General features: G+C 36.3%; 1 protein-coding gene and 1 long non-coding RNA gene across 12 annotated transcripts; one reads left to right on the forward strand and one right to left on the reverse strand.

Annotated features, from left to right (window-relative positions):
* Positions 1 to 1,263: 1,263 nt before the first annotated feature.
* Slitrk5 (SLIT and NTRK like family member 5) lies at positions 1,264 to 9,444 on the reverse strand. Of its 4 annotated transcripts, none has more exons than XM_037208329.1 (2): positions 8,768 to 9,444; positions 1,264 to 5,479 (listed from the first exon to the last, which is right to left on the reverse strand). In XM_037208329.1, the coding sequence occupies exons 1-2, from the start codon at positions 8,832 to 8,834 to the stop codon at positions 2,598 to 2,600; spliced, it is 2,949 nt and encodes a 982-aa protein (XP_037064224.1). In that variant the 5' UTR covers positions 8,835 to 9,444; the 3' UTR covers positions 1,264 to 2,597. The 4 variants fall into 4 exon arrangements, with proteins under 4 accessions (XP_037064224.1, XP_028726710.1, XP_028726708.1 ...); XM_028870877.2 differs by having other exon boundaries at positions 8,577 to 9,444; XM_028870875.2 differs by lacking the exon at positions 8,768 to 9,444 and adding an exon at positions 8,027 to 8,274.
* Positions 9,445 to 9,670: 226 nt separating this feature from the next.
* Positions 9,671 to 225,862, forward strand: LOC114694123. 8 transcript variants are annotated; one of them, XR_005092118.1, is made up of 10 exons: positions 9,671 to 9,921; positions 41,659 to 41,824; positions 87,030 to 87,173; positions 172,938 to 173,073; positions 190,184 to 190,370; positions 195,487 to 195,605; positions 217,606 to 217,810; positions 219,754 to 219,832; positions 222,048 to 222,101; positions 224,796 to 225,862. It is a non-coding gene; the product is annotated as an uncharacterized LOC114694123 (long non-coding RNA). The 8 variants fall into 8 exon arrangements; XR_003734654.2 differs by having other exon boundaries at positions 225,210 to 225,862; XR_005092122.1 differs by lacking the exons at positions 217,606 to 217,810; positions 219,754 to 219,832 and adding an exon at positions 197,033 to 197,091.
* The last annotated feature ends 62,496 nt before the right edge of the window (positions 225,863 to 288,358 follow it).

Below are 288,358 nucleotides of genomic sequence, written 5' to 3' on the forward strand. Positions count from 1 at the left end.
AAACTTCAGGTTGTATTATAGAAAGAGGACAACAAAGGGAATTATCAGATGAGATCACGCAAATTAGTGCTGAATTGAAAATATGCCAGTGAATTCTCTTTGGAAATTGTTGATATTGTTCAGCAATGTGCCTTGAAGTTGAGTAATTATTACTTTAAGATATAAAGCTTCATTACACAGAATTCTCTTCATGGCATCAGTACTTTACAATTTACAAAATACTATTATATGTAAATGCATTAGTACTGTGAAAGTGAGAGCAGCACTTTCAAATAAAAAAGAACACAGTCTGAAGACATATTAGCAACAACACCAATGTGAAATAATGCTGCTTTTTGCTCATTTCTAATCCTTGGATCTAAGATAGAGGAGGTAGACAGGAGTCTAAGATAGGTTTTATTTTCATGTTGTTCTTTTTCTCCTTTGGAAAGAAATATTTGGGAGAGCACATATGAAGAAGGGAATAGCTTTCTGCTCTTGGCCAAAGCAGACTTATAACTATTTTGGTTTTATAACTCTTTAGGGAAACCATGTCTACCATTTCAATCTGAGTTCAAGTAGTCACTGTCAATTTACTCATGGGTGAATGCTGCCTCTGTGTGGCAGAATGCCATGGCAATTGTTCCTTAGACAGGAAGTTCCTAAACAGCCCTTGATATTGCCTACATTCTAGGTGAGACTGGACAGAGGAACAGCAGTAGCAATGAAGTGCTTGTTTTTTAAGTTTCATATGGAGTCAAATATTTCCTCCCATTAAATGCTCATCTAAGTTCACTGGTAGCCTTATTCAGAGGGGGTGGCTTATACTCACAAACATCCCAGACATTTATGACAGCCATTAACTTTAGATGATGTATTCATCAAAACTGATGAACAATTTCATACAAATTAAAATATGAAAGAACCTAGGCTATATAAATAGCATGGATAGGACAAAATATAAAACTCTACAAGAGGAATGGAAGTGTAACATATTACTTACCATGATCCTTGTGTTAGAATTACACTCCAGTGAGGAAACATACATTTAAAATTCCATTAACAAGCATATTAAGTAACTCATTCAGAAAAAAAAAAAAAAACATACTTCTCTGAACCAACAAACGAATAAATTTTATGTAAGTGTATGCATGAATGGACATACATTGAAATTTTTATAATTAGGGAAACTTAGTCTTACTAGGAAGAAAGAGCTACTGGTTCCTAAATTCTTAATAAGGAGGTTCCACCATCTCCCAGAATCATTACTTCAATCCCTCGAAGTTGACATAGTTATCAAGTGTTTATTCAGAAACTATTTAGAAAATTACATGTGCTGGGATACATATGAGACTGTAACAATAGTAGTTCCGTCTTACAGAGATCCTGTTTGTCATCAGCATCTGCCCAGAGGGATAAAGACATCGCACAGACTTGTACAGCCCCTCATTTGGTCTTCTGAGGTGCAAGGGCACGTGGAACTGTACAAATGCAACTGGGTTTGGTTACACAATCAAAAATCGGCTACAATAGTAGTCAAATCAATACATCATTTTGGTTCACTAATAAAAATAATTTTCAGCCTTCTCTGATATAACCAAAAACTTTCACATATCTGTCAATCGAACAATAAACCAATTAATTGCTCCAACTTCTCCCTTTTATGTAATGGGTGACAATCAGCATCATTTTTTAGCTTATTATTTTTTTTTAATCACAAGTCCCATTGGGTGGGTTTCATGGACTTCTAAAGACTTTTGCCATTAAGTGCTCCATGTCTCTAAATATTTAATAGGCCTTTCTGATATCACTCTAGTTTTGGAAATGCAGCTCCTAATACAGTGCAACAACGCCTTTGCGAAAATCATAGGCTAAATAGTGAAGGAAAGAGGAACGCTAAATGTGCATATAAAAATAGGTGCTACAATAAAATATTTGTATATTTCATCAATAAGTTATTTTGACTAATCAATTATGGATCATATAGCTCTGTAATTTTAATGATTTGTCCACATCTATAGTGAGCCTTTCTGGATCACAAGATTTTTTTTTTTAATTCAAATGTCCAGAATGCATACAAACACATCCTTTAAAAAGAAAAGAAAGGATTAAGAAGGAAGGTGAGAGGGGAAAAGGGGAGGGTGTGGGGGGGGAGTGAGAGAGAACAAACTTCCTATTCAAGTTGGGGTGTGCTAATCTCTCAACCAATGCCATGGCTCTAAGGACAAGAAGGATGTAAGAAGAGGAGCAAAAAGGATGAGTAGGCTCTAAGCTGCTTCCACCCCCCCACCCTTCTTAGCACTTCAGAGCACTGCAAAAGGGACCACAACCTGTTTAAGGTCACCCTTGATGCAAATCGCCCTCCAAAAAGCCCTTCTCTCTTCCCCCACAGACAAGAAGAGAAAGTGATGTGCCTAGTTTACATAAATGTTTCCCGCGTGTAAAATTAAAAGGAAATTGCACACCCTTTCAGTTAGCTTCCACCGAAGCTGAGAATCCCGTGCCAAGGCACTTCACCCTAAATGTTGAAACGACACAATTCATCAAATGTGTTCACCGAGTGTGTCTGCTTGCTTGCTTGCTTCAAACGCAAAAGCTCCAGCGGAGTTTCTTTGTTTTTAGAACTGACTGAATGTGGTCTGTTTTTCCAGCACTTCGAGGTAGTCCGGCTCAACATTTAGTTTTGCTTTTAACTCCAGATACTCATTCCGGTTTGGTTCTACAAAGACAGCACCCGGAGGGCTGTAGAGCACCGGTTCCCGCAGCCTGCTGTCCCCTGCCCCCGGGTGCAAATACTGATGGGGGCGTCGCAGGTCATAGTTTGGGGAGAAAGTGTAAGCAGCCGAGCTGCATGGGAATTTGGGGTATTCCGGGAGGCTGCTGCCCGCAGGGCTAGTGGAGCAGTGTTTGTCTGGCTCTAAAATGCCCCTGTAAAAGCGATCAGCGTCCTGTACCGGCGACAGTAGGTCCTCTCGGGGCTCGATGGTGCTGACGCTGTAGGCGGGGCTCCGCAAGTGGTGGCTTTCCCGCCTCTCCTCCTCCCCAGCCTGCAGCTGCAGCTGCGGAGGGGGCTGCTGCTGGGGCTGCTGCGGCGGCGGTGGCTGCTGCTGCTGCAGGTGGTGGTTGCTGCTGTAGGTGACCTTGAGCTCGTGCAGGTCTTTGTAATCCTCCACGGAGTTGCCTTCTCGAGACCTGTAGATGGGGTTTTTGCACATGTGGCCCAGTGGGTGAGGGATGTATTCGTACACGTGGCCCGCGGGAGTCTTCACCTTGGGCAATGCCGGTCCGCGGTGGTGCACGTGCGCGTGCGGGTGGCCACCCCCGCCGCCGCCTCCACCCCCATACACGCTGTACTGCATGTTAAAGGAGCTCACGTCGGAGTTGTTGGTGCTGGTGTGGTCGCTCTGGTTCTTCTTCCTACGTTTCATGACCAACACGAAGAGGCCTGCTGCCACGAAAACCGACATGATGAAAACCAGCAGCAGGCTGAGGATCAGCACCGATAAGGGCACTGACGACGCCCCTGCACCAGCACCTAAGCCCGCGGGGGCCCCAGTGCTGTTCAACCGCACAACTGGCGTTGCTGCATTGGTCCGGGATGGTACCTGGATTGAAGAGGGAGTGGGCGTGGAAACCACCACATCAGAATAGTCTGGACACAGCAGTTCAGACTTGATGGAGCGCATGTAGGTCTCTGCGAATTTCTTGGGCGCCTTACAGATGACTTCATCCACTAACACTCCCACTTTGAGCTGCTCAATCCACAGCTTCATGCCCACCACATCGCAGGTACAATCCCAAGGGTTGTCATGTAGATCGATTTGGATGAGGGAAGTCAGCTGATCCAAAACGCCACTCACTGGCAAAGAGGCAAAGCTGTTGCTCCTCAGGTTTAGCCTGAGCAGAGTCAGGCCAGAGAAGACACCTGCAGGCATGGCCTGCAGTTGGTTGTTATTCAAGAAGAGCAGCTGGAGGTTTGGGACTGGTTCGAAAGTCCCAGACTGGATCTCACGGATGAGATTGTACTGGAGGAAGAGATACTGCAGGCTCTGCAGGCCATAGAATAACTCTGGGCTCAGCCTCTCGATCCTGTTGCCATTCAGATAGAGACGTCTCAGGTTGCTGAGATCCCCAAAGGCCCGGTCCTGGATCATGGAGATGCGGTTGTTACCCAGGTGCAGGAGGTCCAGTCCCGTGGCTTCCAGGAAGTCTGTCCTGCGCACAACAGTGATGTAGTTCTCTGTTAGGTACATTTTCTTGGGATTGTAGGGCTTGGGCTGCAGCTCCGCGATGCTCTCGATTTTGCGCTCTTGGCAGTTGACATTGAGGCCCAGATCAGAGATCTGAAGGTTACAAGTGCATGCGGTGGGACACTCCAAAGGCACCGGGGATTTGGTCTGGTAGGCTATGCTGGGGCCATAGTTACTGTAACCCAAGTCTTTAGAGGGCTGCCTAGAGGTGGGGCGCACTCTGGGTTTGTTCGGCTGGCGCGTCCCCTTAGGAGGCTTCAAGGGGGGTTTGTAAACAGCAGAGGAAGAAGTGGCCACAGAATTGACAGAGGCTGGGGTGGTATGCAAATACCCCGTGGTGCTTAAAGGAGTCTGTGGCCTCATCTCGTAGTCAGAAATGAGTTTCCTTGGGCAAAGTTCCTGCTTGGATACCTCATCCAAGTCCCTGCCGTGTAAACGGAAGGGGGTCTCACAGACCACATCACCCACAAGGGCTGAGTAGGAGATGCTGTCTAGCCAATCCTTGAGAGAAATTAGTTCACAGGAGCAATTCCAGGGATTTTCCTCCAGCTGTAATTCCACAACTTTATCCATATGTTGCAACAGCCCCACATAGGGCAGAAGTTTCAGTCTATTCCCCCGCAGGTCCAAGTGCGTTAAGGGCACAAAACGGAAAAGATTGTTGGGTAAACCTGACAAGAGATTGTCATTGAGGATAAGCACCTGCAGCATATGCAGTTTCCCAAAAGCATTGGGTTCAATGACACTGATGTAATTGTAATCGACCTGCAGGTATTCTAAGTTCTCCAAGCCAAGGAAGGTGTCATCTCGAAGAAGTTCCAGTTTATTATTGTTTAGGTGCAGCCGCCTCAAACCCCTCAGCCCATGGAAAGCCCCAGTCTCGATGTCTTGGATAACATTGCTTCCCAGATGTAAAATTGAAGCCCCAGTGTAATTGACAAACTCATTGGGATAGAGACGGTTCAGAAGGTTCCCAGACAACAAGAGGTGATAGACTGGGAAACGGGGAGGGCTAATTTCAGAGAGACTGATGATCCCCCGGTTTTCACAGCTCACAGTTAAAATGCCGTCCTTTTCCTCACAAGGACATGCATTGTCACAGATTTCCCCATAATAATCGATGGTTTCTGCACAGGAAAGGACGAGAGATGTTACAGCAAATGCTAGAGTCTGCAGCATCCAGCTATGCATTTTTCTGTGAAGGTCCTGTTCCAAAGTTACTGGGGGGCAGCAAACGTGCATTTTACCTCCTGCAAGGGAGAGAGGAAACAAGGAAATAACAGAATATCACAGGCAAAAATAAAATAAAAAAATAAATAAAAAATTAAGGGGTTAATCAGGAAGACCATTTTTTCCCTAACACTTTTTCTCTGAAATCCAAGAGGGGATATATACATATACATATATATAGCACCTCCTCCCTTGCCCAAGTGGAACACTGATATCCTTCAGACTTTACCAAAATTGGCTATTATTCATTTTGATTTGAAGTCTCGTGGTATTTCCCAATGAGCATGCCACCAATTTTCTGCTCTTTAGAAGATGAAGGCAGATAAATTCCTGTGTTAGTCTTCTCTGCCCTCCCTCATCAAAACTAATCCATAAATATATATAAAATGGCTGTCAGTACACCTTCATAGCTCCAATTTAAGAGGAAGGAATATATTTTTTTTCAACAGGGTTCTCCACTCCACCTATACCCAGCCCCCTCCCCCCTTGCTTTCTTTCAGAGTCTCCTCTGACAACACTTTACAGTTAAGGTCTCCCATTTTTACAGACAAGCGTGGGGTCACAATACTTTGAGCCATTTAAAATCGCCACAAGAAATGTCAGGGTGGGAATGTAGAGAATACTTTTCAGAGGCAGAAAGGATGCAAGATCATGCATCAAGAGAAGCCAAGAGAAGCTTTTAAATCACCAATTGTCCTCTGGAGCGCTGAGAATGTAGAGGTGTGTGTGGGGGGGGGGGTGGCGGGGGCGGGGAGTCAGTTGGCTTTGATGGTGGACTTCACCACAGCTATTAAGCATATCAGAGCCCTGATTGTAGGCACCATGGCGCTTAGCAGCGCTTCTTCTAGAGAACCCCGAGACCTCTTCTCATTGATCATGCCAGCGACGCTACAAAACCGCATCTTTAACCAATGTAATAGTTCCGCACGATGGATTATAAAGAACTCAGCAAAGGCATCCGCAATCTCAGAGCACCTCTGAATACTGTGAGTCTAAAGAGGACATTTCTACAGCTTATCCCGAAGCAGCTAAAAGTAAATCACCGATCAGAGGCAAATGCTCTATTGCCCTGGACTCCAAGTCAGTTTGCCACGGCATGCAAAAGTAGCCCTTCTTGAATTAAAGAAGATTTGGAACGAAATACCGCCTTGCCAACATCTCCATCTTTGAAGTTGCTTATTACATTTAAATGTCAATGATCTCCTCCTTTATTTCCCTTTCTGGTAGAAAGGGAGGCTGAGATGATTAAAAGACAAACTAGAGGCAAGTGTCACAGGCCAGTGTTTTAACATCTGAATTTCCTCTCCCTGAGAAGCCACTTTGATCCCCTCCCCCTTCTGTTCTTCCTTTTTATCACTGGAAGGCTTCTTTTGACTTCCTACTTTGGGTTGACAGCCACACTCTTAGAGGATGGACACAAGTGGACTTAATGTGGAGTATTGGGTTGTTTAGGGGAGTGTTGATAGAACTGGGGGTGAGGGGGAAGGAGAAGTCTGGGAACCTAGCCTTTTCTCCGAGCAACCTTGTTTCTGCCTCCCACCAAAACCTGATGAGAATCTCAGACCAGAACTGAAGCCAGGACGTTTCTAAAGCACAGGTTCAAGCTTGCAAACCTTGCACATGATCACCAACTCGCACCAAGCCTCCGGGTTCAGAGCGTCTGCATTCGCACGCACATGTGCAAGTGTGCCTAGGAATCATTGACATTTGGCCACCCAGACGTTATCGAGACAGATCGGAACCACAGTACAGAAACCTCACTAGTATTTCAGACCTCCCCGCACCACAGTACACGGCTCGGGTGCTAAACATCCTGGTACGAAAGCAAAACGTTTACCTTGAAATTTGGGTTCTCCGTTGGATCAAATGTGCACATCCATTTATCTGGGTTGGATCGCCTCCCCCTCCCTCTCCGTGCTTCCCCGCCCCCATTCACCTCCTTCCCCATCTTAGAGTCCATTGCAAATTGTGTCCAGGCAGTATTAAATTCGAACGTTTACAACTTTAATTCAGTTCTGGCTAGCCGGGGTCGAACAGCCTTTTCCAAAGCTCCTCTCCATTCACCCCCTCCCCCGCCGTCCCCAGCCATCAAAGGAGACTGAAGATTTGAGAAAATAAAGTTGAATGAGCTGGAAATGCTAACATTCAGACAGGGAAAAGCACCACTGATGTAAACTCGCGGGTGCACCACATGTTTTTCGTTTATTAAAACAAAAAGAAAAAAAAAAAGGATAGAGGGCGGGGACGGGGGACTGTATTCGCTCCCAAAGAATTTAGAGCCTGGATCGCCGCCTGCCATATCCCTGCATTAAGCAGCATGGAGCCACTCGGGTTGGAGCCTAAACCCAGGCCGGACCCTCGGCTCCCGGCACAGTTGCTGGAACCGCCGCTCAGGCTGAGGCAACCGGAGTTCCAGGACCCGAGGCTCCCCCTCCCCCACCCCGCCCCAAAGCAAAGGAAGGGTAAAGGGAGGAAGGAGGGGAGGGAGAGAAGCAAAGAAAGCCACTTCGCCATAACACACAGACACACACAGGAACCTCTTTTTGCAAAGTAAACCACAGACTTACCCCGTCTCACATCTCAGGGGCCCACTCATCATAGCTACCCTTTAGAAAAAAAAAACACCTCTTCGGGGTGTGCACTGATTTTTGAAGCCTAGGCAGACACAGAAGGCTGCGAGTAGTGCAGGCTGAGCTGCTGGGGGAAAAGCGGCACCAGGACGCCGCTAGCCCCGGGCCGCCACCGCGGTGGCGACCGCGGGTTCCCGGGCTCCCCAAAGGGCTCTCCCTGGCGCTCTCCGCGGTAGCCGGAGCGGGCAGTGGGGTGGGGGAGTGGGGGAGGGGACGGCCAGGGACTCGCTGGAAAGGCAGCTCGCGGCAGGGGCTGGGAGCCTGAGCCGGCAGGGCGGGGAGGGCGCAGTGGGGAGGGGAAGTGGGGAGACCGAGGAGGGGGACGCGGAGCTGGCAGCCTGGCTCCGCCGCCCAGCTACCATGCTGGCCAGCCTGGGCGAGCGCTCGCACCCGATCTCACTCACGCTCCCTCGCACCATCGCTCCCACGCGCGATCCCCGGGTCTCCGGGCCCCGTCTCCCTACCCCCGGACCCGGCGGGTACTTACTGTTCCCATCTGCACGGGGGGCAACTTTCTCCGACCCAGCGATGGCAGCCGCCCCCTCCAGCCGCCTCGGGCTCCTGGCACCCTCCGGCCTGGGATCGTGCGGGCCGGCCCTCCCCTCCCCCCTAGTCTCTCCCGGTCGGCGTCTTCACCACATTCCCCCCCTGGTCAGTGGCGCACGCCCCGGGACGAGCCAGAGGGAGCGGGGCTCGAGGGTGTGCGTGCATCGCCCGCCTTCTTCTTGCAGCGCACACTGTACATGGTAGTGAGGGGGCGAGAGAAGGTGGTACTGGCCCCTCGGCTGCTCCGCCGGCGGTTCCTCCGCTGTGCTCCTCTCCCCCACGCGCCTCGACCACTGCAGCCGGGATGCCGCTGTCCCCAAGGCTAACCTGCAGTCGCGGCCGGCCCCTAATTAGTATTTGAAAGGCTCCCGCATCCTCTTGGCGGCTTCACCGTTCCTAGTGTTTGCAGCGGATTTTCGCTAGCCCTCCCCAGATGCGGCGCACGATCCTCATTATTTGCAACTCTTTATCTCCGACATCCTTGGAGGGGTCCGAGGAGGCAGGAGCAGCCTTGTTCTACGCCTGTGGCATGTCCTGACAGGCTGGGCGCTCTAAAAAACAAAAAATAAAAAATAAAACAAAAAAAAACTCAGAAAAAGTCGTGTCTTCTCTCCCGGGAGCTGAGGAGGCGGCCACATCTGCCGGGTGGCGGGTGCAGCAGGGCCCCGTCCGCTGCACTTGTTTATTGTCGCGCCGCTGGTGCGAGCCAAGCTGCAGCAGACATGATGGGCCCGGGGCGAAGCGGGCGCTCAGTGGCCGGTAGATGGCAGCCGAGGGCGAAGGAGTCCCTGGGCTCTGGAGGCGCAGCCAGAGCCCCCTTCGATGTCACATTCGTGGAGACAGAGGAGTGTTGGACCATGTGCGCAGTTCGAGCGTAGGCGTGTGCAAGCGTCTTCTTGGAAAAGGAGGACTGGAAATACCCCTGACTGTGCTAGGCTCGGTGATGACCAGGGATCAGATGATTCCTACCGGTTGCCGTTTGCCCACATGCCTCTGCCCTTTAGTAGTGTCCATACTACTGCTTCTAGTGTCTCCAGTAAAGGACCCTGGAGGGAGTGGCCTGTCCTAGCTATAGAGAAGTGCGTTATTTTTATCTTTTTATCTTTTTTTTTTTTTTTAAGAATCACGTTTTATAAGTATGTCGGAATGGTTCTCCAGAGAGAGAGAGAGAGAGTGAACACACTAAGGGAACTAGAAACCTGGAAACAACTGAAATAGAGGCAGTGTCTGTTGAAAGCGAGTTTGTGGAAGCGTCACCTGATGAACTCCTCCTGATCACCTCTATGGTAAGTATGACCGGCTTCTTCCAGCGAACCAGACAACTTCCTCCCCTAAAAGGAGGTCTGTGTATTCGTTAAGGTGTGTTTTACCTTTTAAGAATGTTAGGTCCGCAGTCCTCGCAAGAGGCCATGAGAAAGTTGTTTAGAGTTAGTGGCCCAGGGCAGGCTGCTCTTGTGCTTCAAGCTGCTGTCATAGGTGGGTAGTTTTGTCATGCAAATGCATTTCACCCTTTCTATTCTGAAATTACATCTTAAACATAAATGGAATTCTCTGAGCTTTAATTTGGGGGATATTACTGTGGTTATACTCTGATTAAACATGTGGTTGAAATGAATAGATTCCAGAGGCCCTGTGTGTGTGTGTGTGTGTGTGTGTGTGTGTGTGTGTGTGTATAAACAGCCCTTGACAACATCCTTATGTGTTGAATTTGAAGGCTTTATAGAGAGGTAGTGAGTGATCTCAGCCTCTTGAAATGTGTAATGCTTTTAAAATTTCCTCTAGATAAATATGCTGAGCATATATTTTGTAGCTAAGCCATAAACACTTTGAAACAGTGTTGTGTGTTTCGTGTGTTAGAGTACTCTACAAGGCAGAAAGGACTTACAGTCTGTGATGTCAGATGATGAAAATCTTAGAACCCTATTAAATTAGCATGTTTTTCATAGGAATGGCAGCTACTGGCTTCCAGGTATACATCAAAATTTACTTAAAAGCAGTAAATTTAACGCTATACCGTCAATGAGTTATTTATCTTGTAATCTGACATAACAAAGTATAAATTTTCTTATAAAATTTGTGAAAAAAATCACTTTTATATTTTAAAATTGTGAATATTTAATTTTTCAGGTGCATTCACCTCCAGGATGAAAATACTGAGTCCTGTCAGCAACCTAATATTTAATGATTACTGACTCAATAGAAGTTCTGATAAGTTATAGAATGTCTTAGTTATTAGAATTCTCAAGATATCTGTTTCATGGTATTAGTGTGTAACACCTTCACAGTTCCACTCAATGTATAACAGGGGTTTATACTCTATTTCATATTATTTTATTTTAAACAGTGACCCATTTAGATCAGGTTTTATTAAACCTAGGAGTATCAAATACACTTTGAACTAGCTCAGCTCACAATGTTGCATGAAACACTTAATCCCACATTCCAAATTTCCTTGTAGGGTTCAAATAAAAAACGAAAGCTCTCTAGCCCTGATTCATGTCACATCATTGCCACGGCAACCCCAGTCACTTTCACCACTAGGTGTCCCTATAAACTGCTCTGCTGGGAAGTGAGTTTTAAGAAATTCTCTGACATAGAAACCAGAATATACTGCAGTAGGAAAACCACCACGGAAATAAAGAAGGGCTCCACTTTTCATGCATAGACTTCCATTTGCTTTGACTGTTGACGATTTCCTAGGAAATACAGAAGTGGATCATATACAGAGGAGATTAGAACCAAGGCTTCATTCACATGATCAAATACATTTGTTTGATCTGTACTAATCAACAGACAGTTGCATGATATGTGTGCATGCTTCCACACAATACTTAAATAAGCACAAATGACCATTTTAAAACATCTGGGTACTGGAAAATGAAACTAATGATCAAAAAGCTATTCCAAGAGTTAAGGTTTAAAATTCCAGGTTCAATGTTATTAAACTAAGTTGGGTGTAAAATGCTGAGGACACTTGACCAAATGCTTGTGAACAAAGGAATACCATGATAGGCCATAAAACAGCACCTGTCAGAAGTACGTCACATGTAGATATATGGTTTGGTAACAGCACATTAAAATTTAAATTCACATTAAAATATCAACTTGTGTCTTGAGGTGGAACACCTATTTTCCATGACTTTAACTTTACTATTACATATTATTTCATTAATTATTTTTAGTGATCTATGAATGCTTTGGAATAATTCTTATACTAAATGTATTTATTAAAATACTCATTTATATTACTACTGTGTTGTTTCTTCAGCATATCAAAATGCTACCTCAAGAATTACAGCTCATGTCGGAGCAACCTAACAGGAATTATAAATGAGCAAATTCCTCAGTAATAACCGTGAGATGTTATGAGCATTGATCAACGTCACTGAACTCTAAAGCTATTAGGACTTTCATTTATTTTTGTTAGATTAGATGGTGAATTGTGAGTAGGAAGACTAATGCTCGATTTCAGACATCCTCAAAACTAGATCTAATGTTACTTTTGTGACAGTAATGAATAAGAATTTCCTACAATCCACTTATTTAATTTATTCTAAATTAAAATTTATATTTTTCATAATGCTTTGATGTCAAAGCTAAAAAATTATAGAGTTGTAAAAGGAGAAATTAAACACTTTCTTGTATTGAGAAAACTGAGTCATTATCTGTGGTTGCTTCTGATGCAATTGGTAGACTAAATAACAACAAAATATTTGTTTTTATCTAGTCTGCTTACAGTTGGAATCACAACAAACATAATATACTGTCATATGTTTGAAAACCGTAATGGTGATCACAGTTGATTAATATTACTGAGGTTATTTGTTCACCTATGGACAGGAATTTGCAATCTACAAATATGCTTTCAGCAGCATAGAAGAAATATATGTGTAAAATATCAGATTCTCATTACTTCCTGTCTATTATTGTAAATATAATCTGCAATTTTAGTTATGTTAGATAAGTTTTTGTGTGTATCATATGCATCTTTTTTGAAAGACCCATTCATTGTCTACCAAAGTTTAAGATGCATTTAATCTTTAAATAATAATCTTTTCAGAAAGTAGTGTATCAAAATAAAAATGTACAAATGTAGTAGTAAAATAAAAATTTACAAATTTGATATTAGAGTGTAATCCATGTAGCAGGTTTTTTCCTTTGAACACTGCTAAGAACAAGCCAAATACAAAGATAGTAAGCATTCATCTATGCTTTGAAATACTGTTCCACATTAAAGTCCAATGTGTACAGGAATACTGCTCTGTCAATACTTGTGCTGTATGCCAGTATAGCATCACATATTTTCCTGTACAGAAAAGGGAGCAGGGGAAGGAAGAGAGGGAGGGGGAGGGAGAGTGAGAGGAAAAAGATGGATTTTTTTTCTTGAAAGATATACATGCACAAATCCTATAATGATTATGACCTCTCAGAAGAAGACTAGAACTCTTGAAAATAAGAAAGACTGTTGATTTTGTATTTAGCCTATACTCTTAAGTTTTACTATAGAAAATTTCAATTTATATGCACATTTATAAAAAGAAATTTCAAAGATCAATATGGACTTGAAAAATAACAAAATTTGGAATAAGTATGAGACTTCTGATGAACAGTTATGAATCAATTTTCAAAATTAATCTCTCGCCAAGAGTTCTGAGATATATTTTATGTTGCCTATAAATGGTAATATTAATACAGACTATGGATAGTCTTCAAAATGAATGTAGATTAATTAGTTAAAATATTTCTCCTAGCAACTCTTATTTGTGGATTTCATTTCTGGCTACCAATATCAACTACCAGAACCTGGTTTTCCTCATGTTGAGTGTTCAGAACCATCCTGTTCACCAGGACACTGATTTCTTTTTATTGTCTTGCCTATGAAGGAAAAGATCAAAATGAGTCTGTAGAGCAGAAAGTGAATAAACCTTTATTTGTGATCTTTCAGTCTTTCCTGTTATCTGCATGAAGATGAGAAATAAGCGTTTGTGACATATTTAAATATACAAGCTCTCATCAGACACAGTTAGAACAAAGGCCACTGCCATCTGGCTTGTTCTGGCTTTGAAACATGTGCATAGAACTGGAGAGAGGCTGCTTTGGTACATCACTAGCTTGGGTTTTTATGTCTATCTCTGCTAGAACAGTGAGTATTCCTGTGGAAAATACTGCTTCTTTGTCCTCACTTACTGTAGCTATGATTAGAATATAAGCACAAACAGGTATCATGTTTTGTCTGATTTTTCCATGCTCTTTTTTTTTTCAGTGAAAATAATTTTTCTAAAACCCAGCTTTATCATGAAAATTTTAGAATTACTTTCTGTATGAGAATATATAATTTGAAATACAGTAATCAACTTTGTTAATTAGGACCCTCCATTTGCTAAGATATTATCAACATCTCTCTATTCCTTCAAAATGATCAGGTTTTCCCAATCAACAATACATTGGTTTGTACTGCCTTTTCATATAACAACCTATCCACTAGGCCTTTACATAAAATTAGAGAAAATTGACAAGTTTTTGGTTCTTTAGAGGAATCTTCCCTGTTTTTCAAGCCAACACTGAAGACTTATGCATCCAGATATTCATTTGTATTATCTGTTCATTCGTTTATCACTTTTCTACTTCCTGACTTATCATTTTTATTTTCTTTGAAAATAGAATATTATTCCTTTCTGACATAAGGACAGTGTTATTTACTTTCCATGGCAAGAAAACAAGAAACAAATTCCAGAAAACACTATCTATGCAAAAATTTTACTTCTCTGTGAATTTCTTTATTCCACAAATGTTGAGCTGATCCACAGAATGTGGTGAAGACTTTCTCTTATATTTAAGATGAAAACTACTTGATTCATATAATGAAAATCCAGTGATCATAGAGATGCTTCCCCTTCTGATAATCTACATTTATCATCAAAACACACAGTGTAGGGCATATAATTGTAACATTATATAAAATTATATTTTAATAATATTTGACAAGATCACCATGGGCACATTATGGCTATGGAGCAAATGAAATGGGGGAATGCACTGTTACTTGGATTTAGCCTATTTAAATTTAAACAGCCATATGCAGCTAATAGCTCCATATTAGAAACTGCGAGGTTAGAATATAAATTCCTACAAGACACAAGCTCTGTTTCATGTTCAGATTCTCTGATACCTTGAAAATCCAATCAAATATGAACAGCTGTACTCATAAGTAATGACAATGATTATGATACCTACAATAAATAAGGACAATTATGACCCCCATTTGTCAAGAGGCCTGATCTGTATTCTATCAAGGGTCTCTTCAGTTCTTCCAAACCACAATTATTCAAAGCTCTTACTGTTCATTAAAGAGCTTAAGGAATTTTTCTGGCACCTCAAAATTCCTCATTATAGCCCCCATTTTGCTCCTATAAACAAGACAAGGGAGACTGGTTTAAATCAATAAAATATTGTTAAAAGATAAGTGTCTTTTCATGCATGCTAAAGTTCTTTACAAAGTCCTTATATTCTTCTGGTAGGCTGGGGTATTAGCAGGTCTAAACAATGAAAGTTTCTCAGGGGTGTTATAGTTTAGTTATTATCTAGAATAATTCCTGTGTATAAAGATGTCTGGCCGGGCGGTGGTGGCGCATGTCTTCAATCCCAGCACTCGGGAGGCAGAGCCAGGCGGATCTTTGTGAGTTCGAGGCCAGCCTGGGCTACCAAGTGAGTTCCAGGAAAGGTGCAAAGCTACACAGAGAAACCCTGTCTCGAAAAACAAACAAACAAACAAACAAACAAACAAACAAACAAGATGTCTGTTAGACAGTAACAACAGTTCTCGAACATTTGCATTCTACCCATTCTATTCCCTTCGGAAGGACTTCAGTTTTCCACTTTAATCATGTTTATATCTGTGTGTGGCTGTGTGTGTAAGGACCATGGCTGTGGAGGATGAAGATGGTTCAGGCCTCTGAGAGCTGAAGTCACAGAGGGCAACGAGGCCTGTTCTAGGTGTCGGACTACTGCTAACGGCTGAGCCATCTCTGCAGATCCTTGCTTCATTTTTGTTTGCGTCTGTGTAGGTCTATGTGTATGTGTGTGTGCCTGTATGTAAGTATGGGCACAAGTATTATGTTTTGGATGTTGTCTCCAACTGCCCTCTAACTTATTTTTTGAGATGCGATGGTTCATTGGACCTGGAAGTCACCAATTTGTATCTGACTCCCCCATGCCTCTCCTGAACGTCATCGCTATTAGTAGCATGGCTTTGACACACCTGGACCAATGTCCTCACAGTCACTTTACCAGAGGAGCTGTCTCTCCAGCCCTGCATTTCACCCATTAGAGAAAATGGACTTCAACTTGTGATGTTTTCAACTATTAGAGTGGGCAGAGCTGGAACAGTAAATTATAATTAATTCATTAATGGAATGAATTAGAATGATTTTAGATGTCTCTGGAAAGCTGGGTAAATCTTCTTTAAATAAAATCATTTTCAAATATTTCAAAGTCATAATAAGTCATGGAATCAGCCCCTGCCACAACAAATTATTGTAACTTATTAAAATCAAATTAGATTTGTTTGTCATAAGCTTATCTATAATAATTTTCACCCAATTGATCCACAGTATTTAATAAAATGTAATAAAATCAGAAAGATGATTTATTTTTGAGGGCTTAAGTTAAAAATAAAAAGGAAGCTGCCTGGCCTGTAACAGTATAGTCATTCTCAAAAATCACAAATAATAGCAATTAGTGAAAAATAGAGGCCACATATTTTAAAGAGAGCAAGGAAAAGTATATGGAACTATTTGAAGGGAGGAAAGAAATGGGGAAATAATACAATTATATTTTAACCACAGGAAAAACATACAATTTAAAAATACACGAATAAATAACATAAAGAAATTGAAAATAAAGGACAAAAAAATAAAGAAAGAATAAAGAAAAAAATCTTTCACTCAAAAAAAATCTCAATTCTGAATGCATGGATTTCTATTTGTATTCATGAAAACATTTCTATAGGCAGTTGATAAGGTTAACTTCGATATCTCTCAAAATGCTATTTGATGATCACATTATTTTGTCAAATGATTACAATGCAATGTTCTTTGTAGCTGGGGTTATCTCCTGGTCTTGCCTGGCCCACAATCAGGACAAATCTCTCTCACCTCCTAATCCCACAACTGCTCGGATGCAAATAAACACACAGATGCTTATATTATTTACAAACTCTATGGCCCTGTGGCTCAGGCTTCTTGTTATATAGTTCTTATATCTTAAATTAACCCGTCTCTGTAGATCAATACCTTGCCTCATGGCTTGTGGCTTACTGGTACTTTACATCCTGCTCCTAATGGTGGGTAGCTGGCAGCATGACCTGACTCAGTCTTCCACTTTCCAGACTTCTCTTTTCTCCTTATCCCACCTACACTCTACTTCCTGCCTGGCTACTGGCCAATCAGCATTTTATTTATCAATCAATCAGAGCAACACATTCACAGCATCCCCAGCAGTTCTTGGGATATATAATTGTTAAATTTATCATTAAAATTCTTAAATTTTGTATTATACACTAAAAACATTTGGGAAATTTTAACTTTTAGAAAAATAGATTTCCCAGCTCAAATTTTTATTCTGTGGCTAAAAAAATTACATCACCAGGATGGGCAGTGGTGTCACATGTCTGTAATCCCAGCAACTGGCAGGCAGAGGCAGGGGGATCTCTGAGTTTGAGGACAGCCTGGTCTACAGAGTGAGTTCCCAGACAGTCAGGCTACAAAGAGAAACCCTGTCTAGATAAACAAACAAACAACAACACACACACAAACACACAGAGACACAAATCACATCACCAATCTACCCAAACTTCTATAATGTTCAAAGTTATAGTTCAAAGTTAATGTCATATGATTTATTAACAATATGCTATAATTTTCACTTACTATCACATATCTCAATGGAAAAAGTAGTCAATTTTGATTTTAAGCCACAACATGAGATTAAAGATTCATTCTATATCCAATCTGTGTCTAAATACTATACTATATATGAAATTATTGCTGTGTACACAGAACTTGTTCAATGTTTACACTATCATTTATTTAAAAAACCACCCCTCCATCTCCACTTCCAACTCCCCCTAGTTATTTCTATTCCCTCTGAAATTCATGACATCTTTTTCTATAATTGGTCAATTATATATGTGGGTTATGAAAATATTATATGCATATATTTTGAAGAATATCATGGTGAAATATTAGTCATTATTGTAGCCTATAGGCATTACAGCTGGGTCAGGCTGTTTATTGCTTTTCTCCCCTGACAGGTAGCACAGAACTTTCAGATACCATGAGAGCTATTATAATGAGAAAGGTTTCATTATATCATTGATATAAAAACATTTTGAAGTAATCTGGATAATCTAGCTTTTAACAAAAGGGTGGTGAATGTTAACAACAGAAATCTCTTTGTTGAGCCACCCACAATTAAGCATGAACAAACAGCTTGAAATGTTTAAAAATTCAAAATTAAAGGTGACAAATATGCATATATACACATGCAATCATTTCTATGTTGGTCATTTTATTTAGATTGTATTTTTTTACATTTAACTCTTCTCATGATTTAATGAAGTAATTTGGCTTACAGATGATGTCTTAGTTCCATTTGTGTTGCTGTGATAAAACAACATGAACAAGGCAGTATATAAACGAGTAACTTTAATTGAGCTCATGGCCCCAGTGGGTTCACGTTCATGATGATCGTGAGAGCATGGTGGCAGGGACAGCTGAGAGCTCATATCTTCATGCACAGACAAGGGACAGAGAAAGCTCACTGGAAATGTTATGTGTCTTTTGAAACCTCAAAACCTACCCTCACTGACACACCTTCTCTAACAAGGCCACACCTAACGCTTTCCAGGTTCACCTCCTGAGAATTAAGCATTCAAGCATATGAGTCTGTGGGAGGCACTGTCATTCAAATTAACAAATGATTAAAAACCTAGGTTTCAACATGTTAATAGTTTTCTATATTTCATACAGACAGCACATGCTGCATCTAGAGTCTGGATTCTAGACTGTGGTCTGATTTACAAGAACTCACAGTACCTCTCTGTTTGACTTAACTATTATTTTTTTCAAATGGATATTTGAGACTTTCACCAAAGTTTAAAGGAAAAATGAAATCAATGTATATACATGTTCAGTAATTAGCTTTGAAGTAAATCATTTTTAAATTTTTTAATATTTCTTTGATAAGTCATTTTAAGAAATAAATGAGTAGTATATTCCAAACTGTTAATGTATAAACTGCTATTGGAAGTGTTAAAATAATAAGTATCTATTAAAAACTGATGATGAATATAAAAAGTATCATACATGCTGATATATTTCAGTAATATAAGGAGTATTATTTTTTTGCTACCAAAATTATTATCATGGTAACCCAAGTGAATAGAGTGAATTAAAAAAAATTTTGTTTGAGTTCCCACAGTATGATTCATCATGAAATAAAGATGTCTTTGGGAAGCCTAGTGAGATGGCTCCATGGCAAAGACACTTTCTTTTTCAATGGAAATCTTTTTTTTTTTCATACAATGCATTCTGACTATGGCTTCTCCTCCCCCAACTCCTTCTAGACCTTCCCACTTACCCCCAGATAAAAACTGGCACCCTTTCTCTCTCCTTCACACTAGACTACAAAGAGGCATACAAAAATGTTAATAATAAAGTAAGATAAAATAAAAAAACAGAAGAGGACAAAACAAGCAGAAGAAAAAGAGACAAAGGAATAGCACAAGAAAACAAAATCAAATAAATGCAGAGACACATGCATTTGCATGCACAGAAATAAAAAAGAAAAAAACCCCACAAATCTGGAAACCAAAATATGTATACAAAGAATCTGTAAGGTAAAATAGTATAATAATAATAATGCCCTGACTAAGCAATATGAGACAAAGAATGTATTAAATGTCATTGTATTCATGGGGTGTTGGCCATCTACTTCCAGGCATGGGGCCTACCCTTAAAAGTGGTTTGTATACTTATTGAGATTTCATTCAAGAAAATTATTTTTTGTTTGTTTGTTTAAGAGTGGTTATAGATTTGGTCTTGCATTATGGTGCACAACTTTAATCCCAGCATTCTGGAGGCAGAGGCAGGCAGGTCACTGTGAGTTTGAGGCCAGCCCGGTCTACAAAGTGAGTTCCAGACAGTCAGGATTATTACACAGAGAAACCCTGTCTCCAAAAACCACATACACTAAAAAGTGGTTATAGATTAGAGATAGCTGCTTCTGGGGTAGGGATGGGGACTGCTGTCTACATCTCCACTCAGTGGTGGAACACCATGTGCTTTAGACCCATGCAGGCCCTATGCCTGCTGCCATAGTCTCTGTGAGTTGGCTTCTGTCTTGCTGTGTATAGAAGGGCTTCAATCCTCTGTGTTCTCCATTCTCTCTGGCTCTAGGAATCTTTCTGTCTCCTTTAAGCACAATTCCTTGAGCCCTGACAAGATGGATTTGATGGAGACATCTCCTACATTGCTGAGTGTTCCAAGGTCTCTCACTCTCAATCTTATACATTAGCCAATGGATCTTTGCATTTGTCCCCATCTGTGGCAGGAGGAAGTTACTCTGATGGTGTCTGAGCAGGACACTGATCTATGAGTACAGCAAAATGTCATTAAGAGTCACTTTATGTAATTTTTAGCAGAATAGTAATATTTTGTTTACCCTGGGGTACCTGGCCAATCTAGTCTCAGGTCACACTAGCATTGAAGTAGGACTTAAATCCAATGAGATATAGGTTGGTTACTCACACAGACTTTGTGCCTCTACAGCAGCAGTGCACCTTGCAGACAGATCATGTTGTAGATAGAGTTTGCAGCTTCATCATGGTTTACCTTTCTCCTTTGGTAGCATGCAGAGGATCTTTCACTACTATGAACACTAGTCAGTAGGGGTGAAGGCTGTAGGTAGGCACCAGCTCGACTTCTTCATGTTCTGCGAGTTGTGTTCAACAACAGGGCTTTAGCATTTGTTCGTGGAGAGGAATCAATAGCCTGTGGCAATAGCCTGGGTGATCGGGAGTTCCTATCCAACTCTGTTGGCCAGCAACTTGAATAGATGTAACCCATTCTTATAAAACAGAGACTTCATTTGGTGCTGAGAAGTGCCTAGCTGGAGCTCTGTCTCACATGTTATTTGGCAATTCCATGTAGATCCCATCCACATATGTATATAATTTGGGAAGCTTCTACTGTATTAGGTTTCCATATGACCCATCAAATGGCCCTTTGTTTCATGTATCATGGCATATTCCCTCTTTTCTTCCTTCCCTCTCTCCGTTTGATCCCCCAGTGGCAGCCCCTGCCCCATCCATAACTAATTATTCTATTTCCTGTTCCTAGGGAAAGCCAACCCTCCAGTCTCTAACTCAGTATTTAATCTCTGTGGTTATATGGACTATAGCCAGTTAACATCCACATATAAGCAAATACATGCCATATTTGTCTTTTTTGGACAGAGATTTTTTTTTTCTACATCCATTCATTTACTGCAGATTTCATTAAAAAAATTTAAACGTATGGATATTGGTTGTTTTTTATTTTTTAGTTTTTTGAGACAGGGTTTCTCTGTGTAGCTTTGTGCCTTTCCTGGGACTCACTTGGTAGTCCAGGCTGGCCTCGAACTCACAGAGATCTGCCTGCCTCTGCCTCCCGAGTGCTGGGATTAAAGGCGTGTGCCACCACCACCCGGCAAATATTGGTTGTTATGAACAGCCCAGCAGTGAAAATGGTTGAGTGAGCAGGTGCCTTTGTAGTAGGATGTAGAGTCTTTGGGCCTATGCCCAAGTGCAGCAAACTTGGATCCTGAGGTAGCTCTAGTCCCTGTTTCCTGATGAATCACCACACTGATTTCCTTAGCAGCTTGACAAATGTGTAGCCCCACCAGTGGTGGATGAGTATTTACCTTATACCACATCTTTGTCAACATAAGCTATCATTTGTTTTATTGATGTTGTCCATTCTGGCAGGTGCAAAATGAAATCTCAAAGAACTTTTGATCTGCATTTCTATTATGACAAAAGAGGTTGAACATTTCTTTAAGTTATTCTCAGCCATTTGTGTTTCATCTTTTGAAAACAATCTGTTTAGATCTGTTCCACATGTTTAAATTGGATCATTTACTTAATGTAAAGTTTTGATTATTTTAGGAATATATTTTAGATGTGTATAGTTGGTGATTTTTCTTTCACTCTGCAGTCTATCACTTTGTCTGAATGATGATACCCTCTGTCACACAGGAGCTTTTCAGTTTCATGAGATCCGATTTGTTAATTATTGTTCTCAACTCCTGTTCTATCATTGCTCTGATTAGATAGTCTCCTGTGCCACTGAGCTCAAGACTATTCCCAACTTTCTCTTTTATCAGATTCAGAGATTCAGGGAATCTGGTTTTATGTTGAGGTCTTTGATCCATTTGGAGTTTTTTATTACAGCTTTGTATTACAACTTGAGATTGGGGATGGTGATATCTTTAACAGTTCTTTTATAATTTTATAAGTAAAATAATATATAATATATAAATAATATAAGTAAAATAAAATAAAACACACTTTATTATGTTTTATTCATCCTATTTTTTAATCTCTCCGTGTTTTAATATAAAGCTGAAAATTGTTTTTCAAGGTCTGTAAAGAATTGTTGGAATTTTCATGAGGGTTGTATTGATTCTGTAGATTGCTTTTGGAAGGATGGGAGTTCTTTATTAATACTACCAATCTATGAGCACAGGAAAATTTTCCATCTTCTGATATTTTCTTCAGTTTCTTAATTCAGTTTCTTAAAATTTTCATCATATTAGCTTTTCACTTTGCTAGGTTAGAGTCACCCCAAGATATTTTACTTTTGAGGCCATTGTGAAAGGTATTGTTTTCATGAATTCTTTCTCAGTTTGCCATTTGCATATAGGAGGGCTACTGATTTTTGTGTATTAATTTTTATATCCTGATACTTTGCTGCAAGTATTGATCGGCTGTTGGAGCTTCCAGATAGAATGGTTAGGGTCACTTATGTATACACTCATATAATTTTTCCATTAAGGAACATTGAATTCTTTTCTTCCTATTTATATCCCCTTGACCACCTTCAAGTGTATTATTCCTCTATCTAAGAATTCAAGTACTGTATTAAATTTGTATGAAAAGAGCTGATAACCTTGCCATGTTAAGTTTCTTTCCATTTAAGCTGGTTTTGACTTTGGGCTTGAGGCACACTGCCTTTTCTATAGTCTTATTGCTCCTTGTATCCCTAATTATCATGAAGAAGTGTTGAATTTCATCAAAGGCCTTTTTTATGCATATAATGAGATGACATTGTAAATTTTTTCATTCTGTTTGCATGGTAGATTGCCTTTATTGACTTAGGTATATTGAATCATACCTGCATCTCTGGAAAGATGCCTAGTTGATTCTGTTTACAATTATTTCATTGAAAAAATTTGCATCAGATTTACAAGGGAAGTTGTTCTGTAATTCTCTTTCTTTGTTGGGTCTTTATGTGGTTTCAGTATCAATGCAACCATGTCATAGAAAAAACTGGGTAATGTTCTTTCTGTTTCATTAAAAAAAAAATAATTTTTGGAGTATTAGTGTAAATTCTTGTTTGAAAGTTTGTAGAATCCTGAGCTAACCCATCTGGTTGTGGGCTTCTTTTAGTTTGAACACTTAGTTATTGCTCTCTCTCTTTCTAGGCCTCATATTCTGTTTGAATTGTTTGACTGTTCTTTATTTAAATTTGGTGAGTGAAATACATCAAGAAAATTATCCATTTCTTTTACATTTTCCAATTTGGTCAAGTATAGGTTTTTAACATATATCTTTACGATTACCTGGATTTCTTTGGGATCTCTTGTGATACCCCCCTTTTCATCTCAAATTCCATTAATTTGAGTCTTCTCACTCTGCCTTTTAGCTAAAATGGCTTAGGGTTTGTCAAACTTACTGATTTTCTCAAAGAACCAACTCTTTGTTTCATTCTTTGTATTCTTGTTGTTTCTACTTTATTGACATCTGTGGTTGATATCTGTGCACCCTGATAAACTTATCTGGGGGTCAGAGAACAGAACAGCCATTATATTAAACATAGTTTTGGGCAGTGGTAGCACACGCCTTTAATGTGAGTTTAAAGCCACACTGGAAACAGCCAGGCATGGTGACACAGGAAGTGATGGCTGGAAGCTGAAAGGAATAGAAGGTGTGAGGTCCAGGAACTAATCTTGTTAAGCTTTTGGGCTTTTAGCAGCAGTTCAGCTGAGATCCATTCGGATGAGGACTCAGAGGCTTTCAATCCAAGGATTTGTGGAAACAGGGTCAGCTGAAGAATTGGTGAAGTGAGGTTGTGGCTTGTTCTGTTTCTTTGATCTTTTAGCCTTCACCCCAATACCTGACTCCATGTTTGTTTTTTATTAATAAGACCTTTTTAAGATTCGCATTACAGATATCAGCTCTGTATTTGATTATTTCTTACCGTCTACTCCTTTAGAGTGTGAGTTCCTCTTTTGGTTCTAAAGCTTTCAGTTATGCCATTAAGTTACTACTATAGCTCTTTTTTTATTTTTATTTTTTAATTTTGGCATTTAGTACTATGAACTTGTGTCTTAGAATTACCTTCCTTGTGTTTCCTAAGTTGAGGCATGCTGTAATTTCATTTTCATTCAATTCTAGAAAGTTTTTAATTTCATTCTTAATTTCTGTCAAGACCCGTTTTTCTTGTGTCAAGTAGTAAGTTGCTCAGTTTCAGTGAATTTGTTTGCTTTCTGTTGTGTTTGTTGTTGAAATACAGCTCTAATGGTGGTGGTCAGATAGGTGCAAGATGTTATTTCAATATTTTTGTATCTGTTGAGATTTACTTTATGTCAAAATATGTGGTCAATTTTGGAGAAATATATATGAGGTACTGAGAAGAAAGTATATTCTTTTGTGTCTGGGTGAAATATTCAGTTAATATATGTTAGGTTCATTTGGGTTATGACAGCATTTAGCTACAGGCTTTCTCTGTTTTGTGTCTCGATGGCCTGTACATTGCTAGTTAGGGCACTGAAGTCACCCACCATTACCATGTGAGGGTCAATATGGGATTTAAGCTATAGAAATGTTTTTATAGTGATATCCTTGCTGTTATATTTCTTAGATGCAGCAGAAGTATGGATTCTGTTTTTGTATATAGTCTATTAGTTTGTTTCTTTTTATTGAGGAATTGAGACCATTTACCTTTGGGTTATCAATTAACAGTACTTATTGATTTTTATTATTTTGCTATTGAAGTGTGTGTTTTTTCCTCTTATTTTGATATGCTCATGTGATTTTTTTTTATTCATTGTGTTTTCTTTGGGTGTGGTAAACCTCTTCTGATTAAAGGTTTCTTTCTTTGCCTTCGATAGGCTTGTAATGTCTTTCTTTCTCCATATATTGTGACAGAAAGTTATTCTGGGTATAAAAGTCTGGATTGGCATCTCTGGTCTCTTAAGGGTCTGCAGACCTTCTCCCTATGCACTTCTGGGTTTTAGAGTTTCCATTGAAAAATCACGTATTATTCTAATAGGTCTGCCTTTATACGTTACTCAGTCTTTTCCTTTGCAGCTTTTAATAGTCTTTCTTTATTTTGAACATTTAGTGTTGTTATTATTATGTGTAATGGGAAATTTCTTTTCTTGTCCTGTCTGTTTAGTTTTGTGTTCTTGTACCTTGATATGACATCTCCTTCTGTACGTTAGGAAAATTTTCTTTATTTTGCTGAAAATATTTTCTGTACTTTTGACCTGGATTCTTTCCTCTACTCTTATTATTTTTAAATTTGGTCTTTACATATTTTCCCAGATTTCGTAAATGTTTTGTGCCAGGAATCTTTTGTTTTTATATTTAAAATTGTTCAAGGTGGATGTATTTATTCTATCATGTCATCATTCTGTGAAGTTCTCACCTATCTCTTATATTCTGTGGGAGAGGCTTGCCTCTTTGGTTCCTGTGCAAATTCCTAAGTTATTCATTTTCACTTTACCTCAGTTTGGGTTTTTTTTATTGAGTCCATTTCCAAATTCATGTTTTGAAATTGTTTTCTTCATGCCATTCCATTGTGTGTGTTTTCACAGATTTCGTTAGTGGATTTAGTCACATGACTCTTTTAGGTCTTTGAATATATTCATTATAGCTATTTTGAAGTTCTTGTTATGTGTTTGAGCTATATTGCATTTCTTAGATTCTACTGTAAGAGGGTTGCTGGACTCCAATGGACACATGTTGTTCTATATGCTACTGGCTGTATTTTTAGGCTCATGTGTGGTCTCACCTGGGTTTCAGGTGTCTATGCTTTTAGGTGTTGACATCTGGTCCTGCCTTTTGTGTGTGTGTTTTTTATTCTTTGGTTTCTGTTGTCATCTCTGGATCTTAGGAATCTGCAGTGGCTGTGGGTGACTTGGAAGTGCGTGCCTCTGAGTCTCTACAGCTGCGGTCATTGGAATCACAACTAAAACTTATTTCTAGGTATTAGGAGCTGACAGGAAGAAATGGGGATGAGATAGAAGGGTGGGTGAGTGAGAATGTTCATGGGAAGGAGGATATCTTAGTCTGCCATGAGGATCTTTGGAGTCCCCAGGAAATAGAGGAAGAGAAGGAAGACAGGCCCCTTCATGAAGTCTATACATGAAGGGTAAGACTATACTCCCTGACACATGAGGATAAGACTATGGATCTGGAATTGGAGGATAGGATGAAGAGGGAAGATCACCTACCTGGTTTCCAGGCCAGATGACCAACTGGTTTCCAGAGTGTGTTCCAAAGATGATGTTTTTCAAAATTGGTTACCTGATTCTGTTCCCTAAGACTCACATGGTAACATGATAGAAATAGAGAATCAGCTTCTGCTGCTGTTCTGAACTCGGCCTACGTGCTGAAACCTGCGCACATGCACCACAAACATAGACAAAATAAAACTACATTAAGGTAGTTTTTGCTTGTTTGAGTTTGAATAATTATTAATAGTTTTGCATTCTATAAGTAAGATTCATAGAAGCATTATACACACCCCCACAAAATCAATGACAGTGCCAGAAGAATCATACCTACTCTTTCATATATAATATATGAAAATATGAAGCATATTAAAAATCTATTGTATGAACATTTTAGAACATTAAGACATGAAAACAATAATTTTCTTATGGTCCTAAAAGTCTCAGAACTTATTCCTCTGCATTTATGTCAGTATTTCCTCTCTGTAAATATATTTTGAATTGAGAAATTGGACATATTGTCAATTTCCCAGTAATGAAAATTATAGATATTAAATTTGTCATTGACTATCCTTTCGACCATTTATATCTGTTTGCACTTGTGTGCAGGCTAAACCATTTGGTGTAGGAAAGAGAAGGTGTACACCTCCATCTTGGGAGTCTGTGATGTTTCTGACCACCTTCTAATGCGTATGGGTATTGCTACAGTAGGACTTGAGGCTGTGTCTTGCAGATCTCCCAGAAACTCTGAGTCAAAGGGCAATGCGTGCATTCACAGCTGTCAGAAACTAAGTGCCCACAAAGCACATGGTTCTGTTTTAGTGCTTCCAACACACTCTTAAGTCTGTAGAAACTAAAGTCCACTAACTATTTCTACTATAGGAAATATATCACAGAGTACTTAGTCTTGACCTAACCAGCAATAAATAATTAAGCATTCACAGCTTATGAACATCATTGCCTTACAACATTAATTTTCCTGAAGTGGTTTTGTAGCAAATTTCCATAGTCAAAGAAAGTACTTTTTGTTGTAATAAACTGTCAGTAACTTTCACTGAGCAAACATCTGTAGATATACCTGCTGGCAGTGGTTGGATAAACTTTAGAATCATAGAAATTGCAACCTAAACCAGAATCTGAAAAGAAATGCTAGGTGTGACAGTCAAAATCTGAGGGCTAGCCCCATGTCATGAATTTTGTCTGTTCCACTTGACATAAAGAGCAGAATAAACTTTCTTCTGAAAGTTACAATATAGCTTAGGAAAGCCATATAAAATGAAGTTACATTTGCAAGTAAGATTTCCAGTTTGTAATAATGCAATTTATTTTCAGATTTTTCAGGTAAAATGATTAATTTCCTGAATATGTTTACTCATATATTCTATGTTCCCAGAGAGATTAAGAGATAAAAGTCATACCAGACTTTTAATTATGTTTTGTAAAATATCTTTGCATGCTGTTTTAATATCTGAATATTTTAAATAAGATTTTAAAATCCCTCTTTCTGCAACAGTTTTTCCCTGCTTATTCCAAAATGGAGGTAGTAGAGTATCCTACAATTCAATATATAAACAATTTTCTTGTTTTAAATAGAGAAATGCATTCTAAATGTATGTATTGTTAATTGGGGATTCACTGAAGAGATCAATATGGTCTGAATGTCAAAATATGATTTGTAATATTTGGTGAAATACTAAGATTTATTTTACAGATAATTTATTTTTAGTGACAGTTTAATGTAAAAATATTTAGAGCATTCTCTATGTTAATTTTAGAGTTTGGTTTAAGAAGTGATAACAAAAATATATAGAGTACTTTAAATGAATTTCAGAAGCGCTAGGTATAAAGAAGAAGATAGAGTATTACACATTTATTTGTTTTAAAGATTAATTCATTTAATGGTATGTGTATGCGTGTTTTGTCTGCATGTGTATCTGTATATCATGTGTGTGTAGTGCTCAAGAAGACCAGATAAGGTATTTTGTTCTCTGGGGCAGATGGTCATTAGCTGGTAGCTGGGTGCTGGAAACTAACTCTGCATCTTCTGGAAGGGTAGACAGTGGTCCTCATGACTGAGCCATCTCTTCAGCTCATATACATTAAATAATTTAAAGAAGCAGACAGTATGATTGGGACCCAGTTTAGTGACTGAATACTGGAAAACTGGACCAGGCTCCCAATTTTGTGACCCCCAGATCAGTGTATGTGAATCTGAATCAAAAGCGTAACTGAAGCTGGTAATTTACTCTGAACAAATCTCTGAATAGAAATAGCACACTACTCTCCACAGGTCCTATGGTTTTATTGGTCTTCATCCCACATAATTTGCATGTGATGATCAGATACTGAATGTATTATCTTTACAAGTTAAGCTTGAATAACTGAAGAATTCCTTTACATAAAGTGAGCGATAAGTTCATAAAGAAAGCTGTAAAACTGTGACCGTAAGAACATGTTCTCACTTGTACAAAAAATGTCAAGTTAAGATTAGTTCATCATGGACAGTGTTTCTCGGTGATGAATGTGTCCTATTGTTTTGTTAATGTAGACAATAATTATTGCATGTTCTTTATGCTATCGGGCTAATCTGTAATTGTCTAATGTCTATTAATGCAATATAATAGGTCTATATTTTGCATTATATTGGTAAACATACTTTATGCTTATTGTTTTGATGAATTATTTTACTAAGCAATTTCATACATGTATACGCAATACTACAGTTCCTCTCTATTCCTACCTCTTCTTAACTTGCCATCTCTATTAACTACGCCTACATCTCAACCAGTCACTTTTCTGATTCCTGATTTGTGAACCATTTAGTTTCACTAGGGCCATCTGTTTGACCATAGAAATAGAACTAGCCACTGGAGGCTAATGTAGTTATTAGTTGATATAGAATTGAAGGACATGATTCCCCTCTGTCCCTGAGTCTATTGGTAAGGGAGAAGTAGAATGATGATTGCTACCCCTTCCTTCCTTCTTGACTACTGACAGATCTGATGTTGTGTGGACCCATTGCAACATGCTCAGCTGCATTGAGTTCCCGACTGCAGTGACTGTATATTGCTTCCAAGCTTCTTAGCTTCCTGCTTCTACATTCATTGTCTTGTCTTCTAGAATAAATATAAGACACTTGGCCAAACGTCATTCAAGAGAAGCTGTAAGAAGATCAAACAAAAACCCTAGTTAATATATAATGCTTTCTTTTCAATCATTGTTAATGGATACCTGGCTTACACTAAGCAAAAAGTCTTTAATTTTCCACACCAATAATTGTTTATCAAAATACTCAAAGCTCTAAAACAGAGGTATGACCCCCTTTTATTGTTCTGCTGCTTTTACAATGCAGGAAAACTTTTCACAATGTAGTGATTAAGTGGAGAAAATTTTGATGAATATTCCTTGGTTTTCCAATGCTAAATTTAAATAATTTAAATGCTGCTTGTTTTAGTTAAATAAATGCTTCTGTTTCCTAATAAAATTTACAATTTTGTTGAGAAAATTGGAAATAATTCACATAAAGCGTTTAAAACCATCTCTAGCATGGTGCCAGTACTAAATAAATGTTAATGGTTACTATGGACAGGTTTATTATGATATTGGTAATTGTTACAGACACCAGCATAGTTTGAGTATGTGTGATAAAGAGAACATTGGAGAAATCAATATAAGATCTGAATGATTTTTTTCTGGAGTAGACATTGTTTAAAGAGAGGTTTTTTTTTTTTTTTAATTTTTGACTATTTGTTGATCTTAATTAGTTATGGATTTGTAACACCCAATAATCCACCAGAAGCTTAAATGAGTGTTGGCTTTCAGATTTCATGAACTATTTTTAGTTATTGGTATTAAAAATGGGCAGTGTTTGAAAGAAAGACATTATTACTAGTGATATCCACTACAGATCCTTGTATAAGGAAACTTCTTCAAACCACCTATAGGACAGAATACACGAGAAACTCTGCTTTGCTACATTCTGTTGATAATGTCAGATATCATGAGTAATGGTGAAATGACATGAGCTATTAAAGTGAAGCTTGAGTATAAAACATATTTTGATATGCTAAAGAGAAATTGTAAAGAAGCTATTAAAACTGTCTGTGGGATAAGTATGTGGTTTGACTATATTAATGTGTCTGCAACATCAAAGTCAATATTTAGATAGGAAAATGATGGATAATTTTATAAAAAATGAATGAGTCACTTTAAGCTTTCAAGGATTCAAAGTTAAAACTTATTAATTTACTACAGATATAAAGAAGTATATGTGGATGTCTCAATTCTCAATATTGCCATGATATCTTTTTTATTAATTTTGATAGTATGTATGCATTGACATGTGATTGACATTGAGATTATGTGAATTGGTATGATGCATTCTCAAAGGAAATAAATATATTTATGATAATTCATTATTTATTATTGTTTATGCTTTATGATTTTTGTAGTGTTGAAATTTATACTCTAAGCTACAAACTTTGCACATTTTTAAAGAACTATTGATTTATTCATTGATGATTTCACACATGTAGAAAATTTATTTTGATTATTATGGTCTTCAATTTTCTTCTTCCCCATAACTTCCCTCCTCCCTGTTTTCTGAATTTCCTCTTTCTGATATTCCATCCTGAGAATTCCATTTTGAATTCTATCACACATTTTGGAGTTATCACAATAACTACAAACTTATTTCCAATTGCATGTATAAAATACAATTTTTTTATAGATTTATTTATTTATTTTGTACACAGTGTTCTGCCTGTATGTATGTCTGCACACCAGAAGAGGGCACCAGATCTCGTTATAGATGGTTGTGAGCCATTATATGGTTGCTGGGAATTAAAATCAGGACCTCTGGAACAGCAGCCAGTGCTCTTAACCCCTGAGCCATCTATCCAGCCCAAGATATATCTTTCTTAAAGTGAAATTCTGATGGCAAGAATATAACCTCTATATATGAAAAGATAATATTTCTTTTAAAGAAAATATTTTTAATAATTTATTTAATTTTGTTTTATGTGCATTGGTGTGAAGATGTCAGAACTTCTGGAATGGGAGTGAAAGACAGTTGTGAGCTGCCATATGGGTATCAGGAATTGAACCTGGGTCCTCTGGAAGAATATTCAGTATTCCTAACCCCTGATCCAACTCTTCATCCCCTAAAGAAAATATTTTAATCCTTGATATTTTACTTAAACAGTTTTATTTTAGAGGAATTTGCTGTTGTATACTCAGAGGCTTCCAGTTGCCAAGGTGACTTGTTCTGCTTCTCTGATCTTTCAACATTCACTCCAATATCTGGCTCCTATGTTTTTTTCTTTAATAAGACCTTTCAAGATTCGTGCTACATATAGGTAAGAATGACTTGAGCTTCTGATTCTCCTGACTCTGTCTTTTGAGTGTTGGGATTACAGCCTCAGACACACACCTGTATTTTAACCTTGGATTTATTAGTCTCTAGAACTAAGACAGGGTTTCCTGTCATTTTGAAAATTCATTGTTACAGTTGGAGTAGTCTAACACAGGACATACAAGCACCACTTTGTGTCTTTTCTGTGTATCATTTTATTTTGCTATTTAAATATGAATTAAACACAGTAGTTATGCATGAGAGAATGCCAAATCTTTGTTTTAAAAGGCTTAGAATCATCTAGCTTGTGACTCATATTAGACATCACAGTGCTCATTAATGGTGTTCATCTAGTCACAATTTTAAAAGAAAAGAGAATTTCAGTTTGCATTTTAGAAGCAATTTGTGCTTTATTTTTCAGAGAAACATAATATGTTATTGAAGTTGTACTAAATTTGCCATAAATAATTTGTATGGCTATAGTACAGACATTTATCAGGAAGTCTTATCAGTTTATTGGTAGTTAATCACCGGAGTACATAAGTATATGTGAGTCTGTGAGTCCCTGAAGAGAAAGCTATAAACATTCAGAGTTACACAGCAAAGATCTCAATTCTGATTTATTTTTCTCGGAATCACACTATTGTTCTTTTCTCATGTTTTTCGTAAACCACCACAAAGAGGCAATGGTGTTTGCTTCATTTTGTATAAGTGAGTATGTGATCTCCATTTAATCCCTTAATAGACAAGTTTTCTTCCCAGAAATCCATGGATTTCTCGCATTAATAACTACCTTCATCTCTGTCTCCTGTCTGATCATCTCTGTGTCCATCACGCCCACCTATATCTTCATTATTTAATTAACGCTTTCAGCTCTATTTCCATTACCTCCATCTCTATCTGCCAGTGCCACTTCCATCTCTGTCTCTCCTGGCACTTTTCAAATGTATCATTTATCAATCTTGGTTCCTGCAAGAGTAGCAACCCGACAGACAGTGATTAGACAAAATGGCTTACAGTGTAAACAAATGTGTATTTTTAAATGGGTAAAAATATAAATGTCTGTAAGTTAAAATTGGTATAAAATTTAACACTGAAAACTCTGAAAGAATTCCACATCTTTCCACATACTTTCCTCCATTTCTGAAATACCTTCATTAAATTCTATTTGAAAATTTCCCAATCTCAAATTGAGATAAACTTTTCTGGAAAGACTTTCTCTCACACTTTCATGGAATTTTATTGGCTTTTCATTTGCTTAGGAGAAACTTTGCATACTTCTGTGATTGTAAATACACAAATACTTGACCCTCGTTCTGCTTTTTGTGTCTTATTGTGATATAAGGTTCATGCAATTAAAGCTTAAATCAGAATCATATCACCAGAATAAAAATCCAGTTTAAATCTAGTTATAACAGGCTATGAAAAAGTGTCGTTAAATTTCCATGGTAATTTATGATATTTATGGCCAAATAATATATATTTTATTATTTATTTAAAAGAAAACTTCAAAGTGAGAAATGTTGAATAGTTTTTCTTTTGATAGTGCCAAGATGCAAACTTACTTTCTATGCATTCCAGTCTTCAAACCATTTCCATTGTTCAGTGTTTATCATTTATTGTTCATGTTTTGGTTTTTTCTTTCTAATTAGAGTGTAGCAAATGTAGCTGTAACCAACCATCTTATTAAATAAGAAACACAGAACCAATGCAAAGAAGAAAGCCAAGAAATCAGAGCTAAGATCCTTACCCGCCTGCTGCAGCTAGCCTCTTGAGCCAAGAGACCTCTCCGAAAAAGAGACCTACTTCCTGTCTGTTTGTCTTTATATAGACTTTCTGTTCTGCCTTCTCATTGGTTGTAAAACCAACCACATGACTGCCTCATCACTGTCTGTTGTATAGCCCTCCAGGTCTTTTATGGTATTGAGATTAAAGGCATGTGTCTCCAATGCTGGCTGTATCCTTGAACACAGAGATCTACCTACCAAGTGCTCTGCCTACCAAGTGCTGGGATTAAAGGCGTGTGCCATGAATGCCCAGCTCTGCTATGGCTTGCTATTAGCTCTGACCCCCAGGCAACTTTATTTATTAACATACAAATAAAATCGCATTCCAGTACAAATAAAATATCACCATAAGCAAATGATCATACACCAGAAATTATCATAAGAAAAGTCATGACAGGCACGACATCACGTTCAGAACAAATATTTTGGCAAATACTGGAATATTTTGTTCTTGATCATTATGGTAACTGCCCTCATGTGCTGTGGATATTGTTCTATATAAATAAAACACTGATGGCCAGTGACCAGGCAGGAAGTATAGGCAGGACAAAGAGAGAGGAGAATTGGGGAAACAGGAAGAAGGAGGGGAGAGACTGCAGCCACCGCCAGGACAAGCAGCATGTAGAGAACTCTGGTAAGCCACCAGCCACGTGGCAAGGTATAGATTTATAGAAAAGGGTTAATTTAAGATATAAGAACAGTTAGCAAAAAGCCTGCCACGGCCATACAGTTTATAAGTGATATAAGCGTCTGAGTGATTATTTTATAAGTGGATTGTGGGGCTGCGGGGCTTGGGGAACCTGGAGAGAAGCCCTCCAACAACAAATGGCGCCCAACGGCTCGAGTTTTCACCTTAAACCTGAGAATATTTAATAACCAATTCTAAACAGAGCCAAAACCAGGTTCCTGCTTCTTGTCTCATACGGGCAGCTAGATGCGGCAAAACGCAAGTTTGGACACTGGCGGGTTCCTGGCGGGTGCGTTTGACCGGCACTATGGTGGATGAGGCATCTGCCAGCGGCAAATTAAGCTGTGTGGTAGATTTAGTCTTTACTAGTATTTAAAAAAAAAAGAGGTTTCTGGCTACACGCTGCTTTGATAAAAGCTTAGACCCACTATTTCTGAGACTTGATGACTCCCAGAGCTGGCAGAAAACGTACCACTGCCATGTTGGGAAGCTAAAGTGGGCGGTGCCAGCAGCCACAGTGCCGTTTCAGGCTTACAATGGTACAGTTTAAAGCAATAGACTCAAGGCTCAAGGTAATATAAAACATAAGCCACATAAAGATGGCTACCACACAGAGAATCTGGATTATGTTCTCTTTGATATTCATAACTAAAGAAAAACATTTGATTACAAAACCTGTTGAGTTATGCCAAAATGTATATTTTAAAGGTACCTTGACTTCAAAATTTGGATATAAGGATATGTTACTTTGGAAAAGAGGTTCTGCTTTTGTTTCCACAGAAAGCCAGAGGCTGTGGACTTGTTCCAGATTAAGATACATCAGGTTTCACCAGCCAAGACCCCCTGAAAGGACTCCGATGACACCATGGCCCAGATGATCCAACATCCAGATCGGTTTCAAGGCAACTGGTTCACACAATACAGCCTCACGAACTACCCCATAGGTCTAAAATTTTCTTTGCGTCCCCATAAGATACAGCGCCCCCCTCCAGCAGGAAGTAGTAAGAGATGCTACGCCCAAATTCCCAAATATACCAAGCTGGCTTTAGAGGTGGAATTGGCTCACTCCCCCTCTAAACCCAGACATATTGCTTTAAAAAAAAAAAATGGTTAAGGGATTCTTGTGTCCCAAATCAGAAGAGCCCTCTGGTGTGGGACAGAGAAAAACCAATATTTTTATTTAAAACAGGTTGATTATAAATGTGATCTCTTTCTAAAAAAAAAAAAAAGGGATATGATATATAGGAGGATATGGAGATGATAAGATAAAAGGGTAGATTAATAAACCTACTTTTAAAGAACAACTTGTTTAAAATGTTTTACATTGGTATAGATTTTAGTTTATGTTTAAAATGTTTTACATTGGTATAGATTTTAGTTTATGTTTAAAATGTTTTACATTGGTATAAATTTTAGTTTATTGATACAAACTTGAAGTTAATTTTGTTATACTGTATATATATATATATATATATATATATATATATTTCTATTCTTGTTTGAGGTATTATGTTTATGTAACTCATTTAAAATTGTAATGGATAATTAAAAAATAGATTAATAATTAGTCATCTATGATAATCATATCTGTAGTCATGTTAGTTAACTCTTCTAGGTATACATAGATATATTTCAGATAGATAGGTAATCTTCAAACACTTCATAGACGTAGAGAATATGGCATTTAAATAACTTAAAATTCTGTTGACGTGAGACACAATTGCTCCTGGCTGCACCAATTGATCCCGAGAGAATGTTGGGCTTCTAAGACATTTCCATTTGGAAGTTTGTCTTTTGGCACAAAATGGCCTACTGGGCAAAAAACTGCCCTTGCCTTGATGGCTGACAGTACAAATGCAATGCTCTCCTTTCTGGACAAGCGGGACACAAGGAAAGCGACCACTGTACTCTGCCAAGACAGGGTAAGATGGTCTTTCAGAAATCCTGCTTCTGAAAATGGTCTGTCAGATACTCTAGGCCTGTAGCCAATTTGAATGCACCAACAATGCTAAAAAACATTAGGTGACCGTCCAGGCTGCCAGCTGTCTTGGTCTACTCTTGCAAGATTCCCGAAAGTTGCTTGCATCCATCTACCATTTCTCAGGTACCATTATGTTCCTTCTCAGGTCTTTGATGTGGTTGAAAACTAGATAGTTGTAATTTCCTCAGTTATGATAAAAGATAAGTTAGATATAAAACCTTAAACTCACAAATAGATAGGACATCTTAAATAAAACATCACAAATAGATAAGACATCTTCTTTAATATTGTAACTATAATTCTTGCTCGGTAATTGTTTTGTTATATATAATTTTACCATGTTAAAGTTAAAACCTTTCTTTTTTAAAAAGAAAAAGAAAAAAGGGGAAGTGCTGTGGATATTGTTCTATATAAATAAAACACTGATGGCCAGTGACCAGGCAGGAAGTAGGTGGGACAAGGAGAGAGGAGAATTCTGGGAAGCTGAGGGCTGAGGGGGAGACACTGCAGCCACCGCCAGGACAAGCAACATGTGAAGACACCGGTAAGCCACCAGCCACGTGGCAAGGTATAGATTTATAGAAATGGGTTAATTTAAGATATAAGAACAGTTAGCAAAAAGCCTGCCACGGCCATACAGTTTATAAGTGATATAAGCGTCTGAGTGATTATTTTATAAGTGGATTGTGGGGCTGCGGGGCTTGGGGAACCTGGAGAGAAGCCCTCCAGCAACACTCATGATTGCATATTCTTGAATAAATAAATTCCTAGCAGCAGCTTATTCATCATATAAGGCTTCTTTTAAAATCCCTGGAAGTAACCTGAGTAGTATTATATAGACTGAGCAGGTTGTATGCAGGAATAAATATGTTTATACATATATACATATAATAAAAATTAACAAGAGTTCTTGATTGTGAAAGAGAGTCAGTAGGGGAAATGTTAAGATTTGGAGGGAGGAACAATGGGGGAGGAGAAATGATGTAATTATATTATAATCTCAAATTAAAAATGTAAAAAACAATAGTCTTGAATCTCAAAGTCAAGTGTTAGAGGACAATGAGATTTTGTTCTCTTAAAATTAATATTAAAATGCATTAGTTACTTTAAAATGATTCAAAATAACAACATTAGTTGAAGTTTTTCCTATACCTTACTTGGGTTGAATTCATGTTTCCATTGGATTTAAATGTGTGAAATTGAGTAATTAAAAGGATATGTCATCTCAGTTTATCTCTATGGTACTTAGTCAAAAATTTTAACTTAAAGTGTATATCAACAACACAAAATTCATAGGATTAATAATGGATTCCTTAACAAACACCAATACTTCTTTGCAAACTTTTGAGATTTTCAACTGGATAAGAACACAAGCCAACAACTAGTAAAAAGTGAAGAATTTTGTTTTCATGATGTTTATACGAATTATTAACAACCTCCATCATAATTATTCCTTAAGACAAGCAGAAAATCCATGAGATTTTTGCTATATTAGTCTGTCTTGTTTTTTATTAACTAGCATTTATCACTTAAGAATATATTTTGCAACATAGATGTTGTTAAGACTTGAATTAAATTGTCATATATTATAAATATAACAGTTACTTAATGATAGAGAATAAATATTCTGAAAACTGATATTATAACTTTTCATGTTTTTTCCTATGAAGTTTTAATATTCCAAGCACTTTTGTACAATATGAAATACTGTGTTTATTGTTTCTAAAGTCATGAGAATAAATAATAATAAATAATAGATGTCAGTGGCGAATTTTGTTAATTACATTATGTATTGGTTCAAACCAGTTTGCTTTGGTGCATCTAAAAATAATATAAAAGTGAAATCAGAAAAGAAGGCCATCAAATAATTAAATTCAAGAAAATAACATTTTAGGCGTAATTTTAACAAGAGTTGTGTTTTAGCATTATTGGTACACAAAATGTTTTCGCATTCCCATAATAAACATCAAAGGAGCTCTGTTAGAACTCAAGTAATAAAAAGGAAAACAAATTTGCATTTTTAGTACATCTACATGGCTAGACCACTAGCTAGCATCCTTGGATTGCAATTTAATAAATATGAGTTAAAATAATACAGAAGTTTCTCATAATTATTTATCCTGATCTTAAACTTTATATTATGGAGTAGTTTATAGTAGAAGTTCTACAGTTACATTCTGAAGTCATAAAACACTCTGTTCTTGTCAGTAGAATGGGAAATTAAAAGTAAACATCCTAAGAATGGAAAAAGGAAGAAGGGCATGTAAAGGTGGATGATTGACATTTGATCAGTAAAATATGGAAACTTCAAAAAATGTGATTGATTACTGAGAGAGGTAGAATAAGCCTCTCTCAGAGAGGACTCCTCTAATTGGTATTCTGAATCAAAATGGTTAGCCTTGAAATCATAACCACACAAGCAACAAAATAGGACTCAGAAAGTAAATGAATATATTAATGTGTGCATATGTAACAATAATAATCAAAGAAAAGCATGTCATCAATTTGAGAGATAGTGGGCTCATAGGCATGGGAGGAGCAAAGAGGATATGAATAGGTGGGAAGAGAAGAGTGTAACATGAATTGCTAAACGGTCTTATTAATAAAAAACCTGGAGCCTGGTATTAGGGTGAAAGCTGAAAGATCAGAAGGATAGGACAGGCCACAGCCACCAGCTATTACCTTACCAGCTCCACAAATCCTCTGACTGAAATCCTCAGCTTCCAGAGAGAGTTACTTCATGTATACTCATGCCTATATATCTTTCTGTGCCCTGACATCTTACTTCCTCTCTCCACCCAGCTACATCACTTCCTCTTTCCACCCAGCTCTATCACTTCCTGTCTGTCTATACAGACTTCCACAGCCCTATGGTTAACTAGTGCTGGGATTAAAGGAGTGTGCCACCAGGCCTGGCTCTGTCCCCAGTGTGGCCTTGAACTCACAGAGATCCAGAAGAATATCTGCCTCCCAAATGCTAAAATTAAAGGCATGCACTACCATTGCCTGACTTTTATGTTTAATACAGTGGCTGGCTCTGTCCTCTGATCCCCAGATAAGTTTTATTGGGGTGCACAAATAAAATATCACCACAGAACAGGGAAGTAATATAATTACATTTTTATTAAAATATTAAAATGAATGTTGTGGGAACCAGTCCCAATGAATTTATCTTGCACCCAAAACTCCAGGAACAAAGCAAGGAACCAGAGGATCAGGGATTTTGCATGAGATTGTGTTTCCTAGTATTACCAGAAGCTGTAGCCATGAATCCTCACCAGTGTGACTGTTCAAAGTGATCTGCACAGGGATCACACTGAGGAACATGCCACGGTAGTGGGAACAGCCCACAAGGCCTCAGCCCTGAATGACTTATATGTAGCTGAGTCAACCTGGAGTGGGAGCCTGGAAAACACCAACTGTCCAGAGCCAGCTGTTCACCCTGAAGACAAACATACAAGTGATTTTGTATGGAATCAACAGGTTATATTTAGGAATATATATTTATATATAAATACATATATGCATGCAATAATAATTAATGAAAGATGAGGCCTTGAATTTGAAGGCAAGCAAGGAGAATATATGGGAGGGTTTAGAAATAGAAAAGAGAAGGAGGAAATGCTGTGATTAAATTAAGATATCAATAATAAACCTGAAACAACAACAAAAATAAATTTTGACTTCTATGTAAATCATTATCTGCCCCCAAATAATCTGATATTCTAAATAATTTGGTTTAATGTACATTCTCCTCACTTATCATTTATTGGAATAGAATAATTTTAACTACATTCTAAAACATATTCTTTTACAAATCAAGCATAATTGAGAGCTGGTAGTTTCTCACACATAATATGAAATTTTTCCAGTCTAAATTTTCTCTTAGCTTAATTATAACAAACTTTGAACAACTTGTTATCTGGCCAGTTTAACATGTGTGATAATGGACTTGTCCCAGCACAGACACACCAGGATCCCTGGCAATGCACCCTGACATCAGAGGCTAAAACTATAAATTTTAGTTTTTTTTATATATCTCTAAATATGTTTCCTTTTCTTGAAAATATATTCTTTTCTCACATAATAATGCTGATTACAGTTTCCCTTCTCTCTACTCCTCCCAGTTCCTCCCTACCTCCCTTCCCATCCAGATCCATTCTGTTTCAGTCTCTCATTAGTAAACAAGCTTCTGAAGTATAATAATAAAATAAAATACAGTAAGATAAAATTAAAACTAACACATCAGAATTGGACAAAACAAACAGGAGGAAAAGGCAAAGGCAAGGTCGAAGAATCACACCCACTCATTTGCCCTCTCAAGCATCCCATTAAAATGCTGTACTGGAAGCCATCATAGATACATAGATGACCTGGTGCAGAGCAGTGCATGCCCTGAGCGTTTTGAAAAGTCTTTTCTTACTGTACATTCACCAGATGACAAATCGACAAATTCTTGGTTCTCCTACCTTCTATAAGATATTAGAATAATTATAGCTTTTCCCCCACATTAGAAGCATGGTTATAAAATATGTAGTCAGTAATGTCTTGTGACAATAAGTTTCTCTGGACTGTTTTGTCCAGATGGAATTTAACTGGCATTATTCAAAAGTGCCACAGTAATCAGTAATCAGTAAAACCATGACCTAAGCTCTGTGTTCAGGTTTCCTATTGTCATTTTTTTTTTAAGTAAATGTACCTGTAATGAAGTAATGGTTTGGGATGTATTATCTCACTCATTTAATATTATCAAATTTCCTTTTTTAGATTTCCTGTGATGAAAGTATTCATTAGTTAAATAGTCATCCTAAAAGCTGACTCTGAAATTCTATTATTTGCATGACATTCTCATGTAGACTTGGTCACCTGGTTTATCACAAACATAGGATAAAAATACTTATGACCTTTGCTTTCCCACAAAATGAAGGCCATTAGTTAAATTCTGCTATATCCTCTTTGCCATCGTCTCTCATACTAATTGTCTAAACTGTGTGAGATATGATATACAACATAGATTTGGCCTCTGAGACCTACACAGTTAGAAGTAACTGAAGTTGAAGATACTTTACAGCATGGTTCTCTTAAGCTGAGAGAGAGAGAGAGAGAGAGAGAGAGAGAGAGGGAGAGAGAGAGAGAGAGAGAGGGAGGGAGGGAGGGAGGGAGGAGGGAGGGAGGGAGGGAGGAGGGAGGGAGGGAGGGAGGAGGGAGGGGAGAAAGAGAGAGAGAGAGAGAGAGAGAGAGAGAGAGAGAGAGAGAGAGAGAGAGAGAGAGAGAGAGAGAGAGAGAGAATCTGAAGGCAATGGGCTTGGGGATGTTAGATTCTACAGAGTGGTCAGCTGGTCAAAAGTTCATGCAAGTGATGGAAAGAAGTAATCTTAATGAGCATTTCCTAATTTCCACAACATCTTTGTCTGAATCCCATTTTTGTCTTTATAGGATCCCTCCAGCTAATCAGAACTGACTTCATCGACAGCTTATATGGTTAATTACAGTAGTGCTTTACCTGAATGCCCCAAGTTATTGATGTAGTCAACAACCGCGTCAAGCCTCTGAACACTAGAAATCTTGGATAAACCTGGGAGACAGCTTGTCAATATCTAAGGTATTTATTATTTCTAAGGAATATACAAAGTCTATAGACATAATGTCACAACAGTATTTAAATAATATAATTAACTGAAGATTTCTTCCAAAATAAAAGTCATTTCCTTATGTCGAATACTTTAGACATCAATATGCAGTATTTATAAGCTAATTAGTAAGTGATTTTGATCTAGAAATTTTTAGAATTTTAACAAAAAATACATTCTAATTTCAACAGCTGTTTGGATATCTAAATTGCTAATTAAACAAAGTATCTTCACTATAGTTTTTATATCCTTGACCCTGGCATCAGGAAACACAAAGTTTTAGTTCCCTGGTGGCTACCTATAAACTGTTATATTGTCTTTATTGTATTTGATGCTAAGCAAGTCTTTTATTATTAAGATGCATTCTCACATCTCATTGTTGTACATTTTTAGTTCTGTTATTTTTGTTTTTGATAAGGTCTTTCTAAATATCCCAGGCAAGACTTGAACTTCTGTTCTTCCTGCCTCAACCTCTCAAGGGACTGAATTTACAGGTTTATTTCAGTTTTTAGGTGTAAAAGTAGGTTGTTCCCATTTATACATTCAAGCTCATAACTAGTCATGATACCAAAGCCTAAACTAAAGAGTAGTAAACCCACTGTACAGCTTGTAGCTTCTTGATTTGTTGGGGCCCTTTCTATTGTGAGGCCACTGTATACACTTATTGATGGATAACTTGGAGATAAGATCCTAGCTATTCATTCCTGCCTTAAATTATTTTGTTCATGTTTTGTATCAGTGTACTTTTGTAGAGCAGTATAGGTATCACTTCTTTGTTTCAGAGTCCTGAGCCTTCTGTGGTTTACAAAAGGTGTCTGGTTGCTTTATATACTATTAACATTAACAAATTCTGGGCTTTGAGTGTAGACTTACTTTACATTTTTTTTCCTCTAAATCATTTATAACCTATTTTACTCTCACGCTTTCCAATTTGTATAACCAGTTAAAGAGCTGCCACATTACAGAGTATTCCCTGTTTCCTTTGCCTTTGCATCAAAATTCGGTATTGATTATTAATTCGTCCTTTGAAGAACCTTTTACTTGAAAATATATAGGACTCAGTAACAATTAAATTGTACCTTTCAAGACTTGCTATAACTTGAATTTTTAGTGTGTGTCTAACTGTTGTATCTAAGCACCTAGATACAGATAATGTAATATTCAACATTTCTGTTGTCAGAAACACAGTTTTTAAACACTTCTTGTGTTGAGCATTAGGATTCAATGTTATTGATTATAAAACAGAAAAAATGTATGCACACAAATATACATTTAATTATTTATGTGCTATTACTTTTAGACTATTAATATAACAATATAAAATATACTCATAAAATTAATTAAAAGTAAATAAAAGAAGTGTTCATGATCAGCCTAATATTTTGCTTCTATTGCCTTGAAACATTTTGAAAAAAATTCCAGAAAATGATGTCTCTAATTTTACAAAAGGCCAAAGGGAATTTAGGAAAAAATGTTCATTTTTTTATAGAAAATCTTTGCTACATAAATGATATTTTTAACAAAGGGCATTTTTTCTAATTTTTAAAAGGGTATTTGCCCTTAGCAATAATGCAAATAAATAAATTCAATCCTTTCAGAATAGTATATCTAAAGATAGTTTTATTAATGTTATACATCTTTCTCTTACATCTCCCAAGCACATTTTCATTCAGCTTGTGAAATGGTTACTCTTCAATATGCATGTTTTTATTACATTTATTTATTTATTTATTTATTTGTTTGTTTGTTTTTTGGTTTTTCGAGACAGGGTTTATCTGTGTAGTTTTGGTGCCTGTCCTGGATCTTGCTCTGTAGACTAGGCTGCCCTCAATCTCACAGAGATCCACCTGCCTCTGCCTCCTGAGTGCTGGGATTAATGGCATGCGCCACCACTGCCTGGTTTACGTTTATTTTTATATTATAATTGTCTAGGCTTCCATCTGCAAAAAAGAGATATGAAATTTCCTATAAGTTTATTTTAAATCATAGACTTTATTATTATTCCTTTATCTTTACAATATTTTTTATGTTGTTACTTTGTGGTAAATGTACCTGTTTGTGTGTGTGTGTGTGTGTGTGTGTGTGTGTGTGTGTGTGTGTGTGTGTGAGTGTGTGGATTGTGTGAGTATACACCTGTTTGCTTATGCATGTGGATGACTAAGGTCTATGACAATGTCTTTCCTTAATGGCTCTCCACATTTATTTTTTTTTAAAACAAGAACTCTTGCTGAGTTTGAAGCTTATCAATTTGTCTAAGTTGACTGGTCAACAGGCTTCAAAAAGCTGTCTAGTCTTTATTAATAATAATATCAAATTTTATTTTTATTATCTCAGAGAAAGCAGTTACCTTAATTTGAATTTATTGAGTATGTAGTGCTTATAGAGATTTCAAAGATCTATTTTTCATGGACAGGCATAGTTGTAAAACAGAAGACTCAAGAGCATGCAGTTAAAAGTATCTATCCATTGAGGGTGACTTAGAGACAAGAATGATATTTTCCTAACAGTTCTAGGAGTCAGAGAAATCCAAGGTGAGAGAACTCACAGATAGAGTATATGCTGAGAACTTACTCCCTGGTTCAAAGGTGACACCTTCCTGTACTGAGTTCACATGTTAAAAGAAACAAAGTATTTCTTGAGTATTGGCTCTGGTAGCTAAAAATGCACATACAGCAAAAGAAGACACAGTCTATACTTTTTAGCTACTTTGGTACCTTTCAACAAAAAGTTGTATAATTCTGTTTTTTGTTCCTTTCTTATTCCACAGTTCTGCTCCCTTCTTGTATTTATTTTTTTTTAGTTTCTGTACTGGCCAAAAGGACTTGAAGGATGTTATGGAAATACATGTCCCAATATAACAAAACAGGAATAAATGTAAGCTGTGAAATAAGGGGAAGTAGAAAACTGAAGCTACAAAACGGAGAAGTTAAAAATGAAAGTAATGTAACAATATTTGTATAAAATATCCATGAATTTGCATAGGCTATGCCTGAATTTTTGCACTTTATCTTCTGACTACTGGTATGAAGGGGAACTAACTACTTGATTATATTATGCTCTGTATTTGAAAGATGGGTAAATCCTCAAGAAAAACACAAATATTTGAGGTATTTTGAATACACTAAATAGTTCTCCTAAAGTAAGTTCTGAATGAGAGAATTAAGAAATAATTTTTACAAATACTATTACAGTTAACACATTGGTGAATTTTAAAGAATTGGGTTGTTCTTCAATAAAGATAGTGAGTGATCACATCACACCCAAATGGTTGTCTATTTCACTGACTGCATAGCTTAATTCAAACTATTTGAGACTATCATGGGGAAAATTGAATGAATATCTTTTAAGTTGGCCTTAAAATATCAGGGTATAAGATGGTAATTTGTTAAATATAATCTATCTCAGAGGATGTTTATTGGACATAAAGTGATTATAAGTTTAAAATTGTACTGCCTGCTTTTCACCTCTGTCACATTTACAATACCTTTAGTGCTGAAACATGAATCACATTTAGTTGGGATGACCAATTGAAACCTCACTCTGAAAATTTAGAAAGTATTTAGAGCTGATGAAGATGAGATATTGTATCAGACAACCATATCTTGGCTGAGGATCCTCTGTAGCAAATTGTTATTAATCAACAGTTAGAAAAAAGTGAACGTATAAAAGTTCTATCAAAATGCAACGATTATAATCATATTGACCTTGAAAACATTAAGGCAAATGTAAATATCCACTCTTTCAAGCATTAGTAAAGAATTTCAGTGAATTAAATACTTTTTAACATGAATGCTTCATTGCCAACTATTATAAACTATATTTGTAAACTTGAGTTGCCATAAAAAAGCTCTCCTTTGAGTTGTTGATCAAGGTGGTCCAAGTAACTTACACATTACAGACTATCACCATTGTCCTTGGTTGTCACCAGAGTGGAAAGTAATAACCTACTACTAAAGACACAGGGCCATGAAGCTCCTGAGATGGAGCTGACAGGCATGCTTTGTCTCCAGGAACTAGCTTTTATGCCATCAGTTGGCACAATAGGAGCTTCTTAAGGAGGGAAGCAGCTGATAATTCTACCCAGCTTGATGCCTAAGAAACTCAACAAAGACACACAACATGGTACCCCTAACGGTAGAGCAGTGATATGCAAACATTGCCAGTAACTACAGCTCTCTAATTAACTTAAGATTGGCTCCTCAAGAGGGAAACTATGCCTGGTCCTTGAAACATATTGAACTACCTGGTCCTGGTGACACCATGGATCTTAGAGAAGAATCAACAGCCATCACTTTACCAAACCTTCATAATCCCATCTTCATTCTAAATGTTTGTCTTTACACCTACATATAAGAGTAGTTCTCACTGTTCATCAAAGAAACTTCTCCTTGCAACAGACATAGACCCTTTTAGGAAACAGCAATCATAATGCAGAGTTGAGGTGTCCAGTCCCAGTGAATATATCTACAAAACAATTCTGTACCCAAGGCTCCAGAAACATTGGTGCTAGAGCAGGGGGTAAGTTTGTCAAGACTAGAGGATCAAAATACTTACCATATTTTGAAAAATTAGGGATCAGGGAGTTTACTCTGAGAGTATGTTAACATTGAATTACTTGACTTGTATTTTATTTATAATTTACAAACTGTTCAAAGTTTTTAAGATTGTTATAACAAAGATTGTCTTAAATAGATATCACTAGATATCAGGGCTAAGTATTTTGCCAGACCATTGAGGTATGGTGTTTTAAAAAGGCAATCTCTTATGGCACCAGAGGAAACTTACAGAGCATTCTCTAAAATATGGAATAGGAATGGATCATTTCTGGTCATACGAAAGCTAATAAAAAGGAAGATATATTGCTTAGGATGTTTCCATTCCCAGAGCTCTTATGAACACAACTGGGAATTTATCTAGAAATAGTTTTCATAACTGACTTGGAAAAAAATTATCTGCCAGTCACAGCCAGCCACCAGCCAACCAATTGATTATATAATATGGACCATCCCTTAAACAAACAAGGCAAATCCCCGGGGGTGAAATAATTCCTTTACTTCACTTCTTTGTCTACCCCATGATGTCTCCCTTCTCCCACTAGGTACAGGGAAATTCTCTGAATCTTTACACTGTTGCCTGATTTATGTTATTATTGTTTTTTTGTCAAAAGATTTTGCTAAATTTATTTTGTCTAAAGATTTTATTTTATCCATCTAGTTAAAAATGCATGGGCAATTGGAAAACCTTGCTATGATTTAGTCTATATAAAGTTATTAGTTTATACATGCATATCATTTATATGTATAGGCATTTGACATCCAATAGCCTCTCATTAATCATCAGAGCCATTTGTCTTCCATAGCTTCAATAATTCAGCGAATAACAGAAGAAATCGAGATATTCAATGGATTATTCTAAAAATAAAATTTCCATGCTTTAGATGACTTGTAATTCTGAGGAGAATGGCACAATCTCACACTATACTGGTTTTGAGCCACTGAGGAAACACACAGCCTCTTCATCTGATCCAGCTGAACTGCACATCACCCACTTGCTGATGATTTGGTGCTTATCCTGGGTGTCAGACTGAATGTTTCAGATTTCAGTGCTTGTGCTCAATGAACCTTGCATGATAATCTAACAATGTGTCACAATGCCTCTTATTTTCCTCATATTTCTCCATTAAAAACTTGCCCTTTTATGTCATCATAGGAAAAGGACAAGGGTGGTATTAAAAACTTGCCCTTTTATGTCATCATAGGAAAAGGACAAGGGTGGTACAAAAATATAGTTTTTGAAAAAGAAAAATAATAGTTATATTATCCTCATTATAATGCATTGATATATTGTTCTACCTTATTTTCATTACTCGTGATCTACTACTTTGCTTAACTTATAAACATTATCATGCATGTGTTAATGAAAGATAATAGGGAGGAAATACAAATGTTCCAGTACTTCCTTAAATATTAGGACCCCCCCCAAAAAAAATCTTAGAATGTAACCCCTGTAGACAAGAGTTACTCCCTTTGTGTCAGATTATTGTGTCTATATGAATCTTTATAACAAAGATTCCTGTAGCACTTATGAAGTATATCCCCTACTTCTACAGTACCAAGGCCTAAGAGAAAGGTTAATGGGTATGCAAACCACCTTATTTGTTCTTTACAAATATTCAAAAAGGTCTATCAAGGTGTGTAGCATGAATCTCAACAGGTCTTATTAATAAAATCCAACCTAAGGCCAGTTATTGGGGTGAATACTGGAAGATCAGAGAAGCAGAACAAGCCACAGCCACCTCACCTTACCAGTTCCTCAGCTGATCCTGTTTCCTCAGACTGGAAGCCTTTGAGTCCTCATCCAAATGGATCTCAGCTGAACTGCTTGTCAAAAGCCTAATAGCTTAATCAGCCAAAAGCTTATAGTTTCTGGTCCTCACGCCTTATATACCTTTCTGCTTTCTGCCATCACTTCCTGGGATTAAAGGTGTGAGTCGCTATGCCTGGCTGTTTCCAGGGTGGCTTTGAACTCACAGAGATCCTGGTGGATCTCTGTGTCCCAAGTGATAGGATTAAAGGTGTGAGTGCCTCCATTGTTTGGCCTTTATATCTAGTGGCTCTTCTGTTCTCTGACCCCAGGTAAGTTTAATAAGGTGCACAATATTTTGGGGAACACAATATCACCACAAAGGTGCTTCAGAGTACAACAACATATCCCCCAAACTGGCATAATCTTAAATAATAATCTAGACTAAACTAAAATCAAGGTTTATGACATATAATCTGGGCAACACATTTGGATAGAATGTATTTTGAAAGGGGCAAAGTTTTAGTTTTTAAAAGTGATGAGAAAGAAGAGAAACTATTTTTAAGGTGAAGTAATCAGCTTGTGTCTTGTGTCTTGTATATGATCAAAGATAGGAAGTCACAAGTGGAATTGCTTGAATAAAAGTTCGAACAGGCTTATGAACATTGAAATGCTTTACTGTGTTAGTTCTCATTATGTTATGGCCTTTTTAGAGATTCATAATTTTCATTATAATGTGACTGAATTAAGAACAGGACACAAAGTAACATATTAAAATTACATCACTATTTAATGATGCTCGCATAAATAATATTTAAAAATCAACTGAAGATAACTGCAGAATTTGTACTCATGAACCCTAAGCATCCCATCTCTTGATAAGGAAGCCAGCATTGTATTAACGGTGATGATGAATGCTGTAGATGTTAAATATAGTGGACATGAGCCCTTGAAATATTGTCTGGTGGAACTGATTATTTTGCTGTAGGTATGGCATACTTAATGTATTTTAAAGAATTAGTGTGGAAAATATTATGAAGCAGATAAACTTTTTTTTGCAGATAAACTTTTATGATGGTAATGTGGATAATGTGTTGGGATATATTGTTAAATAACCTGTTATTAATATTATTAAATTAATTTCACCCTTATTTTTAACCCTTAATAGTTTCTTAACATTTTTGACATGAGTTGATGAATCATATAGTAGCTTTCAAAAGAATATTAAACTATGACTAAATTAATTAACTTAATGTAGCATAGATAATTTTCTTGTCAAAATAATGTAGCACAATGTAGTACAGTTAATTTTGGGGTTTTACAAAAGTATGTATCTGAAAGATAATAATAGGAATATTGACATTTTAATACTTAAAATATTTGAGAATCAGTTTATTGAAAAATAAAATATGACCACATAAGCCTTTATGCATATTGTTTGTATACATGCACATTGCATCTATATAGGGTATATGTATGTGTATATGTATACATGTTATATGTATGCATGTATATCATGTGAATGTATGTATATTATATGTATGAATGTATATTTTATGTATGTATGTGAATATATTATCTAAGTATGTTTACTGACCAGTTTGGGCATCCCAAACATATGCATGTTACCACTACAGTATGTTCCATAAGTACAGCCTCCAAAATCTAGAAGGAATATTATTGTTAAAATAATATCATAACATTTATTGAGTGTTTGCTGCATATGAATTACTATTCTATTTTTGAAATCATCCTATTCACCACCTCATATTCTGTATTACATTATAATGGTGTTATTGATATCACTACTTCAAGAAGTAAGTGAAGTGGATACAGATACGATAGTTAATACCTGTCAATCCAGTGTTCGGAATGCTGAGGCAGTAGCATCATAGTAAGTTGGAGGTTACACTCTTTTACATAGTGACTTCAAATCCAGCTTGAATTATAGAATGAAACTTTTTCCTCTGAACCAACTGCAGCAATGTGAGTGAATGGGGTCAACAGAAGTTCAGCAAATTTCTCAGCCTCAAAGAATGATAAATGATACTGTTACAATAAACACAAGGGGAGATTTAATTCGTGGGGACAGGAACTTAAGGGATTCCATATTTGGTTAATTATTACTCATTTATAAGCTAATTCTTGTGAAATACCATGGTTCTTTCCTTTGCATATTCTGTGAATTTTGTAGTGGATATCAATGCCCCAACATTTCTCATTTTAATTGCTCTCTTCACCTATTAATAATTTAATGTTTGTCACTGTATTCTTGGATAAATAGATGAAGAACTGGTAGACAGATGGCAGAAAATTTCATAGCATATATAAGGGGCAGTCAAAATACTGAGAATTGGTTATGTCTTCACACAGTAAGCCTCATATAATGGATTTTCATTTAGTATCTAATAAACCTCCTCAATAGTCATTAATGAAATATAAATTATTGTTTGTGACTTTTTGATAAGCAATATTACTGAAGGCTTTATTAGGTTCCCTACATTAAGATGAGAAATTTTGGGTAATAAAATGCTTGTTAGTTAAAAATACTTAACTTCAAAGTATGCCACTCAGAAATACACATTTCTTCAGATGGATAGGATCACATTAGAAAATATAACAGTTATCTAAAACTGTAGTTTTTATTGTCATGTTTCCTGTTTCTGTTTTATTGATAGAATTGATAGAGACCTATGATGTTCATTAAAGTGTTAATTTTACAAATTTACATACATAGTTTTGTATATATTTATGTATGTGTTCCTTTATATATTGTATTTGCAGATTATTACCTTATTCTTTTACTGATGAAAAGGATTCACCTCTTATAAAAACCCATTATCATGTATCTCAGGTCTTTTATATAGTAGTTTTAAAAGATATCAGAATTGACAGCAGCCATAAAAAGGAAATCTCTGTATAATTGGCATTTATAAAATTAAATCTGATTGTAAGATAATTTGTGAGAAAGTTTTCTCTTTTCTTAACTCAATTTCATCACTATATACCTCTTCATATAAAAGCACATCTCTGAATGACAAATCTCTTTTTACTTTTCTATTTTAAGTCTTTATTGAATAAGAGAAAAGTATTGCCATTTTTTATCTGACAGAAAGTTGTTCCATATGATTTTTCATTGAAACAAAACTTTTGCACAGAATTATACCAGAAATTATGTTTTATCTATAATGTAAACTTTCTCTAACTATAACATGGAAATATTATTCTGTATTATACATAGAATGTGTTCAGTCTTAAACAATATTTAAAAATACTTGAAGTAACCATTGGCATTGTATTGTCAAAGACATAATTACTGATAGATTTACATGAATTAATAGTCTTATATATTGATTATACACAAATTTTAATGTCATGAATTATTTTAAGTAAAAGCCAAATTGCTCTGGAATTTGTTTATGGTTAGAATTAATTCAATAATATAAACACATGAATTCTTCCAACATTTTTTTGTCAGAGCTGAGGACCGAACCCAGGGCCCTGCGTTTGCTAGGCAAGCGCTCTACCACTGAGCTAAATCCCCAACCCCTCATCCAACATTTTAACGCATGAATATACTTAAATATTTTAGAATGAGTTAGTCGGCTTTGAGATAAAGATAGTCATCAGTTTTAAATCAATTTATGTAGTAGATAGGTTAGTATATTCTAGATTCAAAAGTCACATTTGTTCATGTCTTTTCCATTTTCATGGCACATTTAACTTGATTTGATTGCATGAAAGTTGCACAACAAAGAACATGTGTATCATACTATGCTTTTTCCTCATTACAATTTCTCACATTTTCCTGCATGTTTAGCTGTACTTTGCTTAGATCAGTGCTTTCTTCTATGGCTGAGCTCATACTTTACTGCTTTCCTTCGATTCTTCATTCATATAGAAATCCAAAACTCTTTTATTGACTATAGAATTTCATACGCATGACAACATTTCAGAGTCCTAAGATGGAAGTGCAGGTATAACACCATGTTTCCCCTCTTGCCTTCCATGTGGCTCTGTAGAAATTCTTACAAACATGCTCCTGTTCCTTTAGATAACTGTGTTTTCTGTACTCCAATTTTCTTTGTCCATATTACATACTTGAAAACCATTACATCAAAATGTTCCATATATCACAGAAAAAGATAAAGCTTTAAAACTTTTAAAGCTAAACTCTGATGTCAATGTTCATATTATTTCAAACCATGATGTTTCCTTGAAGACTTTTTTCTATGAAATCTCTGAAATGAATTTATAATCTCATTATAACTAAATCATATAACGTGATCAAGCATTTGTTAAGATACTAGTATTTTATATAGTTATTATTTACAAGGTTGTATTTTCATATAAGCCAAAAGTAATATTCCATTGTTCCATTTTTGCTGTCAAATTTTTATTCCTTCTTAATTTCAAAGCAAATCCAGATACTACAGTAGACACTCCCGCAGAATCCGAAACAACATATTGAGCTAAAAATCTCATTCTTTTCTTCCATTTTGTGTAAAATCCCAACACCTGAACTTGATTTGTAAGTTTTGCTGAAGGCTTTTTCTCTGAAGGTATTTTGAGAGTTCGACCATTGCATGTATATACAAGCAGTATCTGTTGAACAATGATATTGTGAGTATTCCCATCATTCTCCTCAATGGTACAACATTTGACTTTAATTGATGTCTTTCCATTTTTGAAAGTCTCCTCCAGGGACCTGTCTGAGCTGATATCTCATATCATTTTCTTTTCCTTTATAGTTGTCTAATTGATATCCCACCAAGTTGTTTTAATTTATGCTTTTATCATTTGTGACAGATTTTTATGCCTTCGACTTTTGTCCTTGTACTCAAGCCTTTCATTAAACTCTCAGTACCCCTCCATCTTGTTGTCGCAATCTTTTCTGTATGGTGATATTTCTAAATATTGCATTCTCACACCATACATCTATCTTTAAAACAAGTCTACATTTCCCTCTACCACAAAGCTTCCTGAACTATAATTTCCCTATTATTATTAAATCAATTTCCCAGTTATTCAGCATAGTGTTAACATATGGGAAGTGTTGCAGTGAGGGCTGAATGTCATCAGAGGGAAGAGCACAAAGAGAAACATTTTCCTGTTTTCCATAGCAACCACTAACACATTATTTAGAAATCAAAAATGATAACACAAAATCACAAGCATTTTTCTCATACTTTTTATATAATCTGAGAATTGAGAATTAGCAGTACCTTAACCCTGGCAGAAACACACATCTCTGTTAGTATCTAGGATGGCTCGTCGTTAACTGATGGCTAACATGAGGAGCTCACATTTGCTGCCAGCCTCACCTCAGTACACCCCAGAGTATTGTCATGGATACATCTAGCTATTCTTTCTATTTCTATTTCCAATTGTTCAGGAAGCTCACTCAATTTATTTCACACAATGGCTCAAATCTGTCCTTTCCTTTCCATTACCACTGCCACAAAACAGTCTCAAGGGTCCCATGACCTTTCATCCAGAGGATTATAGGCAGCTTTCATGTGATTTATTTGCCTCTAAACCTTTTCTTACATTATATATCTAATACAATGCTTTCTGGTGATTTTTTTTTTTATAAACCAGAATTTTGATCATGCAAATTTGAAGGAAAAATTCCCATTCCCTTGAATTTCCCAATGGATAAAATGTAAATTATTTTCTAGAGTTGAGTACTGTACATAAAAATGTGGTATTATTTGCAATGATTTTCAAATACGTATGTGCCCTAGAGCAATGTAATGTGATCTGTGGGAATGAATTTCTTACTTCTGCTGGTGACTGTTGACTATTCCCTCTTCCTATCGACTTCCTAGCTTTATTTTTCCTGACTAGTGATTTGGAAATTCTTCCCTGCCTCTGTATTAGCAAGAAAGGAGCTTGTACAATTTAGACTTTGCATATTTGCTCTAACTGCTTATAGAATCTACTTATATAAGGACATGTCAAATGAACATATCATCAGACCTTCTAGGGGGAGGTACAGGCTTGAAAAATGGTGTCAACATTACTTCTGCTGTCCAGATTCTGTAGTCACTGAAGCACATCTCAGATGAGGATTTTCACATTTCTAAATAATAATAATAGTTTACCTTTGTTCTAAGTATTTCAAAAGAAGAGAATCATAATAGAATAAAATTGTGTTAATCTTTATGAAAGAAAATGAGGAAAATTAACATATAGTAAGGAGTTTCAAATGTCATTTTTCTATCTTAAAAATAGATATGTCTAACTATCACAGAAATTAAATATTAAGTGAAATAAAAAGATCATAACCATATTTAAAAGTCTTAAATATTAACATTGTGTATCCATTGACTCATGAAGCAAAATATTGTAATTAATATGTATTAATTATTAATGAGCTAATAACTTCATTTTTGCATACTTATACTTATTATTATGCTTAAAATTTCATAAATTTTACCTAACTAATGAATTATTTGATATAGTCTTGCTGATTTTCTTGTCATGTTATATTTATTTTTAGTGAGCTTTCAAATATATGTTATAAATTATAAATAAAATATTCACTAATATTTCTAATATCAGTTCAATTTCTAACATATTTGTTATTTTGAATATACAGTATAACCAGCATTAAATTATTCTTTTTCTTATATTTCCCAAATTTGTGTAATTAATATTTATATTATACTATGTATAATTGTTAAAAATATGAAACACTTCAATGTTAAAGTATATTATTTTATTTTTTAGTTACAATTATCAAAACATAATAACCCTTCCTTTTCATAATGAAATAATCCTTTATTATATAGAAGTTTCCAGTTACATTGTGATGAAATGCGTGGATAGAATGGTTTTTATTTCCTGAAAGGAAGTGTGAGCAAAGAAAGAAGTAAAAACCAACAAAATGGCAAGTGATGATGTTAGAATACACTATCTTTACTCACTGTTATTGATAAATGAAAGTTGGTCGTGTCAATGTGCATTTTAGACCTGAGGTAACTAATTGTTCTCACAAGTGAATAATTCTGATATATTTTAATTAGAAAATATGCATTCGTTTTAAAATTGTAATAGCTTCGATGGATGGGACAGCACTGTAAACCCAGTGCTTCAGAGGTGGAGTCATAGTGCTTACAAGTTCAAGACCCTCCTCCAGCCCAAACATACATATATATGATGTAGATACCTTTGTGGACATTTTTTTTCATATTTTTGCATTTATATTATTTTATATATTTTAAAAATCTTCATAAACCAAACTATTTTAAGTAAAGATTGTTATAATACTATTTAATAAATGTTGATGATAATTGATATCAAAATTTGACTAACTTCATGAGTTCCTATTTTCGGAAAGTCAGCATCTTATATGCTCTGTTATGTTCTCAGATTATTTTAAAAAATCAGTAATTAGCCGGGCGGTGGTGGTGCACGCCTTTAATCCCAGCACTCCGGAGGCAGAGCCAGGCGGATCTCTGTGAGTTCGAGGCCAGCCTGGGCTACCAAGTGAGCTCCAGGAAAGGCGCAAAGCTACGCAGAGAAACCCTGTCTCGAAAAACCAAAAAAAAAAAAAAATCAGTAATAATTGGTGATTAATAAAAGTTCAGTAAGTAAAGATACCAGCTGCCAAACTTGATGTCCTGAGTTGGATCCTTGGGACAACATGACATAAGAAGAGCGTTGATTCACACAGGAAGTCCTCTGGTTTCCATAAGTGTGCCATCGTATGTGCACATCTACATATATTCCCTAAGACAAATAAATAAGGATGCAATCTAAAAATAACAAATAGTTATCAAAGAGATTAGCTTTGTGGAGGCAGGTAGGCTTTCATCAAATTATCAATTCAAGGGTGATCATGAGCTTCTGATTTCCTGCCTTCATCTTCTGAGCACTGTGATCATAGACATGCACTACCATGTTGTTTATGTAGGACTAGCAATAGAACACAGGGCCTTGTACACGTGAGGCAAGTACTCTGACACCAAGGTCACATCTCCATTATATCTTTTGCAAGTTAGTATGTACTCTTCATCATAGTTTGTAGCTTCCCTTGGATATTTCTTAGAAAATCTGTAAAAAACACAACCTAGACTTGTGATTTCAGTTTCTCCACCATTACATGAAAAGTTTGTATTCATATATACTGTGAATTTAAAAAATAATATTTACTAGTATAAAAGTTTGAATTCAAGGGGCAAGCGTGGGCCCTTCATGGGTCTGTACCAGGTCCTCTGCATGTATGTTATGGCTGTTTGGTTGAGGTTGTTGTGGGACTCCTAACAGTAGGAGCTTGTGTGTCCCTGACTCTTTCGCCTACTCTTGGGAATCTTTCCCACCAATTGGGTTGCCTTGTCCAGTGTTGATATGACAGCTTTTGCCATGTCTTTTTGTATCTTGGTTTTCCTGTTTGTCTGTTGGTTCTTGGAGCCTGCTCTTTTCTGAGGAGGAAGTGGAGGGGAGTGGATCTGGGGGAAGAGGGGAGGTGGTGGGGGTACTGGGAAGAGTAGAGGGAGGGGAAACTGTGAGAGGGATGTGTTGTATGAGAGAAGAATCTATTTTTCAGTAAAAAACCTAATATCTGCCTTCCAAAAGCTCATATGTGCAGTAAAAATTAAGTTACATTCTATATATTTTGAAGGAGCAGTGAAAAATTACAAGTAGTTGATTATATCAGAGGTTATTACAGAGAATACTGTGGGAGTGTTAGAAATAGATCAGACACCAAAGAAATATAGAATAAAACTATTTCATGATATGTTAAAATAATTCCTACAAACAATAGGAGCCTCACCAAGTGAGATCTGGAAATTCTTTCAATTGAATTAGAGTATTATCATTAAGGTTTAAAAATGTCCCCAGTCTTGAATATAAGTCTCATAAAGAGAAACTACCAGATTATTGCTAATGAAAAGTTAACTTATTTCTTATGAGATATAAGGAAATGGTCAGATTTACATGTGTTGAGTAAAATAAACTCATTTTTGTACATTTTAATTTATGTTGGTTACAGTGCATGCAAATGGAGACATCCTGAAAAAACACTTAAGCAAAAATGATGTGTAGGATTGAAACATATTTTAGATATATAAAGATAAAACTTAGTCACTCTGAATCAGTCACATTTAAATTTTTATCTTGTTAGTGTTATGTTAGTTAATGCTAGGCTATTTTTTTTTTTTTTAGAAAAAGGTAATTGTATTGATACAATTTAAAATATTTGTAGTATTGGACTGTAAGTTGTCAAAGGATGTTAACTAAAGTAAACAGTAAAAGTGATATCTCCACTTACATATCATCTGGGGTGAAATTTCATTCTAAATAAATTGCTCTGGAAGCATATGGCCTTAAGAATAGTGCAACAGCTTGTAAGGAGGAGATAAAAAATTATCATAAATTGAGCTGCTTGACGGGAAGACAAGTTCCAAGACTGTGTGGTGGAATCAACAGACTGAGACAGCAATAAAGAAGAGGGGGATGAATATCCACAGTGTGTCCAAAGTCATGCAGCATGGAGTTTGCCCACACTGTTAATAGAAATAATGAGCTGTCAATAAACCTAGCTCTTCAACACTCATGAATCTGTGAATCAGCAGGTTTGTTGAAAGCTAAATAATTCTACACTCAATTTTGTTTCCTTCGCTTATACATCCATCTGTTAATGCCCAGGTATATTGATGACATATCCCTTAGAGATGCTCCTTTCAATTTATTTTTCAAATATTTAATAACATTGAATTATTATATTCATATTGCATTGAGCCATGTATTTAGTTACAAGTTAAAATTCTGCAATTTTCCTATTGTCCTGTTAAGTTTGAGTAAGAAATTAATTTCACATGTGATCAGAAAAGATGTCAAGTAAAATTTATGTCTAACATTCAATCAGGATTCATTTCACATATATTTTTTAATACATAATGAGTATTACACCTGTCCTTGGAGGTACATGCAATCAATATCTCTGACTTTGTAATCTAATAGTGTAGTTCTATGATAGCCATAGATATATGTAGTTAACAGCAGTGAACATATCACTGTAAATGAATGTATGTCTGCAAGGCAAATGGTTATGATGACTACTGAATTCTAGACATCAAGGTCAGAAATATCTTGCTGGGGAGAAACATCTGCTGGGGAGAAAATTGGATTGATTTGAAAGATGATAAAGGAACTTCAACAACCTGCAGAACAGGTTGAAATAATAATTGAGAATGCCAAGGAAATATGATCAGAGGTCAAGTAAAGAGTGTTTGATTCATTTCTGTTAATAAATGTCAGTCTGTGTTTGTTTTCTAACTCACTGAGAAATCTGTGAATGACTTTAAGAAAGGAAAGAATGTACAATTAGAGTTCTAGTTATCTTGTAGACCACTCCAAGATTTCTGTCGTAAAATAATAACAGCTGCTTTAGAGTTCCCACATGTAATCTGGGCCTCAGAAGCCTTGTCTTTGCTATGTAACTTTTTAGACTCAGACCTGGGTATAGGAAGACCTATTGTAGAAATAAATTCCTTATGTAGAAAAGAGAAATACTGGAAGCAGGTGGATATTAATCAGGAATTTAGGAGCATCTCTATTCCTGTACATGTTAATTTACTGAAAGACCACCTCACCGGCCTACATATGTGTTTCACTGTATGAGAGCTGGGTGTAAAGTAAGTATCCCAATAATAAAATGTGGAAATGATAAATTGCATTTATATATATCCAGGACACTGGTATATCACCTCTATCACTTTCTATTGACTTTAGAACTTACCTGAATTCTCAAATTGAAGAGTATCAAATATTGAATAATTTGATTACACATTTTATTCTTCTGTTTTCTGATTACTCACTTGCTATCTACAGTTTCCTACACTATGAATTCTCATAATTTTTAACCCATCATGCTATCAGGAACAAGATAAATCTTGATTACATAAATTTATGGATAATGTCTCTTAGGTGTTGTTTCTTAATTATTTCTGCTTAAGCGTAGTTCATGAAATAATGCCCAAGAAATAGAGGAGGCAAGTTATTGCCCCCAATCCACTCAGCATTTATTGGTTGAACATGAAGGGTATAATTACAATAACTGCTGGAGGGATAAATGGTTCCGAGTCACAGTGCAGTTACTACTCCAGATTATTTTTAAATCCTGCTGGAAAATTGTTGCTAGCTTATTAACTTACTACCCGAAACCCAGAATGAAACTTTGCTTTCCCTTTATGCCATTTGGCTTCTGAAACATCCATTACTTTCCATGATATATAGATCATGTTTGCTTGGAGTTCTTTTCTCAGTCCCATTTCTTAATATTCCAGGGCCTTTTAAATTTTCTTTTACCATCTCTGTTCCCATTGATCTATTTTGATTTGGGTACTATAAACATAATTTATGGTCATTTTGTGAAATTAATTTATTTTTTACTCTATGAAATAGAAGGGTCATGACAAATACCATAGAGAGCTTTTTCTACAGCTTAAAATCCTTTGGAGACTTCTAAGTAGAAGTTACAGCTGGTTCAGTTTGATTTTGTTGTACGTGAGAACACAGATGTGCCTAAAGCTTGTTAATCCTGTAGGGTGCTGACAACTCTATCTCTGTCATTACATTCTCAAGGGCTCAAAAAAGTGATCTTTCCACTTGGGTTAATTTAGTCTTTGTTACATGAATCATGGTAGTTAGATTCTGAGGCTGAGTAGCATAATGCAACTCCATGAAGTTTGATAGCCCAGGGCTAGGAATCCACAATATTATTTGTTTTAGAGGTAATATTTTTCCTGTGTCCCACCTGGTCTGCAGCTTCTCAGACCCAAGTAAACATATGGAGGCTTATATTAATTAAAACTGCTCAGCCATTAGCCATTAGGCTAACTACTGACTAGCTCTTATACTTAAATTGAGCCTATTTCTATTAATCTATATGTTGCCACATTTTTTGTGGCTTTTCTGGCTCCCTGGACAGCAGGCTGACGTATACTGACTCAGCCTTCCTCTTCCCAGAATTCTCAAGATTTATCTTGTTATTTATCAAGATTTATCTTGTTCCTGATAGCATGATGGGTTAAAAATTATGAGAATTCATAGTGTAGGGAACTGTAGCTAGAGTTGTCAGCACCCTACAGGATTAACAAGCTTTAGGCACATCTGTGTTCCCACGTACAACAAAATCAAGCTGAACCAGCTGTAACTTCTACTTAGAAGTCGCCAAAGGATTTTAAGCTGTAGAAAAAACTCTCTATGGTATTTGTCATGATCCTTCTATTTCATAGAGTAAAAAATAAATTAATTTCACAAAATGACCAGAATTCTCCTTGTCTGCTTATTCTTATACTTCCTGCCTGGCTACTGGCCAACCAGTGTTTTATTAAACCAGTGTACAAAAGCATTATCCATAGCATTTCCCCTTTTCTGTTTAATTAAAAACAAGGTTTTAACTTTAACACAGTAAAATTATATATATAACACAACAGTGCCCTTTCTTTGAAGGTAGCTGGATCTTTTCCATATCTCAAAGCCACTTCAGCTGTGGTGCCATATTGTTCTGGCCTCAGAGGACACCTGCTGCCAAAGCTGCAAACAAACTTGTCTTGACAATGATCAGTAGTCCTTTGTTTTGTGACTCCTTTGTCCATTTTAGATAGCATACTGTCAACAGTCAATTCAAGGGCACTTTGTTGCCCAGTGGCTAAATTTGTCACAATGAAAGTTAACTCCATATGCAGTTTTCTTCAATGCCTATATCTTCTCTGAAGTAGATTGATGCTGCCAGGAGCAAACATGTCTCATAGTCATAAAAAAAGAAAAAATTCTAAGTTATTGAAACGCTTTAAATGCCATATTCTATAGATCTTTGAAGGGTTTGAAGAAGACCTGTCTATCTAAAAATATATCTCTGCTTGACCTTAAAAACATACCTAATATGAATATAAGTTTGATTGTAATATCTAACTACTAACTTTCATTTCTTTATAGCCTAATAGTTGGTAATAATAACATTCAAGGATTAACAAATTGCATTACATTGTTAAATGAACTGTATAGGTACAATATCCTGAACAAGATTAGAACAAGATATACATACAGCATTTTCTAACAATATCAATCTCAATATATGTAATTTGTATGCAACATATAAAAATCCAATCCAATGTAAAGTATTTAAAACTAGTAGTTGTCCTTTAAAAGTAGATTTAATAATTTACCTTTTTATCTATATAAGGTCTATAATAGGCTTAAGAATCAAAGAAAGGGTGGCAAAGTACCACATCTTTTTTTTTTTTTAACTCCCACATTGTAGAAGAGTGTGTGGAATAGGATATAGTATTGGAGGGGGAGTCTATATAATTTAAGTTAAATCACTAAGAATTCAAATGCACAATGGCTTGCATTGCTCAAATTATTGTGGATAATAATTATAACAGTCCAGGATGGATGTGTCTACTCCTATCTAACTAAAGATGAATTCTCAACTGGTAGCCTTTAACTCTGGGCTATTCCAAAACGCATCATATCTCTGTGTGGGGTAAAGACCAAGGAACTCTATGCATGTCATATTCTTTATAAGTGATATATATATATATATATATATATATATACACATATATATACACACACATATATATAGTATATGTACACACACATATGTATGCATGTATCTTCAGTTACTCTTTGACTGGGTATCATTTATATGTCATATTAATATACAAGGATAGATGGGCAAGCATGTTTTTTTTTTCTAAATCTCTTGATTCTGTTATCAGTGAAAGTAGAAATCTCTCAGCAGCAAGTGATACAATCTGGTTATTATTACTTTTCAAATTTCAAGGTTTTGTACTGTATGAAGAATAGTAAGTGAAAATAGTGAGTACCTTAAAGTAGACGTTAGGATCGATTCATATGAACTTAGAGAGCATGTTGTGCTGACTTAGCCAAGCTGGTAACTAGAGGGCATGGACATGGATTGAGTAGCGAGGATTATAATGGTATTATTACTAAGAATACAGTTTCTTATATGATTGAAATGAAATCTAGGATTTTTCCCTGTAGCAAGTGTTAGTATTCTATTAAACCTTTGAGTAGAAGCAGCACATTTAAAGTTGGCAAAATGGATAGAAAACTACCAGAATTTTTAATTTGAAGTCAGAAGCATGAAAATATTTTCAGATGAAATATAAGCTTGCATTTGTAAAGTTAGAAAATCAGAAAATCTCTGAGGAAGGAAATGAAGGAAGGGATGAATCTGGAGGCATGAAGGCTGCAGGAACCATTTCAGCGAGGGAGCAGGCTGCAGAAAAAAAACAAAAAACACAGAAACTTAAGACACCAGGGAAGTCTGATATACTTGAATCCTTTTCCTTCTTTGCCTAGGGATTTAGTTGTTCTCATTAGCATTAGTAAACAAGGATAGTGTTTAAGGTAGTGATTGTTCTGGACTAAATTGTTCCTATTTGGCTTCCAAACTTCTTGCTTTGTGCTGTTTAAATACTCTACCTTAGGGAATAGTAAATCTCTCATCACTCTCTGAAAAAAAAATCACCTTCTCATCCTACAAAATCTATTTTATAACATTACTGCAATATTTGTAATTTGAATATTTAATGGAAAATTCCTCTTATCAAAAAATATTATTCCAGAGTAGAAACATTTTTAATCAGTTTAAAATTGAAGGGGATGAAAATCTGATTAGTTGTCACCAGATGTATTTTTTAGACTTTTCTCTTGCGCACTTCTGTGCACACCCTTGGCTATGTATGGAGGGCAAGAAAGGCACCCTGCCACAAGAAGTTGAGGACATGTGAATCAATCTGAGATTCTTCTGTGCCAGTTAAATATTGATTTTTCCTGTAGTCATTTTGAGTTTTGTGGAGCCAGCTATCTTTGTAATGCCTTCAACATGAGATTTGTAGACTGGAAGAATGGTGGATACTGCAAAGGACAGTGGGAAGGGTTCCAAGAGTCCAATTAGTGCAGCTCTTAGAGATGTCAAGCTTGCCAATGTTTCAGACAGAGGAAGTTCTTAAAGCTTTATATAGACTAACCATGCTCACGAATCCATTGGGACTTGGATGACAACACAGATATTTATAAAATGTGTTCATTACTTGTTAGTATCATCTGACTATCTCAGCTTTCACTGCATGACTCTCGAAAATGAAGGATTGATGATTCCAATACTTTATGTAGAAACCAAACAGAGATAACATCGAGGTATAAATGTTGTAATGAACATAAAATCAAGGATTCCCGTCCACAACTTCTACATTCCTTGACAGATTTTAACATAATTGAAGTTGAAGTTGAGACAAGAAACTATTAAGTACAATTGAGAGAATCTGGATTTCAGATGTAAAAGACATTAATTTTTTTTCCTGTGGCAAATGATGGTACCATTTTAAAGAATATCTTGCTTTCTTTAACTTCAAGGTTTTAGTTCTACTCAGTTCAAAAACAAGTAGGACACTCTCATAAACTGGAGCCCAGGAAAACATATAGTTGCAATAGATGGAATTTAGATATGAGTAGGAAAGATGGATGATCAGAGTGCTGGAAGACTCAGAGGGTGAATTCATGCTTATAGGATCAAGTGAGTTACAAGGCGACTGTGTCACCACAACCAAACAATAGATTCAGACAGTAAACAATGCCTTTAATTTTTCTATCGTTCTCTGTCTTCATGTTGATTATATTGGTGCAAAGCCTTTGCACTTTAATCTATTGTTAAATGAAATGAAATACAGTAGTTTCACGCTCTTAAGTTAGTTAAAAAACTATTTTCGGTTTTGGAAGCAATCAACACCTCTGGTCAATGTTCTGCTAAAGCTTTATTTGGGAAAATTCATAAATCTTTTTATCACAAACAAAAGAACACACACATAGATTTTTATGAAAATACAGTGATCAGATCTGTTAGTCACAATTTTTTGTTTCTGGTATTTTTGTTGTTGTTGTTTACCCCACCCCCACTGTGGGCGCCATGGGCCCTGGCTCCCGACTGGGAGTGGCTGCGGCCTTGCTTGCTGACCTCGATCAGATGTCCTCCCTATTCAGATTCCCTGCCGGTATCCACCCTTCTGAATGCTTAAGGGAAGTTCCTTGTTTGTGTATCCTGCATTTGGGCGTTAACTACTTAGATGCAAGAATGTAGAACATTGGGTCTGGAATGTAGACCATTGACAGCGAACTTCTGCCCTCCGGGGGTTCCTCCATTTGTGCTGTAAGCCTGTATGTATTTAAGGTTTCTTCCCTCTTTCAATAAACGGCATTCGACATCTAATTGTACGAATGACCCGCTGTCTCTTGTCTCTATTTTTAATCCGAAGCCCTTCGCTCAGACATGGTAAACGGGTATCGGTAATGCGGGCATTACCGCTACACCCCACCCCCCATTTTCTGACTTCTCAGGATTTATGAGTTCCTCTCCCGAAGTGAATTCTGTCTTTCTTCACAAATCAAGTGTATGAAGAAGAGAACTCACTGCAAGTTACCTAAAGTGCATTAAAACCAACCAGAAGAAAACCAAAGGTTCACTTTTGCAAATATGAAGAATGCTGCAGGAGAGAACAGCATCCATCTTAGTTCTCCTCCCACAAATGCCCCTTTCTGAATTTATGTTCAAGCGAATGACTAGTCCAGGGGGATGCAGTTTGCTAGGCTATGGTGTAAATATCCTGAGGAATGTTTGTAACCGCTTGACTGAACCTCTAATATTTTTAAATTATGGGACTACAAATCAGAGACATCATGTTACAAAAAAATTAGGATGGAAATGATATTAAACTGTGAGAATGGTGATAGTTTTGTCATAGATATTTCATGTCACTTGAGAATATGTAAGTGTATGTTAGCTAAGTACATATTCATTCTACCAGGGACATTAACGTGGGAAGGATATTTCCTTTTGCTAGCCTGCATTAAGCTAAGTTTGCAGAAAAAGATTTCAGTGCTGGACACAAGAGACTTAACCATTTTTGTCACAGAGATAAACCTGAAAAAAAGAGTGAGATATGACAACTTGGATATATTTCCAAAAGTATTCCAAAAGAAACATTTAAAATGTATACAAATAAGTGCATTAATCACTTATGAAATACATGATGACAAAAAGTTCAAGAAATTTAACTTGAATTGTCTTTGTACTCACCAAGTAATCTTTTTCCACATTTCATTTTGACATGAACCACACAGATCTAATTTCCTTATTATTCCTATTTAAATATATATTATGTGCCCACCAAATGGTGTTAAACTGGACCCTTGATTAAATAACCTATTTTCTTTCATATATATATTAGAGATATTATCAAAGCAATCTTGTTTGTTTTTTAGCATAAAGCCCTATTAAAAATTTTTAGTATGATTTTAATATAAAAGAGATTGTATTGTTAATTTTCAATCAACAATACAAATAGGCAATTTTAGCCCAATAGTCAAACAGGTGATTAGTAACATTAACTATATAAATACTATGAATTCAAAACAACCAGGCAGGTGCCCAAATAGGGAGATGTTTAAGACAGGAAATATTTCTGAAAGAAAAATTATCAAGTAGCCAATAACATCGTCAGCTTTGCAACAATGGAGAATCAGGTTACACACATCATAGTAACATTTAAAGAATCACTGTTAGAAATATATATTTTTGTAAGAAACCATACTTACTTTGATGAAAGAATGGCCCAATGAATTTCAACAATCTCCTTTACTCTACAATAAGACAGAATACTAGAAACATTAAACCGTCATTTTCATAAGCAAATTAAGGTAATAACTATTTAATGAAGCTATTGTATTGGATGAGAAAGTCAGGCATGTAATTTGTTTAATGTCCACATATTGAAAGTTACATAAAAAGTTACATTGTGCTTATAATAGCTAATGATATTTATAATTGTGTTTATATTTTCTAGAAAGAATTTTGGTAATCTCAATAATTGACCTTTAGAATATACATTCTTTAGTACAATAATGATACGAGTATCAATTTGCTTAATTTTTTTAGTACAAATCAAATTTAAACTTTATAATTATTGGAATATATATCTTGTACATAACATTGGATTTTATTGTGATGTAACACATCAGTCATTTCCATCCTTCTTGGGAACTCTTGATATCTTTCTTCTTATTTACACATTTCTCTAGTGTCTCATGCTGTCTTTGTTTAGATTAGTTCCCTTAGGTTCCACACATATAACATGTACTATGTTTTCCTGAGTCCCGGTAACTTTACTTAATATTATGATTTCTGATTCCATTCCTTCTCATAGGACTTTATTCTAGGAAAGGAAATGTCTGTAACATTAAGTTACATTACAATAATAAAATGAATTCATTAAAATATCTTAATACATGGATAAGTGAGTAAATATACAAAATAATAACTAAAGGGCCACTGGGTAGTCAGTAAAACTAATTTTGCTCTATTTTTTCATGAAGTACTTTAGTATAAACTTCCGGAAAAATTAGAGTGATAGCCTGGAGTGGTGGGCTTGGTTCCTGGGTACCTGAGCCTCCCAAGGCACCTTTAGTTCAGGAAGATTTGTGCATTTCACCCCAGAACTGGTATTTATGTGTCTATCTAAGCTGCTTTAAATCCATAAGAGAAATTTAAGAATATCTTTATCTTTCATAACAGGCTTAGAATAGATGTAGTCATGTTTTAATTTTTTTCTTATTTTCTTTGTTTACTATTTCTTTTATTTTTTAAACAACAATATAATACTGTCAGAGAAGTATAAAAATAACACAATAATCATTTACATATATAAAATCTGCATTGGAAAGGTACCATTTTTCTATAGTTGCTTCTTTTTTTTAAAGAATTTATTTATTTATTATTTGTACAATGTTCTGCCTGCGTGTATGCCTGTAGGCAAGAAGAGGGCAACAGATGTCATTATTGATGGTTGTGAGTCACCATGTGGTTGCTGGGAATTGAACTCAGGTCCTCTGGAAGAGCAGCCAGTGCTCTTAACCTCTGGGCCATCTCTCCAGCCCTTGTAGAGTTACTTCTTGACCAACACTTTTTCTTACTTTTTGCCATAAATAGATCTACCCATGCTTCTTTTCGAAACATACAAGACATGCATTAAAAAAGACTAAAATTCCCCAGCATTACCATATTGTCTTTACCATAACTAGAAAAGTTTATGAAATCACAAAATAGTTTAAATACCAGTTTCCTTTCAGCTATTCTAACAGCAATATTTATGACCACTATTCCCTTAATATCTAAATTCCATGAAGTGTCACACATTATATTTCACAAGTTTTAGCACATGTTTTATACATATATTATATATTACATATTACATATTATATATTATATGTATATAGTTATATAGTGACAGAGAAAATCTATCACCCATAGCTTTGCCTTTCAGAATCATACCTGAGAAATATATTTTTACTTCCCTGAAGCATGTTATATCATTGCATTACTAGAAGCTTCCACAATTTACTCACTATGTTAATATGCATCAACATTCAGTTTTAGTAATCTCTAAATATTTTCTTTAATTTAAAAATACTATTTACTCATGTACGCTGTCATAATGATTGTGAGTTCATATGAGTAACTGTCCTGCAGTTTGTGGAAAACAGTGTTTCTTTGTAATCATCCACAACTTCTGGTTTATATAATCTTCCAATGCTTATTCCATGATAATCCCTGAGTCATGAAGGAAAGGGAAAGATATAGCTGTTCTATTGAAGGCTGTGCACTCCAAATCCTCTCATTCTCTTCAAGTTGACTAGTTGTGAACTCCTGTATTAATCACTATCTACTGTAAGGAGAAACATTTATAATAAAGGTTGGAAAATGCATTAGTATGGCAGTAAGTCATTAGGAGACCTGTGTCAGCTCAAGACAGAAAAATACTAGAATGGAGAGGGGAGGTAGATACAAATCCCACTCCTAGCAGAGAAACTGTTGGCATGTAATAGCCGTTAGATGAGAAAGAGTCAGTTTTCTGTAAGACATGACTCCTGGTAGACAGATCACAGTCCACAGCAGTACCCAAACCCAGGATTATCTGGGCAAAACAAACTGGATACAACGGGCTATAAAAAAGAGAGAGAAAGAGAAGGAGAACTTGGGTGGGTGGAGAGGTGGGAGAGTTTCTTGAAGAAGTCCGGGTGTTGAATATTAGAAAATATACTATGGAATGCCCAAATGCAATGAAAACATGATAAAACACAACTCACTCAAAGGTGATCTTTGATATAGAATTTTCTAAAGCAATTGTATTTGAGTGTTTTTCTTATATTAAAAACAACTAATCAATAAATGTATTTAGCATTCTATAAATACTAAGGCATTCTACATAATTGTTTTTATTTCTAAATGCATTTTTTATTTTTATAAATGTTAATTTGCAAATGGGAATAAAATGCAGAATTCTAAACCAATACACACTGTTTCTTAATTCAGTATGAGACGCTGAATGTGACTTTGAGATTCTGTGTCTCTACCTTATCGTAAAACAAACAAGGTGTCTGCTGTTCATGCCTATCTATAGGAAGAAAAGTGGTTTCTTATTTTTCCCCCTTTTCCCTAGTGAATCGTTTTTGAGTCACAAAATCTGAGAGAAATTCTTTTTTTTGTTTGTTTTGTTTTGTTTTATTTTATTTTATTTTATTTTATTTTATTTTATTTTATTTTACAATACCATTCAGTTCTACATAACAGCCACAGATTCCCTTGTTATCCCTCTTCCAGTGCCCCTCCCCTTCCCCCCAGGCTACCCCCCATTCCCACCTCCTCCGGGGCAATTCTTAACCTTTACTGTTTTTAACAGAGGTCAGTAAAATGCAACTCTGTCAGTAATAGCCCTTACATACAAGAATAATTTTACATGCTGGGGATATAGCTCAATTAGAGCAACATTGTCCGGTACTCTCAAGGCCAGGCATTGGAATAGATTCACTGAACTAGAAAATAATTACATACACACACACACACACACACACACACACATGCAATTATTACATATAATTATATATTATCTATAATACACATAAACACACATGTAATTATTTTAAATATAATTATTCCTTTCAGGAAGATATATATGATCACTTTTCCCAAAAGTAATATTTGCATTTAGAAGCATCAGTGACATTTCCATAGTGTTATAATTTTGCCTATAAAGAACAATATTTTACAGTGGAAATGAAAACAGGGATCAGGAGCTACAATACTGATAAGAAAGGAGGTGGGTGATGATATTTTCTTGAACATATTTATTTGCACATAAAAAGTGTTATGAGTTAAGGACAAAAACAATAATAAACAAAGGAAGTTTGTGAATGTACAGATTTCTTACAGAGCTCCTAAATAAAGAGCCAGGAAAAATTGATCATGGGGCCTGTAAAAGAGCACAGTCGGTAACGGCACCTGCTGCCCGTCCTGAGGATGTGAATTCGAACCTACATGGGAGAAGAGGACCGAATCCTGTGACTGGTCCTCTGACCACCACAGCCATCTGTACTCCTGTTCCTCAGAGTCCATTGTCTTATACTGGCCTCTGAGGGCACAATATGCACATGGTGCAGGGATACACATACGGGAAAAACACATATACACATAAAAGGAAGAACACTTGGTTCTTGGCAACGTCACATACTTGTGTCATATGTACTGACTACTCTCACACACTCGCCTTCTCCGGTCTTTTCCTACCTCTTTTTACCCCTCTTTTCTTGACGACCGTTCCCTACTGATGTCTAACCTTGTTTTGTTTTGTGACCCACTCACCGAGCGCCATTTATGTAACCATGGATTTACATCTCTCTTTTGGAACCTACTGGTCTCAGCAGTGAATACAAAGTTGAAGACAATGGTTCTCCTCACAGAATCTATCAATAGCCAATTTATTTCAGCAGTAAGGGACTGGGCTCCATGAGCCCCTCCCACCTCTATGACTGATTGTTAATCTGGCCAATCTTGTGTTCACAGTGAAGGTAAACACAGTTCTTGAGTCCATGACTACAATAGTTATAGCAGGGCTACAGAGTGACATTTTTAAGTTCTTCATCATACCACCTGATTCTTATAAACATCCTTTCCTCTTTCTTAAAATATATTGTATGCATTAGACGGGGTGGTGTAATGGTCATGTATAGGGATGAGTCCTCGTACAACACTCAATCCCAGCAGCTTAGGTAGCCATGGATCTTAGAATTTGGCAGCTTTCACTGTAAAATAAAGTTCAAATGACATCCACCTGACACAATAAAATATAACATAACTTGCTTTTTTTAAAAAAAAAAGATTCTTTTTTAATGACCTATATGTGCACATGTCTATGTGTGGGATGTTCACATGTATGCAGATAACCTCAGAGAGTGTGAGTATCAGATCTTCATGGATATGTGATTACTGATGGTTTTAAAATCAATTCTGTCCCTCCATGGATGGGCTGGAAATCTTCCCATGGCCATCTTTAAGAGCATACAGTAGAAGCTTCTAAATTATATACATGTATGAAGACAATTTAAATATAATTTCCAAATAATGGTGGAGACAGAACCCAAGCTGGACATCTCTTGTCATCAAATGAAGCTTCCAGTACTGAGATTGGGCTACATTTAATTGAGTTGTTGTTCAAAGGGGTCCCATGGGAATTCTTTTTTTAAAATTTTTATTATTAAGAAATTTTTTATTAATTTCACACTCCAACCACAGATTTCCCCCTCCTCCCTCCCTCCATACCCCCAACCTTCCCCCCCCCCAACTTACTACCCTTCCCACTTCCTCCAAGTCAAGGTCTCCCATGGGGAGTCAGCAGAGCCTGGTACATTCAGTTGAGGCAGGTCCAAGCCCTCCTCCCTGCACCAAGGCTGTACAAGGTGTCAAACCTTAGGCACTGGGCTCCAAAAAGCCAGATGGTGCACCAGCAACAGATCCCAATCCTTCTGCCTGGGGGGCCACCAAACAGTTCAAACTAAACAACTGTCTTGCCTATCCAGAGGGCCTAGTCCAGTCCCATGGGAGCTCTACAGCTATTGGTCCACAGTTCATGGGTTTCCACTAATTTAGCTGGCTGTCTGTGCATGTTTTCCCATCATGATCTCGATATCCCTTACTTATAGAATCCCTCTTCTCTCTCATCAACTGGACTCCTGGAGCTTGGCTTGCAGCCGGCTATGTATCTCTGCATCTGCTTCCATCAGTCACTAGATGAAGGATTTATGATGACAGTTAGGGTATTCACTAATCTGGTTACCAGAGTAGACCAGTTTAGGCACCCTCCTGACTATTGCTAGTAGTCTAAGATGGGTCATCCTTGTGGATTCCTGGGAACTTCCCTAACACCCCTGTGGCAGGAATCTTAAAAAGTTCTTATTAATAAAATCAAACCTTACCCAGGTATTGGGGTGAACACCAGAAGATCAGAGAACCAGAACAAGCCACAGCTACCTCACCTCGCTGGATCCTCAGCTGGTCTTGTTTCCTCAGACTGGAAGCTTATGTGTCCTCATCCTAATGGCTCTCAGCTGAACTGCTGCTTGAAGCCTAAAAGCTTAACCAGCCAAATTCTTATCCAGCCAAATGCTTAACCAGACCAAATGCTTCTAGTTTCTAGTCCTCCCGCCTTATATACCTTTCTGCTTTCTACCATCACCCCCTGGATTAAAGACATGAGTCACCATGCTTGGTTGTATCCTTGAACACATGGATTTCTACCTCTGGAATGCTAGGATTAAAGGTGTGTGCTACCACTGCCTATCCTCATTTTTATTGTTGTGGCTGTTCTGTCTCTGACCCCAGATAAGTTTATTAGCATGCACAATATTTTGGGAAGCACAATACCACCACATACCCCGTTTTTCCCTATTCCCATGATGTCTTCATTTATCATGGTATCTCTTTCCTTGCTCTCTCACTCTGTCTCTGTCCAAGTTCAAACCTCCTGTTCCCTGATGTTCTCATTCCCCATCCCTTGCTCTCCATTACCTCCCCTCACCCCCAATTTGATTATGTAGATCTCATCTATTTCTCCTTCACTGGGCTATGTGTCCCTCTTGGGGTCCTTATTAACCAGCTTCTCTGGAGCTTTGGGTTGTAGTCTGGTTATCCTTTGCTTTACATCTAGTATTCACTTATGGGTCTGGGATGATATTTTCTAGTTCCATCCATTTGCCTGCAAATTTCATGATATCGTTGTTTTTTACTGCTGAGTAGTATTCCTTTGTATATACGTGCCACATTTTTAGATAAAGTAAACTGTAACCAAGACAATAAGTTGCTCCGTACAAACTGCTGGAAAAGCCCATTGCTAAAGACAGCACCTTCATAACTCACTGAACTCATGGAGAATTCCAGTTAATGTCTACCTAGAGCCTTCATCACTATGAGCTAGTGTCTTTGATACAGGAAGATAACCCGCATGCTACTAAAATAAAAACATAAACACCAACCTAGGTACAAACACTTTGATCTACAATTGTGTCCTGTCTGCAAGATGTGCTAGTGCAATGGTGGCACAAAGCTTGTGAGAGGAACCAACCACTATCTGACTTGACTTACGGCCCCTTCCATACCTGACACTGCTTGCGTGACCAAGGACCTAGTTTGAACATGGACTAATGGTAAAACCAAATACTACTCTTCCAAAGCAAAACAAAACGATTAAAAAAAAGTACCAATAAAATGACTATATTCAATATGCTTTACTCAGCCATCATCAGAGAAGTTTCTTCCTTTAACAGATGGTACCAAGCACAGAGACCCTGTTGTGCCCAGATCGTGACCCCCAGAGAGACCACCAAAGACGAGCATGCCGGAATGCAAAAGCAAGGTTTAATTCTGGATATCCAAAAGCAATACAAGCCTAGGCAGGGACTTTGTCCAATACATCCAACGCAGTGGAGGCTGGAGGAAGCGCCCACCTGTCTGCAAGCTCAGCTTTTAAAGGGAAAAGTTACAAGGTTACATCATTTAGGGGTGCTAGTACAGGTACAATTCTGATTGGCTCGCTTCTAGGGACTTCTAGGAATTACTTCTAAGGGAGTTGGCTGCCCTCAGGTGGGGGCATTTCTGTGGTCAGTTACCCTGGAAACCAGGGAGAGGACATTCCATAGTCTGGCAGGCATTACCTCGTGACTATCTTGTGACTCTGTACTTTTACACTTCCTGGTTTCTGGAATCTGAACTGACTGGTTTCAGTAACTAAAGGCCTATTCCCAAAAGGAGAAATCTTAGGCCTTAATTTTAGGGTGAAAGCATTTTGGTCTTATTTCTAAGATGGCTGATTTTGGTCTTACAACCCAATGCCAGTCGTTATGCAGAGAGTGAGAGAGCTTGGAACACTTAGTCCTAAAAGGAATATCTCCTTCAAATCCTTCCTCTCAGAATTCAGAGAACCCTGTGGAAGAGGAGCAGAAAGAATGTTAGAGCCGGGATGATGTAGGACATCAAGAAAACAAATCCCTCTAAATCAGCTGAGCAAAGATCCTAGGAACTGACAGAGGCTGCAAGAGTATGCACAGGGTCTACATGGTTCTGCACCAGAAAGGGTCCTAGAGCTGAAAGGAGAAGTCCACACACTTTCCTATCCTTAAAGACTTTAATTTTAAGAACATAGTTAATATGGTGAGGACTTTTAAGTCGATACTGGAATCAAATAAAAAATGTAAGTGAGAAGTATTTCTCCTACATCTTTTTTTTTTTTTTTTTTTTGATTGTTAGCCATGATATGGTTGCTGAGAATTGAACTCAGGACCTCTGGAAGAGCACTCAGTGCCTTTTTTTATTTTTATTTTTATTTTTTTTATGCTGAATGCCCTTTATTGAAGGAGGGAGGAGGTCTTAAATACAGGCCTACAGCACAATGGGAGAACCCTGGAGGGCAGAAGTTCACTGCTGATGTTTTACAATCTTGCATCTAAGCTGTTAACACCCATTATGCAGGATACACAGACAAGGAACTTCCTTTAAGCATTCAAGAGGGTGGAACCTGTAGGGTATTAGCATAGGGAAGATATCAAGGTCAAGGTCAGCAAGCAAGGCAACAGTTACCCAAAGTGGGAAACCACTCCCTGCTTTGTGTATTGTCTCCATTTTTCTATTTAGAAGGTGAAGGAGGAATGAAAATTCTTTAACTTAGAAAATGTTGTGCAGGTATGTGATTGAAACTTCTTAACTGATGTTGTTGTGCCCAGATCGTGACCCCCAGAGAGACCACCAAAGACGAGCATGCTGGAATGCAAAAGCAAGGTTTAATTCTGGATATCCAAAAGCAATACAAGCCTAGGCAGGGACTTCGTCCAATACATCCAACACAGTGGAGGCTGGAGGAAGTGCCCACCTGTCTGCAAGCTCAGTTTTTAAAGGAAAAAGTCACAAGGTTACATCATTTAGGGGTGCTAGTATGGATACAATTCTGATTGACTTGCTTCTAGGGACTTCTAGAAATTACTTCTAAGGGAGTGGTTGCCCGCCACCATTTCTCATTGGCTGCCCTCAGGTGGGGGCATTTCTGTGCTCAGTTGCCCTGGAAACCAGGGAGAGGACATTCCATAGTCTGACAGGCATTACCTCGTGACTATCTTGTGACTCTGTACTTTTACACTTCCTGGTTTCTGGAATCTGAACTGACTGGTTTCAGTAACTAATGGCCTATTCCCAAAAGGAGAAATCTTAGGCCTTAATTTTAGGGTGAAAGCATTTTGGTCTTATTTCTAAGATGGCTCTTTTTGGTCTCACAATGTCATTCTTACTTCAGAAGCATTCTTATTATGTCCTAGCTTATCAATATTTTGGAGTTAAGAAATTCATTAGGTCTCCTCTATTTCCCCTTCCCAGGGAAACCCATTCATATCCCCATGGGCCCTCATGTTACCCGTCCTCTCTGGGTCTGTGGATTGTGGCATAGTTATCCTTTATTTTATAGTTAATATCCACTTATGAGTAAGTAGATACCATGTTTGTTTTTCTGGGTCTGGGTTACTTCACTCAGGGTGATGTTTTTCTAGTTCTGTCCATTTGCCTTCAAATTTTCTGATGTCATTGTTTTTGACAACTGAATAATACTTCATTAGGTAAATGTACCACATTTTCTTTATCCATCCCTTGGTTGAAGGACATCTAGGTTGTTTCCAGATTCTGGCTATTACAAATAGTAAACTTATCTCAACAAGCGTCCTTGTGGTATGACTGAGCATCCTTTAGATATATGCTTAGGAGTGGCGTAGCGGTGCCTTGAGGTAGATTGATTCCCAGTTTCCCGAGAAACCACAACACTGACTTCCAAAGCGGCTGTACACATTTGCACTGGGGCAAGTGTGCACGGGAACTTCAGGAATTGGGTTGGGGCTGGGATGAGGGAGAAAGTGCTGAGATAGATGATTGGAGGGGGCTTTACTGAGTCAGGTAGAAGCCTGATGCAAGGGAAACCTCCATGAGTCTACAAGGATGGTCCCAGCTAAGAATCCTTGGCAGCAGTGGCTACATATCCTGAACTGGCCATCCCCTGTAATCAGATTGTCAACTATCCCAGTTGTCATCAGAGAGCTCTCAGCCAGTGACTGAGGGAGGCAGAGTCAGAGACTCATGGTCAAACACTGGACTGCTCTTGGGGAGTCCTGCTGAGGAGAGGAAGGACAGACTGTAGCAAACAGGTCAGGTAAGGAACATCTCAGGAAATCCAACAGAAAGGGATTAGCCGAGCTCATGGGAACTCACAGAGTCTGAACCAACAACTGGGGAGCCTGTATGGGACCAACCTAGGCCTTCTGTGTATATGTGTCATTGTGTAGCTTGGTCTGTTTGTGGGACTTCTGGCACTGGGAACACAGGCTGTCCCTAGTGCTTTGGCTGGCTCTTGGGAACCTATTCCTCAGGCTGAGTTGTCTTACCTAGTCTGAAAACAGGGGGAGGTGCTTGGCCTTAAAGGCAGCTTGATATGCCATGCTTTGCTGAAACCCATGGGAGGCCTGCCCCTTCTGATTATGGAAGAGGTGGATTGTGGAAGGGAGGGGGAGAAAAAGGGGAAGAAGGAGTGGGAGGAGAGGCTGTGGTCAGGATGTAAAATAAATTAATAAATGATAAAAAATAAAAGAGATAATTAGAACTTGAAAAATCAAAGCAAAATAATACAGAAACATGAACAAAATATGATTAAAACTTACATATATACAGAGGAAGAAAGAAATATTTTTAAAATGCACAACATGATAGTTCCCCAAATGGTAAATAATTTTCTTTACATTATATACAGCTGGTAATTTCATGTCAATAATGAAATCAAAAGAAAATAAGTTTAATCCTCTGAATTATGTTTTTTGTTGCCTATACAAAAAGATAGATATCTTTTCTTTCCTAAGTTTAGTTCTTTTTATATTTTTTGCTTCCACAATTTCATGCATTTACATGACAAACTTTAGAAATTTTCATTCCTTATTTCCCTTTCTCATCACCATACTTTCTCCCATTGCCTGAAACCCATCATTCTGTCCTCATAAGTAACTCTCCTACCTTTATGTCTCTTTCTTCTCTCTCCTCCCTACCCCCTCTTACACACACACACACACACACATACACACACACACACACACACACACACACACACACACACACACACTTCTTCATCCTAAGATGAATGTAAAGGAAACTGTTCTCAGTATGGTATAATCAAATACTTTCTGAAATGAGGCTATAGTAAACACAGTAAATGAGGCTATGTATACTTCTAAGACTTCACAGGCACTTAACCCTAAATATTTCTATGATACTCTAGTAAAAAACTGTTTATAATATGTCAGATTTGGGATTCTATGTGAACACTAAAAGAAACTTAACAACAAAAACAGTAAGATAACAGGTGTCCACTTCAACTCCCTCCTTTTCTTATTTTACATGTAAGTTGCCAGCTTTATTGTTCCAAACCTTCCTTTTGGTAAGACTTATGTGTTTCTATAAGACAAGCTATTCTTCCTGAGTGAAAGCCGTTATCTTGAAATATTATTACAGTACAAGTTTTATTCCTACAATGTACTATTTGGAAGTATGCCATTTATGGAAGTATTTAATGCAATTTTCAACCCTCACATATAAATTACTAAATAATTTTCCATGTTGAAATTTACAGCTGAACTGTAGGTGGATAACATGAAGGATTAAGCTGCCATAACTGTATCCATAACCTCATATTCTAACAAAGGACGTGTTCTTCACATCCCAGTTTTCTCTATTGACCAAGTAATGGATACTCCATAGGCTCAGCATCCTACTCATTGTGTTAGAATTGGGTCTTCAATAATATTTTAAATTAATAATTTTGTAGATATGCAGCCTATGAATGTTTCTGTACACATTTGCATTTACACACATATGCTGCATATTTATGGTAACATGAGTTGCCAATTGGTCTTAATAGAAAACCTGGAGCCAGGTATTGGGGTGAAAGCTGAAAGATCAGAGAAGGAGAACAAGCCAGTCACTAGCTTACCTCTATGAAATCCTCAGCCTCAGGAGAGTGAGTTCCTGTTTCCTCACGTCTTATATATCTTTCTGAGTCCTGCCATATTGCTTCCTGGGATTAAAGGCGTGTGTCACCACTGCCTGGTTATGTTTCTCTCATGTAGCCCAGTGTGGCCTTGAACTCACAGAGATCCAGACAGACCTCTGCCTCCTGAGTGATTGGATTAAAGATGTGTGCCACCACTGCCTGACCTCTATGTCTAATTTAGTGGCTGGCTCTGTCCTCTGATCTCCAGGTTAGCTTTATTGCTATATTTGCTCATCCTAGCTAGAAACTCAGAACTGAGTTTCAGATGCAGGTTTATTGCTTTATTGCACACATTTATTTAAAATATTTTTTCTAGCTGGGCAGTGGTGGTACATTCTTTTATACCAGCACTTCTAAGTCAGAGACAGGAGGATCTCTGTGAGCTCAAGCCTGGCCTACAGAGTTCCAGGACATCCAAGGTTTTGGGATTTTCTTGAAAAACAACCAAAAAAAAATTTTTTTTTCTGTTTTTATCTTGGTTTCTGACTCAAACCCTTCCCATGTAAACTTTGGTTTTAATTTATTCATGCATACCTGTCACATGTATACATGATAAAATTTCTAGGACATGATATTACACAACTCACTGAACAGATTTAATTATTTTCTTTCTTTTTCATTTTTTATATGGGGTCTTGCTATGTAGCCTAGGCTGACCTCAGATCAGTCCTTTTCCCTCTGCCTCTCAAGATATGGGATGAAAGGTATTTACTACCACAGGCACATTTTTTCCCTGTGACATTTAAGAAAAGTTGTCTTTAATTAAGACACATTATGTAGTTGAAACCATTTCCTAACACTGCATCGTTTGCAGACTTAGCACTATGTGAAACGTTAAAGCACTTTTCTCCTTACTGTGAGATTTAAATTTCTAAAACAAAAAAGGAAACTAAGATTATTTTTAAATTTGACAGAACATGTTATTCATATCAATAAGAAGACAAGTTTCATTTCGACATGCAAATCCAGCGCCTGCTTTGGAGTTGCAATCAGTCTGTGGGGGTCAATATACAAGTGGAAACATGAGTGGAGACAAAGAATCATTTGTAGGTGTCTAATTCTTCAATATATCAAAAAAATCAAATTAATAAAAGGAAGGGTGGTATTAAAATCTTTTAAGTCTAAAACATTTTTGGTAAAGAATTACTTTTATATTATTATTATTATTATTATTATTATTATTATTATTATTTATCAAGACAGGGTTTCTCTGTATAACAACCCTGGCTGTCCTGGAACTTGCTTTGTGGTCCAGGCTGGCTTCAAACTCACAGAAATATGCATGCCTATGCTTCCCAAGTGCTGTGATTAAAGGTGTGTGTCTTAACCTAAGTCTCCGGAATTTCATTAAGACCCTGACTAAATGTAAGACATTTTGGAATTTATGCGGCTTTCCTCAAGTTACACTGAGCTGCAATGGTCTCTGTCAGCTGAAAGTTTCCATGTGACATGGAAAGCATTATAACCATTTTAAAACCCCAGATAACTTTCTAGGCTTTTATAAACTTGAACAGTGAATATTATCTTAAACTTACATAGGTTACTATTTCCTCCTGAGCCATAAAACTTAAGGAGTCATTCATTTTCATTTCCTCCACTCTCAAATGGCATAGATTTAATAAGCTCTATGAAAATTTCCATCCTGTAAGAAAACGACACTTAGAAGATAACTAAAATGATTAAGGTCAAGTAATTAGTAGTTGACTTGGATGCAAACACCCAGAGTTGAAAAGTTCTGTCTGTTTTCCTGACCTGAAATTCTTTGGAAATGATCTAAACATCAAACAATAGGAACAACTTCTTATTTTAGTGTCCTTTGGATTTTAGTTTGGTATTGGAGATTTCTAATTCTTTTATGTCATAAAACCAGAAATAATATATATCTAATCTTCTTCCCATGCTATTTTATAGCCTTTTCAATTTAACATCATCTTAAAAGGTTTTATATTGATTATTAATAGTTTATGTTGAAATTATACCTAATCACACCAATGGGTTTCACATAATGTGTTAACGTACCTTGGAAGATCACAGGATTTTCTATTATTTTAGGTACTCTTCATGTGATCTCAAATACTCATCTACAGATTGCTGGATCAACTTCATCCAATTTAATCAGGAAAAACTTCAAGACAGGACAAAACTCAACAGTTCCTCATTAAGCTTCACATTAATGATATTCCTAAAAGATGTATAGCAATACTACTCACAAATTAATTTTGCTCTGTGGATGTATTTACCATAATATGCTATGTCTGTTGACACTTACATAATTGTATTAATCAGTACGATTAAAAAATCAGTAAAATTAGTAAATATTTTGATTACTGTTTTAATTTCTAATGTAATATCTATAGATAAAGCTAACACAATGGAAAAACTTTTTAAATAACTCAGTAATTTTAAGGTTATACGAGGTCCTGATAGAACAGCTTAAGGTTCCTAGGTGTAATTAGTTTTTCAGCCCCTTTTAGTTTGATAATTCCATATGTGCATTTTATGTGTCTTCTTTAACCTCATTGTCCATTCCACCAAACATCATTTCCTCCTGGTTTCCCCAGCATTATTTCCTCTCAACTCCCTGTCTGTTTCTTAGAATCCATTGAGTCCACTTAGTGCTGTGAAAATGTGAATGGCCTTAGATCATCTCCTGGAAAGTGAGCAGCATCTCACATTTTGCATTTCTGAAGGAAACCAACTTTCCTTCCTTTGCACTAATCAGTTGTCACCAGAACCTCACCCATGGTATGACTTCGTGACCACCTCCATTCTTCATGCTAGCATTTGTTTTTGATGTTTATCTTATTTGTTGTATTGGTATTTGTTCTTCATTTATATATACGTTGCATCAAGTATAAACTGCTTGGGATGTGAAAAATATTGTTTATTTTATTCATCATTATATGCAATGTTATGAATTGTGAATTATTAATTTGGTGATTATTTATTGACTCTGACAGCTAACTTTAATTCATTTTTACAAAGATAAAATCCTATTAGAAATTGGAACTACTTATAATATTATTTTTTAAATTTTCATTTCTTTTTTGTTCATACATTCATAACTGGATACCACATACATTATATATATGCATATATATGTGTGTGTGTGTGTGTGTGTGTACAATGTACTTTGTTCATATTGTTCATTTTTTTTGGTTTTTCGAGACAGGGTTTCTCTGTGTAGTTTTGGTGCCTGTTCTGGATCTCACTCTGTAGGCCAGGCTGGTCTAGAACTCACAAAAATCTGCCTGGCTCTGCCTCCCAAGTGCTGGGTTTAAAGGTGGCATGTGCCACCACTGCCCGGCCCTATCATTATTCTTTTTTATCTACTTCCCTCATTCACCAGACCCCTCTTCACAAAAAATTCTTTTCCTAGTTTCAAGACTTTTTTCCATTTGTTTATGGCATAGTTCATTTAATTACTCTTGCTTGTGTGGGTATGGGGGGTTATTTACTTAATAGGGGCAACTACCTAGTGTTCTCACTAAGGAAGTGGAATCTTCCTGCCGCAACAAGTATTAACTCAAGCCTTTCTACCGCAGCATGGAATATGGCTGGGTTCAGTCTTACAAATGTAAGCACAGCTGTTTTTTGTTCATGTGTACAATAATCTTTTCTTCTTCAGAAAGTGGTTTTTCAGAGCACTCTTTCCCATCCTGAATCTTTATAGTATTATATTGGGTCATAGTTACAAAGTCAATGTTTATTGAAGATGCAAACATATTGTATTCATGCAGGAGATTATTTCTCATTGTTATGATATTTCAGTTCCCTTCTGATTTGGAGGTGTATATAACTCAGTCTTTGCTTGAATCTCTTACTTTCTTGGTATTAATACGCTCATCTCTTTTCTCTACGTGGCTGCCTAATAACAACTTTCAGGACTATGAATGCCTTTTCCCTATGAGTTCCAGAAATTATGTAAATGTCTATTTTCACAGCTTAATCCTGCATATCAAACTCTTTTACCAATTCACAGTCTGCATTCCAAACTCCTTAGGGAGAAATCCAGTTGACACTGAAAATGCATGATCCACTCTTCATTGAAGTCTCTGAAGGTAGGGTGTTGGTGTATTTTGATTGAGAGAATGTGTGTCGTTTCACATACAATCCAAACTGTATACTCTTTATATAGAGAGTAGAAAGATATGGAAAATATTTGTATATTTAGCCCTATATACATTGAAATCATTCAAGAGATGTTAGACTCAAATAAAACACACAACATCCAATTATTTATTTAATACCTATCTTAACATTACATATTGTTCTCTGAATGCTTTAATATGTGTTCTCTTGATAGTTCTGGGACTTTGGATCAAGAATAGTAAATGCTGTCATAGACCTGGCAGTCTTATATAACCCTTGACAACTGTAGCTTCTTTCCTTTCAAAAACAGTGTTCCTGCAATTCCACATAAACAGCTCACTGGTTTCAGAATGAGATAAATGAGCCAATATTTTGAACCCAATATTTATGTACAGAATGTCAGTATTTGTTTTCTTAAAATGTAATCTATTTGAAAGGTAAATTAATATAACTTTCAGAATTTATATAATATATAATAGGTAATGCAAGTATAGAATTCCTAAATAAGTTCTTTTTTTTTTTTTTTTTTTTTTTTTTTTTGAGACAGGGTTTCTCTGTGTAGCTTTGCGCCTTTTCCTGGAACTCACTTGGTAGCCCAGGCTGGCCTCGAACTCACAGAGATCTGCCTGCCTCTGCCTCCCGAGTGCTGGGATTAAAGGCGTGCGCCACCACTGCCCGGCTCCTAAATAAGTTCTTAGTAGCCTCCTGTGATTGTTTAATAGAAAAGAAGTTGTGCAGAAATAGGAGGAACTGGAGTGCACATGTCAATGTGCACAGTGTGCATTTTGTTTTCCCGTAAATCATTAGTCTAGCAGTAGCACAACAGCTAAGAGGAGTCTAAAGGAATGCCTTAAAATAAATGATCCTAAGGAAAGTTGTAACCAAAATATTATCTAGGGATTCATAAGTGTATCTCCCTGTAATGCAGAATCTGCTGACATATTTTCTTCAACAAACAAATGTTGTAATATGTCCCGGCCTGCAGGGCTACAACGGGAACTCGAATACCCTAAGGAGGGAATGTAGGGACAGGAGATACAAAGGAAATACACCAAGTCTAGATTCTGATCAAAGTGCAACTTTATTTTTCTCCAGAAGGGTTTATATAGTTCTTGCAGGGTGGGGGGAGCAAGAAGCTGTCATCTGTATAAGGTGGGGCAAGCTAACAGGATGCTTGTATAGGATGTTTACAGGGTGAAAGGGTCAAGGGCTCTGACTCAATGTCCTGTTGCTAGGCAACCTGACTGTAAGATGATCTAGTTCCCTGTCTTATCAGGCGTCTGTATTTTTCCACTAACTAGAGATTCTGTCCTTGTCCCTGACAGTAATAAGAAGAAATCAGTATGATAAATGATATATTTTATATTATTTTCAATATGCAATTATGAGGCAAAATATACATTTCTTTAAGATGACTAAATTCTTACTATGGAATTGGGATTAAAATATTGAACATTGATTCTGTTTACTATTAAAGCTAAGTAGTGGTGGCACATGCCTTTAATCCCAACACTTGGGAGGCAGAGCCAGGTAGGTCTCTGCGAGTTTGAGGCCAGCCTGGTCTACAGAGTGAGAGCCAGGACAGGCACCAAAACTACACAGAGAAACCCTGTCTCAAAAAATAAAACCAAGCAAAACAAAAAAGCTAAGTTATAGAGAAATGCACATTATGTGAAAAGTAGTACAGAAACGATGTAGCATATGGCAATTATTACAATTCCCTTGTGTGGTTCTCATGTATTGTTATGAAGAGTATTGGCTATTGGCTGGTATGAGTTTTATATTACAGAGAGCAAGGGGGATATGTAAGCACATCTGTTCCCCTTTAAGGAAAAAGCTAGAAGGCTGAGAACAATGAAGGTACTAAAAATGTCAAGTGAATCTAGAAGGATGGGATAATCTATTATCTTCCCCAATATCCTTGAAATCAAGATGACTTCAAGGTTGAATTCATGACTTGGTAGAAGAACTTAAGGAATAGAGTGAAAACAGTTATTTCCTTTAAAAAGGTGAACATTTATTAAGAAAAATTGAGTTTTAGATTAAGAAAAATTGTTTTAGGAGAAAAATAAAAATATTTTTAAAATGTCTAAATTACAGTTAATAGACATAATAATAAGAAAAATCCCAAACCCGTGCATTATACGACAGGGAATGTGGGTCAAGACCAGGAAAGAAAAGAAATTAGCAAATAACACATTTTGATATTCACTTGTATAAAGACAAGGCACATGCACACATTTTAAAAACATTGCTCTAAACTTTGAAAACTTGATGCTTCATTTTCCAATAAAGTGTATTCAGATGAGAGTGCACTGTAAAATTGCCTACTGTGGGTTTAAATCAGCCAAAGGCATTTTCTCTTGTTTGGCCCTCAGGCACAATCTGAACTTCTCTCTCCATTTTCAGCTTTGGATATAAGTACCTTGTTAGTGAATCATGGATCATGGTCTGTAACAAATGAACCACAAAACAGCAACAGGCTGTATTCATGAAATAATTGGTCCTTTTCCTGTTTATTTCCAATGTCTGAGGAATCACAAATGCATCTGGAATACTGGCTCTTTCTGATTTATTCTTTTGGATTCCTGGATTTATTTTTTTCTCAGCTTATTGAATGTGATATGCAATGAAATTATCCACCAATTGCAGAGACAGTTTTTTTTTTGGTATCTGGTCACAAACACTGATCAGACATTACAATCTGAAAAGATAATTATGAAAGTGGCCTCAAAAGAAAGGAGATGAACGATTTCCATGCACTGAAAGAAATCTATACACTCTGGAGAGGAAACAAGTATTTAAGACAAGATTTCAAATGTAGAGTCAAGAAGAAAAAGGCAATTGTATTTCTCTTAAAGTTATCCTAATTTGGAAGCACAGAGCAGAAAAAAAAGATGCTGATAGAAATCCTGGAGAGTAAATATAGAAATGATGAAAGTGAAGGCAGTTTTGCCTGTTTCTCTCTTAAATTTTTGACAATGTTGCCATGTATCAACAAGTGAAGACTGCTGATGGAAGTGTGCAAGGGAGCAGGCTTTGACCATTACACCTTGCTATGGGACGTTCTTTCTCTACACTGTTGCTACTACTGGTTAATAAAGAAGCTGTTTTGAACTACGACAAACAAAGCTGTTTTGATTTATGCCAGGCAGTAAATCTAAGGAGAAGTAAATACAAGGAGAAGAAAGGCCAAATCAGAGAGATGCTGTGAACTGCCTGGGGAGGAAGATGTAATAGAACACAGGTAAAGCCAAAAAGACACATAGAAATACATAGATTAATAGAAATGGGTTATTTTAAGATGTAATAGCTAGCTAGCAATTGGCCTGAAACACAGACCAAACAGTTTGTAATTAATATTAACCCTCTAAGTGATTATTTTATAAAAATGGCTGCTGCCCAAGTGGGACCAGGCAGGATTGAGAAACTTCAGTCTATAATACCTGAGTAACTTAGTGTTCATTTGAGTAGAGAATCTCACTGAATTATTTTGGTCTATAGTTTGCATATATAGAGGCCTGAGGCTATAAGACTGTCTTAGATATAAGCTTAGAAAACTCAACACTTAGTATTTAATCAATGTCATGTTATGAAGCTACTAATGACTTATTATAGGTAGGAGGCATGTTCAAGAGTGATGTCAGGAAGCATGGCAAACTTGTCATGATTTATTTCTCATCAAAGATCTAACCACTCTAGATTAGTTTGAAGATATTACCATTTAAAATAGTCAACTTGTTTATCGATTTATTGAAGTATATGAATGGTGCATGTGCACATTTGTGCACAGATGCATGGCCATGGAGGTCATACAAGGACATTCCTTGCCCTGTTCTGAGTGTACACCTTAGTCCTTAGACACAGCTCCTCACTGAATCTGTTTCTAGGCTTGCAGCCATCAGCCACTCACAGTCCGACTGTTTCCACTTCCTATCAGAAGAGTCTGCCATGCCCAAATATTTAAGTGGGCTCTGGGGATTTGAACTAAGGTCCTCATGGTTCCACAATAGGCACTCTAACCTGTTAAGCATCTCCATAACTTTTTCTTGGATTCTGATTTAGAATTTAAAATTTGTGTTTATATACATGGGGTTATACTGCTGAATTTTGACTGAAATTTCTTTCAGTCATAAGTGATGTGATGTTAGCAATATATCAGAGTGTATAATTCTGCAGGACTATTACTAGCTACATATTAATAAATTATATTTTATTTAATCATATACTTCTACAGATAACTTTCTATGGTTAATATTTATAAATATATGACAGGAAGGATATGGGACCTGCTACTAACTAGTGTTCATTGTACTGGAAGGTGTTTTGCACACTGCCAGAGAAGAAAGTTAACCACCAATCAGATGCATACACTGCTATCTCCAATGGTGACCTACGTGCATGATAAGCTACTGCAATAGTGCACCGATAGAGTGGGAGTAACCAACCACTATCTGATTCAATTTAAGCCTCACTTCATGAGAGGGAACTCACAGCTGACACTGTTCAGGCAGCCGAGGATCTGAGACCTGATAGGACATGGACCTAGTAGAAAACAAAATACTGTTTGTGTGCTACAGAAACATAGCAATAAAATGACTTGTAATGACATTCTGCTGCACCTATAGGCCAGTGTCAGTTAGGCAGAGAAGCTTCTTTCCACAAAGATGTGAATCAATAAAGATATCAACAACTGGAGAATGTGTAGAGACTAAGACACTTTGGAAGACTCGGTCCTAAACAGGGTGTCTTCATCAAACCACTTCCCTCAGGTCTCAGAGAACTATGCAGAAGAGGAGACAGAAGGGTTTCAAGAGTCAGAGGAGATAGAAGATACCAAGGAAATAGTATGTTCCAGACTAAACAGGTCTGATGCATGCATGAACTCACAGAAACTGTGGCAGCATGCACAGAGCCTGCACAGGTCCAAGCCAGATGGGGTCCCTAGACTAAAATTGGAAGTAGACACAAACTTCCATTCATAACCAAGAAGCTATCTCCAATGGACAACTATTGGCAAAGGAAAAATTAGTTTTCTCCAATGGAGTCTCATTGGGTATATAAACTGTCTGCCCAGTAGTAAACAACCAACACAAATCTAACTCAATGGTGTTTTGTAGATATTTTTTTGCTCATTTTTTAGTTTTATTAGTCTTTTGCTTGTGTTTTATAGTTTCTAATTTTATGTTTTGATGGGTTTTGTTTGTGTGTTTTTGTGTCATTCTTGTACTTCTTTTTTTTTAAATTATGTTTTGTTTGTTTCTTTTATTTGCCTATTTGCTTTCTAAAGGGACAGAATGAAGACATGGATTTGGATGGTTTTCAGCTGAGGAGAATCTGGGAGGAGATGAGGGAGGTGAAACCCTGAGTAGAAAATGCTTTATGAAAAAAACTTCAACGTAAATACATACACTTGAATAAAAAAGAAGGCTGTGTGAGTACAAATGTTATTAAATAATGGATAAATATGTAGATATTTTATGAAGATTGCCTAACCATCTAATTAGCATGTGCTGTGCTATGGTTATGAACTGACTATATTCTTTCGCTGTGTCTCACATTCCACTTCCATTATAGAAAGAGTATATTATCAGTGGGATGATTTGTATTCTATTATTTTGACATGACTGTATTTTAATATTTCAAGACTTCCAAAGAGAATAACTTCAATGACCTCATTGACCAGTGCGCTATACATACTACCTGTTTAAAGCTAAAGAGCAATAATATGGTATTTTGGGAACTAACTGAGAGATGCTATATGAGTCTTTAATTTAAAGATTTCTTGAGATGCTTCCACAACAATGGATTTACTGTTCAAATTCATCCTGGGGGCAACTCTGTCACTCCAAACTCTATACAAAATCCCACATTTATGAAGATAATGCCTGCTATAACAGGCTTTGCTGGTAAATGCTGAATATCTTACAGTGTATAGGAATGGCTCTGTATGATGTAAGTTTTTAATGTTTTTTATTTTGAAATTATAATATAATTATAACATTTTCCTCTTCCCTGTCCTCTCTTTAATTCTTTCCACATCCCTGCCTTGAGGTTTCTCAAATTTGTTTATGTCAGTTATATAATACACACACACATATGTTACATATGTATGATACACATGATATACACACATATATATGTTAAGTATATTCCTAACCTATAAATATATGCAACCTGGGGATGTGTATTTATAAGTGGAAATGCAGTCTCACATTATTTTTAACATTAACATTTTCATTAAAAGATTTAGTATATGAAAACTGGGAAACATTTACTTCTTCTATCATTATAAGAACATTTATGTTCCTCCAACCTTAATTACAATGATGTCATGAAATGTTAGTTTTTCTGACACAGTCACAACTCGTGTTTTGCTTTTATCTCTATACTTATTGCTGCTAGTGAGCATTTATGTTTTTGTTTTATTTGTATTTTTAAATGTTCATGCTCCTTTATCTTTAATTTTTAAAAATTATAGGCTAGTCACATTGTCCTGCCGCATTTTCAATCACTAAACCTTCCCATATACCACTTCTCACTCTCTTTCAAATTTATGAACTCTTTTTAATTAATGTTAAATAATGTTAAATACAAATGGGAGGTGTGTGTGTGTGTGTGTGTGTGTGTGTGTGTGTGTGTGTGTGTAGTGTATTTGTGTTCCTAAGTTCATAAATACAACCTACTTAGTCAGTATAATGCCACTTGTATGTATTTTTTCGGGGATGTTCATTTGGCATTGGATAATCAGTCCGTGTGCTCTTTCCTAGGAAATATTACTTCACCCACTCTCAGCTTTCCTTAGTTGCCTTTATTTCTTTGTGTAGGGTTCAAGCTTCCTAAGATTCCCCTCTCCATGCATATTCGCATGTCTATTGTTGTTGTCCTTGTTCATATCATGTTTAGTCAGTCATGTCTTGAGACATTATGGGTGTAGCTTATGACATTCCTAGGAAATGCAATCTTATCTCAGACTCCTACCTCTTGCTCTTACAACCATTCTGCCCTCTCTACCTCAACAGTCCCTGAATCTTCAGTGTATGAGTTGTGTTGCAGATTATCAGTTGGGGTTGGGCACCTCAACTCGGCATTCGATTCATTGTGTTTTTTTATAATGGTCCCTGTCTATTGCAAAGGGTAGTTTCCTTGAATATAGATGAGGAATACACTTCTCTGCATGTATAAGGATAAATATTTAGAATGTAGTTAGGTACTATATTTATTTAGTAAAGTAGCTATTGGGTGCTCATGTTTCTTTGATGTTTAAATCATCTTTGACTTTGATTTTAGTGCTTTGCAGTTTTATTTTACATAAAATCCATATTAATTCTTCTTTATATGCTAAGCAGACTTTGCTTATGTTTATTTTTTATGAATTAATTTGCTTATGTGTGTGTACTATACTCAATCCCATCTTTTGCTTTATTTTAATTGTCTTGCTTAAAGCAAAGACATGAGTCTGGAAGGTTTCTAGTATTTTTGTGAACCCAGATACCTTAAAATATATACTTATCCAGTGTTTAATTGTGTGTTGCAACACTGTTAACACAGTGTGCTTGGATGGGACTCAGCTCTTCTTGTTGCTTAGCCACCATCACCACAGGGGCTTAACTTGGTCTTAGGTTATCATTGAGATTTGGTTTGGTTTGGTTTTCAAGTTGTGTATTATTGACTATTTGCTCAATACCAGACTCCTTTTCTTATATTTTGCTTTCTTTTTTCACTTCTGAATCAGAAAGAAATATTGAATCCCTGCAAACAACATCTTCCATGGTTGTAAAGGACTTTCTTGTCCCCGGTGACATTTCATGATTTCTGCTTTTTACACCAAGTCTGCTTCTAACTGTTCTGGAATTAAACTGTGAGGACTTTCACTGAGTTCACCATTTTCTGTATAGAAAAACAATGAGGAGATGCAGGTCAAGTGAAAATAGAGTGGATAAGAAAAATTCATCACTGAGATAAATTGTTCAGGAGTCCTAACTGCTATTCTTTAGGTTTCTAATGCAGAAATTAGATAATACTATTTCTTTCCCCCTAGTCTTTCTTACATTGTGCATAGGCATCTTTATCTGATAGGATGGTAATATTTTCAATCATATTAATTTGTTGTGACATAAATTATGTTTAATTACAATTAAAAATAGTTATTTAACCATAAACATGCTCAAAAAGTGTTTTCTATTATTGCAATTTAATTGATGAATGTAAGACTGAAGTGGGAAATATTGCCATAGCCACAGAACCTGTATGGCCCATTTGAAAGTAGCCATAAGTATGCTACTGGAAATATATGGATAGTATTAATTAATACTTGTACATATTTCCATAGTTCTGGATTTTTTAATTTGAATCACATTCTACATACATAAAAATGCAAGGGAACATGGACATGAGATATATTATCAGAAAACCACCTATGTGACTGGCCCGTGTCAAAACTAAATGGAGTTTTCTTGTCCCTTTCTCCCAGCTGCCACAACCTCCAAGCTTCTATTCCAATTATTTCCTCATTTTGATTTCTAACTTTGATGTAAAAATTTGTTTTCAACTTTAAAAAAATAGAATTATATAATTTAATATTCTTTCTTTCTTATTACAGTCAGCATTTTCATTTACCTTTGAACTATTCAATATTAATTTCCTTTACAGTGTGGAAATTTTCCTCTCTACAAAAATGACATCATGTGCTCATGATGGAAAACATGAGGTTTATTTAGATATTTAGCTTTGCTTGAGTGTTTGTTGAAATGAGCATTCATTAAAATAAACACATGAGAAATATTTACACATCACAGATCTAAGAATACCTCAATGCAGATTTTAAGGTTCCTAGAGAAGTTTGCTTTTAAACATCAAAGCTTTATTGCTGTTCTTTCATCAGAAGCTTATGGATTTTGGTTCAGCATTTTATTGAAAATCCTAGGCTTATTAGCCTTATATATACAAACAAAGTTATTATGTAGTTGTGATATTAATTTTTACATGCTTAACTTCATTTCTCTGTGATTATAACATATATGAAAATCATTTAATTTATTAGTTTTTAAATTTGACATAATAATTATACAAATTTGTGTGACATGTGTGCATATATATTTTGTTAGCACTCAAATTTGCACAGTTGTTCTGACTGGTATTAATGGAAGTCATTGATATGACTTATTTTTAGATTGGCCCACAATGGACAAATTTATAAGTATGTATATGATACAAGTTATGTATCAGATTATCACTTTTAATTTCTATAAGTATTAGTGGATTTTCCTTCTAATTTTTAGTAATTTTTTGGGCAAGCTCTTGTGAATTGCCTAATTTGGTGTTTTGCCAATCTGCACTGAATTAGGAGCTGCTTAGTTGTGTAACTCTGCTCCTTCCTCACATCTTGCAGACCTCTAGCCCATCCTCTTAACCTTCTGTGAATCCAGGGAAGGTGCTATTTAATCTCAGAGAAAAGGTGGTGAGACCCACTGACGACTCCCCTCCCTAGCCTCTTCCTACTCCACAGAGAAGCTGCAATGGGTTTATACATTTAGATCCTGATGTTCTCTTTCTGGGCTGCAGAAAGGTGTTTACGGATGCAGGGCTGCCCCAGGTAGAAGAAACTCCCTTCTACCAAAGTGCACCATGCAAGCAGCTCCATCTTATCTTAAAAGACACAAAACTTAAAAGCACTAAGTCAGGAAACTAAACCTCTTTGCATTGATTCATGACAAAACTAACTAATGTACACCTACAGTATATAATGTCTTTTGCAAAGTGTTGAGTTTGTACCATTAACCCTCCCCTCACAAGAAATAAAGCTTTCTAAACAGACAACATATTTATGTGATAGTATTTTTTTAAACAAACAAACAACAAAAATTGCTCATTTGGATTGTTGGAGGTTGGTCTCATATTTCAGCATTTTTTCAATATTCATAATTTTTAAAGCATGAGCAGAGCCTTAACCTTCATGAACTCAAAGAATTACCTAATCTCTGGAGGTAGTAATAGAATTTTATTATTCTTGTCTTTATCTTTCATATTGTAATTAACTTGGGAAGCCCTCCCATCTATCTTTTCTTGCATAATTCTTACTTTCTCACAAACTTCCAACCAAAGTATTGCTTATTCCTGGAAATTGTAGTCTTATTCCCATTGTGTTGATTGCCTTTGACTAACAAGGTTTCTATCACACCATTTTCTACACAGTATTTATATTTTCCAAATATAAATACTTACAGTTAAATTACTTATTCTTTTAGAAATTTTACTTTTAAATATCTTTCAAATGGACTTATCAAATCAGGTAATGACTAAGATGTTGGTGCCTTCATCAACGCTTCACCAAAAATCCACAGAATAAATATAATTATTCAACAAATGGAAAAAATGGTACACATATTGTTATACCCATATGAGAGAGTACTGTTTAGATACAGATAAATAGCCACAAATATGGAGCTGTATTTGAAAGGGACACTATTTAATGCATTACACCAGATAAAAGAAAAATGTTCATTAGCCTAGAAGATTCAGAAATGCAAGCCTTTAGTGATAGAAAACAGACTTGCAATGTCTTGGAATGGAGGAAAAAAAGAATAACAATGTGTGTAAATTTTCTTAGCAGAATGATGAAAATATTCTAAGTTTACTTAAAATAAATAATTCAAAATTTGATAAATCCCAAGATTTCAGCCAAACATTAAGTATAAATTCTATTGTCATAATTAAATAAGTAAATTATGTCTCACTTGGATTAAACCACTTAGATTAGTCATTTTTGTAGCTTTATCTCCTAACTCAATATCTGGCTCATATACAAATTTTCCCATAATCTATTCTCTTGAATATAAGGTGTTTTTTTTTTAGATATTTCCCTTAATAAAATTTTCTATAATGAAACACACTTTATAAAATTGCATATTATATGCATATTTTGAAAGATTTAAATTTCAGACTATTATGTAACTTAGAAATCTTGAAATATGGACACTTTAAAAACCTGTGTCATATTTTAAACAAAAATTCATTTCATTAAATTACATTGAACTTACTAGAGTGACTACACACCACTCTTTTCACTACATACTCCAAGTTTATACCTGTAATTAATTATTAACCTGTAGTTATTATTAACCCTGTCCTTAAGTGCCCCCCATTAGCTACTGTTATAACAATGTTATTTAGAAAATATTCTAATGTTAGTATTAAATGTATTAGTTAGTTACATTTTAAGTAAATACAATTACAAATAAGTTGTAGTAAATATTTTTCGAGCTCACATTTCTAAGGTTAATGACAGAAGACAAGACAGCATTCTGTGTACCACATAGATGCACAAGGTCTCTGGATGTGCAGTAAATTGGCACCTGAAGTAGCGATGTATGCCACTGGTACAAAGAAATGAATCTTTTCTGTAGGGAAGTCATGGGAGGAAAGAAGATGGAAAAGCATTTATGATTGTCAGCTTAGTTTTTGTAATACTCTTTAAAATGAAGCTCACCCCCTCCTTTATTCCTTTGTTTCTTTTTATTTATTTTAACAATAATTTCAATTCCAGATTCATGGACAGTACTTTCAGAGACAAAAATAATAGGGCATCATAATTTTAAACCTTGGATATGAATCTAAACACTACACTGGACTTTGAAAATCCCAATAACAAGGCTGAGACAGGACAATTTGAGAATGTATCTTCCAGTTTGTGTTTACTTGACACTTTTCTGCATGCACTGAGCATATGGGACGGATCCTGATTCCACTGCTGGGAGTCCAAGAGACAGAGCAAGCCACACAACTGCTACACATACATGGGACCTAGGTTGGTCCCATGAAGGCTCCCTAGCTATCAGTCCAGAGTTGGTGAGCTCCCACAAGCTCAGGTCAGCTGTCTCTGTGGGTTCCCTATCATGACCTTGACCTCCCTGGATTGTACAATCCTTCCTCCTTCTATTCAACAAGACTGCCAGAGGTCTGACAGTGATTGACTATGGATCGCTGCATCTGCTTCCATCATTTCCTGGATAAAGGCTCTCCAGTGACACTTAGGACAGTCACCAATCTGATTACAGGAGAAGGCCAGTTCTATCACCCTCTCCACTATTGCTAGGAGTCTTAGCTGGGGTCATCCTTGTGGATTCCTGGGAGTTTTCCTGGCACCAGGTTTCTCCCTAACCTAAAATGTGCCCCCCATCAAGATATCTCTTTTATTATTTTCCTCTTCTGTCCTGCTCCCAAGTCACCCAAACCAATCCATCATGTTCCCATACTTGCATTATCCCCTCCCACCCCACCCTGACAGATTCAGCCCTCTCCTGCAACTCCAGCAGACTACAGATGCACAAACATAACCCTCACCAGTTGGTAGAACATAAGATATTTAACAAGTTAGATTTACTCTATTGTTATTTTTACTTTCCCCTAACTTATGATTTTAAATCATTTTGTAATAATATGTAAAATAGCAATTTGGAGCATAGAATAAGAGATAAGCTTAAACCATGTCAAAGCATATCAGCAATAAAAAGACAAGAATCAACAAAAAGGACGCACATAGTTTAGAAAGTAAGCTAAAGTAATCAATAGTACTGGTTTATACCATACAATTGTAGCTGGTTACTGGAAAATCTGCTTGTGTTGTCTGGTGATACTAGAAGAGGTATTGCAAATATCACAAATGAGTTTTAAGCACAGGGTAGATGATATCCTCTACACTGATAGGAAAATTTTAAGTGATAGACAAATGAGTAGAATCCTAAAACTATCTGAACCATTTTAGGAAAACTTTTGGAAATATGTTTGCTCTCAGGACGTTAAAGAAGAAATATGGTCATAAAATACATATTCACCGAGTTAAATTAGAGATTACTTACTTGGCAATTTTTCCCCCTTTTTGTTCCATAAGGACTGAATGTTATTTGTTCCCATTATTTATTAGGTCTGCACAACATTACTACAAATCAGTGCCTTCCATCATAGCAATTGTTTTTGTGCCTTTCCCTACGTTTCTTGAGCTGATTAAGTTCATTTGAGTGGTTTTCACTCAAGGTTTTATTTTTGTTACCAACCAGGTGTGGTTGGGGCTAGGATAATTTCACAGATGCTATTTCCCATATGTCCAAATGTCACTGGGTCATTTCATCCCATGCTGGTGGAGTGAGAGTGACAGCCATCCTTAGAAAACTTACAGCAGTGTAGAACTCTGCTAGCTTGCTTCCTTTTGAGATTGTATCTTAATTACATTTCTCTTTCCAAATACTCTCATATACCCCTCTGTGATCTCTTTCAAATTCATAGACTTTTAACATCAACTGTTATTGTGTGTATATATTTATTTGCATATACATATACGTATTCCCAAATATACCTTGTTGAGTCTCTATGTTTCTTGTCTGTATGTTTCCAAGCCTGACAATTAGCCAGTTGGTGTGCTCCTTTCTGGGGAGGGCCAGCCCTTCTACTCTGTTTTACTCAATTGCCTATGTGTAGGGTTGAGGTCATATGAACCTTATTGCATACAGTTTGACATTTTTGTTGGTATCTTCCTAGTTTAACTTATATTTAGGTCATCATGCTAATTAGACTTTGTGGGTGTATCTGCTGATGTTATTAAGAGATATAGTCTCAGCAAATTTCCTGATCCTCTGGCTTTTACCATCTTTCTCCCACATCATCTGCAATAATTCTTGAGCCTAAGTGGCGAGAGTGTTTTGTAGATATATTCACTGGAACAGCACTGTAGAAGTCTGCATGTTGATTAGTTGTGCTCTTTTGTAATAGTCTTGGAATATTGTGAAAGGGCATTTCTTTGGTGATGGGTAAAAACTGTACTTACAGCCTAGACCCTGGGGAAGGACATTGGAAGTCTGGGTTTTGAGTGGAGTGGTGTAGATGGTGTCAGGTGTTGCATTCTTCAAGGCCTAGCTTTGAAATGTGTATGGAATCACGCACAGTTTTTCAGAAGTTCAAGAGGAAGATACATCAAGTGTCTATTTTTATGAAAGAGTAATGTCTCTAATTTCAAAAGCACAGAAGACTCTCTTCTCCAGCCAAGCAAGATGTCCAAGAGGAAGAAGGTGGCCCTAGCCCCCACCATCATGAAGAATCAGGAGGCCAAAACACGGTGATGAATCCTTTGAGAAAAGGCTTAAGAACTTCTGGCATTGGGCAGGACATCTAGCCTCAAAAAGATCTCACACGCCTTGTCAATGGTCTGCTACATTAGGCTACAGCAGCAAAGAGCCATCCTCTATAAGTGGCTCAAAGTACCTCCTTTCATTAATCAGTCCCCCCCCCCCCCAGGCCCGGGGCCAGCAAACAGCTACCCAGCTGCTTAAGCTTGCCTACAAGCACAGGCCAGAGACAAAGCAGGAGAAGAAGAAAAGACTGTTGGCCCATGCTGAGAAGAAAGCTGCTGGCAAAGGGGACATCCCAACTAAGAGACCACTTCTCCTTTAAGCAGGGGTCAATACAGTCACCACCTTGGTGGAGAACAAGAAGGCTCAGCTGGTGGGGATTGCCCGCGATGTAGACCCCATTGAGCTGTTGGTTTTCCTGCCTGCCCTGTGTCAAAAGATGGTGGTCTCCTACTGAATCATCAGGTTTTAAATCTGTGGCTTGAACTGCCAAGTGGAAAAGGTAGAGGCCAAGAACTCCCCATTAAACTCGGTTTAATGCACACTGTTACGTTTTCTGTACATAAATATAATTACAAACTTTTAAAAAAAAAGCACGGAAGAGATAAGTACAAACTTAGGAAAGTATGTACCACCTTAAATTTCTTTTTTTCTCTTTTGTGAAAGATAAAATATTTACCTGGATTTATATAAAGCAATCCCCATAGTATAGCACAACAAAAATTTTAATATAGTGTCTGAATTTTTCAATAGTTCTATAATGTGAATTACAGACTTTGTTCATGAAGTTTATCTGATCGTTTGAGGTTGAGATGGAGTCTGATTCTGTCTTATATCACTGTTACCACATCTTCCCCTTCACTAATTACAAGATTGATTTTCTAGTTCTGAGACTCTAAGATGGGCACTACTTTAATATATTTATTTATATTGACTTATTTGTCTCATGGATCATTGTGTAAAATCTTAGGGTCTTATTCTATTAAAAAATAAACATGAAATTGTTGAGGAGACACATTAGGGAATATTAGGGATAGTTAGAGGGGGAATTGGGACTAATTATGATCATATTTGATTAAAATTGTGTGTGATAATTAAGAATAAAGAAAATATTTTAAAATGTAATAGACTTTATGATTTTAAAACACTAATTTCTTTATCTTAGTTCAAGAAACAAGAATTGTCAATCAGAATGCAGCAGCAAATCTTCTGGTGAAAGCATCATCTTAGATGGCAGATTACTACTTCCTTTCTGTATCTTTGCCTAGTGGAGAGAAAGTTGAATGAGTCCCCTTCTGTCTCTTCCTGTTTTGATGTCTTCCTACTGATTACCTCATCTAAACCTAATTACCACCCCTCAAAGTTTCCCTCTCCAAACAATATTACATTTATATTCAGGGCTTCCAAAAATATAGTAAATTTGGCAGGGGGGATACCATGGAGTCCCTTGCAAATAGGCATTCGATTCTCATACTTAGTTCTCAGCTCATGTATTAGTTGTACATGGCAGTTCTTGGCACATGATTTTTATTTATCTTTGGATTTCTCTTCGTCAAATTATATTATTTATTTTGTTACTTACCATTGTATTAGATTACAATTTCAACAAAGGTAGCTCTTTGCACTCATTTAGAAAAATTTTAAAATGAAGATACCACCAGATACTGATCTATGCATGAAATGATCAATGAATCAGTTACTAAATTGATTCTGACCGTTTTATCTTGGGGGAATCACCTTCAGTGTGTATGGGAAAGGTAACCTCAAGCCTTTATGCACCAATCTCTATTCTGTTATTCTCTAGGCACACAGAAAATAAGGTCTTCCACATGACAGGTTGTACTTCAGATATCTGAAAAGAGCTGTCTCACTCGTTTATACTTTAAAGCTTGCAAACACATTTAATGTTACAGGTTTATAATTCTCTTGTCATTGCTGACTTTTCTAAGAAACTTTTCTGTTTTCCAATGACCCTTTGAAAGTGTAAACTCTGAGTAGAACATGATTCTCTGGGTATGTCTCACCAGACAGGGTGTTATAAGATATCACTTCTTCTTTAGCATGTCTGCATTCTCATCTGTAAGGAATAAAACATCTTGCTTTTTCTGAAAAAAAAAAAGTTCACTAATAATGGAATATGCATTTTCATTTTTTAACTGTATAATTGTTGCCAAAATTAAAGGACAGTGTCTTGACAAATGCCAAGTATCAAGGATTCAAGGTCCTTCTAAAATTGACTTTAGGAATGAAGAAAATTAAAGTTATTTTAAATAGGTTAAGATTCCAAAATAAATCCAGAAGATTGACAAAAAAATGAGATCATGCTGTTTTCACATCCGAGATCAAAAGAAGCTTCCAAATAATTCATGAGACTTCTGATTTAATGCCATATGGTTGGCATATTTGCAATAACCAGCTTGAACTTCCTATTTAAAAATTGTTCAGACCATAAGAAAAAAGATGAAAACAACAAAATCTAAAATTAACAACTGATGGTTAGAAATAGTTAAATATTCAATAGCTCTTCCACTTCGTGATTCGGTTAATGTTCACTTTCTCATGCCCTATATACGTTTGGATTCCAAGTTGCATAATCTCTAGAACTTTATCAAAAGTATCAACCTAGTAATCAAATTTACTAAGTTCAAATCGCAGATTTGTCAACCATTCCATTTCTGGTTCTGGAGTAAGATGCTTGTAGTATCTGTGCCTCTGTTTCTTTGTCTATAAACCAAGAGCAATGATAGAAGCAATATAAATATGTATGTATATTAAGAAATATGTTTTATGTTAAAAATGGGTTATTGTTAGATCGTTATGAAAATAATACTGAGATTTCAGTTTGCACAAATATATTGTAGGAAAGATTCCATATCTCTTAGAATTATATTTCTGTCTGGCTGCTGTGGGAGGTTTTGAGGCTTGGAAGCATCTGAAGGATCATCTTTACCATCAGCAACACCATTATTCTTGGTTTTCAACTTCCTTATCTCTCCACTATAATCCACTGAGGGATTCATCTGGTTTCTGCAGACTGTCAGCTTCAATGTCCATAGAACAAACTAGAAATTCAGAACCTCAGATGTCATCCAAGATCTGCTACTTCTGATCCAAATTTTGACAACTCTCAGTTTATTAGAAGACATTTGGTTATAAAGGAAATACTCCTTCATGTGTGCTTAGAAGTGGGACGTTCCTGCAAAGAACAACCCAAATAAGTAGGTTTGAGGGTTAGAAATATTACCCTTAACCATTTAAATTGTAAAGTCTTGTAACAAATTCACATATGCAGCTATGGAGCAGAGCACAACCAGTGCATCCTCCATTGGAAGATGTGTAAACTGCTTAGGGTAGTGCAGTGAGATACCAGACTGAGACCACTGTGCCAGAGACAGGGATCCATGGGTCCGTTTGGACAAGTGTGACTCCTTGAGTTTTAATTTGGAGGTGTTCAAAGAGTGATACTTCCATAGCGCCATATCCTATTATCTTTCTCAAAGAGTCAAGGAAGCCCAAGTCAGCACTTTCTCCTGCACACAATAAGCACTATCCCTTAATATATCTCCGAACTTCTTTATGCTGGAGGTTGCTCAGTGTTACCAGAAGAGGGTGTGTGTCTTTTCTTCTACTGCAAATTGAACATGGGTTCAATTTTAAAGTCAGCAGTAGAAGGTACAAAGAAACATATATCCATGGATAATAATCTTTTACTGGTGAGATACTCAAAAATGACCCAACTGTAGGTCAGTGTTTTTTTTTTTTTTGAAAGTCCTATTTTTTTATTCTTTTATAGTTCACCATTACAGAATATTATTGTTTCTTGTATGACTCAGTTTATCCACATAGTTAAAGCTTTTTTTAAAATTTCTTTATTTTATTTTATTTTACAATACTATTCAGTTCTACATAATAGCCACAGATTCCCTTGTTCTCTCCCTTCCTGCCCCCCTCCCCTTCCCCCCAGCCCACGCCCCATTCCCACCTCCTCCAGATCAAGGTTTCCCCTGAGGACTGGGATCGACCTGATAGACTCAGTCCAGGCAGGTCCAGCTATACCACTCCTGGGCATATACCCAAGAAATGCTCAATCATACCACAAGAGCACTTGCTCAGCTATGTTCATATCAGCATTGTTTGTAATAGCCAAAACCTGGAAACAACCTAGATGCCCTTCAACTGAAGAATGGATAAATAAATTGTGGCACATATACACAATGGAATACTACTCAGCAGAGAAAAACAATGACATCATGAGGTTTGCAGGCAAATGGATGGATCTAGAAAAAACCATCCTGAGTGAGGTAACCCAGACTCAGAAAGACAAATATGATATGTACTCACTCATAAGAGGATACTAGATGTGGAACAAGGATGACTGGACTGCTACTCATATCACCAGTGAGGCTAACGGGAAACGGGACCCCAAGAAAGACACAGAGAAATGGATGAGATCTATAGGTCAGTGTTTTGGTAAGAGTAAGTTCTGTTGATCTTTTGATTTTTTTGTTTTTGTTTTGTTTGTTTGGTTTTATGTTTTCTTCTATAGATGAAGTACATCTTTTTTTTTCATTTTAAAAATTTTATTTAAATAACATTTTTTCATTTATTTTACATACAAACCAATTTTCCCCTTCCTCCTCCCCACCTTCCTGTCTACCCCCAGTCCTCTCCCATCTCCATTCAGAAAGACGCATGTCTCCCATGGTCTTGTGCAAAGCATGGTATATCAAGGCAGGACTGAGCTCCTCCCCTTGCATTAAAGCTGGGTAAGGTAATCCAGCACTGGGGAACAGGTTCTCAAAATCCAGTGAAGTGCCAGGGACAGGTCCTGATCCCACTGCTAGGAACCCCGTAAACAGACCACACTGCACAACTGTCACACACATGTAGAGGGCCTAGGTCAGTACAAAGGAAGATCCCTTACTGTTGGTCTAAAGCTCATATTTCTGTCCCCTATTCTGCATAGATACCTGTGACTTGAAGGGAGGGTAACCTCTGTAACATCTTTTAATCACCAGGTTCCTGGATTTCATTTTTGTTAATCCGTATGTACTGAGATATGACATAAGGAGATGCTGAAGTATTCGATAAGCATAGTGCCAGGGGCTGCACATTGAGGACATCCCCAAGACCCTAGATTTGGAAAGAGGATTTGAATTTCAAGAAATTAAGTTTTAGATGGAAAGAACCTGATGGCTGGTATTGCTATTTTAAAATTTCTATGCATATTTTCATACAAAAGGAACACTTTTTAAAAATAAAAGCATTAATAATTAGGAGAGCCTAGAGCAGACAGTGTACCAAAGAAATGTATGTTGTCATCTGAAAAGTAAAAAGAAAGAGAAAATGATGAAGAAGACAGTTCCTTAGACTATAAGTAACTCTCCTTGGTGGAGAAAATAGTGACATAGGAATGTGTATGTGTAGAAATGGGAATGTATCTGGGTCACATGAGATCACTTACACTTTTCTACAAACTGTGCATATGGGTAATAAGGGGCTGACAAAGTCAGAATTTCACCTGTATTTAAAAGATGTGCTTGTTGTTCATGGAAATGTGGGGAATGGAAATGACATCTTAAGAAATTGATGTAGATTTGCTCAGAGTCATAATAAGGGAATAACCAGAGGTTCCTTTGGGAGATGTCAAAATTCATAGAGGAAAGCTTCTTGCATGATATCTTGAAGAGGTTTTTACAGAACTATAGCAGTGGTGGAAGCTGCTGTAGAGTAGAGGGCAGGGTGTACTAAAATTTTACTTTGCTTTTAGTTATATGTATTTATGTATGTGAATGTGTGTGTGTGTGTGTGTGTGTGTGTGTGTGTGTGCATGTGTGCATGTGTGCATGCGTATGTGTGTATGCAGATGGATGCCCATGGCCATGGGTACTAGATCCCCTGGAACTGCAGTCATAGGCATTTGTGTGCTACCTGACAATAATGATGGAAATAAAGCACAGGTTTCCTGCAAAAGTAAAATGTGTTCTTAATTGCTGAGACATCTTTCCAGTCCTTTAAGGGGCTTCTATGGAGAAAAATACTAAGATTAGTTTTGTTTAAATATTACACACACACACACACATACACACACACACACACACACACACTCACACACACACACACATATATATATATATATATATATATATATATATATATATATATATATTGCTATTATTCTGCTACAGGAGCACAGCAATACAATTATTCCTATTGACATATTGCTATACTCATAAATCAGTGCATCATTCAATCAAAGAGACCAACAATTGAACCATGTGCAGACAGTGAGAGACTTTGGAGTACTCAGTGCTAAATGAGTTACAGAGGAGACCCCCCCACCACCCCTTCAAGCCTCAGATATCTAGATAGAAGAGGAGGCAGAATGATAGAACCAGAATGAGAGATGGCTCCAAGGAAACAGTGTCTTCCAGGCGTATCACAACTGATGTACGTGTGAACTTACAGAGACTGTGACAACACAAGCAAGGCATATACAAAGTCAAGCCAGACAAAAGTTCAAAATGTGAGCCAGGCAAGTGTGCAAAAAGTCCCACCAATAATCATGGAGCTATCCACAATGAATACTTGCTGGGAAAGGGAAAGTGAGTTGTCCTCAATGGAGTGTCACTGGGTATATCAAGCACACTCCAGGGCAGTGCCAATGCCCGTGAGTAGTGAGCCAACATTTACAATGGGCTCCATGCTTTTTGTGTATGCTTGTGGGGAATTCTTTGACTTATTAATTTGTCTTTGTTGTTTTTGACCCCCATTCTTTTATTTTTTTTAATAAAGTGACAGAGAGAGACAGAGACAGGTAGCTTTATGTTGAGTGGGCAGATAGGTCGGGAGGCTGTGGGAGGAGTGGGGGAAGGGGAAATAATATAATTAAAATATATTTTATGTTGAAAAATCTAAGTAAAAAACACAAAATGTTTTATATATGTATATTCATATATATATTCATGAAAACTGGTTTAATGTTAATAAACCAAATATAAGTATGTTAAGGACTACAATCATTCCTATTTCACAATGAGAAAGCATGAGCATAGGAAAATTAATGTTCATCAATCTGTGCATAAAGAACCTAGTACATGGTAAGTCAAATTGTTAGTGTATTTTCAACCACACCAACAAAAACATCTCAACATCAACATATTAAACCTTGAAACTGTGAGCTTATTTGCTTTGTAATAACTTGGACCACTCTTAATACTGCTCATCATAGAAGGGATATTATCAATAGAAATGAGATTTTTAATATCTTTTAACATCAGCTCTCTGGATGAAGAAAAAGCAGACAACATAGTGTGATAAAAGGGATGACCTCAAGTGATCTTGCTGCTATATAAAGGGAGAAGCAGAATTTTATTAAGGAAACAATCAGAAGATATAGAAAAGAAATGTTGGCCTGGCTCACCTTGTATTTGATACTCATGAGAAAGTATTGCTTTATAACTGAGCCAATCTCAGTCTCAGTTTGTCGCAAATTAACCACCTCTGAGTCAGATTTGTCTCCCATGTTGTGCACACATATTATAATGTGGCATCTCTCATCACTGAAATAGGATTTTACTTATCATTGTGTTATTTGTGTTTCTCTTACCTCTATTTGTTTTTATTTTGTAGTCTTTTCTCTTATTTAAGGAATGCTGTTGATTAAAACATTCACTTTGGAGAAGAAATTTAAGAATATCATTAAAATCACACTCCCTTTTTTATTATGCATTTATACCCAACTTTCCAATTGCAAAATGTTTTCATTTGAAGTATTTTCATTATAATACTTTATAGATTGCTTTACTGCCTTTTTGCTCCACCAATGTGATAGAAAAACTTAAACTATCTCTAACAATTGATACATGTGTGCAGGTGCATACGCTTATGAAAGTCAGGCGTCTCCCTAGGGTTTTGTCCCACAGGAACAACTGGCACTGCTTTCTGAGACAAGGACTTTCACTGAATCTGTTGTTCCCCTGCTAGGCTACTATCCCCAGGAATCTGCCTGTCTATGCCTCCCCAATATTGGGATTATGGCTCAAGGTATTGTACCTGGTCCTCAGTTTGCACAGCAAGCATTGTATTGACTCAGCTGTCTTTTTGGTCCCTGCATGTGACATTAAATATGTGTTTCAAACACTTGAGTCATATTTTTATACACGGTTCCCTTCTGTTCCACAAACATCTGCTTGCTCAAGTGTGCACGGCATGGCCTCTTCTCAGCAGCTGTGATTATTTCTTGGTGTATCTTTTAATTATGAAACAGAAATTCTTTGATTCTGGTAAATCTTTGGATAATGTTCTCTATTTTATTTTGTTCATTATCTACTTTGTGAAGCATCACATCCTGTTTGCAAGATTTTTAAATCGGATCCTATAATTTAATTACTTTCAAACTCAACACTATGCATTTATTACTAAATTTTATTTACTATTCCAATGTTTCTATTAACATCTATGTTTATTATTTCTGTTACCAAGTTTCAAATTCCAAGAATCCTTTTAATTCTTGCAATATGAATATTAAAATCCTGAGCCCTCTATACACATTAAGCTGGCCTTGAACTCACAGAGATCCATGTGCCTGTCTGGACCTTCCACATCCTAGTATTAGGGACATGAGCCACATGCGGCTAGTTGCTTTCATTTTGCTCTTTTTAATTCTACTTGGAGGCTTTTGTGTGATACTTTGTAATTCTTTATTATCAACTGGTTCTATCATCAAAGTTTGTACATAAAATGGAGAACAAACCTTAAAACCTAATGTAGCCTAAACTGAGACATTTAGGGGATAATCTCTCATATTTGCATAATCAGCCCATTTGATCCTTTGTTCTTGACAACTGATGGATGGAATAATAGTGTTCTCTGAATTTTTTAAATGCTTATATCTAGTATCAGACTTAATTTATTCTGTCACTTTAATGAAATCACAGGAAGATAGGAGAACATGAGTTTTACAAACTCAGGAATTATTTTTCCATTCAGAGAAACATCTTATATTTAGTTATTACATGAATTTTTCCAGATTCAAAACAGTCTGCATAATTGTCAAAACTCGCTGATTAGGCTATTGGAGGCAGATACATGGGTACTTCTTACACCTTTCCTCACCATTTCTTTTTATGTTACTGGTATCCTTTCACTATAAAGTGAGATGAGGGTGTTCTGTTACTGAGACTAACCATCATTAGAATACCAAACTCATTGTTAGTAATATTTATTTATGAATATTAGACCTACCTTCAGTTTACACTTGATAGAATATAAACACTTAATTGATAGCTTTGGATTTAAAATGAAGTGATTGGCATTCATGTTGCTTAATCTTATCTTTTTTTGTGCTTTAGGACACTAGTAAATCTGAAGATAGTTATTAAAATAATTATACAAAGGGCAATGTATTTTAAAAGCTATAATAATAAATAATACAACTTTGGTGATCCATGGGTTCCATTGTGAATAAATGCAATAAACGTTATCAAGAATACTAAGAAAAAATCACATGAATAATAGTCACCGAACTGTAAGAACAATATGTGTTTCCTATGTCCTCAAGGGTTGAATTTGGCTCAGATTCCATGTAGCCACTGGAGTGTGAAATACAGAAACCTTCAGTTAAAATATAAGTAAAATGAGAAACAAGGAAATTTTAAAACTGTGTGACTTATAATGCATGGGGAGACTTCATTTATGGAATATGTTATTAAATAAGCACTCAGAGTAAAAAGTTTCAGGAAACACAATAACCTACTTTATACTCTTTTAAAGGAGACAGATCTTGATTAAGCACAGGATACAATACACTCATTAGAGGTATCAGAAAATGTCATCACAAGAATTTCTTGGAGCATTATTCACAGGAGCATTGAACAGCAAGGGTATGGAATGGAATGAGGTAAAAGATCTCCATGTTTTGGAGTGATGGGAAATTTTGACTAGATGATGAAATGAATTTGGAAGTAAAGAAGAAGGTGAGTATGAGATATAGGACAACATGAAACCATAAACAATTGTGTACTTTAGAAAATGGGGGCCGGGCGGTGGTGGCGCACGCCTTTAATCCCAGCACTCGGGAGGCAGAGGCAGGCGGATCTCTGTGAGTTCGAGGCCAGCCTGGTCTCCAAAGCGAGATCCAGGAAAGGCGCAAAGCTACACAGAGAAACCCTGTCTCGAAAAACCAAAAAAAAAAAAAAAAAGAAAATGGGAAGTTCAAGTCTGCCTGTGCTATATCAGAGCAAACAAAACCGCGAGTCTAAAAGTTATCCAAGTTACAAGAGAAAAACATTCATGTCATAACACAGGGAGGAGGAGTGGTAATGGGCTTAGAGATGTAATATTATTAGGGGAGATGATCTGACTTTTCTAGTGAAGTTATCAGAAAAATGATGGATTATCGATGAAATATAAATGAATATAATGATTGGAACTTAGCCACCAGTGGTGGCAGATGTCTCCCATCCCAGTAGTAAAGAGTAAAAGGCAGGCAGATCTCTGAATTTGAGGCTAGTCTTGTTTATAGAGCAAGTTCCATGACATCCAGGGTTACATAGAGAAACCCTATCTCAGAGGAGTGGGGGTAGAGACCAAGCCCCCAAATTGCAAATTATTAAGAAAGTTTGATTTTGAAATATGTGAGAAATACTTAAAAACAATGTTATATAAATTTTCGTAATGCAGAATAGAGTATACTCATTATAATCTATTCAGGTTCCTCAGCAAAATAAATATCAGCAATACATTAAGACTCATAGTCAGAGCTTTTACAGCAAAACCATAGAAATGAGACAGTAAAACTTTCCAGAACTCCACAGTGACTGTCTGGTATTTTGGAATATTATAGAAAGTCTGAATTGATTTATTATAGATAATAATGAATTTGAATAATGATCTGAAAGTGGTTGAATAAGAAGATAGCAAATTTATAGCTACATATCAATAAGTTTTCTTATGGGTCTAGAGTTTCTGTTATTTATTCCTTAGCTTTCTTCTGCATTTCTTCTTCTGTTATTCTGCCAGGGTCTCTTCAGATGCTGACAACAGACATCCATCCACTTTTATCAAGCTGTGCCTTTATCATTCTTGATCATGAATGTCCAAAGGAAAAGGACAAAAGAATGGAACAAACGCCATCATTGTTATTTTAGGAAAATTGACTCACTTATTTTTTTCATATGATTCAGTTCTCTTTATAACTTTTCCACTGGAGAATGGAAGAAGCAGTTGGTGGCAAAAATATCCACTATCAGTTCCAGAAACACATGCGCTATTTAGTGAAAACCATCAGTGAAAACCATCAGTGAAAGAGAACTTCTTCTGCAAGCACATCAGAAAAAATAGGTCTGTTCTAATGGAGCTAAGATTTTAATTAAAGGGATAAGGATATAAATAATAAGCACCAAAATAAGTTCATCATATGGTTTTTTTTAAAAGGGATATATCTTGGTTAAAAAAAAAAACTATCAGTAAAAGAGGATAAAAGGTCTTGGAGCACAGGAGAATCACTAATTTCTATACGCCACCTAGGAGGGAATATAAAGCAAAGATAATCCTGACTTGAAGGTTCTGCATGGACATGGATCAGCTATGGCAAACGCAGGCTCCAGGGATTTGACTTGAACCTCTGACATATTAGAGGGATGGGATCAAGTCCAGTGTATTTAAAACTGGAGATTAAGGAGGTGAAATTAAAACTTGTGCAAAACTTTAGTGTAAACTTTGTTGGAAGAAAATATGGAGAATTTTAAAGTTTTAAGTGGCAGAAAGCATAACCCAATCTACATTCTGAAAGGCATACATAAATGGTATGTTGAAGACCAAACAACAGATGGGCCAAGAAGCAGAGCAATTCATTAGGACATTGAGTCACTCAAGAGATCTGATGATGCTGGAAAGAGACTCCCACGGAGCCTTTTGTTTGTTGAAGAGATGATGAACAGGCAAAGACCACTTGCCGACAAAGAGTTGGATTCCTGTTTCTGGGTTGGATTTGCTTAATGGAGAGTATAGGACATTAGTGACATCTATTGGTAGGCTATAAATTCTCATTTTCCCTAGAATCTTTTTTTTTTTTTTTTTGTATTGCAATCCACCTGAGTCAAGTTTTCTAGCAAATATCATAAAACATCAATCTACCTCATCTTAGGTGAAATTACATCCCAAAGTAAACTGTATCTGACATATTACTTTCATAGTCTGCTGTTACAAACCACTGCAAACTGGAAGCATCCAAACAATAGGAACTTACTACTTACTTCCCCTGGTCTGGATGCTAAACTGAAATCAAGGAGTCTTTAAGGTCATGAATACCCTTAAACTCTCTAAGGAAGAATTCCTTTTACGTATTCTGGCTGCTTCAATCCTCTGTCTTTTTTCAGCCTAAAAAGCATCAGTCTATTCTCAGGTTCATCTTTACACGTTATCATCCCTGAATGTGCCTCTGCATTTTCTTACAGGGATATATCTGCTGCAGATATATAATTTAATAGACAGATTGCTTGCTGCACAAGCATGAATAACCAGTTTTGATCCCCAGGCACAGCCAGCATACTCCCATAATCCTAGGCAAGCGCTCTACCACTGAGCTAAATCCCCAACCCCGCAGTTTTTCTTAACTGTTAAGAATTCTACAACATGGGGCTTGAGAGAGAGTATAGTAGTTAAGATCACTGGCTACTCTTCCAGAGGACCCAGGTTCAATTCCCATTAACCTCATGGTGATTCACAACCATCTATAACTCTATTCCAGGAACTCTGCCCTTTAAGTACCATACATGTAGATAATGTGCAAAATGCCCATTCACACAAAATAAAATTAAATAAATTTAATACAATTTGACAACATTGTATGCTTACTAAAAATGAACAAATAAAATTACAACTAGTCATCCATGAAACTTTAATTTCTTTGGAATATATTCTTGAATTCCTCATGAAATTCAGAAACAGTTTTTATTTTGATTGGGCATCATTGTACATGTGTGTATGTTAAAAACCCACAGAGTAAAAGTTCGTTTTTGAAAAATTCACCTTGTTATGGTAATATGGGCAACCATGAAAACTACCATCTCAAAGATTAATTAATAAGACTAATTCTAGTCTTTGTGAAAAGCTGTGACATAGGAGAAGACTCCCACCCATGGGCAGAGATTTGGGAGAGCTCAAAAACCTTTCTTTTTTTTCCAACTGTCTTTCCTTTTCTTTGGCAAGCACTACGTTTCTAGCATAGATCCTGTCTCATAGACAAAGCAGGAAAGACACAAAATGGTGGGTCAGAAAACAACCAATCCTTGTCTTACCCTCCAGAGAGACAGTGAAAAGATGATTTGCTTTGCTTTGTTTTAACGTTTTATGTTAAATTTGGAGAAGGGGTGGTGGCAAATTCTGGTCTCATCAGCACCCAGACCCCTGTACCTCATTTCTGGACCCATCTCCCAGCTTGTTTACATTTCATATATCTGTTCTAGAAGGGAGTTCTGCCAGGTATTTGGGAACATTTTGACTCATGGATTAACTGTTCCTCCCAAAGGAGGAGCTAATAGCTTAGAGTTTTCCTCCATACATACTCTGTTGAGTGTGGTGATCTGTATGCTCCCCCAGGCAGTTAGGTTTTGCCAGTCCCTCTGGGGAGCCATGAATTGCAACTCAGAAGCTTGTATTTTGGGGACTTCAGCTACACAGATAAATGTTGGCATTACATTCGTGGACCCATTTTTCCCTCCCAGAGAGAATGTGGGAGCAGAGTGGTATCTTTCTGTTTAAATAAAGCTGTGGTTCAGAAGTGGTACAGTGTGCAGAGTTCCAAATCTCCCTGTGGACTGTGATGATTCTGTTTCTCATTCAGCTGGAGTGCACAGGCTTCCAATTAGTTTGGAATTATGTGAGGGAAGACTCAGTACAACTTGTTGCTAATGTCACATTCAATTTGAGACCACTTAAGTGTAAGAATCACTGACATTTCAGCATTAAATATATTGTGTAATATTTTAACCTGAAAAATTAAAATGATGATTCTTTTTTCACAATTAAGTTGTCATGAAAACACTGGAAAAAAATCAGACATATGTCTTGTGTAATGTTTTAATACAGAACATTGTTATGATTCTGATCATCATACACCCTTAATTCTCATTCCTAGCCTCCCTAACACTGGAATCAAAGACAAGTGCCAGCCTCTCTGAACATACGCAGTGAAATATAGTGGAAATAGCTTTTACATGTTATGATATTGTGTGAATACCAATGTCTCTCTAATTCATTGGCTGATATCTAATCCAGTGATGTTGGGATGTAGAACACTGACAGATAATAGGATCAGAATCGCTATAAAGAGGCCAAAGACGGAGCAGTCTGTCCTGAAATTATTGTTTAGAGAGGACCCAGCAGGAGGGACCTATGTTTCACAAGCAGACTCAAGTTTCATAATAAACCAGGTGATAGATTTCCAGTCTCCCTAATTTTGAGTAGTATACTATTGTCCTCACAAATTCTCTAATGTATCATATGCTGTTATAACACTTAAAAAACATTTAGGGTGTGTTTCTACTGCCATTTCCACTAGTAATCAGAGAAAATAGTTGATTCTATAACACATTTATGGAGAATAAAGAGCAAGAAAACTATAACTAAATATGTATTAAATGCTTATTTTCTAACATATTCATGTATAAATTCTGTACATGGCATTTTAATCACATTTCAATCTTTAAATACATTACAAGTATATAGTTATGTATTAAGGACTTTAGTATGTAAGTTTGCTATATAAATACAAATGGATCTGAGTCTGGAGAGATGGTTCAATGGTTAAGAGTGATTTTACTATAGAGGACTTGAGTGTATTTTCCAATACCTATTTATGTATCCACACACAAAGGGTAGATACTCAAACAGACACACATGCACATGAATAAAAAATAAACTTTAAGAAACAAAAATGCTAAGCAGATATTATTCCAAATCAATTATATTACATTTTCTGTCTGATGTTACCCCAGGAAAAGTGTAAGAACTGATGGGTAGTAAAGCAGAGAAAATGAACATGATCATTACCTTATGAGAATTAGATGTGGATGAAAGACACTTTATTTCTAGTTTTTCAGCCTCAAGCTTGCATTAACTACAATCACTATTTAATTTGAGTAATTAACAAAATTCAGTGCTGACAGTATAGAAAGTTGTAACACCATGTATGACATTGTAAACAATTCAATTAATAAGACAAAGTAACATAAACTTTGCTAACTTACCCTGCAGTGAAACTATCCAATATGTGGATAGTTTAAGGATCAGCCATTAAAGATAGTCCTACATGATCTCAGAATGAAGGAGGCAATTACACCAGAAAACCCAGCAAAAGCAGAAATATATGAGTCGAGATAAAATTAAACATCAGGATCTTAGTACGAAATACATTTGTTCACTGTCAGCTGCAAGTCAATCTGATAGTGGTTCTTATGACTTCATGAGTACTGTTTAATAATGCAGAAGAAACAATTATTTGAAGATGACAGTTAATTCACTAAGCTGGTTGCTTTCTGTCTTTTCTTATCTCCCTGTTTATCTAGATTTATTTTCATATCCCATTGTCACTCTGTGCAGGACAGAGGATGCATACCATAGAAATACTTGCTATTCTTTCACTCTATTCTACTTTGATACATTGTATATCCTTCTTTATGATTTATAAATTGAGTTTATTTTATTTCTTTTTTTCTGAGTAAGATAATCAACTAGTTCTCTTTCTTACTACCCATATCATAAATTATTTTTTAGAAATAGCAATAGCCTGATAGTCTTACAAAAGTGAAAATACCTACATCTCTACTAAAGTGGTCCAGAAGGACACATGTGAAAGTATGTTGTATCATATAAAGCAACTAAGTACAGATTACAGACTACCTGATACTAGTATAAAGAAGAATCCAAGTTTGTGGTACTACATGTAAGTCCATTTCTATATTGATTCATGTCTCAAAATCAAATATTAGCATTAAATGGAATTGTATTTAGCCAAAGACAGTGATATCTGTCATAGAGTAGTTTGCATCATATCATTGCATTCCATTGAGAAAAGTAGTTCTCCCCCTTCCTGCCCTCCTTCCCTTCTCCCCAGCCCACCCCCTATTCCCATCTCCTCCAGAGCAAGGCCTCCCCCAAGGACTGAGATCGACCTGATAAACTCAGTACAGGCAGGTCCAGTCCCCTCCTCCCAGATTGAGCCAAGCGTCCCTGTATAAGTCCCAGGTTTCAAACAGCTAACTCATGCAATGAGCCCAGGATCTGATATCACTGCCTAGATGCCTCCCAAACAGATCAAGCCAATCAACTGTCTCACCTATTCAGAGGGCCTGATCCAGTTGGGAGCCCCTCAGCCTTTGGTTCATAGTTCATGTGTTTCCATTTGTTTGGCTATTTGTCCCTGTGCTTTATCCAACCTTGGTTTCATCTATTCTTGCTCATATAAAACCTCCTGTTTCTTGCTAATTAGACTCCTGGCGCTCCACTCGGGGCCTAGCCGTGGATGTCTGCATCCAGATTCCTCAGTCCTTGGATGGGGTTTCTGGAACAACTATTAGGGTGTTTGGCCATCCCATCACCAGAGTAGGTCAGTCCTGGCTGTCTCTCGGCCATTGCCAGCAGTCTTTTGTGGAGGTCTTTGTGGATTTCTGTGGGCCTCTTTAGCACTTTGTTTCTTCCTTTTCTCATGTGGTCTTCATTTACCATGGTCTCCTATTCCATGTTCTCCCTCTCTGTTCTTGATCCAGCTGGGATCTTCTGCTCTCTTTCCCTCGACCCTCGCCCTTCATTGCTCCCACTCATGTCCAGGTTGTTCATGTAGATCTCAGCCATTTATCCATCATTGGGCAATCCTCGTGTGTTTCTTGGGGTCCTGTTTTCCAGGTAGCCTCAATGGTGATGTGAGTAGCAGTCCAGTCATCCTTGTTCCACATCTAGTATCCTCCTATGAGTGAGTACATACCATATTTGTCTTTCTGAGTCTGGGTTATCTCACTCAGGATGATTTTTTTTTTCTAGATCCATCCATTTACCTGCAAACCTCATGATGTCATTGTTTTTCTCTGCTGAGTAGTATTCCATTGTGTATATGTGCCACAGTTTATTTATCCATTCTTCAGTTGAAGGGAATCTAGGTTGTTTCCAGGTTTTGGCTATTACAAACAATGCTAATATAAACATAGCTGAGCAAGTGCTCTTGTGGTATGATTGAGCATTTCTTGGGTATATGCCCAAGAGTGGTATAGCTGGATCTTGGAGGAGATGGATTCCCAATTTTCTAAGAAAGTGCCATATTGATTTCCAAAGTGGTTGTACAAGCTTGCATTCCCACCAGCAGTGGAGGAGAGTTCCCCTCGTTCCACATCCTCTCCAGCATAAAGTGTCTTCAGTGTTTTTGATCTCAGCCATTCTGACAGGTGTAAGGTGGTATCTCAGAGTTGTTTTGATTTCCATTTCCCTGATGATTAGGGATGTTGAGCAATTCCTTAAATGTCTTTCAGCCATTTGAGTTTCCTCTGTTGAGAATTCTCTGTTTAGTTCTATAGCCCATTTCTTAATTGGACTGTTGGTTGTTTTGATGTCTAATTTCTTGAGTTCCTTATATATTCTGGATATCAGTCCTCTGTCAGATGTGGGGTTGGTGAAGATCTTTTCCCATTCTCTAGGCTGTCGCTTTGCCTTGTTGACCGTATCCTTTGCTCTACAAAAGCTTCTCAGTTTCAAGAGGTCCCATTGATTGATTGTTTCTCTCAGTGTCTGTGCTACTGAGGGCATGCCATCTTATACTGGTGAGACTATAATGTACGTATTTTAAAATGTCATCTATCATTAAAATTAAATTACTAATTATACCCAAAGTGCATCGCCAAAATAATGAGAAAAGTGCAGAGGCTGCAGAGATAGCTTTCAGGTAAGTAGAATTATTGTCCTGCAAGCTTGAGGACTTTGGTTTAATCTTCTGATTATTAATGAAAAAGCAGGTTGTAGTAGTGAGAGATTTTACCTCTAGCAACTGGGAGGTAGACACAGGAGACTATGATTTTTTCATCAGCTAGACTAGACTACATAGAATCTCAGGACTCACTAAGTGTCAAATTCCAGGAAAGAGGTGGTTGACTGGTGCCTGGTGAATGATAGCCAAAACTAACTCCTAGCAATCATGAATCCATGTTCAACTACATAAAGTACAGGTATACACACACACACACACACACACACACACACACACACAATGAGAAAGTGGGGGAGAAGCATGTACTAAAGGCAGATGCAAACATCTGATAAGGAAGATCATGATAAAATAATGACATTTATGAAAAATAATTAATTATAACGAAGCATTGAGAGAATTGAACAATTATAAAAGAGGGCTTTTTTTTACTTTTTAAATTTTATTTTCTCTTTCATTAAAGATTCATTTCTCATACAATATATCCTGATTACAGTTTCCCCTCCTTCTACTCTCTCTGTGCCTCCCCATTTCCTCTCATATCACCATCCACTCTCTTTCTGTCTCTTATTAAAAAAGAATGGGCTTCTAAGAGATAACAGCAAAACATAATAAAAATAAAATATAACGAAATAAAACCTGCTCCATCACATTGAAGTTGAACAAGTCAAACCAACAGAAGGAAAAGAGCCCCAAGATAAGGCACAAGAATCCAAGACCCACTCCTTCACACACTCAGCAGTCCCATAAAAATACTAAGCTGAAATCTATAATATATGTGCAGAGGACCTGGTGCAAAATCATGTACATCCTGTGCTTGCTGTTTCAGTTTCAGCGAGATCGAATGAGCTTTGCTCTGTTCATTTAGAGGACCTTCTTCTCCTTGTGTCCTCCATCCCATTTGGCTCTTAGACTGTTTCTGCCTCCTCCTCCAACAGATTTCTCTGAGCTCTGAGGGATTTGATGAAGACACCCCATTTAGACCTGTGTGTTTCAAGGACTCTCTTTTTACATAATATCTGGCTGCAAGTCTCTCCTGTTTCTTTGCATCTGCACAGGGAAGAATCTCTCATGATGGTTGAATAAGGCACTGATCTATGAGTACAGCAGAATATCGTTAGGGATTATATTATTGTTAGTTTCTTTACACCAGTAGTTTTTGGGTTGACTATATGCATCAGGGATATCTAGTCTTAGCTTCTTGGTCACACAAGCAGTGTCAAGTGTGGGTTCCATCTTGTGAATTGGGCCTTAAGTCAAATTAGACATTGGTAACTCTCTCAAGCTTTGGGACACCATTGTCCTAGCTTATTTTGCAGGCAGGATAGATTTTAGATCACAGGTTTTGTGGCTGGGTTAGTATCAAACAGGGTTTTTAAATTGTTAATAAAAAGGAGAATGTTTCAGTTTTGTTTCTCACCATGGAAATGCAATTAAGCTTCACAGTGCTACAATATCTCCTTCATCATAACAGATACTGAGAAGTAAGAAAGCAGCAAATATTTTTACTTACTAAGTAACTGCTTATGAGTCAGCACAATTGTTTTATTGAAGATTATTTAACTGTATTTTTATGTCCATTTTGGTCTAAAAATTGCAATCCTTTTGTTATATACTCAATACAAAACATTCAAAACACCCTACCCATGGTTTTCTGCAAACTGAAACATAAAATGTTCATTTACTGTGGAATTGGTTTATTTTAAAACAATGACTTATCAAGCTATAGAAATATGCTCAGAAAAGCTATACAATTCAAAATAGAATGATTATCTCCAAATAACTGTGAGCACAGTATGCCAGACTCAACAATTTCATTGACATTAGATTAAAATAAAAGCAAAGTCGTTGAAGACATTTTTTAAGTTCTGTATGAAAGTATAGGGTTGCAAATACAATGCAAGAATATGTGGGGATATTAAAATTTCTATGTTAATTTTGAGTGTTATGGAGTTCTGCTAACTTTTTGAAAGATCATCAATTGCATACTTACAATTTATATTCTTTGGTAATATTTTAAAAAGATTTATCTTAAAATAAAAAGAAAATTTTATTTTAATATCAGATAAAATCTTAGTTAAAATCTGAGTTAGGTGGAAGTTGTGATATAATCATTTCCCTCATAAATTCTATTAAAGATTTCTGCAATCTCTCTCATCCCCTCCCATGGCATGATTTTTATGCTGATCAATAAATACAGAACAAATTACCTTGTTAGGAGTAACAAGAAGGACATAAGGACAGTCAGACACCAGGCAGTTTTCAAGGAGGCCCACATGCATACGTGAGATAGACTATAGTTAGGCGAGTAATCACAGATGAAAGATACAATGAGAGAAGAAGAGGGTTCAAATTTGGACTCACTCTTATTAAAATACCCTAAGAGAAATTTGTGTTTTCATTTCTTAATATAACATACATATACTTGATTATTCTGTAAGATTATATTTAATGTGTTAATGGATGCATTTCTGTGTTCATGCACACATATGCATGTGGAAGTCAGAGGTTGAAAGCCTGTGTTCTACCTCAGTTGCTTTCTGCCATAAAATCTATCTTTTGTTGAAACTCATTGATTCAGCTAAGCTTGCTCAGTTAAGGAATTTCTGGTGTCTCTTATCTATTTCTCGCACCACCCCTCAACCAAATGCTAGAATAACAGGCCCATACAATCACACCAACCTTTTGTTTTGAAGGGTGGTGGAGATTAGAACTCAAATTCTTAGGATTGTGCTCTAGAGACTCTGCTGACTGAGTCATCTTCCTAGGTCCTCACAAGTATTTTATTTAAACTTAAATAATTTATTATTATTATTATTATTATTATTATTATTATTATTATGTTGTTGTTGTTGTTGTTGTTGTTGTTGCTGTTGTTGGCAGGGACCACAAGTCTTTTATTTAAATTTAAATAATTTATTATTATTATTTGTTGTTGCTGTTGTTGTTGGCATGAACTAAGTGTGTAATCCAAGGTACGCTGCAATTCACAGGATTCACCTGTCACTGTCTCCTGAGTGATGGGATGCACGGTCACACCTGACCAAGTATTTTAAAATCAGGTTTTTTACTGTTAAATAATCTTTTTCATCAATGTCAAATATATTAAAAGAAAAAGTAAAAGCTGGCAAGATGGCTTAGTGGTTACACATCCTTACCACCAAGCCTCATGACCTAAGTTCTATTATAGAAATTACATGGTAGAAGGATAGATCTGTTGTTCCCCAAAAGTTGTTGTGTAACCTCAACACATACCTTAGAATTGCCCCCATCTCCCAGAGAGAGAGAGAGAAAGAGAGAGAGAGAGAGAGAGAGAGAGAGAGAGAGAGAGAGAGAGAGAGAGAAATAATTCAGTATTACTTAACGTGCCTCCAATAAGCAGAAGACAAGAAATTTACACCAAAGTAATCCACCCAATGATAAAACAGTGTTTTCCACATTCAGCAACTTACAGAAGCGTTTAAATTACTTGAAAACAACTGGCTTGCTTTTGAATAGTCCAGAAATTCCTATAAATCTGAAACGAAAGCAACTTAGATTATGTTGACATTTTCAAGGAAAGCGGGGATGACATTCGTGATCCCACACTGGTGCTATTTGTCTTGCAACCTTGCAGTGGCAACTCTGTTCATAAAAGATACAATCCAGTCAGCAAGACTTTATTTACAGTATCTGGCTTACTCATATATGACCAGACTGGTGTCGTGAACACATTTAAGAAGCTTTTATTTTATAAGTTAAGTCAATCTGCTCATTTAAGCAAAACATAAGGACAAAACACTTAGGGAGTAGGCTCATGTCTAATATTCTTATCTGTTGAACGTTATGTTTGGAAGGGAGCACATGCCTTAAGATGGCCATAGGAGCAAGTTGATATTCAGAGTAAATGGTGAATTCCTTATATCTTTGTTAAACCTTTTATTACATATTATGTGAGCTCTAGCATTTCCATCTCTTTGTTATGTCATTGTTCTTGTAATTTCCATCTTATGTGTCCATTCATCCTCTTACTTTCTGTCTATTCAACTTGAAAACAAAAATGGAAGCTGGTCATATGATAGTCAGAGCTTTGGACTAATTATCTGTCAGGTTGCTTGCCCTTAAATGTTAAGTTGGTTGTAATTGGATGGATTTCTATCATTGGCTTTTACATTTGTTGGTATGTAGGTCACTATAGTTGATAACCATCCTTTGTGCTTCTGAGAGATCAGCTCCACTTTCTCCCTTTGTGTCCCTAATTTTATCTATTTGTATCTCAGCCTGTCTAAAATATTCAACTGTATTTAAAAAAAATTCTGCCTTTCATTGATCTTTTTAAAAATTCTTCTCTCATATATTACTTCTCAACCAAAGTTTCCTCTCCCTCCACTCTTCCCTGTCTCTATCCTACTTCCTCTTTCCTTCAGATATACATTTCTCTTTCAACAAAGCAGGCCTCCCAGGATATCAATGAAACACGTAACAAGTTACAATAAACTAGGCCCAAACACTCATATCAAGCCTGGACAGGCAACTCAGTAGGAGGAAAAGGGTCCCAAGAGTAGACAAAAGAATTCAGATACACTTCCCACTTCCACTGTCAGGAGTCCCACAAGAATACTAAGCTAAACAACTATAATGTATATGCAGAGGACCTAGCTCAGACCCATTCAGGGCCTGTGATTGTCCCTTCAGTCTGAGTGAGCCGCAATGAGACCTGATTAGTTGATTCTGTGGGTTGTGTTCTTGTGGTGTCCTTGAGCCCTCTGGCTCCTATAATTAGTTCTCTCATTTCTCCCCTTCCCTTGTTAGGTTCCCTGACCTCTGCCTAATGTTTGGCTGTGGGTCTCTGCATCTGCTCTGATCAGTTGCTGGATGACCTCTCTCTGATGACTACTGGGCTATAAACTGATCTAGGAGTATAACAGATTATCATTAGGAATTATTTCATTTACTTCTTTTTTTCTTTTTTTTAATGGTAAATTTATTTATTACTGTTATGTTGCATGTTATTTCATTTTTTTACAGAAGGATTTATATAAACATTAGGATGGCTAAATGTAACTGAAGATGTCTAGTTCTTTGTCCGTCCTCGCCACCACCACCCTTTTCTTGGTCCTTGATGTAAAAAAAAAGTTCCTTCAAGGTCATGGATATTCAAACCTCTTGCTAAAATGTAAACTTTCTTTCTCTCAGGATCTGTAAGACCATTGTAGGGGAAGGAGGGCATAGGAAACCTATAAAATTTCAAAGAAAAAAAGTTTAAAACATGTAATAAAACAGTTAATTACTAAAACTTTATGCCCATGTAATTTTTTTTTTTACTTTTTTCCCATTTTTCTTTATTAAGAAAATTTCTACTCTACATATCACCCACAGATCCCACCTCCTCCCTCTTCCCATCTCCCAGACCTCCCTCCCAAGCCACCCCATATCCCCACATCCCCCAAGTCAAGGTCTCCCATGGGGAGTGAGCAGAGCCAGGCACACTGAGCCTAGGCAGGTCCAAGCCCCTTCCCACTGTGCCAAGGCTGCGCAAGGCGCCACACTATAGGTACCGGATTCCCAAAAGCCTGCTGGTGCACCAGGGACAGATAAGGATCCCCCTGCCTGGGTGCTCCCCAAACAGTTCCATCCAAATAACTATCTTCCATATCCAGAGGGCCTAGCCTAGTCCCGTGGGGGCTTCACAGCCACTAGTCTGCAGTTCATGGGCTTCCAATAGTGTGGCCGGTTATCTCTGCACTTTTTCCAGTCATGATCTCAACGTTTACAGCCTGCAGAATCTCTCAAGAAGAACTTCCCATAGCTAACCAAGATTCTCAAGCAACTTATACCCTTTACTTAGGTTTCTTAGGAATAATAAAAGCTATCCAAACTAAAAACCCATAGCAATATTTATCTAAACCATTTCATTTTTCACCTCTGGCCCCCATTCACTGCTAATGGCAGCAAGCATTTCGATTCTCATTTCCCATGACTTGTCTCAGCTCATGATTCTCTGTTCTTTTTTCATCCTGTATCACTTTATGATGTAGATTGGCCCCATGTCTTTCCTAGCATAAAAGGATATCTTCCATTTACAGCACATAATCAAGAATTTGATCTGGTAATTAGAAGATTTTTCTTTAGCTGAGGAGAGGGAAGAAGAGATGGTAAGCATCCTGTATTAACAGTTTGATCCCAGCATGTATGTTTAATGATAGAAGACAAACTACTAGCAAAAGTGGGGTTGGAGAGATAGCTCAGAGGTTAAGAGCATCGGTTGCTCTTGCAGAGGATCCAGGCTCAGTTCCCAGCACACACATGATGGTTCACAACCATCTGTAACTCTGGTTCTGAGAAATATGACGCTCTATTCTGACCTCTGTGGGCACTAGGCACAGTACACATATATGCACACAAAATACTCATGTACATAAAAGGAATAAGCCTAAAAATATTTAAACAGGTGAATATTAGGCTGGGATATATAAAAATGTTAGAGTGCTTGCCTAGCATACACCAGTTTACCATCAAAACTAAAACATGAAAAATACTTGAGGACCATGGTAGATAAGGACATCATGGGAAAAAGAAGAAGCAGGGTCCTGGGGAGGCTCTCAGGAACCCACAAGGATGACCCCACCTTAGACTGCTGGTGGTCCAGAGGGTGCCTGAACTGGTCTACTCTAGTGACGGGTCTAGCGAATACCCTATCATCATAGAGCCTTTGACCAGTGACTGATGGAGACAGATACAGAGATCCATGGCCAGGCAACAGGCTGAGCTCCGGGAATCCAATTTTTATTAATTAATTAATTATTGCCAGTCATGTTTGGTTGTATCTTGGGTCTCCGGGCTGTCCAACCTCTGAGCCATGGCCCTATAGGCAGTGTCAGGTGTGGGCTGCTTCTCATTGCTGCTTCTCATGGGATAGGTCTCATTAATCTTTTTTTATTTTTTCTTTTTATTTCTCTGTTCATTTATCTTCTGTGGTCTTCATTATTCCTTTAGTTTCCCAGTGTTTGATTTTTCTGTTCATTCATTTGATTCCCTTTGTGGTGGTGTGAGGTTGCTCAAATCTTCTTATTTCTTTTTCTGGCTATAGGAGCATTTTTTTTTTTTATGCAGACTTCTTGATATTTCCTTTTTTACCACTCATTGTTTTGGAGTATTTTGTTTTCTTTTCTATTTAATCAAAACCATTCATTATTAACATTTCTCTTTTGATTTCTCTATTGACCCCATGATAAATCAAAAGTATTTTATAGGATTTCCAATGTTCTTCTTGTTGACTTATTTTGTAAAATGTGTGTGTGTGTGTGTGTGTGTGTGTGTGTGCCGCACACACATGTGCTCATATGCAACTCAAGTCTGACTTGCTGGAACTTGGGCTATCTTTCCCAACGTGGAACACAGGCTTGGAACTTGGGCTATCAAATTTTGCAGTAAGTGTCCTCACCTGAGATGTCTTGCTTCTGCACACTCACTGAGTTCTAGTTTTATTCCTAAAGATGCTTAATTTTGATTTTTTAAGTTTGTTGGAGGTTGTTTCTATCTTTACACATGGTCTATTCCTGACATTGTTCTACACATTGATGAGAACACCGTTATTTCTGCAAATGTTGGATGAAATGTTTTGTGAATGATTTCTATTCAATTTACATTATTGTAAATGCTAAAAATCAATATTTGTGTTAACATATCCAGACATTAGGACCTGTCTGTCATGTTATATTTGAGTTCTGTATGATTTAACTTTAGCAACATGTATGCCTTTAATAATTGTTTTTCTTTTTAGAAAAAGTACAGTGTTCATTTTTCCATGTGTTTAATTTTGATTCTTTTAATATTTTTTAACTTGAAGATCATTTTGTTTGATATTAGTAAAGCTTTTATTACTTGGCTTTCCCACTTTATTTTAAATATCTTTTTCCTGCTCTTCACTGCTTATCTATATATGTCTTTATCAGTGTAACATATTTCATACATGGAGGATATTAGAGATATTATTTTCAAACATATTTAGCCATGAGATAGCAATTGAAGAATTCATCCTGTTATCATTCAAAGTTATTATTGATAAGTAAAAATTTATTTCTGTTCTTTAAGATTTGTTTATGTGCATGAATTTTTATTATTGTTTTCTCCACTTTTTTGTTTCTCTTGATTTTCTCCTGTGCTTGACTTTTTTTTTTTTTTAGCAATCTAAATAAACCAGTGAGTTTCATTCTTTCACATGATTTAGTTACGATAGTCATTTTCTTCCACTTCCAAGACTAGGACTCATGAAGCATTGCTTGTGAGGCCAATGTAGCCATGGCTTCTCTCAGCTCTTAATAGTCTCAGAAGAATTGCATTTCTCAATTTCTTAAGGATCTCTTTGTTATGTACTTTATTCTTGGTTGTTTATATTTTCTTTGGCTGTTCTTTTAAAGGTTAATCTGTAAGTTAGTTTTTGAAAAATGAAGTGTTATTTTAATTAGGAATTGTGTTTTCACACCTTTGGGTAAGCTGATTCATTCTCTAATCAGGTTCACATTGAAAGAGAACACTAAAGTTTTTTCTTAGTTGTCATTTTGAAAAGCTATCTGGTGTTTGGTTCTTGAAGGCTACAAATATCTTGAAGGCTCTATAAGTATCTTCAGTTTTAATCAATGGCTTTAAATTCAGAAGAGGGTCATCCAGCCTATCTGTCTTTGAAAAATATCAGTCTAGTATCTCATTTAGGCATGACACTCAATAAAATTAGAATAAGGGCACCTCCTTTGTGGTCACTTTATACAAAAGTGGGGTCTGGCACAGGGAATATGGATCACAAAGATACTACTTTGTGATTCATGAGGGCAAGCTCTTTATTTTGTTTTCTTTTCTTTTATTAAGGACTTCTTAAATTCATTTTACATACCGATCAAAGATCCCCTGCTCCTTCCTCTTCCTGCTCCTCCTGCCTTCCTCCCAATGGGGGCAACTCATCCCCCATTCCCTTCTCCAATAAGGCAAGGTGTCCTATGGGGATTCCTTGGAGCCTGGTACACTCAGTTGAGGCAGGTCTAAGCCCCTCCACCTGCATCAAGACTGTGCAAGGCTGTCCCACCATAGGAAGTGGACTCCAAAAAGCCAGCTCATGCATAAAGGATGAATCCTGATCCTACTGCCTGGGGGTCCCTTAAGCAGACCAAGCTATAAAACTGTCTCAATTATGCAGAAGGCCTAGTCCTGTCCTATGGAGGCTCCACAGCTGTTGGTCTAAATTTTATGCATTCTCACTAGTTTGGTTTGGTTGTCTCTGTAGGTTTCCCCATCATGATCGTGATGTCCCTTGCTCTTAGAATCTTTCTTCTCTCTCTTCTACTGGACTCCTGGAGCTTAGCATGGTGCTTGACTGTGCATCTCTGCATCTGCTTCCATCAGTTACTGGATGAAGGCTCTATCATGACAGTTAGGGTACTCATTGATAGGGTTACTGGGGTAAGCAAGTTCAGGCATCCTCTCCACTATTGCTAGTAGTCTAACTGTTTTATTTATTTTTATTTAAGAAATTTTTTATTCATTTTACATATCAACCACAGTTTGCCCTCTTCTTTCTCCTCCTGCTCCCCGCAGCCTTCTCATCTATGGTACAGCCTTCTCATCTTGTACAGCCTTAGAGAAGATTAAACTTTTAATTCCATGGCTAAAATTTGAATTTAAGAATCATCCATTTATTAAACATCTACTACTAGGTATCAAGATAGTTGTAAAATTTCAGGGCATAATATTCCTGTACTATAAAGGTAGAAAAACAGAGAGATAATTTGTAACTTGTAGTTAAGAACTATAAAGAGCTATAGCTATTTGCAGAACTTCACTGACTTAGATTCATCAAAGTTTTCTCTTACTATTGACAATCACATTCACAAATTCATTAGTTTATGGATTTAATGACCTTCATAGTTTTCATGATATATGTTTAGCTAGAACATCAGTTTCAGGAAAGAAATACATAAATGTGGTATAAATATAAGATCTTCCCTTAGAGATTGTATCATTCTTAATTTCAATCCCATGTACATAAAATTAAAGAACTACCCTAAGTCTTCTCAGAACATATAAAAAATCATATTACTTAAACTTTTTAAAGTATTATATTTTAATAAATATATGTTGTTTATATTTTCTGAGAAAATTTTCCTCAGTGCTAACACACAAGGTAACATTCTTCAGACTGTTGCAGTAGAGGTTACCCTGGAGCCAAAGGAGGGGATGGATGCCATAAAGACTGGAGTGAGAGCAAATGGAAGGAAACTGAGTCACATGCTCCCTGATTATCTCTTCCTTTAAATTTATTTATATTTTTAATTCATTTTACATACCATCCCTCCTCCATTCCTCTCCTCCTCCTTCCCTCCTCCAACAGGCTACTTTCTCCCATGGCAGCGGGGGAAGGGGGAACTAAGCCTGGTACATTCAATTGAGGCAGGACCAAGCCCTTCACCACTTTATCAGGGTTGAGCAAGGTGTCCGGGCATAGAGGCTGAGAGCAATAGGCAGCATCAACTTTGATGGTCATTTCCAAAGAAAACCTCCTGAACCCATAAGAAAAACTTGAGCATAAGATTAGCAAGAGACTGTGAGAAAATTGGCATCTCAAAATAGTAGAGAAAAACTTTACAATAAAAAAAAAAACTAGAAAGAAAAAAATTGATTGGCCCATAGTCAGAAGGAATCTGTCTAAAATTTTCCATGTTTGTGAATCATTAATACTTTCTTGGTCAGCCTATTTTAAAATGTATGTTTATACTTTGTTTAGAATGCCTAGCATATTCACAGAAATAAAGACTAGGAAATAAGGAAAAATAAAGAATAAGACACTCCCAATAACTCCATCGCTGCCAAACATGTCAGAAGAGCATTCCAATATGCGATCATACTGCAAATTTACTCTTGTATTTTAATGTTTAACAAGACTCACAAGTAGTGATAATGGAATTTCACAAAAGACCAGATAGTTATGCATCTACCACAGATTTGTGTCTCATAGTTACAATTAAAACTGCACACACATCAGTTTTGAACATCTTGAACTTGAACCTATTGCTATGTTAATGGACAACATAATGATTCAAAGGTTGCTTCTATTTGCCAGAATGTATTTCATTCAATATGAACAGATGGTGTCTCATTTAGACAAATTGTACTTCAAAACAAAAGAACCAATTCCCTGTTTTATAGAAGATTCATATTATGCCAACTATTTTTCAAGTGAACATAATATTAAATAAGTAAGGAAACATTATTATTATTATATAATGAACTATCTGCACAGGTGATGTCCAATGGGCAATCTTTGTGTCACATTATATTTTGAAGTATATTCAACAGATAAAATGTAAGTTTATTTAGAGTGACATTGACATTATAATTTTTACATGTTCCCGAATCAAAGAACTGGCAATTAAACTATAAAAATGGAAACAGGGAACTATATAAAGGCTCTTCTCATCAACTTCCTAAATAGCTCCAAAGTATTTTAAAATAAATTCTTTAATTTTTCAACAATTTCTGGTAATTATGTAGTGGCAGTGGAGAAAAATGTAACACAATTCTTTCACGATGAAGAAAATGAGAACCTGATGTGAGTTGTATATTACTTTTTAAGTAGGTAAGCAAGATACATGAACAATTCCCTAGTCCTATTCATCATTTCCCATGTCCATCCCTCTTACAATATTAATCATGCACAGAAACTGCTGTTAAAAACATCAAACATATGCTTTCATATCGTTGAACATTTTTAACATCATTGATGTTCATGACTCTATAAATGATGCTATGATCCAATAAACCATTTATTCACTCAAATCAAAAACTTCAATTTTTGCCAACTTCTTTCTCTCCGATTGCTCTGGAAACATCAGTAGGGGGGGTCACCACTGTGTCTGTTCCCTTGCATTCTCACTCCCCTTGCTTAGTATTTCCATCCATATTATTTTGAGCTGTCACTTTCAATTAGCTTGTCACCTTCCTCACATGCCTCTTTTAAATATATTCTCCACAAGACATAAAATTCCTAATAAAGGAGGGTCTTAGAACTCTGTATAGCAGTTTTCCAATATAATTTATTAAAATTAAAACTCAATTAAGTGCCTCATTTTTCTACCGTGCATTCTTTAATCTTAGATTATACTGTTTCTGACTATGTAGACATGGTTGATATGAGTACCACTTGTTTTCTCAAAGATTGGTTTGGCCTCGAGGTCCTAAGTCTGTACACATGAAGCTGTTCATTTCTTATAATTCCTGGTGGTTTGAATAGCCTCCATAAATTCATAGATTGAATGCTTTATTCCTACTTGGTGGAATTATTTTTTAGGAGGTGTGGTCTTGTTGGAGGAGGTAAGTCACCACTGGTGAATATTCAGTCTTCAAAAACTGAAAGCATTCCCAGTTAGTGCTCTGATCGCTTTCCTTGTTGTATGAGGATCAGGATAAAAGCTCTTAGCTACAGCGCCCTCTCCATGCCTGCCCACATTCTCTACCCAGCATGGTGATCTTAGACTAACCCTATGAAACCTTTTACAAGGCCTATAATAAGTGCCATCCTTTATAAGTTACCTTTCCCACTGGTTTTCTTCATAGCAATAGAAAAGTGACTAAGACTTTAGTTATTTTCACATTCTTCAATAGCCTTAAATAGAGATCTTCTAATTCTTTCCTCAGTCATAAATAACCAGGCAGTGGTGACACATGCTTTTAATCCAAGGAAGTAATATGGCAGGGCGCAGAAAGGTATATAAGGCATTCAGAAACAGGAACTTGCGCTCTTGCTTTTTATTATAAGACCTTTCACGATTAGTGTTAAATTTTGCTTTTTCTTTTTTATTTTATTGGAAATAGATCTATTTTCATACAATGCATTCTGATTAGTTTTTCTTCCTCTATTCTCCCCAGTTCCTCCCCACCTCTCCTCTACTCAGGGTTCACCTCCTTCCTGTGTCTCCTTAGAAAACAAATAGGAATCGAACAGATAATGATATAATAAGCTATTATAAGATGTAACAAAACAAGCAAATTGCAATAGGATAAACCAAACAGAAGGAAAAGAGGCTAAAAAAAAGGCAAAAGAAATAGATACAGACAGAGAGACACACTCATTCGCACATTGAGGAATTCCAAAGAACACAAAACCAGAAGCTATCATATATACTCCCAAACTTTAGGGTAAATAATAAATAAATGTAGATGTAACCAACCGTCTTATTAAATAAGAAACACAGAAACAATGTAAAAGAGAAAGTCGAGAGGTCAGAGCTCAGAGCTAAATCTCACCCTTCCTTCTGCTGTCCCAGCTTCGCGAAAAGAGACCTACTTCCTGTCGGTTAGTTTTTTTAAAGTATGTTGTTCTGCCTTCTCATTGGTTGTAAACCCAAACACATGACTGCCTCGTCACTGTCTGAATGTACAGCCCCCTAGGTCTTAAAGGTATATGTCTCCAATGTTGACTGTATCCCTGAACACACAGAGATCTTATGGGATTAAAGGCGTGTGCCACCACCGCCACACTCTTGCTATGGCTCTAATAGCTCTGACCCCCAGACAACTTTATTTATTAATATACAATCAAAATAATATTTCAGTACAATTAGATTACCACCACATTTCCCCTTTTCTATTTTAATAAAAAGAAAAAAAGCAAAAGGTTATAACTAACAAAAGAAAAACTATATACAAAAGTACAATAACTATATACAATATATACAAGTAATAAATACCTAAACAGGTATTTGACAAATCAGAGAAAATAATTCCATTATCTATCCTATTTTGGTAAATCCAAGATGTATCTAATGCACTTTCTATCCTAATTAATTTTCAACTATAACTAACTAATCTTCAACCATAACTAACTAATCTTCAACTCCCTCAGAGACCCAAGAAGGGAATAATATTAGCTAACAAAAATAAAAACAGGAAGTGCATGCAAGCAACTTCCAAAAAATTTTGTGAGTTGACAGAAACAGCCAGCTGCCTGGGCAGTCACCTGAGGTTTCTCCGCAGTGTTGGGGCATCATCTTCAGCCTATAGGCTTAGTGTATCTGACAGACTCATTTGTGAAGTAGGATGTACACAAGGTCAACAGTTCAACCTCACATTGGGTGAGAGCAGTCCACGTACCAGAAACACCTGAATTCCACTAGTGTCCTGTCATGATTCAGGATTTTAAATTCTGGAAATTGTTGACAGTTTTTTAATTCAGCTGTCCATTCTTCTTGGCTGTGTATATATGGCTTCATCTCAGCATCCCCTTCTTCTCCACATCCCTCTATTAAATGCCAGTCTACTTTCGAGAGGCATGAGCTTTCAGCTGCTGTTCCATTGTACAACAGAATCCATTGGCCCTCTGCCTGTTAAGCTGCTTTGAAGAAAAGGGCACCGTACCTTTTCCGGATGCGAAGGCCATTTCAGGGATGGGGCCGTATTGTCCTGGCCTCAGAAGATGCCTTTTGATAAAGCCATAACCACACTTGTTTTGGCAAGAATCAGTAGTCCCTTGTTTCGTGTTCTGTCTGTCCATTTTGTCCTGTTGATTCGAGGATACTTTGTTGTCCAGTGGCTAACTTTTGCCACAAGGAAAGTTGACTCCTTATGCAGTTTCTTCAATGCCCATATTTTCTCTGAAGTAGACTAGTACTGCCAGGAGCTGACATGTCTCAAAAAAGAAAAATTTTCTAAGTTATTAAAACATTTTAAATGCCATATTCTGTAGATCTCTGAAGGGTTTGAAGATGACCTGTCTAAAACATCTCTGCTTAATTTTTTAAAACATATCTAATCTGACTACAAGTTCTATGATAATGTCTAACTACTAGCTTTCATTTCTTTATATCCTAATAGTTGATAATAATAACATTCAAGGATCAGAAATTTGCATTACATTGTTAAATGGATGGAATAAATACAATTAGAAATATACATATAGCATTTTCTAACAATATCAGTTTCAAATTTGTATACAATATAAAACAATCCAATCCAATGTAAAGTATTTAAAATTAGTAATTGTCTTTTTCTTTTCTTTCTTTCTTTCTTTTTTTTTTTTTAAAAAAAACAAGAACCTTAAATCTAATCTCCTTTGCTTAGCCTTTTTCCTAACCCTTGACAATAACTTGTAACCAACCCCCCTAAATACTGAAAATTATCCCAGACCCAAAACCCATTAAAAAGACCAAAAAACCACCCGCCCCACACCACCTCTTTGGGAATGTGGGCGTCGTATTCTTAAAATTGCTTCCTGCTGGGTATGGGCGAAGTTTTCTTTATCCTGAAAGAAAGATTTTAGGTTAATTGTCAAATTCTAGGAGAGGTAACTATATCCTTCATTATCCAGTCTGTGTATAATGCCAAAGTTCAGGGTTTATCTCAAGTCCTTATTCAAGTAGTCTTTGAGACTGGATCATCTCAGCTAGTCATCTCAAATTTGCTCTGAGCACCTTGTAGTTCAAAGTTGATCTGTGGATGATGTTTGTCAGCTTAATGATATTATTATTGTCCACGTGGAATTTTTGTTGTTGTGGGGCCCCATCTTCTTTCTGTAGACTTCAGTTGATGTTAGGCCTGGCCGTGATTTCCTGCAGAAAACTGATAAGAGACTCGAACACAAAAACATATATATGCAGCTAGCCTTTTTTCTAGAATTAGTTAGTACTCTATGTGACCATTCATATCTTAACAAAGTTTAAAATGTATATATATATATATTAATCTTATAAATTTTGATATAAAATTTATACTTTGAGAAAAGTTTAAAGAATCAGAATAGAATCAAAGAGTTGAGATTAGTAATAGAATAGTCCCTTAATTAATTTTGCTTTTGTCCTGTACCATAGCAGAAGATGGCTCTTATTCTGGCATGATACAGGGAGTTTGCATTTACCTTTTAACAACATGCTTGATTTTAAAGAAGGAGAGAGCCATTCTCCAACTCCAAAGTCAGCTTTAAATTTTAATTGAACTGGGACTATTAGAAAACCAATAGTGTTAAATCTTTAGAGAAAAGCAGAAACAAACATTTAGGAAGACATAAAATTTTTTAGATAATATATACCCATACACCGTTTCATTCTGTTTCTTGGGATAGATGATTTGTCCCTTTTCTTCAGTTGTCTCATTTGTCCAGTGTTCTTCAGATTCCTTAACCTTCATTTTCCTAAAAGACAAAAACAAAAACCTTTCCCCAAGACTAATTTTGGGGATGTTCCTTTTTGGCAAGTTATTATCTGATTAAATGAAAAGGCATGTTTTATTGATACAAGTTAGTTTAAATTGGATGTTCATGCTGGTTGATGAACTATCACCTCCTCAATTAAGATGTCTCTCTTGTTCAAATCGAACCTTTATCAATTTTGATGGTACCCACAGCTTATCTTCTCCTGTAGAAACAAAAGCAAAACCACGTCCCCAATGTAATACATACCCTGGTTTCCATTCTGAGGTCAGCACATCCTTAAAGTATATAGGCTGATTTAATTCTGTAGTTTTTTCTATTATCCAGTGTCTCTCTGCAGCTGTTGTTCCTTTCTCATTGGCATTCAGAAAATTCAAAGTTAGAAGAGCATTATGCAGTCTATTTCTGGGGTTTTTGTTACCCATTTCTGTTTATTTAGCATATCCTTTAGAGTTCTGTTTGATCTTTCTATAACTGCTTGACCTGTAGGATTATGTGGTATGCCTGTAATATGCTTTATATTGTAATAAGCAAAAAACTGTTTCATTTTAACAGAGACATATGATGGAGCATTGTCAGTTTTGATTTGTGCAGGTATACCCATGATGGCCATAACTTCTAGCAAATGAGTGATTGCAGAATCAGCCTTTTCAGAACTCAAAGCAGTTGCCCATTGAAATCCTGAAAAAGTATCAATGGTGTGGTGTACATATTTCAGTTTTCCAAATTCTGCAAAGTGAAACACGTCCATCTGCCAGATTTCATTTCTCTGAGTACCCTTTGGGTTACATCCTGCTGGTAATGGCGTTTGATTGTAGAAGGAACAAGTAGGACATTTCTTTACTATTTCTTTGGCTTGTTGCCAGGTTATGGAAAAATCCTTTTTTAAACCTTTACTATTGACGTGATGTTTTTTATGAAATTCTGAGGCTTCCAGCACATTTCCTATCAATAATTTATCAATCTCTTCATTGCCTTGTGCTAGAGGGCCTGGCAGACCAGTATGGATCGAATGTGAGTTATATATAAAGGATGATCCTTTTCCTGATTGTATCTTGTAATTGAATAAATAGTGAAGTTAATTCTGAAGCATCAGGGATAAATTCTGCAGTCTCAATATGTAACACCACTCTTTCAGCATACTGAGAGTCAGTTACTATGTTGAGAGGTTCTGAAAAATCCATTAATACCAACAGAATAGCATACAATTCTGATTTTTGAACTGAATTATACGGACTTTGAACCACTTTACTTACATTTTCTGATTTGTAACCAGCCTTTCCTTCTTTGTTGGCATCTGTATAAAATGTACGAACTCCAGATATGGGTTTTTGGCGTACAATTTGAGGCAAGATCCATTCAGCTCTCTTTATAAGATCAATTCTATTGCTTTTGGATATTTGCTGTTAATTTCTCCCAAAAAATTACTGCAAGCTCTTTGCCAAGGTTCACTTTCTGTCCATAATTTTTCAATGTCCTCCTTAGTTAATGGTACGACAATTTCTGCTGGGTCTATGCCTGCTAATTGACGAAGTCTCAATTTTCCTTTGTAAATCAAGTCAGAGATTTTTTCCACATAAGTTTTTAATTTTTTATTTGGTTTATTTGGTAAAAATATCCATTCCAATATAATATCTTCCCTCTGCATTAATATTCCAGTAGGAGAACGCCTAGAAGGTAAAATAACCAAAATGCAATCCAGCTTTGGATCAATACGATCCACGTGTCCTTCATGCACTTTCTTTTCTACCAAGGCCAATTCTTTCTCAGCTTCAGGTGATAATTCTCTTGGACTATTTAAGTCCTTGTCACCTTCTAAGGTTCTGAACAAATTAGTCAGTTCATCATTTTTTACCCCAACAATAGTTCGTAGATGAGAAATGTCTCCAAATAATCTTTGAAAGTCATTAAGAGTCTGTAGTCTATCTCTCCGAATTTGCACCTTTTGGGGTCTAATTTTTTGTAGCTCTATTTTATATCCTAAATAATTAATAGAATCTCCTCTTTGTATCTTTTCAGGAGCAATTTGTAATCCCCAGCAAGGCAATATTTTCTTTACTTCTTCAAATATTATTTCTAAAGTATCTGCATTTGAGTCAGCTAGTAAAATATCGTCCATATAATGATAAATTATAGATTTAGAAAATTTTTTACGTATCACTTCCAATGGCTGTTGCACAAAATATTGGCACAGAGTTGGGCTATTCAACATTCCCTGTGGGAGGACCCTCCATTGAAATCTTTTAACCGGTTGAGAATTATTATAAGTAGGCACTGTAAAAGCAAATCTTTCTTTGTCTTTTTCTTGTAAGGGTATTGAAAAGAAACAGTCTTTTAAATCAATAACTATGAGAGGCCATCCTTTTGGTAACAGAGTAGGCAAAGGCATCCCAGATTGTAGAGAGCCCATTGGCTGAATTACTTTGTTAATTGCTCTAAGGTCTGTTACCATTCTCCATTTACCAGATTTCTTTTTAATAACAAATACAGGAGAATTCCAAGGGCTGGTTGATTCTTCAATATGCTGAGCATTTAACTGTTCTTCTACCAGCTCTTCTAAAGCCTGGAGTTTCTCTGTTGTTAAAGGCCATTGCTGGACCCATACAGGCTTGTCTGTTAACCATTTTAAAGGTAGAGCTGTTGGTGTCTTTGGAAGATCATCAGTTATTGTGCCCTGTTCTTGTATAATATGGATGGCTGGTGACCACTCATTAGAACAATATCTTCTAATATTTCTCTCAGTAACATGTGCTAATTTATGATTTGTTTCTGAGATTGGAGGGATGTTAATCTGAGTATTCCATTGTTGCAACAAGTCTCGACCCCACAGGTTCATAGTTATGTTAGCCACATATGGTTTTAATTTTCCTCTCTGTCCTTCTGGACCTATACATTCGAGCCATCTTGCACTCTGTTTCACCTGAGATAATGTCCCAATTCCTAACAGTTGAACGTTTACCTCCTGAAGAGGCCAAGTTGGATGCCAAAATTCTGGTGCAATTATGGTAACGTCCGCACCTGTGTCTACCAGACCAGACAACAAAACACCATTTATTTTTATTGTTAATTTTGGTCTTTGTTCATTAATAGAAGTTTGCCAAAAAATTTTCTTTATGTTTTCTCCTGAATTTTCTATTCTCTCTGTTTCATCATCCTGACCAGCATGATTTATTCCAATAGGCATTTGGTTATTTAATCGCTCTCCAGAGCAGGCATTTCCTCTATGGCTGCAGGAAAGGTTTGAACTGGATTTGCACTGGGGGCCTGCGCGAGGCCCCTCTGGGAGTTTCCCGAAGACGGAGGCAAAGGATTACCCTGTCTGTCCTTTGTTGATCTACATTCGTTGGTCCAGTGTTTTCCCTTACCACACCTTCTGCATACTCCAGAAGGAAGGGGCCTTCTGTTGCCATTGTTCCTTGAAGAAACATTGTTTCTGGGAATGACCTGTCTACAGTCCCTTTTCAAATGTCCTTGCTTTCCACATCCAAAACATCTAACACTCCTCAAACCTTTTGAAATTACTTCTCCTACCCATGTATCATCATGCTCATCAGCTTCAACATTAATTGTTTCTCTAATCCAATCTTCCATAGGTGCAGATCTTGCCCTTAATGGCCTGATTATTGTTTTGCATGCTGCATTCGCATTCTCAAAGGCCAAAGATTCAATTATTGCCTTACTAGCTTCTGAATCCGAGACCATTCTCTTTACTGCTGAAGCCAGTCTTTGTAAAAAATCTGTAAAAGACTCTTTTGGGCCTTGCTTCACCTTTGTAAATGACTCAGATTTTTTTCCTGGTTCCTCAACTTTGTCCCATGCATTCAAGGCTGCCGTTCGACATAAAATTAGGGTTTGGACATCATATAAACATTGTGTTTGTGCTGAAGCATATTGGCCTTCGCCCATAAGCTGATCCTGGCAAACTTGTATTCCTTTATCCCTCCATTGTTTTTCTATGTTTTTAGCCTCCTCCTTAAACCGAGTCAGAAATTGAAGTCTCTGGCTGGGTTCCAGAACACCTTGTGCGAGGTCCCGCCAGTCCTGTGGTACTATCCTATTATATGTTGACCAAGAGTTTAACATTTGCTTTACATATGGGGAATGCATGCCATAAGATACTATTGCCTCCTTAAACCTTTTTAAATCCAACATTTCAATTGGAGCCCAATTATTTTGTGTAGCCATTTGATCAGGCATCTGCTGTACGGTTACAGGATAAATTAAGGGTGACTGTGTGAAAACAGGCTTTCTTTCTGCAACCTTATGATCCCGACTTGAAACAACTTCACTGTTAATTTCTTCTGTCTGAATTTTTACAGGTTTAGCAAGTTCTTCTAAAGCTGTTATCCTGGCACTTAAATTGACTATCTTTTTAAATATTAAAATGTGGATTATTATAGTGATAAGGTGCATAATTCCACCAATACTAATATTATATAGTTGTTCCATTGCCAGACTGCCTAAAATTTCGAACAAAAACCAATTTTCTTCCAATGTACACATAAAACCCATTTTTTTTTTAATGTGGAAAAAATTCTCTTTTAGATAGTTTCCTTTAAAATATCTGATATGTTATGACTTACCAAATCTGCGTAGAACAGTAGAAATCCGAGGGGATTTTCAAAACAGCCACCTAGTGTCCCAGGTGTAAATCCAAAGAGAAAGAGAAAGAGAGAGAGAGAGAGAGAGAGAGAGAGAGAGAGAGAGAGAGAGCAAGAAAGCGTAGCTGGCTAAAGTTTAAATGCAGCCACGTGTTCCCTCTTGTGCCGAATCAAGGCTTGGGTCTGGCTTCCTTAAGCTCCGACCACGTGCGTTGGCTTTACAGGCAGGGCCCTGTTCGGCAGGGCAACTCTGAGTTGTTTGTAGCACCGGCTTTAAGCAAGCAGGATTTAAGCAAGCAGCTCACCGATAGTCCAGCCTGAGGTCAAGCAGAACTAGACCCAGGCTAAGGACTAAGAAGCCGATCGCCGCCGGCCGCCACGTGCCGCCGCCGCCGCCGCCGCCGCGGGAAAGCGGACCTGCCGCCAAGCCAAGCAGTTTTTAATGGATTCTTGTCACGTTGGGCGCCAGATGTTGATGTAACCAACCGTCTTATTAAATAAGAAACACAGAAACAATGTAAAAGAGAAAGTCGAGAGGTCAGAGCTCAGAGCTAAATCTCACCCTTCCTTCTGCTGTCCCAGCTTCGCGAAAAGAGACCTACTTCCTGTCGGTTAGTTTTTTTAAAGTATGTTGTTCTGCCTTCTCATTGGTTGTAAACCCAAACACATGACTGCCTCGTCACCGTCTGAATGTACAGCCCCCTAGGTCTTAAAGGTATATGTCTCCAATGTTGACTGTATCCCTGAACACACAGAGATCTTATGGGATTAAAGGCGTGTGCCACCACCGCCACACTCTTGCTATGGCTCTAATAGCTCTGACCCCCAGACAACTTTATTTATTAACATACAATCAAAATAATATTTCAGTACAATTAGATTACCACCACAAATAAATATAATAAAAATTAAAATAATATTAAAATTGAAAAAAAGCTGTAATGTGACATTATGAAACAATGAACCTCCAAAGACGCATTTGAGTTCTTTTTCTGTTGGAGGTCTACTGATCGTCATGTGGCCTTCCCTTAAGAGCAGTTTGTTCCCCCAGGGAGATTTATTTAGAAAAAAACTGATGTTTCATTTGCAAGTGGTTATCAGTGGGAGATATATTCTGGGTTAGGGATGGGGGCTTGTGTCAACTCCACTTTTTACTCTAGGACCCCATCTTCTGGATCAATGGGAGATATATTCTGGGTTAGGGATGGGGGCTTGTATCAACTCCACTTTTCACTCTAGGACCCCATCTTCTGGAGATCCTGAAGGCCCCGCACTTGTTGCTTCAGCCTCTCTGAGTTCATGTGTGTATGTTGGTCCTGTTATGTTTAGAAGGCCTCCTGTCCTTGATTTCTTTTAATCCTTCTCGCTGTTATACTCTTTTCACCTCCCCTTCTGCAGGGTTCCCTTATTTCTAAGGGGAAGGCTTTGATGATGTCCCTTTAGGGTGAGAGTCCAAGGTCTCTTGGTTCTCCATATTATCTGACTGTGGGTCTTATATTTTTTCACATCTGCTGCTGGAGGAAGCTTTTCTGATGATGTCTGAGTACAGCATTTATGTATTCTTACAGCAGAATGTCGTTATGAGTCATTTTACTGCTGCATTCCTTTAGTAGAACAGTAGTGTTTGGTTTATCCCTTGATCTTTGTGTTATCTAGCTTCAGGCTTTTGGTCACCCAGGCAGCATTTTTATGCATTTTATCGTCTGGAGTTATCCTTAAGTCAAATTAGACAATGGTTCGTGACTCCCACAAGCTTTGTGTCATCCTTGCACTAGCATATCTTACAAGTAGAACACCATTGTAGATCACAAGGTTTATGGGTTTATAGCTGGATTGTTGTTTATATTTCTCCTTAGGTAGCCTGAAGAGAACCTACTTTTACCAAGATCACTAGCCAGTAGTGGTGATGGCTCTATGTAGGTACCAGTTCATCTTCTTCATGTTCAATGAATTGTGCCTTCAGCAATGGAGGCTTGCTGTCAGTTTGTGGAGAAAAACCTGTACCTTTTGCAACAGCCTGGATTGTTGGAGGTCCTCTTAAGAACTCTTTGGCCAACAACTTGATTAGATGTAAATGATTGCCAGTAGTGAAGCTTCATTTGGTGATGAGAGATGTTCAGGTGGGGCTCTGTCTCCTTTGTTATTTGCAAATTTTATTTAGATCATCTTTACATATGTATACACTTTAGCAAGCATCTAATGTGTAAGGTCTCTATCCAACCCCTCATATGACACTTATTTCCTCATATTCCATCCTTTTTTCCTTTATATATCCACATCCCTGCTTGATATTCAAGTTCCATTCCCTACCCATCCATTCATAACTATCCTATTTTTCTTTCCTAGGGAGAACTGTCCCTCCCCACTAATCCATTACTCTATACCTATTCACTGTGGTTTATGGATTGTAGGTAGCTTCTATTCCTCTTAATTTCTAACATACATATTTAAACAAATACATATCACATTTGTCTGTTTTAGGTCTTAATTATCTTCCTCAATATGATTTTTCTCTAATTCCATCAATTTACATGTGAACATCATTATTTCATTTTTTTAGACTGCAAAGGAATACCACATTGGGTAAATATAGCATATTTACTTTAGCCATTAATCCACTGACAGACATCAAAGTTGTTTCCAATTTCTTGTTATTTTTGATTGAGCAGTAAGACCAAGGTTGAGTAAGTGCCTCTGTAGAGTATGAGGCACCCTTTGGATATATGCTCAAGAGTGGTAAAGCCAGATCTTGAGACAGATCTATTCCTGACTTCCCAAGGAACTGTCACATTGATTTTCACAGAGGCTGTACAAGTTTGCACTCCCACAAGCAATGGATGAGTGTTCCCCTTACTCTATCTCCTGCCAGCATGAGCTATAACTTGTTTTATTGATCTTAGTCATTCTAACTGATAAAAGATGAAATCACAAAGTAGGTTTGATTTGCATTTCTCTGATGCTTTGGGATGTTGAACATTTCTTTAAATGCTTCTCAGCCATTTGATTTCCTCTTTTCAGAATTCTCTGTTTAGATCTATGTTTTATTTAGATTGTGTTTTATTTTCTTGATATCATTTTTTGGTTCTTTATAATATTTGGATATTAGCCCTGTCTCAGATGTGTAGTTGGTAAAAATCTTTCTGCATTCTGTAGCCTGCCACTTTACAATACTGATGAAGTCCTTGCTGTGTAGAAACTTCCTAGTTTCATGAAGTTCTATTTATTAATTGCTATCTTCGTGCCTATGCTAAAGTTTTTCTGTTTTGAATGTCCTTTCTGGTGCCAATGAGTTCAAGGCTATTCCCCAATTTTTATTCTATCAGGTTCAGTGTATCTGGTCTTATGTCAAGGTCTTTGATATATTTAGAGTTGAGTGTGGTAAAGAGTGATAAGTATGGATCTGTCTGAATTATTATACATGCTGACATATAGCATCAGTTATTGAAGATATTGTCTTTTTCCAGTATGTATTACTGGCTTTTTTATTAAAAAATTAAAATTAGGTGTTCACATGGTAGATTGATGTCTGGGCCTTCTGTAATATTCCATGGTTTAGCATGTCTGCTTTTGTGCCAGTGTCATGCTGTTTTTATTTTTATGGCTCTATAGTACAATTTGAGCTCACACGTGGTAATACCTCTAGTAATTCCCTTAATATTTAGCATAGTTAAATCTATGGTGTTTTTGTTGTTGTTGCTGTTTTTGTGTGTGTGTGTTCTCATATAAAGTTAAAAATTGTTCTCTCGAGATCTGTGAAGAATTTGGTAGAATATCAATGGGATAGCATTAAATCTGTAGATTGCTATGGTAGGATGGCCATTTTTACTTTATCAGTACTACCTGCTTATGGAGCAATGGAGCATCTGGGATCTTTCTATATTCTGATATCTTCTTCAATTTCTTTCCTTACTGTCTTAATTTTTTTTTATCATACAAATCTTTTACTTGGTTGGTTGGGAGTTATTCCTTGATTTCTTTCTCAGGTCATTTTTATATAGGAGGCCTACTGATGTTTTCTGAATTGGTTGTATATCCTGATGTTTTAAAGAATGTATTTATCAGCTGTAGGAATTTCCTCATGAATTTTTTTTTATCCTGGTGTGATAAGACACCACATGGCCTGGAAATTGAACCCGGGTCCTCTGGAACATCAGTCAGTGCTCTTAACCAATAAGCCATCTCTCTTTCCCTTCCCCACAGAATTTTTAATGTCACTTGTGCATATTACCTTATCATCTGCAAATAGAGATACTTTGACTTTTTACTTTCCAAATTGCATCCCTTGTTTTTTTTGTTTATTTATTTATTTCATTTGTTTGTTTGTTTTTGTACCCCAACCAAAGTTTCCCCTCTTTCTTTCCCTCCCAATCCCCTTTGTACCTCCCCTTCTCTCCCAGCCATGCCATCTATTCCTCCACTGTTTCTTTTGAGAAAAGGATGGGCCTCCAATGGATATCACCCAGATATGGTATATCAAGTTGCTGTGAAACTAGGCACATTCTCTTCTATTAAGGCGGGGGGCGGGGGGGGGGGGCGGAGAATCTGATAGGAGGAATGGGTCTCCAAAACAGGCAACATAGTTAGAGACAGCCACTGCTCTAGCTGTTAGGAGTCTCACAAGAAGACCAAGTTATACAAATGTAACAAATACATTTTTTTAAAAAAAACTCTTCTTTTTTGTTGTTGTTCTAGCTAAGACTTTAAGTACTATACTTACTAGGTATGGAAAGAGTGGAAAAGCCATTCTTATTCCTGATTTCAGTAGAATTGCTTTGAGTTTCTAGGTGGTGCAGGCCTTTAGTCTCAGCACTTGGGAGTCAGAGACAGATCTCTGTGAGTTTTAGGCCAGCCTGGTCCACAAAGTAAGTTCCAGGACAGACAGGGACCCACAGTGAAACTCTGTCTTGAAAAACAAAACAAACAAAAAACAAAAAATATTGATGTTGGATATGGGCTTCATGTAAACTCCCTGTGTTTTTTGAAATATGAACATTGAATCACTAATCTCTTGTGTTGGATATTGTCAAAAACATCTTTTATTTATAATAAGATGATCATGTTGTTATCTTTCAGTTTGATTGTATGGCAGATTACATTTATAGATTCACGTATGTTGAACGATACCTGTATCTCTTGAATGAAGCCTACTTGATCAGTTAGATAGGTTTTGGATTTGGTTTGCAGGATTTTTATTGAGAAATTTTGCATTTAAAATCACGATGGAATTGGTTTGTAATTCTCTTAATTGTTGGGTCTCTATGTGCTTTTGGTATCAGGAATCTGTGAAGTCATGGAATGAATTAGGCAGTATTCCCTCTGCTTCAAGCTTGTGGAATAATTTGAGGCATCTTGGCATAAACTCTTCTTTCAAAGTCTGGTAGAATTATGTACTAAAACCATCTGGTGCTGGTCTTTGGTTGTTGTTGGCAGGCTTTTAGTGACTGCTTGTATCTCACTAGGAGTTATAGGTCTGGTTAAATTGCTTGTTTTACTGATATTTAACTTTGGTATGTGAAAAATATGAAGAAAAATACACATTCTGTTAGATTCTCCTATTTGGTGCTACACCATTTTTACAATATGTAGTATAATTCTCTGGACTTAGTCATGTCTGTTGATATTTCCCTCCTTTTATCTCTAATTTAATTAAAATAAATCTTCTCTCTGCTTTTTTGTTAATTTGACTACAGATTTGTCAATATTATTTATTTTCTCAAAGAATCAACTATTTGACCAGGTGTAGAGGGGGACAGAGAGGAGGAGGAAGCTGAAAGAAGTGGCTAGGTACAGAGCTGGGGTAAAAGTGGGGAATTGAATTTGGAAGGAGAAAAGAAGATGTACAGTAATCGCCCCTGCTTTTCTGGCCTGTATGTCCAGAGGGCTCTCCAGGAATGCCTACAGGAGATGATATTTGGAATGTGGTGGTAAGTTGGGGGAAGGCAGTCTGGAGGAGAAGATCTATGTGGTCTTCCACAGATACAGGCAGGAGCTTCCCTCTCAGTATTGTGTCCTCCTTGTTCTTCATCCTTAAATCACCATAGACTCTAAAGATTTCTGCCGGTATGCATGCTGGGCAGTCGACCAGTGGATCAACTTACCAAAGAAAAGTGCTATGACTCAACCAGCAGTTATCATTTGCCAATAGTTCCTGAGATAAGAACAGCCCTCAGGAGCACCTCTCCTCCTCATTCTTTACTTTTTTATATTTTGAAATTATAATCTAGTTGCAACATTTATCCCTACCCCCTTTCTTCCTCAAACTCCTACCACGAACCTGCTGAAAATTTCTCCCTTTTGTGTTAGGCATGTCCATTGGCATTTGTATTGTTCAGGTCTTGTTAAGTCAGCCATGTTAATGAAACACCATGGATGTAGCCTCTCTGACATTTCTAGACAAATAATCTCTCTTGTTCCTCTGGCTCTGTCAATCTTTCCACTCTATCTTTGCCATTATTATTGAGTTTTAGATACAGGGATGGTTGCTTTGTCCAGGGGTCAGTATTTTACTGTACTCCTCCCCATCTTCTGATTTTACATTCTTTTTTTTTTTAATTATTTATTTATTATGTATACAGTGCTCTGTCTGCATGTATCCTGCAGGCCAGAAGAGGGCACCAGATCTCATTACAGGTGGTTGAGAGCCACCATGTGGGTGCTGGGAATTGAACTCAGGACCTTTGAAAGAGCAGCCAGTGCTCTTAACCTCTGAGCCATCTCTCCAGCCCCTGATTTTACATTCTTACTAGCTAAAAATACCTGTATGTTCTGGCATCCCTGGGTGGACTCGAATCCCCAAACTTTCTGTTAACAGCCAGGATGTGCTACTGGTAGTGCATCCAAGTGTGAAGAGAGTCTAATTGGGGTGTCTCTTTCTAATCCCTCCCCTCAGAGCTCAAGGAAACCTAAGAAGCAAAAAGAGTGTAAGAGTCAGAGAGAACAGAGGACACCAGGAGAACAAGCTACTCTGAATCAGATGATCAAGGTACAGAAGAGCTCACAGAGACTGGAGTAGCAAGCACAGGTCCTACATGGGTCTGTACCAGGTCCTCTGAGTGTATATTATAGTTTTCAGTTTAATAAGTTTATGGGGCTCTTGATTGTGAGAATAAGCAGGTCTCTGACTTTTCTGCCTGCTGTTGAGACACCTTTCTTCCTGCTGGGTTGACATGTCCAACCTCGATATGATAGTTTTTGCTTCCTCTTATTTACATTTGTCATGTTTGGTTTTTATCTCTTAGAAGCCTGTTCTTTTCTAATAAAAAATCCAGAGGGGAAGAAGGCAGGGGAAGAATTGGGAAGAGTAGAGGAAGGAGAAACAATAATCAGGATAAACTGTATGAGAAAAGAACTATTTTATTAAAAGAAAAATATATTTGTAGGGATGGAGAAATATCTCAGATGTTAAGAGCATTGGTTGCCTGTGTTCAGTTACTGCCACCCACATGGTGGCTCACATCCACTTGCCAGTCTGTTCTTACTGGGTCTGAATCCCTTTTTTGCATCTGCAGGCACTATCTATCTGCAACAGGTGCTAAGCAGATATAAAATGAAATAAGGTACGCTTATTATTTCTTTGAGAATTTTGTGCAGGGTGTTCTGATCACATTAACCCTTCCCCCAAAGCTTTTGTGACTCATTGTCTTTCATATCAACCACAACTTATGGCTTCTTTTCTTTTCTTTCTTTGTGTCTTTTCTTTTTTCTTTGTTTTGTCTTTGGATTGTTTTATGTTGTTGTTGTTTTAACACCACTAAGTTCAATTTGTGCTGCCCATGTATTCTTGGCTATGTGGTCTTGCATTATACCGGAGTATGGATGACTACCCGAAGATATATTTTTGGAAATGGAATTCCTCCATTCCCAGAGGTTATTAACTGGCAATAAATCGTTGCTGGGACATTGAACTCTCTTCCTATGTTCATATTGGGATTGGTTTGGCTTGAGTTTCCACAGGTATTTGGAGTGCTGTCATAGCTGAGATGAGTTCATTTGTATAGCTACCATTCTGTGTCCAGAATAAGTTTTTTTCCTTCTAGCCATCTACCACTTTTGGTTTTTATATTGTTCTATGATGATCACTCAACTCTTTTATGATTAGAATAGTATGTTATATTGACATTTCATTTTGGACTGCCCTTTCTATAGTGTGTTCTTCTCTGTATTTTAAGCAGTTGTTACATTTGTATTAATTATCAGCTATTGCTCCTAGTTACTTCTGTAATGAGCATGGAGAAATGCACTAATTATTAGGTCACACCATTGTGAATATCCTCAATATTGTCTGCTCTTATGTTTCTTTTGCCTCCTCATGTTCTATGATTAGCAAAGGGGGTGATACAGACTTTCTATTTTTAGGCAAGCATGAATAGTCATTTGTTTTCAACACTTTGAACAATTATGTGTCTGGATTAACCACTATTGAGCATAGTAAGAATCTTCATTGACTAAATTTGAGAACAGATGATATCTAGGGATACATACAGTAATTTTTAGAAAATAGTTTGTCAACATGATCCTTTAAAAAATATCAGTAGGATTTCTACTTGTCCTCTATGACTTACTCGGATTTGACAGTGTTTCTAGTATCAGGCATGGCATTCTTCCTGTGAAACAAGCTTTCACTGTGCTTGGAGGTGCGATAAATACAGGTGCTTTGGTAGGTGGATGACATCAATGATCTTATCAAGAACTGGACCCTGCATGCTACAATATTGACCTACTAGAAAAGGTGTAACCACTGTTTCAATAGTGGGAAAACATTTTTATCTTTTCAGTGATGACGTTCTTCACACAAAAATGTTCTATGATAAAATATTAATATCATAAAAAACTGTAAAATACAATGCCAAGGTTTCAGGCTATTTCCTAGAGTTCATGTATAATAAATTATTTCATAGATTAATAAAGAATTATTGCTGGAAATTACTGAATATCATTGGTCAGGTGTAAAGAAATTTCTTTCCTTTGAGAAATAAAATAAAAATAATAAAAGAACTCTAAAGAGTTTTGCACTGGGAGTCTTCACCAAGAAGAAGATTGTCTCCTACACTCTACTTGGGCACAGCTGGAAGCCTTAATGAATTAGAACATTGAGTTCTCCTTCAAGCAAGGTTAATTTAGAGCTTTTGGGGCTTCAGAAGCATCCATAAATTAATTTCTACAACATATAACATTTTCATTAGCTCTTTCAGGATAAAATTTGAATGTGATGTGCATAGAAATCTTACAGTCTCTCATTTTCTACTCAAGAATGAGAGTGACATACAGAATTGTTTCCGTTTTATCTAATATCTATCAATTATCAGTGTTACTAAAATATATGAGTTTGTGGGTGTGTAAAATAATGATGTGTAGGCCGGGCGTTGGTGGCGCACACCTTTAATCCCAGCACTCGGGAGGCAGAGCCAGGTGGATCTCTGTGAGTTCGAGGCCAGCCTGGGCTACCAAGTGAGCTCCAGGAAAGGCGCAAAGCTACACAGAGATACCCTGTCTCGAAAAACCAAAAAAAAAAAAAAATAATAATAATGATGTGTGTGCAAACTAAAAACTTCTTTTTCTGGCTTTTCAAAATATCTTACACTGTTCATTTACATAAAGTTGTTTGTTTTCTTACAGAATTTGCTGTAATCTCTTGTGACTTACTTCTCTAAAATTTATTGTTTTCTAGTGGATAATTACATTAATTTTACAACTAATTTAACTGCATTTTCTAAGTTAACTAGGTTTTTTAAACAATGCAGTGGTTTTATACTAAAAATTATTACTGACTAACCATCTATATTTAATAATCTTCAACTTGGTTAATTAATATTAAAATATGAGTAGGATTTTTAAAAAATCTTATTAATAATACAGTAACATTTAACACAAATGGTGTTTCTTTAATGCAATTAGTTTACAATATACTTCAAGATCTTTAAGTTGCTTAATCACTTATGGCATAGAATCCTGAGTGTATAATTAGGACAGAATATGAAATCAATTAAAAAATAATATCAATTAATATTACTTATTACTTATACCACTCAAGTTATTCCGATAGGAGATCATATAATTTTTCATCTCATGAATTTCTTTTAATAGGTACTGGCATGTCACATGCGTGTAAATACATATGATTCTGCATTCTCTTTCATTTTGCAATTCTCTGATACTCGTAATAGAGGCCATCCACACTCTATTGATTCCTAGATGTGTCACGATGCCCCACACCAGGCTTTCTCCATGTAAGGACATCTTATTCATTCTGCTTTAGATCTGAGATAGACCTCTAAGCACAGATGCAGTTCTTTTATTGCAAGATTTATACTTGACTCCCCTCTTGACGCTCATGAACTCTAGTGGACTTGTCAGGATTCACAGTCATTTAACTAGCTTGGCCTGCCTTGGATCTGTTCTGACTATCTGTGCCCTGTAGGCCACGTTTCTGACTATAGCCCTCACTTTGTATTGACCCTGACACCCAAACTAAGTCAGCCCCATACAACGTGTTCTTCAAAGTTTCCCCAGAATCACAATTCTAGGGCTGAACTCTGTAGTAGAAGAAATGATAATATATCAGTCATTTCATTATTATGACAAGCACCCAAGAGAAAAACATCTGAAAGAAGAAAGACTTATTTAGCCTTGCATTTTCTATTTCATTAGTCTTGAGGTGCAAACATCACGGTAGCAGAAGCCTGAGCCGGAGGAAGCTCATTTCAAGGTACTCTGAAAGCAGACACAGCGGAAGAGCACAGGGAAATAAATAGTTGCAAACATCTTACATTCTACAGCTCAGTTCATCTCCTAAGATTCCAGTGAATGAATTATCTAGAAATAAAAATAATAATAATAAAGATCACGACTTCTGGGAGAACAATGTCTGTTGATGCTTATCAAGATTATTCAATTTTATTTTCATAATAAAAATATAATTTGTAACAAATTTTGGTATTTTTTGTATATTTCATATCGATGAGCATGTTTTTCATACATCTATATATTATATAATACACCTATAAATATGTATCACACATGTTTATTTATGCTCCTCTACTGACTTCCTAAAAGGAAGTCTTTCCTAAAGAGAAGCCAAAGTCAGAAAAAAAACATACTGCAAAATTTTTCGCATAGGAAAATAGAATACTTAAATATAGCTAATAAATAAGATTTACTATAAGCCAGTTTCAATAGGAAAGATGACAATGTTTGAAGAATATTTTAATATAAATAATAAAAATAGAATTAATGAGCCTAAAAATATTACAATGAATGACTAAATGATATTTGTTGAGCATGGTTAAAAAAAGTAAGAAATAATAACATGAGCAATAGTATATTACAATAAAAAGTGAAATAGAATGCATATTAAGCTGAAATGAATGTGACTTAAAACATAGGAAAAATTTAGATATCTATACTCACAAGATGATGCTACCACAGTATAATGGTGGAAATATAGCAAGAGCTTTGAGAAATAACCATATCTGAGTTCATGGTTAGAATGCAATTAAAAGTTTATAAATATTCGAGAACATAATCAAATTGAACTATGGTAAAATTGCTTTTCCGATTTCGGAGTCTCTAAGACTTCCAAAGTCTAGCCACTTGGGGGGGTTAAAGTATGCTAAGATGTCTATCTAATGTGATTTTGAAGTTCAAAATGAGGTTTTAGAAGTTTGAAAATAAAATTAGCAAGTAAAATCAGTGCATATATAATGGAGCCCCAGAGACTTAAGAATCCGTAATGGAATAAGATCATAATTGCCTTTCCTTGAATATTTTATACTTTTATGTCTATTGCAAGTGTCCTATTAGAATCACACAATTTCATTTTCATGTTATTGGATTATTTCTACTCAGTGGTATGAATAAACTCAATTTCTATTAGTTTGGGCAAAAAGTGTAAGTAGGCCATTTTCAATAATGTACAGATTTGTTTTCATTATGTTTCAGCAAGTATCTTTTATCATTTATTTTTTTAAATAGTAGAGACTCTTTATCAAGTTTGGGTAGTAACATTGTGAGCCTCTCATGCAGATTTTCATTCTACATCCATCATATTTCAGCTAATTTTAGGAATATAAGGGAAAATATATTGATATTATGTAACAAAGAGCTTACTCAGGATCTTGGTATTCCTGTTGGGAAATTCCTCCCATCTGCTGCTCTGATGAAGTACTTAACATTTAACTTCCACATTTAAATTCAAAATGGACAGCTAAACACATTCATGGATGTAAAAGTTACAAAAATAAATGCAGATGCCTAAAATAATACACATGCAATTTTGATCAAAAGACTTATAGCCAAAACAACTTATTGGCTTTTTTAATTATTCATATTTATAAATAATTAGAATTTCTGTATGTGTTTTTTTTTTGCTTAAAAATATCACATAAACACAACTTTAAATTGTATGTTTTTATGAAAAAAACACTTATTTATCCCATAGATTATAAAAATACACATTAAAATTGGGTAGACACAATACACATTAAAATTTACTAAAACCAAGTATACAAAATTCATTAGTAAAGTATTCCTTGATATCAGTTCATAAACAGTATTAACTGAAAGTTATTTTTTGTAATACTGAAGTACACTTAGGTGTATAAGCACACAAAATGTACGAAGTTGAATGACCATGTGACAGTTATAATTGTGGATTAGATTTATAACATCCCATAATATTGCTGGGTAGTTATTACAATTAGTAATTAATTCAAATTATATATGTTTGCAATTCAAAACTAGTCTCTAGATGAGATCAAGTTTTTATATATGCATATTATAAAGTTTTATATAAAAATATTACATATAAAGGCCACTCTGCTAAGTCACTGGTAAAGCCCTTACTCTGAAACCCAAGTACCTGATTTCAGTGTCCAGAGCCCACATGCTGGAAGGAAAGAGAAATCAATTCGAAGCAGTCTTCTGATTTTTTTTTGTGAGCATTATGGCATATTCATACCGTGGTGTGTTTGCATCTCAAATATTAACAAAGTAAGTTAATACAGGTGAAAAATACTGGAAATAAATTTTAGCACACTTAAATTTACGGTGAAAATCAATTTTAAAAGTGATTTGGACAAATTTTTATTTATTTTAAGTCTATTTCAGTTCCTGTTGCAATCTTATAATTTCTGTGAAGTATGTTCATAATAATCAAATTATCTCCTAATTTATTAATTCCTACTAAATATTTTCCCTTTAACACCCATCTCCCCTATGTTATGTATATATTTCCCTTGAAAGTATTCTCTTTTGAAACAGATTTTGAACATAACAAAATTGTGACATTATTCAGCATCACAACATGATGTTTAAGAATTGAATTTGGAGCCCAGTGGTGGTGGCGCACGCCTTTAATCCCAGTACTCGGGAGGCAGAGCCAGGCAGATCTCTGTGAGTTCGAGGCCCTCCTGGTCTACAGAGCTAGAGTCAGGACAGGCACCAAAGCTACATAGAGAAACCCTGTTTTGAAAAACAAAACAAAACAAAAAATGAGCAGTGGTGGCGCACGCCTTTAATCCAAGCACTCGGGAGGCAGAGGCATGCAGATCTCTGTGAGTTTGAGGCCAACCTGGGCTACAGAGTGAATTCCAGGAAAGGTGCCAAGCTACACAGAGAAAACCTGTCTTGAAAAAAAAAAAGCAAACAAACAAACAATCAAGAAAAAAGAAAAAGAAAAAAAAAGTATTGATTTTGGCCAGAGTTATGTGTTGTTTGACCCAAACTGGAATGTGGGAGTGCTACATAGTGCACTTGCGCTCGCTATAAGTACAACTTAAAGTTAACAGTTGTCAGATATTATTATTATTGTTGTTGTTGTTGTTGTTATTTCATCGATTTTCAAACTTGCCCATTTATATCGACACCAAGATTAACCCATATTACTAAGGAGGGAACAGGGAAAATATCTTTTTCAGGGCCTTTGAGACACAGTTCTGTGCTTCAGAGTCCTAAAAGACTTGAGTTAGAGCCTAATCCCCTGACTTAACATCCTTGCAACAGCCTGTAACTTGATGTCCAGGATATTGGATACCCTCTTCTGGCTTCTGCAGGCAGGAAAATGCACATACACAAATCTCACACACTGAAGAGGACCCACGCACAGCAGCGGCTCCCTCCTGGACCCCAGATTCGGCACAAACTTCATCCAAACATCTGTTTTCACAGAGAGATCCCGTTTTTTATGAAGCTAGAAAGCCAAGTTAGTGACTGCTTTCTGACTCAGGCAGAAAACAACAGGAAGTGACCTTGCAGGTTTCATTTTCAAGAAAAAAAGCAGGGGAGGTCTGTGTTAGAATGGCTAGAACGCGGTGGTGAAAGTGACGGGAGACAAGGGAGAAGGAGAAGGGGACATGGGAAGGGGTATTTGTTTCAGAGGAACAAAGGATTGCCTCTGGATAGAGAGGAGACAGACGTGGAACACAGACAAATGTTGATATACAAAGGTAAAGGGAGAAACCCCAAATTATGATGAGGTGTTTGATTTTAATTGAGAACAATCATTAGGTGAGCCAAACAAGGCTTTTGATTGTTGAACCTCAATATTTCTATAGCTGTATTTTTGTTGTCAGCCTCAGGAGGAGGAAATATTCCAATAAGGGAATAGGCCTTGATGGGTAACTTTAGGAATGTGATCTAATGGTTTTTGGCAAGGGAGAGGGAATGGGAGAGGAGGAGAAGGCCTTCCAGAGCCACATGCTCCAGTGGGCTAGTTTACACACACACACACACACACACACACACACACACACACACACACACACGAAAAAATAAAAAAAAATAAAAAGTAAAAAGTAAAAAAAAAACTATTAAAATAAAACTATTAAAATTCACTTACTGGCAAATACGGTTTAGATTCATTCCCTGATATATTTTTTAATGTTCACGACTTTATAGCTGTGTCTTTCAACCTGTGGTTCATGACCTCTTTGGGGGTGAAACCACCCTTTCCCAGCAGTCATCTAAGGCCATCAGAAAATACAGACATTCATAACAGTAATACAATTACAATATGAAGTAACAACGAAAATATTTTTTTGGTTGGGGTTGCCACAGCATGAGGAACTATATTAAAGGGCCACAGCATTGTGAAGGTTGAGAATCACTGTTTTATAGAATTCAACATTCTGCTCAATTTTCTGTTTATTCTCCAGTTGTTATTTTACATTACATCAAGTTGATGTCATTTAAATAAATATGGGGAAGAAAATATGCAAAGTACTGATGTGTTTTCATCACCACAGTTTATGACAAAGGAAATTACTGCAATCCATTTCCCTCTCCAAAATATTTAGTATGTGGTAGAATAAAATCTTTAGGTAGAGTATTTTACTCTTTCTTTTAAAATGGTTTAAAAGCTTTTACTGTCATTATTTTCCTATCTCAATATAAATCTAATTTTTGGCAAATAATTTAAAAAATGAATGTTGCCTTTGTGATGACAATAATGTTAGTGCATAATATAGTTCCTAAGTATATCTTTAAAAAGAAATATTCACATATGGGGTGCAGTCTAATTGTAGTATCAATTATAGAAGACAATGTAAGAATACGAAGGATACATTTATAAAGATGTTGAAATTGGCTCAGCTCACACTTGTACTAGTTTAATATTCTTCAGATATGAGTTTTTGACTCTGACAATGATATTTCCAGCATTTATATAAAAAGAGACATTAATACACTGTGTGTTTTCTAAACTTGAATCCCTCCTTGCTGCTTCTCTGCCAATGTCATGGGAGATAATTGAGTACAACCAAACTGTACCATAAGCAATGATTAGTGTCTCAGGAAAAGTGGAAGAGGCTTCTTTTTCTATTAGAATCAATTAATAAATTCAATTGAGGTTTTGGTATTTTGAAAACATGGAAATTCTATTTTATTCTCTTATTTTTTTTTCTTTTTGACAGAGTCGGGGTCTCATGTAAGACAGGGTGGCCTCAAGCTCATCATATTTTCCGGAGGATGACCCTGAACTTCTGATCCTGATGCTTTTTCCTGATTACTATAATTACCTGGCTGTACCACACACACACACACAGCACTGTTTTTTTAAGAGGGGCTAGAACTAAACAATGGTCTTTTGCTGGAAATGTACTCTTCCAAGTAAGCTGCATCACAAGCTTCTTCTTACATTTTTTTTTTTTTGTGATCTCCATATTGGCATTGAAATAAATAAGGCAGGAATTGATGTTTAAACAGCTCTATTTGAGAGTTAATAGTCTCCCAAGATACTGGTTTCTATTAGAAGAAAGAAGAAACATGCAAATATAATTAATATACACATATTTTTAATTAAAATGTTAACTTATAAAATATAATTTATGTATTAATATGTGTTGTGTGACACTGTTCCCAAGGATACATGAATGACCAACTACTCACTTCAGATACAGAAACAGTAACAAAGCAAAGTACAGATACCAGTAAAGTACAACTTCATGAACCAATCAGTTCATTGGAGTTATTTAAAGGAATATGGATGAGGGTTTATATATAGGAACAGGGATAACCCACAGGTAATTGTATTATAAAAGGTCTACCCCACCATGAACGATTGCTCATGAACTCTGAAACTCTGCAGCTGACTGCATGGCATACAAGTAGGTCATCAGGTGGGAGACTGTTTCTCTCAGGAAACTTAACTGGCCTGAGCCTCCTTCAGACAGCTCAGCTAGTATGTGTTTCCTTAAAAGTTGTTACTACTTACATAACCTTTTAGAAGGAGGGACTTTGTATGTGGTAAATTTCAGGGACTTCCTGAGAAATTTTAGTTGTTTATTTCCTGGGTTTTGATGAGTTTCCTTGTTGGACTTTCCAAGTCTTACCAAGCCTTGCTTTAGAGAGCTTCCTGAGTACACACAAGCCTCAGAGGAAATTGCTGTAGAACACAGGAATAAAAGCAAGTGTGTTTAGAAGTTAGTTTTCTAATGAAGTGATATTTTCAGTTGAGATCCAAATAATAAAAAAGGGACATGCATGGGCCACAATTATGGAGAAAAGGATGCTGTATATTATAAAATGTAAGAATGTTCACTCTAATAAGGCAGTGTGGTGGTTTGAAAGATAATGGTCCCCAAAGCTAGTGGCACTTTTAGGAGGTGTGGCCTTGTTGGAGTAGGTATGGTCTTAGTGGAGGAAGTGTGCTAATATAATGGAGCTTTGAGGCCTCATATATGCTCAGAATATTGTGTAGTGTCTTAGTTCACTTCCTACTGCATACAAAATATAGGACTCTCAGCTACTTCTCCAGCACTATGTCTTCCTGCATGCTACCATGTCCCACCATGATGATAATGGACTTGGATGGAATGTAAAGTGAAATATGGGCAGAGAGAGAAGGAGAACTCTTGTTCTTTGCATCTTGATAATGGATGTGATATAAAGAGCTGCCTCACACTCCTTCTACCAGGACTTATTTACCATGAGGACTTTACACTGGAGCATCAAATAAAATAAATGGTTCATTTCTTAAGTCACTGAAGTAAGTGAGAAATACACACTGAAATAAACTGAACAAATGAGGTGAACGACTACTACAATGAAAAATGTAAAATACCAAGTTAAGAAACTGAAGAAGACATTAGATAGAAGCATCTCCTATGACCATGGATTGGAGTGATTATTATTGTGAAAATTCCATACCACAAAAAGCAAATCTACATAGTTAAAGCATGCCTCATCAAAATTCTAATTTCACTTATCACAATAATTTTTAAAAATCTTACAATTCATATGGAATCATATTAGGCAAAATAATACACCTCGCACATAGCCTTAGCAATACTGAATAAAAACTAGTGCTAGGTGTAATATCTTGCCTAATATGCCATAATATCATTTCAAGTTATGCTACAGAACCATAGTAATGAAAGCAGCATAGAACTGAAAAAGTAACTATATAAATTAATATAATAAAATACAAAATTTAGACAAATGCCCATGAAGCTACAACCATCTTTTTAAAAAGAGTAACAATGTTTCACTTGTCCTTTATAAATTCCAAATATTTATAAATAATAGTGACTATACATGATAAAGAAAAATCTGTTTTCTATAAATATCCAGATATATAAAAGTATGCTTAATTACAAAAACTTTCTGCAAGTTACTTACAACTCACTTTCTCTTCCTTACCTATGTGTCCAGGAACATACAGATGAGTGTATACCATGTAACTGGATTGCTTTATTCAACCTAAGTGATAGGTCATACTTCCCATAGCCCTTAAGGTTTAGCTCTTGATCCACTCTTTGACAGTGGTCCCTCCCTTTAATTCACCTCTGGTCCTTCTTATTGGTGAGTTCAGCATCCTGGTAGATGACACATACAAAATCTTAGCTTCACAGGTGAGTCCTACTAACCCACTCTATGACAGTGATCTTGTCCTCCATCCTACTTCAGGTCCTTACCTCATGATCAGGTTCTGTAATCACTCACTATTGTTAGTCATGGACTAACAATGCTCTAAGCCAATTTTGTCCTTTTAGTTTATTTTAAATATTCTTTTCCCAAAATAAGTCAGAAACACCAGGAATTGAGACTAAGAGTTTGCCTCTATATTTCCTCTTGTTTTCACTTTCTAGTGAATATGTAATTGTTCTGTAGTTCATTGTACCCCATAATTATTCATAAACTTACATGTTTTTGCTTGATTACTCAAGTTTTACCTTCTAGTCCTTAGTCCTCCATAACAAAGGATCAGTTTGGTTCTTGCCTCCTTGAAAACATTAAATCTGTCACAAACTTTGCAACATGAATTTCTAAGGGTCTCCTTAATATAAAACAAAAACAAACAAACAAACAAAAAAAACAGAGCTAGGTGTTAGGGTGAAAGCTGAAAGATTAGAAAAACAGAACAAGCCACAGCCAATCTCACCCAGTCAATTCTTCAGCTGATCCTGTTTCTAGGAATCCTCAGACTGAAAGCCTCTGAGTCTTCACCCCTGAGGGTCTCAGTTGAATTGCTTAGAATCCTCTAGTTCCTGGTCCTCACGCCTTATATACATTTCTGCTCCCGGCCATCACTTCCTGGGATTAAAGGCATGTGTCCTTCCTAAGCAAAGACATGCCATTTCAGGTGCTGGGATTAAAGGTGTGTGCCACCATGCCTGACTCTGTTCCCAGTGTGGCCTTGAACTCCCAGAGACCCAGACTGATCTCTGCCTCCTGAGTGATAGGATTAATGGTGTGTGTGCCACCACTGTCTGGCCTCCATGTCTAATTTAGTGGCTGGCTCTGTCCTCTGATCCCCAGATAACTTTTATTTATTAGAGCACAAATAAAATATCACCACAAACTTTTAGAAGCTTTGGTCACTACCTTGAAATATATGGTTGCAGTTAAACTATGCATATTTTTGGTGAGTTGTATACACTCTTAATAAAAGCAATCAGCATATACAGGAATCTTTCCTCTTTATTAGAGCACACAGCTGTATCAATCAAATAGTCTATACTATCTACTACAGTAACCAGATATAATATTGTAGACTTAGTCACTGGTTATACTTAACAATTAAGATCAATTTTCCTGCTCTAAAGAGAGAAAAGAGATACTACACAATTTTCAGTTAAAAGAATATTTTACAGACATATATCATATTTATTTAAAAGTGTGGGAATATATTATATACATAATTTATGAATTATATCTCAAAAGGCATACATTTAGAACATCAAAGTTACAAGAGATAGTCAGAATTCACTTGACCAGACACTGATGGGTTGAAAGTTTTGGGTATAAGAAAAAAGAAGTAAAGTAGCAATTATCATCAAGAGGAAGAGGAGGAAGAAGTATGGAGAGAAATGAGTGGGCCTAGACAGAAAAGCCAAACCAAACCAAACCAAAAACATCCAACAAAGCAAAAACCTCAAGTCCATGAGGACTCACTCCAGATGGGATTTCAGGAAAGGAAAGTTTTCTTGATGATAGTCTCTAATTTCAGGTTGAATAAATGTCTCTTTGAGATGCTGTTGGATAACAAAATACTCTAAGATTCATGCTTTCTTTGGATTTCTCCACCTGCAACATATTTCATTCCCAATTTAGAGGGCACTTTGGTAGCTATGATATAGAAAATAGATATTTGACATGAGCCAAAATCATACATGAGACAACAATACAACCACGTCAGGAAAGGGTGCCAGAAAAATGAATAGTATAAAAGAAAGCAATTATTACCCACTTTGTTCCAAATGTATCGAAATCCTTAGGGAAAGAACCAGAATTCTGAACCTGTTAGGTGAACACAAAGAAAAAAGCAAAGGTAAATACTTTCTGAATAAGACTCCATTTGGGACACAATGTCAATAATTAACAAATGGGATTTAGAAACCAAAAAACCTCTTGCAAAAAGAGATGAAATGGAGCAAAGAGAAAAACCTACAGAATTGTGGAAAATCCTTAATATAACAGATTTATGTATTGAATAGAAAAAACAACTGAAAATACTAAAAAAGAGATGTCAACCAAGCATTTCTCAAAAGATTAAGCAGAAATGGCTGATAAACATACTATAAAATGTACAGCTTTACTAATCCCCAGAAAATGAAAACCTAAATTACAATGAGATTCCATTTAACCTCAGTTAAAATGACAATTAACTTTGACAAATCAAAAGTTTCTTATGTTTTTATACTTTTTAAAAAAATATATGGTTCATTTATTTGATTGCTTGTTTGAAAGAGAGACAAGAAAAGGACATGGAGTTGGGTGAGTGGGATAATGGGCAGATCAGGGATGAGTTGAGGAAAGGTAAATCATAATCAGAATATACTGTATGGAAAGGAAAAAAGTGTATTTGCCAGGGTCCAGCCTCAGCTCAGCTTCAGGTCCTGAGGTAAGAAATGGGTGTAAGCATAAGGAAAACTTCTGACCACCAAGTGGATTGCACTCAAGTGGCTCCTGAATAGCTCAAGCCATTTTTATTTATACTTAAAGATTGTTTTTAACTGGGATTGCATGAACAGCTTTATTATTGGCTCCTATTTTTGACTTTTAAGAACTACATCATATTTTAAGGAATACATCATAGTCATTATAAAAGTCCTCATTGTTCCCCTTTATGCTTCCCCAAATACACCTTCCCACCCCCTGCATAACCTTATTCTAGACGTACAGTTCAGCAGTTTTCAGGCTTAACTAAATATCCAGCAGACACATCCCACTCTTGCAGCACTTATGTCAGCTGGCAGCTACTGCGGTTACACAGTTACAATGTAATAGACATGGGTACAATGCTTTAAAGACAACAATATCCAAACACAGACATTTCTTTCATGTCTGCAAGATATGCTTTTATACAGTTCCCTTTTCTACAAGACGGTCCCATGTCTCAATCTCTCTGTAAAAGGCAGACTTTGAAAAGGCACTCTTTTCTCATCTCATTATACCACACTTCTTTCACTAATATAAATTCCTTTGTATGGTAAAGATGGATCTTTCCATCCCATATTTTACATTCCATTTTCTCCATTGGATCACACTAGATTCGAACACTGATTCTATATGCTTGGTGTCCAGGGGACTTTCTCTCAACAGTTGGCACTATGTGTAATCCCGAGGCCTTCTCCCCTATTCTGTGTATGCATGCCTTACTCTCCAGAACTGTGATATGTTTAATATTCCAAGTGTCATTTTCTCATATGTATCTAACTATCTGTATTGAGTCAGAAAAGTTCCTAGGATTAGGAGTTACTAACTCCAAATAAGAGATTTGAGAAGCATTAACCCCCTGCTGAATCTTAGGGGAAAATATTTTAAAAAGAGCAGCATTTCCAGGGAAAATTACAGCTGTTGCCTGTGTGACTGACAATGTAAAAGTAAAAACCACCAAAAGAGTTGCCAATATAATGAGAAGAAAAAGAGCCCACAAGCTGTATGAATTTTTCAAATTCCCTACACTGTTCCATGCACTACTGGTCCTTGCCAAGTGAGAGTCCCTTTCCACAGGTGCCTTGCCCCGAGGAAACCCATTGGACAGGTAGCCATTACTGATCCAAGAGTAGGCTACACAGCTTCTGGGAAATATTTTAATTAAAAAATGAAAGAAAAGCCAATAATATGAGTTAAATGGATAAAGGGTAAATTTTATCGACTGCTACTAAGAATATAAACTAATTTTAAAATGAACTCTAAAGTAACTTAACAAAGGTGGAACTCAGTAAAGGCCTTCTTCAAAAATAACCTAGATCTACCAGTAAGTTAGGCACCCACTCCTTTGTGTTTAGAGAAATGTTTTCAAGACAACATATCACAGAGATTGTGGCTCATCATGTTTATGCTGTACTATCTACAAGAACTGAGTTATGGAGCCAATGCAGGCATTTAACAACAAAGGAATGAGTAAACAAAAGACCATGTGAATATTCCTTTCCTTCAGTGAAAAATTTATCTAGATCATTTTGAGCAAAGTAGTTGAAACTGTATATAATCACATTAATCCCATATTAGAAATATAAATATGTTTTCTCTTGTTTTCAGCTCCTAGACTATACCTAAATACATCATATTGTATATGTATACATAATAAGAAAGTAGAATAAAAGAAATAAAAAAGAAAGCAATAGACCTTATATAAGGGATACACTGATTACATTGTATAAGTATGAGTTTTTACAATTATTATGTAGAGTTACAAATTTAATTATGATATATTAATAATGTTATTTCAATTGATTCTTTCCCTCCTTTGACCTTTCCCTACCCAATCACTACTTAAAATCTTCCACTTCCAGTGTTGTTTTTCTTTTTTAATTTTATATCATGTATATCCTATTACACCCTTTTCCTTAAAGCCCGAATGCATACATAGTCATCTCTCATGGGTCCTTTGTAATTTTCTGGCCTTATGTGCTCCCACTTCCACATACATACCCATATATAAGGACTGGAGGTGCTCAGATGAGAAGAGCTCTTGCTGCTCTTTACAGAAAGCTGAAGTTTGTTTTCCCAGAACTCCTGTTGTGCAGGTCAATACTGACTGTAACCCTGGACCCAGGGATTTGATACCAACTTCTGGTGTCCATGGCACTTTTGTATGTTTGTACACACACACACACACACACACATACACACACACACACACACACGTGACAGAGGGGGGGAAGAGAGAGATTTTTATCTGTTATTTTAGATAAGTAATATAAGTGCAGCCACTGTGAAATTTTGATAGGCTTTAAGTGGAAAGAGTTTCCTGATAAGGCTCCTTGCATAAATTCAGTCTTTGTTTCTGCAATAAATAAAACAAAATTTCATGTAGCTAATTTTTATTTTATTTTTATTTGTTATTTTTAGAGACGGGGTTTCTCTGTGTAGTTTTGGTGCCTATCCTAGATCTTGCTCTGTAAACCAGGCTGGCCTCGAACTCACAGAGATCCTCCTGGCTCTGTCTCCTACATGCTGGGATTAAAGGCATGTGCCACTACTGCCTGGCATAGCTAATTTTTAAAGGTGGAAGTAAGAATAGTACTTAATCTTTCCAAAAGTGCATTACAACACAATTCTAAAATTAATTATATCATAGACTTTGTCTGTTACAATGCTGTGTTCACTTGTGGCTTCCATAGTTCTGTATAATAAATAGGTTCATGTTAAGGAAGATAACTGTACTATTTCCATACACTCGTGTTTTCAATTTTTATGCAATCTTGATAAAGCTGTAAACTTCTTTGCCATTTTGTTATTATTTCTAATATTATTTAGAATAAAAAATGAGCTAATAGCCTGAAATTATTACAATAATACATTTTATGTGGTAGTATATATTTAAGGGAGACATTTTTCCTGTAAACTCAGCCTGCTTATTCCTGACTAATGACAAACAGGCACAACAGAAACAATACTGAATAAAATTAAACTGAGGAGTATTCAGGTTTATCCTTAAATATATTGTACCACATAGAGAAAAAAAACACTATAATCTCAAATCATCAATTGGCACCTGACTTCTATGTAATGAACCACTGTAAACCCAAGTGGTTTGGGTTGGAAGCTTCTACTTTTGCTTCTCGCTGTCTCCAGTTCCCTTGGAGAAGCTGCGCTTCTGACTGTGATTTAGCTAGGTTCAGCTAAGCTTGGATCTAGTTCCCTGAAGAAAGGATATCCATTAGGGAAATACTCAAGTTTTCTGTTTAAAGGGAGTAAACTACGTGCAATGCTCCCCACCTCCTTTCAGTGACAGGTCAGTGGGACATAAATGCCATGCCCAAACTTGACTCCTGCCGCTCCCATCCTTTCCACATACAGTTATTTAGCCAATTTCAGTGTTATTCAGTTATGTGGAAAAGCATTCTGCTAGGAAAACAAATTCTTACTGAGGAACAACATAAGTAAGGTGTTATTAAAGAAGAATTACTTTTATATACAGTCCAACATGTTTCTTCAAAGTACACTTTGCCTGTACACCTTCCTAATATTTGTAAACTTTCAGCATCACAGATATAAGCTGAATTTCCATGTCCTCATGATTATATTGCTCTTTTGGTCCCTAGAACTATAATTAGAATAATAATAGTAATAATAATATAGGAACAAAAAAGAGAAGAACTGAACCAATGATAATATCTTAATATTTATGAGTGGAAAGAAGTTAAGCCTTATAAAAATAAGTTGTTCACAGCATTTCAGGAGCCCTGAACAAATGACTTCACTTTGTGTAGATGCTTTGAAGGTTTAGAAGTTATTTTTTTTCCAATCGTGGATTTAAGTCTGAGTTTGGTAGTACCAATAAGTTTTTGATCTCATACCTTTTTTTAAAAAAATAAGGATCTGTCCTTAGTATGTAAAATAGAATAAAAATTAAAATCACAAATAAAAAATAAGAAAATTTTACATGTGTATACAATAATTTCAATTATACTCAGTGATCCCTCCTATCCTAAGGATTTCTATCACATATCTCTACTGGTGGCATTTCCTCTAGTTATGCTGTTTTTAAAATTATTTATTTATTTATTTTAATTTAATGTGCATTGCTGTTTTGCATACATGTATGTATGTCTTTGTAAGTGTGCCAGATTACAGGCAGTTGTTAGGTGCCATGTGGATGTGGGAGTTGAACTTGGGTCCTCTGGAAGAGAGCAGTCAGTGGTCTTAGCTGCTGAGCTATTGTTTCAGCCCCTAGTTATGCTTTTTAAAGAATGATTGATTGAGTGAATGATTGCACTCCACTGAGTACAGTTAGTTCTGCCCTTATATACATGGGTGTGGGGTCATTCACGGAGACACAGGCAACCTAGCAGTGGAATAACTCCTAAGGAAATGTGACTCTACCTTTGCCAGGATCCATCAACTTCCAACAGCTCCCCAGCTAGGCCTGGCTCCTCAGAAGCCCCTCGCACTCCATGCTAGGTTTTTTTTTTTTTTTGATAGAATTATTTAGAAAAACATCAATCAATTCTCCCCTAGAGCCTATGACTTCGCATAGATTTTCAATAGTCTTAAGGTAGCAGACATGGATTAATTTCTGTGCAATATGTCCCAAATCCAATGCAAAGAGTGGTATTTATCCTTGTAAACAGTACTGTGACTAATGTATCAGTGTGTACATTGCCACTGGGTTGGTATCGTGGCATGCAGGGTTTACTGCTGAACGAGACTACTGGTGTCCTTTCTCATGCAGGATCCAGCCCAGCACCTTCTAGCACTACGACATATAGACAGCAGGAAGAATATACCAGCCAGTTTAAGAACGATTTCTCATTGCCTTGCTACCAAAATGTGTGGCACATTCAGCAATACATCATTTTATCTACTTGTGATGGGCAACAAGGAGCAGCAGCAATACATAGCTTAACTTTGGATGCCTCTGGGGCCTCCGTGGCCAGTAACTCTTAGGAAAATAACTTGTGCCTATCCATGAGATGAAACAAAGCATCTGAGTGTAGCGCTCTTCACTAATGAGGAATGCCTCTGCTCAAAATCACTCTTCAAAATGTTATATTTTTAACTAGCATACAAATGAGTGGAATTTATTAAGGTTTCTTCATAGTCTGTAGTTCGTGTATTGAAACAACACTTACACATTTTGAGATAATGCCTCCTCCTCTCCTGTCCTTTTTTCTCTTTCTGTCTCTTATCATGACTACAGATACTTTTGGTTAAAAATGTTCTGAAGCATAATTTGCCTACTGAAAACACCTGAATCGTGTTACCCATTCTTTGATTTTTACCTCTGTCATAATGGATTATTTTATGGCAGCTTCGGGTTTTGAACTTTTTCTGCTTTTTTTTCTGCTGCTTTTTACTGGTAGCAACTTGCATTTGGTTGGACACAATTTTAACCTTACCTTTATTCTCATTTTCTCATTTGTGTTTATGAAGTCCCCAGCTCCTTTTAGAGCCCATTTTGTCATCTTGTCATGACTTTCCAAATGAAGCTCTCATTACTAACATTTTGCTAGAGAAGTTTTGATGAAAATAAAACCAGAGTCTATTAGATATATTGGCAACAGTCTCCTGGTGAAATGATAATTTCATCCAAAGATTCGCATTTATATATTAGATGCATTTTTCAGCTTTCTGGAAGGACTTTATAATCACATTGAACTTTAATGACATTTTATCTGTTGTTTCTTTCAGTTTTTGTCAGATTTTGTGAAAACAACACTGTGAAACATGTCATGCAGTAAAAGGTGATTGCTCACACCAGTAATCTCTGTACTCAAAACATGGCAGCAGAGGGCTTGGGAGTTCAATGCCTTCTGTGGCTACATCCTGCTCTACACGTGAGCCTGACTCAAGTGAAGAAGACATATCTCACTGAAAACCTAACACTTTAAATAATGAACACTTCTTGCTCCACTCGTTAGTGTGAGTGTCGGCTGAGACTCCACAATGCGCCTGTTGTCTTATTGGACTCTGTAGAATTGACTTAGCTTGTGACAGAGGCAGTGGGTTACAGCTTAGTTGAAATGGCTTCATGTAGAACTTAGTGAGAACTTCCTGCCAGTGACCAAACCAAACTTCTTTACACCTCAGCACCATTGCTGAGACACTCATGACTAAATGGATTATGCACAAAGCAATAATGATGACTTAACCAAATATTTTCCACATTAGACTCATTCCTTAAATAGTTTACTACTTAATATTTTTCTGTCTCAGTAATGACTTGTAACGTGAAGAACTTCAGGTTAAGAATAGTCACAAGCATCTGTTTTTCTCTGAATAACTTACGAAGTAGAAATGATGGTCATATATGACTTTTAACAATCTGGCTTTATTCATTGTTTGAGTGATCTTCCTTTCTATATGCTGACTACTTATTCCAAAAGTGTGCTTACTTGATGTTCTTTTACTACATTTGATTGGTGAGAAGAGCTTATAACTTGCTAATATATAAGTTCCTGAGACAATTTAAATGGTAGATTGGTTGTTAATATATTTTTATTAAATTATTTGCAATATTGTCATAAAAGAGAAGTGAGTGTACATACCATATTTCTTAGTTTTCTAACTACAAAATAATTTTCATGAATACATTTCTATTTTTAATTTAAAAATAGATTTTTTTCTCACATACAATAACCTGTTATGATTATGAATTTCCCTTCGCCTTCTTCTCCCAGGTCCTTTCCACCTCACCTTACATCCAGATTCGCTTTCTTTCTGTGTCTCTTTAGGAAACAGTCAGACTACAGTCGAGGAAGCAGGTGAGCTAACCGCAGATAGATGTTCCCCTCTCCCATTCTTCTAGATAACGTCCCCTGGTCTCATCCTCAGCTCTGAACGGAGCGCCTGCTGCAGTCTCTCTTCCCTTCCACCCACATCTCTGGAGGATAGCAAGGACCTGCTCCTAATTCCCCTGCCAGCATTAATTAGTCCTGGTTCCCAACTCCTGCAGGCACTTCCTGGGAACACACAGGCCACCTCTGCCAGAGAAGCAGCAGGCTGAGAGCGGAACCTCACCCTCTTTCCATTTCTCCAAGCCCAATCTTCTATTTTCGTCAAAGGTCTGCAGCGGAACACCTGTGGCAGGCCTCTCCTACCTCGTCGCTGGTGGATAATAGTAAACAGAATATAAAATAAAACTCCGTGTAATGTCTGGCTGTGGGTGTCTGTATTTGGTTCTTTCTCCTTCGAGAGGAAGCATCTCTGATGTTAGTTGAGCAAAGCACTGATCATATTTGTCTTTCTTTATTACTAGTAAAGTTTCATATTATTACTATACTTTAAATTTTTTAATGCATAATCATAGGAAATGTATATAGAATGTATAAAATAGGCATGGACTCAAACACATGTGATACTGCACAGTATATTAAATATAATAAGGTGATTAATTTTAAAGTATTTGTAAATTTGGAGGAAAAAATATTTTACTTTGCTGAGTTTTTCTTTAACCTCAATAAAGAAAAATACTTAAAATTTGCCAAAATACCGCATGCTTGATTTTATTTTCCAGATACACTAAAATATTTAATAATTTCTCAAAAAATGTAAAATGCAAAAATATGATTATTCATATTTGTCCATGTGATTAATTATTCTATAATTAAAATGCATATAAATGGAGATAACTTACAATTTGAGGAATTAGAATAGCATAATGTACAATAACATACTTGCCTTTATAATTTTTTTGCATTTCTTATAGTATTGACTTTAAATTTAAGTTTGTGTTTTGATACTATTAATGTTATTATGACTAATATTAATAATAGCTATTACAAAGAATAGTCTTAATTGGAACTCAGACAAATAGATCTTTTCATAAATGACTATTGGCTATTATCTAGTAGCCTGAATTAAATGTAGCTAGTATATTTTTTGGGTCACTCAAATGTTCAGGAATGGTTGATCAATTGTTAACACTGATTGATACTTGTGTAGAAAATGATTTGTGACTCATTACAATAAAACTGAACAATCACACTAGATCTAACCTACCATCATGTGTGAGTTTTAATTCACACTCTCACAACAAAACCTTGGTTCCCACATGAAATAAAATAATCTTTCTCTCTCTATTTAGCTCTCTGTCTCTGTCATCTCTGTCTATCTGTCTCTCTGTCTCTGTCTCTCTCACACACACACATACACACAAACACACACACACACTTAAGATATCTATTCCCTTGTTGCAGGGAACAGACATTCAAATATCTAAAAACATGAATATATCATAAAACACTTTTTGCCACTAAAGGTGCATGTCATATTTTAATATCTGTAAGCATTCACTTCTTTGCAATAATTTCACTGATTTTAATGAAACCCAAGGCAAATCTACTTTGTTTATTTAGGAAATGTGTGTCAAGGCCAACTTACTGGGCACATAAAAATGTTCATGAACTTAGGAAACTATTTCTAGCTTGGTGTAACATTAGCTAATGTACTTCATCTTTTTATACATCATTTTCTATGGTTTGCAAAGCAGGGAGCATAGCTCAAACTTTACACTTTTTTCATGCATAATACCATAGGGTAAGTAGAAATTGAGGATTTGAGGATTTTAGAAAAGAAGTCTTCAATCATTCTACCTAGAAGCAAAATTATTGAGCACAAATAAGACAAACAAAACACATCCAGGAACTGTCTTGAATGGAAAGCAAAATCGTCCTAGAATAAATAAAAACATTTAACAATTAATCTCATACTTAAATAAGAAAGTAATGAAATCTTGAACTTCCAACATTGTGATATTGGTTCAAACTTGAAATAAATAGGCATCTGCTCAAATATCAAATTCTTATATGTTTTTACCAAATAAATAAATAAACTCAACTGTAAAATTATACAGGCATACATACCTGAGTATTGATGAAAAATTATTATTGCTAAGCAATACTTGAATTAAAATGATTGAACTATACTTCTTTTCTAAATACACTTGTTTTTAAATTATGTTCATAAATTACAAAACCATAAATTGCTAAATGCTAATGATCCTTTATGCAATGTTTAAATACAAAGATACTTTGTAAAATGTATAATGTTTAATTCAGATCAGATGTATGGAGACATTAACTACATACTTCCTACTAGATTTTGAAATGTGCAACATGTTGTTTTTCATGGCCCTGCTATTGTGCAGTATAATAAGACATTTGCTACTGTTTTCGTGTTTCTTGGTACCCATATATCAACCTCTTTCCCACACAGTCCTGTTCTTCCTCCTCACAGTAATCACTCGAAGTAGTCTGAAATCAACTCTTTCATGATATAGATGAATAAGATTATCTCATACTAGCTGTTCTGAATTTGGCTTAATTCACTTCATATGAGAATCTCCACTCTTTCCCTGTCATTTTGAAACAATTTAATTTTTGTATGTGGCTAAAGGGTATCTCAATGTCAAGCACATGCCACATTTTTTTTATTCATTCATCAGTTAAGGAGATATTAACATTCTTTTTCCCTGTCCTCTTGACTGTTGTAAATTATTTATCTCTCTTTTTGAAAGAGAATTGAAAAAAGAGAGACAAAACTAAATAACTTAGTGCAGAACAAATAAAAGTCACTTCAATGTATGAAATGAATTCTTCAGTGTGATATTCAAGATGAAATTAATTATTATTGCCACAGTTCTTCAAGTAAGAAACTTGACAGCCAGTTTGGATTTTTCTATGATTTAGAGATGTTAAACTACAGATGATTTTTCCATTCTATTATCTCATTGAAAAGAGAACTTTCTAATTTGAAAAGTATTTGGGAGGTTTGATACTCAGTCTGAAAATGTGCATAGCGAGCTGTATTTTGATGTTTTGGAAATGTTAAAAACTTCTGAAATATTTATTAGGATGACAAACTCAAAAAATAAATTATGTTTAAAAATTCAAGATATTAAATTATATCATAATACATAATTTATAAATATATAAAATATATTTGAATGGAGTGCAGTGTATTGCAGGGCAGATGGCTTTGAAATTAAGATACTGTTTTATAGTTTTCTGCACTGTAGAACAGTAGAATGGATTGCTTTTTATTTAATCGTGTGTGGATTCCAATTGTTTAGCCTCCTGCTCTCTAGCCTTCTGTATCCAAAGCTCTAGTATACACTATTATAATTCTAATCTACACTAAATAACTTCCACGTAAGAAGGAACTGTAGTGTTTGTATTTCTGTGACTGAAATGTAGTACGCTTCATGATGTCATATAGTTCCACCTTTTCAAAGGAAAACAGGGTAACATTGTTTTTATGAGTGAACAATTAAGTTCTCTCACCACATCTCTAATATATATATATATATATATATATATATATATATATATATATGACATAGCTATATAGACTGACATCTAATATATATCTATATATAGATATATCTAATATATATCTATATATATACATCATATATATATGGACACAGCTATATAGACTGATTTACTAACTAAGTTCTTAATGCTGCAACAAGCATGATAGTTCAGCATTCTCTGAGGTACAAATACTATGTTTTAAAATAAACTCAAGATGAAGATAATTGAGACTCTTTTCAGTCTCTCAAAGAACCACATTACTGTTCCTCAAACTGATTGTGCTAATTTATATTACTAACCATATGTTAAGATCATTTCTTCACAACTTACAAGTATTTTTTTGGTAAATGCTTTTTCTTTTTTTTTTTTTTTTTTTTTTTTTTAATTTTTCGAGACAGGGTTTCTCTGTGTAGCTTTGCGCCTTTCCTGGGACTCACTTGGTAGCCCAGGCTGGCCTCGAACTCACAGAGATCCGCCTGGCTCTGCCTCCCGAGTGCTGGGATTAAAGGCGTGCGCCACCACCGCCCGGCGGTAAATGCTTTTTCTAATGCTCATTTTTGACTAAGGTGTGACATTATCTCCAAGTGATTAATAGATTAAAGAGTGAAATACCTAAGAGGCTGACCACAGTTATAATTTCAAGGAAATAGCAAGCTAAATTTGTGCCTGCATACAGATGCAATGTGATATGAAAATACATATGGCTGCTGTTGTGAGGCAGTTCTCAGCCTCCTGTGGTTTTTTTCTCTATAATCATATAGGAAAAGAACAAACTCTTAGTTAAATGCTAAAGAAGAGCTGGGCGTTTTGATTCACACCTTTATGCTGGGATTGATGAGGCCAAGAAAGTAGGGTTATAATTTTAAAACAGGCTGGGCTGCATAGTGCATTTATGACAAGAGTGACGTATATAGCAACTATGTTCTCCCTTGAACAAACAACAAAGCTACTCAGATTTTCTTTAATGTGCTATCAGAATACTATAAATGCCTTTGCAGTAGCTAACCTACTCAGTTTGACACGTTTGGCAAATGTTTACCCTTTGCAGCAGCTTATTCACATCAAGAATTGACTTAAACAGATACATTCCTCTAAGCATGGCCAACCCTTCATGTTAATTTGACCTGGACAGAGATACACATCATTATTTGCTCCGAAGGTAGGCTAGGACCTGTTTTCCCTCTTACCTTCCAACAGGAATACAAAGGAGCCCTGGTGCTCAGCAGTTTGGGCAAACCCACTTCCCAGATTTCTGGATCAGCTTCACTGTACAATTCATTTCATCTTATGTAACTTACCACACTTCTTCCTCAGTATACAGGAACTACTTGCTAATAAATCACAGCGGCACAGCCTCTGCTGGTCCCCAATATGCAAAGTTATTCTTGACATTAGTTTTCCCAACATTATTCAATACCATGCAGCATGTAATAGAATTGGCATATTTTGTATTATTTGTCTTCCCTATTTTGATTGTAAGCTTCAAAGCATAAAGTTCTTGTTTGTTTTTTATTATTTCATGAATTTCTCAATTCTAATATTTTGACTAATGTTTGGTAGATAGTCTTCATTGGCTTGAAAAGCAGTTGAATGACTAAATAGATGATGGAATGGGATGTCTCTAGAGATGATAGACTGTCCATTTACCTTAGCACTGTAAATCCCAATATTTATAATGAAACGGATGCTTTGACATGTACTAATCATGCCTTTTGACTATATACCTTGCCAAGATAGCATCAGATTAACTCTGGTTCTTCTTATCGATTATTGCATTCTATTTCGTGAGACTGCGAAGACTCTAAAATGATTGTGGAAATACTTTAAGAGGATTTAGAATGGATCCTGATGGTGCTGCTTCTACCCTTCCTTACTGGATTCAGTGTTTAGGAACATGTTCGATCCTCCTTCTCCTTCACTTAATGTGTGCTTTTAAAAAAATAATTTCTAGATTGGTGTAACATCTGTATTTTCATATAAATACACATTAGTGAACATCTGAGCTGATACATTCTCTATTAATTTATTACAAATGAGTACCTCTAGGAGTGTAAAAGATTGACATTTTTAATACCTCTTCAGCATTTCTATTTACTAATATGATAATGTTTTTCTTTTTTTTTCCTAATTGTGAAATGTTTCATTGAGGCTTGCCCAGTAATTGAGTAAAACCAAAACTTATTATAAGCCACAGTCATCCTAGGGTCCCACCTGCTATGTAGCCTCCCTGGTACTGTGGGTTGCAGTCTGATTGTTTTTGCTTTATATCTAGAATCCACTTATGAGTGAGTACATACCAAGTTTGTCCTTCTGGATTTGAGTTACCTCACTCAGGATGATTTTTTTCTGGTTCCTTCCATTTACCTGCCAATTTCATGCTGTCATTGTTTTTCTCTGCTGTGTAGTACTCCATTGTGTATATGTACCACATTTTCTTAATCCATTCTTCATTTGACAGGCATCTAGGTTATTTCCAGGTTTTTGGCTATTACAAATAGTGCTGCTATGAACATAGTTGAGCATGTATCTTTGTGGCATGATTGATCATTCCTTGGGTATATGCCCAAGAGTGGTATGGCTGGGTCTTGCTTTTTCGATACATGGAATTCTTTCAAGTGCTAAAATAATTTACACAGTTAAGTAAGTGGAGGCTTTCAAAGCAATTCCAAGAGGTAGCCTTTCCTTCTGTCCTCAGTAGTTATGTAATCCATTTGATGTTCTCTTGCAGAGAAGAGAAGGGATGTTAAGATCTACTTCTCAGTTACTCCAATGCACTCATTTTGTTAAGTGACTTGCATTGGTCAAACTTCCCTACCATTCTCTCTCATTCTTTGTGCCCATTTGCTTTTTTCTTATCTCTGTCTTATTCCCCCACCCCTCTGTTCAGTGGTTCATTTTACAACTGTTTTACCTTGGCATCACTGACAAACATTACTCATTTTTTTCTCCCACACCCAGGCTGTTCATGCAACACATCTCAAAATTCTGCTATTTCTTCCTGTTCCTGTCCTTAAAAGCTGTCACTTCCTCTCTGTTCTTGAAGCCAAAAACCTCAGCCTAATATCTTTATCTACAACAACATGTTCTCTTCTCAAATTTATTCTGTTGGTAACATACATGAATTAGCAAACTGGGTTTTCTAAGCAAAGCAGTTGTATATTGGACTTTAAGTTACTTCTGACTCCACTGATGTTGAATTCATACTGACTTACCTAGGCAGGTTCTTGAAAATAATGCAAACTGAATTTATCTCTATTCACTTCATATTTCATAATTGTTTGTCATATCAGAAAGAGTTATAATTGTTGGTACTCATGTCTCTGAGATAAACAGCCTCATGGTTTTTATTTTAGAATCAAGGTACATTAGGGTATACTATTCTATAAAACTCCAGGGTTACTGCATCAAATGGTAAGTTTCACATGGGTCCAAACCTAGGTTAACTTCTTTTTTTAAATTTTCTTTTATTTTACAATACAATTCAGTTCTACATATCAGCTACGGATTCCCTTGTTCTCCTCCCTCCCCTTCCCCCCAGGCCACCCCCCAATCCCACCTCTTCCAGGACAAAGACTCCCCTGAGGACTGAGATCAACATGGTAGACTCAGTCCAGGCAGGTCCAGTCCCCTCCTCCCAGGCCAAGCCAAGCGACCCTGCATAAGCCCCAGGTTTCAAACAGCCAACTCATGCACTGAGCACAGGACCTAGTCCCACTGCCTGGATGCCTCCCAAACAGATCAAGCCAATTAACTGTCTCACACATTCAGAGGGCCTGATCCAGTTGGGGGCCTTTTAGCCATTGGTTCATAGTTCATGTGTTTCCATTCATTTGGCTATTTGTCCCTGTGCTTTATCCAACCTTAGTCTCAACAGTTCTCACTCATATAAACACTCCTCTTTCTTGCTAATTGGACTCCTGGAGCTCCACCCGGGGCCTAGCCAAGGATCTCTGCATCCAGATCCCTCAGTCATTGGATGGGGTTTCTAACATAAAAATTAGGGTGTTTGGCCATACCATAACCAGAGTAGGTCAGTTCAGGCTGTCTCTCGACCATTGCCAGCAGTCTATTGTGGGGGTATCTTTGTGGATTTCTGTGGGCCTCTCTAGCACTTTGCTTCTTCCTGTTCTCATGTGGTCTTCATTTATCATGGTCTCCTATTCCTTGTTCTTCCTCTCTGTTCTTGATCCAGCTGGGATCTCCCACTCCCACAGGCTCTCTTTCCCTCGACTCTTGCCCTTCATTACCCCCACTCATGTCCAGGCTGTTCATGTAGATCTCATCCATTTCTCCATCTTTGGGCCATTCCCATGTCTTTCTTGGGGTCCTATTTTCCAGGTAGCCTCCCTGGTGATATGAGTAGCAGTCAAGTCATCATTGTTCCACATCTAGTATCCTCCTATGAGTGAGTGCATACTATGTTTGTCTTTCTGAATCTGGGTTGCCTCACTCAGTAGAGAAAAACAATGACATCATGAGGTTTTCAGGCAAATGGATGGATCTAGGTTAACTTCTTAAGCATTATACCTATCATATAAATATAGTAGAGCCAATGCTTACAGAGTGAGGTCTGGTTGCAACAGTGCAATATTGTAGAAGAGGACAAAGAAACCATGTGTTAGACCTTAAAATCATCAGCCAATTATGCTCATAAATTGGGAAACTAAGCTGTCTGACAAAGCACAGCTTCCCTCTGTCCTGAATTCATACTTTCTGTAGGTTCACAGAAGAGAAGAATACCAACCATATAGACAACATGAATGTAATTTTCCATCGTCCCCATGGCCCTGACTGCCACCAAAACTTCCCTAAACATTTTGATGAAGAGAATTCCAATTTATCTGGAAAAATGAGAAGCCAAATTTGTCTCCTTCCCTCTGAAATTATGCCATCAACTTGAAACAAGACTGTAGCTGGCTGCTTCTGACTGTGGAGTTATGACATAGTATGCCTTGGACAAATAAGATCTAGAATTAAAAAAGAACTTAGGACAGGTGGTTACTGCTTTTCTGTCCAATTTAATATGCATGATTTTTTTTTGTCCATCAGTCTTTATTTGAATGTGAACTGAGGTGGAGCTGTGTGTGCTCTGCTTACACATCTAAGTAGATAAAAATCATCATTGAGTTACTGCAATAGACATGCTGGAATGTCAAGAATATATTGACAAAGTTCAGAACCTCAGGCTGAAGTAAAGGCCAGAAAACTCATACAAGATGCAAAGATTTGCCTTCCTTAAGTGAGTTAGAATATAAGCAAAGTGAGATGCTGTGGATGGGGAGATGGCTCAGAGGGCACACATGAATACCACCTGAGTTCAGATCCCAGTGTCTTAGTTAAAAACGTTTTCAACTGTAATAGGAGCAGAACAAGAGTAGACAGAGAAAGATTTCTGGAGCACACTGTCCAGGGTCTCTCCGAATATATGAAGAACAGATTCAAAGACTTCCTTTCTCAAAAACTAAAGGTGTGAGGCACAGAGGAAAGACTTATAGCGTTAACCTTAGTATCCAACTACACTCCACACACATGCATACACACACAGCAACTAGTGCATGAACCACAAACACAACACAACACGCATACTCTCTTTTTCTTTAAATGAGATTTCTAGCCTGGAGAAATAACTCAGTGGTTATATAATGCTTTATCATGAATACCAGGGTTCAGATATCCCCAACCAAATAAGTCAGTCATCCCAAAATTTCCTTTACCTCTATCTCTAAGGGACCTGTTGCCATTTTCTGGCCTCTGCCTGCTTATAGGCATGAGTAACATGCAACACACACACACACACACACACACACACACACACACACACACACACAAAAATAAATACCTTAAGAGGTTATTTTCCTCATTTTAACTAAACATAATTACTTGTGTGTTTATTAATTTTCATATTTGTAAAATTTTCAGTGAGGATAATTATTTTAAATAAAAAATAGTTTTAAATTTAGAGCTTAAAATATTTCAGTTAGCCTTAATATTTTCCTAAGCTGATAAATTGTAATAGCTCCAATTTCTTCATTAATGTTAAATATTATAACTTGATTAAAAAAACTAAAATGCCATTGATGATCTTAGAAGTGCCAACTAAAACTGCTGAGCGGTGGTGGTGCACGCCTTTAATCCCAGTACTTGGGAGGCAGAGCAGAGCCAGGCAGATCTCTGTGATTTCGAGGCCAGCCGTGTCTACAGAGCAAGATCCAGAACAGTCACCAAAACTACACAGAGAAACCGTCTTGAAAAACCAAAAAAAAAAAAAAAAAAATCCCAACTAAACACGACGTTTCTCAAAGCATCAAAGCAGAAAATATTCTATGTTTGCTTAGTCTGTCTTCCGTCTCTCTCTTTTTCTGTCTCTGTCTCCTTGCGTGGTGTGTGTGTGTGTGTGTGTGTGTGTGTGTGTGTGTGCATGTGTATGCATATGTGCTCACTAGTTTATGTGTTTGTGGAGGCCAATTGTCAGCACTGAATACTTCCAGTATAACTATGTTTTTTTTTTTTTTTTTTTTTTTTTTTTGTATTTTATGTTTTTGAGACAGGGTCTCCCACCATAGCCTTCAGTTCTCTGTAGTTCAGAAAGTTCTTGGGATCTTGTTGCCCCTATTTCCTTATGCTGGAATTATTGGTAGATAAATCCATGCCTTGTTTTTAACATGGGTGATAAGAATCTGAGCTCAGATTTCCATGCTTGCATAGCAAGACCTTTGCCCACTGTGCCATCTTCACAGTGATGGTTTCTTACATTTCTGTCAGAAACTCCCCTACATAATTTATTAACTACCTCCATTATAAATCTATACTATTAGTCATCATGGTACATGACTTATTCACTGACTTTATTATAATAAGTCTATTTTTTTAACTAGAAATCTCTTCATATATGATAGTGTGAGTATATCCTATTTAAATTTTGAGTCTTATCATATTTATTCAAACTATAAGATATGCTTGTAGGTTTAGGTCATTGTGTACATATAATAACAGTAAACATGTACAGACTATTATGGCTTTTATTTGCCACTTCTGCTTTCAATGTAATTATCCAAAATATCTGAATTATTTGCAATAGAAAAAAGCACATTGCCTGTTGTTGTTTTAGCATGATCAATTTATCTTATATTTTCCAGGCCTGGAGAAATGGCTCATCAGTAGAGCATGGGCTGCTCTTGCTGGAGACCCTTGTTCCTTTCTCAGCACCCACTCAAGAAGACTAACAACCTTCTGCGGTTCCAGCTCCAGGAGGAACTGTTAAGTCTGGTCTCTGTGAGTACCTGCACTTGTGTGGACATTCCCACGCAATGACACATACATATAATTAAATATACAAAAAAATCTTTAAAAATAGCTTCTTTTTTACATTTCCTGGCATATTTTAGTAAAATTATCATCATATGCAACATGAGAATTATAATAAGTGACTGAGCAACAATATGTTATTTAATATCTTTTTGTAAGTATCTTATGCTTACAATTAATTTTTTTATGTGTGTGTGTGTGTGTGTGTGTGTGAGGTAAATGCTAATTCAAATCCTTATGCACTCTGACTGAGATACATATCCACCTCTGAGCACTGAAACTTTGTGTCTTCAAGTCCTATACTGTCCTATTACAAATAACTATCAGAGAAACAAACAAAGTATCCTAACAAAAAAGGGAAACGTGGAAGACCCGTGGGAGTCTTCCGGTGTCATTCATTGAGATGGAATCACTCAGATATCAGTTATTTTCAGTTTGAGATTCGGTTTCATGTCTTGTAAGAAGGCAATGAAGTGCTTTTGATGTTGAGCCTCAGACTCTGGAAACTGTCATTTGAATCACCAGAGACAACTTCCGTCCATCTTTGCCAAAGTTCACCAATAAATAAGATTGCAATGACATTGTTTCTTATCCAGCAGAGGAGTAGAAACCACTTTTTATTCTCAGTTCAACTTGACAATCAGTGTTGTCAAGCAAGGCCTGAGGTAGAAAATTAGTTGAACTAGATAGAACTTTGCAATTTAAGGCAAAACATTGCCCTTGTTCTGAAACATAGAAAGAGATGATGAAAATTCAAGACATAAAGAAATAAAATAAAATGAATTCTCTAAGTTAGTTTAATTTTGTTCTGCTTTCTGAAAGAGAAGATGTAGTTGTAAATTGCTAATGAAAAAAATCTTTAAAAAGTCTTTCTAACACAGAAATGAACTAGAATTTGATCTAGAGAAATTGGAAGTATAACAGAAAGTATTCTTTTTTTGTTTTATTTTATTTTTATTTTTATCTTGGCTGGAACTTGAATTCACAGAGATCTGTGAATTCTTCTGTGTTCTCCTCTGGGGTAGGGATACCAACTGAACTATGGTAGCCTGTAAAAGGAGGAAGTGCCCTAAACAGTGGAGCCATCTCTCCTGACTTTCCAATGAATCTTAAAAGCTCAGCCATCAGGACTTGCTGCTGAGCCAAGTGTAGTTGTGAAGCAAAATTAGATAAAGTAAAAAAAAAAAAAATGGTCCCATTGGGGAGTATTTGTGAGAGGCAAGGGTAAAATATTACTGAAAGTACTTTACAGTTAGTGAAGACATTCAGTATTTGAGTAAAGTCTGTGTTAGTTATTGGCCCCCTTCATTGAGACTCACCATGTGACACTAACTGGCTTTGTAGCCCATGCTGGCCTGACACACACTCAAGTCGGCCTGTTTGTGCTTTCCAAGTGTTGCATAAAGGTCTGTGCCATCACACCTGGCCAATACCAAAGTCTTAATTGAATGTGTGTAGATAAAGCCACAAAGAGTTTGTGAAACTCTTCACAGAAGCTTTAGTCGTGTGCACAGGAAGAGCCTGTACCAAGCATTTGACACACAAGACTGGGACAGAAAGAGTTCTTTGGACTGAACTGAGAAAAAAAAAATGAGGTACTCTTTTCAAAATAAATAAAGTATACATCATTTTCATGACATATGAAATAATTGAATTTGATTTCTATTTTATAAAGTAAAAATTATGATGTGCCTTTTACTTGTTAGAAAATACTTTTATTTGATTAATTTTCTAAAAATCTGTAATATTATTTTTAAATCATGTCAGGAAAACACTTTGCTGTGGGCATTTCTGATTTTCCCAAGGAAACAACAGTGTCAATATTTCAGTCTGTGTTCCACTAGAGAAGGCTACAGTTGGCTTACAAGTCAATTTTAAAAATACTTAGAGCTTCACTTTCCTTTAACAATCCCTTTGCTCAGAATGTTCTTGGCTCTCTTTGCCTGCCTTGAAATTGATCCTGGATTTGAAACTGACAACTGTGAACTAGGAAGAAAATGGCCCTGTAAGGATTTTTGTGTCGGAAGAAGAGTCAAATACAGCTCTGTTGGTGCAGGTTAGGGTTCATGACTCAGTCACAAACAAACACAGATTCTTATCATTGGATATCGCTAGGTCACTCAGATTGAGAAATTCAATATATATTCTATTGTAAATATAAATATAAACATACATATTTGCAATAGAATGTAATGCGATACACATATCACATGTTATAAGATACTCCAGTAAGTTTTGAGGCAGTATACCGTAATCAAGTACATTAATATTTCTGTACCCCAAAATGTATATTGGCCACATTAAGAGAACTATGTGGCAAGTAGAGACTTTATTACAGCAATTATAGTTTTTTCCAAAATGAATAAAATATATCCAATGCTATTTTTTTGTTGTTGTAGAGAAGATATTATAGGACTTTATTTGCTAAATATTTGTGATACGAACAGTGGTAACATTAAGAAAAAAACATTAAAAAACACAGCTGAGAAAATTTTAAGGTTAGGAAGACAACTCTCCCATATTTTAACGTGTATCCATATCTGTGTGAAGAAATGTGCTGGGAGAAATCCAAAAAATGAGATCAAGCAGAATTTACTATTGAGAAAACTAATGTGCCAGTAGATTGTGTGAAATGTGGCTTAAGAGAGTAATGTCATTTTTCACATTGCAAGTAAAATACACAGACTATTTAATGGCTTTTTCTGCAACTATCTTTGCCTCGCCTACTTCCATTACCATACCTAATATCACCGTGGACCAATCCAGACCATAAGAGCAGCTTATAAGTGTTTTTACTTTGTTGCTATATTACTATTGGAGTAAAAACGGAAAGGGTTTAAGCTGTGACAGCTACTGTAGAAGATGCATGATAGGTTTGATAGTCATTTATTACTCAGAGAAGGATTAAGGTTACCTCATAGAAATTAGGTGAACTCTCATCACTTAACACTACTTCTTTCCCTTTTATTATCTTTCTTTTTTCCTCTTTGCTACCAAATTGTAGTCACTAATTAATGTCTAGCATTAGACTGCCTTTCAATGGACTAATATCTCCTTTTGCCCTAAGCAGGCATTTAGACCTCATGTGACTTGAATTAAAAATTCTCTGTGCAGCTAAATTCAATAACATTTCCTTATAAAAAACTGATAAATTCATTTTTGTGGTTATTTGATTTAGAAACCAAGTATACATATTTAAGTTGTATATTTCAGAAGTGGTAGTGAATATCTGATTTTTCTTTTTTTTTTTTTAAAGGAATTTTATTTTATTTTATTTATTTTTTTCCTTTTATTTTATTTTACAATACCATTCAGTTCTACATATCAGCCACGGATTCCCTTGTTCTCCCCTCTCCTGCCCCCTCCCCTTCCTTCCAGTTTACTGTAATCCTTTCTACTGAGTAAATATAAATTATTAGATTTTACGAAGTCAGTAACCAAACATCTAGCAGATGTTCACTGTAATAGAAAGGACAGAAGCAGGTGAAATATGCACCATGAACAATCTTAGAATTAATGTTAAGGATTACTAATTTTGATTTATAAATATTCAATATATGTAAGTTAGATAAAATTTTCCATGTAGTAGAATTTTCACCAGAATAAAGGAGCCTCACATGTACAAAGTTTAGATTTTGAAAGATTGACTTTGTCTCAGCCTAGTGTAGCTTATACAAGTGAAATTATCTCAATTTCAAATGACTATTATAATTTACAACTGTTAAGTATTTCTAACTGTTTAAGAATCATGGCAGGATTATTGTCCAGTTTCTACTTATTTCTCCTGTCTTCTTTTCGTGCTTTTTTCCCACTGTACAGTGCAAACACCATTCCCATACTTGCATGATTTTCTTTTAAAAATAAAATTTTCCAAATATACCAAACAAAAATTTAATAGCTAATATATCAAAAGTATTTTTTCATAAAAATAATATCTTGATAATGGAGCAAAATTATCAAACTACACATTATCTATATTTCCAAGAGATATCTGGTGTTTAAAAGTGTGGAGAAACTAAGCCATCTCGTCTTTTTATTTTTTTAAGAAAAATTTTTTCATCATTTTACACACCAAACATCCACCTCTTCTCTCCTCCCGCCCCCCAGCCTCTCCTCCCAACCCATCCCCTACTCCCTCCCATAAGAAGGCAAGGCCTCCCATGTGGAGGCACATTCAGTAGAGGCAAGTCCAAGCCTTTCTCCCTGCCTCAAGGCTGCAAGAGCTGTCCCGTCATAGGTAGTGAGCTCCGCAAAGCCTGCTTATGCACCAGAGATGGATTCTGAACTTACTGCCAGGAGGCTCCCAAGCAGATCAAGCTATACAACTGTCTCACCATGCAAAGGGCCCAGTCCAGTCCCATGTAGGCTCCACATCCATTGATCCATGAGTTCCCTCTAATTTGGTTTGGTTATCCCTGCATATTTCCCCATCATGATCATGATGCACTTGCTCATAGAATCCTTCTTCTCTTTCTTTGACTGGACTCCTGGAGCTCTGTCTGGTGACTGGCTGTGTATCTCTGCACCTGCTTCCATCAGTCATTGGAGAAAAGCTCTGTGATGACAGAGTATTCACTGGCCTGATTTCTGGGGCAAGCCAGTTTAGTTCAGACACCCTCTCCGCTATTGCTAGTAGCCCAGGCTGGGGTCATCCTTGGGGATTCCAAAGGGGTGCTAAAGAAGTCTTTCACCTAGAACAGATTCTTCAAGATAGTACAACCTGTGAGAAGTTGTAGTTAGAACAGTAAATTATGGAAGATTGGCTGGGAAGAAAACAGTGAGTCGCTTGGGTTTATGGGTGTGGAGGAGATGGTTGTACTCTCTTGGTTTCATAGGGAAGATCAGAGAGAAGCTGAAAGAGCACTTTATGGCATATTTCTAAACTAAGGAAATGGATGTCACTGTTGAAATTTTGTCCTATGTATACACAGTCTCCAAATTGGTGGGGTATCTTCTTATAGAGTTGAAAATACATTCTTTCTATAGGCTATGAAAGAAAAGCCACTGTATAAGGTTGAAAGGAACTCCCCCTGGGATGTGCTTCTCTAGACAAATTTCTAAATGATCTTATTAAATAAAAAAAACACTGAGCCAGAAATTTGGGTTAAAGCCTTAGAGAGATAATGGAAATACGGAAAGCCACCAGCCAACCTTACCTCACCCCACCAGGTCTGCAGCTTCCAAAGAAGTCACCCACAATCTGAGAAGAATGGGCAGCTGAATTCCAAAAACACCAGCAATTTCTAGAATTTAAAATCCTGACTTATGACAGGACACTGACAGAATTCAAGTTTATCTGGTACATGGAATACTCACACCGAATGTGAGGTCGAACTGTAGGCCTTGTGTACATCCTACTTCACAAATGAGTCTGTCAGATACACTAAGCCTGTAGGCCAAAGATGATGCCCCAATGTGCAGAGAAACCTTGGGTAACTGTCCAGGCAGACAGCTATCTCTGTCATTCCAGATTTTTGGAAATTGCTTACAATGCTCTTCCTGTTTACTTAGGCAATTTTATATGCTTCTGAGGTTTTTGATGCAGTTGAAGACTAGAAAATTATAATTTTTCTTGGTTATGATAAAAGATATAAATAAAATTAGATATGAAACTTTACACTCACAAATATAGTATATATAGAATATTTTCTTTAATTTTGCCAAATACAAATAGACTAGATACTGTAACTATAATTCTTACTTGATAAATGTTCTATTATATGTAATTTTACTATGTTTTAGTTAAAAACCTTCCTTTTGGAATAGACAGAAAAAAAGGAAGTTTTGTGGAATGTCATTCTGTATGCTGTGAATGTGTTGCTCTGATAAGTTGACAAATAAAATGCTCATTTGCCAGTAACCATGCAGGAAGTATAGGTGGGATAAGCAGACAAGGAGAATTCTGGGAAGAGGAAAGCTGAATCAGGAGTCACCAGCCAGACACAAAGGAAGCAAGAGGACAAGGCAGAATTGAGAAATGGTAGCAAGCCATGTGACTAAAAATAGATAAAAATTATGGGTAAATTTAAGTGTAAGAACTAGTGAGTTATAAGCCTGAGCTAATGGCCAAGCAGTTATAATTAGTATAAGCCTCTTTACTTAGGGGACATGAGTGGGAGAGCCTCTGTGTGTTTAATTGTGTCTGGATGGCTGCAGACCAGGCGGGACATAGAAAAACTTCCAACTACATGCTGCACATGGTTATAAATTTGTGAGTTAGAATACTTGAAACTTATATCTCAATGACATTATTTTTCTACACTCTAAATATTAAGAAAAAGTGAAATTCAGAGTTACATAAAATGTTAAATATGGTAAATGATAGGATGATCCAGATGGAAATCAAAACAGGCAGAGCCAGGCCATGGCCTTGGGAAATAAAAGAAAGGGAACAGAGTGATAAAAGAAAAAAGAATAATAAAGACATGAAAATGCAAATTATTCTCAAGATTTTTCTTATTAAAGATTAAAATAAAGCACAATAAGACCAAACAACTTCTTAATTCAGACTTTGAAAATGCTATAACAGAGAATACACACATAGTAAGGTACCTAATAGGTAGAAGATGTGAAGACAAGAAGGGTGGCCATTCAGCTGTATCAAGGTAAATTAGATTAGTTTTGGAACATTTCCTAATGGACATTCTAGGAAATGAGATCTCTGGACAACCTTGAGCTGTCATATATTTTTCAGTTCTCTGACAATAACAAGTGACATATTTGAATATTATTTTTTGTTATTTTATTATCAAGAAATAAAATGGTATTTCTATTTTTGAGAAACTGTCTAGCTCTATGCCCCAATTTGTAACTTTTTTGTTTATTTTCTTGATGTTGAGTTCTTTGGGCATTTTAAACACTAATTCTCTGTCAGAAGTAAGTAAACCTGTGAAGACATTTTCTCATTCTGTGGGGCACTTCTTCACTAGAGCTATTGTATAATTTGCTTTACAAAATCATTTTGATTTCATGTGGTCCCATTTGTAAATTGTTATTCTTAATGTCTGTGACATAGGGCTCCAGTTCAGAATGTCCTCATCTAAGACAATGAGTTCCAATATATTTCCCATTTTCTCCTCTGTTAGATGAAGAGTACAAGGTTTATGCTGAGATCCTTAATCCATTTAAAGTGAAGATTTCTGCAAAGCAGAGTTAGAGATAGGCTGGGTATCATTCTTGTATATTTCACTACACAGTTTGACCATAACCATTGGCTGATGATTCTGTCTTTTCTACAATATCTACTGTTGGCCTCTTTGTCAATAATCATGGCAGTAAGAATGTTGGTTCATAAGTGGGCCCTAAATTCTAGTCCAACAATACATAAGACTTTTTAAATTTATTTTTCTTTCATATACTACATCCTAATCACAGTTTCTCCCCTTCTCTCCTCCTAGTAATGCCACCACCACCTCCTTTCTCTCCTATTCACTCACTCTTCTTCTGTTTCCCTTCAAAAAAAATAGACCTCCCAGGGATATCAACTAAACATGATATATCAAGTTGCAGTAAAATGAGGTACCTAGGCACCTTCTCTCCCATGAAGGTGGATGTGGCAAACCAGTATGAGGAAAAGTGTCTCTAAAGCAGGCAAAATCATCAGAGACAGCACCTACTCCCACTGTTCAGAGTCCTATAATAACAACTATACAACCTTAACATATATGCATAGAGCCTACAATCTATGCAGGCTTCCTGATTGGAGATTCAATCTCTAAACTTCTACATGGTTAGTTGATTATGTAGGCTGTGGGGTTTTTTTCTTTTTCTTTGTGGTGTTCTTGATGTCTCTGGCTCCTATGATCTTTCCTTTCCCCCTTAGACAGGATTCTTCCAGCTCTGCCTAATGTTTGGCTGTCAGTATCATGAGCTTGTTTTAATGCCAATACCATGATGATTTTACTAATACATTTCTACTTGGAATCTGGTGTGCTGATACCTCAAAAAGGTTTTTGTTGTTGTTGTTCAGGATTGTTTTGGGGATCATTAGTATTTTATGATTCCACATGAAATTTAAGATTATTTTGTAGTTTTTTGAATAATTGCATCCAAATGTTGATAGGATGAATTATTATATTTAACATTATTAATCCTTCTATATAGAGCAAAAAGGGGTATTTCCATTCCTTTTTTTACTTCTCTGCTCATCAGAGATATCATCTTACATTTTTTTAAATTTTTGGTCTTTGTCTGGTTCTGATATCAAGATAATACTAGTTTCATAAAAATAATTTGGAAAAAATAATTTGGAAAATTTCCTTCTTTTCTATTTTGCAGAGTATTTCAGGAAATACTGTTCTTTGTACATTTGGTGGTAGTTTCCTTGCTGGATCAATCAAAATGCCAAGAAATTTATTTTTTAAGTTCCACATCCTTATCCATCAAGGAAATGCAATATAAAACCAGCTTGATAGTTTCACAGTAATCTATCAGAATCAATCACACACACACACACACACACACACACAAACACACACACACACACACACACAGAGAGAGAGAGAGAGAGAGAGAGAGAGAGAGAGAGAGAGAGAGAGAGAGAGATTCTGGCATGGACATTTGGATACAAGGGCATACAGGCATGCTAATGGTTCACTGTAAAAATCAGTTGTAGTATGAAACAGATATATCACAAAAGTATAGTTATACCACTCTTGGGCATAGAGCCAGATAACTATATTTCATTATAAAAATATCTGTTTATCCACATTCTGTGCTATTGTAGTCACAACAGCCAGGAAATTAAAGTAATTAAGATGTTCATCAACTGAAAAATTGCTAATGCAAATGGTGCATTCACACAATGGAATATTATTCAGCTGTTAAGAGAAATGAAATTATGAAATTCAAAGGTAAATGAACAGATCTGGAAACAATAATTTTAAGTGAGAAACAATCATTCTGAAGGTGGTAAAGCAAAGTTCTAAGAACAAGCTGCATCTTTTATTTCACTTGTGACATTGCATTTGAACCTTTATAAAGATATGTTTTATTTTGAATATCCATAGAGGCCAGGAATTAGTAAGAGGCATGAGAAAGAGACATTCAAGGAAGGGGAAATAGAACACAGTGGCATTAAGGCTTAAGAAAAATTATAGAACAAGATGAGTTAAATTGTGTTTTGGAATGGGAATACTGATTACAGAAAGGAAGACAGGGAAGGATGAACTATATTAAAATGCAGGTAGCCAATGACCATGTCCAGGTGGTAAGTGAAGTTCAAGATTTCAGCCTACCAGGAAGCAACTCCCTGATGGGTAACTCTCAGATAGGCAGAGCCAGGAAACCACAGACCCAGGAATGTTTTTTGCTTCTGCTATGCCTTTACGTGTTTGCTGCTGCTGTCTTTCTCTGGTATCTGACATGATATGAATGAGTATGGAGAGGTCCCCATTGCCTGTAATGTAGTATGTTTATCTCATGGAAACATCCCATTCTACTGGGAATTTTTAACCTATGCATTATTATGAAGATGATTTCTTTCTCATAACCAAAAGGTGATGACTAGATGATACATCTAACCAACGGTGATGATTAATTCCTCATATCCATTTTGCCCTTCAATCTCCTGTTATAAAAAATCTATTGATGAGTGGATATGTGCCCTAAAGATTTAAAGACAGCTGAATGGTTCTTCTTCATATATAAAAGGTTTGTGATTCCTTTAAGATTCCTTATAAGATTACCTTTCAAGATATGTGATTGTAATTGGCCCTTTCCTTGTAACTGCAAAACCGCAGCCTGCCAATAAAAGTCCTGGCTGAGAAGAATACCTTGCTTGCCTACATTGGTAATCTATAACACGTTGCTTGGGTATGAATGTATGTGGATTCTTAAGATAATTTATTTTTCACCTCTAATATGTAAAATGTTTAATCATGTAAAAGACATGGAAAACATGCAGTTTTTTTAATGCTGTTTTGTATTCATTGCAATCATTCACCTGAAAAATAGAATGCAACATTATAATTCCTATATTGCATGAAAAAAATTTAGGGGGTATATAATTTGTAGAAAAAAGTGTGAACTAAAAAATAACATAGAAAGAACACTAAAGAATAGAGAATAAAGAAGGAAATTGTCAAGAGAAATTGTGAGTATGTGAGTGTCTTTTTCCTAACCCCCTCAGATAAAATGTCATGGTATGCACCAATGCCATGGCTTCCTTTTGAGCCCTGCATTACTAGAGACTGGTCACCCAGGAAGTAATACTAAAACATTTAAAAAAGTTATTTAGAAGCCTACAATTCTACTTGACCCATACATGAGAGAGAGAGAGAGAGAGAGAGAGAGAGAGAGAGAATAAAAAATGGTTACCCTATGATGTGGTAGCAATGACCTTACTAGACACTCCTAACTAGCATCCAAAAAGCCTAATGTTTGGAGTGAATTACTTTTATTGGGGTTGTTTTCTAGTGAGGTCCCATAAGTCTCTAAACATTCCAAGCCTTTTACACTGTTGTTGGTCACCCTTCAGAACTTGAAGATATGACCTTATTGTTGAAAACACCATATAAATGAGCCAAAGATTATGGAGCTATCAGAATCTGCAATTAAAATGCTATTAGATGGCATTCCTGGTGCTGAAAAGTCCTCTGCAGCATACTGGAAAAGAACAATAATAACCAACATTACTTGTCTGTGAGTCATGAGAGCCACAATTAGCACCGACTCTGCAAGACATGCCGACAGTGCAATAGTGGCGTGGACATCATGGGAGTAACCACCACTTTCTAAATGAATTTAGTCCTGTTTGACAAAGTGACACCCATATCTTGTGTGGTGCCCAATCACGATTGCCAACTTGACTATATAAGCAATCAACAAAAGAAAAAGCAGTTAGACAGACCTGTGGGGATTTTATTGATTGGAATGTCTGAGATGGGAAGACCTACCCTAAATTTGGAACATACCTTCTGGTGACAGCTCACCTAAATGGATATGAACCAAGGAAGCTCTTTGATCTTCCTGGTTTGTCCTGACTAGTTAATCTAACCTGTTCTGAGACATTCCTTCACTATTATTAAAACACACTTCATCGGGATTCCAACATAGATTGAATTCTAGCTGTGACATTCATCTTTGTGAACTAAACAATTACCCAATTCTTGGCCTTTGTTGGATATATTGGATGTAATGGATTCAATAGCCATTGTTGGAATATCTGGACCACAGCCTGTATGCTAGGCTGAATATGTATATTCATTATATTAGTTCTCTTACTCTAGGAAACTCTGACAAATACATCTTGCTTCAATAAAAGACCAAGAATCTATTTTAAGAGAAGTCACAGATCTTATGGTAAGACCTAGTACTGTTATATGACCGAATGGTAATAGAATTAACAGTTCATCCTCATACATTTGGATTAATGTATCTCTATATCCTCATCAGAGAGACTTCTATTTTCAGTAAGTTGTGATTAGGGTGAGCTTAGAAGGCAGAAGTGCTAAAAGTAACATGGACTGTACAGGTCTTGATTAAGAGAGTTAAGAGAGTGCAGAATGCTCAGACATACAGGGAAAATCTATATCATACCCTGTGTTTTAGTGAGAAATGACCCCCCAGAGGGCTGGTTATTCAAACACTTGATCTGTAGTTAATGTGCTTTTAGGGGAGATTTGGGTGATGCAGGCTTTTTTTGAGGAAGTATGTCCCTTGGGGTAGACTTTCAGATTATATAACCTCAAACTATTTCCATTTTGTTCTGTTTGTTTCATCTTTCTGATTCAAGAGGTGAACTTTCACAAATCTACTGCAACCACCATGCCTCCTACTAACTACCATGCCTCCTAGCAATGATGGTCCCTTGTCTTTCAGAACTGTTCAAATAAATTACTATCATATGTTGCTTTTGTAGGTTGTATTTTATCACAGCAACAGAAAAATAATTAATGCATCATTTGGCAACAGAAAGTGCACAGTTACTATGAGGAATCTGACGATATTGAGTTTTGAAGGAATGTGGACCAATTTGGGATTTTGGACTAGAAAGCAGTTGAATTCTATAAACAGATCTTAAAGAGCCTACTTTATGTGAGCTTAGAAGGTCATAGTGCTAAAATCAATGTGGACTGTAGAGGTTGTAGTCAAAAGAGTTAAAGAAGAAACAGGAATTTGGAAGCAACTTGGATAGAGAGCGTTCATGAGACTGTTGGCAAATAATCTAGCTTCGTAAGCCAACTTCCAGAAAATTTCCTGTAGCTAAATTAAATAGTAACAAAGTAATTTATTTGGATAAAAAATTTTCAAGTCAGCATTATATTGAATCTGTAGCATAGGTATTACTGAATTCAATGTGCATGTCCACATTACAAAAGAGAAAGTGGGGAAAAAAGAAATATGAAATGTATAGTTAGAGAGAAAAAGAGCACCAGAAAATTTATTTATTATTGTAGCCAAGGCTTGGTGTGCAAGAGATAAGGAAATTAGTTTTAATAAGAAATGGCATCCAACTCTGCATCAGGACAAGCATACAGAATATTAATTAACCCATTTCTTAGCCTCATCAAAGAAACTTCTATTTATTTGGAATAGATGTTATTAAAACATAGAACCACACCTGGTCAAGATGTACAGAATAAGAGTTGCAGAATGTTCATCTTTAAATGGCATATTTAAATAATAGCCCTTTTTGCCAAGGTACATGGATCATTGCAGAAGAGGCTGTGGAAAGAGTGTAAGCCAGAGATGCTGGATGACTACTCAGGACACAGCAGGGTATCTACCAGTTGGAATGACAATGATTTTGACAGCATCCACAAGCTCATACTGGACAAACGTCAACTATGGAACACAGAGTGAGCATAAAGTGTTACCTCTTACAGAGGAATTGTTGGTAACTGATTGATACCAGGAGACAGAGAGATGTTTTTAAGAGTATTTCCCCTGATAAGTTGATTATGCCCAGTAGAAAACCACATGGCTAGGAATTTATAGGTAGCAATATTAGACTTGATAGTTGATAGTAGATCTGGGAGTAATTAGAAGAACTACTATAAATGACTAAACACATTTCATAAAAGTTACAAAGAGTTAATAAAAAAAACTGAAATGTGAGGGTGGTAAGTAAATCTACCAATAAAATAAACATAAGTTTTATGCCTCACTCAAATCCATGTCTAGTGAAGAATCAAAGAAAATTATGTTTAATGTGTGATAACATAGTGCCCATGATGTATATGAAATAATAAGTATGCTTTGGGCTCTAAGCAAAGTCAAAACAAAGATTTATTATAATAGTAGGAAAGGTCATCCTTTTTTTCTATTTTATACTCCTCTTTTTTCTTTTAAATTATTATGAAATTTTACTTATAAACAAAGAAGGATAGTTACAATTCTCTATAACAAAGTTACTGAGCAGGGCTACCAGAGTTACCATAGCAATATACCACATTTCAGGGACTCAGGGTATCAGGAATTGTTATACTTTTGGAGACAGAAGTCTCATATCAACAGGTTGAGCAGGGCCTTACTCCCTTTGAATTCTCTAGCTGTGGAATTGTATTTGCCTTTTCCAGTTTCTCAAAATCATCTAGGAATACTGGGAATATGGCATCATAAAGTTAACTGGGTCTTCACACATCTCTCCTACTTTGCATTTTTCTACATCTTCATGTGAAAATTCACGTTCTGTCTTCATGTTTCCATTTTTTTTCTCAAAAGCAAATTTATCATTAGATTGAAGCTTGGTGCAGTATGACTTCAATTTGAAATACTTTTTAAAGTCGAGATATTTGATTTGGGGTTGAATTTCATTCATGGTGATAGATATGGGACTAATTTCTTTCTTCTATCATAGACATTTACTTTTCTGTGAAAATATGGTCATTTCTGCAGTCTGTATTTTTAATGTGTTTGTCAAATATCATAAGGCTATAGTTATATATACTCATGTTTGAGTATTTATTTGTTTATTTGTTTATTTGTTTATTTATTTATTTATTTATTCTACATGTCTCTTTTTGTAACAGTACCATGATATTTTGTATTACTATAGCTCAATTACATAGCTTGAAATCTGGTGTGGTATCCCTTCAACATTGTTCTTTGTACTCATAATTGCTTTTGCTGTCTAGGGTCTCTTATGGTTCCATGTGGAGTTTAGCCTTACTTTTTTCTATTAATTTGAATAATGTTGTGTGGATTTTTTTTACTACTCATTAATTCCATAAATTATTTTTCTTAGGATGGCCATTTTCATAATATATATATATATATTCTTTAGAGATTAATTTATTTAAATTATTTCTTTTATTTTTTCAGCTCGAAATAAAATTAAATCATTTCTGCTTTCCTTTCCACCCTCCAGTATCTCCCCTCACAACTCTTCATGTTTTCTTCCAATTTTACAAATTTCATTAATTGTATTTTATATATATAATATATTACTCATATTATATATTTAAAGAAAACCATAAAGAAAATAAGCACAGAAGTACATAGAGTCCTTTGATTTAGAAGAGTATGTTGGAAAATAGAGCAGTCCCTACACACCACCATGAGTTAGCTTTGTGGCAACTCTCCATTTTTTTTCTACTTTTTAAAAATCTATTTTCCTAGGTGCGTGTTCTCTGTCTTTGACCTTTCGTGGGCGTTCTTACTCTTTCATAGGCTTCCATAAAGGCTAAACTCAAATAAATGGCTTTTCCCCATATTTCTTACATTTTTCCTATCTGCACAGCTGCACTGTTTTATCACTTGCTTGTTCTGGAGATTTTTGTTTCAATGCTAATAAAATTGTCCCTGCACTTGAAAAGAATATATTGGGAACTATTATGTCAAAATTAGAAATTCTCTAAATGGAGTATTAGCTTATTGACACTATACTTTGGAAGGAGGTGTGTGTGTGTGTGTGTGTGTGTGTGTAAATGTGCCCACTTGTTTATACATGTGTTAGTGTATTTGCTTGTGGCTGTGTAAACTAGACTAGTCTAAAATGATTGCTATCACACACACACACACACACACACACACACACACATATATATATATATATAAAACCTTTTTCAATATGGAAGTTTCAGTGTTTGATAAGAAGAAGATTTGTAAATAGAGCATATGCTTAATCCTTACTCCTTAGTCATTACTTCTAATTATTATATTAACGCAAAATCTAAATATGCGGATGGCAAAGTATCATCTAAAGGAAATCTCAGTTTTCATGAGGAATTGGCCTAAACTCTTGAATATTGCCCCATATTCCTGGGTAACTTCCTGAATCATCTGAGAGTATTTAATTTTAAGTATCAAATATTCTTTGGAAAAGGACTATTCAACATAAAAAATGATGTTTGATTCAGTTTAGATATTGCCAATGTTTAAAACAACCAACACATTAAGGAAAACATCTATTGTTGTTCTTAATTTTTTATTCATTTATTTATACTGCAAAGTTTACTGTGGCAAGATACAATATAGTTATTTACATAATAGTGATATAAGTTGTGACAAGTGCCGAAAGCTGAGTTAACGCTACATATTCTTCTGCCGGTGTACTTATTAACATTTGTAGAGCAAATAAGATATAATGAATTCACCTGTACATCTGATTCTGTCCATGTCTCTGAAATAGAAGCAATTGCTGGAGGTTTTTAGTTAATATGAGCAGCTTTGGTTTTTGAAAAAAAAAAAAAAAACAGTCTTTTGAAATATAGCTTAATAGTATAACTTCTTGTGTTTGAAAGTACATTGAACTTTAATTACAAAACACTGTCAAAGGAGTTTATTTTGTTTTCAAAATTATTTTTAATATTTTCATTCTCTCAGTGCATTTGGCAGAATGTGCTCTTATTTTATATTTGTGACTTGGAATTTCCAGGACATCACATCATCAACTGTGTTGTTGCTCCTTATATATCACAATGTACCCTTCCAGGGACTAGACTTTCTAGAATATAACAACAACAAAACATCCTTTTATTTTTCCTCCCACATGTGAGTTTTATGGGGGAAATGAATTTCAGTTATCATTCTGTGAAACTCTGGGATTTAATTATTTTCTCAGGGACTGACAACTTCAATTTCCCAAATTATAAGTTAATGTATAATGCTAGATTATGCATCATACTTCATTATGTGCAACTGGATGATACCCATGTGCAAGTTCTTCCCATGAAGCATATCAATGAAGTAGCATTCGGTATACTACTGATTTAGGACACAAAGTGCTAATTCAGTATCCAAAAATAGTTTATAAAGTATCAAAAATTATGTGCTTTACACTCTTGATAATTTTTGATAATATCAAATTTTTACAATTGGTAAAGCAACTGTAAAATTATCATTTTCCCTCATCCTAAATCTTATATATATATATATATATATATATATATATATATATATACAAACACATACATATATATTTATAGACATAAACACATATGTATATATATGTGAATGCATATATTTTATAAATGAAACTTTTATTGATAATAAAGGGTTTCCTCCTACTAAGCATACTTGTCTGCTAAGTAGACAAATGATATGTATTATGTAGAACTGTGACAATAAGTCTAAGTCTGTCTCCCATATCATAATCTTCTCCAGTTCTATTCATACAAGACAATTACATCTCTTACAAGAAAAATAATTTGTGTTGATAAAAGTTATTAAATAACATCTTTTTACAGGTATCCTAGGGAATGTCAAACAGAAACATTTCAAAGATTTTAGATTCATATGTTTAAATAAGATAGAGTCTTAAAGAAAAGTAAACCTCACTTGGTCAAATGGGATATAAATGATACTTTGCTTTGTCTAGGACTACTAAAAAAATCAGATTGTTGGTTTTCAGGACAAGTATTTCTCTAGCAGTACAGCAGACGTTTTCTTCCTAGTGACATGCATGAGTGGGTGGTGAGTATTTCAGATCAGAACATTGAGTTCTCGTGAACAAAGAATATATAATAGATGTATTTTTCTCTCTTTTTTTTCTCTCTCAGCTTGGCCATTACCCAGGCTTTTAAAAGTAAATGCTTATAACTCTTTTACAAATAATATATTAAAGAGACATAAAAGAAACAGTAGATACAGATAATCTTTCTGAAAGATCTTTCTTTGTGTTTTCTTATTTTAGGAGAACTCCCAAATGCTCAATCAAGCCAGAATTCATTTATACTTCCTCCTTTCTGAGTCTAAAATGAAACTGCAGCTCAGTTATCACTTATTTGTCAAGATGTAAGAAGAGATTCCTTTCCTTGGATTCTATTTAGAGGGAACTACATAAAAGACAGAAAGGGAACTGTTGAAAGCAATTTTAGTGGGTAAGGAAAGAAATACATTTATTTATATTTACTCTGTGTAAGTAATGTACAATAATCCACTTTGAGACTCTACACTAATTAAATAAATAAGACATACTCTTTTTTTTGTTTTTGAGATTTGAATATTTATTTTTATTTTTAAGGGTATGAGTGTTTTGCCATGTATATGTATGTCTGTGTACCATGTGCATGCCTGGAGCCCATAAAGGCCAGAGGAAGAAGGCGCTGGATCTCCTGGAACTGGAGTTACTAACAGCTGTATGCAGCCATGTGGGTGCTCGGAACTGAACTCAGGTCTCCTGAGGGAGCAGCAAGTGCTCCCAAGCACTGAGCCATCTCTAAAGTCTCCAATGTTTTTTAGCCTGCTTCAGGGGCTGGAGAAATAGCTCAGTGGTTAAGGGTCTATACCATTCCTGCCATTGGTGTGTCTCACTGGGCGGTATCTTGAACATGTATGAAGCATCAAAGTTCACCCCCACAGTGACACACTTCCTTCATCAATGCCATACCTACTCCAACAAAGTTACCCCTCCTAATAGTGCTGTTTCCTATGAGTGTATGAGGCCAATTACACAGTTTGGTAGTGTGCAGAGTACTTTCCTGTACCAAAGACTCTAGAACATAGGAGTGAAGGTTCTACATAGGCACCAGCTTGGCTCCTTCATGTTCAATGAGCTGTGTAGGTGTTGTCTTCAGCAATAGGGCGCCTTGGGCTAGCGACTCAATTAGATATAACCCAATCTTGGTACTAGAAACTTCATTCCTTCATTCGGTGACAATACATGACGAGTTAGAACTCTGTTTCCCTTGTTTTTTGGCAATTTCATTTAGAAACTTATTTTCAGATATTTATATATTTTAGAATATTTTTGCTGTATTAGGTTTTCATACTACCCTTAAAATCACCCTTAATTTTAGGTCTTTCTCCTTATTCCCTCCCCTCTCTCCCTCCCTATTTGATCCTCTGGTTCTAGCCCCTCTCCTATCCATACATAACCATCTATTTGATTTCCCTTTCCTAATGATATATCTATATGCATCCCCAGTCTCTTACTCTATACCTAATCTCTGTGGTTTGGGGGATTATAGTTTAGTTAGCAATGACACACTTGACAGCTCATGCTAGTGATAATGTAGAGCAACTGAACACTCATCCATTGCTGGTGAGAGGGCAAACTTGTCCTAACACCATGGAAATCAGTGTGGTGGATCCTCAGGATTATGGAAATTGACATACCCCAAGATCTAGCTATAACAACTGAGCATATAAACACAAGGCATGTTTCATCCTACCACAGAGACACTTGCTCAACCATGTTCACTGTGACTCTATTCATAATAGCCAGTAATTGGAAACAACCTAGATGTCCCTCAACAGAAGAATGGATAAAGAAATTGTAGCACATTTACACAATGGAGTTATTACTCAACCATTAAAAAATGACATTATGCAACTTGCATGTAAATAGATGGAACTAGGAAATTTCATTCCATGTGAGATCCCAGCCTCAGAAAGAGAATTGTGGTACGTATTTGTTAATATGTGAATATTAGTTTTTAAGACATACTCTTTAAGACACAGATTATTTTTGTATCAGAGAAGTTATTATCATATTTAAAGCTTATAGAATACTGACAGCAATCTTTTTGTCAGAAAAAAACATCATCTCACTTCATCAGGTTGCATGTACATATTTCATGTTACACGTGTAAATATACATTTCATGATTTCTGTGAGCCACTTTTTCCTCTGAAAGGTGAGTAAGAAAATCTCAATTTTAGAGTTATGATAATATCAAATGAAAATTTGCACAACTTCAGATTATTTCAGAGAGTCACTTAATGGAAGAGTGAAGTGTTAAGTGGTATGCGGGAAAGTTTATTAATAAAAGAGGAAAAAGATCTGGGAAAATGCAAATAAAAAGCATTTGATAAAAGCCAAGCCAACACCAGGCCTGCCATCTTTACCATTTAAATTATAAAGTAAAAATTAGACATCAAAGGAAGGAGGGGGGGGTTATAGATTTGAAAACACTTGTGAAAATCCTCTGCATTTCAGGACTCTTTCCTTTCTCTAATGTGACAGGGAAACTTCTTTAACACTTGTTTAGTGAATTTCAAGAGGTTTAAGGAAATGGGGTTGAGAGTATACAATAGGGGCTGGAGAGATGGCTCAGAGGTTAAGAGCACTGACTGCTCTTCCAGGGGTCCTGAGTTCAATTCCCAGCAACCACATGGTGGCATACAACCATCTGTAATGAGAGTATACAATAGACAGGATTGACATATCCCCTTAATCAGAGGCCTCATTGTCTGACAAATCTTGGCCAGCTTTATTTTGTTCTTGGAAATAAATGTGGGGAGCGGTTGTATGAGCACTGTCCTGTCCCTCTTGATAGTTTCATCAAGACAAACACAGCCTCCTGTGTAGTCGGAAGTTTCTCTGTCCTGCCTGTCCCCCATGGTCCCACAGTCACTTATAAAATAATCACAGAGGTTTATATTAATTACAAACAGCATGGCCTATGGCTTCAGCTTCTTGCTGGTTAGTTCATCCATCTTAAATTGACCCATTCCTATTAATCTATATGTTGCCACATGGGCTTGATGTTACCAGTCTAGTGGCATCTTGTTGGTCCTTTGGCAGTGGACTCCCATCTTAACTCTGTCCTTCGCTCTGTGTCTCTGCTGGGATTTCCCACCTGGCTGTAAGCTTTCTTGCTATACACCAATTATCCAATGGAAGACACACATATTCACAGCATACAGAAAGACATCCCACAACACTCATGGCTTTTTTCTGACTCTCATGGTACTGCACAGCTTCAGCTGCATCCATCAGTAGTATCAGTATCAATGGGAGTTGTGTTGTATTTCTGTGCCTCTGGAAAAGATTCCAAAGCTCTCTCCTGTGGGCAGTATTAAAGGCATCATGTTTTCAAGAAACAACAATTAAGGAAGACTTTGTGGTAGAAAAAACAATTGTCTCAAACTTGAGCTCATCATATAAATAAAATTAAGCATGATCTAATTTATTTGTTTGTCCTCAGTGATTCACTAATATTAGAGCGTAAATCACTAGTCAGATGGAATTGTCAATATTGTTCCCTAATAAAATAATTTTATAATGCCATGATGGGCAGATTAAGCAGAGTCTGATGTGATAAAGCAGTCAGCATGCCCCTTTTCTTCTTACCTGTCGAGTTTTCATCTCAGATGTCAGACAGACAGGAGACAAGCTTAAAAATGGAAAACAGTTTTTAATGTATATACTAAATTATAGTCAACTTTTGTGACATTTGAAATTTAGTTTTCTGACTATAAGGAAGCAACAAGACTTCCTATATCCAAACATACCATTCAGTGGTGAGAAGACATGTTCTAACAAAGATTATTTAAAGAGAAAAGTGAGGAAGTATTGTTATTCATACAGTGAACACTATTGACTTCAGCTTTGTGCAACCAAATATTAGACATACTTATTAATTGATCTTAAAACATTTACTTAAACTTTCTTTTTAATGCCAACCTATCTATATGAAATGAATCCCAAGCTATTTGAATACTTGGGGCAGTTGTTTTTGTTGTTGTTTTTGTTTCATTTTTACCTCTTCTATTGTTTCTTATACTTCACTTATTCTCCCTCAAGCAGAAAAAAGTTATGTCCTTGGAATGCATTCCTGGTCATACTCTTTTCTTTGAAAATTTCTATGGTCTCTATCACATTTGCCACCAAATCCATTGTGCCTTGGCAATGAGATTGTCTATGTGTGAACTTTCCTTTTTCTCGTCTGCCTGGGTTTTTCTTCCCTGTGACACATACTCTCCAATCCATGCCGTATTCTTGATTCTGGCAAAGCATTAGCTACATGGTTTCTAAGGACTCTTCCTCTGGCTCTACTGTTCTCTCCTCCTTATTCTGGCTTTATTTTTATACCTTTCCCGCTGAGTCTGTTTCCCTGCAATTAAGATAAACTGGACAACAGAAGACCACAGTCCTGGTTCCAGCCACATCTAACTTAGTTAGTTAATGGGTTTATTGGAATTACTTGCAGTAGCATGGGTTAATGGAGCAACAGCCACAAATAGCCCACTCCCCCACAGGAGGTGAATCATGATGGATCACCATATTTCCCTGAACTTATTACTGTTAGTGATGTTCCCTGTATTCTTCCCTCAGCCATTCTTCACAGCTTACTTTACCACGGGGAAGGACTACTTGACTCTCAGGAGTTTCCTTAGTCTCTGTGTCCTGTAAGTTTTATGAGCTCCCTGAGTCTCCAATACTGCCATGTGGAGTGCTATGCATCCCCCCAAAATATAACTACACATCAATTTCTAGTCTTTAAAGACTTTCTTCACTATGGAGAAAATTTCCAATCCACTGTCAACAAGTTATTCTATTTAAAAGCATTTATTTATATGACATGTCATCATTTACCAAATATCTTTTTTGTTTCCTTTTGGAACACCATGCCTCCACATTATAAACATGAATGTATATAGTGGTCAAATTTGTGTGGGATGAATTTCTTGTTATTATTTTCATCATCAATTTAAGAATGCTCTAAAGGGAGTTGTGAAAGGAAAAAATACACAAAAAAATCTTATATTTGATTAATAGATTTCATCAGAATGCAGTTGGACAGTTTTGTTCAATAACTTGTTATGAAATTGGACTATTTGCAAATATAGACACACTTACATAAACAAAATGTTGGATTTTTTAGACTTTTAAAATGATATGTTTTCCTTCAGAGATGATTATTCTTTCCTCTTCCTTGTTAAATATTTAATCAGTTAGTCCCTTTTTCTTCTATTCTGGTAGGGATTAAATACAGCCTCAAGGCTTGCCCAGTGAATGCTCAGCCACATACCCAAGGCAGGCATTTACAATTTCCATTTGTTAAAATGTATTTCAAAAAAATAAGCTAGGCAGACTTTGATATATTGAGTGTTATATCACATTTAAATGGCTTAAGACAGGAAGGCCTTGGGATAATGTATAATGTTAAACTTATTTTTCAAAAATCCAAAGAAGTTATAAATCTAAATGTCAGTGTATTATATATAAGTATAACAAATTTATGACTAACTGCATATCTCTGTTTTCTAGGACAGAAAGTAATAAAGTTGGAGTACGTGTGACAAGGTCCAGGAACTTTAGGCACCGTCTCTAGTCTCACAGATGCTAAGGATTGAGATGACAAGGACCAAAGAGATGACACCTTCAGGGTGAGTACAAACCAAAGGAAATAATTTTTAGATATTACATTTGAATTATCAATTTGAATTATCAAGTACATAACCAAGTCCATTTGTGAAAGTCAAACTAAAGTATGGCTAATAATACAAATATTAAAATCGAATTCATTCTTGATAAAATCTCATTAAAGCATCACATTAAGTTGACTTTGATTCATAAAATCCTCTCAGAAAATAAACTTTCAATAGTTTAAAATATGTTGAGGAAATCTGTTAAAATATCTAATCTGAATTAATAATCTCAGAATACAAACTAGAATGATTTATTTATTATCATTTATTGTTATTTATTTCTTACCTGTTCTCTGGTGATATTGAAGGTGGTGGCATGCTATGCAGACTTTACATAACAAAACTTTATAAATACATAGCACATGACTACATTAAGGCATGGATTAAAAATGATGTGGATGAAAATAATTAAAAATTCTACAAAACAGTTGAAGTGATCTACTTTCTACAGCAATGTTCTAACTACATAATATACTATAACTATCACAAACAGCTGAGTACCATATTCTAACACATGAACTTTGATGAACATTTCATAATCAAACATCTATTTATCTGTCATAACTATCTATGAATTTATCTACCTGTCCATCCATCTGTCTATCATTTGTCTATTTACCCATTATTTCCATTTGTCTGAACCATGGAGTATAATTATATTTCTTTAAACATTATTTGTGCTTTCCCTGTGACGATGTTTCTAAGTGAGTTTAACACTGCATTGAGTATATTAAAATGAAAACCTATTGTACAACATGATTTAGTGAACCTCATCTAATACTTTCCAGATTTGGATAGTATTCTTGCTGAACTGAATGTGAGTAAGAAAATTCACTTTCTTGGTGTGATTGTCTTCCGTATAGGACATTAGTCTTCTGCTTTCATAGTTGGAGGTCTACATAACATACATACTTTATTATTATGGTAAGAAGAGTGTTGAAACAGCAGTTATTAGCTTTCCAAGTATTAGCATTTTTACTGAAACTGTTGCATTGGCTATTCTGCATGCCTAAATTTTGACTATTGATAATGAGTTTTCCCAGCCTGTATAGGTAAATCCAAGAGACAATAAGAAAGTTGTTTAAATATTCTTCCAATAAAGAAGCAAATTAATTTTTAATAGAATAAGAAAATAATTTATACCATGCTGGGTGTGAGTTGTCATGAGCAGGGAAACTATATTTAAGGTTCTTGGAATGATGTTGTCTGCTATGGAAGAGGTTACATGAGCCTTTATAAACACATAGTATAAAGAATAAATAACATTTAATTTATTTTTTCTGCCATTGTGGCCAGATACTTGACAAAAAAATCAAACAAACAAAAAGCTTGAAGGGTGATTTATTTTGGTTCACTGACCAGTTGAATTCTGTCCATCTTGGCAGGGAATAAATCCCACCAAGAGTTGTTGGACCACAGAGCTGTACAGAAACTAGAGAAAACGGTATGTTAATGTTTTGCAGACTTTCTCCTTTACCCTCTTTATTCAATCTAAAGCACAAGCACATTGCATACTATTTCCAATATTTGGGATATATCTTACAACCATTGTTAAATTTCTCTAGAACTGCTCAAAAAATTCCTAAAATTTTGCATCATCAATGCTACATACCATATTCCAATTAAATAGACCATGCATACAAGTAACATTATACAAACTGATCAAGTCGTACTTAATATATTTAGTAATATATACATATATATGCATATATATGATAATACACACATATACATATGGATACATATATACATATGCATAATTATATACATATGGACATGTACACATATATTCAACAATTAATTAAAAAAGAAACTATGAATTTGAAAAATAACACGGAAGACTATGTAGGAAGGTTTGGAGGTAGGAAAAGGAAGGTAAGGAATGATGTAATTGTATCATAACCTCAACAAATAAAAGAAAAAAATTAAAAAATAAACTGGCACATTTGTCAAATGAACATGGTACACTATAATTAATTACAATGGTTTTATTTTTAGCTCCAATGACCTATAATTATTAAACTGTTCTTGGGAGAAACTGTGACAGGTTAAGATTTTAGTATAACAAATATGGACAGGTTAACTGGAACAGTACAGTTGGAAGGAGGGAATAAAATTACAAATTCACAGGAACAACACATAGATACACATTTAGCTGAAGTTTTCTCCAGTCCTGCCTAGGCCCACAGACCCCACAGTCACTTATAAAATAATCACTCAGAGGCGTATATTAATCAAAACTGCTTGGCCATTAGCTCAGGCTCACTGCTGACTAGTTCTCACATTTAAACTCAGCCCATTTCTGTTAATTTGCATGTTGCCACATGTTCCGTGGTTTACCTTGTGCCATTACATGTTGTTATCTGGACAGTGGGCTGGAGTCTCCTGACTCAGTCTTCCTGTTCCCAGAATTTTCTTCTCTGCTTGTCATGCCTATACTTCCTGCCTAGCTACTGGCCAATCAGCATTTTATTTATACAGAGTGATATCCACAGCATACATAGAGAAGAAACACAGTTAGCTATTTCTCCAGTAATAGCATTAAGATACATTACCATGGTAAGAGATGTACAATTTATGAAGAGATAACACCATGTTATGGCTATCTCTCCTAATTTCAACCAGGGAGAACAGATTTCTCACATAGAAAACTATAACACATCACTTTAGTAATCTTTTGTTTTCTTTCTTTCTTTGTTGAAAATAAAATTGTGAACACTCATCAGTCCCCTAAAATGACTATGCTAAATTCTTGCATCCAAGGGAAGAGTAGGAGAGTACTTAGAATCTTTCATGAAATAGTTGTTGAAGAAATATTATCTCATAAAATGGACTTAGTTCAATTTTTTGATGCAAACACAAGTAATAGTGTTTTCAAGTTGCTTATAATTACATTGATGAAGCAAAAAGTATAGCTGACCAGAATATAAGAGAGGAAAGGTGACTAGTCTAACTCGAGAGCATAAAATAAGGAAAACAACAAAAAGCGAAAAGAAAATTTAAAGAATCAGTTCCCTAAAGAATTAGAAGAAATTCAAGTGTTAAAGGCAATTGTCAAATTCTGACATATTGTTTGATTAGAAGAATGAGTCAGAAAATGATTTATAAATGAATGCTATTGAATTGTATTATTAAATGTCCATTGCTGGCCTTAAAAAAGTGTGTTTTTTATAGTGGTATGGTCACGAAGCCATTTAGAATTAAATTTTTCTTCAATTACCCATACCAAAATAAAATCTTCGAGGTTTCCTGAGCATAAAACAGCACTCAGATATTATCTCTTCTGGCCAAAGCAGAAAGCATTGCACATACCCTGGTGCTTGGGGGAAACCTGCATATATGTGCTAGGAATACGGACCAGGCAGCAGAGACCAGCAGACCTGAGGAAGTGCTAGCAATTATTTCTCACACATAATTTATAATTCACCTCTGATAATTGTGAATGATAATAAAAGAATATAGACACTATTTATCTGGAGAAATAAAGAATAATGGTAAGAATGATCATTGTCTGGTCTTGGCTGTTATAATGAAACTATTACTAGAAGGAGATAACCTTGGTTAAGGTTAATTTACTTTCCAAACAATATGGATGGGAAAATACAAAAATATGAGACTTTTCAGATATGAGCAATCTACTTTTTCCCCCCATTTATCTAAAACAAAAGAGAAAAATACAACTCTAAAAATATTCAAAAATTCCTCTAAGATTTCTTATTCAAAGGTGATGGAGAAATTGCTCACTGGCTAAGAGTGCACGTTGCACTTGCAGAGGACCAGAGATCAGTACTCGCCCCACAAACACAGACAGCAGTTCACAATGCCGGGAACTCAATCTTGAATGTACCCTACACTTTCTTCTGAACTGTGCTTGCAGGATCACACACACATTCACATATCCCCACACAGCAACACATAATTTAAAATAAAGTGAATCTTAAGAAGACTTCTTAGGTAATAAAAATATTTATATTCAGATTGTTTTATATTATGAAAATTGTTTTTCATTAAAAAATATAAGGCATTAAAGAACTTCAAGTTGGGCCATTAAGATAGTACTGGCCAGAGAAACAGGAACTTTGGTGTGAGATTGTGTCTCCTGAAAGGTAACATCCATGAAGTCTAGTCAACTCTAGTGTCTAAAGAGGACTGTAAGGAAGACACCAATGGACATGCTTATAGGGAGGGAGGAAAGCTCATGGGTGCTCAACTCTAAAGTAAGAACAAGCAACTGGAGAATTCAGAGAGTGGAAGAAATGATCTTATCCTCTAATTGGTACACACAGACACACAGACACACACTACATTTATATACATATACATACATATATATTAATATATATACATATACATACACAATAAACACACACACACACACACACATATATATATATATATATATGTATATATATATATATATATATATATATATATGAGAGACTGTTAATTTAAAAAAGAGCATTGGTAATAGGAATGATTGGAGGGAGCTAAGGGAAGGAGGAATGATGTAAAATATTATAAATTCCAAAAATTATTGGTGAAAAAAATGAGCTTCAGTTAGACAGCATTAAAATGAGTTGGAAGAATCTGTCCCTAGAAGAAAACCACCAGTCAAGTTCTCTGTCTCCATTCGTAGGCATGCACTGTGATGTTCTTCTTGAATAATCAATCCTTGAATGAGGGAATCAAATAGACCATAGTTAACTTTAGTTAATATATATAATAACTTTAGTTAATTTTGTGAAAAACAATTACAAAAATTAATGAGACTTCAATGAAAAAAATTTTTCCCTAAAATAATTTAGAGTTTCATTAAATTTTAGCTACAACAGCAATTAATAGTTGAAGCCCAGACTTGTCTACCAAGATAGTTCCAGGACAATCAGATCATTGTCACAGAGAGAAACCCTGCCTCAAAAAACCAAACCAAACAAACAAACCAGAATAATCTATGACGTGATGCAGGAGAAATTTCATAAGTACTTCAGATATGGCCTCAGAAGCTATTGAACACTTTGGAGAACTTTCCAGTAGGTAATGATATGTGTTATGGAAGGCAGTAAAGTAGGCCTACATATGGGAATCTGAATCTCACCAATACATCTGTTCAATTTTCAATGAAATCAGCTATTATTTATTCCTATATGTTCCCTTCATTACTGTGAGATCATTAAACTACATCCCATTTTTATTCTGAAAGTATTCTATTTCCATTTTTATTTGATTACCTATATTTTGTCCCTGTTTTGACATTATATTTAATTTCTTTTATCAACTTTTACCCCAGGGTATAGTAGTTGTTTCCTTAGAATGAGTATTTGGCCAAAGACATCCCCTTCCTCAACCTTTCAACCAACATCTATAAAAGATATTTATCTAAATAGGCAATAGGTTAAAAAGAATTAATGGGGAAGAAATACTACTATTTTGCTAAATAGTTATAGTATTAAACTGAATACAAATAACTTTATTATTTATTTATTTCTATTATTTATTGCACTTTTAATTTCCTGAAATTTTATGAGTCTGTTTAAGTTGTTTTCTCCCCTTTGGTGGTTCAGATGTAGATTCATCTAGAAATTCTTCTATTTGTTTTCTTCTAAGTCAATCAAGTGTGGACTTTAGTAGAATTTCTTAACAATATTGTGAATTTCCTCCATATCTGTTGCAATGTTTCCTTATAATGTCATCTCCATTTCTGTTGCTTTTGATCATCTCTTGCTTTTTTGGTTAAATGGGCCATAGTTTTTCCAGCCTTATTTATCTTCTCAGAGAAACATTTCTTAGATTCATCAATCATATGTAACAGAAATAATTAATTGATATAAAACATATCTATACGCAGTGTTTATAGAAGGGTGGTATCAATTATGTTGTTGGAGGATCCATAAATGAGTATGCTGAAAGAAGAAAAAGGACTGAAACATTTCTAAAAACAAAACAAAACAAAACAAACAAACAAAACAACAACAACAACAACAAAACCAAAAACAAAGCCGAGTTACACTTCCTCACTAAGATTCTTTGGATCTTTAAATTATTCAGTCTGTTCCAGATACACAAAATCTTATACAACATATTATCTTTTGTTTCCATCAGTTTACTCTCTCATTTTAGTAATTTTTTAGGAAAAAATAAGGAGTAGTTTCACATTTCTTTTTGTAAATAGATTAATTATGACACAGGAGAACTACTCATTTTTATCTATTTAGAGAATATGAAATATAGATTATGTAGAAGTGATTCATTTGCCAATTTTTACATAGCTCCTCACATGCTTTTGAATATATAAACTCTATATCTAAGAGGTAAACATATATAGTCATACACCATTCATATATATTCAATTATGTTAAAAACAGTAAATATATTGCATTATATCATATACTATATACACGATATTATATATCATGTATTATTTTAATCCATCCCAAAGTACAGAACACAATTTAATGTAACAGTTCCCACAGATTTCCCCAGGTGAAGATTACTTAAGTTATTAAAATGTTTAATTTTTGTAATTTAGAAAATAAAAAAAAAACATGGCTCTTTAGGTGTTCTAAAGTTAGGTAGAAAACAGTAATTTATAAGAACATATCTGGAAACACATCATTAACTCTCTGAATGTGTAAATGAGTTTGACATTTGCGAGGAGCTAATGAGATGCTCACTTGCTGCCTAATTTGTCGCACGCCCCTTTCTGGAAGCTTTAAACAGAGATGGTTTCCAAAATGTGAGTCATTAGGACAGACTGAATCAAATATACCACAATACCCTCCTCTGGCAGAACTGTTTGAGGAAAGGCAACAAGTCTAATTTTGGATGCATATTATATTTAAATCTAGATTCCAGAAGTTATTAGTTTTCACTTTATATACTTGTTGAGCCTGTGTTCATGGTAAATATGTAAGAATAAAAATTGATTTAACTTGTTAGAGATTTTAATTTTCTGCCTGCCTCTGCCCTTTATTTTGTATTTGTCTTCAATTTGTTTTATAATTACTATCTAAGACTTCAAAGTTCATGTTTTTAATTATGGGTTTATTCATAAAACAGCTCATCTTCTAACACCACAGATTGTGAATATTAGTAATTATCTGAAGTATAGCTATTTGGTTTGAGTCTTGATTTGTTACATGTCTCAATAACTATCAATTTTGATTTCCATAAAAACTTATTAGTTTGTTCTACAAACACTAACTGGACAGCATTGTTTCTACATCTGTAAAATAATTTTTTTTTGTTTTCTCATTCATCAATCATGCTTTTAAAATCTGATTTCAAGATGATAATTTCTTTCTGGAGAAAATAAATTGTTTCAGAAAGGTTGACACATTGGTGAAGAGCACTTGCCTTATATGTATGAAGTACCAAATGAATTGAAAATATCAATCAATAACCAGTTATTGTAAACATGTTATCTTGAAGTTTTTATGATGTACTTGATAAGCAGATTGTTTTTTGTTATATTTTCTTTTTATTTATTCTTCTCTTAGAAAATGCATTCTGACCACGGCCAGTGCTCCCTCTACTCATCCCAGTCTCCCACCTACCTCCCCCAGTGCCTTTCCCTTTCAGAAAATAGCAGGGCTCCCGGTAATCAACTGAAGACAGCATAGCAATATGCCCTAAGATGAGCCCCAAACCCCCATATTAAGGCTGGACAAAGCAACCCAAGAGCAGGCCAGAGAGTTCGAGACAGCCCCCACTACCACTGTTAGGAGGCCCACAGAAACACCAAGCTAAACAACCACAACCCATTTGCAGAGGATCTAGCACTGACCCATGCAGGCTCTTTGATCTCACAGTGTCTGGGAGCCTGCTTGGTTGGTTCTGTATGTTATGTTCTCCAGGTATACTTGACCCTTCTAGCTTCTACAGTCTTTTCTTCCCCTCCTCTCTTGTTTATGAAAAAAAATCTCTTAAGCTGATAAAAATGTGTCCTTAATATTCATTCATATGATATTTTTAAAAAATTGCTTTCTCCCTTTCAGTCATTCATGCATTCTATAATGTGTGGCAGAGTCTCATTCTGTAGAAAGATTTTCTTGTCTTCTAAATAATGTTTAAAATTTTTTAATTTTATTATTTTTGCTGACATTAATGTCATATAATTTTAAATTATGATTACATGAGTAAGTAGTACAAAATCAATAAATTATATTGTTTTTTCCTATTTTATTTTTCATATATCTTTCTTTTTAATTAAAAATTCCTGCAGTTTTAATTTTGATCATTGTTTCACCTGCTCCATTTGCTTCATTTTCCAGATCCTCCCATTCCAATACAATCTGTTTCCACACCATACACACACATTATTTGTGTATGGCAAATAAAAAGCAAACAAGCCAGAATAAAAGTAACAACAGTAAAAAAAATCCAAGAAACACATACACACAAACACACAAATAATACATAAGAACACAAAAGCAGCCTACAGAATGGGAAAAGGTGTTCACCAACTCCTTATCTGTAGAGCTGGCTAATTTCCAAAATACATAAAGAACTCAAGAAACTAGACATTAATATACCAAATAATGCAATTAAAAATGGGGTACAAATCTAAACAGAGAATTCTCAACAGATTAATCTCAAATGGCCAAGAAACACTTAAGTAAATGTTTAACATCCTTAGCCATCTGGGAAATGCAAATTAAAATGACTCTGAGATTTCAGAATGCCTAAAATCAAAGACACAAGTGACTACTCATGCAGGAGAGGATATGGAGCAAGGGAAACACTCCTCCATTGCTGGTGGGAGTGCAAACTTATACAGTACTGCTGTGGGATGTTCTGTATGTCCTGTGGGAGCCCTTCTTGGGTTCCTTGTGGCATTACCCAGCATGTCTGCATAGAGGATGATTGGGACCATGGGCCTGAGTGCAGGTGTCTGAGATGGTCTGCACTTGGCTGTACTGTGGGATGGTCTGTATGTTAAGTTGCTCTGATTGGTCAATAAATAAAACCTGATTGGTCGTAGCTAGGCAGGATGTATAGGCGGGACTAACAGCGAGGAGAAATAAAAGAACAGGAAGGCAGGAGTCACTGCCAGCCACTGCCATGACCAGCAGCATGTGAAGACGCTGGTAAGCCACCAGCCACATGGCAAGGTATAGATTTCTAGAAATGGGTTACTTTAAGATAAAAGAACAGTTAGCAAAAAGCCTGCCACGGCCATACAGTTTGTAAGCAATATAAGTCTCTGTGTTTACTTGGTTGGGTCTGAGCGGCTGTGGGGCTGGCGGGTGAGAGAGATTTGTCCTGACTGTGGGCAAGGCAGGAAAACTCTAGCTACACAGTACTATGGAAATAAATATGGAGATTCCACAGAAAGTTGGGAATCAACCTATCTCAAGATCCAGCTATACCACTCCTGCTCAACTTTGTTCACAGAAGATTTATTTGCAATAGCCAGAAAATGGAAACAACCTAGATGTCCCTGAGCTGAAGAATAGATAAAGAACAGGTGGTTCATATACCTAATGGAGTACTACTTAGCTGTTAAAAATAATTGTGAAAATTTCAGGCAAATGGATAGAACTAGAAAAATCATCCTGAGTGAAGTAACTCAGACCCCGAAAGACAAATTTATAAGTGGCTCTCAACTGTTGAGTAAAGGATAACCATGCTACCACCCCCAGACCCCTAGAGGCTAAGTAACAAGAAAGGCCCAAGAGGGAATGCATAGTTCTCCTTGGGAAGGGAAAATAGAAAATATTTCTTGGGTAGATTGGGGACAAGTGGGAATGGAACAGGATTGATTAGGTAAGGGTGGGTGGAGGGAGAGAGTATTTGGAAAGACAACTGGAATTGGGGGCATTTCAGAGGCAAGGTAAAGACCTAGTGTAATGGAAACTCCTAGGAGTCCACACAGGGTGATCCTAGGGAAGACCCCTAGTAATAGGGGATACAGAACCTGAAGTGGCCATCTCCTGTAACCAGGCAAGACTTTCAGTGGAGGGATTGGGGCAAAAAGTCAGCCACAAACTGTTGTCTGATAACTAGTCCTGCCTGCAATATGTGTTGGGTTAAAGGTGGCCCAGAGCTTGTGGGAGTAGCCCGCCAATAACTGGTCCAAATTAAGAACCATGCCACGAAAGGGTGCCCATGCCAGACACTGCCTGGCGTGCCAGGAACCAGATTCTGGATATCCCAGAGACCAAGGAAGAACAAAACATAATCAGAAAAGAAAATGTCAATGAAATGATTCCTAATGATACTTTGTTATTCTCTTAGTCCAGAACCTAGCTTAATTGTCATCAGAGAGGCTTCATCCAGCAACTGATGGGAGCAGATGCAGAGACCCACAGCCAAACATTAGGCGGAGCTCCGGGTATCCTGCAGAAGAGAGGGAGGAATGACTGTAGGAGCCAGACTGGTCAAGACACCTCAAAAACCCAGCCCACAGATCAGCTAACTAGAGATCATAGAGGCTCACAGAGAATGAACTGGCAATCATGGAGCCTGTATGGGTCTGATCTAGGCCTTCTGCATATATTTATGGTTGTGTAGGTTGGTGTTCCTGTGGGACTGCTAACAGTGAGAGCAGGGGGTGGCTCTGACTTTTTACCTACTTTTGGGATCCTTTTCTTCCTACTGGGTTGCCTTGACCAGTCTCAATATGAGGGGTTATGCCTAGTGTTATTATAACTTTACATGTCATGTATGGTTGATATCCCTGGGAGGCCTGCCCTTTTCGGCAGGGAGAAGAGGAGGAGTGGATATGAGGGAAACAGGATGGGGTGAGGTTGGTAGCAAAGGACGGAGAGGAAACCAGGGTAGGAATGCAGTTAATGAGAGAAAAAAAATTTAAAAAAGAAAAGAAAACTGGTAAGGGAGAGAGAAATCATATTTAGTTCAGTTTCAGCACACTGTTTCTTAGAAAATGTATTTTATACAACTTTGTATAAAACATATTAACATTCCTTTGGACTAACTTAGAGAGTATTTTCTACTATGATTTCTGTATAAAATTAAAAAGAATTAATACTATTTAGCTGTCATATAACACAATGCTGGTAGATGTGAGTCTATCACACTTATTTTGTTTATAAGATCATTCTATTCTGTTTTTCTATTGGTCTTCTGCTGAGATGGTCTGTGATATCATAATATTGAAATAATCTTACACGTTGGCATTTAATTTTCTGCCTATTAATATGTCTGTTTTTCTGTAGATATTTTGCTTTGGGTTTGAGACAAATGTGATAAAATGGCTCTGTTAATATTGGATCACAATTTGGTGCCTGTTTTTGAGTTATATATTTTTTTTCATTGAAGCCTTTCTCAAATTATTTTATCTTTATTACTCAAAGCAAAAATTTGTCTTTTGAGAAAAATTGAGTTTAAGGGAATGGAAGGATTCCACCTACGTGGTATTACAAAGTCCCTGGTGATAGATCATCACAGGTGATTTGATGGGAGCATTCCTAGGTTGTTCTAGTTAGCATTACCATTGCTGTGATGAGACATCAGGACCACAGCAACTGGGGGAGGAGAGATTTATTTGATTTGCACTTCTGTATCACTGCTCATCGTGGAAGCTGAGGTCAGGACAGGAACTCATACAGGGCAGGGAATCAGAGGCAAGAGCTGATGCAGAGGCCATGGAGGAGTACTGCTTACTGGCTTACTTCTCATGGCTTGCTCAGCCCGCTTGCTTATAGAACCCATGACCGTCAGCCCAAGAATGGCACCATCTACCATAGGTTGTGTCTCCTCTATCACTAATTAATAAATTACTCTACAGCCAGATGTTATGGAGGATATTTCTCAATTGTGGTTCCCTCTGTTTAGATAACTCTAGCTTGCATCAAGTTGACAAAATTTGGTAGCACATAGATGAACAGGCAACCTCTGATAGAAGAAGGATGGTTTTTTTTTCCCTCCTACAAAGATAATATTGGCTTCAACTAATTTTTCAATACTTTTCCAAATATCATCCCCACTTTAGTGTTTTGAATATTCTATCTTTACAATTGAATCTACCATTTCACAACATTTAACTGATATTGAAGATGATGATTGCTATCTACACTGTTATTTGCCCATTACATACTTCTTTTTTGTTGAATTCATTAGGAGTACATACTAGGGGCCTGAAATGTTACAGCTTAAATATAACTTGTGTACATCTTTTTTACAGTGTTATTTCTCTACCTACATCATACAGCTATGTATTAACACTGGGAATCACTCCATAGACCAGTCTTGTCTGGGAATCACTCAGTAGTTGATATAGGATTATTTGCAATACTCACACCTTAGTCTGCAAATTGAGTGGGTTACAAACATGTGCTACTGTGTCCATCTCTACTAATTTTTGAAATACACATTTTATTAATTCATTTATAGGATTAATCGAGCCATTCCTTACAAAGCACTGTAGAGGATAGAGTTCTATTTGCAGCAGTTTTTATAAGATGAATGAACAAAATTTAAAATATCAGAGTGTCAACCATTTATTAAAATGCAAATCATGCTGCTCCGGGGTAGAGAAATTCACTGACTTCCAGAAGCACACCTCAGAATGAGGAGAGCAGATTCGATGTCGCAGAGTGCTGTGCACTGAAGTACCACACAGGCTCGGTCACCATGCTTCTCAAAGAGTAGGGCAAGAAACGTAGAAGGTTCTCCTGAAGAGCAAAAGTGCAGGCAATCTCATTTTATATACCCTAATTGCTTCTATGGAAGCTGATTATTATAACTGATAAGGCAGGCTCCTTACTGTTATTGCATAGTATCTCTAATTTTTACCCTTTCTTAAAACTTATTTTAAGAAGTCGAAATATATTTTTTGTAAAAAAAAAAAAAAAGAAAAAGAAAGAAAAAGAATTCCCAGTCTTGATCAAGAAACTGGATGTGTTGTGTAGATGAGAAGGACTTAAATTTTTCATCTTTTTATTTTCAATTTCCTGAGGCTTTAAGAAAGTAATTAGAATAATTTTGCTCTAAGGCTCTATCTCAGTATAAGGCTTACGGTTATTGAGAAAAACACATTTTTTTGTAAGAAAATGGAAGAATTCCTACTTTGAATATAAAGTGTGAATCAATAATAAGGACAGTGAAGGTGTCTGGAGAGAGGGAATGAGCAGGAAATGCAAGACACTGAAAAGGGAAAGGACATTAACAGAAGAATGGGGAGCCCTGGCTGGCAGTTTTGTGTAATATGAAATTGTGCTGGCCCTTAATTCTGTGTCTAGGGAAAGATAGAAAAACCTTCTAAAATGTGCTTTAAGGCTCACATATTCCAGGGGTAGCATAGATGGAGACTGTGAAGCAAAACTTCATGACTGTACCGAAAGCTGAGGATGTGTGCCTTCCCTTGTCTGTCTCCACCCAGATTTCTTGCCTCTTCCCTTCTCTTACCTCTTCCTGTTTTCATTTCTTCACATTAAACCATAGAAGTAGGCTTTCTGTAAAGACTCTGTGGAAAGTATTTTGAACATGAATTTATTATTGATATGTATTCTTTATACACTTAAACCATCCTAAAACGTGATTCCCAAACAAGGAAAAATGAGGTGTGATGGCTCATCTTCAGGGCTAACTTGTCAGATCTAGGAAAAAGAAACTTCCATTGATGAAGAAAACAAGAACTTAAGGTTTATTTACTGTTGAAGATAAATAGTAATTAAATACCAAGTGATACATACAAACCACATTCTGACAGACTACACTCTTAAACACACAAGAGTTTAATCTGGCATGAAAATGTTTCTAAAATATTTTTTCTGGATATCAGTATCTTGAAAATGTTAGACGGCTTTAAGTAATTTACTAGTTTTCAAATGGAAATGCTTCCAACAACAGTAATATAACTGTTATAATATACTTACATTTTTTATTATAATAACCAAATTGGAGTCATAGTATTCAAATTTTGTTTTGGAATGTTTGGAATGGAGAAAAAAATTTCTCTATATTAAATTTTATTTATACCTGGGATTCTGTTAAATACCTGTAGTCCCAGCTTTTGACAGTCTTTGACAGAAAGCTTCCTTTGTGTTGCAGGACAGGCTGGCTACAGTGTGAGATACCATCTTTGAAAAGATGTTTTAGGTATTCACTTACAACCAGAAGTCCATTTTAAAGTAGGTTGCAATAAAATAGAGTTTCAAGATTGCTAACTTATGAGCCTGCTCTGCAGCAGAAACTATTATAGACCTGCAAATCACAAATGGGGTAAATGGCAGGTATTCTTTCTTTTATGTGGCTGTTAATCTAGGGATATTATAATTTTCAATATAAAAAATGAAAATGGAATGAAAAGGAGGAATTGAGGACAAATTGGGTTTGGTACGAGAAAAGCATTAAATTCACTGATGTGAAAAATGGATGGAGGTGTGGCTTTCTGGTTATCTGCTAAGACTACTCGGGGTGATTCAATTCAAAGTGCAGCATGACAGAAATTCTTGAGTTTCAGAATCATTCTCTCTGGAATTATGTTGAGCAATTGTTTGGTTTCTAACTTATGGTAACATTCAACTTCCCTTACTGCTTCACCTGGTGAAGTACAATCAAGACAAACATAAACAGGCAGTGGTTGAAAAAGAGGAAAAATAGGTTTGTGATTATGTTTTCCTAGTAATTGCTGCACTCTACACTGGAGGTATATAATAAAGTGGGGGGATGACAACAGTGGAAGAGGATGGTAAATATGAGAATTTTGCATCAAAGTGATTGTAAATTAATGATGGCTTCTTTATTTCACAGTTCATTTGAAATCCTTAGAAAATATGTATTTCATAATTCAATATACAGAAGATTAATGATGTTGCTGGAGGGCTTCTCTCCAGGTTCCACCAAGCCCCGCAGTCCTACAATCCACGTATAAAATAATCACTCAGACACTTATATTACTTATAAACTGTATGGCCATGGCAGGCTTCTTGCTAACTGTTCTTATATCTTAAATTAACCCATTTCTATAAATCTATACCTTGCCATGTGGCTGGTGGCTTACTGGCATCTTTACATGTTGCTTGTCCTGGCGGTGGCTGCAGTGTCTCTCCCTCCTTCTTCCTGTTTCCCTAATTCTCCTCTCTCCTTGTCCCGCCTATACTTCCTGTCTGGTCACTGGCCATCAGTGTTTTATTTATATAGAGCAATATCCACAGCATAATGAAGTCAAGATAAAGTGGGTATCTTGCATGAGACATAGCCAATGAGGACTGGAGAAAAGTCAGATAAAGACAATTCTTTTGACATCTAAAATGTTCCATACTTAATCGAAGGAGATGAATTAATGGTTTGAAGTAAATAAAAGTAAAAGTGTCTGTTTTGTTTTATTACAAAATGACTTCTATCAGCGAGCTTATGAATATAACATTAACTTTTTAAAAACACTTTTCAGATTATAATACAAAAACATCATTCCCCTTTCACTTTTTATCCTCTAATCCCTCCCATGTACCCCATTGTTCTCATTCAAATTAATGACCTCTTTTTCTTTAATTGTTGTTATATATACAAACTATAAAATATATACATATATATACAATTTTTAAATACATCAATATGATCTGCATTGTCTATATAATATTGCTTATATGCATATATTTTCAGGGCTGACCATTTGGTATTCGATAAAACAAATTAGTGTTCTCTCTCGCAGCTTTCAATATTCTTTAGTACTTTGTCCAGATTTGAGAGTTCATGAACTTTCCCCTTGCACATTAGCATAACTATTGCTGTCTCCTCCCTCAGGTCATGTTATGGAGCCCTGTCACTTTCTGACATCTCCAACAGACAGACTCTCAGAGCTAAATTCCAGTTCTGGCTCTTACAATCTTTCTGTACCTTCTGCGATTATCCCCGAGCCTTATGTGTGGGACTTCTGTTGTAGGTGTGTCCTTTTGGATTGGTCTGTAATATTGTATTTTGATCAGTTGTGGTTTTCTGTAATCATCTCCATATGTTGCAAAGAAAAGTTTCCTTCTTGAGGGTTGAGAACTACACCTACTGGTGGGTACAAGGATAGATCCTAAGGAATATAGATGGGAGTTAGGGTGACTAAGCAAATTGGTGGTTGTAGATTCCCTTCCAAGATCAATTGCTTCAATAGACCTAGATATTTTGCTAGGTTTCCAGTACCAGGCATGATTTCCTTGTTTTTGAGCAGCCCTGAAGAACCAACAGAGAGCTGTTGATTTCCACGAATGTATGCATCCCATTATTTTTTTCTTAGGCCTACTGTGCCACACTGATAATTGTTGTGATTCATAAGAATCATAGCTGGGTAGTACTGTTGATGGTTTTCCTCCTTTGGAAGTTTGTATGGCACCTTCTGGTACATGGAAGCTGGTCCTCAGGGAAGAGACTTTGAGATATCTGTTCGGTTCTTTGTGCCCTATGTCCAAAATTCATTGTTTTGTCAAGATTAGGCATGCATCTTCTAGCTTTTGAGGACTATCAAGGGCAACAGTAATACACTATAAAGTTTTACAAATTGATTGGACACACCTGAGCAATAAAATTCAAGGGAGGGTTACTCATGTCTCATATTGTTTTCAATAGTTTGTACCTCATTGGGGAGGCATTGCTGGACTGGATAAACAATTTACTTTTAATGCTTTGAATTTTAAAATTCTACCTAACAGATTTTTAAACCTAATTTAAGAAAGCATGTATATATGTATACATGTGCATGTGTATAATGTTTTTAAAACATGTATATTTAAATTGTATAATTCAGAAATGGTTCTATACTTCTAGTTTAAAAGTAGAAACAGGAAATTCATGGATGAGGCTCTGAAGAGGAACCATAGTCCTGCCCATCACTATGACAGACTAGGAGGGCCAAGGGAACCCATATGCAGGCCTGGGGCAGTCTGCCCTGTGTTCCAAGGAAAAAATTTGGGCAAACTTGTGGCACCAGGCAGACAGACACTATTATGGTGAACAAATGTATGATGTGATATGGTAAAGAGAGAGAGACAGAATGGTTATTGTACAGAGTAATATCTGAACAGGTAAAAGAAGTGAGGAGTGGACTTCAAGGATGAAGAGGTAGATAATAAATAATACTTTTGTAGATGGTCCAAAAACTAGACATCACATTTTTGGATAAATTGTACTTACAAATATTGAGAACATAAGAAGAATAGTATAAGAAGTGATTAAAACATCTAAGGAGCATCGAGGGTTGTTACTGAGTTTATAGACTATATGCCTAGTTTTCACGCAGTCCTGGATCCATCTTCAGTTTCAGGTGAATTGGGCCCAGTAGTGTGAGTCCTTATTCTCAGCCCTCAGGAGGTGGAGCCAGCAAATACACACATTTAGTGCCAGACCAAGGAGTGGCTCACAGTGTGGTGGTATTCTAATTGTACTGAAATGTGATTTTGATTGTATGTTAATAAATAAAGTTGCCCGGGGGTCAGAGCTATTTGAGCCATAGCAAGAGTGTGGCGGTAGTGGCACATGCCTTTAATCCCAGCACTTGGCAGAAGAGCTAGGTAGCATTGGAGACATATGCCTTTAAGACCTGGGGGGGCTGTATATACAGACAGTGAGGAGGCAGTCACGTGTTTGGATTTACAACCAATGAGAAGGCAGAACAAAAAGACTATGAAAAGACATACACACAGAAAGTAGCTCTCTTTCAGAGAGCTAGGACCACCGCAGGAGGAAGGGTGAGATTTTAGCTCTGAACTCTGACCTCTTGGCTTTCTCTTTTACATTGGTTCTGTGTTTCTTATTTAATAAGATGGTTGGTTACATCTACATCACAGTGTGCTGAATTGTTTACTGTGCGAGTGTGAGGCCTGGAGCTCAGATTCCTCGAGTCCACAGCAAGGGGAAGAGGGAATATACTGGCCGTGTGCAATTCCACAGCTTGGAAGGCAGAGACAGGGAATCCCTGGGGCATGCTGGCTACTAGACCGCCTAGAAATGCCTAGTTTGGGGTTAACTGAAATTCTGTACCTCAATAAACAAAGTGGAGAATAATCAAGGAAGGTTCCTCAATATCAGTCCTACTCTTTCTGTGCATGTGCTCACATGGGTATGTGCATGCTCACATGTGCACACATACATACATTAGCAATAATACAGAAGCAAGGGGGAAAAAGACATTCAGCCTCATCCTCATGAACTAAATGAGGCAGAGGTATGCCTTGGTTACATGAAATACTGTCCCTCACGCCTGCCATCCCCAACACCTTAAAAGCTAAATTAAATATTTCAGCCATCTTCTGTGGAGTCACCAAGGTGTGCATGAATGTTTTTCCCATGCATCAACAATGCTTCAAAAAGAAGCAAACAGTACATCCTAATCAGACCTTGCCTCAAAGCCATCATCTTGCTGGTAACTGTGATTATAAAGCATGGTTACATTTTGAATTTGACATCATTGACAACCACAGTTCTAGGAAGATTGTCATGAACCTCACAGGTAGGTTGACCAAGGCCAGAGTGATCAGCCCCAGATTTAACGTGCCATCCAAAGAACCAGAAAAAAATTGCAGAGAAATCTATTCTCATTCTCTCAGTTTGGTTTAATTTTACTGACAACTTCAGCTGGCATCCTGGAGCATGAACAAAGGCTCAAGAATCAAACAGCAGGAAAGAAAATCCTGGTATTAGGTGTTTAGAGTTTTAAAACACAGAGGTAAATAGAAGATTTCAGTGGACTCTGTGTTCTCACCACACTCAAAGAAGCTAATTTGTAGGTACAGAACATGTGTATGTCTTACACTTCATTAAAAACATCAATAAAACAGATAATATCCCTGTGGAATAATATTAGATCTAATCCCACAGGATTATCCTAACAGAGTGATATTGTATGACTTCAGAACTCCACTCTCACTAATAGACAAACAAACAAATAAATACTAACAACAAAACCACAAACTGAACAGACACTGAAGTTCTAAAATCAAATGACACATCATAATGAAATGGACCTAATAGACATAGACAGATCATCTCACCCAAACACTGAAGAATACACATTCCTCCCAGAAGCCCATGACACATTATAATTTACTGCTGTATATTAGGACAAAAAGCAAGTCTCAACAGAAAAGGTACAGAGAACTCTTTTTTTCTCAATTTTTGTATACATATGGGTCCTTACAAGAGAGTAGTGAAAACTGAGTAAGTTATAAAAAACAAATTTTTCCCAAATGTCTGGAAGCTGAGAAGTCCCTGATAAATATTCTGGAAGATTCTGTAGATGAGGAGATTCAACCTTCTCAGTGATTGGGGAATTTCTTTTCTGTTGATAAATTCTCTCATAGACAAAGGTACCAGCGATAGCAATCCCACTCATGGGTGTGGCCCACATATAAATTAATGTTAGCCCAAATCTCCCCATTTTCATGCTATTACACTGTGGATTAGGCTTCAAAGCACATATTTTGTAGGAAAAACACATTCAAATTTAGGGCTCTTTTACCATGTTGTCTAACCAAAATTATTCCATTATGTTAACAATAATTATGGTAGTTTTATTTAAGCTTGGAAAGAATCAGTAGTTTTATTAATGGTAAGGGGTGTGTGTGATGAGGGAATATCTTTCTGTATGCTGTGAATATATGTTGCTCTGATTGGTTGATAAATAAAGCTTTTTGGCCTATGGCAAGGCAGCTTAGAGGCAGGCAGAAAATTCAAACAGATGGAGAGGAAGGAAAAAGACAGAGCAGAGGAGACACTACCAGCCACCATCATGAGAAACAAGAAGTAAAATTACTGGTAAGCCACAAGCCATGTGTCAAAGTATAGGTTTATAGAAATGGGTTAATTTAAGATATAAGAACCAGATAGCAAGGAGCCTGCTATGGCCATACTTTAAAAATAACATAAGCCTGTGAATTCTTATTTGGGACCCAGTGCTTGTGGGGTGGGAGAGATTCTGCAGGACTGGAGAAAACTTCTGGCTACAACTGGCACCCAGACGTGGTGGCAACAGTTCCCACCTAAAACCTGAGAAAGCTTAAAAAAAAGATTCTAAAATGGAGCTTAAAAACAGCTTCCTAGTTGTGTCTCTCAGGCAAGCCCTGAGCTACAGTATGGCGGGTTCAAAACGGCGTGTGGGTGGGCTTGACCTGAAGCATGGTGGATTCCCACTACTATACACGGAGGCGTCTCCAAGCAACACAGTATGCTGCATGGTAGATATAGCCTTTGATAGTAAAAAAAAAAAAAAGGAAAGGTTACATGCTTCTGGAAGGAAGCATAGACCCATTGTCTCCCATAGTCAGAGGTGAGCATGGATCCCCTAGAGTTGGCACTGAAAGGTGAAAGTAGTCCTGCCAGGTTGGAAAGCTGAGGAGGGCTGAGCCAGCAGGCAAAGCTGCCATCTCAATCCTAGGAATACTGCAGTGTAAAGCAATAGATTCACAATAAGACAGATTCAGATAAAAATAAACCTCTAAAGAGTTTACAATGTGTGTGTGAAAATATACGTAGGCTTGGAAGAGAGAATAAAAGGAATATAGGCAGTTATATAAAGAAATGAGAGTTTTTTTTAAATAAAGTTTTTAAAGAGACAGTAAAAGTAATATAAAAGTTATGCCACGTAAAGATGAAAATCACACCGTGTATTATATTGTCTTTGGGATTTTTAACTGCAGAAAGACATTTGGTTGTAAAAGTTTTTGAGTTAAGTCAATACATATATTTTAAAGGTATCTGGACTTCAAAGTTTATGTCTAAGAATATGTTGCTTTGGAAAAGAGGGTCTGCTTTTGTTTCTACAGAAGAAGAGACCCTATGGATTGCTTCCAGGCTTATATGGTTTGATCAGCCAAGAGCCTCTGAAAAGTCTCCAATGACACCATGGCCCAGATAATCCAACATCCACAATAGCTTCAAGGCAACTGGCTCAGACAATGCAGCCTCACAGACTATTATAGTCATGACTTGACCATGATTCTTAATTTTTTCAGGATCCCTATAAGATTGTAAGCACTCTCATCCAGCAGGATGTAGTATGAAAAGCTATGCCCAAATTCCCAAAATATTGTTTATAAATGTTTATTTTTATTTAAAAAGGGTTGATTGTAATACAACCTCTTTCTTAAAAAAGGGAGGATAGTATATATATATATATATATATATATATATATATATATATATATTATATATATATATGAGATAGGAAAAAAGAGCAGAATATTGAACCTACTTTTAAAGAACAACTTTTTTGAAATGTTTTACAATGCTATGGATTTTAGTTTATTGATACAAATTTAATTTGTATACTGTTATACTGTATGTATATTTCTACTCTTGTTTAAAGTATTTTGTTTGTGCAACTAACTTGAAATTGTAGTATATAGTTGAGAAATACAGATTAATGATTAGTCATCTATGATAATCAAACATATAATCATGTTAGTTAAGTTTTCTAGGTATACATTGTGGTGGTATTGTGTTCCCTGAAATATTGTGCACCCTAATAAATGTATCTGGGGTCAGAGACAGAACAGCCACAATATTAAACATAGAGGATAGGCAGTGGTAGCACACACCTTTATTCCTAGCATTCCAGAGGCAGAAATCCATGTGTTCAAGGATACAGTCAAGCATGATGACTCATGCCTTGAATCCCAAAAAGTAAGCCTTTGATTCCAGGGAGTGATGGTAGAAGGCAGAAAGATATATAAGGCATGAGGACCAGGAATTAGAAGCATTTGGCCTGGTTAAGCATTTAGGCTTCTAGTAACAGTTCAGCTGAGACCCATTCTGCATGAGGACTCAGTGGCCTCCAGTCTGAGAAAACAAGACCAGCTAAGGATCCAGTGAGTGGGGTAGCTGTGGCTTGTTCTGGTTCTCTGATCTTCCAGTTCACCCCAATACCTGGCTCAGGTTTGATTTTATTAATAAGAACTTTTAAGGTTCATGCTACAATACATAGATATATTTCAATTAGGTAGATAATCTTCAAACACTTCAAAGACCTATAGACAATGGCATTTAAAATGATTTAAAATCTTGGGTTTTCTAGACAGTGAGACATGTCTGCTCCCTTCAGCACCGATTTATTTCAAAGAGAAAGATGGGCATCGAGGACACTCTTTATGGAGTTTTTCTTCTTCTTGGCAATGACAGCCATTTGGGTGAGAAACTGTTTTTGCCTGGACTGCTTGACAAAATGTCATATCAACTGGATATGTGGGACCTATAGGAAGGTGACCACTGAACTTTGCAAGGTAAGATGGTCCTTCAGGTTCCTCTTTGCAGAGGAAACTGCCAGACATTCTACAGAACACACAGACAAGTGAATAAAAAACTCTATGCCTATAGGCTGAAGATTGATGCCCCAATGTTACAGAGGAACTGTCCAGACATCAGCTATCTCTGCCATTCTAGATTTTAGGAAGTTGCTTACAATGTTCTTCCTGTTTACTTTGGTAATATTATATCTTTCTGAGGTCTTTGATGTAGCTGAAGACTGGACAGTTATAATTTTCCTTAGTTATGATAAAAGATAAATTAGATATGAAACTTTAGACTCACAAATATAGAACAGATAGAATATTTTCTTTAATTTTGCCAAATACAAAGAGACTAGATATAATTCTGGCATGAGAATTATTTTGTTATATGTAAATTTACTAGGTTAAATTTCAAACCTTCCTTTTGATTAGATAGAACAGGGGAAATGATGAGGAAGTATCATTCTGTATGCTGTGAAAATATGTTGCTCTGATTGGTTGATAAATAAAGCCGTTGGCCTATGGCAAGGCAGCTTAGAGGCAGGCAGAAAATCCAAACAGATGGAGAAGAAGGAAAAAGACAGAGCAGAGGAGATACTGTCAACAGCTGCCATGATAAGCAAGATGTAAAAGTACCGGTAAGCTATAAGCCATAAGCCATTTGACAAAGAATAGATTTATAGAAATGGGTTAATTTAAGATGTAAGAGCTAGATAGCAAGAAGCCTGCCATGGCCCTAGTTTAAAAATAATATAAGCCTGTGTATGTTTATTTGGGACCAAGTGGTTGCAGGCTGTGGGTGGGAAAGATTCTGCAGGACTGGAGAAAACTTCTGGCTACGTGTGTGTGTGTGTGTGTGTGTGTGTGTGTGTGTGTGTGTGTGTGTGTGTGTGTGAGAGAGAGAGAGAGAGAGAGAGATTTACTTATAATTTTTCTCATTTATTATTTACAAATATACTAAGAAATATCATAGTCCTTGAAATTCAGAGAAAATAATTCTTGTTAGTAAACCACCTAATCTAATCATATATCTCATGTAAACTCAAGGCTAACATACATAAAAATTATTCTAGATCATGATCTTTGCCCCACATAATTTGAGAAAACTAAGCATAAGAAAGAATTCAAGTAGTAGAGGTAATAATTTCTCAAAACTGGTGAAAAATAAATTTTAGTATAAGAAGTAAAAATCCTTCAAATTTCAAGTTATTCTATTCTGAGAATTTTGAGATGATAACAGATTTTATATATATATATATATATATATATATATATATATATATATATATTCCAAAGTTTTTTTCATAATAATACATAAAGTGAAATCAAACTTTATCTAACCTAAACGTTTTATATGATATGGGTAGCAATTAAAGCAGCAGCCACTTTCTCTGAAATTAAGTACATTGCAAGACTTTCCTTAACTAACACAAAATTTGGTACAGTCAGTGAGATATGTTTGTATATTTACATGTCCCCAAAGTGTGAACCTACTCAGTTCTTCTGAGCCAAATTCAAATGGATCTAAAGAGTTTTAAATTTCATTGTGTGTCCTTTGTCATTGCCAGAGTTTTAAATTAAGAAGTAGTTTCCATTGTAATGTTATATTCTGCTCAGAAAACCCATATCTCTGAAACAAAATGTCAAGTTAATCTGCAGGATCCATTTTCATTTTATTCACGATTATGGGACCACCTTCTGTTCTGAAGATTCCCAAGGCTGGTGCAGCATAATCATCACAGGGAAAGAGATGTACATCTCTTACAGATGGATTTATTTATGGATCTTTTGTTGGCATATAGATCTAACTTCCTCCAGGGACAGACACAAATCTCTATAATGCCCCCACATGAACAATTTTGACTTTGATGTTCAAACTTATCCAACAAACATGTAAAAATCACAAATAATTGAATGATTCCCTGCTGATTTCACAGCTGTGATATAGGAGCCAAAAACTGTGAATTACTGCAGCGATTGTCAGCAGGAACTACAGAGTATCACCTACATCGCCGAGTAAGACTCTCATTTGTAAATATGAGCTTGTGTTTATGCATGCAAAATAACTTTTATTCCAGAAAGCATTCCTCTTCAGGTGTAAAATGTCTTTCAGAAACAAGTCATAAAATCTTCAAAGGCCGTGCTCTCTTATAGAATTGAACTAACAGCATCGAATTAGCATAAGTACACTGTTCTCTTTGCTATCAGGTCATGTATTCACAATTGCTTATGCTTCTCTCTCAAATACTATTCTCATATTGATTCGGATATTAAAGAGCATATATATTTTTGGAGAATTATGGTAAGAAACAATTATATATATATATATATATATATATATATATATATATTTTTTAGTAGCTCTATTTAATTGACGTTACCTGATGCTAATGCTAATGCTATTCTAGACCTGGAAATTTTCAAAACAGAAGCAGGTCCTATAAGTTAATTTGGCATCTACATTTAAAACATTGAACCTAGGCCAGTCAGATGGCTAGGAGGTTAAAGACACTAACTACCAAGCCTGGTGACCTAGTTTAAATTCCTGGGACACACATGCTGGCAGAGAGAAATGACTGTGGAAAGTTGTCTTCTTACCTCAGCCCAGTCCCCACAGTATGCATCTTGGTTGTGTTTTCACCTCTAAATGCACACCTCGCCACATGCACATGTGCATGCACACACACACACACACACACACACACACACACACACACACACACACTTGTACAGCACACACATAAGCAATTTTTAAAATGCAGTTATTTACTGTTCACTCATTTGCTGTCATTCAGACATCACCTTTAATCTGAACCGAGCTCTAGGGACTGGGGAAAGGGCTCGGGGCTGAGAGTGCTGACTGCTCTTACGGAGGACAGGATTGGCTTCTCAGTGTCCCATCTGTAACTCCAGCTCCTGGAAGTTCCTCACTCTCTTCTGACCAGTGAAATCATCAAAAACGCACAGTAAAACACCCATACATGTGACAAAATTATTTAAAAAAAAATTAAAGATTGGCTGAACTTTGGAACAATTTGGTTTTAGTTATCCTTCCTATGCTCTGTTATCCCTGGGTATTTCAGTTGGAGTTACTGGAAAATGTTCCCAAATGCATTTTTCCTTTGGGAAAATATGAAAAATATGGGGAAATATAAAAACAGGAGAAAAAAATCATATTTTGTCTTACTGCTTCTTATGGCCAGCTGAGTGGAGTCTACATATTTTTACATTAGCATTCTTCAATTTATGAATAAAATCATGATCCAACAAATACAATATTTAATCAATGGGGATTAATAACAACTGAGAATAAATTAAGAATGAAGTAGTTTTCTCTCAGAAATCTTCAGGCACATAGGAGAGTTTATTTATGTCTGTAACTCAAGGAGTTGGTGCCAAACTCACATTTCTTAATTTCCTTCAGTCCATTGTTTGGTGAACACGTGGCTAAATATTTAAAAAAACTGTAGCAGAGTCTACAAATTGTAATGTTATAGAAGCAAGAATCACAGTCCTGTTCTGTGGAAGTGTCAACATATTTTGGTCAGGGAGTTAAATGGAAATGGTCATTAAAAGTGATTATTTACAACAGACGGTCCCATTGTTCCATGCCTTCTCTCTCATTTATTTGCTATTTTACATATAAAACACTGACATCTTGCAGGATTACGCCAGACCATGAGTGATGCCTACATTAAGAGATATGAGGATGATTTAAAAAAAGGAAGAATCTCAGATTCTTGGGGGTAAAGGAGCCCTAATCTAAGGTGGCTCTTAGATCTTTTCCCACTTATATGAATGGATAATAAACTTCTGCTTTGGTAATATTTATTTCAGATATCCCTGTCTTTTTGACAGTCATTTTAACCATATGACAGAAATAATTTCTAGGAAAAGCAATGGGTACATTTTTTTCCTGTCCACTCAAAATTTTATATCATTGGATAAATATTTCTTCAGATTCCCATCTTCAATTTTCAGAAAAATGAAATCTTTATCATTAAAAATAATTATTCATTATAATTCCAGAATAAAAATCTTCTTGTGTTCTGAAAATAGCTAATCTCTACCATGTATTGTTTTTGTAAGATTTATTAACTCTTTCTTAAAACTGTATGTATTTTTATGGTCCATTGTGGTTATTGTTACTATTCAGCTTCTTATATCTGCTTTCATCTCTATTATCTTTACCACACAGGTCTTCTGCACATATTCATATCTTTTTTTTCAGTGACCCAATGAGTTCCTATGTGGCCCCGGGTTTGAAGCTATCCATGGAAGACTGGTAGGTTGGTGATGGAGGACAGAACTAAAACAATGACTGCCTCTTCTCCAGGTCCTATCGGCAGACAAACTCAGCTATATATGGCAGAAAATAAGTTAAAAAGAACTATGCATCTATTTTTATATGACATTCTCTAAGGCAATGAGAATATTGAACTATTGGGTTAGAAGAAAAATGGACAATGTTTGAAAATAACTCTCTCAGCACTGAAATAACCCCATCTAATTAACTAAAATTAAATTTCATGAAAAAGACAAATGATTATAGAATGAATACATCTTTAATAAATGTTTAGTTTGAAAACAAATTAAAATAATCACTAAATGGATTGAAGAAAATAGAAGACATTAAATATTTTGTCATACATTTTGGTACAGAAATTCTTGGTGTATGTCTTATAAAAATTGTCACATCTGGACAGAAAGCTGGAATAGTATAGTTATTTCCATCACTAATGATTATAAATATTTGAAAGAAGTATCTGCACAGAGAATAGAAAAGGTATACTATATCTAAAAGATAGAATTCTTTTATTCACCTATTTTTTTCCAGTCTCAGCCTACACTTGCAGTTCCTCATTCCCTGCCCCCATCACTCACCCTGCTCCCAGTTCCTAAGATACTGCTTTTCTATCTACATCCAGAAAATGGCAAGTGTCTCATGAGTATCATTAAAACATGGCATATCAATTTTTAGTAAGACTAAATACCTTTCCACACATTAAGGCTGGGCAAGGCAAACAACCCAGTATGAGGAACAGGGTCTTTGGCGCCTGTGACTAGATTAGCACCTGGCCCAACTGTCATTAGAGGCATCATCTAGCAAATGATGGAGGCAGATGCAGAGACCCACAACCAAACATTAGGCTGAGTTGGGGAATCCTACGAAGGAGGAAGAGAAACGAGTGTGGGAGTGTGGAGGGGCCAAGGATACCATGAGAAGGCCCATCACCTGGCCTGGGCTCATCGAGGCTCACTAAGACTGAACCAACAATCAGAGACCCTGCATGGGACTGACTTAGGCCCTCTGCAAATACGTTACAATTGTGTAGCTTGGTGTTCTTGTGGGACTCCTAACAGTGGGAATAGGGGCTGCCTCTGGCTCTTTTAAGAAAAAAAAAAGATTTTATAAATTAATATTTGTAGTTTTATCTTAAAACAATGATTAACATAATTAATATTAATCAATAATATATAAATTATATAAATAATTGGTTATTCATTGTTTTCAATACTGAAATTATAAACCATTATGTCACATAAGTTCAAGAATTATAGTCTGCTTCCATTTGCCTATTCAATAAATAGAGAAAATAAGAAACAGAAGAGCATAACTCTGGTTATGGATATGAGTGGCGTGGAAGACTCAACCAATCACAGACCTTTGATGTTTGTACTTCGATTGATATTGTTTGGTGGTACATATGTGATCTTTATTCCCTCTTATATGTGATTATATTAAGATATGTGATCTCATTCCCTCTTTAAACTTTTAGTAAATGTGTTCTTTGGGTATTTCATACATATATGAAGTCCATTCTTATTATTGAAATCCTCATCTTATCTAATCTCCTTTCTATTCTTATACTACCTTATCCTGCTTCCCCTTATTTGGAGCAACTGAATTTAAGGAAGACTATCTGTATGATTCTGGGTTTGGAACCATCACTATGCAATTGAAGACAATTTTTTCCTCTTTCCCCAAGACCAATGGCAGACAGTAGTTCAGCAAACAGGGATAGGGCTTTCTGTGAGTCTGTCACTGATTCATAACTGACCCCTCCATCTAGAGATGACCTCCATGGGTAGTTCACAACTAGTGACTCTGGTCATCAGTGAACAAACCACTTGAATCCAGTTATCTTGCCTTGAATTCCATTAACTATAAGATAAACTGGTAAATCATTTTTGACAATTCAGTATACTCACACTACTCCTTCCAGCCATGCCTTCACTTACAGTGTGTCTCTCATTCCTACTCAGACAACAGTAAGAAGTTAAAGGAGAGGAAGAATGGATCAGGAGTTGCTGGTTTTGAGTCCAAATTTATCGTATGTTAGTGTTAGTCTTTCCAAATTGGTGGCTAGAAAACTTATTGCTGTATTCCATTCCAAGATCAGTAGATCTCAGGAAGAATTTGCATGTATAGCAAATTACATCTGACATGAATTCTTCAGACCCATGGACATTATTTGTGACAATAGAATTTAATCAGGATTAGCAGTGTCATCAACAGTAACTACTTGTGGACTTCAAATGACATGTAGAACCTCAGAATCCAATCTAATTCTACAGGCACAGAATATACAGCCTGCATACCATATGTAACTATATTTGACAAATACACTTGTGTATCAGAGTAAAATGTTGAAAGTAAAAGAGAGTTCCTATGTATTACAGTTTTGTTTATTATTAACTGGTTAGTTGCATTATATATTTGTCTTAAAAATCTCACACTGCTTAATTATTAAAAATAACTGCACCCTACTATATTTGTGTTTCATGTGTCTAATATTGTTCCTTTTCCCAAGTCCTGTGCAGATTACCACATTGAATTTAATTGCCCTTATGTTTCTGATGGCTATTCATGTTTGCCAAAGTTATTCAGGCTCTTCTTGCTTCACATCACTGGAAAATTTATTTCTTTTTAAGATATAATTTATATTTTCCTTAAATTTATGCTACTTGGTTTCAGATGCTTGAGTAGAACAGAATATGGTGGAGCAGCCCTGGAGTTGGTGTTATAGGCAGTTGTAAGGCACTCAATTCGGGTCCTGGGAAATAGACTTCAGCCCTCTGAAGGGGTAACAAATGCTCTCAACTATGGAGTCATCGATCTGTTCTCCACTGGGCAGCTGAGAGTAACCATACTCAGGTATGCTCCAACCAGGCATTGATTGAAGTTTATTTGATGTATGCATCTTGAGTAAGCTGGGGCCATACTTTTGGAAAGGAAGCATGTCATTTAAAAGGGACACACTAGTCACAGCTTCTAAAGATCATCTATTAGCAACGCAAGAAATTAAGCTGATGTTAGCCTTGGTAACCAATCTGAGATAATACTTATCATACTTCTTGACTTGTAATTACTCTTTTTCTTCCTTTTCAGGTCCCAGTGTCCTCTCAAATGAAGATACTCTATGAACCTAGCAGTTAAGTATGGGAAAATCATGGGGACATATTATCTACACAAAATTATTTATAATGATTTTATTTTCAGAGTGCAAAATCAAAATACAAATTTTAAAAATAATAAATGGTACAGAATTGATTATATTTCTTCTTGAAAAATTTTATGACATTTATTAACAATAGATATAATCAATACCAACAACAATACAGAAATATGTACATTTCTATACACCTTAAAAATATGATCACAGTTCTATTTGGGGAAAATATGCACTGAAGAGCTATCTCATTTGAAGTGAATCTTAATTAGAATGTAATGATAAATCCGCACAATTTACTACTGTAGTTTCAACTGAGATAGCAAGACCACATTTCATACAGTTCAAAATAATTTCCCAGTGCCCACCTGCACCGCACCTGTGAAACCAGCTGGGGTTTGTTTGTTCTCTAGATTTATGGCCAGACTTCCCAGTCAATGCATCATTAATTTCAGATTTTATAATGTCGTTTTCTTAGGTTCTCCACCCCATTGCTTTGGAATTGATGGAGAATAATTGAGCAAAATTATCAGTGCTATCCAAGGATGTTGAAAACAGGAAGGATTTTTTTTTTTAATGTAACACATAAACAGAAAAAAAAAACTAGAAATCTTACTGAAATGGAAAGGCAGAGAAATGATTGATATTTTACTTCATAAATGAGTGTTTGTCGATCACTCCATGAATTATATTTACTGATGGAAATGTATTAACCTGGTTATCAAACATCCAGGAAAATTAGCAAAATTCCCCTCTTGCATTTGATGCTATGAAAGCTCGTAAAAAATAATAAACATATGTGATCATTTTTCAATTACTAAATAACTCTAGAGCATGAAATATATCTATTCCTTGGTTTGTGGGGGGGCGGTCATGCCAAGGTATGCATGTACATGTGAAAGTGCAACTTTCAGGCACTGACTCTGTCTTTCTTCTGTGTGGGTTCCTAAGATGGATCACAGTTCTTGAGACCTGCGATAAGTACCCTTATCAACCAAGTCTTCTTATGAGCCTAGGTTCTTTTATGTTGAAGATGCAGTTATTTCTGTACTAGTAATGCAAACCATTTCTTTCTTCCTATGCAAATACACTGAAACTCATTAGTGAATTAAAAAAAAACTTATTGTAACTATTCACGAGGGACTACTTATTTGATTCATTTGGGTAGAATTTTATCTTTTCATTCCTCTTTGCACAGAGAATACTGCCAAGTCAGTGCTGAAACCTTGAAGTTGTTAGGGGTGTTTTGGTACCTGTTCTCCCTTTGAAATACTTATTGGCTTCTAAATTCTCCCACATTTAAAAATCACAATTAATGCTATAATTATAGAAAAATATTCTCATACTTTTTACTCTTTACACAACACATTTTGTATATGAAATATACTTTTTCTGAATACTGAGAGTTTTTCATTTACATTACAACACGCTTGATAAATTCCCACCATTTTTCAGCAATCTCTAGGTTCAAAAAGTGATATGGCAGGATGGAAAAAAAAAAGTGATACGGATGCCTGTTGGCTTGTTCAGAGAGGCTTTATTTGTGATTAAATAGGAAAGGACAATGATTTGTGAAGGTAAACTCATTACTCTAAGCAAGTCCCAACCGAGTTCAAAGAGTGCTGCTACATTGAGAAAGAAGTGAGTCAACAGTAACAGAAATCTGTCTTAATACTTTTTGTCTTCCCTTTTACCTTTAATCAGAAGGTAATGCTGATGCATCCCCAACCTTCTTTCTTTGTTAATTTTTACTCTTCTTTCATACAATATATCACAAGGGCCGTTTCCCTCTCTCCATTTCTTCCAGTCCACCTCTCCACTTCCTCTTTCTCCCAGATCAACTCCTCCTCAGTTTCCCTTTAGAAAAGAGCTGACCTCCCAGGGGAATCAATGGAACACTTCATAACAAGTTACAATAAGACTAGGCACAAACCTTCAAGTTAGGGCTGGACGCAGCAGCTCTGTAGAAGGAAAAAACTTCCAAGAGCAGGCAGAAGAGTCAAAAATACCTCCATTCCCACAGTTCGGAGTCCTAAAAAAATAAAATAAAATAAAACCAAGTTAACAACCTTAATATATATATATATATATATATATATATATATATATATATATATATCACAGACTCATGCAGGCCCTGTGATTTTCACTTCAGTCTCTTGAGCCCCCGTGAGACCTGCTTAGTTGATATAATGGATCATCTTCTCCTAGTGTCTTCAACCCCTCTGGCTCCTACATTTTTTCCCTTCTATTCTTCTGTAGAATTTTCCAAGTTCCAAGGGGAGGGGCCCAATAGAGAACTTCAATTTGGGCTCTCTTTCTGCCTAATGTTTGGCTGTGGGTCTCTGTGTCTGCTCCCATCGTCTGCTGAAGAAAGCCTCTCAGATGGTGACTGAAGTAGGCACCAAATTACGAGTATAGTAGAATACCATTAGGAATTATTTTATTGATTTTTCCCCTATTTTATGTCTCTTGGCTCTCCGGCCTCAGGTTCCTGGTTGTCCATGCAGTGTTGGTCATGGGCTCCATCATGTGGCATAGGCCTCCTTTCAGACCAATCATTGCATGGCCACTATCATAAGTTCTGCACCTGCATTGCCCCAGCATATCTTTCAAGAAAGAAGGATAATAGGTAGAAGGTTTTGTTGCTGAGTTGGTGTCCTACTCCAAACCACTGGCAGTTACCTGATTATAGAAGATGGTTGGTACATGCTCCATATCCTCCATTACTAGGAGTCCTTGCTAAGGTCAGTCACCTTTGTAGAATTCTGGGTATTTCTACTGCATTAGGTTTCAACATTGCCCCCACCCCCAAATATACCCCAGTTTTATTCATCTCTCCATGAACTTTCTCCCTCTACTCCCACCCCACCTGGTCCCTCTTGCCCATCCCCAATTGCCCCCAGTACACCCACAAAATCTATTTCCCCTTCCCAGGGAACTCCATGCATCACCCCTACCTCCCCACTCCCCAACCCCCCACCCCCACCCCCCAAACCCCTCCCCTTGAGCCCTCCCTGTTACAAAGCCTTTCTGGGTCTAGGTTACCTCACTCAGGGTAGTTTTTCCTAGTTCCAGCTATTTGACTGCTAATTTCATGGTATCTTTTTATTAACAGCAAAGTAATATTACTTACTTTCGATAATATTTATGCCTTCACTAACAGTTTCATTTCTTTAATAAATTATCCCTTTGATTTCATTTCGTTTTTACTTGTTGAACACAGATAATTCTTAAAGTACATATGCACCACACAATTATGAAGAGACAGAAATTTGAATGTATCTCTATATATTTTTTCTCATTGTATAGTTATTTCTTTTGTTCCTTCAAAAATGTTGCTTTCAAACACTGCTTTATAGAGTGTGGAGAGGAGCTCACTGATTGAAAATAAATCTCTAGTTATATAGATTTACTCAACTGAACAAATGATTAATATAAACTAGCTAAGCCAAAAGGAAGCAGTAAGTGTATTACCTGAGTTTTACTTAATTCAGAAGAAAGGAGGTAACATGTAGCTGAGAATTTTCCAAAACATCCTGAAGATACATGTTCACAGATTCAAAAACTTCAATGATTCCTATGAAGAATGAATTTTCAAATGAAAAAAAGATGATTAGGAAAATAAAGAAATGTTGACAACCAAAACTCCCAAAACATTTCAATGAGTTAGGCAAACTATTCAAAGGAGTTTTATAAACCTTTCAAAAACAATGACAGTCTGAGACAGACCAATGTCATCAATGTGCTGAAAAAAAATCAAGAGATATTTAAAATCTGTATGCAACAAAAAATTCTTCATAATTTTAAGATGATATTTAGTCAAATGAAAAAAAAATTTAAAAAATATTTAAAAGTAAAGAATAGAAGGCACTTCTAGGAGAAGAAAAGGATATGCAAAATGAAATATAAACAAGAAGTAATGAGAAAAAGAGGCAGAAAATGGTGATGGAAAGAATATATTACCTTATAAACGTAGAAATAAGAAACTATCATTTCATTATAATAAACAGTAACACAACATAATCTACAACCATGAGTTTAGAGAGACACTGTGGGAAATAAATTGTACCAATACTGGCCATTAACAAGAAAATTAAAACATTCATAGTTTAAATTTTATTGTGCTTTATTCAATAATATTTAAGTTGGTAAAAATATTTTATAACATTTTGAACTAATTTAATTATGTAGAAAGCAAATTACAAAATTAGATTTGTCTGAAAAATATTTATAAATATATTAAAATAAAGGAATATGGTTTCCAGCTGACATTGACTCATAGATATTTTTTTTTAAATCACAATAGTAAATGATGAATGGGTCAAAGAAGAAAACAATGACAAAAAATAACCTAGAAGTATATGAATATAAAAACACAGCACATCAAACATTCTGGGACACATTAAAAACAGCCCAGCAGGAAATATAGATATCTCTAAACATTTTCATTGGGAAAAAAAAGAAAAGAAAGAAAGAAAAAAGTGCACAAATAAATTACTTAATGATACAAATATGGTTTCTGTTGCAATGGTTTCCCATTCATTTCTGCCCCTTTGTGTAATTTCCTTATTTATTTTGGTTTTGTGGACTAAGATTCTATAGATCTGTTTATCCTCTCACAGAACCACCTCTTAGAGCTGTTAATTCTTTGACTTGTTTTCATCTACTTGATTGATGTCTGCTCTTCCCTTATTATTTCTTCCCATTTACTGGATTTTGGTTCCATTTGTTCTCATTTATACAATTCTTAATTTGATCACATAATTGTACAAGTTATGAAAGAACATTTCACAAATATTATTAATGGGAAAATCAATTTTAAAATTAAATCTTAAATGGAAAATTGAGAGTAAATAGAAGCATATAAAGTTTTGGCAATAGAATATGTTAGTAAGGACAGATTTTCCTTATCTTGGCGTTTTGACTTTTATGGAAAAGAAAGGAATAAAATTACTAAATTTAGTATCTGTGTTTCTATAGCAAACACAGTTTAAAAAATCAAAATGCCAATACTTTATCACTGAAAAAGTAGCTCATGGATTTTATTTCAAATGGTTTCCTGTGGAGCATACTGACTAGAACATATTCATGAAAAATTTTAAAGTATATTTTTCAGTTTACAAACCAATCCCAGTTCCTCATCCCTCCCCTTCTCCTGTCCCCCTACTTTCCCCCATCCCAACCCCATCCTCTCCTTAGAGAGGGTAAGGCCTCTCTTGATTAGTCAAAAATTTTGGTACTATTTTCTATTAATACATTTCGTGACAAAGAACAGTTTGGAAAATAAGACTATGACAGACTAAATTTGCAAGATAATACAGACGTTTTTTCCCTTTCTTTTTATTAAGCGATTTTTCTATTCCTTTTGCATATCAATCACGGATTCCCCTGTCCTCCCTCCTCCCACCCCCCATGGAAACTGATGAAGGCATATATAATTTATTATTCTGTCACTACAACATGATGTATGATCTGAGAAATCTTAGAAACATGGTAATCTATGCCCTATTTAAAATGTAATCTTCATTTGTACTTAAAGTTTTAAGATGTTTATTTTTAAAACCACACATTGATATGGTACTATGAAGAAATATACGATTAGTTAAATATATCAGAAAGTTTATATTACATGGTCTGTTTGAATTTCAGGAAATTTTAACCTCCATTTTGATTTATAAATTAATTTTCATGGTGTGTACAATATTTTGACAGTTATTAGATTAGCTAGTAAAGATGACTGCCCAGCATACTTTATACATCCCTCATAATCCTTCATTATTACAGTGACAATGAAATGCTTATGAAAAATGTGTTAGGAGAGCAACCAGGCAGCTGAACGGAAGGAACATCCAAAGATCGCATTACATTTCGTGTTAGGATGCTTGCTTTGGGGCTCATTGGATACACACATGGCCTCTACTCTCCCTTTATTATAGTCATAAAGAGCTGCTGAACCTCGTAAAAAGTAGCTGATGGATTTGTAAAAGATATGACAGCTTGTTCAAACAGGCTTCTACTGAGCCTTCTAAGAAAATTTCATTCTGAAGCATAGCTAGGAGGCATTTATGTTAGAAATGTCTACTTTGTCACTGTAAGTTGAATATTTCACCTGTCAACAGACTATCAAAAAGGGACCTGTTCTCTTTCACTTCTCACTCAATTCTACTTAGCACTGAAAATAGGAATGATAAGATTTTGATACTCATAGAATTAGCAGCATCTCTTTCTGGTGTGAAAATGTATACACAGATACACACACACATATGCACACACATACATGCATATCTATATGCATACACACACAAGTACAAGTTAGATAGCATTGCAAATGTATTTGTTTGCATGATTTGAAGCTAGTATGTACTTAAAAATAGTGCAGAAGTGGCAACCACTTTTATGAACAAAATTGAGTGGTGTTTAACTGTCTGGTGATAATCTAAGAAGAATGAAATCTTCACACTCTACAAATGAATAGAAGGTTCACTTAAATGTTATGATATTTGTTATGAACTAATATCTATTTAGCCTACAATATCTTAGAGAAAATTCACTAAAATTACATTATTTAATTAGTTTTCAAGACAAAAATCTATCCTTTCTTTGAAATAGAATAGCAACAAGAACTTGGGTATTGTTTTAAAACATTCTAATTTAATTCAAACTCAGAACACTGGACAGGATACATAAGAAGAGATTTGTATGAATGAAATAATTTAACTATGTATCAATGATAGAGAGTTCAGCAATAGAAAATAGAAAAGTTAGACAGGCAAAAGGACAAAGATAAAGACAGAAAGACTGGCATGATTTCTAAGCAGTTCAGTGAGGAAAATACAGCAAATGTATTGTTTTCCTACAGTATCAAAGAGTAGGATCAATGTCTTCCTGTCTCCATTTCATCACCTATTTTTCTTGAATCATAATGATATTCACATTGAAAAGTGGTTATTAGTTTAATAGTGCATTAGAACCTTTTGGCAAATGAAAAAAATCTAAAATTTCAACCTTTACAGAACATAAATCCAGTTTTAAGGAGAAAAGAAGAGCAGGAAATCTTTTAAAAATATAAATCATTTCTTTCAGCCCCTTTTATCAAATGCACCTGTGTGGTTATAAACATATGTAAGGATAAGTGGGAAAAGACTGGGTGTGTATTTATAATAGAGTCTAACTTCATTAAAGATAAGATTCAATGGATTTCTGATTATTATGTTTATTAGGCCACTTCAAAATAGGCACTTTTTATTGTGTTTCAATTCACTTCTATTTTAATAAAATCATAACTTGATATGTTTAAATGTAATTTCGGTTTAAAGAACCATGTTTTCTATTATGAACAGAGTTCAAATACCCAATAAATTAATGATTTTCTAATGTAAGATAAGCTTTTTATAAACAAAAGATGCTCTGAGAATAAGTACCAGTTAATTCATTCTTAGTATCTTATATGATCAAAATCAGTATGTTCCCAAAGGCTCACCTTGGTTTCTGCCAAACAACTACTCACAATTGATGAAAATATGAAATCAATGTTTACATGAAGACGTAAAACTCAAACATTGAACTTCTCAAGTGGAAGGTATATTACAAAGCAATGTTGATGCTTCATTTCAAAATGCTTTGTAGTTAGCAACTCAGATTGATAGTAATATGGTAGAATTAAACCCTTATACCGACCTCAAAACCAACCAGGATAGACTCTCCTGGAGGTTAGTGGCTACATTATAATTGTTCATTGGTGAATCCCATCACAATAAGGCAAGAATGCTGAGAAAGATTTTGCCTTCTTTTTTGTCTCCTGACAGACTTTCCATAAATTCTAAATCTATTACAAATGTCTAGTCTATCTGGAATTTATGCACTCCTGAGAGAGAATCAAAATCAAGATTATGCTATCATTTTGCAAGTAAAGTTGAACCCCAGTAATGTATTCTGTACTAAGCTAAAATAATTAGTTTCATAAATATATTTAGAAGACAGTAATAGCAGCTTAGTATTAGAGGTGTTCATGTTGAATTCAAATCACTTAATGATAAAGAATAAAGTATTCTTTAATCTTCAGGAGGCAGGTAGCATCTTGACAGATTCCTAAATTGTTTTAATATTATTATTGCTGTTCAGTAGCAATTTGTGGCTCTCAAAATATGTATTTAAAAATTTATATTAAACACATGGAATTAGTGATACTCAGATTTTGGTGTGTGTGTGTGTGTGTGTGTGTGTGTGTGTGTGTGTGTGTGTGTGTGTGGTGTTTACAATTGTTGAGGACTAATTTTGACATGTGGTCTTCCTCATTCATTTGCAATCTTGAGTTTTGAGACAGAGTCTGCTACTGAACTTGGAGTTCCTCATTTGGCTAGATTGGCCTCCAGGTTCTTCCTACCATTCTCTCCTTAATGCTTGGGCTACAGATGTACATCATCACACTATACTTTAGATGTGTACCTTGCTGTATCAGCTGGAGGAAAGGTATTACCGTGGGGTGGGCTTTGATGTTTCCAATGCTCAGGATACTGCCCAGTGACACAGTTGACTTCCTGCACACTGCCATGCTCCCTGTCATGAGGATAATGGACTGAACCGCTGAAACTGTAAGCGAGCCCCTTCCATTAAATGTTTTCAATTATATACCATCCTCCCAGATCCTCTAATAACTTATTTAACACACATATATTTTATATATGTATTGCAAACATACTTACCTTTATAAATTTGAGTATTATCTATATCACAAATAGCTTTCTGTATCCTGTGTATATCATCTCCTTTAGTATCGTAAGTTTGGGTTTGTTTTCATTTGTTTTGATGGAGAATCACATCGTCTTTCTATATTTTGTAGTCATGTCTTTAAAAACTGAGAAAGGAAACTAGCAGTATCAGAGAGTAAAGTAATATGAACGCTTGTAAGGAAACAAAGAAATAATAGCTAACTTATAAAAACCTTTTCCATGTTTGTCTTAAAATGAGCTGGAATACATTTTGATTCTTTAATTTTTTTTTTAAACTTGAGCTGCAGAGATGGCTCAACTGTTAAGAGCACTGACTGTTCTACAAGGAGACCAGGGTTGATTCCCAGCATTCACATAAGCAACTCACAACAATCTGTAACTCAGTTCCATGGGATCTGATGCTCCGCTGTGTCCTCCATGGGTAATGGACTCATGTGGTGCACAGATATGTATGCAAGCAAACCATTCATACACATAAAATGAAAATAAGTATTGATTTTAAAAATGTAAAATTTTGAAATAATTAAGTAAATATTTTATTATTATGGTTTGTGTCAGTGGTTGTGTTCAATGTATGAGATGTGAACTACTTTTCTTACACAAATATATCTAGAGAAATAATATAGAAATACTTATGCATATCCAAATTATCACCTGTATCATTAATGAACTTTACATTTATAACCACCTCGTATGAGGAAAAAGTTTTCTCATTGGAAAAAGTTTTGAAAATTTCAAGTAACAGAAAAACTATATCTACATAAAAAAACGTCCATTTATTAATAATATTCCTCCTAAGGTTACTAGAAGACAACAGATAAACCAAAATAATCATTTAATATCATGTAGCTTTGACAAAGTAGTTGAAACCAGTTAATAAATACGAACCCTGTTCTTCGCTTTCCAGGTAACTCAAGGTATTATGGTCCAAAAGTATAGATACTGGTCCCCAATTTCATTGACAGTTGAAGAAAACATCTTTACATGAAATCTGATTACATCAGGTAAAACCAAGTAGCTTCAAATTCTAGTATAACATATTATTATTTTATTTTGTTAGGAAAGTGAATATTTTTTATAAATAACAAAATGAGCAAATGACAGTCATTTACAGAAGTAATATAATTCGGGAGAGCTTTGGATCTCATTTTCTAAGCCTTTCTTATTGTTTTTTTTTCTCATGAGCTGTACAGTTCAGATCATTTGTTACTTTAAAGGAGAAAGCTCCAGAGACAGTTTCTTAGGAATACTTCTGGAAAGATCTTTGAGGTCAAAAGAGTGATTTAACCTCAAAGATCTGCCAAAATTCTGGAGAGTGGAGAAGAAGAAAAATACAATTTAATTTCTAGGACACTCAGCAGCTAGGGATTTTAGCAGCTATAGGCCAACACATGATTTGTGTTGTAATAACCAGTCATGACAGCCGCATATTTTTAAAACTACATTCAGAAGTGCTTCATATAAAATCTTTTAAATATGCTCTGTAGATACTTGTGTTGCAATATTGGTGTATGAACACATATATTCTCAAGAACGGTGGTTCAAAAATTGATGAAGAAACAACATGGATATATATTTCTCCACATTTAATTAAGCAATTGACAGAAATTTAAAAAAAATAATGGTCACACAACTTCTTAAGGATTTCACTTTTGACATTTCACCTTTTACATCATACATTTTGTTATCATAAAAATATATTTTACATTGTACATTGTGTGTGTGCATGAGTGTGTGTGTGTGTGTGTGTGTGTGTGTGTGTGTAGCACTGTTTAATTTTTAATAGTGGATCCTAATCTCTTATGCACATCGCAGGCTGTAGACTCTCATTTTCTGAAAAGCACCAATTCCTTACTTATTGTATGCACTAACTAAAGGCCAGATGAATCACTGAATTTATGCCACTATTTTCTATAAGTATCCTTTACCAGGCATCAGATTTTTGGTGAATGTTAAATTCTTAATTGTCCATTTAAAAAATCCAAGATATAAGGTTAGTTATCCTTTAGTTGATAAATCCTATTTCAAGCTTGAAGGAACAAAGAATAACCAACTATGGCATTCTACAACAGCTTTAAAATGTACATGTGACAGATGTCACAAGTGTCCCCGAAGTTCTCCAGTGATTGCTTTAAACCTGAAGTCACTTTACATTGCAGAGATGGGTGGCTATCACACACATGACCCTCTACACCAAGGTCTCTATTAAACTGGGGCAGCTTCACAGTGACAAAAACTGATGCGACCCCATTGTGAATATGGAGGCACGTGAGACCATTTCATAAAAAAAGATTGTCACTCAATGAAAGATAACTTCTTTGGAGCTACTTGGAAGAGTCAGGAAGGAGAAAATGATTCAGAAGACCATAATTGATTAAGAATGGTAAAGCAACTCATAAGTTCACTTTTGACTTAATAACTCTAAGGCTCATGTCAGTATTCTGAAAGTTGGCTTGTATACTTAATTCCATCCAGATCCTAATATGTCCATATTTATCAAATGTATTTCTATATTTCTTTAATTATTTCCTTTTGATCTGTGGCCAAAGGGCTAAATTAAATTTATTTTCCTCACTTTATATCAACCCACTGGACTCCTCTCTAACTTTGTACACATGAGCATTTCTTTACAAATAAGTTACTGTTGAGTTTCATACCAAGAAATTTTTATTTGATTCCATGAGTTAAAAGTGAAATATATTGTTTCAATGAATATATATGATTTTTTTCTTTTAGCAAAATTTTGCATGTAAATACATTGGCTTTCTTTTCAAAATGAAGTAAAATGAAATTCCTGTTTTGTTAAAGATAGCATATGTGCTTATTGTGTGGTATATAATATGCCACTACTCAATAATCACTTTGTGATATGATTGAACACTGAATTTTTATTATTTTATGGCAAAGTACCAAGATGATATTTGGGCCAATACATAGCTAGATGTAAAGAGACAATGACCCATAGTTGATTATGCTGTATGCTTTTAAGTTTGTCTTTGGAGAAATCAGAAAATCAAATATTACCAAATTACTTATTTGAACATGAAAGCCACTATTAAACTTAGAACTTCCATGACTGAAATAAAATAGCATTAGAGCAGCATAGAATGTCTCTGATTTAAATGCTCTTAATCACTCCAACCTGAACATTTCAAGTTTGTGTAATATATGAAGAAAATATATATTTATTTGGTTAAAGTTGAGAAATACATAAGGTGTTTAGCTGAACATTTACATGTATATAAGAGTAAACACATTGATTGCATAATATATAAATATAAGGAAAATAAAAATAATTATTGAGTGAAAATCTGAAACTAATGTATAAGTCACTGGTGTTAATTATATAGAAAAGCAATGAAGACATAAAATCAAAAAGCTGCATTGTCAATATATGTTGCTGCCTGATGCCTCAACACAGTCCTCAAATACCTGCCAATAAATATTAGGTTGCTGCTCTGAAAGAGCTTTTAAGATGTCTCAAACATGTGGGACTAATGAACAAGAAATGAAGTTTAAGGAAAGATTTTTCATGTAATGTAATAATATAAGTACTAGGTCTTGTAATATTATAAGTACTAGGTCTTTAAAGCAGATAAAGCAATGGATTAGTCTCAAGTTTAGTGCATCACCACCACTGGTAGGAAGACCAAACAGTCCTAAGAAGAATTGTAGTATAGTGCATGTATTTTTTTTCATATTGCATTAGTACATATGGTGATGTATTCACAAGTTATGTAACAGTGTATTTTGAAACAATTTCCAACAGGTGACAATTTGCTTACTTAATTAGAAAAGAAACTTTATAACATAGGTATATATATATATACATACATATATATGGCATATCCAGTATTCTGTTCTCATCTTCTTCACTGTATCTGCTGTTTTGAGTAACTTAAACACTTTCATAATAATGAAAATGAGAAAGGCTTACATGTTGGTTGTTTTCCATGAAAGAAAACATTGCTATATAAAAATATGTATGTGTATGCTATTATTTTTCTGAGACAGGATTTTACTGCATAGGTCTTGCAGGCCTAGAATTTACTATATTAATCATGCTGGCCTAGACCTCCCAGGGATCTGCCTGCCTCTGCTTCCTGAGAGGCTGAAGCTGTATGCCACTACTGTTGCAACTTTTGGCAAGTTACTGCTGTGCAACATAGGCTGGTCTGGAACTTCTAATTCCTTAGGACTAGGGTAACAGCGGTATACCACCACCAATCTATTAATACATATTTTATGTAAGCATAGAGAATTATTAATATAATAATTTTTCCTGATTGTGTTTCAGCAGTTTTCTTAAACAACTGATCTCAATATGAACTGTTTTTCATATGATCATCCTAAGAATATATTCATAGATGTGGGTGTTTTTGCACTTAAGGTTCAGATGAATATATGAATTTATTTCTAAGAATAGAAATAGTGTCATTTTAAAATGATTAAATGTCATACGTACTACAAAAATGATTTATTTTGAGATTAAGTCTGTGAGTGCTTAGAAATATCAAATTTTTGTCTTTGTTAATTCTTATAGTCCAAAAGTTCATGGGTATAAATTATCTCTTCATTGGGTGGTTGAACGATGTAGAAGTCTTGACAGATGAGAGTTGAAATGGCATGGGATATATGAACATAATTCACAAATATTCTATCTCCTGGAGTTGAAAATGTCTAATAAACATTAGCTATATTTAAAAGTGTGTTTCTAATCACTCAGAAGTTCTCACAGTTTGTGAAACAGTCTACAAGATAGTTTTTCTTTTAATTTAAAGATATGATTAAAATTTTATAGTTTTTGTTTTAATTAATAAACTAATAGATTTTATCTATCATCTATCTATCTATCTATCTATCTATCTATCTATCTATCTATCTATCTATTTTACATTCCATGCTTCAGTTTCCCATCCCTCTTTTTCTTCCATTCCCTTCCCCCTTCATTCCCTCATAAATCTATTTCTATGTTTCTGTTCAGAAAGGGACAGGCCTCCCATGATTATCAACAAAGCATGGCATATCAAGTTACATTAAGACAAAGCAGCTCCTCTTGAATTAAGGATGAACAATGTAATCCAGTATGAGGAATACATTTCCAAGAGCCAGCCAAAGCACTAGAGACAGACCCTGTTCTCATTGTTAGGGATCCCACAAGTTGACCAAGCTACAGACTGTCAGATATACGTGGAGGGCCTAGATTAGCCCTGTGCAGGCTCCACGGTTGTTTAGACATTGTGAGTTCCTATGACCAGGGTTGAGGGCCAAGGGGGAATGCACAGATTCCCTGGAAAGGGGAAATAGAAGGGACCTCCTGGGCAGACTGGGGCAGTTGGGTATAGGAACTTGAGGGATTGGGTTGAGAGGGTAGATGGAGGAGTAGAGATGACTGGAAAAGGGGGGTTATTTTGGGGTTAAAGTAGAAACCTGACTCAAGGGATGCTTCCACAAATCTGCAAGGATGACACCAGCTAAGACTCCTAACAATAGTGGATAGGTAGCCTGAACTGGCTCTCTCAAGTTATCAAATTGTTGAATAACCCAATTGTCATCAGTAACTGATGCAAACAGATGCAGAGACCCACAGCCAAACATCTCGCCAAGCTCCGGTAATCCTTCTGAAGAGGGGGAGCAAAGAGTGTAGGAGCTAGAGGGGTCAAAGACATCACAAGAAAACCCACAGAAAGAAAACTTTCCTACAATCTATCCTAACTGGAAGATGTGCTGGGTCAATGGAGATGCAGAACTTGTAGGAGTGGCCAGACAATGGCTGGTGTAGTTTGAGGCCCATGCCACCAGAGAGGGCACATTGGACACTGCCTGGATGACCAGGAACTGGAGGCTATATAGGATAGCCCAGAGACATAGGATAGAAAAAAAAATCAATAAAGTGATTCCTAATGATATTCTGCTATACTCATGCCTAGTCAAATCATCATCAGAGAGGCTTCCTCTCGCAGCTTGTGGGAGCAGATGCAGAGAGAGACTGCCACAGCCAAACACTAGGAGGCCGGAGAGCCCAACTATAAGATCTCCAGTGGGTCCTTCCCCTTGAAACTCAGGAAACACCAAGGAAGAGGGGGAGGGAGGATTGTAGGAGTTAGAGCAGGTAAAGGACTGTAGTAGGAATCTTAAAAGTTCTTATTAATAAAATCAAACCTGAGGCCAGTTATTGGGGTCCATGCTGGTAGATCAGAGAGACAGAACAAGCCACAGCTATCTCACCTCACCGGATCCTCAGCTGGTCTTGTCTCCTCAGACTGGAGGCCTCTGAGTCCTCATCCAGAATGGGTCTCAGCTGAATTACTGCTCAAAAGCCTGAATGCTCAACCAGCCAAAATCTTCTAGTTTCTGGTCCTCACGCCTTATATATCTTTCTGCTTTCTATCACCACTCCCTGGGATTAAAGGCTGGCTTTCTGGGATTAAAGGCGTGTGTCACCATGCTTGGCTATTTACAATGTGGCCTTGAACTCACAGAGATCCAGAGGGATTTCTATCTCTGGAATGCTAGGATTAAAGGTGTGAGTGCCACCATTTTCTAGCCTTTGTATCTAGTGGCTGTCTGTTCTCTGACCCCAGATAAATTTATTAGAGTACACAATATTTTGGGGAACACAATACCACCACAAAGGACACTAGGAGAACATGGCCAAAATTATCAACTAAGTAAAGTTCATAGGGGCTTACAGAGCCTGAAATGACAGCCATGGAGCCTGCGTGCTTCTGTGCTAGATCCTATGCATCTATCTTAAGGCTGTGTAGCTTGATGATCTTCTGGAATTACTACCAGTGTGCGTGGGTGTGGGTCTCACTCCTTCACCTGCTTTAGGATACTTTTCTTCCTACCGGATTGCCTTACCTAGCCTTAGTATGAGGGTTTGTGCCTAGTCTTATTCTAACTTGTTATCCTGTGTTTGGTTGATATCACTGGAAGGCCTTCTCCTGAAGGGAGGTGGGGCACTGCAGTTGGGATGCAGCTTGTGAGAAAATGGTCGAGAGATAGCCCAAACTGACCTATTCTGGTGATAGGATGGCCTAATTGTCATGTCAGAAACCTCATCCAATGAATGAGGGAAACGGATGCAGAGATCCACGGCTAGGCCCAGGGTGGAGCTCCAGGAGTCCAATTGGCGAGAAAGAGGAGGGTTTATAGGAACAAGAACTGTTGAGACCAAGGTTGGATAAAGCACAGGGACAAATAGCCAAATGAATGGAAACACATGAACTATGAACCAATGGCTGAGGGGACCCCAACTGGATCAGGCCCTCTGAATAGGCAACACAGTTGATTGGCTTGATCTGTTTGGGAGGCATCCAGGCAGTGGGACCAGGTCCTGTGCTCAGTGCATGAGCTGGCTGTTTGAAACCTGGGGCTTATGCAGGGACGCTTGGCTCAATCTGGGAGGAGGGGACTGGACCTGCCTGGACTGAATCTACCAGGTTGAACTCATTCCTCAGGGAAGTCTTTGTCCTGGAGGAGATGGGATTGGGAGATGGGCTTGGGGGAAGGCGGGGGGGGGGGGGAGCAAGGGAATCTGTGGCTGATATGTAAAATTAAATTAAATTATAAAATAAAAAAAGACTGAGAGAAAAGAAACGACCCCCCCCCAAAAAAAAAAAATAAAAACATCCAGTTTTCAAGAGATTGAATTTAGGAGTGTTAACATTTTGGCAAATATATATTCTGAGTCAATAAGTTAGAATTAATATCCTGACAATATTATTCTTCTGTTTTGATTGAGATCCAGGTCATGTCTATTTTATTAATGCTTTGTACTGTCTGTATATAAGGTCACACAACCAAATTTAATTTTATACTTTTGAAATAACTTTCTTTATAATTTAACCAGAACATACAATAACCTTTAAATAATCAAAGTGCCAGGTTGTTGTATCACATGCAGCCTTTTCCTGTAGAGAAGCAGCACACATATATTCATGTGAGAAAAGGAACCCATATTGCGATCAGATCAGTAAAGTCCAACTTTTTCAACCAATTGATTGTGGGGGGATGGAGGTTACTAACAGGAGTGCTGGAAAGAGTTTAGTTACAAGGAGAGGGGTGCATGAATAGCAGCTGCATCACTGCAACCACATGTGGTAACTCATGCACCTTGCAACGTGGAGCTTTCTGCATACTTGCAAGCAGCTCAAAATTCTCATGAGCTCTTTCTGTTTTCAGTTCAGCCAGTCAGACTCTCCTTCCCCAGCAGTCAGTTTTCAAGTTTTTGTCCTTTAAGACATGTAAACTTTTGTTTACCTCCTGACTCATAGTTTTGCCCAGCTTGTTGGAGGAAATATTTTCATTTGGAGAAACTGTACATACAGCATTGGTAACCACATTTCTTTTTAATGATGAAATATGTACCTACTTGTTTATGCAGAATGTAGCATGGAAGTTCAAAAACAATAATTATTATCAATATAGAGAAAGACTCTTAGCAATGAGAGATACAGAGCCTGAACTGGCCATCTCTTATAAGCAGGCAAGACCTCCAATGGACAGATTGGAAGCCCAACCCAGCCACACAACCTCTGACCTACAATTTGCCTTGCCTCCACGTATGCTGGGATAAATTGTAAGAGTGACCAACCAATGACTGGTCCAGCTTGAGACCCATAGTGAGAGAGGGAGCCCATCTCTGACAATGCCTGGATGGTCAGAAGCCAGAGGCTGGATAATCCCGAGACCTAGGATGAACCAAATATGATTGGGAAAAATAAAAGGAAAAAAATAATGAAATGATTCCTGATGATACTCTGCTATACTCAGAGATCATTGCCTAGCACAATTGTCATCAGAGAGGCTTCACCCAGAAACTAAGGGCAACAGAATCAGAGACCCACAGACAAATATTAGATGGGCTTAGGGAAATCCTGTGGAAGAGAGGGAGAAAGGATTATGGGAGCCAGAGGAGCCAAGAACTGCATGGGAATACATACAGAGTCAAGTGTGTGGGGGATCACAAGGACTGAATCAGAGAACTTCCATAGGCTTGACCTGGGACCTCTGCACTTTTGTGATAGGTGTGTGGCTTGGTCCTCTTATGGGACTCCTGGTAAGGGAGCAGGAGCTGTCTCTGACCCAAATGCCTGCTCTTGGGACCCTTTCCTTCTCTGGGTTGCCTCCATCAGCCTCAATAGGAGTCTTGCTGCAACTTGATTTGCCATGTCTGGCTGATTGACATTGTTCTGAAGGGAAGGGATAGGTTGTGGATGGGAGCCAGGAGGTTGGGGTAGGGACTAGAAAGAGATGAGGGAGGGAGAGGAAACTGTTATGGGACTGGGAAAAATTAAATTATTAATTAATAAAAATAAAAAGAATGAAAAATATTTATAAGAGAACCCACAGGTGAAGATTTAAATCCAATTTAATTATTCAGAACATTACAGAACAAATTTTCCTCTATATTGACAAATATGAAGCTGAGTAAGATGGTGTGTGTGTGTTTGCCTATGTACGTGTTTGTGTGTTTAAAATATGTCTTCTTAGTCCAAAGACCTCCTGCAATCTACCATAGGCAGATGCAACTAGGTAACTATTTTTTTAAAGAAATTTCATCCAGACATAATGTTATATGTAAATAGTAAGAATCTAACAGGCATATTTTAATAAGGTTTAACATATGTGCATATTAAGAGCCAGAAAAAGACCATTATTCCCCAAACAATAGTGGTACTATGAGAAACAATTCCAAACTTTTGCTACCAAAGCTTTTAATTAGCCTCTACCTTTCTCATTAGACAAATTGGGATGTGGTAAAGGAAATGTTTATTTGCACAAAATTAGCTGTCCAGTGTTGAACCAGCATACTCATACACACATCTAAACACAAAACAGAATCCGCAAATAGATGCTATCCAGTTACAGTATGTATGAGATGCTAATAATGTTTTAAGAAGGAAGTAATATGAAATTTTACAAATTATATTATGAAATAACATAATTTTGGAATTTTAAATTACTTGAAAATTTAAGTTTCTGAGAAAAAATTGTAATTAGTACAGAAGTTTAAGAAGGATCTAGTTGTCTTTGAAGATTATTTGGTGATGTGAAAGTCAATTAAATATTTTATTTTGAAGCCCTGAAGAAAAGAATTAAAGTTTTTAATCTTTTCTCATGCAATGCATCCCAACTACAGCTTCCCCTCTCTCCACTCCTTCCAGTTTCCCCCCAATCTCCCCTCTCTCCCAAACGTAATCCTGCTATATCCTCCCTGTATAGCAAAGGGCTTTCAGGGGTGTCACTCAAATGTGGCACAGGAAGATAGAATTAGACCAGGTACTGGACTAGGCAACATAGTCTGAGAAAAAGGTCCCAAAAGCAAGTGAAAGAATCAGACACTTTGACTACCACTTTTGTGATTTCCCCCAAGACACCAAGCCAACAACCATAACATATATGCACAGGATATGGCACTGTAGCTGGAGTTTTTCAGGTCCTGCATGTCTCACAGTCAGGACAAATCTCTCACCTGCCAGTCCCACAGCTGCTCAGACCCAACCAAGTAAACACACAGAGACTTACATTACTTACAAACTGTATGGCCTTGGCAGGCTTCTTGTTATCTAATTCTTATATCTTAAATTAACCCATTTTAATAATCTATAAGTTGCCATGTGGCTTGTGGCTTGCTGGTATCTTAACATCTTCTCATGGTGGTGGCTGGCAGTGTCTCTCTGCCTCAGCCTTCCACTTCCCAGAATTCTCTTCTCTGCTTGTCCCGCCCATACTGGCCAGGAAGGAAGTATAACATTTATTTTACATTCTGACCACAGTTTCCCCTCCCTTCTGCCCTCTCATCCCCTCTCCCCAATCTCCCCCACCCCTGCCACTGTCCCATCACAATCCACTCCTCCTCTACTTCTGTTCAGAAAGGACAGACCTTCCATGGGTGTCAACAAAGCATTGTTTATCAAACTGAGGTAGGACTATGCTCCTCTCTTGCATTAAGGCTGGGCAAGGTAACCCAGAATGAGGAATAGGTTCCTGGAAGCCAGCCAAGGTCTTATGGCCAGACCCACTCAACCAGTAGGAGTCTCACACGTAGAAAAAGCTACACAATCACCACACATAATTAGGGCGGCTAGGTCAGGACCATGCAGGCTCCCTAGCTTTAGGTCCAGAGTGTGTGAGCTCCTAAGAGCCCAAGTTAGTTGTTTCTGTGGGTTTCCTTATGATGACCTTGACCACCTGACTCTTACAATCCTTCCTCCCTCTCCTCAATAGGATTCCAAGAGCTCAGGCCAGTGTTTGACTTTTGATCTCTGCATTTCCCTCAATCAAGTTACTGGATGAAAGCTCTCTGCTGACAATTAGGGTAGTCACAAATCTGATTACCCGAGAAGGCCAGTTCAGGCACACTCTCCACTATTGCTAGGATTCTTAGCTGAGATCATTTGTGGATTCCTGGGAGTTTCCCTGGCACCTGGGTTTCTACCTGACTGCAAAATGCCCCCTGCCTTCAAGATGTCTCTTTCTTCAATGTCCCCTTCCATCCACCCTCACCAACCCAGTTCTTTATGTTTTCATCCCTCCCTCTGGCCTCCAGTCTACCTAGGATATCTGTTTCCCCTTCTCAGGGAAATACATGCATCTCCATCACCCTTTGGCTCCTCCTTGTTATCGTAGCCTCTCTGAAGCTGTGGATTGTAACATGATTATTCTTTATAGCTCATATCCACTTATGAGTTTGTCTTTTTGGATATGGGTTACCTCACTCAGGGTGATTTTTTTTCTACTTCTATCCATTTTCTCTCAAATTTCCTGATGTCATTATTTTTAACAGCTGAGTATTATTTCATTGTGTAAATTACCACATTTTCTTTATCCATTCTTCTATTGAGGGGCATCTAGGTTGTTTCTAGGTTCTGGCTATCATGAATAATGCTGCTAAGAACATGGTGTTGAGCATATGACAGTGTTTTTAAGTAAGAATTCTTGGTTTAAAATACAGGCTCAAAAGAATTGTATGCTCTTCAGCAGGGTCTAGAGATGATTATGTTTTCAATCATGAGATTTCTGAAAAAGTCAGCCCTTGATTTCTGTAGGACTGTCACACAGTGGCAGACTTCCCATGTTAAATACCAACACTCTGCTGTGCTGCAGTCACACACCTCACTCTTTATTCTTGGTTTCCTTGATTGGGAATGACAAATTCTTTTCCATTCCGTCTCAGATTTTCAAATCATCCAGGTGATTCTTCACAAGCCAAGGAATGAATAAGATCAATAATCCCATTAAAAATGTACAAAAAAAAGACAAAGAATTTAGGCAGGGAATTTCCTCTGGTGGCCAAGTCCCAAGCAAGGTGCATGAATTCCCAGTTAAGCTAATGCCTGTCACCTCCAAATCCATACATTGTAATTCTGGCTCATATCCAGAACTCCGTAGACAAACATCGTCATGGGAAATAGAATGTAGACAGTGAGTCAGAGATAAGACAAGAAGCAAATAGAATCGCGTTCCTTTTTTACATTTTATGTTTCTACAAGTGTTGCCAAGCAATGTCATCTTAAATATGACAATTATTTTCCAGGCACAGGTCTTTTAGAGTTTACAAATCTGTCCTTATCTGCTTCTTCCCATTACCTATTTAGAAGCATCATCTTATTCTCATATGTCTGGCTACTAAAAAGTGTTTCAAATAGCTTTAGGTATCTTATTCTCAAGTATCTGGGTCCTAAACATAGGTTAAAATTCATCAGACTATTGCTTAATGAACTTGGATGCCTCTGAAATAATTGTAGAAGGAATTCTGGAATAAATATGCTTGCAAGTACAATTATTAATATTGAACATTTATTTCTTTGGAAAAGCATTCTCTTTTGAAGACCATAATAATGCAAGCTTAACCATTCAGCTGTGTTCAACTATAATGCATATTTCCAGTAATAAAGTTTAATTATTCCATATTTATGAAAAATAGACTAATCCAACACACTTACAAAGTATTTACTTTATGAGAATGTCAGTCATCAAAAATGTTCTAAGTAGTTTAGTTTTTTTTAAATGAGAAATAAGAATACGGATTTAACCTGATTATTTACAATCCAATATAAATAAATCAAATCTGACGATAAATTTGGGTGAAATGCCAGTTTGAAACATTTTAATTATAAGAAATAGTCACATGCAATGCTCACATATCTATTATTCTTTTGAAATTATATTTTTTGCCACATAATTGATCATGAAACTATTGTCTCTAACATTATTAGAAATGAAGACTACCCTACTCCAATTTCATACTAGATGAGAAAAGAAACACACACACACACACACACACACACATACACACACACACAGAGAGAGAGAGAGAGAGAGAGAGAGAGAGAGAGAGAGAGAGAGAGAGAGAGAGAGAAAGACCTGGGGGCACATGCCTACTTATCCTTATAAAAGACAAAGGAAGAGGAGAGCACAAATTCCCTCTGCTGTTAGTTTACAATGTCTATTCTTTGGCCTGCTGTTTCTTTTCTTTTCTCCTTTCTCCTTTCTCCTTTCTCCTTTCTCCTTTCTCCTCTCTCCTCTCTCCTCTCTCCTCTCTTCTCTCTCTCTCTCTCTCTCTCTCTCTCTCTCTCTCTCTCTCTCTCCTCTTTCTTTCTTTTTTTCTTTCCTTTTGCCTTTCTGAACTTCATCCAATTTGTCTGCTTTACACTGTTTGAGACCCCAAAGTCTGAGCAATCAGCAGAGGCCCCGCAGAAAGGTATTTCCAGAAATGAAAATATAGAAGAGGCTCCCTTGACTTTTGCAAAGACTCACAATTACCTCAGAGACAAGAAGAACATACATTTACACATAATCTAAATTAAATAAATAAATCTAAATGGGAAATGGTAATGAGTGGGTTTCTACCCTTATTTTTAATGATGAAATTTTGCTATGTTTTTCTATTTGTACCTGTGTATCCTTATAACACCTGCATCGTAATAGCTGGCTGGAATAATTGAGTGCAACTGAAGAATGTATTGACAACTCTAGTATTTCATATTGTGAGTATTCAGAAAAGGAATTTTGTGTTTAATAATTATCAGATGACTATATTAACTAAAAAAAAGCAGAAAGGATGTAAATGTTCTTTTGCATTCTGAAGAATAGTATCAAGTCTCACTTGAAAGCATCTAACCTTGGAGAAATGACAGCAAAGACCAAAAACGGTTCAGAGAATATTCTTAAAGAACAATAATTAACACCTCGCTTGGGAGTTGCAAATATCAAAGTCTCCAACCTCAAAATTCAAATGGTCAGGACATTATATTTTAATATGACAAGTTATTTACATGTAACTTTGTGGTATTTGAAATGTTCTGCTCATGAAAACTGATTTATGTATTATTAAATTTTAGAGCTTTAAGAAAGAGAATTTCAAGAATAGCTTCAGACTTTTTAGTCCTCAACTAGGCCTTTTGGGTAATTGGACCAATAAAAGAGAAGCTCTTAGTTTATATGAAGTAAATTTAAGAACCATTACAAGCAGACATGATTTTTAATGAAGCAGATGCCTGAAATGATAAAGAAAGGGGAAAATTTTAAAAAATCTTTGAAGCCTGCTTGGTAAAATGTGAGTAAAAGTCATGGTATAGAAACATTCAAGAAGAACCCTTTCCTACATTCTCTCCTTCACTCATGGGCTACTCACCACACAGGGAATATTTTTTGTACCTAAAATGTATCTAGCCCATTTTGTCCTTAGAAACCCTGTACATTTTCTTCTCTGCTAATGGACCCATCTATGTAATTTGAGTTTTGCTGAAATGTTGACTCCTTAATGATAAGGCCATCACTGCCATGGAAATTGGCCCTTCATTTGAGACATAACTATTGCTTGCCTTGTATTGCTATCAGAGCATCTGTTATGGTTTGCCATCATTCTGTTTTAAAATTTATGCTCTGCTTTCCAATTATATAATTTGCTTGACATTAGTAATTTGTGAATTTTTTTCACAATGAGTCCAGGACTTATTGAATAAACAAATATGGGAAGTAAAAATATTCATAATTATAATTTCAAAGGTAAATAGGCTTCTGAATTCTGATGATGGGTAAGCAGCATTGGGAGTATGCTACAGAGTGTTGAATTTTATTTTTTTCTTGTTAAATGTAGAAACTCGGTATACAAAGCATTTCCCATCATTTGTTTTTGAATTATAAATTTAATTATATTCTCAGGAACCTTCTGATGGTTGTAAGTCTTCTAGTAGAATAAACCATTGCTATCATAAGCATAATATTAAGTGATAACTGATCAATTTCCCATATTACAAAAGACTAAGTTAGATGGAAAATCACTGATTCTGACTTCATTAACCTGTTTAAAATTGAATTGTTAAGCCCTTTGGCAATGCCATCACCATCTACTATTAGACTTGATAGTAAGTGCTGTGAGATATCTTTCTATACATTGTGAATATGTGTTGCTCTGATTGGTTGATAAAGAAAGTTGTTTGGCTTATGGCATGGCAGGATGGAGCCAGGTGAAAAATCCAGGGGAGATAGTGAAAAGAGAAAGGAGAGGCAGGGAAGACACCATTCTGCCATTCAGGAAGCAGCATGTAATGGCACACAGGTAAAGCTACAGAACACATGGTGACATATAAATTAATAGAAATTGGCTGAGTTTAGTTATAAGAGCTAGCTAGCAAGACACTTGAGCCATAGGCCATGGCCATGAAGTTTGTAATTAATATAAGACTCTGTGTGTTTATTTGGGTCTGAACAGCTGTGGGAATAGGTAGGACACAAAAAAACTTCCAGCTACAAGTAAGCATCTGTGTATAACTTTAAAATAATTATTGTATTATTGTTTTATATGTCTCTGGTTTTCTTGTAAATATTTAGATAATTTTATATTTGCTACAACCTGTAGCATATTATCAAGCAAATAATAACTCTTGAATAGATAGTGCTATAGTGGGCGGCTGTTCCAGCTTTGACCTCAAAGTCCTACCTCTAATGAGGCTTCTGGTAACTGCCACACCTACCTATGACCTGCTTCTGGAGTGGGGCTGAGAAGGGAGCCCTTAAGAGCTGAGATCCAGACGTGCTGGGTTCTCTTGGTTCCTCATGATCCTGGATGCTGGATGGCAGACCAAGTCAGAGTTCTCCAGAGAACCCCACTAGACTGTACCTCACCTGTCCTGGATCCTGTAACCAACCCCTTTACTGTCTGTACGTTATCTCATAATAAACCTTTTTAACTACATGGAGTTGCATTGTTAAATCCCCACAATATAGTGCTAGTAGAAAGGGTGGGAAAAAAATTTGCATTGAGTAATGAAATAAAATTTCAAGTTTGAAAGAAGAAAATTAGATTAATGGGATGACAAGTTCAATAGAAAGTTAGTTTGTGGACTATTCCTTTACAATGTGTGAACATATGTCATTGTGATTGTTTTAATAAAGAAGCTGACTGGCCAATAGCTGGACAGGATAAGGTTAGGTAGAAAAGCCAATCTGAAAATACTGGGAAGAAGAAGGGAAGAATCAGGAGTGGTCAGCAGAAGCAGAGAGAAGCATGATGGACATGTTGTACTAAGAAAACCTAGAAGGGTCATGGCAAAGCATAGATAAAAAATATGGGTTAATTTAAATCTAAGAGTTAGCTAGTATGAAGCCTGGGCTATTGGCTGATCATTTTATAATTAATATTAAGCCTCTTTGTGGTGACTTGGGAGTATCTTGTGGGACAGAAACCTTTGCCTACACTGGTTAATTCAGCTATGATTAGAGAAGTAAGGAGAAAGGAATGGTTTGATTAAACCTTTAGGTTTCATCACAGTTAAGTTATGCTGCATTTAGCTAGCATGTGATGTATTTGCCAAGAATTATTCTGTATATAACTTTCAAAAGCCAAGAATGCTTCTACGTTCAGGACATGAAGTAGTAATTAAATGTGAAGCTTTATGACAGTTATATTTCTACTTTAATTTTATTGTTCTTAAAAACATACAATTTGTAACACTTTCAACCAATCAAATGTACTTTAATCCAAAGTAGTTTTTCTACTTTTAATTATTAGATTATTAATGGCATTTCTTTGCAATGATTTAGAAGAAAAGAATGTACTTTAGTACTTATTACCTCAAAATGTTCTTGGCAAAACTCAGAATGAGACATATTATTTATTAAGAATTTCTTTATGTTACAATCACAATTAAAACAATGGTATGTTTTTTGCTCATCTTCTGGAATAGTGAAATATTAATAATGAAGGCCAATGGTATAGGATCTTCTATAAAAGATTTTGAACTACTTTAAAAAACTATAGTTACCTCTTAATAATAATGTACTTTATTTTTCATGGTGTTTATTATTCTATGAGTATCTTATTTAAATCAATAGAGATTTGTGGTATTAAAAGATAAACTTTCTATTTGGGGACCAATAACAGTATGATATTAGTGAGTTATACTGAGTTTTGTCAGCCTAAGTTTTAGTTTTGGCAATGTGACTATACAGATCATGCCATGGATGTGAATATTTAACAGACACAGTGAATATCAAATTCAGATCTTCATCTGTTTAATCTAAATATAATTAATTCATTAAATATCAGCATGAGATTTACCATTGACATTTTCTTGAAATTATTCTTTCTGTAAAATCATTATTAATGAAAATGGAATAAAATATCAATTACATATTCAACTTTTAGGTTGCTGCATTTATCCTTTTAAGTTACTTGTACATCAGTTAGATCTGTAAACAAGCCCATGGCAACATTTACCATTCCATTTGTTCAATAAGTAACTGAAGCACAGTGGATGTGAAAGTTCCCAGTCAAACATCTGTTCAATTATTTATTTGCAGCAAGAGATCAACCTCTAAAAAGGTCTTCTGTTGGAATTTGTCTGAATCCCAAATTTTATCTTTGCCTTTTATCATTTTATCATGTCTTTCTAGCAATTAAAAAATAATGTCTCCGCAACCAGTTATAATATGTCACCATATCCTTGTGTTTGGTGTTTAAAATAACAATTAATTAGACATAACTTAAAGTAATCCTAAGACTTGGAAAGACTCTTATTTAGAAAAGAGTGGATTCTACTGTTTCAAATTAATTTGGGTGTAGCTAGTTGGCTTTATAATAAAAAAAAAAAAACTGAGAAAATCCTCATGTCCTCTGACATTACAGGCTTTGAACAATTTAAGCAGAATCAAAATGTGCCTAAAGCAGATTAAATTGATAAATTTGGAGAAGATATTAGTAGTGCCATGCTAATCTTTATGCATGTACATATTGATAATTAAAATGTAGTTAATATACATGATAGAATTTTATTCAGGCACAAAGAAAGATAAAACTCTTCAATTTATAGCAGTCTAGAATGGAAAAGGAAATATTGTATTAGCTTAATAACTATGGCTTCATGGACAAATACTGTGTCTTATTTTACATGCAGATCTTAGCATTTAATGGTTCGATATGTGTAGCAGGAATCTTAACAGTTCTTATTAATAAAATCAAACCTGAGCCAGGTATTGGGGTGAAATGGAAGATCAGAGAACCAGAACAAGCCACAGCTGCCTCACCTTGCCGGACCCTCAGCTCGTCTTGTTTCCTCAGACTGGAGGCCTCTGAGTCCTCATCCAGAATGGGTCTCAGCTGAACTGCTGCTAGAAGCCTGAAAGCTTAACCAGCCAAATGCTTCTAGTTTCTGGTCATCATGCCTTATATACCTTTCTGCTTTCTGTCATCACTCCTGGGATTAAAGGTTCACTTTCTGGGATTAAAAGCGTGAGTCACCATGCCTGGCCATTTCCAATGTGGCCTTTGAACTCACAGAGATCCAGAGGGATTTCTACCTCTGGAGTGCTAGAATTAAAGGTGTGAGTGCCACCATTTATCTAGGGGCTGTTCTGTTTATTAGGGTGCACAATATGTTGGGGAACACAATACCACCACATATATGTGTACTTACATGAAACTAACTGTATGTAAAGGCCAGAAAACTACAAAATGACTCATCATGTAAAGAAAATTAATTAATTAGAAATTAATTAATTAACTAGACATTAATTGATTAATAAGAAAATTGTTCCTTAGGCTGCTTTGAGGTAGATAATTCAGATTTGTGTTATCATACTAGTAGAATATAAAAGATAATATACTTACATAAAAATAGTGAAGAACTAATTAAAGGCACGTTTACACATAATATTTTTTATTTGCAAATGTGGTTAAATATTATCATTTGTCTTTAAATGTCCTTTCTTTTTGACTTGTATATCATCTTCTCTTCAGTCTGAGATTGGTCTAACATTAAACATTTTCAGAACTATAGATACATACTTCACATAGCAAAATTGCTTAAAATTATTTGAATAAATAAGTAAATGTATTAGATTCTAAAATTTAGCAATAATATATAATTCTATTTGTCAACTAAACATCTTGACAAGTAGTTTACCTAGAATGTTATAGCAATTCTTAGATACAATCCCTGGTCCCTAACATACTAGGAAACTTTAATTAAACTCTACCCTTTTTTTGTTAAATGGCCCTGGTATGTATAAGCACATAGGGTGATAGCTGTAATAACAGATAATTAGTGTAATTGATCATTGCACTATTCAGATACATGGCAGGTATTGTTTAAAAATCCAGCTCACATTTATTTAGTCACAAAAGAAAATCATGGTCAAACAAATAGCTATAAAGTTCTGTCTTAATATGGGCATCTAAATATTCCTCAGAAATAGACTCCCTTCTCTATCAGTATGCAGGGCTGCTTCTCAGCATCAACTGAAGACAGAATTTAGGAATTCATTCTCAGTCATATATACTCCTATATTACAAACTGATAAAACCATGGTAATCAGTAATAAGGATAGATCCATTTGTGTTCTTCAACATGCAGACATCCAATTTGACCAGCATCATTTTTTGAAGAAGCTGTATTTTTTCAATGTGTTTTTATGGCATCTTCATAGAAAATCAATTGTATATCGGTATGTAAATTTATATCTGGGTCTTCAATTTGATTCCATTGATCAAGGTTTCTGTTTTTATGTCATTTTTTCCAACTTCATATCCAAAAGAGGATTAATATCTAAAATATTTAAAGAACATAAGAAACTAGATGTCACAGAACCAAATAATCAAATTTTAAAATTAAGCTACAGATCCAAACATAATTCTCAATAGAGGAAACTCAAATTCCTGAGAAACATTTATGAAAATTTTCCATATTCTTAGACATCTAGTAGTGTAAATAAAATCTATTTTGAGATTTCATCTTATATCTGTCATAATGGCTAGAATTGATAGTACAAGTGACAGCTGATGTTGGCAAGAATGTCTCTGGTTGGAGTGCAAGCATGTATGGCCACTATCTAAATCAGTGTTGTTGTTTCTGAGAAAAATGTGAATTAATCTATCTTAATATCTAGCTATACTACTCTTGGGAATATACCAAAAGGATGCTTCATCATACCACAAGGACATTTACTCAGCCATGTTCATTTTTGCTCTATTCACAATAGACAATGTCCTTTAAGAGAATAGATAAAGAAAATGTGGTAGCTTTACACAACAGAATATTACTCAGCTGTTAAGAAATGATGTCATGAAATTTGGAATTTGCAACTAGAAAAGATCCTCTTGAATAATGTAACCCAGACTCAGAAAGATAAATTTGATATGTGTTAATTTCTATAAAGATATTAACCATTAAATAAATGATAAGCTGCAATTCATGGAGCCATAGATTTTAGAGAAAAGGACTATGAGTGCACACAGTTCTCCCTGAGATGCTATATAGGTTAGATTTTATGGGTGGACTCAGTGAAGGTGGGACTGGGCTTAAGGGTCAGGTGGGAGGGGGAAGGAATAGAAGGATAGACAACTAGAGTTGAAAGGCATTTGAGAAGTGGAAAGCTAATGAAATGGAAACTTTCTAAAATATATGAGGGTGATTCTAATGAAGTATCCAAATAATGGAGGATACAGAATTACAACTGGTCATCTCCTGTCATCCAATGAAGCTTCCAGTACCAGGACTGGGTTACATTCAATTGAGTTGTTGTTTAAAGGGATTTCATGGAAATCCCCAAGCAACTCAGGCTGTTGCAAAGATAATAGTTTTCTCTCCACATACTAAAAGCAGGGTCCCATTGCTGAAAACAATGCCTACACAACTCACTGAACATATAAATATTAAGCTGGTACCTCTATAGAGCCTTCCCTCCTACATTCCAGGTTGCTTGTTATAGGAAGGTACTATCAAAAGAGACATGTAAACAGTAAGCCATCAACAAATCTTTGTTGTTTTTGTTGTTATTTGTGACAGGGTTTCTCTGTGTAGCTTTGGAGCCTTTCCTAGAACTCACTCTGTAGCCCAGGCTGGCCTTGAACTCACAGAGATCTGCCTGCCTCTGCCTCCTGAGTGCTAGGATTAAAGGCATATCCTCAGCAACAAATCTTTTATCTACAATGGGGTACTATCTGAAAGATATTCTAGGGCAATGGTGGTACAAAGCTTGTGGAAATGACCAAGCAATAACTAATCTGACTTAAGGCACACTCCATAAGATGGAATCCATACCTGACAATGGGTGACCAAGATCCTGAGACTAGAAAACAAATGGCATAGATAAAAACCAAATAACATTGGTACAAAAAGAAAGAAATAAATAAGAAAGAAAGAAAGAGAGAGAGAGAGAGAGAGAGGGAGGGAGGGAGGGAGGGAGGGAGGGAGGAAGGAAGGAAAGAAGAAAGAAAGAAAGAGAAAGAAAGAAAGAAAGAAAGAAAGAAAGAGAGAGAAAGAAAGATGTAGTGATAAAGTAATACCACATAATATTCTGCTATACTCTGTACTCTATTACAAAGAAAGTTGGCATGAACATAGTTAAGCATGTGTCCTTGTGGTATGATTAAGCATGCTTTGGGTATATGATTAGAAGAGGTATAGCTAGGTTGTGAGGTAGATAAATTCCCATTTTTCTGAGGAATCTCCATATTGATATCCATCATGACTATATATATCTGCATTCCCACCAACAATGAAGGAGTGCTCCCCTTGCTTAGCATCTTTGCCAGCCTTAGATCTCACTTGTGTTTTTGATGTTAACAATTCTGTCATGTGTAAGATTAAAATATTACAGTTGATTTGATTTGCATTTCCCTCATGGCTATGGATTTTGAACATTAAGTGTTTGTTGGCCATTTGAGACTCCTTTGTTGAGAATTCTGTTTTGATCTGTACCCAAGTTTTTAAGTGGATTACTTGTGTTTTGTTTTGTTTTGTTTTTGATGTCTAGTTTCTTGAGTGCTCTATATATTTTGAAAATTAGACTTCAGTCACATGTGAGGTTGGTGAAGATCTTTTCTTATTGTGTAGGCTGCTATTTTGTCTTATTGACAGTGTCCTTTGGCTTACAGGAAATATTCATTTTCATGAGGTCCCATTTATTATTAATTTTAGTGATTTCACTATTAGTGATGTGTTCATAAAGTTGTCTCCTCTGCCAATGTGTTCAAGGCTACTTCACACTTTCTCTTCTATCAGGTTCAGAGTAGCTGGATTTGCAAGGCCTTTGATCCAGTTGGACTTGAAGTTTGATCAGAGTGAAAGATATTGTTATATTTGTTTTCTTCAACATGTTAGCATCCAGATAGATAACCATGATTTGTTGAAGATGCTTTCTTTATTTCTTCATGTAATGTTTGGATTCTTTATCAAAAATCAGGTGTCCATAGCTGTGTGGATTCATGTCTGTATCTTTGATTCAATTTTATTGATCCACTTGTTTGTTTTTATGCTAATTCATGTAGTAGTTTTTATTACTATAGTTGTGTAGTACAGCTTAAAATCAGGGATAGTGATACCTCTGAAAGCTTTTTTATTGTACAGGTTGTTTTACCAATCTTGTTATTTTGTTTGTTTGCTTGTTTTTCCCATATAAGTTGAGTATTGTTCTTTTAAGATCTGTAAAGAATCGTGTTGGAATTTTGACAAGTATAGCATTGAAACTGTAGATTGCTTTTGGTAAGATGACCATTTTTACCATACTAATCCTACTTACCAATAAGCATGAGAGATCTTCACATGTTCTGATATCTTCTATAATTTTGTTTCTTCAAACACTTGAAATTCTTCTCATACAGGTCTTTTGCTTGCTTGGTTAGAGTTACCCCCATGATATTTTATATTATGAGTGGCTTTTTTGAATGGTATTGTTTACCTGACTTCTTTCTCAGCATGAGTCCTTTTTGTTCTACTGCACAGATTTTTTTCTTCAATACTTTTATTGCAGGGACTTATATATTCATTTATTTAGGGTGAATTTGTGTACATGGTCTGGGTGTGGATCTCTTCTGCTTAATATGGGAAGTAAATGATAAGAAAGAGAATTGTCTTTTTAGTATTCATTTTTAGTAGTCTTCAACTTTGAGTGGGTTGTGCCTCCTGTAACCAATGGAGTCCAGATAAGAAAGAAAATAAAAGTAAGTGTATGTTTCTCTTTTACCTCTACATTTCAGTGCTCTAGTAAAATGTGGGTGAATTATAGGAGAGGATATAGAGATAGTATAGGAAAGGATAAATAACACTAAAGAGTTTTCAAAATCCATATGGAAATCCACTCCTGGGTAACAGTAACTGTCCCATCCTCCTCCTTTACCTTCACCACCACTTATTTCTTCTCATCATTATCATCATGAGCATTTCTTCTTTTGATTCTTGACACAGAGCTCATGGCCTCTATACTAAGCATCTATACTGTAACAGTGATAAATAAATCATAAACCATTGACTATTTTGCCTACTGAAAATTGAGGGACCAAGTTTTGCCATCATTTTATTTTAACTTAAATATTGCAGAATGTTTTATTTCCTAAAAGAAAAAAAAAATCTCTTCTTTCAGAAAACCTTCTCAGTTGTTGATCATGACAGTGCATGCCTATAAGTTATGCACTTGACATTCAAAAGCAAGAGCAACAGAGTTCAAGACCTACCTGCGCAAACCAGTGAAATGAGACTACTCTGGGCTTTTGGAGACTGTCTCAAACATAAGCAATAAAATAAAGATAAAAGAAATCAAGGAATAATAAGGAATTAAAAGTATGGATCAGAATAATAGGCATCTTTCATTAAAGAGAAAAAATAATTACCTTTTTGGTGGCAAACTGTTTTCTTGTATTATCCAAACACATTTAATATGTAACAGTATTCAGAGAGCCTGCTGGCAGTACGGATTATCATAAATTAAATAGATGAGAAGGAAGAAGCACACTTGGTGCTTGCTGAGAAGCAACTGATTAACACAAGGTCAGGGAGCTGATACCTGTGCTTCCCTCTTCTTTGTGGCCTGCAGGTGTAAGCAAGTAGTTTGTTCCTATCACACACAAACATAGGAAACGATCTTTTCCACTATAGTGATCTTTGATATTTTAATAGCATTAGCATGCTGTAGATATATTTTACTTATTTTCTTAATAATAGAGAAACAATAACAGATATGAGAGAATGCCCTCATTTTTGGGTACTATGTTATGTTGTCAAAACAAAATGTTGGTGTTTTTTGCCTCCTCTTCTATACAGGAATTACAAATTGTAATTATAATTCAGGATGGATTAATAGTTTATAAGACCCCATGCTATGTTTCCTATCTGCTTTAGCATGTGTGTTGTTGGCCCAGTTCAGTTCATGTGTAGAAATCATGCTGGTGAAACATGGATGTAGTTTCTGATATTACCAGAAGACACAATCTCACAGCAAATTCCCTGATACCTGGTCTTACAATCTCAATAAAAAAGAGGCTCTAAGCAGCTCTTGTTCCTAACCCTGAGCTGAAATGTTGGTCAATGGGGTCTCATGAGAATCCCCAAATAACACATGTTGTTGCCAATATAAGAGATTGCTTTCCACTAAAGAAGCAAGGCCTCATTCCTGAAGACGACACACAGACAACTTACTGAACAGAAAGCTGTCAAGCCGGTGCCTGCATAGAACCTTTTCAACTAAGTTCAAATGGCTTTGGCAGGTGAAGGTAATCTGAAGACTACCAAAAGAGAAACATAAACACCAACATAGCCACAACCCTTTGATCTAGAAAGGTGTACTGGCTGCAAAATAGGCTAAGGCAATCAGTGGTGGCACAAAGCTTGTCAGAGTAACCAACCGATGTCTGATTTGACTTTAGGCCCATTCCAAGAGATCCGAACCATACCTGACACTGCCTTGGTTACCCAGAATCAAAAACTAGATACCCCAGAGACCTAGCATGAAAAACAATCACCACTGCTCTAAAAAGAAAAAGAAGTAGTAGTGATAAAATGACTTTCAATGATATTCTACTATATTTTTAGGTCAGTACCTTATTCATCCATCATCAAAGAAAGTTCCTCCTGCTAGAGATGGGAACAAATACAGAGACATAAGCCCAGGAATTATGCAGAGAAAGGAAAAACCTTGGAACACTCAGTTCTAAATGGAATTTCCAGGCGGTGGTGGTGCACACCTTTAATCCCAGCACTTGGGAGGCAGAGCCAGGCAGATTTCTGTGAATTAGAGGCCAGCCTGGGCTACTGAGTGAGTTCCAGGAAAGGCACAAAGCTACACAGAGAAACCCTGTCTCAAAAAAACAAAAAACAACAACAACAAAAAAAGGAATTTCTCCATCAAATTCCTCCCCTGGGAGCTCAGGCAGCCCCCTCAGAAGTGGAAATAGAAAGAGTAAAAGTCAGAGGGGATGGAAACCCTCTAAATCAACTAGACAAAGCTCATATGAACTCACAGAGACTTAAGCAGCAGGCACCATGCCTGCTCAGGTCTTCATAAGATCCTTGGTATATGTACTATAGCTTTTGGTTTAGTAGTCTTATGAGACTCCATAGTTTATAAACGAGGGGTCTTTGATTCTTATGCCTTCCCTTGGGATCTTGTCTTTCTGTTTTGCCTTGTCCAACATTGATGTGATATTCTTTTATTTTATTTTAATATATTTTATTTTATTATGTTTTGTTGTTACCTCTTAGAAAGCTGTTGCTCTCTAATGAGAAGCAGAAATCAAGTAGATGTGGATGGGAGGGGAAATGGGGAGAAAATGGGAGAACTAGGGTAGGGAAACCTGTAATCAGGATAAAGTCTATGAGAAAACAATCTATTTGGAATAAAAAAGAAAAGAAAAAATGGTCATGAATGTGAAAGAGTACAAGGAGGAGATATGAGATGTTTTTGAGGGACGAAAAGGAAGGGGGAAATTACATAATAATATTATAACCTCAAAATTCATGAAATTATGAACTGTAGACCAATAGATGTCGAGCCTCCATGGGACTGGTCTAGGCCCTCTGCATAGGCAAGATAGTTGTGCAGCTTGACCTGCTTAAGGGGCCCCCTGACAGTGGGATCAGGATCCATCCCTGGTGTATGAATGGGCTTTTTGCCTATGGTAGGACACCTTACACAGCCTTGGTTCAGGGGGAGGGGCTTTGACCTGCCTCAACTGAATGTACCAGGCTCTGTGGACTCTTCATGGGAGGCCTTGTCTTGAAGGAAGTGGGAAAGTGGGTTTGGGTGGGAAGGCTGTGGCACAGAAGGAGGGTGGAGAGAGGGGATCTAAGGTTGGTATATAAAATAATAAAAATAAATAATAAAAAATTCTTAATAATAAAAAAGAAAAAAATTTCCATGTTTATGATGGTTAATTATAAACCTGAGAGTATTTAGAATCCCCTTTAAAATAAATATCTGGTCATATCTATGAAAGCATTTATAACTTAGGCCAAGTGAGCTCTGAAGTGCTGTGGTGATGCATTACAATAAAAATGTCTCTTATATTCTAAGAGACTGGAATGTTTACTGGATCTCAAATCCAGAGTTATTTATATTCCTTGAGGTCACTTACGACTTAAGACCAATACCGTACCATGTATTCAGTCTGCTTTTTAACCTATCTTAAAAGAACAATGCTTAATCTAATCTTACTCACCTTGGAGTTCTCATGTAATCAGTTTTTCTTCCTAAACTGACACAAAGCTTTAATCTCCAATCATGTATTGTTCCAATCCCCTACCAAAGTGCAAGGCTTGTACATTTGTGTCTGTGGCATGACAATACCTGCTGAAGAATGAATTACAGGGTAAGAATCATTTTAAAATTCATATCTACCAAAAATGTTGAATGTTACATACAGACTTTGCTTAAAAAATAGTGGTGTTTATTATATTCTTCTTCTTCTGGGTTAGTTGGGATCAATTGAGTCAATGACTTAATACCTTATGAAACGCTGTGAAAGATTTCTTTAAATGAGTTTATCTCTTCTCCATGAAATTCTTTCTGTGCTGTTTATAAAGGAGAGATAACAGCCTTTTGTTATAGACAGACATACAAACAAAGATACTTGCACATTGTCTTACTTAGAGTTTTTATTGCTGTGGTGAAACACCACAACCAAAATGCAAGTTGGGGAGAAAAGGGTTTATTTGGCTTACACTTCGGCATTGCTGTTCATCACTGAAGGAAGTCAGGACAGGAACTCAAACAGATCTGGATACCAGAAGCAGGAGCTGATGCACAGGCCATGGCGGACTGCTGCTTAGTAGCTTGCTTCCCCTGGCTTGCCCAGACTACCTCTTATAGAACCCAGGTCCAGCAGCCCAGGGAGGCACCACCCACCACGGGCTGGCCACTCCCCCTTTGATCACTAAATGAGGAAATTACTTAGAGCTGGATCTCAAAGAGGTATATCCTTAGCTGCTGCTCTTTCCTCTGATGACTCTAGCCTGTGTCAAGCTGACACACAAAACCACTCCGTGGACGCATGAACAGATAGATACACAGACAGATACAGGCACGGGAGGTATCTCCTTAGCTGCTGCTCCTTCCTCTGATGACTCTAGCCTGTGTAAGTTGACACACAAAACCACTCCGTGGACGCATGAACAGATAGATACACAGACAGATACAGGCATGGATTCAGAATCATGCGACATACAGACAAGAATGAAGGGTAACTTTGGGATATTTAAAACGTTAATTCAGATCTGAGCTCTCTCCTGGTGAAATGAAACCAAGGGTAAGTGCTCTGATTTCTTTTCTAAATGTGATATCAATGACCAATGCATTATTGGTCATTCTGAGATTATTATTAATGAGTGCAAACCAATGCCAAGACCAAAAGTTCCAAGAAATAAAGCCACAGATTGAATAAAGAAGAGAAAGGGAGCTAAGCAAAAGCATTTATCACCCTCTGATTCCTGAACATGATGTTATCTACGTTACCAGCTTGTTTTGTTCTAGGATAGACTGCATCTCTTGAATTAGGAAAACACATAAACTCTTCATTAAATTGCTTTTGTCGGTATTTGGTCAGGGAAGCAAGAAAAGTAACTAATATTAGCTGTAAAATTCCCAGAAAACTAAGAGATCCTGTATTTTGTTAAACAATATTTATTTTCTTTATAAAGGATCTTTGTACTGGTTTGTAGTATTTGCTTCAAGTGTAGAATAGTTGTTTGAGGTTCAAAAAAAACGACTGTACATAGTGTTTATAAAATGTATGAAGCAATAATTTTATGCATTACAGATAGGGCAGTCAACACGAGCTCCTTGTCTGAATCCTTCTTTTATATTGATATTCTTCCATCTTAAATGCTCATTCTATTTTCCCATCACTCTCTGCATGTAGAAAAATACTTGTTGAGTATTCTTAAACAAATCAATGGACCTTATGTTTCACCAATTTAAAGAATTATTGCACAATTTGTCTGTTTCCTACATGTTACATTTAGTTTAAATAATACATGCAAATATAGACATTAAACCAAAAATACATTAATCTCAATGATTTCTAATTTTCACATCTAGTTTTTGAAATTTAATTTTTTTTACTTCAAAAATCATTTTAGACACCCACTAGTTCTCAGTATTATTTCAAAATTAAAGGTAGTTAATACTTTAAAAAAACAAAATTTCAATTGTTTGCAGAGCAAGAAGGTGATGAAATATTCAATGTAGGCCCATCCTTTTTTAATGTTTTAAAATCCAACTGCCTAGCTATGGACAGTTGACAATATAGAGGAGGAGAGACAGTTTTCATTATGTGTGTGATTTGGAGCAGATTGATTGCACTCTAGTTGATGGCTGCACACCTAAGAGCACATAGAGAGCCCACATTGTACTCCATGTACTATTAAATAAGAAGAAAATAGTACATAACATGTGGGGGAGGGGGCACGCCTAGTGTGATAGCAGTGGATTCCTGAGTAGTTAACCTAAGATTTGGGGGATGAGTATGACCAAAATACACTGTACTTTGTAATAGATTCTCATGAATTAATAAAATGTTATACTAAAACATAATATTTATGTATTTATTTTGAAATTTATTCATGTTACAACCTTCATGATATCTTCTGAGTACTTAGGATTACCAGTACTAACTATAACAAACACTTAGTTCTCTTACATTCATACGTATCTTGGTCTCATGCATTTTTTTTTATAACTTAGCTTTTGCCCAATCCTCTTCCTCTTCCCTAGTTGTATTTTATGTCATTTTCCACAGGTTTCATGTATAAAAGGAAAAATGTGTGACATTTTGTCTGTCATTAGTTTATTCTATTTAACATGATGATCTTCAATTTCTATTCCTTTCCTCCAAAAGCGGTAATTAAAAACAGGCTTTATTCTTGAGAATTATATACATGTATACAACAAAATATGCCCCCCTATTTACTTTTGTTAACTACCCCATATTTTCGCAACAACCCCCTCTTGAAATTTCATAATATATTTATTTCTCTCTTTTCTTCTTCAACTTCAACTTCAATTTCTTCTTCATTATCTTCTTCTGTGGCTGACTAACTCTAGTTAGAATTGCCTATATGTACATGAATCTGGAGCCCTCCACCAGAACATGACAAACATACCAGTAGCCACATCATTAATAAAGTATTCAACAGCTTGCCACTGCCAATAGCTCCTCAGTAAGGATGAGGTAATCTACATTGAATAAGCAGTGACTTTGATTCACATTTACTTGTGTAGGTTTTGTGCTGGTAAACACAGTTGCTGTGAGTTCATGATTTTGTTGGCGATGCCATGTCCAAAGGACAACATTGCAGAACACTTTTCTATATCCTTCTGCCTCTGAATTCTTCCTGCCTCCTTCCCAGGATGCTCTTTGAGCCTTGGTGCTAGTAGGATTATGGTTGCAACCTGAGACAAAAGAGATGATTTGATTACTTCATAGCTTAATAACACTTTACAATGTCTGTACACTACATTTTATATATTTGCTCATTAGTACTGCAGTGGACATGAGCACTTACAGGGTCTTTTTGGCAATTTTCTCAAACCCTTTATTCTTCTAATAACTCATTAGTGGTACTGTTAATTGGCCTGAGATCCCATGGTAGCTCATAGGCGATAAGTGGGGGAGGTGCTTAAAACCATTGATCATCTAAATTGAAATAGTATTTAAAATGCATGCTGAATATGGACATTTATATACATAGATTGTACAAATTTCAACATTCATAAAAAAATAAAATGTTCTCCCTGTAGTAGACAATTGTAACACGAATCTTAAAAGGTCTTATTAATGAAAACAAATCCGGAGTCAGTTATTGGGGTGAACTCTGAAAGATCACAGAAACAGATCAAGTCACAGATTCCTCACCTCGCCAATTCCTCAGCTGATCCTGTTTCCTCAGTCTGGAAGCCTCTGAGTCCTCATTCAAATGGATCTCAGCTGAACTGCTGCTCAAAAGCCTAAAAGATTAACCAGTCTGACTCTAGTTTCTGATTTTCATGCCTTATATACCTTTCTGCTTCCTGCCATTACTTCCTGAAATTAAAGGTGTGTGTCACCATGCCTGACTGTTTCCAGTGTGACTTTGAAATCACAGAGATCCATGCCTTTGGAATGCTAGGATTAAAGGTGTGTGCACCACCATTTTCTGGTCTCTATGTCTATCTCATGGCTGTTCTGTTCTCTGACCCCAGATAAGTATATTGGGGGACACAATATATCACCACAGACAATGATTTCTAAATAGAATCATAACTTGGTCAATGTATAGAGTAATAGACTGAGGACTATTGAGTTCTAAGTGGAACTTTTAATCACATGTCCTTTAACAAAGACTCAGAGATCATGTAGGAAGAGGGAACAGGATTATGTTCCAGACACAGCATAGGAGTGTTACATGATTTAAAAATCAGATATGACAGAGTCACTGCACACAAGACCTCACAGGGGCTATGACTGGATACACAATACTTATACAAGATGAAGCAAGCCAAAATTCTAGCATGGATGGAGAGTGAATGAATGGATTCACAAAGAGGTGGATTTACACAGCATACATTGTATGCATGCATGCTTATTTTTAAAAAAATCAGTTAAAATATGGAAACCTGCTATTTGTATTACTGTCTTTTTTCTCTATTTCTAACTTTATTAACATGCTTTATGCAATTTTCCTACTTCCTTTCTTTCTTTTTGTTTTACTGAAAATAGATTCTTCTCTCATGTAATACATCCTAACCACAGCATCCCCTCTTTCCATTCTCCCAGCTCTCCTGTACCACCCCTCTCCCTCTGATCCATTTCCCCATCATTTCCCTCCAAGAAGAGCAGGCCTCCAAGAGACAAGTAAGCACTACAAATCAAGATATAAAAAGACAAGTCAAAAGCACTTATATTAGTTTTGCTACTTTTAAAAGAATATTTTTAATATAACATTTTTGAAAATTATAGAACATTTTCTTTAAAATTTGCATTAATCAACACTTTTCATGTTTAAAGTTTTTATATAACACAATTTTTTTGTAAATACTACTCAGTCGCACAATATTATTTTAAAGTATGTTGATACTTTAAGTAACTGGTTGAATTTTTGTATGGAAATATTTAAGGCTGTTCATATTCTGTGCTATGTTTGTTAATGCTTTCCTACTATGCATAAATCACCCTTTATATATGTATACTAAAGTAAAATAAGAATTATAAATACATATTTAATGCAGTATATATAATCTAGATAAAAATAGATGATGATGAAGATAGATAGATAGATAGATAGATAGATAGACAGATTAACGCTGTCTATATATTTAAAACTGCTTTTAACTCCAATGTAATTCTCATCTATTTTGGAGTAGATTGACAGGTACTTGACTTCACAAACCGTTGTCTTCACATCTACATGTCTCCCCCCCCCTCTTTCTTTTTCTCTCTCTTTTACTCCATTTGCTAAACCTATGATATAGTCAGTGGCTCAAAATTTCAAAACTTAATAATGCTTTTAAGAATTTATGTGAGAAATATTTCTGAAAATGACTGTTATATAAATTTGAAATTGTTAACAAAATGTTAAAAGTCACCTCCTATAAAATTAAGCACCACATCTGCTTAAGCAAAGTTATGCAGGTTCTATGAAACAAGAGAATGTTTTCAGGGCCAGAATACAGGAGGATTCAAAGCGTCTGTCAGCACAAAGAGAGAGACCAAATGGCAAGACAGGCATCCTCCCAACAAGGATTTGGGATGAGGCCAGTCTGTCAACGCTGTTCTGCACCAGTGCAGCTCTGTAGGCCTCGGTATAAGCAAAGGCTGGGTAGCAGCAGGCTGTGACCTGAAGGCATGGTTGGCAGAGTCTGCAGCACACAGTCTCAGACTGTGTGACACAAATGGAAACTTCTGTGAAGCAGCATTAGCCAACTGACCAGGGTGGGGAATGACAGGCAGGAACAGGTGGCTAAGTGTGAACAGGACAAAGTCATCAGGAATCTCACAGTAAAACAGAACATAAGAATCCTGTATGATTTCCTGTATGCCCTGGCATGAAATAAGAGCAGAAGATAGATTAAACATTTTTACCCTTCTAATTTATATAAACAAAACACCAGAATACCTTGGTGCATGCAGAAACTGTGAATTGCAACTCTAAAATACATTTTAGAGACTATGTCAAATTTTGTTAAAGCATCACTTATTTTGTTTATGTATCTGCTTTCATCAACATACAAAGTAGTGGGGTTTTATGGGATTTTCATAAAGACCATTTTTGTTTATGTTATGCACTGTCTTCTTTCCCCATTGCCCTGTTCACCCCCAACTTGTAGCCTTCACTGTGAGTAGTCATTCAATTGCCCTATTTATATCAAGATAGTCTCTTCCATTTCTTTCCTAAAATCACTGCTTCCACGTTCATATATATCTAAACACATACCAACAAATAAAATACAGGATTTATATATGAAGGAGACCAGATCATATTTGTTTTTAAGAACCTTGGGTGCTTCTCTAGGTAACTTACTTGAAATTCCGTTTTATACTTAAAATTCCACTCTGTATGTATGAAATATTTTTTTTTCTTGATAAATAGCTAGGCTAAATCTATCTTATTTGTGTTGTCAATAGAGGAGTAATAAATACAGGTGTACAACAAATTCAGTGGTGGAATACAGAGTCATTTAGATAGACACTCATCTATGGAATGATTACATCATAAGTAGTTGTACAGATGTTGTAGAAATTCCCATATTGATTTGCATAGTGGCTGTATCAATTTCTACTCTTCCAGTGACTCTGGGTTCCTAGGTCCTCAATATTTTTTTCTTTTTCCCTCAAAGCCTATTATGAGATAGAATCTAAAGGTAATATTAATTTACATTTTTTCAATGTAATGGAAAGCTTTCAAAATTTTGCTGTAGTATATCAATTTTATGATCTATCTACAACATCCCCATACATATATAAAATCCCCTTTGATTTTAGTCACTTCTATTGCATTTTCTTATGTGGTGGATGTCAATCCCTTCTTCCCAATATCTTCTTTTATACCTCTTTTTAAAAATCAAGATGAAACATACAAAAAAAAACCACATATGATGCTTTCTGTTCATGTATAGCTTATATTTCTTAGCAGAAAAAAAACTTCATTTTCATCAATTTTTCTTCAAAATAGATGGCTCAATTTCTCTTCATGGCTGAATAATAATCAATTTTAAACATATACTACATATTTCCTTTTACTGTTGTGTGTTGTTACCTGGGCTAATTTCTGTTCTGTTTTCTCTCTTAAATTCGGGGTCTCATTCTGTAGGCCTATATGGCCTAAACCAACTATGTAGATCAAACTGCATCTGAACTTACAGGAATTGCTCACCTCTGCCTCTGGAGAAGTGAGACTGGGTGTACGTGCCACCACACAAGGCTAATTTCATATATCGACTTCTGTGATAGGGCTAGGATTAGCAGTGACAGATATAGAAGTAACGCTGTGCTGTAATAATAATTTTAGCCTTTTTTATCTATATCTAGAAATCGTGTATCTGGGTCATATGGAAGTTTTTTTCATTATTTTAAAGAAACCTCATACTGATTTACATGTAGCAAAATATATTCATGGTTCCACTAAATGAATGCATACAGATTTTTTTTTATTATTTTTACAAATGTTTGCTCTTGCATGCTTGTTTGTGTTTTCATGGATAGACATTTTTCATGGTAGTAAAAGAATAACAATGAATAATCATTCATTCTTCTGTGATGGGACAGAAATTTGGAAAGGAAGTAAAATACACTGAACAAATGAAAGCAAATCTATGTGCATTTTACTTCTGAAAAGCAAATTCAAAACATACATTTATATAAAGTGCCTCTATGAAACATTTAGTCACAACATGACCAATGAACATGAATTTTGCAAATTTTTATTAACTATTTTTAAATTTTTAAATAGGAAATATTAGCCCATATAAATACTTTTCATGCTTTATAAAATGCATACACATATGTGCTTTTATATATATATACATTGTAGTGGGTAGCCATTCCAACTTGGTTCTGGAAGTTCCAACCCCCATTGAGACTCTGGCAACTGTCACGCCTACGAGGCGGAGGCGGGACGAGGGGAGGCGCCTGGGGACCCGAGAGCTGGATGGGCCAGCGCTCGCTCTGGGCGCTCTCTCGTGCCGGGACGCTGACCAGTGCAGATTGACTGTGTAGAGCTCCGGAGAACACCGTTGGACTGCATTACACCTTCCCCAGACCCTGCGACCTACCCATTACTTAATTTGTGAGTTTCGCCATTAAATAAATATCCTTTTAACTACGTGGAGTGGCCAAAATAATTTCTCCAATATCTGGCGCTCACGTGGGGCAAACTCCAAAGGCCTGGGCGGCTCCCGCCGTCTCCTCCCTAGCTGGCGGGTACCTAAACCCGCCTGCAAAGTTCCATATAACCAGGGAACACCTACACGGTTCCATTCCCGAAAAAGGGAGCAGCTAGTCCTATCTCAATTCCCTAGCTTAGCCCCAGACCAGCGAAAGAGGCAGGAGAGTGCTAGCTCCGATTTCCGCCATCTCTGCCATTCCGCCATCTCCCTCCGACCCCAGCCAAGATCGCCAGCAGGCCCTGTTTCGGAGCTGTACCAACGCCACCTGCTGGCTGAAAAGGGCTACTACACGAAAGGTAAGCATATTGTTTCAAGTAAAGGTACTTGATAATTTTACACCTTAAAATTGACTAACAAATTTTGAGTAATTCGTGTAATATGGCCGACAACATTACCTCACAAGAATTTAAAAACCTTTTTGCCTGTATGATGAATGACATCTTCCTGGAAATATACGACATTCCTAAGGCATATCTGGGCTATACCATTTTGGCATTCATCATAATAATTCACACAGTGTTCAAACACTGGTTTAAGAACAAAGATGAGTCATTATTGGGACTGATACAGGCTTTAAAAGATAGCAATGAAGGCTTAGAGAAAAAGATTCTCTCTCTGGAATCTGCTTTCAAAGATAGCAATGAAGGCTTAGAGAAAAAGATTCTCTCTCTGGAATCTGCTTTCAAAGATACCAATGAAGGCTTAGAGAAAAAGATTCTCTCTCTGGAATCTGCTTTCAAAGATAGCAATGAAGGCTTAGAGAAAAAGATTCTTTCTCTAGAATCTGCTAATCAGGATGTACAAAACAGGCTTGTACCCAAAATTGATTTTATTGATAATAAATATGAATATTTAATGGATAGAACACTAACTCTCCAGAGTGAAGTTGTGGCTACTCAGACAGTATATAAGGAAGAAAGATTATCGTTAATTGATAGGATAAGGTCCATGGAATCATGTGTTTCTGAGGAACATAAAAACTTCTATGATTCCATGAGAAATATGGAGTCCCTTACAAGAGAGGAGGTTCACTCCCTAGAACAGACCCTAGGTGCTCGTTTGCAAGCCCTAGAAGAAACTCTCAGTAAACATGACAAGGGAACTAATAAGCAGAAGGTCAAGACCATAGAGGTTGTAACATCTCCAAATGGCTCTCATACAATGGCTTATCCTGTTATTGTCCATGAGAAGCCAGCAGATGACACACACCCCGAGCCATATATGACATATACATTACAACCAATTTCAACAAGGGACTTTAAAAATATAAAGGAAGCAGTAGTTACGTATGGATACAATCCACATATGTAAAACAGATGTTAAATTCGTGGTCTACCTCACATAGAATCATTCCAGATGACTGGCATCAGTTAATTTCAGCTGTTCTAGAATATAGTCAGCAGTTACAATGGAAAAGCTGGTTGAGAGAAGAGGCAAAAAATTTAGAACAACAAGGTAAAATCAGAGGTTTTGTGATCTCCCAAGATCAAATACTTGGTGAGGGATGTTTCGCTGACAGGAATGTACAAGCCACTTATGATGAGCATACAATATCCCTATGCCGTACAGCAGCTCTAAATGCTTGGGAAAAAATTCCACAACCTGGAAAACCAACTGAGGTATACACAAAGATATTTCAGGGACCGCAGGAACCCTTCACTGATTTTTTACAAAGACTGAACAGAGCTATAACAAGAGCTGTGTCAGACAAAGAATTAAGAAAAGTATTAACTGAGTCCTTGGCATTCGACAATGCTAATGCAGAATGCAGAAGAATACTTACACCATTAAAGATCAGATCAGCTCCTTTGGAAGAATGGATTCAATATACTAATGGTGTTCAGTCTCTTAACTACAGTAATGAGGCTTGGATAGGAGAGACAAATCCCAGAGGTGAAAGAAGGCCCCGTGTTACCAAATGTTTTAAGTGTGGTACACCAGGTCATATAAGTAAAAACTGTACATGGGGTACTCCTAGAAGCAATACTCCTTCTAGGAATAGCCTAAACAGGAGACCCCAACCACCTCCTGGATTATGTAGAAGATGTGGCAAAGGCCAACATTGGACCAGGGAGTGCAGATCAAAAATAGATATACAAGGCAACCCTTTACTGGCGGGAAACTCCTCAGGGGGCCTCTTGCAGGCCCCAAACCAAACGTAGTACGAACATTCCCTGCCACTGTGGAAGAAATTCCTCTCCAGGACAACTGAATAAACCAATGCCTAATGTAAAAACTGATACTGCAATGGATGATAAAACAGCTTTGATAGCTGGATCACAGTTTACAAAGAACGCTATAAAACAAATATTTTGGCAGACTTCCATAAATGAACAAAGACCAAAGCTTAGAATTCGAATTAATGGCCTGGTTCTGGAGGGCCTGGTGGACACAGGTGCAGATGTGACTATAATTACACCAAAATCATGGCATCCAAATTGGCCTCTTCAAGAGGTAGATGTCCAACTGTTAGGGATTGGCACCCTATCTCAGATAAAACAGAGTTCGAGATGGGTTGAATGCATAGGGCCAGAAGGACAGAGAGGAAGGCTGAAGCCTTATGTAGCAAATGTAGCAGTAAATCTTTGGGGCCGAGATCTGTTACAACAGTGGAATACCCAGATTAAAATTCCTACACTTTCAGAAAAGGAATACAGACCAATGCATGTTTCTAGGAATAATATCATAACATGCTATAAAAAATCAGTCACCAACCATTCAGGCTGTTCACAAACAGAGCACGACTGTTGTTGAACTCTCAGAAGTACCAACTGCCTTACCTTTAAAATGGCTAACTAATAAACCTGTCTGGGTTGGACAATGGCCTTTGACAAAAGAGAAGCTACAAGCTTTAGAACAGCTGGTTCAAGAGCAGTTAAATGCTCAACACATTGAAGAATCTACCAGTCCTTGGAATTCTCCTGTATTTGTTATAAAAAAAAAAAATCTGGTAATTGGAGAATGCTGACAGATCTGAGAGCTATTAATAAAGTAATTCAGCCAATGGGCTCCCTACAGACTGGGATGCCCTTGCCCTCTATGCTACCAAAAGAATGGCCTATAATAGTTATTGACTTAAAAGACTGTTTCTTTACCATACCCTTACAGGAAAATGATAGAGAAAAATTTGCCTTCACAGTACCTAATTATAATAATTCTCAGCCAGTCAAGAGATATCAATGGAAGGTCCTCCCACAGGGAATGTTAAACAGTCCTACTTTGTGTCAATACTTTGTGCAGAAACCATTAGAGATAATTCGTGTAAAGTTTCCACAATCCATAATTTATCACTATATGGATGATATCCTATTAGCTGATAAAAAGTTAGATACATTGGAAAGCATGTTTGAAGAAGTAAAAAAGGTTTTGCCTCGCTGGGGACTGCAAATTGCTCCTGAAAAAATACAAAGAGGAGATTCTATTAATTACTTAGGATATAAGATAGAGCTACAAAAAATTAGACCCCAAAAGGTACAACTAAGAAGAGATAGATTGAAGACTCTTAATGATTTTCAAAAGTTATTAGGAAGCATTTCCAACTTACTGGGTATCATGGGAATACCCAAAGATGGACTACAAAATTTGGCTAATACTCTAGAAGGGGACAAAGAATTAAATAGTCCAAGAGAATTATCAGCCGAAGCTGAGAAGGAATTGGCTCTAGTAGAAAAGACAATTCGAGAAGCACATGTGGATCGTGTGGATCCAGAACTTAAATGCATTCTTGTCATATTCCCCTCCAGACATTCCCCAACAGGTATTTTGATGCAGAGGGAAGATATTATATTGGAATGGATATTCCTACCACGTAAACCAAATAAGAAATTAAAGACTTATATAGAAAAGATCTCTGATTTGATTCAAAAGGGTAAATTAAGACTTCGCCAGTTGACAGGAATGGACCCAGCAGAAATTGTAGTACCTTTAACTAATGAGGAAATTTCATCACTATGGAAAGATAATGAATACTGGCAGAGAGCCTGCAGTAACTTTTTGGGAGAGATTAACAACCACTATCCCAAAAGCAAGAGAATAGAATTCATAAAGAAGACTGAATGGGTCCTTCCTCACATTGTACGACAAAAGCCAATTTCTGGAGTCCTCACATTCTATACTGATGCAAATAAATCAGGGAAAGCAGGATATAAATCAGGAGACTTAAGTAAAGTGGTGCAAAGTCCATATAGCTCTGTACAAAAGGCAGAACTGTATGCCATTCTTATGGTACTGATGGACTTCACAGAACCCCTCAATATAGTCACTGACTCTCAATATGCAGAGAGAGTTGTTTTACATATTGAAACTGCTGAATTTATTCCTGATAATACAGAATTAACTTCATTATTCATACAATTGCAGGAAATCATCAGAAAAAGGGAACATCCTATATATATAACACATATCAGATCCCATACAGGTCTGCCAGGACCTTTAGCACAAGGTAATGATGAGATTGATCAGTTACTAATAGGTAATGTGCTAGAAGCTTCAGAATATCATAAGAAACACCATATAAATAGCAAAGGTTTGAAGAAGGATTTCTCCATCACTTGGCAACAGGCTAGGGATATTGTGAAAAAATGTCCTACTTGTTCCATCTATAACCAAACTCCATTACCTGCAGGGAGTAATCCAAAAGGTATACAAAGAAATGAAATTTGGCAGATGGATGTGTTTCATTTTGCAGAATTTGGAAGATTAAAGTATGTACATCATACCATTGACACCTATTCAGGATTTCAATGGGCAACTCCTATGAGTTCTGAAAAGGCTGATTCTGTGATTACACACCTATTAGAAGTTATGGCCATCATGGGAATACCTGTACAAATTAAGACAGACAATGCCCTGGCATATGTCTCCAATAAAATGAGACAGTTCTTTGCTTATTATAATATAAAGCATGTTACAGGTATACCACACAATCCCACAGGCCAAGCAGTCATAGAGAGATCCAATCGAACTTTAAAGGATATGCTAAATAAACAGCAACAGGTAACAATGACTCCTAGAAATAGACTGCATAGTGCTTTATTAACCTTGAATTTTCTCAATGCTAATGAGAAAGGAACAACAGCTGCGGAGAGACATTGGACAACAGACAAAACTCCTGAGCTAAACCAACCAGTTTATTTTAAGGATGTGCTGACCTCAGAATGGAAACCTGGATATGTTCTACGTTGGGGAAGGGGTTTTGCCTTTGTTTCTGCAGGAGAAGAAAAGCTATGGATACCAACAAAATTAATAAAAATTCGATTCGAACAGGAAAAACTCCTTGATGAAGAGAAGTAAAAGATCATCCACCAATGTGACATCTCTACAAGTTGTAAGAAAAATTTAACAATCAAAGGGTGGGGTAGGGTTCTGTTTTTGTCTTTACAGGATAATGGAAATACCCATCTTTCAAAACTCATAAGGCCTTGGATATCCGGATGTTTACAGCAGAAAGGAAGAATCTATTGGTACCAATCTACACATGGTAAAATCTCACTGTCTAACATCTTTCTCTCTATCAATCTAGAAAAGTTGTGGTTCCAATTCAATTATAGCCAAGCTGGCTTTGGAGATGGAATTGGCTCACTCCTTCTCTAAACCCAAGCATATTGCTAAAAGAAAAGTTTAAGAGATTCTTCAGTCCCATATCAGAAGAGCCCTCTGGTGTGAGACAGAAGGAAACCAATAAAAAGGGACCATTGTCTTCTAAATTCTAATCCTCTCCATGCTTACTCTTGATTTCTCAAAATCCTTTCTTACATGCTATGTCCTCTTTAAATCCAAACCTCCCATTTTTGATAACAAATAAGTTTTTCCAATAGCAATCTCAGAAGTCACCAGAAGGAAGATGGGGCCCCAACAACAACAACTCTACCCAATCCAAAATGATGCCATGGTAATCATCATCATACTACACTTCTTGCCAGAATTTCAGACAATCTTACCCATTACTCTAAAACTTGCTGCAGAACCTACAGTTAGTCTAACTGAGATTTAACTATCTGAGCTTTCTCACAGTACCCAACAGAGATAACATCACCCCCTAAACGGCAGGAAGCAATTCTAAGAAAACGACGCCCCTTCTCCCTTAGGTTTCATAATTCTCAGGGTTATGGATGACGGTTATAGGGTTGGGGGTGGAAGAAAATATTAACTCAGGATTGTAAAAAAAAAAAAAAAAAAAAAAAAAAAAGAAGAAGGGGTGGGGGGAGAAGAAATGGAACGGATAGGTATAAGATATGATGGTAAATCATTGTATATACTAGTAAACAAACTTAGTAAAATAGCAACCTTAGATAATTTGCACTGTAATTTGTACTGTTATAGAATCTTATATGTTGATACAAATGTAGACTATTTTTATACTCCTGTTTAAGATAATTTGTATATTGATACAAATACAGAACTATATTTGTTATAATGTACATATATTTCTACTCTTATTTGAAACATTTTTATATTGATACAAATGTAAATTTATATCTGTCATACTTTATATATGTTCTACTTCTGTTTAGGATATTCGGTATATTGATATATATTTAATATTATTGTCATATTGCATATCGCACTATATATTCCTACCTCTGTTATAAATATCTTGTGTATTGTCACAATTTTGAAGTCATCGTTCTTCACCATACATTTGCTTATAGACTGTTTACCTTATTTACGTGAAGCCTTAGTCCTTAGGTTATTTTGATAGATAAGATTTATAGATTTATAGTCGCCTATGTCATCTCTATAGTTACGTTAGTTAGGTTATCCAGATTTACAGATACATAGGTTAGATGGGTAGGTAATCTTCAAACACTTCATAGACCTGGAGAATATGGCATTTAAATAACTTAGAATTCTGTTGACGTGAGACACAATTGCTCCTGGCTGCACCAATTGATCCCGAGAGAATGTTGGGCTTCTAAGACATTTCCATTTGGAAGTTTGTCTTTTGGCACAAAATGGCCTACTGGGCAAAGAACTGCCCTTGCCTTGATGGCTGACAGTACAAATGCAATGCTCTCCTTTCTGGACAAGCGGGACACAAGGAAAGCGACCACTGTACTCTGCCAAGACAGGGTAAGATGGTCTTTCAGAAATCCTGCTTCTGAAAATGGTCTGTCAGATACTCTAGGCCTGTAGCCAATTTGAATGCACCAACAATGCTGAGAAACATTAGGTGACTGTCCAGGCTGCCAGCTGTCTTGGTCTACTCTTGCAAGATTCCCGAAAGTTGCTTGCATCCGTCTTCCATTTCTCAGGTACCGTTATATTCCTTCTCAGGTCTTTGATGGGATTGAAGACTAGCAGTTATAGTTACAACTTAGTATATATAATATCTTAGATAGAACTTATTAAGTATTAGGTTCAGGTTCTTTAGGATAGGACACCTTTGAATGATCTTTATAATATGCTGTTTACCTATGCTCTATACTTTTCTGGATTTTAGTATGTGTTTCTTGCTTGATATTGTTTGCATTGGTTGTAGTTCCATCTTATCTAGGTCATTATCTCTCATTATTTCTGGACAATATTTGATAACCATTCCTTTGTATATAGTCTTGTATTAGTTTAGAACCTTCTTATTTAGACAAAAAGGGGGAGATGTAGTGGGTAGCCATTCCAACTTGGTTCTGGAAGTTCCAACCCCCATTGAGACTCTGGCAACTGTCACGCCTACGAGGCAGGGCGAGGGGAGGCGCCTGGGGACCCGAGAGCTGGATGGGCCAGCGCTCGCTCTGGGCGCTCTCTCGTGCCGGGACGCTGACCAGTGCAGATTGACTATGTAGAGCTCCGGAGAACACCGTTGGACTGCATTACACCTTCCCCAGACCCTGCGACCTACCCATTACTTAATTTGTGAGTTTCGCCATTAAATAAATATCCTTTTAACTACGTGGAGTGGCCAAAATAATTTCTCCAATAATACATATGTAATACAGTATATATATATGTATATGTATAGGGAATGTTAATATTCTGTATGAAAATAATTATAAGTTATCAGCAATTATATTTCTGTTGAGCTTGAACCTGAAGAAAACAGAATTTTCTTTGTCAAATAGTATATTCCTAACTTTAATTATTGAAACATAATACATGAGGCAAAAATCTGTCATAGACCACAAGAGGTATTATGATGATGGCTGAAAGAAACCAAAAATCAGAGATAATGTGACTATGACTGTCAGAAATCAGATCAGAGACTTTTTGAAGATGTCTGTGAGAAACCATGCTTTAGTGACATTATGACGATGCACATGAAACTGCAAAGGTAAGAGTCAAGCTGACGATCATTATGTATTAGGCTTGGAAGTAATTAGTGCAAACTTTAAAGACCAAATTTTGTCTTTTTTTCTGTTGAGTGAAATAAATTTCCTATGTTTTACAATTTAATATTTATGGAATTGGTATAGATAGTTATTAATTAAGCATCACATCTTGTGGAATATTCCAGAGTTATCCAACAATCATTTAATATTTCATTTGAAATATGAATTGATCTGTATATTTCACTTTGAAAAATTGTTTTTGCTTTACTATTATGTGTATGTAATCTTGGGATGAACCAGAGTCTTTATATACATTTTGGTTCTGCCAATCACTTTATTTTAGAGAAACAGTGTTCAGTTTAGAAAGTAAATATGCTGAATTACTGCCATTTCTCAGCAAAATAACATGCTGAAGAGTATAAAGCATGCTTGAACTGTGTCATGATAATGTAGAGGGAGGAGGAGTTACTTAGGGCAGTGAGGCCCAGCAATGAAGACATCACAGAAAAGACATTAGCAATTAACACTAAAAGAGTTATAACTTCCGTAGCTCTCATAATAATACTGTGCCTTGTTGGAATAGAAAATGTTGTACTCAGAATCTTACATCTATAACAGTCCATTCCCCAAAACACTGATTCTATGACAAAATAAAAATGAACAAAAATGGATAAAAATATTTCTGTAAATATCATAGACTGCTTACATTGCCAAATAAAATGTGAGCCTGAGATAAATGTTATATATTAGAAAGTTAGAAGGATAAAAGAATGTCATGAAAAGAATTTGTGAAAGTAGACATCACATTATAGAGGTACCTACATTCTCACAATGTCTTTGACTTCAAAAGTTTGATGAATCAGACACTTGAGTGGGTTTAGTTTATTAAAGATAACAGACTTTTCTCAATTTCCCATGACTAAGGGCCTCAATTATATCTTGAAGACTCCTTCAGAGCAGCGCCTATGTTCCTATTTTATTGAATAAACATGAGAGATGATGGTACCAGCTGTCCTCTACCCTTGTCGGCAGTGACAAAATTAAGAGCTCATAATCTGGGCTACCATAAAGTTCTGCCATACGATACCATAATGATCCTATGCTCCCGTCTCTGTGAACACCAGATGGGGCTTTGTTTCTTAATCTTGCTGCCGCACGCTCAAGACTGTGGTAGTCATCTCAGCTAGACAGGCATGTTTTAATAGTGGCCACAATATTCCCGGCTCTGTGTTGCTATTATTGTGCTACTGTGTGTTGTTCACACATGTGACAATCAAAAGGAAGAGAGAAGATGAAACAAGCCACAGAATGAGTTGAATTGTGAATTCCTTGTAAAGTGTGAAAGCAAATTCTCTAAGGATAAAAATTATAGATGAATAAAGCAAAATGCAAATAGACTAAAATATGTATGTTAAATGAGTAAATGAAAAGCAAAGTAAGGATGCTTGTATTTTAAAATATTTCAATAATCAGTAAGTGAGAGACTCTGTACCGAGAAAGAAAAGGGATAAAAGATTAATAAATAAGTTAAAAGAAGTAGGTATTAATTCTTAGTTTAAATGCTCAAACTTATTAATAATGGAAGAAAGCACATTCAACAAAATAAATAATTTTAATATTGTTCATCTCATGATGTCTAAGTTAAAGAAATGTATTGCAAGTGTTTATTTATTAATTTTTTGATTTTATATTATACTCCTTAATACATGTGATGTTGAGATTCTAATAATTAAAATTTTTAATTGAATTAAATTAATTCTATACTTATGAGAATTTAACTAGATATTTTTATTAGCTTATTATACCAAAATAAAATGATAAAAAGTTTACATTTCATTTATAAAAAATTGTAATTTTTTAACTGCATTTTCTGGTTAACAAGATGGTTCAAATGGTAAAAGTTCTACTATCATCCTAGACAATCTTCCCAGAAATCACATAGTAGAGGGAGAGCACGAAGTCTCACAACCTTTTCCCTTTTCTTCACATGTTTCTTCTGGTTCACTGTACATCCACATTCAACATAAATATGCACACACACACACACACACACATATATATATGTATATATATATATGATTGAAAAATATAACAAATTTACACAAAAACTCAATTTTCATTTTGTACTGCATAGTCCCCTCTTTCATATCTTACCAGACTTATTACCATGAAACATAGTTGTGTATTTATTAAAAAGAATTTACTCCTGGGAGTTTTGCATTGCTATTCATATTTAATGAATGAAAATATTTGTATAGAATTGTGTATTACCCTAATAGTCATGCTAGAGACCCCATCCAACAACTGAGGGATCTGGATGCAGAGATCCATGGCTAGGCCCCGGGTGGAGCGCCGGGAGTCTAATTAGCGAGAAAGAGGAGGGTTTATATGAGCGAGAATTGTTGAAACCAAGGTTGGATAAAGCACAGGGACAAATAGCCAAACGAATGGAAACACATGAACTATGAACCAAAGGCTGAGGGGCCCCCTACTGGATCAGGCCCTCTGAATAGGTGAGACAGTTGATTGGCTTGATCTGTTTGGGAGGCATCTAGGCAGTGGTACCAGGTCCTGTGCTCATTGCTTGAGTTAGCTGTTTGAAACCTGGGGCTTATGCAGGGATGCTTGGCTCAGTATGGGAGGAGGGGACTGGACCTGCCTGGACTGAGTCTACCAAGTTGATCTCAGTCCTTGGGGTAGGGGGGCAGGATGGGGGAGAACAAGGGAATCTGTGGCTGATATGTAGAACTGAATGGTATTGTAAAATAAAATAATCATGTATCAGTTCTGGGGTTATATTTTGGAAGATTCATTGCTTATTTATTTTTTTATTATTTAAACACCATAACACATACTCAAGCCTCAGTGTTGCTGCTATGTAAGTGTATATGCAACCAATCAACCAAGTGCAAATTTATTGTATAACCCATAGGAACATTCCACCATGCTATAATGCACACCAGTATTAGCTACATGTTGAAGATGCTCATTGTTGGCTTTACATATATAAATTTATTGCAAGACATCTTAAATACATTGTGTTGTTGAAAATGTAGCCTTTGGACTTACATTTAATTTGGCAATTCAGTTTTAATAACAATAGTAATAAATGAAATATTCTATTGTCACATTCTCCCTTTGTCTATAAATAAAATTTGTTTGACTATATCATTGGATATAACCAGGCATTGTACCATTTTTTTTCTTAAATTGATGGCATTATCTCTGTTGTTCTAACTAAATAATGTGATAATTGTTTGAGGACAACTTCTGCTAAGAGTCCTTAATTAAATTAACTTTCAGTAGTGAGCCATCTACTGTTTAATTCTTAAAGGATTTAATTCAAACCCCATTTTTATAGTATCCTTCCTGTCATTACATTTTTATTATTATTATTCTTTCCCTCATTAATTCAGTGTTACCCCTTTTTAATTTTTTATTTTTTTACCTTGATACCAAACAATTTAATAAAAAAGTAAAAAATTCAATCAATCAGCAGTCAACCATTCCAAAAGGATCACACAACTTAGTAGGCACAATATGACCTATTTTTCCATGTTTTTTTATAATTTAATTTAATTTTACATATTAGCCACGGATTCCCCTGTCTTCCCCACTCCCAAAATCCCTGCAGCTGCATTCCCCCCAGCCCACCCTCCTCCCATCTCCTCCAGGGCAAAGACTCCCCTGAGGATTGAGTTCAACCTGGTAGATTCAGTCCAGGCAGGTCCAGTCCCCTCCTCCCAGGCTGAGCCAAGTGTCCCCATATAAGCCCCAGGCTTCAAACAGCCAGCACATGCACTGAGGACAGGTTCCGGTCCCACTGCCTGGATGCCTCCCAAACAGATCAAGATAATCAACTGTCTCACTTATCCAGAGGGCCTGATCCAGTTGAGGACTTCTCAGTTATTGGTTCATAGTTCATGTGTTTCCATTTATTTGGCTATTTGTCCCTGTGCTTTACCCAACCTTGGTCTCAACAATAGACAGAGGACTGATATCCAGAATATATAAAGAACTCAAGAAATCAGAAATCAAAATGCCCAACAGTCCAATTAAGAAATGGGCTATAGAACTAAACAGAGAATTCTCAGAAGAGAGTTTCAGAAGAAACTCAAATGGCTCAAAGACTTTTAAGGAATTGTTCAAAATCCCTAATTATCAGGGAAATGCAAATCAAAACAACTCTGAGATACCACCTTAAGCCTTTCAGAATGGCTAAGATTAAAAACACTGAAGACACCTTATTCTGGAGAGGATGTGGAGCTAGGGGAACTCTCCTCCACTGGTGGGGAAAATGTAAGCTTGTAAAACCACTTTGGAAATCAATATGGCACTTCCTTAGAAAAATGGAAATCGATCTCCTGCAAGATCCAGCTATATCACTCTTGGGCATATGCCCAAGGAATGCTCAATCATAACACAAGGGCACTTGCTCAGCTATGTTCATACCAGCATTGTTTGTAATTGCCAGAACCTGGAAACAACCTAGATGCCCTTCAACTGAAGAATGGATAAATAAAATGTGGTACATATGCACAATGGAATACTACTCAGCAGAGAAAAACAATGACATCATACAGTTTGCAGGCAAATGGATAGATCTAGAAAAAAATCATCCTGAGTGAGGTAACCCAGACTCAGAAAGACAAACATGGTATGTACCCACTCATTGGAGGATACTAGATGTAAAACAAAGATGACTAGACTGCTACTCACAATTCCAGGGAGGCTACCTAGAAAACAGGACTCCAAGAAAGACACAGGGATTGCCCAATGACAGAGAAATGGAAGAGATCTACATGAACAACCTGGACATGAGTGGGGGTAATTAAGGGCAAGGTTCAAGGCAAAGAGAGCTTAGGGGAGCGGAAGATCCCAGCTGGATCAAGAACAGAGAGGAAGAACAAGGAATAAAAGACCATGATAAATGAAGACCACATGAGAATAGCAAGTGCTACCCCTTTATAAGTGTATCATGGGTTTCTGTTAGTTTTGCTTTTTGTTCCTAACATATTCACAAAATTCCTGTAGAATGCTAATGCAAAACTCCTTTAGCTTTTTACTTTGGAGGATCATTTTAAAATAACCTGAGAATGGAGATTCCGTTCACATTTGGAAATCAGAGGAAAACTTTCTGGAGTCTGCTTTATGCTTCTACCATGTGGATTGGGTCCTCTGAATTAAACTCAGGGTATTGCAGTTTTCTGCTACTGGGAGCAGTAAAAGCTAAAAGAGAACTAGTCCCCGTAGTTTAGTATTGTTTGACGAGAAAGTAAATGTATTGCAGTTGGCTGACTCCATAATTGTATGGCTCAATGTGACCAAGGGCAAAACACGTACACACTGGGTTCAATTCATCAAGTGAACACTCTTGTACTACACGTCATCTCCCACGGAAGAATTGGTACTGTTACTGTGACTTTAAGGTTTTATTATTTTGATCTCTCCTTTTCTCTTTTCTCTGTTTTCCTCTGTGTTCACTGTTATCCCTGTAGCCTGTGGTACTTTCATGTGACATATATTCCATTACTGCCCACAAGCCCCTCCCTTGCTGAACAGCTCTGTTCCACTTCATCTCTTGCACTTCACTCCAGTTTTATATCCTGTACACACTGTAAAGATACACACACACACACACACACACACACACACACACACACACACACACACACACTGCGGGGGTGTTGGAGAGTTTTCTTTCTGAAACAAGTTCAAGATACAGCCCTCCCCAAGTCCCCCACCCCATTTCCTCCTCTGAAAAGGTAAGGCTTCCCATGGGGAGTCAGTAGAGCCTGGTACATTCAGTTGAGGCAGGTCCAAGTCCCTGCCGCCATATCAAGGCTGTGCAATGTGTCCCTCCATAAGTAATGGGCTCCAAAAGCCCAAATCCACCAGGGATGGTTCCTGATTCTACTGCCAGGGTGCCGTAAGTAGACCTAGCTACTGTCTTCCTGAGACATTTTATTAACTGAAGCTCCTTCTGTCTTCAGCTTGTTTCATCTTGCCATACACCTAGCCAGTACTTAAGATATTCAATACAATTAACATGCTTGGCAATATAAACTTCTTTATTGCTGAATAATGAAAATGTAGAAAATGAGTAATGGTCTTGATACTAGGAAATTCTGCACTCAGTAATAGTTGTAGTCACTTTGGCTTGGGGAGTGGAGATTTATGCCCCACAGACTGAGCATTGCCCTCACACCTGTTGCCATGATTGTTAGGCTCAAAAGTCAATTGTGCCTTAACAGAATATATGTGAACAGACAATTCTGTTTTCAAATTGATATGTTACTCTACTTACTTAATTTAAATTTTTTTTATTTAGTGAACTACATGAAGTTGGTATTTTCTAGTTATCTCTCAGCAACTGCTGCATCAGACATCACCTTAGGAGTATTCTCTAGAAATGAAAATAGAATAAATTGTTACAAGGTCAGTGTGAAGATTTTATTATGATTCTAATATTTGTTTTACTATTATTCAGAGTTCTAGAAACACTAAGTCCTATGTCTTGTATGAATATAGGTGGAGAATAGTGGTGTTCAAAGGACAAGCTCAACACCATGCCAATTATCTTCAGTAACTCTTTTCAAATACAAATGTATAAATGGGTGTGCTTTTTATTTTCCTGATGAAGCATCATGGCCTAGGCAGGAAATAAAGAAAACATTTGATTTGGGGCTTGATTACAGTTCAGGATTTACCTCTTCATGGCAGAGAGGATGGCAGCAAGTAGGCACAGCACTAGAGCAGTAGTAGAGAGCTTGTATCCTTACCTGAAGGCAGCTAGCAGAAAGAGAGGGAAATTGGCCTGCATGGCATTTTTGAAATCTAAAGAAAGAGAATTCCCATGGCACACCTCCTCCACAAAGGCTACATACACCTCCTAGTTCTTCCTAACTATCTGGGAGCAAATCATTCAAACACAAGTTCTTCCTAACTATCAGTCCACTATCTGGGAGCAAATCATTCAAACATAAGAGTCTATGAAGGTACTGGTAATTCAAACCACCACAGTGGAGATGATGTCTTTATTAAGATATAGAAGGAAACTCAGAATTTGTATATTTCCATAGCCATAATGGATAAATCCTTTCTTTTTGCCTGATTTTGTTCGATAGTATGGAATTTGGAATTCTCATAGGGAAAAATCATTGCTTAGCATTGTATTTTTTTAGTATTTCATTGTTTTTAACAGCTTTAATTTTATGTTTATTAAATTATTATCAATTTATTTCAAGCAGTTCAAAATTTCCACTTTTCCATTAATTATTTCAAGCTCTTCTATAAACATTCCCATTTGTATTTTACTGTTATAGTTATTATGGTTATTGTATTATGCTTAGAATTTTCTGCAAGATGTTTTAGTCATTTTCTATTTATTATTATTGTAATTAAAACCAAATGTCCCTTTCTTGTAGATTTCATATAATTTACAATAAAAGAGCAGTTTGTTTGTAAGTCTAGCTGACTCCTGCTGTTAGACAAAATTATTCTGGAACATTAAAGCCATACACACACATACAAAAGGGCCTTCAATCATTCAAGCACAATAAATGCGTGGAGACAGTTTTGCACTTGTTTATTTGTTCTGGAAGTCAGCCAAATTAACTTGTAATACTAAATAACCACAGACGTCAACGCAAAGTAATTTGAAGTGACAACAGATCAGTTTAAAGTGCATGCCTGGCAGTAGGTGTTACACTTTGGCTTCATCAGGGTCAGCCAGAGAACTCTGCTCTGACAGTCCCTGGTTTTCAAAATGAACAGCCGTATTTACAAACCAAATTACTCTACCAGCTAGTATCATATCATAGATGGCAGGTTTTCTTATATAGGAGGCAAATGGCATTTTATTTCATTGTCTGAGCATCATCTCTCTGCTAATGATGTCAGCTGTGCTTCCCCTGTGTATTCACCTCAACTAAAGAGCACATGCGGGAAAACCTGTTTCTTCAAAAAATTTCACTTAGTAAATGATTGCTTTTCCAAATGTCACAAAAACCTTAATGATCACAGCTATTATTATTAATTAAATTTCTTTTTGATAATTTTATGTATGTGTATAATACACATTATTGCTCTCTCCTGACATACAGTTGTAGTTCCTTTGCTATCCTATCAAGTCATCGACTCTATCTGCCCAATTCCCAGATTAAAGAATTTAGGATTTGTTTTCTGACCTATTTTGTTTAATGGGGACCACCTGTGTGACCATCTCATTGCAGCTATCTTTGGGGCTTGGTAGGCTCATCAGTGGGTTCATAATTGAAGTCAATAACTTCTCTTCTCCCTAAAATCCATCTTATGCATTTCAATAAAAGAATTTAGAATTAGAAAAAATACATAGATTACAGAAATTTTCCAAGTGAAAAGCATCTTAAATATGTATTTTTTTTTTTGTTTTTTGTTTTTTTTGTGTTTTTTGAGACAGGGTTTCCCTGTATAGTTTTGGTGCCTGTACTGAATCTTTCTTTGTAGACTAGGCTGGCCTCAAACTCACGGAGATCTACCTGGCTCTGCCTCTGTAGTGCTGGGATTAAAGCATGTGCCAACACCACCTGGCCAAATAAGTATTCTTAATCCAATCATTTTTGAAGAGTTTCCAGTATATTATGAGATTAATGCAAATGTAATCTAGGAGTATAAGTATGCAATTTTTAGTTTTATAGTTAGAGTATATTCAACTAAGAAACATAGGTTTTGCTTCTTTTCCAATTTGAACTCGTAAGAAATTTCAAAATTAGTTACAAACACATGCATACATAAGCATACACTTACATATGCATATAGATGTGATGACATGAAAAATATACCGTCTTTCATCACCATTTGTCAGACTGACAGTGTCCTTTGTAATTCAGAAGCTTCTCATTTTCATTAGGTCCCATTTGTTAATTGTTGACCTTAGTTCCTGTACTAACAGTGTTCTGTTAAGAAAGTCTTCTGTGCCAATGTTTTCAAGGCTATTCCTCACTTTCTCTTCTATCAGGTTCAGTATATCTGGGTTTATGTTGAAGTCTTTGATCCATTTGAAGTTGAATTTTGGCAGGCTGATAAGTATAGATCTAACTAGATTTTTCTACATACAACTATCCAGTTTGACAAACATCATTTGTTAAAGATCTGTCTTTTTTCCAGTGCATATTTCTGGCTTTTTTTAAATAAAAAAAATCAGGTGCACATATGTGTATAGACTTCCATCCTGGTCTTAAATTTGTTTTCATCAATCGATGTTTCTATTTTTTTGACAATAATATGGTGTTCTCATTTCTAGAGCTCTATTGTACCAGCTAAGATAGGAAATGGTGACTCCCTCAGCTTTCTTTTTAGTATTTAGGATAGTTTTAGATCTTCTGGATTTTTCATCTTTCCATATTACACTGACATTTTTTCTTGCAAGATCGGTGAAGAATTGTTTTGGAATTTTGATGGAAATTCTATTGAATTTGTAGATTACATTTTGTAGAGTGGCCATTTTTACTGTATTAATCCTATAGATCCATGAACATGGGATATCTTTCCATCTAATATCTTTGCAGGAGGCCATGGGAGTATACAGCAGGTGACAATCAGTGTTCAACAGGTTGATTCACCAGAGAATTAACTCTTTGATGGGGAGCCCCACCTGGCTGTAAATGACCTGTTACTCCTAGCTGTAATTTCTCCCATGTTCCACTACACTTCTTCCCTAAAAATTGCTATGGGTATTTTCCCCACTGCTTGTATGTTTATCTCAAGAAGCTATTCCATGTTTGGGCACACATGTAGCTGTGGATAGTCAGGAATATGATTTCTGTTTAAGCTGTATAATTCTGATAAATAAAAATAATATTAGAATATTTTTCATAACTGACATAGGAAAGTAACAATATTCTCAGTTACAAAGACAACCTTTTACACATTTAGCTAAGACCTTAGAGCAATTTCAAAGCATATTAGCTGCCCTGCAGAGAATACACAAGGACAACTTCCCAGGTGTTTTTTTTTTTTGCTGAATCAAAGTCAGACTTGAAACAACTCTGGTAGACATAACTCCCTGAAGTAATTCTACTTCTGCATGTACCCCAACCACTTAAAGTTCAGCCAACAGTTATTGTTAAGTCCTCAATTTAAAGTCATTCTGTCTCTGGAAATGCTAACCACTCAGGTTACATGCATGGTCAAACATTACACACTGGCAGGTCAATGTGACCTTTCTAGCCTGAGAAAAACCGTGTGATTCCTTATGTGTATCAGTTTGACTCTGTCTCTGATTGTTTATGCAAGAAAAGCTTTGTGACCCTAAAAATGTAGGTCCTATTTGTGTGGAGTTTGGCTGTGAAATTGGGGTTGGGAAGAGCTATGTAGAGAACTGCTGTGCAAAGAGCTAGAGGTGAGAGCGAGAGCGAGAGCGAGCGAGAGAGAGAGAGAGAGAGAGAGAGAGAGAGAGAGAGAGGGAGGGAGGGAGGGAGGGAGGGAGGGAGGGAGGGAGGGAGGGAGAGAGAGAGCGCTGAATGAGTGATGTGGCTTAACAGGCAAAGAGAAAAGTGTGAGAGATGATGGAAAAGGAGTGAGAGAATATGTGAGTGTGTGTGGGTGTGCAGAGGGAGCTGAGGAGGGAGGATGAGTGGCTAGCCAGGAGAGAGAGCAAGCCGACTTTCAGAGAGGACGTTTTCAAGATGAGGTAAAAGAGAAAATAACCATCAGAAAGTATGTATCTTTCCTTATTTACCCTTCAGATATATAAGAATATTCCCTAAGCCCTTGCCACATTTGTAGATTTTTTTGCTACCCTAGGCTGCTGGAAGCTGGCCCTCATTTTGCAATACATCTTCTTCAATTTCTTTCTTCAGTGACTTGAAGTTAATATTGTACAAGTCTTTCACTTGCTTGGTTACAGATACACCAAGATATTTTATATTATTTGAAATTGTGACTCTTTTTCCTGTGAGGCTGCCTTGT

The sequence above is a fragment of the Peromyscus leucopus genome, chromosome 9 (assembly GCF_004664715.2).
Source record: "Peromyscus leucopus breed LL Stock chromosome 9, UCI_PerLeu_2.1, whole genome shotgun sequence".
Taxonomy (NCBI): Eukaryota; Metazoa; Chordata; class Mammalia; order Rodentia; family Cricetidae; genus Peromyscus; species Peromyscus leucopus.

What these genes read in the sequence shown, in the direction of transcription:
- Slitrk5 (XM_037208329.1), bottom strand. Translation starts at nt 8,834, where the DNA reads ATGTACAGTGTGCGCTGCAAGAAGAAGGCGGGCGATGCACGCACACCC. An exon ending in CTCGAGCCCCGCTCCCTCTG is followed by an intron (nt 5,480 to 8,767) that starts GCTCGTCCCGGG and finishes TCTCCCTTGCAG; the next exon opens with GAGGTAAAATGCACGTTTGC.